The 220286-nt window shown below is 49.8% G+C and overlaps 8 protein-coding genes and 2 pseudogenes across 23 annotated transcripts in view; 6 read left to right on the top strand and 4 right to left on the bottom strand.

Annotated features, from left to right (window-relative positions):
• Positions 1 to 3008: 3008 nt before the first annotated feature.
• On the top strand, positions 3009 to 21744 carry COQ8B (coenzyme Q8B). Of its 6 annotated transcripts, none has more exons than XM_090261456.1 (15): positions 3009 to 3027; positions 4080 to 4184; positions 4320 to 4439; positions 4585 to 4651; positions 6844 to 6921; positions 10335 to 10457; positions 10596 to 10681; positions 11655 to 11795; positions 11871 to 11952; positions 12701 to 12794; positions 15131 to 15272; positions 15422 to 15529; positions 17720 to 17785; positions 20458 to 20544; positions 20977 to 21744. In XM_090261456.1, exons 2-15 carry the CDS (start codon positions 4083 to 4085, stop codon positions 21277 to 21279), a joined length of 1599 nt encoding a protein of 532 aa, XP_090117582.1. In that variant the 5' UTR covers positions 3009 to 3027; positions 4080 to 4082; the 3' UTR covers positions 21280 to 21744. The 6 variants fall into 6 exon arrangements, with proteins under 6 accessions (XP_090117582.1, XP_090117577.1, XP_090117583.1 ...); XM_090261451.1 differs by lacking the exon at positions 3009 to 3027 and adding an exon at positions 3588 to 3711; XM_090261452.1 differs by lacking the exon at positions 3009 to 3027 and adding an exon at positions 3592 to 3672.
• An 866-nt stretch (positions 21745 to 22610) lies between these two features.
• NUMBL (NUMB like endocytic adaptor protein) lies at positions 22611 to 48917 on the top strand. Of its 3 annotated transcripts, none has more exons than XM_090259770.1 (10): positions 22611 to 22811; positions 26262 to 26346; positions 28370 to 28509; positions 29333 to 29407; positions 29494 to 29568; positions 30775 to 30915; positions 40021 to 40210; positions 43064 to 43366; positions 46359 to 46481; positions 47262 to 48917. In XM_090259770.1, the coding sequence occupies exons 1-10, from the start codon at positions 22788 to 22790 to the stop codon at positions 47882 to 47884; spliced, it is 1779 nt and encodes a 592-aa protein (XP_090115896.1). In that variant the 5' UTR covers positions 22611 to 22787; the 3' UTR covers positions 47885 to 48917. The 3 variants fall into 3 exon arrangements, with proteins under 3 accessions (XP_090115896.1, XP_090115895.1, XP_090115897.1); XM_090259769.1 differs by having other exon boundaries at positions 43061 to 43366; XM_090259771.1 differs by having other exon boundaries at positions 43061 to 43353; positions 47262 to 47643.
• Positions 34336 to 38779, bottom strand: LOC149994697 (uncharacterized; annotated as a pseudogene).
• Positions 48918 to 70439: 21522 nt separating the features above from the next.
• LTBP4 (latent transforming growth factor beta binding protein 4) lies at positions 70440 to 99372 on the bottom strand. Of its 6 annotated transcripts, XM_090260193.1 has the most exons (33): positions 99212 to 99372; positions 97339 to 97397; positions 97029 to 97173; positions 96389 to 96498; positions 91307 to 91498; positions 90880 to 91127; positions 90707 to 90809; positions 90256 to 90330; positions 90042 to 90164; positions 89403 to 89567; positions 88569 to 88718; positions 88335 to 88442; positions 87627 to 87758; positions 87417 to 87542; positions 86527 to 86652; positions 85761 to 86003; positions 85203 to 85328; positions 84995 to 85114; positions 83925 to 84053; positions 83583 to 83708; positions 83090 to 83212; positions 82749 to 82880; positions 80910 to 81041; positions 80705 to 80830; positions 79467 to 79613; positions 77878 to 78144; positions 77593 to 77664; positions 77166 to 77294; positions 76837 to 76983; positions 73680 to 73832; positions 72398 to 72763; positions 71903 to 72055; positions 70440 to 70853 (listed from the first exon to the last, which is right to left on the bottom strand). In XM_090260193.1, exons 1-33 carry the CDS (start codon positions 99355 to 99357, stop codon positions 70699 to 70701), a joined length of 4854 nt encoding a protein of 1617 aa, XP_090116319.1. In that variant the 5' UTR covers positions 99358 to 99372; the 3' UTR covers positions 70440 to 70698. The 6 variants fall into 6 exon arrangements, with proteins under 6 accessions (XP_090116319.1, XP_090116318.1, XP_090116323.1 ...); XM_090260192.1 differs by having other exon boundaries at positions 88335 to 88718; XM_090260197.1 differs by lacking the exon at positions 83090 to 83212.
• Positions 99373 to 103299: 3927 nt separating this feature from the next.
• Positions 103300 to 113932, bottom strand: SHKBP1 (SH3KBP1 binding protein 1). 2 transcript variants are annotated; one of them, XM_090259839.1, is made up of 18 exons: positions 113804 to 113932; positions 113533 to 113586; positions 113365 to 113410; positions 113180 to 113253; positions 112848 to 112906; positions 112540 to 112620; positions 111422 to 111583; positions 111251 to 111341; positions 110970 to 111160; positions 110328 to 110443; positions 109460 to 109547; positions 109252 to 109368; positions 106796 to 106966; positions 105595 to 105750; positions 105166 to 105262; positions 104202 to 104380; positions 103838 to 103952; positions 103300 to 103714 (listed from the first exon to the last, which is right to left on the bottom strand). In XM_090259839.1, the coding sequence occupies exons 1-18, from the start codon at positions 113887 to 113889 to the stop codon at positions 103483 to 103485; spliced, it is 2115 nt and encodes a 704-aa protein (XP_090115965.1). In that variant the 5' UTR covers positions 113890 to 113932; the 3' UTR covers positions 103300 to 103482. The 2 variants fall into 2 exon arrangements, with proteins under 2 accessions (XP_090115965.1, XP_090115966.1); XM_090259840.1 differs by having other exon boundaries at positions 103838 to 103949.
• Positions 113933 to 114294: 362 nt separating this feature from the next.
• On the bottom strand, positions 114295 to 186474 carry SPTBN4 (spectrin beta, non-erythrocytic 4). The gene is made up of 36 exons (XM_090260620.1): positions 186401 to 186474; positions 183955 to 184141; positions 173340 to 173491; positions 171765 to 171938; positions 168936 to 169027; positions 167805 to 167885; positions 166617 to 166732; positions 164882 to 164994; positions 164598 to 164785; positions 164406 to 164523; positions 163979 to 164137; positions 163022 to 163324; positions 162056 to 162206; positions 158303 to 159233; positions 156856 to 156993; positions 151635 to 152385; positions 149806 to 150008; positions 146435 to 146525; positions 143008 to 143154; positions 141513 to 141776; positions 131713 to 131937; positions 130727 to 130816; positions 128114 to 128392; positions 127893 to 128023; positions 126835 to 127039; positions 125574 to 125954; positions 124132 to 124376; positions 121699 to 121837; positions 121519 to 121603; positions 120979 to 121175; positions 119788 to 120407; positions 118957 to 119026; positions 118048 to 118340; positions 116825 to 116998; positions 116636 to 116678; positions 114295 to 115364 (listed from the first exon to the last, which is right to left on the bottom strand). Exons 2-36 carry the CDS (start codon positions 184124 to 184126, stop codon positions 115206 to 115208), a joined length of 7680 nt encoding a protein of 2559 aa, XP_090116746.1. The 5' UTR covers positions 184127 to 184141; positions 186401 to 186474; the 3' UTR covers positions 114295 to 115205.
• LOC149994693 (protein S100-A10 pseudogene) lies at positions 152968 to 154538 on the top strand (annotated as a pseudogene).
• A 1373-nt stretch (positions 186475 to 187847) lies between the features above and the next one.
• BLVRB (biliverdin reductase B) lies at positions 187848 to 199891 on the top strand. The gene is made up of 5 exons (XM_090260220.1): positions 187848 to 188108; positions 194954 to 195118; positions 195255 to 195344; positions 196705 to 196833; positions 199643 to 199891. Exons 1-5 carry the CDS (start codon positions 188030 to 188032, stop codon positions 199798 to 199800), a joined length of 621 nt encoding a protein of 206 aa, XP_090116346.1. The 5' UTR covers positions 187848 to 188029; the 3' UTR covers positions 199801 to 199891.
• A 2452-nt stretch (positions 199892 to 202343) lies between these two features.
• SERTAD3 (SERTA domain containing 3) lies at positions 202344 to 205894 on the top strand. The gene is made up of 2 exons (XM_090259778.1): positions 202344 to 202802; positions 204694 to 205894. The coding sequence occupies exon 2, from the start codon at positions 204700 to 204702 to the stop codon at positions 205294 to 205296; it is 597 nt and encodes a 198-aa protein (XP_090115904.1). The 5' UTR covers positions 202344 to 202802; positions 204694 to 204699; the 3' UTR covers positions 205297 to 205894.
• A 13198-nt stretch (positions 205895 to 219092) lies between these two features.
• SERTAD1 (SERTA domain containing 1) overlaps positions 219093 to 220286 on the top strand; it is a 2913-nt gene continuing 1719 nt past the window's right edge. Inside the window, exon 1 of one of the 3 annotated variants that reach the window (XM_090259703.1) lies at positions 219093 to 219246. The gene's annotated coding sequence lies outside the window, so the exon portion shown is untranslated. Of the gene's footprint in view, positions 219256 to 219367; positions 219624 to 220286 lie in introns of those variants that run through there. The other 2 variants (XM_090259702.1, XM_090259705.1) reach the window with 2 other exon arrangements.

Genomic DNA, 220286 nt, shown 5'->3' with positions numbered 1-220286 from the left:
TAGCCTCCTTACAACTTGGTGAGGGGGTCCAACATCGCGCCATTTCTTCACGCATGGCAGGGACGGTGTTCTAAAGACTTGGGAATCCCATGGATGTGCGGTCGAAACCGCGTCCCCGATTTCCCAGTTGTGTTACCTTGAGCGAGTGACTTACGCTCCCTACCCGGGCTCAGTTTTGTCACCTGTAAAATGAGGATACATAGTATTATTTGTTTCTAAAACTTTGGTGGTCAATGCCACAAGAGCCAAGCACTGTACCAACAGGGAAGTTGAGACCCAGAGTAGTGAAAGAATTTCTCAGGGAGATTAGATGAGGGGCACTGCCAGGACCTTAACTCTGAAGCTAGCATACCTAGCCAAACAACAGATTTGTTTCCTCTGAGCCTCAGTTTTCTCATCTGTGAAAAGGAGATAGCAATGATAAATTCCTCATGGGGTTGTTATGGGAATTTTTATTTATTTGCAACAATGTATACATTTGTGTACTTGCTGGTTTGGCTCAGTGGATTGAGCGGCGGCCTGCGAGCTAAGTGTCGCTGGTTCGATCTTCCAGTCAGGACACATCAGAGAAGGAAAACTCTGACTCCAAAAAACCTCCGCTGCCTTGCGGCATACCTCTTCAGGGGAAAGGCTAAGGGAGTAAACCCCGACAGAAAATCCGGAGCCGGAGTCCCGAAGGCGGTTTGACGTTGTAGTCAACACCGGCAACTCCTGCGGCGCACCTGAAGCCAAGCTGTATTGACTCCGTCTTTCCCTTGGACCCTTCAGCTGCGAAGAGAGGGGGGGTCTGCTGCATGGGCAACAGCAGACCCTCCATATCACCCTGCCCAGGCTCTGTAGCTTCAGCTTCACTGGAGAGGACACTCCAGCGTCATCGCAAGATGTCGATTCAACACGGGAGGAGACAGATACCGTGTCACTCCCGAGTCGGACTGCACAGCCATTCTTGGCGGTGCAGATAGACTCTTAAGAAGCTACACCATCGTCTCTCGAGACGGACGGCTGCCGACAACTTGCTGTGTGCCATGAAACGTACTTAACCTCTTTATACCCCATACCTTGTAAGGTAGGGATCACCATTATCCATGGTCAGGAAAACGGAGGTATAGCAAGGCAAAATCCAAGATCACATGTCTAAATTGTGTAGATTTGAACCCAAGCCAACCTAATCCAAAGTGAACTTTTGGACCCTGTTGGGTGATATAACTTGCTTTTGAGGCTGAGGTGTTGCAGGAAGAGCTGAAAGTTAAGAGTATTTTCTCTAAATCAGATCATGATTCTTTTCTGCTCAGAACACTCCCTGTTTCCCACGCCACTCAGGGCAAAAGCCACAGTCCTCACCAGGATTCACTATATGTGATCTGGCTCCAGTTACCTCTGTCTTTTCCCTTCACTCATCCTGCTCATTCGGCTCTGCTATTTCTCAGAGACGTCTTCCACCACAGGGCTTTTGCACTGCTTGTTCCCTCTGCCTGGAACATCCTTCCCTCAGATATTCCAAAATCTCTCCCTCACCACCTTCAAGTCTTTGAATATCACCTCAGTGAGGCCTTCTCTGACCACCCTATTTAATCTCACAATCTTCCACACCCTGACCCCCTTCTCAGGTTTATTTTTCTCTTTAACACATGTCACCTTATTAAATGCACAGGCATACCACAGAGGTGTTGTGGGTTTGATCCCGGACCACCACAATGAAGTGACTATTGCAATAAAGCAAGTCAAGGAATTTTTTTTGTTTCCCAAATGCATATAAAATTATGTTTACACTATACTGTAGTCTATTAAGTATGCAATAGCATTATGTCTAAAACAAAAAACCCAATGTATATACTCTAATTAAAAAATACTTTATTGATTAAAAATTCTAACCATCTTCTGAAGCCTATTGGGAAAACAGTGCTCAGAGACTTGCTTGAGGCAGGGTTGACACATCCTTTCAATTTGTAAAAAACGCAATATCTTTGAAGCACAACAAAGCAAAGCACAATAAAATGAGGTGTGCCTATACTTATTTATTTTGTTTATTGTGCCCTTCACTGGAAGCCAGGACCAAAAGGGTAAAGATTCTTGCTTTTGTTCCTTGCTATGTCCCCAGTGCCTAGAAAAGCACATGGTAAGTGCTTAACAGAAATCTGAAAAGAACGACTTTTCCATAAAAAATTTCTCTTGTGTATAGCTCTCTGATTCTGTACCTGTGCTCTTTACAGACACTATTTCACTGCATCTCTCTCTCACTAACACTGAGCAACAGGTGATGCCAAAACACCATTTTACAGATGGGGACACTGAGGCTCAGAGGTCTGCCAGCCTCTAGCCTTTGTATGACCTCATGCATGTGAAGCATGTGGCACCAGGCTTGACACCATCTGCCACAGTCCAGTAAATTAGTTGTCATAGGTACTTTTTATATATTTTTTAATTAAAGAGTGAGCTGTCACTCAGCTCCTGAGTCAGACCCTTATGTCTTCAGTGGGACAGGGGGTAGTTTCTGTCTTGAAATTGAGTCACCTGTGGGAAGAGCATTGGGCACAAGCACAAGGCTCTAAAATGAGTCATCTCTTCACAAACCAATGAGAAGTTATATCAGGGATCTGGCAGCGCATCATTCAAGGCTGGGAAAATGAATTCCAGAAAGTGTCAAGGCTCTTCTGAGGTCACACAGAACAGGGACAGAGACAGGCAGATCTGATTCCTAACAAAGGGGTTAGACAGGGGCAGGGGTTCTGTGGGGGAAGTGTTCTATCCTCCTCCCAATGGTGAAAGAGGACCCAGCCAGCTGCTTCTATTCCAGACTCTGAGAAGACGGGTGAGTCAGCCTCCTGGGCAGGAGGGAACAGATTTTAAGCTGTTCTGTTCCCCCACCCCAACCCTCCCGCCCCAAGACACACACACCCAGATGGGCTGGGAGCTGGTGTTCTGAGATGCCAAGGATCCTGACTCACAATTGGGAATCTTGGCTGAGTGTGTTCTGGGAAATGTCAGGCCTACAGGAAACAGAGGAGTCCCACTCAGGCCATCCTGCAGGTGGGCGGGGAGCAGAGAGCAGGAAGTATGAAGAAACAGGGGCCCAGTGTGCAAGGGGCTGAGTGGGAGGGGGTTTGTGTGTGGGGGGGGGGTAGTTGAGGGTGCAAGAGGAAGACAATTGGCCAGCAAGGAAGGAGGTTTATCTGTGCAAGGGGGGAGGCTGGGGGGTGCCAGGATGAGGGGTTTGAAGCAGAGGGTGGTTGTGCAAAGTGAAGGGGCTCCATGTGCATGAGAAATGTTTCCTGGGAAGACGGGTGTTCAAAGGAGAGATGTTGAGCCTGCTGGGGGTAGAAATAAGAAAGGGGGTTCGCAAAATATTCGTGCAGAGGACACGTGTGGAGTATGTAAGGGAGAGTTGTTTGCCAAAAAAAAAAAACAACAGTGTAGGGAACAGAAAGGGCCCCTGCACACAGGCACTTTGACATGAGTGGAAGGGCACAAAAGCGCAGGTGTCTGCTCCCCGCTTGGCCCCTGAAATCTCACACTGATCCTAACGCCCAACCTCAGGCCCCGCCCCCTACGCACAGCAAAGAGTTCTTTGTGCCAGTCAGCGAGCCGCTGCTCCGTCATTGGCTAGTTGGCCGGAGTGAGACTCCAGGAAGCGCAAGAGGCCCCAAAGCTTTGGGGACCCAGAGCCCGGGAGAAGTGGGTGCTTAGCAACGGGGGGAGGCGCCCAGTAACGGGGTAAGGGGTGCACGAGAGGAATTGTAGGTGCCTAGCAACAGAGGTGAAGGCGGTGCCTAGCGACGAGGGGCGCTCAGAGAAGTGGAGAGGTAGCCTTGGAGAATCTGTGGGTGTCTAGCAACGGGGAAGGACCCAAGCAACGGCAGGGAGTGAGACAAGGGGAAAGTCATGTTTGGGGAGAGGAGCAGGAAGAGCTACGGGGTCCTAGCAACGAGAGAGGGAACCAGGTGAAACTGGAGGGACCTTTATCAGGGGAGGAAGTCTTTGCTGGGTGGACATGAGGAATGTGAGCGCTTGGGGTGGGGGAGCAAAGCAGGGAGGCCAGTCCCACCACTCCTATCCGAATAATTCCTCCCCTTCTCCCCCAGGCGATGTGGCTCGAGGTTAGGGGCCTACTGCGGGGGACCTGTGCACAACTGGGCCGGACTGTTGGTCTACCTTGTGGAGCCCTGGGGTCTGGGCCCCATTGGTGGGTAAGAGACTCGGGAGAGGTCTCCAAGGGGAAGAGCCTGAGGGAGGCGTCAGTGAGTAAAGGGACAGGGAGGAACCCAAAGGGCCAGGCAGACCTCATGTCTTGTACTCCTTGTCAATGTCCACATCTCTTGTAGGGGCCAGATGGGGGTTCTTGGGCCCAAAAGCTTCATCACGGTGGGCCTGGCAGAGGCCTGAGTGAGAAGGACATTTGCAAGGCCCGGGAGGCCCGTCTCAGGAAGACACCTCGGCCCCAGGTATCATTGCCTCCTATCTACCCAGCAGCACCCCATGCAGGTAGTTGGTGCCCTGAGCTTGGGGAAGGGTGTGGTGGCAGGTTGGTTGTACTCCCTGGGCACTATATCCACCTTCTCACTCTCAGACCTTCTGCCCATTTTCCAGCTGAGTGAGCGCTCTCGAGAACGCAAGGTGCCTGCCTCCCGCATCAGCCGCTTGGCTAACTTTGGGGGTAGGTATGACTGAGAGATTGTGACCTAGATCAGAGGAAGCACCATTTACAGAATGAAACAAGGAAGAGGGTGAATCAGAGACAGAGAGGAGGGAGAGATAAAAAGAGAATGAAAGCAAAGGCCTGCAAAACCAAGAGAAATAGAGGGGACGGTAACATTTATTGAGAACTTGGAAGAATGTGCAAGGTCCCATATATGTGATCTCTCTGCACCAAGTCAGTGATTGTTTATTTCCATTCTATAGATGAGGACGTGGAGGCTAAGCGAGGTGAAGTGATTTGACCCCACGTTAACAGCAGAATTTACAATTCAGGTCACAATCTGCATGAAATAATTTAATGGGTTGCAACCATCATTAAGAAAAAGAGTAGCAGCCCTGGCTGGTGTGGCTTAATGGATGGAACATTGGCCTGCGAACCAAAGGGTCACCAGTTCAATTCCCAGTCAGGTCACATGCGTGGGTTGCAGGCCAGGTTTCCAGCTAGGTCCCCAGCTGGGGGTGTGCAAGAGGCAACCATATATTGATGTTTCTCTCCCTCTCTTCCTCCCACCCCTTCCCCTGTCTCTAAACATAATAAATAAAATCTTTTTTTTTAAAGAAAAATAGAATTGAAAATATAAGTACACCTGTAGAGTAAGGGAAAAAAAAATTTTTTTATGAAACATTATATCATTGGTCTCTATTGGTTATAATGCAAATGTCTTCCTTACTGCATATTATGGTTCTAGCTTTAAAGACAATTCACAGTATAAAGAGGAGGTTGAATGCATTGGTTAGAGCTTTGACACTGGGCCCCCTAAGTTTCAAGGGGCTAATCTGCTGCATAACTCTGGATGAGTTACTTAACTTCTCTGAGCCTTGATTTCCCTTTTTTGTAAAATGAAGTTTTCTTGTAAAACCTACCTCACAAGGGTGTGAAAGCAATATGAATTAAAGCATATAAGGCACTAGGAATGGTTCCTGGCATGTAGAAGGTGCTCAGAAAATGCGAGCTACAACTATTTGCAGAGATGGTGACAGCGAGAGTCAGAGAGACTCGACATATCTGTAGAGACAAGGAGACAAGAGGAGGTGGAGGAAATCAGCCAGCGAGAACATCAAAAGGAGAAACAGAGAGAAAGGGGCCTAGATAGATATGCCAAGTGTAGGAGAGGGGGGAAATGGAGAAATAGCTGACTTAGGAAAGGTGAGCATGAAGAAAAGGAGGTATGGACAGAAAAACAAGTCATAGGAAGTCACAGAGAGGCTTGGGGAGATCATTTGGGAGCCTTCTTACCCTTGACTGTACACAAGAATCATCTGGGATGCTTAATAAAAATACAAATTCTGAGCTCTCAACTCAGGTCTGTTAAATCAGAACCCTAGGGGTGGGATGTGGGCACGATACTTTTTTTATTCAGAATTTTATGGTTTTATTAACACAAATACAATGTGTACACAATATATCTCTTCATTTTCTTTGCTGCGCAGCCTGGCATTGGAATTGGTGACTGATGGCCAGCTGGGCCGCTCTTTCCCCAATGGCTTTGCGATTCTTTGAGGAGACACTGTGAGCAGTCTCAGCAGAGTGAGATTAGTTGCACATCAGCAGCACTTCAAGCTCCTTGCCATTGTGGACCAAGCACTTTTGAGAGCCACTAGGCAGCATGCACTTTGTTTTCTTATTGCTCCCATAACCAGTGTTGGGCATCAAGATCTGGCCTTTGAATCTTCTGCACATCCTATTGTCAGTACCTCTGGGTTTCTGCCAGTTCCTGTTAATTTTGACATATTGGTCTGACTGGTGTCAGATGAACTTCTTGGTCCTCTTTTTGACAATCCTGGGTTTCATAAGGGGTCTGAGGGCAGCCATGGTGCACAGTAAGAGATAGCTGCCACCTCTGTAGGCAGCGCTGAGGAAGAGAGGTGGGCACCGTATTTACAGAAGCTCCTCATGTGACTCTAATGTGCTGCCAAGGTGAGAACTGCTGCACAGGAGCCAGGCCTGGAGAGAAAAGAGAGAAAGGGACAGCCTCACCTTGAAGGGAACCCAAGCAGGGAGAGTGAGTGAGAGACCGCGTTAGGAGCAGAGATGCACAGAGTGTTGGCTGCAAAGAGCTGGAAGACACGTGTGCACAGAGACGGAAGAGAGAGGGTCAGGGGAGAATGCTCTGGGCAAGTGGGCATTCAGGTTCCTCTCTCACTCCTCAGGATTGGCTGTGGGCTTGGGCCTGGGAGTGCTGGCCGAAGTGGCCAAGAAGTCCCTGCCAGGAGGATATCTACAGTCAGGTGAGTTAGTCACAGTGCCTGGGTTTGGACCCTGGCTTGGCTGTGTGACCTGGGGGAAGTCGCTTCATCCCTCAGAGCCCCAGTTTCCTCATGGGGAAAATGGAGGTGATGATAATATACCCACCTCTGAGGATCATTGTGAGGTGCTCAGGATAGGGTGGAGTCACTGTCAGAGTCCTGATGGATTGAGATTATTTGAGAAAAAAATGTAAGCCATCCAGAGTTGAGTTTCTAACTCTGAGCAGGAGAGGAAGGCTGAAAATAGGAGTGCTAGTTGGGGTCTGTGTCCCACAGAGATGGCATGAGATGCGTAGAGATCAGCCTCTTTGGGTAAAATTCCCCAACAAGTCAATGGCCAAAACAAAAATAGGAGTGGATATGTGAATATTCTAGATTTAAAAGAGACTAAAGAGCCCTGGCTGGTGTGGCTCAGTGGATTAAGCACTGGCCTGTGAACCAAAAGATCACTGGTTTCATTCCCAGTCAGGGCACATGCCTGGGTTGCATGCTAGGTCCCCAGTTGAGGGCGCATGAGAGGCAACCACACATTGATGTTTCTCTCCCTCTTTTTCTCCCTTGCCCTCTCTCAAAAAATAAATAAAATTTTTAAAAAAGAGAGAGAGGCTAACTGACAGATGGAAAGTGTGAATCATAATTGGATGTCAGCTTGAAAAAATAACTATATCCCAGGGATGTAAAGTACAACATTGAGAATATAGTCAATAATACTGTTATAACTATGTATGGTTGTCAGGTAGGTACTAAACTGGAGGCTGATCACTTTGTTATACAAATGTCTAAGCACTAAGCTGTGCACCTGAAACTAATATAATGAATGTCAACTGTAATTGAAAGGTAAAAAAAAAAAAATTAAAAGAAAAAAAAACTATAAAAAACTTTTGGGGACAATTGGGAAGATCTAAATATGGACTGGATAGTAGATATTAAAAAATAGTGTTAATTTTCTTAGGTGTGATTATGGCACTGTGATTGTGTAGGGGAATATCCTTATTTTTAGCACAGGTTGAGTACAACTCCATGGAAATGAGTCAGCAAAAAGTAATAGTAAGTGGTCACACACACAGAGATAAAGCAGAGGAAGCAGGATATTAAAATATTTGAATTGGGTGTGCAGGTGTTCATGATGGAACTTTTCTCTCTGTTTGAATTTTTTCAAAGTAAAAAGTTGGAGGTAGATAGAGGACTTGGCTTTAGGAAAAGGCCAAAGTGAGCTTATACAGTGCTTTGCCACTGTTGCGCTGTGACTCAGGGCTGGGCAGTGTACCTCTCTGAATCTCTTGCTTTCTCAACTTGAAAATTAAGGCATTGGTAGTTCTTACTTCCTGGGGTGATTGTGGGGATTCTGCCAGAGAATCCAGAGAGACACGTAGAATTCTCCATGGCACAGGGTGAGCCCTCAATAAAGAGCTCAATAACTTTTTAAATACAATAAAAGTGTATTGATGCTTTATTGAGTAGTAATATAATTTGCATATAGACCTGTGTACATATCATTTTCACAGAGTGGACGCATTTATGCACCCAGATTGAGAAACCTTAGAACAGCATTTCTGAAACTTTTTTGGTCTCAGGACCTCTACACACCCTTAAAACTGAGGAATGGATTTTAAAAATGTGTTATATCCATGCAATGGAATATTATTCAGCCATAAAAAGGAATGAGCCCCAGTTGGTGCGACTCAGGGGATTGAGCACCGGCCTGCAAACCAGAAGATTGCAAGTTCAATTCCCAGTCAGGGCACATGCCTGGGTTGCAGGCCAGGTCCCCAGTTGGGGGTATGCAAGAGGCAACTGATGGATGTTTCTCCTCCCTCTCTTTCTCCCTCCCTTCCCCTCTCTCTAAAAATAAACAAAAATTTTTAAAAGAAGGAATGAAGTACTGATTCATGCTATAGTGTGGATGAATCTTGGAAACACTATCCTAAGTAAAAGAAGCCAGGCACAAAAGGCCACATATTGTATGATTCCATTTACATGAAACGCCCAGAATAGGGAAATCTGTGGAGACAGAAAGCAGATTAGTGGTTTCCTGGGGCTCAAAGGAAGCAATTGGAGAAACTGGGGGAGGGCGGAGGTGACTGCTAATAGGAAGAGGTTTCTCGTTGGGCGATGAAAATGTTCCAAATTGGTTGTGCGGAGAGTTGCACAACTAACTCCGTGTACTAGAAGCCGCTGAACTGTATGCATCAATGGGCGACTTACACGGTATGAGGATTATATCTTAATAAAGTTGTTGAAAAATAGAATGAGGACTCCCAAAGAGCTTGTTTATGTGGATTGTATTTATGGATATTTACTGTATTGGAGGTTGAAACAGAATTTTGAAACACAAGAACACATGCACACATTTCATCAGCCATCAGAACAATGGCATCATCAGAGGTCATGGAGCTTCTAGGAAACTCCACTGAATATTTGTGGGAGAATGAGAGTAAAAAGGGGTGAATAACATTCATATTATTATGATAATATAATTTTTAATCTTCCCTTGAGGATATGTTTATTGATTTTAGAGAGAGAGTATGGGAGAGGAAGAGAGAGGGAGATACATCAATGTAAGAGAGAAACACTTCCCGTACATGCCAGACCAGGGATTGAACCTGCAACCTAGGGATGTGCCCGGACTGAGAATCAAGCCCACAACCTTTTGGTATTAGGACGATCCTCCAGCCAATTGAGCCACCTGGCCAGGGCATATTATGGTAACATTTTTAATCTCACAGACCTTCTGAAGGGTCTCAGGGATCCTCATGGGTCCCCCAGATGACACTTTAAGAATTGCTTCCCCGGTTCTCCAGAAGTTTCTCTCATGCCCCATCCTGGCCATTCTCCCCACCAAGGGTAACCACTTTCTTGGCTTCTGACTCTGAGATCACTTTGGGCAGTTGGACTCTTTACACCAATGTAACGAGACAGTGAGTGTATATTGGTATGTGTCTGGTTCTCTACATCCATACATTCTGTTTGGGAGAGGCATCCATGTTGCTGTGAGTGGATGTAGGTTATTTATTCCATACTCTGGTAGTCACTCTGTGACTGTTGTACAATTCCTTTGTTCATTGTATTGATATTCACTTGGGGTGTTTCCAGTTTGGGACTGTTATGAATAGTGCTGTGATGACTGTTCTTGGAATATCTGTCAGTGGACACATTTGTTTTGGGAGAGAAGTAGCTTCTGGTATAGGTGTATGCTTTACTAGAAACTTGCCATTGTTTTCCAAAGGGCTTGTGCCACGGCACCGTCATCAACACGGTTGGCAGTCAGGCTGCTCCACATTCTTGCCAACACTTAGTATTGTCTTTTTCATTTCAGTCATTCCAGTGGGTATGTAGTGGTGCTATACTGATTATATTTATGGTTGTAATACTAACAATCATTCTCTCCATCCCAGAGGGTGGCTCCCAGCCCAGCTCCAGTCCTTTCCTGTCAGAGGCCAATGCTGAGCGGATTGTGCAGACCTTGTGTACAGTTCGGGGGGCCGCCCTCAAGGTTGGCCAAATGCTCAGCATCCAGGGTACAGCATGACCTTCAACCACTGACCTTACTTCTACCCTACGCCACCCACCAACAAGCCCCAACATCAGGTACTCCCACAGGGGCCCCTCGCCTCCTCCCTTACTGCTTCCCTTTTCCCTTGCCCCTGTCTTCCAAGATAACAGCTTCATCAGCCCCCAGCTGCAGCGCATCTTTGAGCGGGTCCGCCAGAGTGCTGACTTCATGCCCCGCTGGCAGATGCTGGTGAGTGCCCAGTGAGGGAAGGCTGACCTGGGAGGTGGGCTCCACCTTCCTGTCTCTCCTGGCTGTAATTACTGCTCTATTCCCTAACTAACTTTGAACCTCAGTTTTCCCATTTGTAAAACAGATCACCAAAGGACCCCCTCCCCCCCATAGGACTGTTGTGATGATTAAATGAGGGTGGTGTAGAGCACATGGTCTGACCACTGGCCAGCTCAGTGAGCTGTTCAAGTGGCAGTGAGCGCAGTGTTAGAGGCCAGACTTCGTGAGTTCAAACCCTGGCTCTGCCACTTCCCACATTTGTGGTCTCAGACCTGTGGCTTGACCTCTCTGTGCCTCAGTGTTCTCATCTGTGAAATGGTCATAGTGATAGCAGTACCCCCATCATAGTGTTACATAAATTAGTATACAGAAAGCACTTAGAAGGGCCCCTGACACACTGTGAGTGACATGCAAGTTTTAGCTGTTATTACCTTTTTTTTTTTTTTTAATTAAAGGAGAATGTGTCTGTAAATAAGTAGGCACAGCCCCTGGCACTGAGTAAGTGCCCAAGCCACAAGCTGTTCTTCCAATGACTGGGTAAGGGTTTGCAACCCAGAATACAGCCGCCTGCCTTCTGACCTCTGTTCTACTCACTCACCATATGATCCTAGGCAATTATTGCTGCTCCTGTGAACCACTCTGAACAGGACCCAGCCCACAGGAAGCTCTCCGTAAATTTTAACCCTTATTTATCGCGTTAACTTTGAGTTTATACCAAGCTGGGCTGGGTGGGCCTCCCAGTCCAGCAGTGCCTAGGCTGGGAGACCTCTCTCTGAGCTTCAATTTCCTCATCTGTAAAGTGGGGTAGCAGCCAATAGCTTAGCCCAGGTCCAGTGTGTGGTGAATGCTGGAGTTATTCGCTTGTAAAGTGCTTGGCTCAGGGAGTGAGCTCAGCTGCTAATCATGGTGATGATTGTTACCCCACTCTCTCCAGAGAGTTCTGGAAGAGGAGCTCGGCAGGGACTGGCAGGCCAAGGTGGTCTCTTTGGAGGAGGTGCCCTTTGCCGCTGCCTCTATTGGGCAGGTACACCAGGGAATGCTGAGGGATGGGACAGAAGTGGCTTTGAAAATCCAGGTGAGAGGGGAAGCTGGATGGGTGGCAGTGGGACCTTGCTGTCCCAGAGGAGTGACTCCCTTCCTTCCCTTGCAGTACCCAGGCGTTGCTCAGAGCATCCAGAGTGATGTCCAGAACCTGTTGGCCGTTCTCAAGATGAGCATGGCCCTGCCTGACGGTGAGGTGCCCACTGTAGGGCGGGCACCCTGTAGAGAGGAAGTGGGGCTGGATGCAGGGAGAGCCAGAGGGTAGCAGCTTGGGCAGGGTGTGCCTGTGTGTGAGTGTGTCTGAGACAGAAGGAAGGGACACCAAGGCAGGGAGAGTGCAGTGTGCAAGCGTGTAAGAAAAAGACAAACTTGGAGATTCTGACAGACACAGAGAGACAGAAGCCCAGGCTGAAATGTAGAAACAGGCACACAGAGGTGTGCAGAGAGGGACTGAAAAAGAGCCACCGAAGTAGTAAGAGAGTGTGAGTGGGACCTCATGTCTGTGTTAAAGCACATGAGAGTGTGTGTGTGTGTGTGTGTGTGTGTGTGTGTGTGTGTGTGTGAGAAAGAGAGAGAGAGGCGTGACGGGGGAGGCAGAGGCAGAAGTAAGACTGAGACAGAATGTGAGAGTGGGAAAAAGAAAGAATAGGTGTCATGTGTGACTACGAAAGAGATGCCTAAGGACTGGTGTGCGTGCCTGTGGAAGAGACAGACCCAGGAGAGAGCCTTAAGAGGCCCCACGGCTGTATGAGGACAGAGGGGAGGTGTGTGGATAGACAAGGGGGTAAAGACTTGGAGCCGAAGGCCTGAGAGACAGCGACAGAGTGAGAGACAGGACTGGCAAGAGAAGACACTCATGAGTGGGAGCCTGAGGGGTTGGGAGGTGGGGGTGGGGGCACAGGCCGTGGCCTTCCTTAGCTGACGCGGCTTCCCCATCAGGCCTGTTTGCTGAGCAGAGCCTGCAGGCCTTGCAGCAGGAGCTGGCTTGGGAGTGTGACTACCGTCGTGAGGCAGCTTCTGCCCAGAACTTCAGGTGAGCTGAGCCCCTAGCAGGCCCCTCAGGGACCTCTTCCTTCCAACTTCCCTCCTTCCTTCCCTCCCAGGCTGAGTAGGAAGTGGAGCCCTGGGGTGGGGCTGGCAAACTCTTTTCCTCTTCGTTCTTGTGTTCATCCATTCGTCCCTTCCCTCATTACCTCATTTATCCCCTGTGTCCTCTGTGAGCTTGGGCATGTCACTTCCTCTCTCCACATGTCAGTTTTCTCATCTTTGGAATGAGTCGGGTAACCACTTCAGTCAAGGGGGCCAGATAATGGGTTACCTGCTGCACTGACAAAGCTTGAGTGATCTGGTAGTGTCAAGAGTTCAAGAGAATGGGGCTCCAGGGCATCCCTTATATACTGTAGGCAGGAGGAGATATTGAGATGAGGATTTGGGAGAACAATTTGGCATCATATAATAAGGCTGGATATTCACATACAACCTAATAATTGCCCTCCTGGCTAAATACTCTAGGGTCACTGATGGCAGTGTACACCATCAGATTTTTCCCAAATGCTTGGAGCAGCAATAGCCCCAAATTAGACACAACCCAAATCTATGAAATTCATCCAGCGGTGTGGGTAAATAAATTATGGTATATTCATCGGTGGAATATCATACAGCAGCAAAAATGAATGAATTATAACTACTGGGAACAGTGTGGTTGCATCCTAGAAGCGTTGTGATATGCAGCAATTAACTATACCTCAGTGAGATCCTCCACAGTGTAGGCCACACATATATGGAGCCAAGCTCTGTAAATACAGAGTAAGAGAAAGGGCAGTAAAAGGCAATGGTTAGGGGTATGGGCCTGGACAGACAGATGTGGGCTCCAGCCCCAGGTCAGCCCTTACCAGTCTGGGTGGCCTGAATCTGCACATTGGCCTTGAGAGAATATCCTCCCAGGGAGTGAAAAGGGAACTGTACTGATTAAATGCTTAGCACGGGGTGGTTTAAAGCTCAGAGATTTTATTAACAAGGACAGAAATACAAGCCTGAAGCCTGAAGTAGGACCTGGAGGAGGAAGATCCCCCAGGAGGAAGGGAGCCAGACAGAACACTCCCTATGGGATCTGGGGAGAGCCCACCCCCCCTACCCCACAGGATTTGCCAGTGTCCTTAGGATAAAACCTATATGGGTTCCCCTGGCCCCTCCCCATCTCCCTGACACCTACCTTACTCTACTCCAGCCATCCCACAGGTCCCCACCCAGAGGCCTTGCTCATACTCTCTGCCTCCCAAATCTTTCATTGACACACTTATCTCAAGCTATTGGTCTGTCTGTTTGTTAGAGGATGATCTCTGCTGTGTGTAAGGAGTAGGCCTGGGCCTCATCCACTGCTCTGCCCTCAGCATTGCCCAGCTCAGGGACAGACACTGAGAAAAATGCTTTCCCTTAATTAACCAGTGTTCCCAATAATGACTCCAAGGAGTGGCCCAACAATATCAGTCTCTGTGGACTCAGAGATTTGTATATCAGCGACTGCTTATTGGATGAATTAATAAGTTGATGAAAAAGTAATGTTTACAGAGCTAATATGTTGAGCTCATCATGGGGCAACCGAATATCATGGAAGTATTTCCGGTAGTCGCTGGTTCGATCTTCCAGTCAGGGTACATCAGAGAAGGAAAACTCTGACTCCAAAAAACCTCCGCTGCCTTGCGGCATACCTCTTCAGGGGAAAGGCTAAGGGAGTAAACCCCGACAGAAAATCCGGAGCCGGAGTCCCTAAGGCGGTTTGACGTTGTAGTCAACACCGGCAACTCCTGCGGCGCACCTGAACCCAAGCTGTATCGACTCCGTCTTTCCCTTGGACCCTTCAGCTGCGAAGAGAGGGGGGGTCTGCTGCATGGGCAACAGCAGACCCTCCATATTACCCTGCCCAGGCTCTGTAGCTTCAGCGTCATCACAAGATGTCGATTCAACACGGGAGGAGACAGATACCATGTCACTCCCGAGTCGGACTGCACAGCCATTCTTGGCGGTGCAGATAGACTCTTAAGAAGCTACACCATCGTCTCTCGAGACGGACGGCTGCCGACGACGATTTCCGGTAGAGAAGTGGTAACTGGGTCTTCAGCAGCTGGCTTAGGGGCAGACACAGAGTAGGCCTTATGGAGATGTTTGTTGAATGAATGAATGAAAACCTGAATGAATGTCAGTCCAGCCAGGTATTGACCATCACTCAGAGCACACAGAGGCAAGAGCAGGGGAGAAGGGAAGACAAGACATAGATTGTTCATGGAGGACTTCTCAGAGGAGGAGGCCTCGAGCTGGGCCACAGGGGCCTGCTGCTCTGCGTCCCATCCCCTCCCCTCCCTTCTGCCTCAGGCAACTGTTGGCAGATGACCCCTTCTTCCGAGTGCCGGCGGTGATTAAGGACCTCTGCACAACACGGGTCCTGGGCATGGAGCTGGCTGGTGGGGTCCCCTTGGACCAGTGCCAGAGCCTGAGCCAGGACATCCGGAACCAGGTACATGGTCTTTGGGACAAGCAGGGAGGGTGCTGCCCCAGGGCAGACCCAGCAGGGTCAACCAGACCCACAGTTCCTCTCTAGGCCCTCGAGGGCTTTACAGGGACAGATGACTCCAAGGTGTCTGTTACTCCTTCTCCCTACCCCAGATCTGCTTTCAGCTCCTGCGGCTGTGTCTGCGGGAGCTGTTTGAATTCCGATTCATGCAAACGGACCCCAACTGGGCCAACTTCCTGTATGATGCCTCCAGCCACCAGGTTGGTTCCTTGTGATGTGTGTCAGGGTACATTAGCTGCTGTGACAGATATTTTCAGATATTTCAGTAGCTTAATGCAACAGTAGTTTACTACCCACATGACAGGATGGGGTGATACGGAGACCCAGACTCCTTCCTTTTTGTGATTGTGCTGTCCTGGGGAGGGAAAGAGAGATTGAGAGCATAATCCCCTGCCTAACTGCTTTGACCAGAAGTGACACATCATTCCTTTTACCATTCTGTTGATGAGAACTGTTCACACAATCAGTCTAGGTGCAAAGGATGCTGGGAAATGGAGTCGCTGGCTAGGCAGTGGCTTCCTAGCGGCAATGTGACAGTATAGAAGAGGGAACACAACTTTTGGAAGGCAGTCATCACTGCCACACTTGTCACTCATTTAGAATGCACCAAGCTCCTCTGCCTCTTGATAATGATACCAAGACAACCCTGATCCTTACTTTCTCAGAGCTTGTGATCCAGTGGCGGGACCCCATCACCAGACAGGGGTGACCTAGAGTAGTTAGTACCATGATAGAGAAGCACAGGCCAGAGTTGTCACTCATGGGGAGGTCCAGGGGGCTATGAAAAGCCAGGGAAAGTGGCTGACCTGTATGGGTGGGGTCAAGAAAATCTTGAAGGAAGTGCCATTGAAATTGAAACCAGAAAGATGAAAAGAGGATAGCCATCTAAAGAGCAGGGAAAGCATTCCTGGCAGAGAACACAGTGTGTCCAAAGGCCTGGGGATAAGAGTTTGGTTGGAAAGAGTCTCAGTGTGCATGGTTGCCAAATGGCTCTCCAACGTGGTCTGTCTGCATTCAGTCTCTAGAGGCATCTTTCTCAAACACAGATCTGGCCACGCTGTCCCTTCCACAGTGCCCTACACCCTCAGGTTCAAGTCTGAGCCCTTTACTGAATGTGAAGTGGCTCCACTGAGTCTCCAGCCGCAGTCCCTTGCCACTGCCTTCTCCCCAAGTACACACACACCCTGTACTCTTCCTAAGCTGACACCCCAATGAGGGGTTTTTCTAACCTTGGGAAGTGATATATTTCCCAAGTCCTGATGTCAATTTATTTACATTTTTTAATTTTAAAGGCATAGAATAGAATCAGTGTGTCACAGATGGAAGGGAGCTATAATATATCAGGACACTTTTTCTTTTCTTTTTTTTGGAGAAGGAGAGAAACATCAATGTGTGGTTGCTTCTCACACACCCCCAACCAGGGACCCAGCCCACAACGCAGGCATGTGCCCTCACTGGGAATCGAACCGGCGACCCCCTGGTTCACAGGCCACCACTCAGTCCACTGAGCCACACAGCCAGGGCTAATATATCAGGACACTTTTGTTTGATGTTTATATTTATGTGGCATTGGCACTGGTGCCCAGTATAATCTGCATTTCTTACTATGGGTTATGATCAATAGTCTGAAACTCCACAGCCCTAGAGAAACTCCTACATATGCATTAATTAAGCACTGTTTTTAGTAGCAAAACCCAGAAACACCCACTATGTTCATCAACCAGATAAATGTCCTGTGATATAGTCATGCAATGAAGTCCTTACACAGCAGTGAGAAAATGAATGAATGAGGCAGAGCTGCACATAGCAGTGGGGATAGATTGTAAAATCATATTGGGCATAAGGAACAAATTTCAGGATAACTATCATAAATACCATTTATGTGAAGTTTAAATACAGAAAACATGACTTGTTCATGTGTGCACAGTTGTAGAAAATGTAGAAATACACACATGGTCATTTCAGGAAATAATAATTTAATAAAAATTTCAGGAAAGTGGTGACCCTAGAAAAGAGGGTGGGGTCATGAGGAAGGTAGGATTAGTCCCAGATACATGAGAGGCCCCGCCTGGATTGGTATTATTTTATACTTTAAGCTGGGAGGTTAGATTTGTATTCATATATTTTATTCTCTGGATTTTTATTTTCTTTGCCTAAAACACATTATTATAAAAATAATTATGACCAAAAAATAAATAAATAAAAGCTTTATGTGGGGGTGGCTTAGAATTGTGGTGACCAGAGGCCAGGAGCCCAGGGAGACAGCAGGCAGGAATTCTGGCAGGAGAAGACAAGGTGTAGGGAGGGAAGGATGGACCCAGGCCACCCCCAATAGACAATGGGGAGCCTTGGTGGACTCCTGGCATCCCTTTCACCATTATCGTTCCCAGGTGACCCTGTTGGACTTCGGTGCAAGCCGAGAATTTGGGACCGAATTCACAGACCATTACATCGAGGTAAGTACCTCCCCCCCCCCCAACCTGTGGTCTGAAGGGCCGAGGCTCAAGCTGGATATTGAGGCAAGGGTGGGAAGGAGAACTACAGTATCTGGAATTAAGAAAAAATAGTAGTATTAATAACAGCTAACAAATACCAAACACTATTATGTCAGGTGTTGTTTTAAGTGCTATACATGTGGTAACTGATTTAAACCATACAGCAACTCCACGGGGTAAGGGCCATTTTTTGCCCCATTTTACAGACCAAGTAACTGGGGCTCAGAGAGGTTAAGTCACTTGCCCAAGGTCACAGCAGACCTGGGATTCAAACTCAGGTGGTATGGATCTAGAGCCCATGCTCCCAACCCTGACTAGCCTCCTAAGAGAGAGGCTCACAAAGGCCATCCTGTCACCAACCCACAACCCACACTGTCCAGGATCTTGGTGTCCAGCCTTGCCCTTACATACCTCCCTGGCAGGCTACTTCCTACTGAGCTGCTCTATCCTCAAGAAGTGCTTCCTCACCTGTTGCTTGTCCCTCCCACTAATTTGGGTCAATTTGTCTCAGAGGCAGGAGAGAACACCATCTCATTAATTGGTGAGATTGGACATTCAGCCTGGGTTTTCTGATCATTTAATCATCAATTCAAACATTCTTTGATACCACCTCTGTGCCCAGCCCTACTCTGGGTAATAATGGGGACAATAGTGACCAATCCAATCCAAGTCCCCACTTTCAAAGAGCTCACAGTCCAGTGGGGGTGCAAACAGTGAAGATCCAGAGTGGTCAGGGCTGGGATGAGGAGGCTCAAGGCACTGTGGGAGCTCAGAGAAGCCTGGCCCAGCTTAGGAAGAGAGGGAGGGCTTCCTAAGCGAGGAGATTATTAGAGTTGAGACCTGAGGGATGAGGAGACCAATAAGGAAGAAGCTAGGAGTGTATTCCAAATCCACAACATGTACAAAGGCCAAGAGGTGAGAAGAGATATTCCCATTAAAGTAGCACTTCTCAGACTTTAATGTGCATGTGAAACCCCCTCACCCCCCATGACCCTGTTGCCGTGCAGATTCTGGTCTGAAGTTAGGCATAAGATGATGCATTGCTAACACACAGCCAGATGATGCAGAGCTACTGGTACAGGAACCACACTTTGAGAAGTAAAGTCCTAGGGGACCAAAATGAAGTTCATATTCTGACTGGCAGTCCAGAGAGGGGGTGGGGATGGGGGGGCAGAGAAGGAGCCAGCAATGAGATTGGAACCAAATCACTTTGGGTCTCAGAAGCCATGCTTTGTAGCTTGTACTTTATATGGGTGCCCAGTGGGGCCATAGGATGGATTTGAGCAGGAGAGGGGCACAGTCAGAATTAGGAAGCCCCCTCTGAATAACAAGTGGTCTTTAAGACTGGGAGCTGGGAGCTCAGGGAGGCAGGGGGGAAAGGAAGAACAGTGTCTGGGACAAGGCCCAGGGTTCTGGCTTGGGTACTGGGCATGGTGGGGCCATCCTTGACGTGGGGATAAGAAGGAGGGGCTGGTAACCCCCACTTCCCGCCACATATATAGGCTCCTTGGGGCTGGCCCTCTGCGGGCCACTTGGGTAGTTGGGACATCTCTTGCCTCCCACCCCCAGACTATTTAGCATGGCCTTCCTGCCACCTCCCCAGTCTTTTCCAATTTAAAAAAGCCCTGTCACACTGGCCCCCAAAGACCATATAGGCCTCAGAGATGGCCAGACAGGCTCAGGCAGGGAAGCCAAGATGGAATGGAACTGACAGATTTAATCCTGTATTCCCCTTCCTCTCAAGAAAGGGCAACTCACTGGTAAAGGGATATCCAGGTTCCATTCCTCGCCTTTCTGTTGCACACTATGAGCCTGTTTTCTCATCTGTGAGGTTAGGACCCTCACATGCACCTGTTACTAATAATAGCACCTGAATATATTTATGGTGCTTCCTACATGCCAGCACAGTGCTCAGCACTTCCTAGCTATCATCCTCTTTAACCTCACAACAACCGCATGAGGAAGATAATTCCATCCTCCCCACTTAACAGATGAGAAATCGGAGGCCTGAGGCAAAGCCAAGTGGCAGAGCTGAGACTGAGCCCAGGCAGCTTCTCTCTGTCTGTCTTTGTGCCCTCAATTCCCACCACCAAGTATGCACTCATGGCTGTGGAGGGGTGTCTAGCTAATTTGCTAAACAAAAGTTCACCAAAGGCCTCCTGAGTGCCAGAGCTTGTGCCACATGGGACTGAATCCACCTGGGATCCCTGCTGTCTCAGGGCTCCAAGTCCAGTGCCAGAGGCAGACATCAATCAGGTGATCAGAGATGGCCCAGTGGCAACCTTGGGCACAGTTTTGGGTCACGTCCTTGGCCACATGAGTATTTGGACTCATGAGCAGGACTTGGCATTTATTTTCCTCTGTGCCTAGTTTCCAGGCAACCTCTATGTTCCCAGCCTGGTGGGAAGAACCCCTGACCACTCCCACCCCCCAGGCTCTGGGACAGTCTTGAGACACAGCTGGGCAAGGTGAGGCAGGAGAGGCTTCTAGGTGAGAGGCCCAAGGCAGATGAGAAGGGAAGTGGGTACAGGGAGGGCCTGACTACTGCTTCCTGTCTCCAGTCCCCAGACCCCTCCATGAACCCTTGAACTCCACGGGGCCTTTGACTCTGTGTCCCACACCCATCTACCCAGGTGGTGATGGCAGCAGCCAGTGGAGACAGAGACCGGGTCCTGCAGAAATCCCAGGACCTCAAATTCCTCACAGGCTTTGAAACCAAGGTTGGGAGTCACTGGGGGAGTAGGGTATGGTGTCTCTTGTGTGTGTGTGTGGGGGGGGGGCTGCTTAACTCTGCTGGGGAACTCTGGGGAAATGGGGAACTGCTGATCTATACTTGGGGGCTCTGGGGAAGAGTGGAGGTAATGGGGGTTGCTTGGCCTCAGGAACCCTGGGAAATGGGCACCACTTACCTATTCTAGAGGAAGGGAGGCTGCTTCTCTGGTCTACTGAGTGAGGTCTGCTTGTGTATGGGAGGCTCTGAGAGGGAGTGAAGGGCCGTTGCTTTCGGGAGGAGTTCGGGGCTGCTTGCCTTCCAGGGGCTCTGGAAGCAGTCTGCGGCTTGTGTTCATACTGGACATTGTGAGGGAGCTGGGAGCTGCTTGTTAGTTCTGGGTTAAGTGGAGGGCTGTGCCTCTGCTCTCCCCAACCCCTAGGCATTCTCCGACGCCCATGTGGAGGCTGTGATGATCCTGGGAGAGCCCTTCGCCACCCAGGGCCCCTATGACTTCGGGGCGGGGGATACTGCCCGCCGCGTGCAGGGCCTCATCCCGGTGCTGCTGCAGCACCGGCTCCGCCCACCGCCTGAGGAGACCTACGCCCTGCACCGCAAGCTGGCGGGGGCTTTCCTGGCCTGCGCCCGCCTCCGCGCCCAGGTCCACTGCCGGGACCTCTTCCAGGACACCTACCGCCGCTACTGGGCGGGTCGCCAGGCTCAGTCGCTGCCCAAAGCCTCCTGACCAGGGGGGCGGTCCGGTCAGACCCCTCAGACAGCTTCCCTCCGGGGAATCCGGCCAGTAGAGGACCACGCTTTCCACTCTGCTCCGGTCTGGGGACGCCTCCCGCGACTTCCCAGTCTTGCCTAGGGACCGGAATCCTGGGGCTAGGGAACTCCCCACTTCACGCTCCCATATCCTGCTCTCCTCAGCCCAAAGTAGGCATCAGGGACCTCCAAAGATTAATTTATTTCTGCCAACATCTGAGAGAGCTTCAGGCACTGCATACCGTGTGAAGACGCAGACATCTAGAGGGGAGCCCCTCGCCTGTGTCTCACAGATCTGGCCAATGAGAGGGAGGGGTGTTAGTTGGAGGCCGCCCTCACCTTTGCCCCCTCACCGCTTGACCAGTTGCCTCCTCCCCATCCATCCTCTGTGTTGGGGTATCTGAACCTTCAGTCTGAATAAAAGCAGCCCTCTCCTTCCCCAGCTCTTTTCTCTGCGTTGTGGGGTGGGGAGGAGCTCGCGGACAGCCTCCAGGTGCAGATGGCCTGCTCCCTCCCACCCTCTTGTCTGAAAGCCCCAGTCCTGCCTGGGCCATCTGTTGCCGGGAACCTCCTTCTCCCCTTTCCCTCCCACTCCAACCCCTCCCGCACGTGCAGACCACCTGCTCTTAAGACTGCGGCAGCTGAGAAGGCCTCTCCCCAGCACCACCACCCCGACGCCCTGGCTCCCGGGAACCTTGCCTGTGCTAATGGGCCTTAATGTCCCTGCCAGCTGCTTTGCCAAACCCAGAGGATCGGGCGGGAGGGGGGGCGCCGCGGCAGCCAGAACCGCGCCCTAGTCCCAGCCTGGCGCCCCCACCGCCTGTGCCGAACCGATCCCGCACCAGAACGCCGGGGTCTGTTCATGCGCCCTCCCATTCCTTGAAAAAGTGCCTTGTCACCGCTTCTGCCAGCCCCCGCTGGGATGGGAAAACCGCGGGGTTAGCTGGAAGATTTAAGGATGTGGAGCAGTGAGGCGTTTCCAGAAGCGATTCTTTCGGATATAGAATTGAAGGAGACCTGAGGTCAGGGGTCACCCAGGAGAAGAGTCCAGCCTTCGAAGGATCCAGGGGGAAACTCCGTGACGCTCACGTGCACGCTCAGCCGGGGACTGACCAATGGGCGTGGCGGGGCGGTGGCCTTACCGGAGGAGGCGGAGTTATATTTGTGTATGGGCGTGGCATGTGGGCCAAGGGGTGGGGCTAGTACCGGCCAGGCGCAGGGCCAGGGCGGGGCCTTACTGTATATCCAGCAGGCGGTGGGCCAGTGGGCGGGGCCTGGGCGGGGATCTCCCCGCCCTCAGAACGGAAATCTCAAGGAGCGGAGCAGGCTCTCGAGCGTGCATCCCGCACCATCCCCAGGTCTCTGCCCTGGGCCAGCCGTTCGGCAGAGCTGCCGCCGCCACCACAGCAGCACTAGCAGCAGCAGCAGCACTCGGGGATCCAGGCCTAACCGGGGCCGCGGGAGGCGGGGGCGCCCGGGCCCTGGATGTCCCGGAGAGCGGCGGCCAGTGTGAGAAGGGCGAGAGAGTGGGGCTCGGGTAGGGGGGCGGCGCCGCTGCTGATGTGGCGGAGAGTGGGAGGCGGCCGTGGCGCCCGGATGAAGAGAGGGTGCCTGTGCTGGCGAGGGTGGTCCTGGGTGGGAGTCTACGAAAAAGCCCCCACCGAGCTGAAGCTTGGGAGACACGACACAGACCCTCCCTTTACCAAGGCCCTGGAGACAGGGGTCCTGGATACAGAACTCCCCCTCAGAAAAATCAAGGACAGGCGACAGATTCTTTGTACAACTCCCTAGGCAATGTTTTGGGGATGGGTCCGGGACACAACCCCCGGATGAAACCAAGGCCTCCTGGAGGCGATTCCAGACCTTACGCCATCCAGACTCCTCCCTGCCTGATGGGGGTCTCTGAGCACAACAACCCTCTAGGCAAGGTCTTGATGGGGTCCCTGGGCGCAGCTTCTCTACCGAGCTAAGGCCTAGGGGGCTTTCAGACACAATCCGTCTCCAGGCCTCAGAGCAGTCCTGGGCATAGCATTCCCCCACCCCAATCTTTGGGCGGTGTCCCAGGAACTGCCCCTTCTCAAAACAAGGTCCCAGTTCCTGGGACTCCACCCCGACCCCAGCCTGAATAAAATTAGGGAAATTTCAGGCCCCTCCCTCCTTGGTCAGGGTCTCAGGACACAGTTCCCTGGGCCACCCCTTTTGTCCCTAGGACTGCCCAGCTGCCTGGGAGTGGCCCCACCCTCAGATAATGCACTGGCCCCCCAGGCTCCAGGATTCATGCTGGTAGGGAGGGGAGCGTCTTTCCAGGGACCGGGTGCAGCCTTGTCTGTCTGCAGCATCTGAGGTGATGGCGGCTTTGTGTGTGGTACCTGGGGGGGGGGGGGGTGGGCAAGCGATGGGGAGGTGGCTAAGAGTGTGACCCTGTGTTTGTGTGAGTGGCTGTTTGTGTGTCTGCTACTGCTCATGACTGTGAGGAATCCTTGTGTGTGTTTGTGTTTTGTGCTTATGGTTGTTTTTGGTAGTGTCTGTGAATGACTCCAGCATTTGTGTGACTGGGTATGTGTGTATGACAATGGCTTGCTGCAAGAACCCTGTACTTTTAGTCTATGTTTGAGTGTGTGCATGCTTGTGACTGTGGGGTTGTATCTAGTTCCATCTTCAGTGACCCTCTGATTGTGTGCCTTGGTAACTGTAAACGGGTATGTGACAGTGTAGGTGTTGAGACAGATTGGACATGTATGTGGCTGACTGAAGATGTGGGTGAAGTTGTGACTGTGTGTAAGTGGAGTTGTGTTTATGACTCTGCCCATGCACAACTCTTCCAATGACTGAGAACATTCGTGGTTATATCTATGACTTATTTTATGTTTGTGTCACACATGGGTCTGTGTGACACACAATGTCCCTGCAACTCTGGGTGTGTGACTGCCATTGTGTAGGAAGTCAGTAACATTGTGCCTGTGTGGGGTTGTGTGATGGCACTGTGACTTAATATGTTTGTATGACTGGTTGTGTGTTCAAAGTGTGTGACTGGGGTTGTATAAATGATGGCATCTAGCTCTGTGTTTTGATACTGAGTGGTCGTGTGCATTTCTAATCGTGAATGTGTGATTTGGGTTATGTACTTGACTTGGGGTCTGAAACCCTGGCTGGGTTATTTCACTGTGTCTGACTCAAAATATAGGTGTGTCTATGTATGATGGCATCAGGTTGGGGGCGGTATTGGGGGATGAAGGTGACCGGGGCTTCTATATTTGTTTGTGACCCTCATGTCTGTGGCCCTGGATGATTATATGCACTTGTGTCTGTGTCATGGGCTGTGAGAGTGTGTCTGTAGCTGTAGCTGTGTGGCTGTTTGGTGTGTGTGTGTGTCTGCGTGCATGCTGGACTGTTTGTGTTTGAGTCTGTGATTTGGTGACAGGGTGACTGTGAGGAGCTGTGTCTTTAGCAGAAGCACAGCTATAAATGCTATGCCTGGGCCACTGCATTTCTGAGCATGCACCTGACTGTGTGCTTGTGGTATGTGAAATAGAAATTTTATGCTGATGTCTCTATGTGTGAGATATTATGTGTCTGGCCACATGGGGCTGTGATTGTACGAGTATGTGGCCACTTGTCTGTGTGACTTGTGTGTTTGCATGAATAGAGACTGTGTTTCTCTGTGATGCTGTGATGTGGTACAGCTGGGTATGGATATTGGGTGATCATATTATAACTGTGATCTATGGCCAGGTAATGTGGATACTGATGTTGTGTGACTTTGCATACATGATCACCTCTGAAATGTGTAAGGCTGTGACTCTGAACCACCAGCTGTCTGGCTGTGCCTGAGTGTGGCCATCCTAGGGGATAGTTGTCTCTGGGCGGCTGTATGCATGTCTTAAGTGTGCAAGCCTGCTTCCTCCCTATAATGCTTGGATCATGGCCACCAGTGTCTGTATGATTGGGGATGGAAGACGGTCGATATAAGCCCCTACGACTTGGTATGTGTGACTATGTGACAGTATGTGATCAAAAAGGTATGTTGGTGAGACTGATCCAAAGGGTTGAGTGTCCATGTGTAGCTGTGTGCCTGTAGATGATTAAACACATGTGGCTGTGAATGGGTGTGGCTGTGTATGATCAAATGTGTATATGTCTGCATGCATCTATGACCAGATGTCAACACACGGCACTGGAGCTAGGTGTGACAAGTTTGTGAGGCTATGATTATGTCTTTGTGACTGGGTGTGATTCTCTGTGGGACGGTCTGTGACGTGAGTTCTTGGGTGGCTGCCTAAGGAAACATAACTGTCATTGGGTGTAGCTGTACATGTCCCACTCAGGTGGGTATGCCTGAGCCCAGCGCTTTGTTCATGGCTGAGAAAATAGAAGTGACCACGTATCAGTAGCTGATGTGACCAGGTGTTTGTGGCAGTGCCTAGGCAAGCTGGGACTCTATATGCATGTAGACATATGTCTGTAGTGGGATTGTGTATCTGTGAACATGGCTATGTGAGTAGATATTCATAGTGGTTGTGACTGTTTATGAGTGTCTGTGTGACCAGGTATGTATAATTGGGGTTGTGTCTATGTGTAACTAAATGTGCAGAGCTGTGATCCAGTGCTAGGGACAACTGTAGGCATGAGTTGCATGTAGACATGTGACTATATGTTTGTGCCTCCCTGAACATGTATCTAGAGGACAAGGCGACTCCCTCCTCACATCATCCCCGTGGGTACTGAGGGCCTCCTGAGGCCAGGATATCCCCTAGAAAATGCCCGCAAACACACCTACTCATGCCTAGGCCCTTGCAATCAGGTGGCTCATCTCCCTTGTAACAGTTGCTGTGACAACCAAGCTCTCATCAGGGAGCCTGAGATGGAGGGGCCGTTGGCTGATGTCCAAAGAGGAGGTGAGGTAGGGAACTGAGCCCATCAGAAGCCAACCTCTCACCTTTTCTTCTGTCCCTTCCGCAGGGCGGACCCAGGAGGCCTGAGCAGCATTTGTCCCCAGCCCCCTGTGGGGACCTGGGGCCCCCTGAAACCTCCAGGACGGAGCCAGGTCAGTGTCCAGCTGGAGATAGCGCAGGGACTGAATGGGTGGGTGGGTCTAACATGACTAGAGGAACTATCCCTGCAGTGATACAGGCCTAATCACACTCATGAGTGGCATCCTCAAACCTCTTCCCTGTACACTCAGTGACCAACCAAGCCCAACTCATGCACAGAAACATACATCTATACTGTTATACATACACTGGGACATTCAGATACACATTGACCTCCAAACACACACAAGAACAGGGTCACACAAACATACAGACACATTCCCAAACCATACTCAGACTCCCTCAGACAGGCGAGTACAGACACTAAGCAGATACTGACTCTCGGGCCACAGTCTTGTACACAGGTTGTCAGCCAGACAACATGTACAAACCCACACTTTTACCTTTTACAGACAACAGCCAAACTTTCTCAAGTAGGTACTGCCTCACAGATACCACCTCTGGACCCATTTTCTTATAAAGAGCTACATTTCTGGCCCTGGCTGGTGTGGTTCAGTGGGTTGAGCACTAGCTTGTGAACCGAAGGGTCGCCAGTTTGATTCCTGGTCATAGCACATGCCTGGGTTGCGGGCCAGGTCCCCAGCTGAGGGCGCTCGAGAGACAACCAATTGATGTTTCTCGCCCTCTCTTTCTCCCTCCCTTCCCCTCTCTAAAAAAATAAATGAAATACATTTTTTAAAAACTTCTTTAAAAAAGAAAAGGGCTACACTTCTGCACATGGTCAGTCTCACAAATAACAGTCATGAACAACTCTAAAAAACAACAGCCTCATGTTCCCACACACCCTTGCAGAGGCATGGGTGCATACTGACACACCCTCAGAACAACGCTCATGGACCTAACAATCACATGCTCTGACATAGACACACCCTCAACAAACAACAGCTGCAATCTTGGACATAGACATGGTCTCTTGGGTGACTTTTATACATACACTTATCAATGACAACAGACAGTCATCAATGACAATAGCCACACAGACATACAGCTTCAAAGACAACAGCTTCCTGCTCAGAAACGCATCCTCACAGACAACATTTCCTGATGTACACACAACCACTGACACACAGATACACTTCAGCAACAACCTTCAGGGACCTACACTCACAGACAACAACCACACTCTTAAACATAGATCCCTTCACGGACAGCATGGATAGACACACACTCTTAGGAAACAACCACTTTCAGACCCCTGTCCTTGTGAAAAACGTTCAGAAATACACACTCACAGTGGCATGTTCAGCTCTAGATATCCTCACTGACACCATACAGGAACACACCAGCTGCATACTTATACACACACACACACATTCCTCATCTCTTGCCCTCCTTGGACTGTCATGATGGCTTATCAGTCAATGAAGAGTTTTAGTCAGTGAAGACTGTCTTAGTAGCTGGCCATCTCCACCCTCACCCGTACCTCTGACAGTCACAGGTGCATACTGCCCCGGGGTCCCCTGCCTTAGACTAGACACAGTTTTCAGAGGAGCAGTATCTCAGGAACACAGAGACAAGCCCCTGTTCTCCATATGCTCTGGCCTGGGCTCTGGACCTTCTCAGACCCCCCCCACATTGGACCCAGGCAACTCCCAACTCCTGTGCCCTCTGACCACCTCACTGCCTAACCTCATTCCTAAAGCCCCTGACCTCGTGACCCCTGGATTCATGCCCTGTAACCCCAGTACCCTTCAATGCCTTGACTTCCCATTACTTTGCATCCTCATGATTCTAGACTGTCACATCCCCAGTCTCCAGACCACTAAAAGCTGTGCCCTAACCCAGGCCTCCCTGCCCCTTAACTCCATGTCTTCTGAGTCCTCACAATGATTCTTGCGCTCCCCTGCCTCATGTCATCCCCTTTCCTGGTGTCCCGCTGCTGATCCAAGTTCCCTGAATGTCATGTCCTCTGACCCAGCGGATAACAATTCCCTTGTTATCTGACTCTGGCTTCCTGAGCACTGTGTCCATCTTCTGACTCCAGCCCTTGACCCACTCCCTGTCCTGTGTCACCAGACGGGGCAGGCACCATGAACAAGTTACGGCAGAGCCTGAGGCGGCGGAAGCCAGCGTATGTGCCCGAGGCGTCGCGTCCGCATCAGTGGCAGGCCGACGAGGACGCAGTGCGCAAGGGCACATGCAGCTTCCCTGTCAGGGTGAGTGTCTTGTCCTGTGTGGCAGAGACGGCGCATCCACAGAGAACCGTGGAGCCTGCTGATGCATCACCCAGCTTGAGTCCTTCAGAGTCAGGATTAAAACCAACACACTTTCTCTTATACCACGAAAATTTTACCTGGGGTATGTCCTGCCTGAGTCACCCCATTCCAGAGGGCACTGGAAGGTCACAAAAATTTTGTAGCATTTGCAAAGCCCTCTGTGACCCTTTACAATGCACACTACACTTTTATAAGGGAGACAGCAGGTTCAGGTTCAAATCCCAACTTGGTCCCTTCCCCTAGGTGCAGACCTTGAATGTGTGGGGTCCTTTGGGAGGTGTGGGAAATGCTGGGGGGAGCGAGGAAGGGAAGGCAGCCAGTCAGTGGTGGGTCACTGAACTACAGCTGTGGACGGCTGAGCTTAATGCCACTGGGGACTTAGGGAAATAGAGCCACCACCTACAAGGGGAGGGAGCTGGGGTGTGTGTACCCCAACTCCTACCAGTCATTGCTGGGACCAGTCCTCGGGTACAGAGAAGCAGATGCTGGCACTCAGAAGGACAACAGTGACGGGTTAAGACCCAGGGATAGAGGCAGGATGGGAATCACTACTGCATGCTCTCCTTTGGTTTCTCATCTGTACATTGGGAATAGGAATGGGGGACCTACTCTGTAGAGTTGAGGTGCAGAGTAAATGAATGCTAACCACATAGGATGTGCTTAGGACATTGTGTGATGCATCGCAGCTGCTCAGGGGGCACTAGGAATTACTGTACTGATTACCGTGCTTATTTCACGCCCCCTGTGTTTCCTCCCTCCAAAGTACCTGGGCCATGTGGAGGTGGAGGAGTCCAGGGGGATGCATGTGTGTGAGGATGCTGTGAAGAAGCTGAAGGCGGTGAGTGTGAGGCTGGCGCAGGGAGGGGCAAGGTCAGACCGGACGAGACAACCCTGGGCACACCCTCTATTTTCACCTCCCCCCAGATGGGCCGGAAGTCCGTGAAGTCAGTCCTGTGGGTGTCGGCTGATGGGCTCCGAGTGGTGGATGACAAGACCAAGGTAGGAGTCCCGTGGGGGTGGAAGAGGGTACCAGAGGGCCCCTTTCCTCACCTTGCGCAAATGGGGACGAGGATGCTTTTCTACCCACCTCTAGGATGTCCCTCCCTCAGGGACCTTCTAGACTACACCATGGGCTTCTGTGACATCTTGGCACACCTCACAGTCCTACCTCAGCGTTGAGGCCTATGGTTATTTTCGAGCTGACACTTATAGCTGGGTGAGCCTGGGTATGAGATGCAGCCTTTCTGTTCCTCACCAGCATCATCTGGAAAATGGGGACAATGAAAGACCCTACAGTTACCTGAAAAAGTATATCACACGACTAGGTGTTTCCTCACCAAAAAGGATTTATTTGGGAAAGAGTTGGAACCTAATGCAAACAGGCATGGCCAGCCTCGTGAACACTCTGGCCTGTGGACCAAGGTGGAGGCGTATTTATAGAAGGAAAAGGAAGTTAAGGGAAGGAGAATTTAGAATCATAGAGCTTTATTATAAATATAGAGTTTTTCCTGTAGGGGTCTCGCATGTAGGGCTTTTGTGATTGCGTGGAGTGTGAGAACTTCCGTAAGCCTTAAGCCCTCCCATAGACACTCCCGACAGACTGTTTGCTTGAAGTTGCTGTTAGTTTTTATCACCTGGTACATATTCAGTGTAAGTGTTCAGATCAATGAATGTTAGCTGTTGTATGTGTGTTGTCAGTCTCCCCAGCCAGACAGGATGCCATCGGGCCAGGGTTTGAGTTCCCTACCTCCAGCCCAGAGGCTCCCAGAGGAGGCAGCTAGCGAATGATGACAGTCAGGTTAATGACCAACAGTACTGATACCTTTGCACATGCAGTTCCCTCAGCCTGAGTTACTGTTCCCTGCCTTTTGCCTTCAGAAAGCTTCATCTGACTCCACCCCCCAACGCCCACCCAGGTTGGGTCGGCACCTCCTATTGGCTCCTACAAGCCCCCGTGCCTCCCCCTGACCTCTCTGCCTATGCCTCCCTCATTATAGCCTGACTGAGACTCTGGGCTCCCTCCTGGTGATGAGTCTGATTCTGCACTTCACTGCGATTCCCATGCCAGTGGGGTCCACAGCGGGATCCACAGTGACGGCTGGGTGCCTACCGCAGCCAGGATGGGATATAGAGCCGACAGGAAGGGATGTTGAATGAATGCATTAAAGTTCACGTTTCTCTCCTGGTCTCCCTGACCGCTCCCAGGACCTGCTGGTGGACCAGACCATCGAAAAAGTGTCCTTTTGTGCTCCTGATCGCAACCTGGACAAGGCTTTCTCTTACATCTGCCGTGACGGGACCACCCGCCGCTGGATCTGCCACTGCTTTCTGGCACTCAAGGACTCCGTGAGTAGCACCAGAGCCCAGAGCCTGCTGACTTCTCTCCCATTCCCTGGCAGTCCAGCCCCATCCCCAGCCTGCTGTGTGGAGTCAGACAAGCCATCCACCTCTCCTCTCCAGGCCTGGTGTCCTCATCCAGAAAAGGGACTGTACTCAGAGCTCCTGACCTTGAGAATTATTGTGGACTTGAGCGGGTTAATACACAGGATTTGGAATGATGCCTGGCACGTAGGAAGCACTCAGGAAAACAATGGTTATCATCGTCCTCCTTATTATCGGTGGTTCTTCATATTTCTCTAACTTTTTAAATTGAGGATCATGTACATACAGTAATGTGCATTCCATGTCCAGCTCAATGAGTTTTTATTGTGGATAAACCCCACCCAGGTCAAGCGGTGGGGTTTCCTGCCCCAGCCGGCTCCCTCAGGCCCTTCTCAAACAATCCCCCCTGCACTCTTCCTTCAGCCTTGATTCATTTTGCCTGTGTTTCTTTATATTTTGGGGGTTCAAGGTCCCTTCTGAGAATCAGATGAAAGCAATAAATGGGCCGTCTTTTCAAAAGCATTCTCACAGTCAGGATTCTAAGGCTTGTGGCAGAAAACCCCCAGATACCAGTGATTTCAGTGAAATAGATGTTTGCTGCTGTTTCATGTGAAAGACACGCAGAGGCAGGCAGGGCAGCATTGCTGTGGCTCCCCTCCACACACAGAGGCTGCAGCTTTTATCTTGTTGCTATGCTGGAGTGTGGCTCCACTTCCTGATCCGAGGTGGATGCACATGCTCCAGCCTTCACATCTTCGTTGCAACCCAGAATGGAGAGGGGCATGAAGGGGGGCACACTCTTTCCTTTTTGGGAGCTGTGTATCATTTCTCATTGCATCCCATTGGTAAAAACCCAGCTACATGGACATCTCTTCCTGCAAAGGACAGTGGAAAATAGTCTTTATTCTGCCTTGCCCCCTGGACCCTGAATTCGGTCCTTCGCCCAACTTTGTGGGAAGCCATAGTCTCAACCCCCTACTTTAGCCAGTTCTCTGGTTGCTGGCAATAGAAACAAAACTAGCTAATTTAAATCTAAAATAAAATTCATGGCCCTGGCCAGGTGGCTCAGTTGGCTGCCCATTGTCCTGCGAAGCAAAAGGTCTCTAGTTCTATTCCCAGTCAGAGCTCATGCCTGGGTTGTGTGTTTGGTCCCTGGTTGGGGAGTGTAGGAGAGGCAGCTGATGGATGTCTTTGACATCAAAGTTTCTCTCCCTCTCTTTCTCCCTCCCTTCCCCTCTCTCTAAACATAAAGAAATAAAATCTTTTCTAAACATTTCACAGAGCCCTGGCTGGTGTGGCTCAGTGAATTGAGTGCTGGCCTGCGAACCAAAAGGTCTCTGGTTCAATTCCCAGTCAGGGCACATGCCTGGGTTGCGGGCCAGGTCCCCAGTTGGGGGCATGCAAAAGGCAACCAATCAGTGTGTCTCTTGCACATTGATATTTCTCTCCCTCTCTTTGTCCCTCCCTTCCCCTCTCTCTAAAAATAAATAAATAAAATCTTTAAAAAATAAATAGATGTTAAATTAAAAATATATATATATCATGGAAGGATGTAAGAAATCTCGCAAAATCAAAGGGCAGCCCTGGCTGGGTGGCTCAGTTGGAGTGTCATCCCATACACAGAAAGGTTATAGGTTCGATCCTCAGTCAGGGCACATACCTAGGTTGTGGGTTCGATCCTCGGATGGGGTGAGTACAGGAAGCAACCTATCCATGTTTCTCTCTCACATCGAAGTTTCTCTCTTGCTCTCCCTTCCTCTCTCTAAAATCAATAAATATATTTTCAGGTGAAGAATAAAAAAATTGAAGGGCAGTCAGAGAGAGCAGAGCACAGAACCTGCCTCCCAATGCTTTGGGTTCAAATTCTGGTGAGAAGGCATGGGATTGACCTGACTTGGGCCACTGTCTTCCACTTGGCCAGGGGAGGGTGGAGCACCTGGACTGACTTATCCAGTATTGAAAAGGAGTTCCCTAAGGGAATCTGTGGTGCTCTTATCAAAAACAGGGGGCTACTGGGCAAGTAAAACAACAGCTATACCTTGCGGACCTTTACAGTCTCCACTCAAGGATTCCCTCATTTCAGAAATCCCCGTGCAAAGAGCTCTGAGCCCCCAAAACGAGTCAATACCCTCAACTTCCTCACTCATACACTCAATTTCAGACTTGAAACCAGCGGTGTCAGTATTGATTAGTAAGTACAAACTGATGCCTGCCAGGGGCTAGTGTGGAGATATTTGAAATGCAGAGACAATAGCAGCTGCTGGTTCTGGAGAATAGCATAGTAGTTGTCTCGGTTATCTGTTATGTGTAACAAATTTCTCCAAAATTTAGTGGCTTAAAATTTCAGTCACTTATTATCTCTCACGTTTCTGTAGGTCAGGAATTTGGGAAAGGCTTAGCTGAGTGAATCTCTCACACTGTCGCAATGGTGTGTGGAGCTGTCATACCGGGGGACTGGCCAGATATCTCATTCTTCATGTGTCCTCAGGACCTCTCCACAGGTCTCCAGCATGGAGGCCACAGGAAAGTTGGATGGATTTCTTTCATGATGGCACAGGGCTCCAAAACAGGGGAGAGGGAGGGAGAGAGATTGAGAGATTGATTTTGCTTCAGCACTAGGACTAGCCAGGAAGAAGCTCTCTTGCCTTTTGGACTTGGTCTTGGAAACCACAGCATTGCTTCCGTAGTATTCTTTTTGTCCAGACAATCACAGAGGTCTTCCCAGAGTAAGGAAAGAGAACACACACCCCACTTCTGATGAGAGTGTGACAGGGTTTGGAAGAGCATGTGAGGCCAGAAATTTGTTGCAGCTGTTTCGGTTTGTTTTTTTTTTTTAAGCTGGGTATAGTGGACTTTATTGATCGTGCATGACAAGATAGGGCTCCCTAAACCCCTCCCTTTCTTCAGGGGGCCTGGGATGGAAACTGGAGGTCAGGAGTTCTCAGTGTGTTGAGGGATTATTTTGGGCCAAGGACTCCCCAGCAGCTGAGGGGCCTCTCTTCCTCTCACTGGGGCTGCTGGTCCAGGGGGCTCTTACTCCTTGGAGGAGTAATTTGCTATAGCCAAATTCATTGTCATACCAGGAAATGAGCCTGACAATGTGGTCATTGAGGGCACTCTCACAAAATTGAAGGTGGAGGAGTGGGTGTCACTGTTAAAGTCTCAGGAGACAACCTGGTCCTCAGACTGACGGCTGCTTTACTGCCTTCTTGATGTGATGTATTTTGCAGCTTTCTCCAGGCAGCAGGTCAAATCCACAACCGATGCATTGGGGGTAGGGTCATGGAAGGCCATGCCAGTGAGCTTCCCATTCAGCTCAGGGATGGCCTTGCCCGCAGCCTTGGCAGCTCCAGTGGAAGCAGGGATCGTGTTCTGGGCAGCCCCTCAGCCATCACGCCACATTTTCTCAGAGGGGCCATCCATGGTCTTCTGGGTGGCAGTGATGGCAGGGACTGTGGTCATGAGTCCCTTCATAATGCCGGAGTTGTCATGGATGACCATGGCCAGTGGGGCCAAGCGTTCGTGGTGCAAGAGGCGTTGCTGACAGTCTTGAGGGAGTTGTTATACTTGTCAGGGTTTACACCCACCACAAATGTGGGGGCATCCACAGAAGGAGCAGGAACCTCTTGGCCTCACCCTTCAAGTGAGCCCCAGCCTTCTCCAAGGGAGTGAAGACACCAGTGGGCTCTACAAGATACTCAGCACCAGCATCACCCCGTTTGATGTTGGCAGGATCTTGCTCCTGGAAGATGGAAGTGGACTTTCCATTGATGACCAACTTCCTGTTCTCAGCCTTGACTGTGCCTTTGAACTTGCCATGAGTAGAATCACACTGGAACATGTAGATCATATAGTTGAGGTCAATGCAGGGGTCATTGATGCCGACAATATCCACTTTGCCAGAGTTAAAAGCAGCCCTGGTGACCAGCGCCCAATGCAGCAAAATCCGTTCGCTCCGACCTTCACCATGGTGTCTCAGGGTTGCAGCTGGCACTGCACGGGAAGATGCAGCTGTCTGTCGACAGGAGGAGCAGAGAGCTGCAACTATGTTTTTTGAAAATACACTACCACATGGTCAGTGTGGATTTGGTGTCAAACCACCTGGCTATAGGACCTGAGGCACAGTGACTTCTGTCCAGCACACAGTTTTCTCTGCAAAATAGGGGTCATAGCCACATCTGCTCACAGGTTTGCTGGGGAAACATTCGTTATGGTCATACACAGAAAGTTCTAAACAGAGTCTCGTAGTGAGTGGCTAGTGAATAGGAACAGCTGCTGTCATTTGAAAAGGGGTGGGGATGAGAAAACAAAAAAAGGCAGGCCACCTCCTCTGGGTAAAGAGTGACCTTGGCTGAATTCCTTCCTGCTTCTAGCCTCGGGCTATAAAAGTTAAGCAGTGGGATTCCCAGGATTCCCCAAATTTAACTTTTTTTTTTTAGGTGAAATTTACATTAAGTTGATCATTTTAAAGAGGACAATTCAAAGGCACTTAGTACATTCACAGACATTTTCATTACTCCAAAAAGAGACCCTTACACCCAGTAAGCCGTCACTCCCTGTAACCCCCAACTCACACACTGTAAGCCTCTGTCTTTATGGATTTACTTATTCTAGACATTTCATACAAATTGAATCATAACAGTGCGTGGTCTTCTGTGTCTGGCTTCTTTCACTTAGCATTGTGTTTTTGAGGTGCATCCATGTTGTTCAACAGATCAGTACTTGGTTCTTTTTTATGGTTGAATATTATTCCATTGTATGGAAAGACCACATTTTGTTTTCCTTTTCATCCATTGATGAATATTTGGGTCATTTCCACCTTTTGGCTTATGTAAATAGTACTGCTATAGACATTCATATGCAAGCATTTGTTTGAGTACCTCTTTTTAATTTTGGGGGTGGGTTTATATACCCAGGAATGCAATTGCTGGTTCATAGCGTAAACCTATGTTGAACTTTTTGAGAAATTACCAAATTGTTTTCACAGTGGCTGCACCATTTTACATTCCTACTAAGAATGTACACTATTTCCAGTTTCTCCACATCCTCATTGACACTTCTTTTTTATTTTTAAAAAATTATAGCCATCTTAGTGGGAATAAAGTAGTTATTTCATTGAGGTTTTTATTTGCGTTTCCCTAATGACTAATGACATTGAGTATCTTTTCATGTCTTTATTTGGCATTTGTTTATCTTCTATGGAGAAATGTCTTTTAAAATTCTTTACCCATTTTTTTAAAGATTTTATTCATTTATTTTTAGAGAGAGGGGAAGGAAGGGAGAAAGAAAGGGAGAAAAAGATCACACCCCCCCAACTGGGAACCTGGCTGCAGCTCAGGCATGTGCCCTGACTGGGAATCTAACCAGCGACCCATGGTTCACAGGCCGGTACTCAATCCACTGAGCCACACCAGCCAGGGCTCCAGCTCCTTTTAAAAGTAAAATAGCTATTTATCCAGCCTCTTGTCATGCCAAAATGTTTTGTACATAAACCACTGTACTGAGTGCACCCTCCGTAACAGGCAAAATTATACACCAATTATAATTCATGTTACCTGATTATATAAAAATGCAAAGTAAAATGACTTCAGTTTCCTTTAACATTACTAGTAATCAATTCAGCAGGAGATTTGAGACACAAAATCTTAGTAAAATGATACAGAGAGAGCAATCGTAATTTTCACTTAAGTTTAACTTGTCATGATTTGGTAATGAATATACAAGGATGTAACCAGGCACAGCATGCCAGGGCTGCCACTCAGCTCGTATACGATGTCTCAGCTTCAATATGTAGCTGTTACAAAAAGCAAAAACAAAAAACCTAAAATGTGCTTTTCACATGCTAAATATCTTGGCAAGAATGCCATTAAATGCAGTAAGGAATTAAAGATAGCAAAAATAAGAAGTTAATATAAACGAAACATCACAGCCTAAAAAATTTATATAAAAAATAACTACTACTGGTTACATAAAATTTTCCTGACTGGTTAAAACTTAACAGTGTGTAACATGCATTTTAGAATCTTTAGCTATCAAGTTCAAAAAGTACCAGTGTCTATTTGAAATGACTCCTATTCAAAGCCAAAGTGTAGTCAGAAATTAATTCAAATGTTATAACACATTTAGTGCTAAAAATCACTCAGTATTATTAAATTGGAGGTAAATTCCCGTGCTTCTGGAGCTTTCTAGTACTGTAGAAGGCTGTTTCTCTGGTTCACTCAAAGCCGCATACGACAGAGTCCAAGGTTGTCACTAAGCTCAGTAGAGCACCAGACTGCCATACCCGGCTCTGACCTCCCCATGAAGCACGGCTACTGTGTCCCCTCAAACAGGATGTGTGAGGATAAAAGCCAGAGTATTCGACTAGCTAAAGAAATATCAAACCAACCCCCCAACCCTGTAAGCTCCTATAAGCTCCTTCCCCAGATAAATAAAGGTATACTAGGGGAAAAAATTAAAATACACTTAACTATAGAGTAAGGATTTTCAAATATCTATGTAACCCCTACTTCAGAAATGTTAACTAAAGCCCTGGCTGGTTTGGCTCAGGGGACTGAGTGTTGGCCTGCAAACTGAAAGGTGGCGGGTTTGATTCCCAGTCAGGGCAGGCACATGCCTGGGTTGCGGGCCAGCTCCCTGGTTGGGGTCATGTGCTAGGTAGTCTATTGACATATCTCTTGCACGTTGATGTTTCTCTCCCTCTCTTTCTCCCTCCCTTCCCCTCTCTCTAAAAATAAATAAATAGAGTCTTTAAAAAAAGAAAAATTGTTAACTAGAGTCATCTGGTCATTTCTGTTTATGCTTAAAGGATGGTTCCAGACTCAGTTTCTGTTGATTTATCATTAGATACTTCTGGTCAAAAATACTAACTTTATTCCCAAATATCAACCAGTAGGTATGACTGCAGGGTGTTAGCTCCCAGAGTTATCAGGCAATAGAAGACAGAAGACAGATGTCCAAGCAGCTGGCAACTAGCATGGCCCTTTTACACAGCAACATCTAAGTTTCTACTGAAAAGTCCAGGAATAATTCTAAAAACAACAAAATTTATGCATTTTAGTAAATATGTTATAATTTCCACAACTGAAATTCCCTCAGACGTTGCACTTTCTTTATAAGGGAATCCTGATTTTTCTTCATGTCACAGTGAGTCAGGACTCGAACTAGCAGCCTTCTTTTTCTAACCATGTTTCTTATGCTTCTTTTTCTTTTCTTCTGTTGCTTTTTCTTGTTCTTCACTGCTTCTTTTTTTGCTCTTACCTCCTGGATATGTTCTGATTGTGATAAGGACTCAGATGACAGAGGTTCACCTTCAGGGTACATCTTTTCTCTATTTGCCAAGTCCTTTAATGTCCTTGTCTTTCTCAGTTGCATCTTTTGACATCTCTCTTTTTTAAAACTCTCCTGACTAATTCAGTCTCTGACATGGAGCTTTCTGAATATCCATATGAATGGTTTCTTTTCATTTTTCCTTGTTTCTCATCCACCTCTTCAGAATCTGAAGAACTGCTGGAGGAATAGAGATTGAAGAAGATGAATACTTACCAGATTTCTTTCCTCTTTTCTTTTTCTTTGTCTGTTTTTTGGACGAGTTCTCACTTCCACTTAATTTCTCGCTGTGTTTTTCTAGGTCTTTCTTCCAGTTCTCATTCATTTTCTTTTTTTTTTTTTTTCTCTTCATATTCAGCCAGTGCCTTAGAGCCTTTTTTTTTCTAGTTCTTTTACTTCTTCCCACGTAGGCCCTGGTCGATTCAGATAATTAATGTTGGATCGTTCACCCTGAAGACTGGATTAGACCCCTTGATCTGGCCCTTGCTCTTGGGATCATATTGGCCTTGTGGTTGTCCCTGAGGTACTGGGCTGAGTGCACAGTCAGACCTCGAGGGAGACGAGGCCAGTGGAGCAACCGGAGCGGCCCCCCAACTCTTTTTATGTTGATAAAAACCACATGCTGTCCACAAACCTTAGATATACATTTGCTGAGTTTTGACAACTGCATACACCTGTGGGACCCCCAACCCCTGTTGAGCTCTAGGACATGGCCCCCACACCAGTCCACCCTCCCTGCCCCTTCCCAGCAGTCCCCTTCCCATCCCTGAAGAAACAGCTACTATTCTGACTTTTCTCACCTTAGATTAGGTTTGCCTGTTTTAGAACTTAATATAAATGAAGGCTTATAGTACTGTACTTTTTCTTTCCATTAAAAAAAAAAAAGATTTTATTTATTTATTTTTAGAGAGAGGGGAAGGGAGGGAGAAGGAGAGGGAAAGAAACATCAATGTGTGGTTGCCTCTCACGTGCCCCCAACTGGAGACCTGGCCCGCAAGCCAGGCATGTACCTGACTGGGAATTGAACCAGCGACCCTTTGGTTCATAGGCCAGCACTCAATCCACTGAGCCACACCAGCCAGGACTTCTATTTTTTGTTCCCATCTCCCCACCCCACTTCCCTTTGGCAAAACCAGCTTGTTCTCCGCTTCTACGGGTCTGTTTCTGTTTTGTTTTGTTTGTTCATTTATTTTGTTTTTAATATTCCATATATAAGTGAAATTGTTTATTTCTCTCTCTGACTTATTTCACTTAACATAATTCCCTCTATGTTCATCCATGTTTTTGCAAATGGCAAGGTTTCATTCTTTTTTATGGCTAATATTCCATTGCATCTATATACCACATCTTCTTTACCCACTCATCTATTGATGGACACCTCGGTTACTTCCTTATTTTGGCTATTGTTAACAATGCTTCAGTGAACATAGGGGTGCATATATCTTTTCGAATCACTATTTTTGCTTTCTTCACATAATAGCCAGAAGTGGGATTGCTGGGTTGTATGGCGATTCTATTTTTAATTTTTTGAGGCGTCTCCATATTATTGAACTCTTACGTCTGGCTTTTTTCACTCAAGGCTGTCATTTGTATCCCTCCAGGTGCAGGTATTCACTGAGGCCCAGAGAGGTAGAGGGAATGTCCGGGTCACCCAGCACCTAACTGCTGGAACTCGGGGCTCCTGCTGTCCAGTCTGCACAACTCAGCGCCTCTAACCCCCGCCCCACCCTCCTCCCACAGGGCGAGAGGCTGAGCCACGCGGTGGGCTGTGCTTTTGCCGCCTGCCTGGAGCGGAAACAGCGGCGGGAGAAGGAATGCGGGGTCACCGCGACCTTTGATGCCAGCCGCACCAGCTTCGCCCGGGAGGGCTCCTTCCGTCTGTCCGGGGGCGGGCGGCCTGCTGAGCGAGAGGCCCCAGACAAAAAGAAAGGTGGGTGCTGCCCAGAGGGCAGGGCTGGGCACAGAGTGTGCCCGGGTGGGGCCAGGGGGCCAGTTTACAGGGAAAGCTTTTCAGTTACAGGGACTCCACAGTTTACAAAGCAGGGCGCCAACCATAAAGTTTGGTTACAGTTTATAAAGCCCGCTTTAGTTTCAGGAGTCCTTTGGGCAGTATTCTGTAGGCCACAAATCCCAGCAAAGCCACCCCAGGGAGGTTCCCAGGCTTTTCAAACTGTGTAGGAAAAAGTGGACTAGAAAGCACCCGAGTAACTGAATATAGTAAGGGCGAGTACAGTGTAATGGTACTTTTATTTCAGTATTTATGCTTGTGTGTGTGTGTGTGTGTGTGTGTGTGTGTGTGTGTGGGTTGCCATCAAGAAAGTCGGAAAAATCTGATAAACTCTAACATTCTAGATAAATAGTAAACACCCTTGTAAGTTCTAAAAATTGCTTTTTAAAAAGTAAGTGTATTATATGCTAAGTCACAATGTAATTAAATTTTTCTTTTCTGTGAATTCTAATTTTTACATTTTTGGAAAACAGTGCTTGAAATTGACAGAATTTACCATTGGGAACTGTTCTAGATTAAAGGAGACTAAAGATAAATTTGACAAATATTAATAAATGCAGTGTGTGGTCCTAAATTGATTGGATGCTGGATTGTTTGTTTGTGCATGCGTGTGTGTGTGTGTGTGTATGTGTGTGTGTGAATATCTATAAAGGACATGATTGGGATGGGTGGGGAAACTGGACTATGGACTGTAGATTGGCTAATAGTATTGTACTCATGTTAAGTCTCTCAAGTGAGAAATTGTACTGTAGTTGTGTAGGAGCCCATCCTTGTTCTGAGGAGGTGCGTACTGAAGGTTTGGGGGTTAAGTTGGCCACAGTTACTCTTGAATGGTAGGGAAAAAATTATGGGAGGAGGGAGAGAGCAAATATGATAGTGTGTTAGCATTGGGGACTGTGGGTTAAGAAAACCTATATACTCATTGTTCCATTATTCCATCTTTTCTGTAAGTTTAAAATATTTCTAACTAAACAAGGAAAACAAATTTTTATCACTTGCTAGAATATTAGAGTTTACAAAGTATGTTTTTATGTGTGAACTACATGACATTTATAAACCTCTTTACAGATTTACAGTTCTTTACAATTTACAAAGTATTTTACTGTTTACATTATCAGGATTTGCAAAGAATTTTATCATCAGCCAAGCAGATTACAAAGTGAAATTAGCAAAGGGCCTGGTCCTTTGGTGCTTTATTGTTTACAAAGAACACACTGAGTACGCACGCGGTCCTCCAGGCTTACAGATATTTTTTTACTGTTAATATAGGAGATTAGAATTTACAAAGACTGTTGACATCTGCTTAGAGGTGGCAAAGGGTTGCTGTTCCCAGAGGAGATTAGAGTTTCCAGGTACTTTGCACTGGAGAGAGCACTTCACAGCTTGCACAGCGCAGCCGCGTTTCCTTTCCGGAATGCTCTGTGATCTGCCGAGCACACCCCCGGCTGGCGCAGAGTCGCTGTCTCCAGGCGCTGCGCTTGCACAAAGAGCTCTTCCCGTTGTGGAGCAGAGCAGTGTGCACTCCACAGGGTTGTTTGCCGAGCTTTTGTCCGATTTACAAAGCGTGGACCATTTACTGCCCCAAGGGACCCTCTGAGGAGGCACTGCGAGGGGCGGGTGGGCAGCCGCAGGGGGATGTTTACCTCAAGTTTGCAGCTGGGAAACTGGAGGGGACTTCTGAGGTCACACACTGAAGGGGGTCGGGGGTAGGGGAAGTTTGCTGGTCCTGACCTGTCTCAGGCTGTTTCCCCTGCCCTGGGCCAGCCCTGGCTAAGAGCCTCACCGCCTCCACTTGGAAGATGGGAGAAGAAACGCTGGGGGACCTCCCTGCCCTCTCTGGGCCCGAGTTTAATCTCACAGGCATTGAGGCTGCAGCTTGGGTGACGTACTGATCGGAGGGTGGGTGGGTGTTTGTGTATTGGCAGGAGTGAGGGGACTCTGCCTTTGAAGAGCACACCTTGTGCTGAGTGGGAGGACAGGTCTCCCTCAGAGGTCGGAGGACAGTCACAGAGTAGAAGGAGCCCAGGCTGAGGGGCCAGAGAGACCTGAAAACTCCCCAGAAGAAGAAGTGCTCCAGGCTGGGGCTAGAAGGATAGGTAGCAACCAGAGGAAGGGAGGAGGTGCTTGAGGTGAGAAGAATAGTAGGAGGTAGAGAGACGGAGAGATGAGCAGACGGGATGACAGACGAAGACAGCATGACGTGGAAAGACCCAGCCAGAAGGAGAGACAGGTTAGCATAATTGTTTGGACCACCAACTCCAGAGTCAGCCTGCCTCTTGGTGGCACTGGCTTGGGCAAGGCATTTACCATTGCTGGGGCTCAGTTTCCACATCTGTAAAATGGGGATACTGGTCGTATTGACCTCATGGGGTGGTTATAAAGATTGAATGAGTTAATAATCGCAAAGCACTTGGAACAAGGTCTGATACATCATTGATCATGCACCAAATAAGTGTCTTAAATTAGTCAGAAAAGGAGACAGAAGGTTTCAAAGGGAAAAGCAGGAGAAACAGCAGAGGAAAACAGACTGGTCGCAAAACGCTAGAGACACAGAAGCTCGGGTTGGGGGACAGTTTCTCAGGGGCGTTCTGGGGAAAGTAGTCTTGACTTGGGTGGGGGTGAGGGGCATTCAAGGCCCTGACCAGCCTGTCTCAAGGGCGTGACACATTGGATGAGGAAGGTAGCTTTGGGGGGTGATCAAGGGGATGAGGTGGGAGGGGCCTCGAATGCCAAGGTGAGCTACCTAACCACCTGTCGCCCTCATGTCTCCAGCAGAGGCAGCAGCTGCCCCCACTGTGGCTCCCGGGCCAGCCCAGCCTGGGCACGTGTCCCCAACACCAGCCACCACATCCCCTGGTGAGAAGGGTGAGGCAGGCACCCCAGTGGCTGCAGGCACTCCTGCAGCTGCCATACCCCGCCGCCACGCCCCCCTGGAGCAGCTGGTTCGCCAGGGATCCTTCCGTGGGTTTCCGGCGCTCAGCCAGAAGAACTCGCCTTTCAAACGGCAGCTGAGCCTCCGGCTGAATGAGCTGCCATCCACACTTCAGCGCCGCACTGACTTCCAGGTGAAGAGCACAGGTGAGCCCTGGGCTCAGGGGACAGGAACACCAGGATCAATACCACTGTCTGTGTGCGTGAGAGAGGGAGCAGGTGGGAGGGACCGTAATTGATTAGCACTGTCCGCTGTGCGCAAAGGTTAGACAGGTGCAACACATTGTGATCAATTAGCACTGACAAGGGAGGGTAGAGAGAAGTAGAAACATGATGGGTTAGCAATGTCTGCAATGGACAAAGGATAAAAGAAAGGTGGCACAAATCAGGATCAATTAGCGATGTCTGCTGTGGTTAGGGAGAGGCGAGAGGTGGCATTGCGACTGATTAGCAAAGTTTGCCGTGGGTAGGAGGGGGAGCGGCTGTGCCCACGCCCCGCTTTTGTTCAGGAGGAGGCTGAGGCACCACAGGCTGATGCTCCTTCAGGAATGTGCCAGCAGAGCCATGAGATGTGGCCAGGTGGGGAACTGAGGCTGAGAGGACTGGAGGACTGATGGATGAGCAGTTCTGTCTAGGGCAAGGAGACTAGGGTGATGGCTTCCATCACGACCTACTAATAGTGTCCGCCATGAGCAGGAAAAAAGAGCAGGTGGCACACCGCGTGAGTAATTGGCAGAGTTTGCTGTAGGCAAGGGAGAAAGAGCAATAGGAGTGTTGTGTTTTCACCCAAGGACAGACTGCCAGAATTTGGCTGGAGGAAACACCAGGTGACGGGGCGAATGAGACAGCAGTCACAGGGTCAGGGAGCACTGTGATGGATTCGCGATGTCACTTATGGGCAAAGGACTGGGTCCGGGCAGCACCCACGTCCCTGCCTCGACACACCTGCCACAGCTGGCGTTAGGAAAGAGGCGGTGTGACTGTCCTGCTTTGCTTGGAGGGAAGATGGAGGTACAAGGACCAGTCCTGCCTTCCAGCATTCAGCCTGTGGAGACATGAGGGCTGGCCAGGTGAGGGGCGAGGTGCACAGAGTTCGGTGGGGAAAAAAAGCATTGTGTTCAAGTACCCACGTCTGCCGTGGGCCAGGCAAAGGAGAGAGGTGGCATGCGTCATGATCTAGAACAACATCTGCCATGGGACAGGGAGGGGGAGGTGGCACGATGCCCTGCTTTGCCAGAGGGAGATGGGCAGGAGGGCTGCCTTTCCTCCCAGCTGTCAGTGAAATCATGCCGTCGGTCTGGCCGGCTCTCCTGCCTCCAGACACCAAATCTGAGACACCTGTCCCTCAAGGCTTTGGGGACTGGTGTGGGAGGTGTTGATCTGTGTCCAAGAGGCTGGTCTTCTCCAGAAGGTGACTGCTGAGCAGATGCCAGCGCTTGTTGAGAATGAGGCACGTTCACACCGTGTCCTGCTGTATCCCTCTTTTGCTGTCCCTTTGCAACCTGACATTAAGCACCGCCTCCCAGGGCTGTCACACATGTTCCCTGAGAGGTAGCAGGCTCCCAAGGCTTTATTTGGAAGCCTTGCTCCTATAGCCATGTGTTCACTTGCTTGGATGTGACTTGCCACACAAAAATTTCACCGACTCACACAGACGTCACAGTTTGCTGCAGGTGCCACACACACTTCACAGTCACACACTTGGTCAGGTGCCCACCAAAATCACACACACTTGGAAGCTGCATAATCAGATGTTGCAGTTACACACATTTAGAAAGCACAGACCCAGAAATCACACACCCAGGTTTGCACTCAAACCACACACCCAATTCATGCAAACTGGGAAGTCACAGATGCAGATTCACACAAGCTTACAAACACATTCGTACATGACATAGGCGGATTGGCTCACAGGCGGGAATCACAGTCAGGTCACCACACACCTGGATTTCAGTCACACTCAGATGCCACATCCTCAGAAGATGCGCACTCATTTGCGCTAATACACATTCATCATAAAATTGACCTGGAAACCATGCACCCTCCCACCTGTGCACCCCCACATCACCCCTGCTGACTCCTACAGTCAATTTTTTTCTCGTGCTCATTGGAGCATCACACTTGCTCCCTTGGAGACAGACACTTGCTGATATGTCTCAGGCACTTGTCACACGCCACACTTGGAGGTCCTCTGTTGCCTATTCAGGTATTCAGGTGGTACCTTCGTTCATCCTAGGTGCTCATGAGGCCGTCACACCTGCTCAGTGTCTTCCTGGCACAGGCGCATCTCTGCCCTCATGCTGCATGTTATAGGCCAGTCTAGGGAAGGTGGATTGGGCCCACTTTGCCACTCAAAGCAGGATAAATGATCACCAGCCAGTGAACGACAGTGAGGCCAACATCGTCAATGCTTTTGCCATATACATGGTAAAACATATTTTTTAAATTAATATATGTTGTTAAACATTTCAAGTATTTTTTCTGGTTTATGGCTACAGACAGGTTCTTCTTGAGATCCTCCTTGATTTGGGGTCCCTGTGACTGTCTGCCATCCAATTGTTTGGAAAATTTCCCAGGGCCAAGAGACCAGAGAAAGAGGCTGATAACTCCATCACTACGTCAAGAGTTTATTAAGGGAACTTACACATGCAGCACATCTTGGGCAGCACAAAGACGACGTGGATATTCCCTGCGCCACGTGACAGGCGCCGAGGGATTACAGTAGGGGACAGGGCAGGATGGACAGGGTGCTGGGGCATGACCTGTCCTGGATGAGGGTAAACACTTTACATGCTTGCTCTGGTCTGGGCGGTGGCCTGTTCCAGGAACCTGCACATCCGGGGCCTAGGAGAGGGGCCATCAGACAGTCTCTGCGAGGATTTACAGGAATCTTCTTTGTGCGGGGCCTGATTTAGCTTGCAGGTCCAGCAGTGGTCACGTCATGGAACAGTCTCTCCTCTCACCAGTGTCACTCACTACTTGTACCACTCAGCCATCACACACTCATATGCACAGAGTAACCATTTTCATGACCGTGGCCACTGACCCACACACCTTGTGGGAGGGCTACCTGAGGGCAGAGGGTCAAGAACAGGGTGTGGGCCTGATCACTGACCTCTGCCTTACCCTGACTTCACAGTGCCTGAGATGGAGCCTCCTGGTGCCGGTGACAGCGACAGCATCAACGCTCTGTGCACACAGATCAGCTCATCTTTTGCCAGTGCTGGAGCACCAGCCCCTGGGCCACCACCGGCCTCAACAGGTAAGCCCAGCCCTTCTCCTGGGGAGGACACCGCGGTGCCCCTCCTGCATTCTCCTGCTCCGTTCAGGGCTGCCTCAGGGACTCCAGGAATCTTGGAATCCCACAGACTTAGACCCATGGGTCAGGTCATCTTAGAGCTATGGGATTACCTTAGACCCATGAGATCATTTTTAAACTTTCCTGTCTTACAATAATAAAATTTAGAAACCTACAGCCTCAGAATCCCAGGATACTTGACTCTAACAGAGTTGGAACCATGAAGCCTTGGACTCTCCCAGCCTCAGAAGAATACTCTCTGAGAAACAGCACCATGGAATCACCTCAGGGACACGGGTGTATGGCGTATCTTAGAAACATAGGAGCACCTTAGGATCGCAAACAATGTAAATTTAAGACTCTAGAATCTTAGAAAACACAAAACCATCGAACCTTACGCATTATGTTAGAATAGTACAGTCAGAGACATTCCTGCAGTCTTAGAACCTTAGCCTCCTGAAACAAAACATTCTCAAATTATTAGAACCAAGGGTGATATTAAAAACAGTTAAATGAATAACCGGTTTGATACTGACCCATCAGAGGCAAAGCCGGCCTGGGTGATCGTCAGTCCTGCCTATACTTTTACATCTGGGGGCCTCAGAATCTCAGAACTGTATTTTCTTAGCACTGCGGAACCATTATATGGTCCAGGATGGATTTGGCCCAGCTCCAGAGCCTGATCCAAGCCTCAGGTTCTTTCCAATGAAGCCTTGCCCACACCTGCCCCTTTCCTCTATCCAGGGACTTCTGCCTGGGGCGAGCCCTCCGTGTCCCCTGCAGCTGCCTTCCAGCCTGGGCACAAGCGGACCCCTTCAGAGGCCGAGAGGTGGCTGGAAGAGGTGTCCCAGGTGGCCAAAGCGCAGCAGCAGCAGCAGCAGCAGCAGCAGGTGTCAGTGCCCGCCGTTCCCCCACCCCTGCAGCCCTTCTCCGCCCCGGTGGGGCCCTTCGATGCCGCACATGCCCAGGTGGCCCTGTTTCTGCCACCCCCACACATGCAGCCCCCTTTTGTACCCACCTACCCAGGCTTGGGCTATCCGCCCATGCCCCGTGTGCCTGTAGTGGGCATCACACCCTCACAGATGGTGGCCAACGCCTTCTGTTCAGCTGCCCAGCTCCAGCCCCAGCCCGCCACGCTGCTCGGGAAAGCCGGGGCCTTCCTGCCCCCTGCTGCACCCAGTGCTCCTGGGGGCCAGGCCCGTCCACGCCCCAATGGGGCGCCCTGGCCCCCGGAGCCAGCACCCGCCCTAGCCCCTGAATTGGACCCCTTTGAGGCCCAGTGGGCAGCATTAGAAGGCAAACCCGCTGCAGAGAAGCCTTCCAACCCTTTCTCGGGTGACCTGCAAAAGACCGAGATTGAACTGTAGCCCGAGCCGCCCTGGCCACCCCATCATCTCCAGGTGCCCCATGCCTGGGAGTGGAGGCCCAACCTCTCCCTCATCCTGCTCCCTGGGGCTGTACCCCTCAACATCCCCTCTGACCACTTCTCTTGATCACTCCCACAACCACTACAGAATCAACATTGTGATGCCCAAGCTGCGACAGGATGGAATTCAGGGACAGACCCAGCCTGGCTAAGGGACCCATTTCACTGCCAGACTTCAGCTGGCAGTGCCCTTTGCCCCGACCCCAGCCACAGGGGGATGGCCACAGTGCCACTGAGCGCCCTCAGTTCAAGCTACATTTTCCAGTTTCTGTTGTTGACCTTCCACCTTTTAGTGTAGGTGGGGGAGGGATGCCTACTTAGGGGCTCTCCTGGGCCCCACACGGGTCACTGCCCCCCCTCAATGCACAGCACAAGCCAAGGGCTTCCCTCTGCCCACCCACTGCGTTCACTGCCAATACTGTGCTCACCCCTGTTACCCCTCTCTCCCACTCCAGGGCCCACATCTTCCTTGGGCCAAGGTCTCATGGGGGCAGGGGCCAAGTTCGGGGCCCAGGAAGTGGGGTAGGGGGAAGGGGGAGAAGATGCTTAGTTACCTCACCACGTCAGTGCCCGCTGGGGAGGGGGTCCAGAGGAAGGGGGAGCGGTGCCTGGCGGGTACTTTTCTATCTTTTATTTTGTATCTAAACTTGCAGATTTGTATTATACCAGGACAGCCAATAAAGGAAGACTATAATGGTGCCCCTCAGGAAAGCGGGGATGTGTGTCGGTGGGGGGGGGGGGGTGAGGTCACACCGCCTTTCTTCCTGAGTCATCCCTTAAACAAGAGGGTCTCCCTGCCTAACAGCGTCAGCCAGAGCATAGCAGCAGGTAACAGCTGGCCTGGCACCGAGAGGTGAGTAGTAAAGGGTGTCCAAAGTCCATCACCCCACTTCTGATTCTTACAGATTTTGAACCATGTAATTAAAATTATAATCTGCTGCTAATAAGTCCAGTATTAAAATCCCTTCAAATCATTGGGTTTGGAATGGTATATCTCTGAGCTGGCAAACTTGTGTCATCAATTTCATTCTCTGTGACTAGGCCAAAGTGTCATTTGATGTGGCAGCATGTTTTTCAGTCTGTCTTGTTTCTTCAGCCCCTTGATATAATCTACAAGTTATATATTTTTAAATATATAATATATATATGCTTAATTCTTTATAGCTCTTTAAAATGAGGTGATTGATTTGGTGAAATCCAATGTTATATCCCTATTTGATGGATGAGGACGCAGAGTCACTCACCTGATAAGTGGGGAGCCTGGATTCATACCAACCCCAAGGCCAGTCATTAATCCACCAGGCTGTGAGGGAGAAGCCTAGAGACTGCTCAGGAGTTTGTGTTACGGCCCATCACTCAGCTGCGGATCCTGGACTAGGGCACATGTGACAGAGGGCTCTGCCAGGACACCAAGGGGATCCCCAGGGAGGGGGCAAAGGACTCTGCTGGAAATGAGCCACTTTCTCTTCCGCAAGCCTTTGCAGATGCCATTTCCTCTGCCTAGCACACCCTTTCCTAAGACTGCACCTTCTCCCAGGAAAATCGCTCCTTCTTCAGGCCTCTTCTTACAAGTGGACCTTCTTCCAAGACCCTGCCCCACCCCTCCGTACAGTCCTTAGAAAGTTTAAAAAGACCTTTGATCCTTCAGGCTGAGTCAGGAGCATTCCCCGCAACTTGGACCCTACAGGGCCCTGACCACTCTGCCTCTGTTTCCCCATCCCGGCCCTGAGCCAGCCGGGGCTGCCGCTATCTGGTGCCCCATTGGACTGAGTGAGGGGTGGGTCTGGGGCTCCCTAGTCACCTCAGGGTGCCAGCACAGGGCCAGGAACAGAAGCGGCCAGTTCAGCAACTCACCTCTGCAAACTGCTGGTGAGTGAGCGGGCCAGAAAGGCCTAGGACTTGGACCCAGATGATTCCAACTATTGGATTGATAAACAGGCCACGGGGTGCACAAAATCAGGGACAGAGTCAAGATCCTCTTCTCTGCCAAAGGCTATGTTTTCACAAAACCTTCCCTGCGCCCAGAGGAGTCTCTCAGAGCCCTCACCCCCCACCGGCCCCTTGGATGCAGCTGTTCTGGTCTGTGGAGCTCCAAGCCCCCAGGACCTCCACCGGCTCCCCTGAGCCAATTTCCCCATCTTCCTTCCCACGCCCTGTGGACACTCCCTCTTCCTGGTGCTTCTCCCTCCGCAAACACCATAGATCTGGGGCTAACCTCCCACCCTGCACTTCCTCCAAGCTTGGACTCAGAATAGACACAGGGATAACCGCGTTAACGTGCCCGCCCTACCGGGTGACCTCGACGCACCAACGCAAAGTGCTGCACCCCAAACCCCTTCATGGAGGTCATTTTGAGGAGGACGTTCAGATCAGGCTGGTTCAGCGCCCCCTTCCCAGTTCAGCTGCTCCCCTGACCGCCGCGGAGACACCCGCCGCCCACGTGTCTGCTGTCTTTCCACACAAACAACCCCCAGCCCCCACCCTGGCTCCTGCGAGACCACGGGGATCGCTCCCGAGGAGCGCGGTGCAAGAGCACCCCCTTGTGGCCCTGTCCTCGGGGGCTCCGAGAAGCCGCGTTCTGCCGGGCTGGATGAGAGCCCAGCCAGGCCAATGTTAAGGCAGAAAAAGTGTTTCAAAAATTGGAGTCTCAGTCATGAGCAACATTCTCCCTCAGGCTTTGGCTCGGCATTTGATCCTCTAGGAAGTCCTTCTTGACTCCTCCAGTCCTGCGGTCCAACGTGCTTCCCCTGTCCCAGCCCTGGCCTGGCCCTTCTGCCTCTGTTTCCCCCATCCTGGCCCCGCCCTCTGGGCTGTTACTGTGGGCCTGTGAGCACAGGGACAAGGGTTGTCTTGGTCACCACGGTGTCCCCAGGATCGCCCAGAGTAGGCACAGAGTAAGGCTCAGATGACCTGCAGGGCATCTCCTAGAGAGCATTCATTTACTCCCTCAACTCATATTTTGCTTTGTTTTATTAGGTTTTTTTAAAGACCTTATTTATTTACTTCTTGAAGAGAGGGGAAAAAGAGGGAGAGAAACATCGGTGTGTGGTTGCCTCTCACACACCTCCAACTGGGGACCTGGCCCGCAATCCAGGCTTGTGCCCTGCTGGGAATTGAATGAGCGACACTTTGGTTGTCAGGCCGGCGGCGCTCAATCCACTGAGCCATACCGGCCAGGGCTACTTAATAGTTTTATTGAAGTATAATGTTCGTATAAAGTTTACCTGTTTTAAGTGCTTTAACGATTTAGGGTGATTTTACAGACTATAGCCATCACTACAATCTGATTTTAGAACATTTCTATCCCCCTAAAGAGACCTCTGGCGCTCACGTGCAGTTCCATCCTGTTCCCACCCTGGCCCCAGGCAACCAGGGATCTACTTTCCAACACGTGGGCGGTCTTTTCCTCTTTTTACAGACGCTCTCTGAGTCCTTGCCTCTATCATCAGATATTGGTGCTTGAGGATGCAGAGTGACGCGTACAGGCCCTGCTCTCAGGGAACTCGGAGTCTGCCAGGGGCTTCATCTAATGGGAGAATATGCCCACTCATTCATTCATTTGGAATATTTATTGATAATTATTGAGCACTTTCTATGTCCCTGCTACTATTCTAGGACCTAGGGGATATAGCGGGGCTTGGGGGGGGCAAGAGAAGGGACAAAAATTTTGCTCTGCTGGAGTTGATATTGTTAGGAGAGGATAAAAAAATAAACAAGAAGATGTGTGATACAATGGCTGGTTGTGATGATAAGTATTTTGCAGGAAAACAAAACAAAACAGAGGAAGGGAGAGAGCATGATGGGTGAAATTTTAGGGTAGTCAGAGAGCTCCTTTCTGAGAAGAAAGCATTTGATCAGAGACCTGGCTGAGTGAAGGAGTCATGACCTTATCTGAGGGCACAGTGTTCCTGGCAAAGGCCCTCGGGGTGGAACCACGTGCAGGCTGGAGGGCTGGAGGGCTGGGGAAGGCGGTTGGAGATGAAGTAAAAAAATTATGGAACATCTGCCCAAAGCAACCCTTTCCCAAGTCACTGTGACAGTGATGAAACATCCCAGCACATTTCCAAAGGTCTTCCAGGCACTGCCCCTGGGGAGAATCAACCATCAGCTACTGGGAGCCCATCAGACTTCTGTAACGGGATGTTGAGTGGGAATTTTCCAGGACTTTCAGAACTGCTAGTAGGGCCAAAGTGGCGACAAAAGTGGCCAACTACCCATAGCCTAAGTTAAAGTTTGCAGTGATAGGAACCTGCCACCTAACCATAGAACTCACTGAGAGGAACCAGGGCAGGCCTAGCTTTCATCATCCACCCCCTCTCTCAGAAAAGGATGTGGGGGAGGCAAAAACAAGTGCCAGAGGGTAGAGTTCTCAAGAGAAGAGACTTTCCTCTCCCCGGTGAACTTGGAATCAGATTTCAGCAGTTTTTTTTCTCAAATATTTGTTGTGAAAAAGTTTAAATCTTTGGAAAATTTGAGAGAATAGTACAATAAATTCCACATACCCTCCACCTAAGATCAGCAGCAGTTAACATTTCTTACTGTTCGTTTTCTCTCTGTCGCTGAAACCACACACATGCTCAAACCAACATTCACAAGTGCACACACACAAAACGCAGTATCTGCTGAGTCATCCTGAGTCTTGGCTCCTAAATACTTCAGCATGTATGTGTCTTCTAAGAACAAAGCCATCCTCTTACCCACAATACCATCGTCACACCTAAGAACAGGAGCAATCATTTCAAAAGATGATCTAGTATCCAACACCGTGCTTTAAAATGAATGAAAATGAGAATCTGGTGAAATTGTCATTACGGTTCCCTGTAACCTTGTTACCAGACAGAGAGCCTAGTCCTGAGTGGGTCTGCCTGGGGCCAGCCAGTAATCTGTGGGTTCTTGACTTCGTGCAAGAAAGATCTCACAGCTCTCTCCATGCAGCTTGGTGAAGGGGCTTTCCATGCGATTTTGAGAAGCTGGGTTCTCCATGCTGTTTTGAGAGGGAAATACCATGCGGCTTTGAGAAGGCAGTTTACAAGGAGGCTGAGAATCCACGCAGTTTTGGATTGAAAGCTGGTGGGCACCACAACACAGAAAGACCTCCCCAATCAGAATTGAATGATTGGCAGCTACCGGTAAAGCTGAACTGTGTCTAGGAAGTAGGGAAACTGTATCTCTAACTTTTCTAAAACTAGCCTGGTTTGGTAGGGGGAGGTAGAACTATGTGTTTGTGGGTGTTTTTAAAGAACATAAGACTTAACGGCAGAAATCCACAAATAATCTAAATCTCTATAACTATTAAATAAACAATTCTTTTTCTTTTCATTAAAAAAAAAAAAAAGAAAGATCTCACAACACAAGTCCAGGTGACTATGAGGATGTGTTCATTAAAGCTGGTGACAGTGAACCTAGGAAGGGCCAGCACAGGAGAAGCAACAGGAGAGCCTAGGCTGGACTGCTTCAGCTCACTGGGAAGTCAGAGAAAAGGGGGCCCTGGGGAAGGTTCAGGGGACTGGCCTGGGACAAGCTGCTGCTGCCCACTGCTCCCCTGGCTGCATGTCTCTGTGGCCTTGGAGTTCAGGCGATGTGTGCCTGTGTGGGAAGAGGAGGAGGAGGGAACGGCACCAGCCGCTCCCCTGAGGGAGAGCCTACTGGGTCCTTATCTCTCTCCTGCAGGTGGGGATCTTAGGGGAGGTCTCAGGGGAGGGTTTCAGTAGAATAGTCATCAGTTTTCCAGGTGTGCTCTTTCAGAGTCATGGACTCCCACTATTGGTCAGTGACAGGGCAGGAGGTTGTCAGTCACTGCAGCTGGTCCTGGCATCGCCCACCTGGTTTTGCTGCTTTTCTGGGCCTGGAGCTAAAATAAAACGGAGGCCTGGATGTTATCTCCAGGCGGGTGAGCTTCTGTATATGGCTGTAAATTGCTCAGCAAGTCTTTTTATCAATCTGTCTCAGTTTTCCTATTCCACTTGTCCTGGCTCACTGGCCTCTCTCAGCTTTTATCCAGAAGGAAAAAGAAAATTTGCATAAATAGCAGAGAGGGGTGGTCACTTAAAAACAGAAGGAAACTACAGTAGCCCCCCCACCTTGTCCACAGGAGATATGGCCAGGACCCTCAGTGAACGTCTAAAATTACAGATAGTACCAAATCCTAAACGTATTTACTATGTTTTTTTTTAATGTCAACATACAAAACATTCAAACCTGTAGAGAAGTTTTATGAGTTTATTTAAGCCAAACTGAAGACAATTGCCAGGAAACAAAAATATCAACAGATAGAGAAAATGCTCCCCAAAATGGCAGTTTTGCACCTTATTTTATACATTATAATCAAAGGTGGAGGCATAAAGGGGTTACAGGAAATCCTTGGAGATAGATCAAGGAGGCGGAGAAAGCAAAGCTTGGGGGTGGTCTCTGGGATTGGATAAAGAGTAAAATGATAAACACATACTTCTTTTCAGTAGGCGGGTGCAGGGCATTAACAGTCAACAATGAACATGATAACGATAACAATGAGGGGATCTGTGGTCTTTGGCTCTGGCAGAGTGGCTGTGCTTTGAGGGTCCTGAAACAGGAAACTACTCTGACATTCCTAAGGTAAGTTATCTTAGATGCAAAAAGACAATAGACAGGCTCAGTTAAGGTAAAGCCTGACTTCTGCCAGGGAAGATGCTGGCCTACGACATGGCTGCCCTCCATGCCCTGCTTAGTTAGAAAGATTTAATTTCAGAGTATCCTATGTGGCTGCTTTGGTCTCTGAGTGTGTGAGGCCACCACGCAGGCCTCCCCTGCGCTTGTCAGGATCAGTATGTGGCCCCTTTTCTTTCACACATAAATACATATTATCTTTTCACTGAAAGGGAGCACTTTACGGCTCCTTTTTGGCCACTCCGGATTGCCAGCATCCCTGCTCTTGTACTTTGGGGGCCTGTTAGTGAAATAAGGGTTCCCGAACACAGGCATTGCGACACTGCGACAGTCGGGCTGCCCACTGAGAGGGCGACCGAGCTGAACGACTTACAGGTGAGTAGTGTACAGAGTGTAAAGACGGTGGGCAAAGGGATGATTCATGGACCGTGTGGGACAGAGACAAACGGCAAGAGATTTCATCACACTATTTAGGAGCATGAGTTGCTTATATCTGGAATGTTCCATTTAATATTTTTGGTTCGTAGTTGACCACAGGTAACTATAAAACAATGGAAATCAAAACTGTGTAAAATAGGGACTACTGTGTTATGTATCAGTTCCAAGGAATTGAGACTGGTCAGTAAACTATTTTCATTTAGGGCCTCTGAGTGACAGTGATGCAAGATGACAGCCACCACGGGCTCAGACAATTTATGAAAACCAAACATACAGCCTTAAAATAGAATGTGGACCTACGTGCCCAGAAGCCGCCCCCCCCCCCTTTGTCAGATTTGTAACAGAAAATTAATATGAATGGAGTTAATAGTGCTAATGGAGTGGTGGACCCAAGAGCCATATCAGTGCAAGCAAAGTGGTGGCATTCATACAGCATCAAAGTTGTTCTGTACGAGCTTCAGCACCTAATGATGTCTGAAGAAAACGTGAAACTCCCTCAGCCACCTGAAGGAGTGTTACTGCAATTAATCAAAAGAAAAACCACAGGCCCACCCCTTCCCCTATTCAATTTAAGTAGTCTTCATTTCCCACAGCAGTAAATTTTCTAGATACATCTTGTGGACCTCAAAATACTGGAAAGGAAGCTCCCACTCAGAGCCAATTTCTCTTAAAGTACTGTAAACGATACTAATTTTGTCCATTTGAAATATATAACTTGTGCTATAACAAATCATCCTGTCATGTGTAACCACTGTCCACATAGTTGAACTTCGGGGATCAAAAAAGTACATTTAAATTGATTCCCATCATAACCGGTGGGGCTCATCTAACTCAACTGTGAAAAGACACATCACACAATCACCTTGCTGCCGATTATACGGCCTGGGGTCTCTGCCTTCACCCCCACCCCCGCCCTCCTTCCGTGCAACAACCCCCCAACTTGGGGTGGCTTATTAGAGTAGATGTGAAGGTTTCAGGTCACAGTCTGTGCGACTACTTCTGGGTGTGTGGGTGCTTCGTCTGCACTCCTGGTTTCTTTTTAAGTATTAAATGATGCCCCCTTCCAAGCCACCATCCTTTCCCCACTCTCTACTACCACCCTTGGCTGAAGCATAGATTGTAACCCCCTCTGCTCCCCTCCGAAATTGGCCTTTGGTGAGGAATTCAGGGCTTTCCCCATATCTTCTTTCTCTTCACCCCACCTTTATAATGAGAGGTGCTGCTTTCTCCTTACTCCTCCACAAGTCCCTTTCTTCATCATTATTACCCAACATTTTCCATGACACTCCTTTGCTTTGGCCAGAAGCCATCAGGTAAGGTTGGAAAGAGCATCCGATCTCCCTTGTTTAGTTATTTTTTTTTTAAGTACATATATTTTATTGATTATGCAGTTGTCTCAATTTCTTTTCCCTTTGCTCCCCTCTGCCCAGTACCCCACTTCCCTCCAGCAATCCTACCCCCCTTAGTTCATGTCCATGGGTAATGCATATAAGTTCTTTGGCTTCACCCTTTCCTATATTATTCTTAATATCCCCCTGTCTATTTTGTACCAACCGATTATGCTTCTTAATCCCTGCACCATTTCCCAATTTCTCCCCCTTCCCCCTCCCAGCTGATAACCCTCCAAATGATCCCCATATCTATGATTCTGTTCCTGTTCTAGTTGTTTGCTTAGTTTGTGTTTATTTTTTAGATTCAGTTGTTGATAATTGTAAATTTGTTGTCATTTTAATGTTCATAGTTTTGATCCTCTTCTTCTTAAATAAGTCCCTTTAACATTTCATATAATAAGGACTTGGTGATGATGAGCTCCTTCAGCTTTACTTGTTTGGGAAGCACTTTATCTGCCCTTCCATTCTAAATGATAGCTTTGCTGGATAGAGTAATCTTGGTTGTAGGTCCTTGCTTTTCACCACTTTGAAAACTTCTTGCCAGTCCCTTCTAGCCTGCAAAGTTTCTTTTGAGAAATCAGCTGATAATCTTATAGGCACCCCTTTGTAGCTAACTCTCTGCTTTTCTCTTGCTGCTTTTAAGACTCTCTGTATCTTTAACATTTGGCATTTTAATTATTATGTGTCTTGGTGTGGTTCTCTTTTGGTCTAGCTTGTTTGGGACTCTCTGTGCTTCCTGGACTTGTATGTCTATTTCCTTTGCCAAATTTGGGGATTTTTTCTTCATTGTTTTTTCACATAAGTTTTTGATTTCTTGCACTTCCTCTTCTAATTCTGGCACCCCTATGGTTTGGATGTTGGCACTTTTAAAGTTGTCAGAGAGGTTCCTAGGCCTCTCCTCAATTTTTTCAATTCTTGTTTCTTCATTCTGTACTGGTTGACTATTTATTTCTTCCTTACATTCCAAATCATTGATTTGAACCCCAGTTTCCTTTCCTTCATGATTGATTTTGTGTGGATTTTCCTTCATTTCACTTAGCATAGCCTTCACTTCTTCCCTTCTGCATTTGCCATACTCAAGCATATATATCAAGTCTGTGAGCATCTTTATTACCTGTGTTTCAAATTCTGTGTCTGTTAGGTTGGCTATCTCCTCATCTGTTAGGTTGGCTATCTCTTCGTTGCTTAGTTCTCCCACTGGAATCTTGATCCGTTCCCTCTTTTGGGCCATACTTCTCTGTCTTCTCTACTCGACAGGATCCTGTGTTTGCCTCTGTGTCTTGGGTAGAGCTGTCATACCTGTTATGTTGGAAGAGGCATAGCCTTAGGTATTTGTCAGTATGGGCATCCCATTTTACCACATTATGGTGCTGTATGTGGGGGAAGGGTCTGTGAAGGAAAAGTGCGGCTTGCTCAGCACTTGCCACTTTTCTGGGCACTTCTCACACTTCCTGTACGAGACTGGCACCTCTCTAGCTGTTGCCCTGGCCGTGGTTCCCAGAGTGGGTGGATCTGTGGACATTCTAAAGAAATGGACTCTACTTAGAGACCAGCAGTTTCTTCCTCTGCCCCAACCCCCACTGGTTTTCACAGTCAGAAGCAATGAGGCTTTATTTTCCCTGGGGCTGAAACCAGGAGCTGTGTGGTCTGGTCTGGCGCTGGGAGCGCTCCTCAATTTTCCCTCCCTACTCTTTTATTTTTTTATTATTATTTTTAAATAATTTATTTGTTTGTTTGTTTATTTAATTTATTTTTAGAGAGAGGGGAAAGGAGAAAGAGAGGGAGAGAAATATCACTGTGCAGTTGCCTCTCACTTGCTCCCCCAACTGGGGACCTGACATGCAACCTAGTTATGTGCCCTGACTGGGAATCGAACCAGCAACACTTTGCTCGCAGGCCGACACTCAATCCACTGAGCCACAGCAGCCAGGCCTCCCTACTCTTTTAAATGTGTGATTGCACCTTCCGCCAGCCAGCCACAGCCACGGCCAGCCACCACCTCTACACTGCTTCCTCTCCACCCTGGCCCCGCCCCTCCTACCTCTCTGGATGAGTATTTCTTCTTTACATATTTGTTTGTTGGACTTCCATGCAGCTCAGTTTTCTGGAACTTCTGGCTATCTCTGGTTTTGATGTAGTTGTATTCCCTCTTAGTTGTGGAGGGAGATGCAGGGTGTCTACAAACTCCTCCATCTTGCTCAGTAGTCCCCTTGTTTAGTTTTGGAACCACATTGATTTACTCTCCACCAGCCTAGGAGATGAATATTGGGTCCTCGGTCTTGCCCCCATCTGCTGTCATGGTTAGCTGATACATTGATTTTTTTTTAGCTCAGGAAGGCCACAGAAGACACTTGTAAGCACACAGGATCCCTCTGAATGAATTTTTTCCTGTTCCTATAATTGCTTTTGCTTTTACAAATTGAAGTTTTAAACAGGACTCTCATTTGGTCATCTTTGCAATCCATTTGGGTCTAGTTTGGAATCTGACAACTAGAACAAAAAGAACCTTGAATCGGTGCATACTTTGGTTTTGGTGCTGCAGCTTCTCACGGCCCTCAGCAGGGATTAAGAAAGAACTCAGTGTGCACAGCAGAAACCCCAAAATTGGCGGGCTTGATTTCCTGGCTAATTGCTACGATTTTCCACTTTTCTGTTCAGGACCACTAAATGCTGAGATGTGCATGCGTACTGAAATAAAAGTAATTCATTGTGTTCTAAAGGTTGATTTTTTTCTTTTGTCATTTAGCAGTTGTGTAAAACCACCTTTTAAAGCAGCAACTATCAAGTATGAAAAACATTAATGTTTCTATTAATCTTTTTTGGGAGGGAAACCTTAGTTGTAAGGATTTAACATCCTGTAAGTAAAGTTTAACATAACAGTATTCCATAAGCAGCCTTTTTATTGTCAGACCATTGCCAGATTTTAATATGATAAAAAAAGTGTGCATTAATATTTTTGAAAAAATTATTTTTATTTAGAATTGGGACTTGGAGGCCACGACCCATGTAGATGGTATTGGGCGCTGATCGTACAGAGGTGGAACACACGTGAGTACCAAGAGGAGTCAGACTGTGATTTCCAAAGATGGCTGCAATAATGTTTCCCATCCCACATACTTTTCTAGAACCTTGACACCCCTCCCATTGAGAAGTGGGGTTTGTGCTCTCTCTCTTTGCATCTGGGTGGGCTGGTAAGTAGCTTGTAACTAACCGTATTTGGCAGAAGTGAAGCTGCATGACTCCCAAGTCTAGATCAGAAGTGAGGCCACCTCTCCCACTTTTGAAACACTGGCACTGGGAGCCTGAGTTGCCATCAAGAAAACTGACTGCCCTGAGGCCACCGCCAGGAGAGGAAGCCCAAACTAGTCCACGTGGAGAGATCGCGTGGAGAAGCCCTGAGACAACTGCTTCACGGTCCCCACTTCTGCCACCAACTGATTGCAATCGCTGCCCCCTAGACCCTTCCCAGAAATCTGACTGCAGTAATGGTGAAAGATGATAGGCTGACTGTTGTCTTAAGCCACCGTGTTTTGCAGTGGCTTGTTATCTGGGGACAATAACGAGAAAGATGGCGGAGGGCAAAAAATAAGGAGCTTGCAGGAAACCACGGCCTCAAGAACTGGGGTGATCATATCATGACAACAGGAACAGCTAACATGTAAACGCTTTATGTGGCCCTGGTTGGTGTTGCTCAGTGAACAGAGTGCCAGTCTGTGAACCAAAGGGTCACCAATTCAACCCCCAGTCAGGGCACATGCCTGGGTTGCGGGCCAGGTCCCCAGTTGGGGGCATACGAGAGGCAACCACACATTGATGTTTCTCTATCTGCCTCCCTTCCCCTCTCTTTAAAAATAAATAAATAACAAACGACAAGTGCTGGTGAGGATGCGGAGAAACGGGAACCCTACTGCACTGTTGGTGGGAATGCAGACTGGTGCAGCCACTGTGGGAAACAGCATGGAATTTCCTCAAAAAACTAAAAATGGAACTGCCTTTTGAACCAGTGATTCCACTGCTAGGATTATACCCAAAGAATCCTGAAATCCTAATTCAAAAGAACTTATGCACCCCTATGTTCATACCAGCACTGTTTACAATAGCTAAGTGCTGGAAACAGCCTAAGTGCCCATCAGTGGATGAGTGGATCAAAAAACTGTGCTACATTTACACAATGGAATACTATGCAGCAGAAAGAAAGAAGGAACTCCCGCCATTTGCGACAACATGGATGGAACTAGAGAGAATTATGCTTAGCGAAATAAGCCAGGCAACGAAAGACAAATACCATATGCTATCACCCAATACAGGAGACTAATGAACAACACAAACAAATGAGCAAAATTGAACCAGAGAACACAACAAGGATGCCAGCCTGTTAAACCAAGCACGCCGTTGTCGGGGACAGCCAACTGACCTGGAGTCTGCACGATCCTTCCCCGCGTGGGAAGGCCACCCTCCCCTCCACACCCCCACTATTATTAGGGTTTTCTGGACCCAAGGGTAGGTAGGATGACGACCATGTCCAGCTTGAAGCAGCTAGAGGAGCATGAGACCTTCGACCATTGTCTTATATAGGATTATAAAGGGTCTTTAGTCTGAGAGGGGGGAATTGTTATTTTTTATTGTTTAAAAAAATAATTAATTTAAAAAAAAAGAAGAATATAGGAAAGAGTGAAACCAAAGAACTTGTATGCACGACCCATGCACATGAACTAAGTGGGGTGGGATTGCTGGGGGAAGGCGGGTACTAGGCGGAGGGGAGCAGAGGGGGAAAAAAATTGGAACTATTGTAACAACATAATAAAATATACAAAAGTAAATAAATAAGTAAATAAAATATTTAAAATGCTTTCTGTGTATGAGCACCATTCTAAGGGCTTGGAATTAACAATCCCATTTAGTCCTTACAGCAACCCTAGGAGGTGTGTCATTATTATCTGTTTTATGGAGGGAAAACAGGGGAGAGAGGGCCGCTGGATTGGCTAAGAATGGAATTTGAACACTTTCATGGCTTCAGCAGCAGGTTTTAGTCACTCACCTTAACTGTGAGGAACGTGTGACTTGGCTCAGCCAATCAGAACATTGGGCTCCCGTCCCCCAGGCCACAGTGATTAGCTGTGGCACAGGCATGTGACCTCAGCTGGGCAGTCAGAGTCAGCCTCATTACTTTGGCAGGAAAACGAGACAAAAGTGCTCTCCTTTGCCTGTGGTAAATGCAAGGCTTGATGGCAGCCATCTTGGGAAATACCATTGGAAAAAAAAGAAACAGAGGTGTGAAAAAAACACACACCTTATTCGAAGTAGAGTCGAGAAGCCCTGAAGAGGGAACTCTCTCTCACATACTGCTCCTGGCAGCTAAATTTACAAAGTGGTACAGGAAGAAGCTTACTTCACTACCCCAGCAGGAGGAAGGGAGATTTTCTTCATGCCCAGCAATAGCCCAGCCAATGAGAAACCACCACATTCAGTCAACGAAAAGCCACTGTCGCCCTGACCAGTTTGGCTCAGTTGGTTAGAATTTGCTCCTGTAACCAGAAGATTGCAGGTTCCTCCAATCAATCAAGGCACATGCCTAGTTTGCAGGTTCATCCCCGGGCGCCGAGCCTACGGTCCCAGCATGATATCGGAGGCAGCCTATGATGCTTCTCTCTCACGCTGATGTTTTCTTCTCTCTCTCCTTTCCTCTCTTCCTTTCTCTCTCTCTTCCCTCCACCCCCTTCTCTTTCTCTCACAAAAGCAATGAAAAACAAATCTCCTTGGGTGAGGTTAATAAAGAAAAGCCACTGCCATCCTGAACACACTCTCTCTCCTCCCTTTCCGCTTCTCCTTCCATTCCTCCCCTGCTCCCCCTCCCTCTCTCTCCTTGTCTCCTTGTTCTCTATAAAATATTGCTCCCCTCTTTCATTCTCCAAACTTGCCTGTGGGTCGCCATAGTTTGCATGTTCTGAACTGCAATTTTTCTGCTATTCCCAGATAAACTAATTTTTGCTGGTAAAATAACTGTAACTGGCTATTTTGTTTTTACGGTTGACAGAAGGATGAAAAATAATGGGGACCTTGGTGACAATTGCCAAACTGTTGTTTTCTAGTTACAAATTGCCTTTAGAGTTTAAGCCAGTTAAGTCGGCTTTTCTGTTATTTGCATCAGAGACTAAAGAAAGTATTTAACAACCAGTGCTTTGGGCACTGAGCAATCAGGGTGGTTCACTGCTGTGGCCCATGTTAACGTTCTTCTTGCTGCATGGTGGGAAGGTCTGGGAAGTTGGAGTCATTCACAGTGAGGGACATTTGTGGCAGCATGATTTACCAATCAACATAGAAACGTTTTAGTATTTCAACAATCGACATAACAAGATAGCTTGTCTAAGCTGAATGTTAGCTTTACTCACTGACTGATCCAACCCCCTTTTAACATGAGCTAGTGTGAATGGATTTCTGTTTCCTGCAAGAAGAAAAAAAAAGACATCCTCTCATGAATGTGAGTCATAAATCAAATCTTTAGGAAATAACAAATAGCAGGGAAATCTCACTTTAACTGTATGAGGTCATTTCAGCTATGGGTCAGGCAGAAACTCTAAGGCAGTTTTGACCAAGAGTTGCCAAAGGGTCCACACCCTTTGGCCCAGGAACCTCACCTCTGGGACACACACGGATGTGTATCGAGGCATTATTTATAATGGGAGGAAATTGAAAACAGCTTCAACGTCTGGCAACACTGCCCCGTTGAGTAAACATCATGCAAACACTGGAGATTGTGTTTACACAGAGAAGACAGGGGAACAGGGGAACAGCTTACGTTATAAGGAGGGAAAAAGCAGGGCTGTATAAACAATTTGCTCACACATTTTAAAAAGCCTGAGTAAAATAGAAAAGGTTGACTGGAAATACATCAAAATGTTAACTACAATAGTGATGTGAGTCTGGAGGGCAACATGGGGGGAGATAAAGGTATTGTCTCTCTAGTTTTCTGTATTTTCCAAATTGTGCTTAACAAACAACAAACTTTTTTCCCCAAAAACTTTTCACTTAGATCACAAACATTTCCAAACAGATATAAAAAGCAGAGACACGGTAAACCCACATGGACCCAACACCCACTTTCAATAACCATCAACATTTTGCCATTTCATTGCCTTTCCCCTCCTCATTTTTATAACTTGAAAAAAATACAAGTGATGGCCATCGTGTTCATTCTTATATACTAAATGAACATCTAAAAAGAAGTGTGTATGTGTGTGGGGGGGGGTTTACTTCCTTACATAACCACACTAATGCCTTATCACATTGAACAAAATTAACAAATTCCTTAATATCACCAAATACCCAGACCATATTCAAATTTCCCCTAGTGTCTCAAAAACTTCTTTTTATAGTTGTTTGAATTGGGATCCAGATAAAGGTTATTTACTGCCTTATTTTTGGTTTATTATTATTCTCATTTACAAACAGTAGAAGTTATGGGTGTGTGCACCGCTCTATGAGTTTTGACAAATGCACAGAGCCGTGTAGCCACTACCACAAGCAAAACTCGTGGCAGCTCTACCCCTCCAAACACTTCCTCACGCTTTGTAGTTAGGGGTGTTTGGTTTTTATGTTTCTGTAATTCTTTTCTAGTGGGAGAAAAATCGATAGTCAGAGGTGGTTTAAGCCCTGAAGTTATTTAAAATCGTGAAGCACAGGGTTAGGTGGAAGACCTGGGCTCCAGGCCTGCTCTCCGTCTTGGAGCCTCTTCTCTCTGAGCCTCAGTTTCCTCATCTGTCAGGTGGGTGCTGTGAGGACCCAGGGAGTTAGGAAGAGTGCCCAGGAAGCTCCACAGGGGTCGGTCTGAGCCACTCTTTCTTCTGTGTTGACAGCCCCCACCCCTCCCTCGCCAGGCTGAGTCATCTCTGGTCCAGGCACCAGGCCCACACAGAGCCGCCAGCACTCCATGTCCCCTTCCCTCTCCTTCACAGCCAGCCCCACACTAAACTCTGTGGTTCCTACCTTCAGTGCCCCTCCCCCACCCAGAGTCCCCAGAGCCTGTCCCACCTGGGCCCTCCTGCCTGGCCTAGACCTTCCTCAGGGACCCACTCCCCTTAAGCCACCCAAGGGGCTTCCTAAATCTCACCACACCTTCCCATATCCCTCAGGTATCGGAAGCCTGCCAAGCCCCTCCGTTCTCTATGTGACAAAATTATTTCCAGTAACAATCAGGAAATGAAATGAACAATATTAATGGCCAGAAAAGAAACACAAACAGTGAATACGTTCTTTTCTTGAACCTCCTATATATGAAATCATGTCAACAACAACAACAAAAAGAAATTAAAAATAAACATTACAGTACCAAAAAAGAAAAAAATGCACTACTATTTATTTAAAGTTTATTGAAAATTTCAAAGTTTGAACTTGGATCCTTCAGTTACAGTGTGATAATAAAATGTTATGTAAATAATTCCAGTTTGTTTCTTCTTGAGGAGAGACAGGTTGGGAGGGAGACTCAGACAGAGAGCGAGCAAACATATGCCAGCAGGCTCATTTCCAACGGCTGCTTTACAGGAAGGCTCAGCACTGAGTCCCACCTGCAGACACTGGGCCTGAACACATGGGTCACCCTACAAAGCCCGCCCATCAGGATTTAGGGCAAGGGCTTTATGGGGAAGTCCCTCCCACCCCGCACCTACTGGCCACCTGAGTTCTCTGCTGGAACCTATGACGTCTGTCTGGAACACACAACGGGTGATGTGCTTATAAGTTAAGGGAAGGAACTGAAGCGGCAGAGGTGTGTGCAGCTATAAAAACACATTGTGGTGGGAGAGAAGGCCTGATTGCTGGGAATGTCCTGTTTCTTAAGCTGGGTAGGTGGAAATATGGAGTTTTGTTTTTTTTAATACACTTTAAAAAAACATTTTATTTATTTACTTTTAGAGAGGCGAGGAAAGCGAGAAAGAGAAAGAGAGAAACATCAGTGTGAGAGAGAAACACTGATTGGTTGCCTGGAGAACGAACCTGCAACCCAGGCATGTGCTCTGACCGGAATCGAGCTGGTGACCTCTTGCTTTGCAGAACAAAGCCAAACCAACTGAGCCACACCAGTCAGGGGTTGTTCTTTTGTTTGTTTGTTTGTTTGTTTGTTTGCTAAACTGATACTTGAAGTAGATGCACATGCAAACCAGTACAAACCACAAATGTATAATGTGGTGAATTTTCACCAACTGAGCACACTTGTGCCACCAACCCCCAGACCAAGAAACATCTGTAGGCCCCTTGAAAGCCCCCTCCTTTGTGGCTGCTTCCAGTTTATCACCGCCCTGCTCCCTGCTCAAAGTCACCATTATTCTGACTTCTGGCTTCACAGATTGGTTTTTCCTGTCTTGAATTTTATATAAATGGGATCAGAAAATTTATTCTCTTTGGTGTCCAGCATTTGCCCCTCAGCACAGTATAATTCATTCCTGTTATCATGGTAATGCATGATTCCATTTTGTGATATATTCAATTTATTTAACCATTCTTTGTTGGTTGTGAGGAACTGAGCCAAGTGGAAAGAGGAAACAGCTAGTGCAAACGTCCTGAGGTGGGAACATGTCTGGTACAAGGAGATTCATGTGGCTGGAGAGGAGCAAGCAAGATGGGGAGATGGGGGGTGGATGAGGTGAGAAGTGGGGACAAGAAGCAGATGGTGCAGAGTCTTATGGGCCACAGAGGGGACTCTGACTTGTACTCTGACTGAGATGAAGACACAGGAAGGCTCTGAGCAGGGGAGGGATTGGAAATTTCCTAAGAATAGGGATATTCTCACCCTGGCCAGGTAACTCAGTTGGTTAGAGTATTATACCAATATGCCAAAGTTGCAGGTTCTTTCCCCAGTCAGGGCACATACAAGTATCAACCAATGAATGCATAAATGAGTGAAACAATAAATCAATGTTTCTCTCACTCTCTCAAATCAATAAATTTAAAAATAAAATAAAAATGAACAAAAATAAGGATATTCTCTTACACAACCCAATACAATGACTAACTTTAGTAAATTAATATTAATACACAAAATTGTCCTGATCTACTATTGTATTCCAGTTTTGTCATTAATTCAATAATATTCTAATTTATAGCATAACTTTTCCTCCAATACAGCAAGCCTAGGGGTCCCTTCCCCACCAGTCCAGCAACAGTCCCAGTGCTGACTCTCATTGGTCTGGCTTCTAGGAAATGCCCATCCCTGAACCAATAGCAAAGGCACAAGGGAACGGATTCACTCATAGGCGAGGCCTAGAGACTTCCATCGGGGTCAGCCACCTGGACTCAAAGGCCATTTTTCCAGAGAAAGAATGAGTGCTGGGCATACAAAACAACACGCAGTAAGGGCCTGCATATTTACGACAGTGATTCGCAAAGTGTGGTTCCCAGATCAGCAGCAGCAGCAGTAGCCCCTGGGAACTTATTTGAAATATAAGTTTTCTGTCCTTTCTCCAGACTTTCTGGAAATGGGACCCAGCAATTTGTTTTTTAACAAACCCTCCAGGTGGGTTTACTCTCACATAATACTCCAGAGGTGAAATGATCCAGGTTGGTAGTGTGGTGATCCAGGGACCCAAGTTCTTTCCACTTTGACTCAGCTCTTCTGTAGGATTATTTTGAAGTAATCACCAACTACTATAGTATATCATTTCATGATTATTTTTGAATAGTTCAGAAAATGAACTCCAGAACCAGACTCTGCACTTAGTAGCTGTGTGACCTTGGGTAAGTTTCCTTACCTCTCTGTGCTTCAGATGAGGAGACTGGAAATGATACTAATGCCTATTTCATAGGGCTGATGTGAGGATAAAATGAAGTGGTATTATATATATGTATATAGTTGTCCAGAATTTTACATCTCTTGATTCTTAGCCTGACACATAGGAAGCGTTATTTACATATTAGCTATGATGATGATTATGATGATATGGTGATACGATAACGAGGACGACGACAACTACAGTGATGGCCTTAGTCTGCAGAACCAAAGGCTGGAGAGAGACTGTGGGCGGTGCTCGCTGACGACTGAGGATCGGCCACCAGGGGCACGCGGACGGCTTGGGATGCGCCGGCGCGCGGTGACCGTCAGGGGGCGCTGCGCGTTGTGCCGTCCTGGACTGCTTCCCTCTGGACATTCCAGAGGAGAACGCGTTGGTCCCCGTGCGTGCCAAGGACTCTACTGCATTGAGGCTGGGGATTAGTGCGTGGGATGTAGGCAGGATAAAGGCTGGGTCTTTGGCACACCCACCAGGTCCGGTGGGGTTCTCTGAACTTCTCCCAACGGCACTCCTAAGATGCTTAAATTCAACCTCAAAGTTTTCCAGTGCTGTTGGCCACCCTGTCCCCATTCCTGGGACATTTAAACAGCAAGGGCATCATGGGATGCCCATCAGCTTCTCAGGAGGTGCTTGTGGGAATGGAATAGTTGGGAATTGCCTACAATGTTTGTGTGTTTTCCTTCTGTGAATGTCCAGAGTGTTCAGCAGATTTTCAAAGGGATCTAGAACCTCAGAGACAGTTCAGAACTTTATCTCTTCCTCCGGGAAACCTCCCTTGACGTTCTCTCAGACTTCTGCCTCCTCTGATCTTTTCTGTACTGTCCTGACCCTTCTGCCTGTGCGTCCCATATCTCAGCACAGATGAACATGCCTGGCAATGTGTCTACGTTGTTCACTGAATCTTCATGAAGGCGGGCACCAGGGATTTATTATGTACCAAAAATGTCACCGGCATGTCCAACACAGGGATTGACATACAAAATAAAAAAGGAAAAAATAGATATTTGCCTTCCTTACTCTAGGCCTCTGCAGATGCTGTTCTCTCTGCCTGAAACACCCTCCTCCATAACTATAGCTGGCTCATTTTCCCACACCATTCAGGTCTCAGCTCAGACATCTCCTCTGCCAAGAGCCCTCCCTAGCTCTCACCCCCAAGGCTGATTTAAAGTTTGTGTTCCCAACACTCACATATTACAAAGCATATATAGAGAATATTTGTTGAATAAATGACTGAAGGGTCAATATTTGAGCCAAGTTCCCTGCATCAGCTGGAGGGTCACTTCCTGACTTCACTTTCTAGAGAGTTTTTTGTTTGTTTTGTTCTGTTTTGACTTGCTTTATTGAGCTATAATTTACATACCACACAACTCATTCATTTGAAGTGTACAACTCAATGGTTTTTATACAGAGTTTGCAGCTATTGCCCCCTTTTATGGAGCTTCGAGCCTCTTGTGGTCTGACAGTCCTCCCTGCCAAGGCCCCTGTGCTAGATGTTTCTCACTGTCTCATTGAAGGGGATGGAGTCTGGCTCCTCCCTCACCGTGGGAGGGACATCAGGAAAAGAACAAGACCTAGCCACCTGTCCTCACCATCTGCCCAACCCCAGGGCTCAGCATTTTCAGGGAGGCCCAGGGTATGTCAACAATCAGTGAGCACTTGCTATGTGCCAAGTGCAGTTCTAAGCACTTGACATAAGAAACAATTCACTTAACAGCCACCAACATGCTTGTAGAGTAGGCACTATTACTATAATCCTCCATATGGCACCAGTGGGAATGCGACTCCTCCTGAAGCTCAGGGGGTGCAGAGGGGGTCTGGACAAATAGGAGCCCCTGACCCCCATGTACACAGCTTTAGCTGTGCTTAGAAGATTAAAACTGGTAGTTCATGGGCAAGACATGACCCATAGGATGATTATAAAAAATATTGTTGTTTAAAATAGGGAGACTTAGCCCCAGCTGGTGTGCTTCAGTTGGTTGGGCATTGTCCAGCAAAGTGAAAGATCACCATTCCACTCCGAGTCAGGGCACATGGGTGGGTTGTGAGTTCAATCCCTGATCAGGGTGCATATGGGAGACTATTGATAGATGTTTCTCTCCTGTTCTTTCTCCCTCCCTTCCCCTTTCTCTAAAAATAAATAAGTAAAATCTTTGAATACAAATAAATAATTTAAAAATAAAATAAAATAGAGGAGGCAATTCCTACGGGCCCTTCCGGGTGACTGGAAGTCTCCACTTCCCCCTTCCCCTTCTCCTACTCCTAAACAAAATTAAAAAATAATAATAAAATAAAATAAAATAGAGAGACTCCCCTCTCTGTTTCACCCCAACCCTTAAGCAGGTCATGTATCCTCACTTTTGTGCTGTAGTTTTTGTATCCTGCACCTGCTGCCCTCTAACCTCATTCACCAGGTCCTATAAGCATTTGTGTTTGAGACCCTCGCAGTAACAGGGTGGAGAGTGACACAGGTCCAGGCTTTTGTTTTGTTCTAGTGCCAATGAATCCCCAACACCTGACCATCCCCTGAGCTTATGCCCAGCAAGCTCTTTTATGTTCTTTTGGGGGATTTTATTCCACACTCCCCACATGGCTGGAAATTAGGCAGGGGCACTGGGGACTCCATGCTGGTTCCCTTTCCCTTACACACGTAGCTCATTCCAGCCTCCAGCAGGACTGCTCCTCCCTGCTTTGTCACAGCCAAGTCTGGAGCTCAGGCCTGTGTTCACCCCTCCAGGCACTCCTGAGTGATAGCCCCACCCCCATGTCCCACTAGTACCATAATAGCTTTTGACTTCTTTGGAGAGTATGAGAAAATCTGGGGTACCATCTAGCTGAGAAAAGAGGGAGCACCCTGAACAGAGGCTACCCCACACAGGGAGAGGGAAGGGGAGCTCCGGGGGGATTTATTGGGAGGGTCAGTACTGTATTTAAAAATCCAGAGGCAAGATCTATCTCAAGATTAGAGAGGATGAAACAGACAGATAGGAAAAGGAGAAAGACACAGAAACAGAAACTAAAAGACAGAATCAAGCAGAGTAAGTGAAGCAGAAAGGAGACAAGAGAGAACAAAGAGAGAGGGAGGCACAGAGAAAGATGGAAACCGATGAAGAGGCAAACAGGAGACAGAGGCACGGAAGTTAATAGACAGACAGATAAGGAGTCAGGATGGGGAGAGGATACAATTTAGTGGTTCAAAGAACAAACTCCAGAGTTAGACTTTGAGAAACAGCCAGACAGAGGCAGAAGGTACAAAATAGGTGTTTTTTAATTGAAAACTTTTATAAAAAGGATTGAAAATATGAAGGGGACACTGGGCTAGGCCCGGGCCTTCGGCGTCAGTAGGAAGGGCTGATGGTGGCAGGAGCAGTGAAGGGCGTCCCCACTTCCGTCTGTGGATCAGTCGTCCACTCCCTCTGTCCGGCACCCTGATGCCCGTGTGCGCAAGCAGGCAGGAGGGAGTGCGCCGCGCGGAGCCCGCGCTGGGAGGCCCTGGGGGCTGCCCAGGCTCAGGCCCGAGGCCGGGCAGGCACACAGTGGTGCGGCTGGTGCGAGGGTGCAAATCCAGGGCGGCAGATACAGCGGAAGGAGCCATCAGTGTTGACGCAGTGCGCGTTGATGCAGAGCGGAACCGTCGCCTCAGCCTCGTTACACTCATTGATATCTGGGGAGGGGGTACAAGGAGTGCTGCTACTCAGGGCTGGGAACCTGGGAGTCTGCTTCCCTGTCCCCTGAGGCTCCTGGAGCAGAGGGGTGCAGAGACAGAGCCTTCCGTATGAGTTTGAACCCAGCCAGTACCATCTGCTTGCTGGCTGTGCGAGCCTGAGAAGATGGTTTAACCTCTCTGTGCCTCAGCTTTGTGTCCTGTAAGAAGGGTATGATAGCCCCTAAGTCACTAGGTTTTTGTTAGGAAAATAATACTGATGATGGTGTATCAACCACAGTAAATGCTTACTCCAAACTAGACATGTGTTGAGCATATTACCTGCATTAAATTTATCTTCCTAATAACCCTATGAAGTAGGTTCTGTGACTGAGTTTTACATATGTGCACACTGAGGCCCACCGTGGGGAAGCCCCTTGCCCAGTGTCACACAGCAAGCCCACACTGCGCTTAGCAGGCTCTCAGACCAACTCTCAAAGGCTCTGAGTGCCCCGCCCCCTGCTATTTCTCAGCTGTGAGACCTTGAGGAACTCAGTTCCCTTTTCTGAGCCTTAGCTTATAGTGTCATCGTAAATCAGTGTTAACAATGTTCACAATTCTTTGAAATGGGTTCTAGGACTATGGGCACTTCAGATGGGAAAAAAAAAAAACTTAGCATGGGACAGTGACCTGGCTGAGTCACACAGCAAATTGCTGGGCTGAGTCTGAAACCTCTCCAATTCTCTCAGAGTCCTGCGTTACTACTGTCTGTGCTAGGCAAACATGATCCATATTCCCACTTTACAGACAGGAATACTGAAGCTCTTCAAGAGGTCAAGCTGGTTGCGCTGGTAGTCCTTAGACATCACACCTTCCGGATTCTACCCGTCTGCCCTGCTTCAACTCCAGCCCCGGCACCGGGGTCAAGCGCTGCTTTCCTCAAGCCTGACCCCACCTTTGTCAGCCTCCTCCTTCCAGGCTAGCCCTTCCTCTCAATGTCACTGAGTACCCACCTTTAGTCAGGGTTTCCACCCTCTCCCCAGGCAGCCTGGCCCCAGCCATCCCCTCACCGACGCAGGCCATGCGGGTCATGTCCAGGCGGTAGCCATCGAAGCAGTCGCAGGTGAAGCCCTCGGGGACGCGTACACAGCGTCCATGGGCACAGCCATCCAGGATCCCACACTCCTCCGCTTCCAGCCCCTGATAGGGCCCAGCCAGAGCGCCTGCGGAGAATGCACGGACTCCCTGAGTCAGGGTCTGTGTCTTCTCTCCGTTATTTCCCAAAGGCCAATGGGTCTATATCCCTGTATGTCCCCTTCCGAACGGCCCATCCTCTCCAGGGGGCGCTATGGTGCTCTCCTGAGCTTTCCCTCTGTCCGCACCTATTTCTTGGTGGGTCTGCAGATATGTCTCTGTTCTGTGACTTCATTTGGGTTTTCTCATCTCTCTGAGTCTGTCTCTCCCCCTGACGTCTTTGTTTCTGCATCCCTCTCCTTCCTCCTCCCTGTCTCCATATCTGCACAGTACTGTCCTCATCTCATTCCCCATCAGCCTGCAGTGCTCACCATCTTCACGAGGCTCACTGGGCTCTGGGAAGGAGCCACGGGTGTCGCGGGACCGATAGCGCCAGCGGGTGCCGGGGCCGGGTGGAGCAGGAGCCTCAGATTCGCCATAGGGACCACCATCCTCAAAGTCAGGCATGTCGAAGGGTGGCATTCCATAGGGGGCCTCCCGGCGCGCGAAGGGCCCAGGTGGCGGTGGGTAGGGGTCATAGGGTAGCACAGGTGGTGGGTACAACTCGGGCCCATACGGAAGGCCCTGATAAGGTGGACCTAGGTCCGGACCATACTCATAGGGGAGTCCAAAGCCACCTGGCCGTGGGGGACCATAGGCAGGAGGACGCAGCACATTGCACAGGGCCTCAAAGTCATCTGTGAACAGAGTCAAGCCTAACAGTCATCCCTTGCTTGCCTTGCACCTACCATTCATATTCCCACTGTGGGAAGAACCCAGAGGAGAGGGTGGGAGGGTCTTGGGCTGAGGCATGGAAGGCGCTTCAGAGGAGGGCCTGGACTTGCAGGGTGGGGATCAGGGGTTCTGGAGTCAGGATTGAGGGTCGAAGGCCTGAGACTAGGATTCAAAGGTACTGGGGACAGAAGTACTCAAGATTGCAGCTAGGAATTATGGTCCAATGTGCTGGAATTTGGAGGACCTATGGGAACTCTGACTAGAGGCCTACAGAAATGGAATACTGAAGTTTTAGGGACAAGGACTGGGAATTCCCAGAAACTGCTACTGGGGTCTTCAGGAGCCAGGACACATGGGAGGGGATCTGAGCCATAGGATCAGGAGGTCTGAGGATTGAGTGTGGGGTCTTTGGGCCTGGGATTGGTCTGGGTTCCCAGGGGCTGAAGATTGGGGGAATCAAGGGTTTTAAGGGCCCTATGTGTTGTGATCTTAGGCACCTGGACAATGCAACTTGGAGGCCTGTGGGTTATGACCAGAGTCCATGAGCTGGGATGGTGGGGTTGGAACAAATGGTATTGGAGGACTAACAATCCAGAATTTGGGGGAGGGGTTCTCATGGGCTGTTTGGGGATCCTGGATGCCAGGAACTGAGGGTCTGAGAGACCAGACCTCAGGGCCCTATGGGACTGGAACTATGAGACCTGCTAATAAGACTGGGGGGTCTTTGGGATGTGACTTGGGTACTAAAGGACCAAGATTTAGGAATGGGCTGGGACATTTGGGAGTCCAACACTGGGTCTAAGACTAGGAGATCTAAGAGTCTGGATTTGGAGCCTGAGGGGCAGGGCCCCTGAGTGCAACCCAGGTAGGTGGCAGTACCTGAGTCCTGAGCAGGACAGAGGGCGCAGTCCATGCCCCAGGCCTCCCCATAGAGGCAGCAGCACTCTGTGTAGGTGGCCTGACGGTCCAGCCGAGGGCGGCTGCACACGAGGTCAGCCCCCACCTCCTGCCAGCACACTCCCAGGTTATCATCTGAGGGCAGAGACAACATGCATCAGGGTGGGACCAACACTTAGCCACCTCTGCCTATCAACAAATCCTTCTCATCAGCTGGGATCTGACTCCCAGAAGCCCTCTGAGGTAGTTCCGAGGTTCTGAATTGAGGACAGGGCTTGATCTGACATGAGACTGTCATATAGAAGGAAAGAGCAGAGGGTTTCCAATGCCTGGGAGATAAGGTCTAAGAGAGTTCTACCCAAGCCTGGCCTCTAGAAGATTGTGTGACCTCAGGGAAGTTGCTTTTTCTCTCTGAGAATTGTTTGAATGAAGTGTTTGGGCATGTTGTAGGAACAAAGTTTGGGTCCATGGGCAAAAAAAGGAGCCCAAAGAAATAGAGACAAACACATCCAAATAGTCAGAAATTCAAAGAAGAACAGGTGCTCTCACTGGGTAGCTCAGTTAGTCAGAGCATCCTCCCCATATGCCAAGGTTGCAGGTTCGACCCCTAGTCAGGGCACGTACAAGAATCAACCAATGAATGCATAAATAATTGGAACAAGAAATCAATGTTTCTCTCTTCTCTCAAAATCAATAAATAAAATTAAAAGAAAAACAGGTAAGCAAAGATGCAGAGAGAAATGGGAAGAAACAGGCCTAGAAATAACAATAGACCCAGAAAATGTCAGAGTCAGAGAAAAACCTAAAGACAAAAACGCAGAGAAAGGTGGAAAGAGTCAGAGATATACAGGAAAATAACAGGGATCACACCTTTAGCACTTAGACCAGGCCTTGTTCTGTCCTTAAAAATAAACATTTTCAGACTACCAGCTGAGATGGAGGCCTAGACAGACATGCTGCATCTCCCTCCACAACTAAGAAGGAATACAGCTACCTCAAAACTAGAGACAGCAAGAAGTTCCAGAAAATCAAGCTGCATGGAAGTACAACAAACAAAAATATAAAGAAGAAATACTCATCCAAACAGGTAAGAAGGGTGGAGCTAGGGTGAAGAAGAAACGATGTGGCAGAGGCAGCAGCAGCAGTGGCAGCAGCAGGCCAGCGGAAAGCGCAGTCACACATTTTATAAAGTACGGAGGGACACTTGGGGAGCGCTCCCAGCACCAAACCAGACTGGACAACTCATGGTTCCAGCGCCGGGGAAAATAAAGCCTCATTGCTTCTGACTGTGCAAACCAGTGGGCGTTGGAGCAGAAGAAGAAATTGCTAGTCTCTCAGCACAGTCCATTTGTTTAGAGGGCCCTCATTGTCCGAGAGCCTCTGCATATCCACCCACTCTGGTAATGACAGCCAGAGCAACAGCTAGAGGGGTGCCAGTCCCATACGGGAAGTGGGAGAAGTTCCTGGAAAAGAAGCAAGTGCTGAGCAAGCAGCATTGTTCCCTCTCAGACCCCTCCCCCACATACTGCACCACACCGTGGTGAAACAGGTCGTCCATAAGTACTGATGAAAACCTAAGGCTCCGCCCCTTACAACATAACAGGTGTGACAGCTCTACCTAAGACACAGAGGCAAACAAACACAGGAGCCTGTCAAGATGAGGAGACAGAGAAGTATGGCCCAAAAGAGGGAACGGATCAAGGTTCCACTGGGAGAACTAAGTGACAAGGAGAGAGCCAATGTAACAGATGAGGAGATAGCCAACCTAACAGATGCAGAGTTCAAAACACTGGTGATAAAGATGCTTACAGACTTGACAGATATGCTTGAGTACGGCAAACACAGAAGAGAAGAAGTGAAGGTTATGCTAAGTGAAATGAAGAAAAATCCACACAAAACCAATGGTGAAGAAAAGGACACCAGGGTTTGAATCAATGATTTGGAATATAAAGAAGAAATAAATAGTCGACCAGTACAGAATGAATAAACAAGAATTGAAAAAAATGAGGAGAGGCTTAGGAATCTCTGGGACAACTTTAAATGTGCCAACATCCAAATCATAGAGGTCCCAGAAGGAGAAGAGGAAGTGCAAGAAATTGAAAACTTATGTGAAAAAATAATAAAGGAAATTTCTGAAATTTGGTGAAGGAAATAGACAAACAAGTCCAGGGAGCACAGAGAGTCCCAAACAAGCTAGACCCAAAAAGGACCACACCAAGACACATCATAATTAAAATGCCAAAGGTTCAAGATAAAGAGAGAAGCTTAAAAGCAGCAAGAGAAAAGCAGAGAGTTGCCTACAAAGGGGTGCTTATAGGACTATCAGCTGATTTCTCAAAAGAAACTTTGCAGGCAAGAAGAGACTGGCAAGAAGTCCTCAATGTGATGAAAAGCAAGGACCTGCAACCAATACTACTCTCTCCAGCAAGCTATCATTTAGAATGGAAGGGCAGATAAAGTGCTTCCCAGACAAGGTAAAGCTAAAGGAGTTTATCATTACCAAGCCATTATTATATGAAATGTTAAAGGGACTTATTTAAGAAAAAGAAGACCAAAACTATGAACATTAAAACGGCAACAAACTCACAACTATCAACAACAGAATCTAAAAAATAAAAACAAAAACTAAGTAAACCAAAATAGGAACAGAATCGCAGGTATGGGGATCATTTGGAGGGTTATCACTGGGAGGGAGTGCAGAGATTAAGAAGCATAATTGGTAGGAACAAAATAGGAAGGGGGAAGTTAAGAATAATATAGGAAAGGATGAAGCCAAAGAATTTATATGCGTGACCCATGGACATGAACTAAGGGCAGTGGGATTGCTGGAGGGAAGTGGGGTACTGGCAGAGGGGAGGAAAGGGAAAAGAAAGTGGGACAACTAACAACATAATCAATAAAATATACTTTTTTAAAAAGTAAGTGAATAAAACCACAATTTTCAGCTAATCTCAAAAACAAACAAACAAACAAATAAATAAATAAATAAAATTTCACAACCATCTTATAAGGTAGGCATATTGCCAATTCATCCGATGTGCACGAAGGAAGTGGGATCCAAGGGGCTGGGCAGCGTGGCCATGACTGGGGCAGGGCGTAATTGGCTGGGTGGGGCAAGGCGGGCTTGAGGCCATGTTACCCAGGCTCTGGCTCTCATTGGAGACGCAGCGGCGTTGCGAGCCGTCCAGCACCAGTGGGGGCTCACACGTGCAGTGGTAAGAACCCACGGTGTTGACGCAGCGGCCTCCCTCACAAGCCGGCTCCTCGTCTGCGCACTCGTCATTATCTAGGGTGGCACGGAAGTGGTTAAGAAGCAGCCCTCTCCACTGTCCCAGTCCCCAGTGCATTGACAGTGATAGATAGAATCTGGACTCCATGAAGGACGTTCCTACTAGTGGTGGCCACATTCCGGAAAGGGGCTGGCGTGGTGGAGGGTATTTGGGGGAATGGTGGAGGTGGGGCTCATACCGACGCACTCCAGTCGCCGGGTATGGTAGTAGTAGCCGTTGCTACAATAACACGAGTAGCCTGGAGCCGTGTTCACGCACACACCACTTTTGCACACCTGGTCTCGAAACAGCTGGCACTCGTCCACATCTGCGGGAAGGGTGGTCAGAGGCACGCCCCCACCAAGAGAGGTGGATGCAGGCCAGGGTGTGGAGGGGGCTGGATGGTAGGGGGAGTGTGTGGCTGTGTGGCAGGGCCAGGGACGAGAGAGACAGAGAGATGTCAATAAAGACCCAGACATAGAGACAGGGAAAGATGGAGATTGAGGGATGGTGGGGGAGGAGACAGAGAAACTGGGTGTGAGAGGGAAATATGGAAAACAGACAGGGTGGGAGGGAGCTGGGCCTGGGGGGGATGAAGGTAGGTGGGGCTTAAAGTCTGGCCTCACCTCTCCGGAGGCTTGGGTCTCCCCTAGGTGCCAGGTAGCCCCGGCCGTGGGGGCACAGAGACTGGTACTCAGCTGCACACAAAGACAAGGCTAAGCCCAGACCCCAGCATCACAGCCCCAGTCCTGGGCCTGCTCATGCCCACCTGTCTCAGTGCTTACTCTGGTCCCATGCCCACCCTTCAACACCCAAGTCTTCAGCCCTCACACCTGTTTGTGCCCACCTCTCAGCCTCATGCCCACTACCCAGACCCTCAGCCCTGTGTCCCCGCAGCAGCCCATGCCCACCTGTCTCCGTGCTCGGGCACTGCTGGATGCGGCAGCCGCTGCCCCAGCCCTCCCCCACAGTGCAGCAGCACTCCTGCCACGTCACATTCCGAGCCAGGATGTTGTCACATGCATCTGGAGCTGCTGTGTCAAAGTAGCACTCCCTGCGCCCGCTGCCCACAGGTCCCTGCCTAGGTGGGCTCGGTCGGTTGGGTGGGAGTGGTGGGGGTGGCCTGGCTGCCAGACCAGGGCTGGCAGGTGCCTGGGGCTGCGAGCCTGGAAATGTGCCTGGGGAAACAAGAGGCTTTAGTTAGTGTGGACTGAACCTCCAGTCCCCATGTTATAAATCGGGAAACTGAGGCAGAAAGGGCTCCCAGCCATTAGTGGTAGAGCCAGACTCCACTCTGTCATCGAACCTTTCTGCTACTCTCACCTCCTGTCATTTCTAAGGCTCTTACCTTCCAGACGTCTGGCCCATCACTGAAGCTGCAATTTGGACAGGAGAGGGGATTTCCTTGACCCCCTGGATGCCTCCCTGTGTTCTCACCTCCAACAGGTCCCAAACTGGCCTTGGAGTCTTCATCCCCAAACCTACGCCTGGGTCAGGCCACCTCTCCCTCACCCAGGCAGCCCCACATCTTGTTCACTTGGCCTCTCACGAGTGTCTCTCTCGCCTGCCCACCCTTTCCCTACAATGGCTGCCGCCTTGATCCAGTCCTGTCTTCTCTGCCTGGTCCCTGCCCCAGCCTATTGCCCAGTCTCCCAGCACCCAGGGCCACCTCCTCCAACCCACCTTCACATGGCAGTCAGAGGAGGTCTCAGAATCTGACTAAACCTCCCCTCCTGTTCAAAACCCATTCACAGTGCCAGGGTAACCTCAGGACAAGTCTGGCCTCCTGACCACGGTGAGTCAGTGTGGCCTGGCAACAGCCTCTGCTGTGGCCTCTCTCCCCACTCCTTCCCTTGCTCTGTAAAGCCTGCCTCCCTGTGCTTTCTCATCCAGCCCTGATTTCTTTGGGTTGTCACCGTCTAGATATCTCTGTCAGCCCCCAGTGTATTGTGAGCTTCTTCAAGACAGAGTGATCTTTCCTGGTCATTACTGTGTTCCCAGTGCCCAGAATAGGGACTAAACACAGTGGATGTCCTGTGAACATTTGTTGAATGAAGAAATCTGGTAAAGTCAGGCAGGTCCAGGATCTAGTTCTCCTGATGCCGAGTCCCACTGCCCAGGTTAAGCCATGAGTTCTGAAGTTTTTTGCTGTTTAAAACAATTGTATTTTCCCTGGCTGGTTTGGCCCAGTGAATTGAGTGCAGGCTTGTGAACCAAAGATTCACTGGTCTGATTCCCAGTCAGGGCACATGCCTGGGTTTCGGGCCAGGTCCCCAGTTGGAGGGGGTGTGCGAGAGGCAACCACACATTGATGTTTCTCTCCCTTTCTCCCTTTCTTCCCCTCTCTCTGAAAATAAATAAATAAAATCTTAAACAACAACAACAACAACAACAATGGCATTTAACTGATGGCAGCTGTCCTCATCACGAGTGGTTAGACCACATCAATTTTCTGGGGGCAAGCAGCCATGAGTTAAATAGACACTGACATCAGTCTCACCAGCAGAAGTCCGTGGGGGAACACAGCGTCCAGTCATGGGGTCAAACTCCTCAGGACTGGTGGGGCAGACACAGAGGAAGGAACCTTCCACATTCTCACACAGGGCAGCTCCACACACACCCTGTAGTGTTTCACATTCATTCACATCTGTGAACAGAAGACAATAGGGCAGAGGAAGTCAATGGTGGTAAACTCTGAGCTTTCAAATATAACGGGTATTTTTAATGGCCCAAACCCTGTCATTGACTTCTTTTTTAGTGACAAACCCTGAATTTCCCTTGGGAGCCTCCTGCTCCTCGGTTTTCAGCCCATGTGTTTTGAAGGGAGCTACATCTACTCCTAGGGGTGCGAACAAGTCTCAGGCACAGACAACCAGATTGCTGCATTTCTCTGGTTCAGAGACAGGCAGTGCCTAAGGTAGGCCAATCAAAGCCAGTCCTGGGATTTGGGCTGGGAATGTTGAGAAAGAGCCTCCATCTGTAGCTAGGGTTGCCAAGCTGAGGATGCCAGCCAGAGGTGCTAGGGCCACTCTGTCATTGGGAAAAGAGAGTCTGCCTGAAAATGATGCAAAGAGGAAAGCAGAGCTGAGAGAGCTAGACGGGCAGCCTTGTTACAACTCCTGGATCCAAATATGCCTGAAGTTCAAATATATCCCAGGGCTTCGCAGTTTTAATTCCTTTTAAAGAAATATAGCCTGTTGTGTTGACATCTGTCAAAACTTAGAGAATATATAATTAAGATTCATGCATTTCACTGTATGTAAATTGAACCAGAAATGAAAATATCTATAAGTACATACAGAACTCTGGTAAATGATATGTACATTGAAGAATTTAGAAAGCAGTGTACTGGTGACTGTAATTTAATTTTAAATCTATCCAGAAAATTAGGTGGATTCATGGATATGAGGAAGCAAGTATAATAAACTCATAATAATAGAATATAGGTTATGCTGTATGTTTAGAAAATGTCTTCATAAAATGTTGGGGAAAAATAAAGAATGTTTATGTGCATTTAAGATTAGTGTATTTTACATACTTTATGTATGATTTTTAAAAAAGCATCCCCTAAATGAAATCTGAATGAAGAGGTTTTCCTGACATGAAGATGATCTTATATCTCAAGGTCTCAATTCTATACCCGCAAAGTTCACATTGTTCAGATTTATGAAGAAGGGCTGGGCCTGACCCACCTCTTCTCCACCCTTTGGCCCTACCCACACTCTGGAGTCCCCGTACCCACGCAATGACGTCCGTCCCGGGCCCCCTCGTAGCCCTGGTCACAGAGGCACTGGAAGGAGCCAGGCAGGTTCTGGCATACAGCATGGGCCCCACAGAAGGACCGATTCCGGCATTCATCCACATCTGCAACCAGCAGACAGTCAGGTCATTGTTGGACCTTATATCTCCTCCACAGCTCACCCAATGCCCGATGAACACCCACCCTGGCATCCACCCCCAGGCGTGGGCTGGTAGCCAGGGTCACAGGCAGGCATGCAGCGGTAGGAGCCAGGGGTGTTTTCACAGCGCTGGGCTCCACAAATTGCTGGACCATATTCTTGGCACTCGTCCACATCTGCAAGAGCGGGGACAGGGTGAGGGGAAGAGAAGGGAGTCACAGGCCTGGATTCACAGGTTCCTGATGCCAATTTCAATTCTCATGACTGAGAAGTCTGTGAATCTTCTATTACAGGAGTCTGAGCGTCTAAAGGTCGACAGTAATGATAACTCCTAAGGCCTCATTGCCCTCTCAGGAACACTTTTCCTTCAGCTATCTGCATGGCTTCCTCCCTCACTTCACTCAAGTGCCTAGGTTAAGTCCTTCTAGCACCCCTTCTCCCACTGCCCTATCATCTCTGTCCATTTGTCCTGTTCTGTTTTCCTTTTTAAATTTGACATCATATTATAGTCACTTCCCTAGAATGTAAACTCCACAACAGCAGGGACTTGTGTCTATTTTGTTCCTGACCATATTCCCAGGGCATAGAATAGTACCTAACATATAGTAGGTGCCCCAAATTGTTTGCTGAGTGAGTTTTGAATTAATTTACCTATTTAAGGGAATGTGGGGTGCTGGGTGGAGGGGAGGCAAAGGGGAAAAATTGGGACAACTCTAATAGCATAATCAATAAAATGTGGTTTTAAAAAGAAGAAATAAATGTAAAGATAAAAAACATTACCTATTTATTGTCTGTCTGTCCCTCCTCCCCACATCAGCTCCATGAAGGCAGAAATTTTGTTTGACTTATTGCCTGTTGCAGCCCCAATGTCTGGCACACAGCAGGTGCTTAGTGCATTCTTGTGGAATTAATGAATGAGAACCCCTGGACCTAGGTTTTCATGAGTCAGAGGTCTGGCAACCAGAGAGCCAAAGGCAGCCCACCGTCATTTCATCTGTACCACAAAATGCTGACGCACACTCCATTCAAAAATGTCTTAGATTAGTCCTAGCCTCCTGTCTCAGCCAGTACCCTGCCAGAGCCTGCTGGAGGAATGCAGCAGAGGGGCTGGGAGGTGAGGGGTGAGGCAGGGGCATGGAGGGGTAGGGAGGCATTGGAAATGAGAAGAGTAGGCAAAGGGTGGTCTGAAGATGGAGCAGAAACTGGAAGGTGTAGACCTGTAGTTCTCAAGACCTGGAGAAGTCTGAGGAAAGGCAAAGGACTGAATCTAGAGAGACAAATAGCTCTTTAAAGGGTGCAGTTTAAGTGGGCAGGGGTCAGTGCTTAGAGAAACCTGGGGAATTTTTCATTGGAAAAAGATGGGGCCTGGGACAGCCAAGGTTGCACCTCTTTGGAGGGACAGTTGGAAGGAGAGCTAGTGATGGAAGGTGGGAAGAGGGCAGGTCCAAAGAGAAGGGGCCTGAAGGGGGAGAAACAAGGAGTTTTAATCCAATTGGAAGGGTGGGGGGAAAGCATGCTAACTGTTCTTAGGTTAGAGATGTTTTCCTGGAATAATTCGCCAGGCAAAGGGGGCGTGGGCTGCTTCTGGAAGTAAGGTTTGGCCTGGTTCCTGATAGCAGTGACTTCCTTCATTCCTCCACCTCGCCTTCACAAGAAAGTACAAGACACACTAAAATAATATTGAATGCCAACTGCAACTGATAAATAAAACAAATTTTAAAGAAAAATAAATAAAAAGAAAAGAAGACATCAGTGTCTTATTTCCAGCACAGAGATGGGGATAGAGTTAAGTGCATTGGTTGGGGCCCTTTCCCTTCTCACGAGACATGCGATCCCCAAAGGAACCAACTCCAGCAACTTAGAGGTGAGGGCAGTGGAATCACCGTCACAGGTGCCTTCAGGGCCCGCGTTGTAGCCAGGGTCACAGTCTCGGACGCAGCGGTAGGAGCCGGGGGAATTCTCACAACGCTGGGAGCCGCATAGGGCTGGGCCTCTCTCGCGACATTCGTCCACGTCTGAGGGGTGAGGCAGGGCAGTCAGATGGCGGAAGCAGGGGAGGTAGAGAAGCAAAGGAGAAAAGACGCAGGAATCAAGGAGGGAAGAAGACAGTCAAGAGGAGGAGGCGGGGACGCAGAGAAGAGGGCAAGAGAGCAAGAGGGCAGAGGACGGGAGACAGGAGGCAGAGGGAAGAAAGGAGGCGTGAGGCCACGGCGGGGCCTCTCACCGAGGCAGGAGGCGAGGTCTGGGCCGGCGCGGTGTCCCGGGGGACAGACGCACTCAAAGGAGCCGTCGGTGTTGGTACAGATGCCGCTCTGGCAGAGGTCCTCCTCGCTGCATTCGTCAATATCTACAGGACAGTGTCCAAAACCAGGGCCACCTCTTCCTCCGCTTAAGCTCCCAGGCCACGCCCCTCCACGGCCCTTTCCCCGCCCCTCTAGCTCCAAGGCCTTTAACACCTTCCCCGAATTATCTTAGGCTCCGCCCTTCCCTGCAAGCCCCACCCCCTCCGACGGGTTTAGGCTCCTTCCTTTCCAATCACTGCCCAACTATTCAAATGTAGCCCTTCCCTTTTCTTGCCAAGCCCCGCCCCTCCCTTCTCGGCTACAGGGCCCCCAAGCCCCGCCCTCAAGACGCAATCCGAACTGAGGATTTCCCATTCCACCTTCTACTTGCCCTGCCTTTTCCTGGTGTACGATCACCCTTTCCTGGGTACAGACCGAGACAGGAGGCTCCACGAGGTCCTGGCCGGTAGCCGGGGGCACAAGTACAGGCAAAGGAGCCGTCGGTGTTGAGGCACTCGCCGTGGGGGAAGCAAAAGTCGCTCTCAAGGCACTCGTTCACGTCTAGGAAACCCGATAGACCTGGGGTTCACCGGACTCGCCCCCGAAACCCCAACCCCGCCCACAAAGCGGCAACCTTGGCCCCAAGCCGCGTCCCAAACGGCGGGTTACTAAGCTCCACCCACAGCTCCTCAGTCCAGCTTCCACCTCCTTAACAGGCTCGCCCAGAAACCCAGGCCCATCTCGCAGACTCTATGGCCCTTTCCCTGTCCTGCCCACCTGCACAGGGCCCGGGCCGGCCAGGCGGTGCCCGGTAGCCGGGCGCGCAGCTGCAGTGGAAGGAGCCTTCGGTGTTAGTGCAGTGGCCATGGGGGCCGCAGGAGGCGCCTGAACTGCATTCGTCCACATCTGTGGAAAGGGGGAGGTTTCAGAAGGGGTCCAGTCTAGAGACACACAGGACAGATCCCCTTGGGGCAAGGGGTCTGGAGGAGGTGATGAGAAGTATCTTGGGTTGTATATGAGGTGAAGGCTCCATGGCAGAAGTGGGTTGGGGAGAACAGGTTTATCTGATTCTGGATACCACAGCTGGAGGTCCTGTGGATCTGGGTTTCTGGGAACTCCCTGTGCCAGGATCATGGGGTCAGGTGAAGGAACTTTGGACTGGTACAGGGGTCAGAAATTAATTAGAATAAGGGGTCAGGTATTACAAATCAGGATCATTGGATGGCATTCTGATGAGTCAAGGGTCAGAGTCAGTGCCTGGGATATGAGAACAATTAAGGTCAGGGTTATAGTCAGGGTCCAGAATTTTGCCTCTAGTCAGGGGTTGGCACCAGGGATCATGAACCAAATCAGGCCCCAGGGAAGGGACTCTGAGAAGAGACAGGGGCAGTGAAAGAGACAGGATCAAGGGTCACACACAGTCAGAGGTTGTTGTGGTCAGAGTTATAGTCAGGAATTATGCTTAGGTCAAATGTCACAGTCAAGTTCAGGGGTCACAGGTCACATACAGGGGCAGAAACAGGCAGGGTCAGGAGGGTCACAATTGTTATTAGCAAGGGTCATAATTAGAGTCAAATATCAAGCTGAGGGTTCACAAGTCACAGAGTAAGAAGTCATGTTCAGGATCATGGGTTGTGGTTCAGGCCAGAAACTGCAGTCTGAGTCAGGGGTCTATAGTCTATGGTAAAAGTCACAGTCAAGCTCTGAGGGTTGTGGTTCAGGTAAGGGCATTGAGGTCAATGTCAGGAGGTATGGACCAGGTCTGGGTTGTAGTCCAGAACAGGGGTCACCATCTAGATCAGAAGTCATGGTGCAGGTCCAAGGTCACAACCAGAGCCTGCTCTCACCAGTACATCGGCCACGGTGCAGATGGTAGCCGCCAGGACAAGCCCTGCACTGGAAGGAGCCAGGTGAGTTCACACACTCCTGCCCAGGACATGCCAGGTGGTTCTCACACTCATCCACATCTAGGGGGCAGGGGAGAGTATGGCTTTGAAGGAGCAACCCAATTGCCCCCTCACCCATCCACAGTCCTCCCTCCCTTCCCGGCCTCACCCTCGCACTCAGAGCCAGCAGAGTTGGGTTGGAAGCCTGTTGGGCAGATGCACTGGAAGCTGCCTTCTGTGTTCTCACAACGGCCATAGGCGCAGGGCTGGGGGCTACGGGCACATTCATCCACATCTGGGGCAGAGGGAACCAGTGGGGCTGAGGAAGGATATGGGACCCATCCCCACTGCCATCACCACCCACCTCAGCATTCCAGTCTGGAGACAGCCTCCTGGACTTTGCCCTGGCTGCTCTCTCCTTCCCTGTTTCCCCATTAATGGTCTCTCCTGCATGTGGCCTTCCTGCCTTAGAGCTGTCCCCTCCTCAGGGGTCCCACAAGCACAAGAGTATCATCCAAAAAGGGAGGTGATATGGAGAACACCTTCATATTTAGAGAAAGGGGAGAAGACTCTGGAGTGAGACTCTGCCCATCCTCTCAGTCCCCCCTACACTCTGCCCTGTCCTCCACCACAGAGCTCCATCACCCTGCCTCTCTGTCCCCCAGTCACGTCTCTTCAGTTCTCACAGCAAAGGGGGGTGGAGTGCACTTAGACTCAGCATCCTCACCTTGGCAGGGGGCCCCTGGCCCTCGGGATCGGAAGCCAGCAGGGCAGGCACAGTGATAGGAGCCCGCTGTGTTGTCACAGCGGCCTGGCCCACAGGGTGGTGGCTCCTGGGCACACTCATCCACATCTTCTTCACATGCTGAGCCCCGGAAGCCAGCCGGGCAAACACAGCGGAAAGAGCCGGGCAGGTTCTCACAGACCCCTCGGCCACAGAGGCCTGGGTTTTGGATGCATTCGTCCACATCTGCAGGGGCAAGGGACTCCTTTATGCCCCGCCCCCCGCATTCTACACTTTGCCTCCCTAACCTGCATCACCTTGACTTACCACCCTCTATCACACTGTCCTCATCACTCTGCACTCTATCCTCCATCACTCTTCCTCCTTGTCACCATCATTCAGCCACCCTGTCTTTCATCATTTTAACTCTCCAACCTCCACCCTTCTATCTTTTCAATCCCTGTTATAAACTGCCTGTCTGCCTCCTAGAACTCTGCCTTTCTAGGTCCCACCAGTGTGAGCCTCCTTCTACTCTGTCTCCTATAACTGACATACCCATCCTTCATGGCTCGGTCGTTGTTTCCCGTCACTTGGCTTCTTTATCCCCATGTCACTGTCGCTGCAGCCATGAGGCTGCACGTCTGGTTCTCAGAACCTCACCTCTGTCTCCCAACAGTCAGCCTCATTGCTCAGTCTCTCCAGTCCTCATGGTTACCGCTCTGCCCTTCCCACCACAACCCCTTCCCCTTGGCGCCTTCCAGTCACTCACCCTGGCAGCCTGCTCCGTGGGGCGCAGCCTGGTACCCAGCAGGGCACACGCACAGGAAGCTGCCTGGCGTGTTCTCACAGCGCCCGCGGTCACAGGGAGGCGGCACGCGATGGCACTCATCCACGTCTGCGGGCACAAACCGGGAGGCTGGAACTGGGGCAGACACTCCTCCCTCCCCTCCAAGCCCCGCAGTCGCAGGGAGGCGGGGTGGGCAGGGGCGGAGCCAAGCTTGGGCCAGAGCCAGGGTGGGAGGGAGACAAGGGCGGTAGGAGGGGTTCGGAGTAGGGAGATTTAAGACGAAGGCGGGGCTTAAGTGGGGAAAGCAGGAAAAGGTCTGGGGACCCCACCAGGGCAGAGGCCGAGAGGTGAACGGTGAAGGGGGCCACGTAGGAAGAGCAGAGCCTGGGCAGAGCAAGGGAGGGAAGGAAAGTTTGGGAGACCGAGCAAAGAGGTGTCAGGAGAGAGGGAAGGGGCGATCTTGGGACGGGGTACTGGTGGCAGGGTGGGTTCAGGGGTCGTCCTCAGTAGATAGGTTTCGACAGTTGGAGGGCAGGGGCGGGACCGGGGGCCGGTGGGAGTTAGGCTGGCACATGGAAGGGGCTGGGCCACGGGAGGGCGAACTCGGATCTGGTCCTGGAGAAAGACTGAGTAGTATAGCAGAGTAGGGATTCGCCCGGACCGGAAGGGCCCACTGGGCGGGGAGGAGGCAGTGGAGGGGCGGAAGGTAGAGCGGGAGTTTGGGGGTGAGCCAGGGCGTGGGGCCAGGGCTGCAATAGTAGGGCCAAAAGGGTTTGAGGAAGCGTGAGAGGGACGGAACTGCTGTGGAGGAACAGCAGGAGCGAGGTCCGTGCAGAGGTGAAACCTGGAGCGAGGTACGGCTGATTTCTCACCCAGACACTCCGTAGCCCGAGCGCCGGCTCGGAAGCCCGGGCCACACACGCAACGAAAGCTGCCTGGTGTGTTTTCGCAACGCCCGGGAGCACAGGGCGGGGGCATGCGGCGACATTCGTCCACGTCTGAGGGCACGGAGGGGACTTGTCAGGAGGTGACCCGACACAGTCCCCCGCCCCGCCTCCGTCAATCCCCTCGGTCTAGCTCACCAATGCAGTGTGTGCCCTGCGGGTTGAGCCGGAAACCGGAATCGCACGCGCAGGTGTGGCCACTGGGCCGTGGGATGCAGCGTCCCGGGCCGCAGACCTGGGGATTGCGCTGACACATGCTCGCGGAGGGACCTGGGGAGTCCAGTCAGCCAGGGTTCTCCCATTTCTGAACCCTCTGTCCCATTCATTCCCATACAATCCCCTCAGATCCTTTGCCTGAAACACCTTCATGGACGTCCCTCCCAAAGCCGTCTTCTACCTGTGACCATCCTTTTTTATCGTGAGATGTTCTCATCAGATCCTCTCCCTAAACTTTTCCATAATACCGCCCTAAAGTCTCCATTTTAAAATGTTTTGCTCTCTAATTCTCTGCCTCAGATTCCTTCTTAGTGCTCTCACGAAAATTATTTGTGTAACATTAACTGAGCACTTACTATGTGCCAGATACTTCAGAGACATCTCACTGAATCCTCATAATGAGGAGACAGCGACTCAATGACTTCCTTAGTTAAACAGATAACTTCAACTCAGGCCTGTCCGATTCCAGCTCGTGAGGTAACCACCACACAGTTCTCCATACCTTTATCTCTTCTCACCCTCCTTAACTCCTCTCGCTGTGGCATCCCTGCTTGTTCTATTCTTGAAACCTTTCCCTAAGACTCCCGCCTTTGATAGCCCCATCAATGCCCTGGACTCCTTCTACCAAACCTGATTCAGGGACCTCAGGACCAATCCAGGATGGGATGCTGGGTCGGGGAAGCTCAGGGCCTGGCCGGTGCTCAGGACGAGGTTCTGAGCGATGGGTAGGCAGAAAGCCTGGTAAGGAAAGGCTATCTGAGTGGAGAGCTGGATTTGGGTGTCCCCATTCCTCTCTCTTCTTTTCCCTATGGGACTGAGGAAGCACCTTAGAGACAACACCCCCTCTTCCAGAAGCCAGCTCACCTGTGGGTGACCGAGGGGTGGAGGGTGGGGCACGGGGTTGGCTGAGGGACACTCGGAGTGGCTCCTGACTCAGAGGTCTGGTGTTGTAGCGGAGGTCAGAGGCTGAGTAGTGGTAGCCAGGGCCAGCAGGGCAGATCTCCCGAAAACCCTCTGAGAACAGGAAAGGAAGGAAGAAGAGCAGAGAGAGGCCATGAAAACCAAAGGGAATGAGAGAGAGAGACAAACAGACAGACAGACAGACTAGGGTCTTTCGTTGGCTAGGGGTGGGGGTTGGTCTGGAAGTGTGTCGGGAGTTTGGATTAGATGCTGGGATGGGGTGGTACCCTTGCCAAAGAATGGGACTTCTCAGGGGCCAAGTGTAGGACCAACGATGGTTTTCCTTATTTGAGATGGTGGTGGGGTCTATTTGAGGTCTACAGAGACTGGGTCGAAGGCCAGGAAACAGGCCCATAGTGAGGTCTGGTTTTAGGCAGAATCTAGATTTCCAGGGAAGTGCCTCAGGGAAGGGCGTGCCTGGGGCGGGACCCAAGGCGGAGCCTATGCTGAAGGCAGTGTGTCTCAGGAGTTGGGGACTTGGCTAAAGAATGGAGACAAGTTTGGGCCGGCAGCACATCTCAAGAGCTAGGAGTGGACACAGACTAACTTTAAAGTATTGTGTCTCGGGGATGGGTGTGGCCGGGGCAGAGTTCAGTCTGAGGGTAGCTGGTCTCAGAAGCTCGTGCAGTGGTAAAGGCTAGGGCCCAACCAGGTTTGAAGGCTGTGAGCCGCAGTTTAAGGGGGCGGGGCCTAGAGTAGGCGCAATGTGCGTCAAGTCAAGGGGTAGGACGCCTTCACCTGAGCCGAAGGGTGGGCAGAGCTGACAGCCCCGACCCCAGGCTTTGCCCACGCGGCTACAGCAGCAGATCTGTTTGGTAATGTTGCGAAGAATGGGCAGTGAGCAGCCGCCATCGCGGAGCACTCGGAAACAGGGCCCCTTGGCCTCTGAGATCACGTGTTGGGCTGGGGAAGAAGGAAATTTTTCAGTGAGGGGTAAGGAGGGTAGGGTAGCTGAAAAGTAGGGCACCCAGGGAGGGCTTGGTGGGTTCGAGGGACTTTCAGGAGAGGTCTGAGAGGGGTCTGGAGATCAGAAAAAGGTTTGGGACCTAAGGAGAGTCTGAGGGATGAATGAGACAACCTGAGAAGGATCTCCGGGTGTGAAGAAGGTCTGGTGGGGGAAGGTGAACGTATTTGGGGGACTAAGAGAGCTGAAGAAAGCCTGGGGATCTGAAGGGAATAGACCCAAAAGGTTTAAGGGGTTCTTAGAAATGGCTGAAGGATGTCCAGGACGTCTCAGAGGGATCTAATAAGACACTTGCGAGTCTTGGAGGACCTGGGGGTGTCTAAGGGAATTAAAAGTCCAGGGATGTTCTGGAATGAGGTCTGAGGGCAGAGCGGGACATAGGACGCAGCCTCAGCCCTCCCTTGGTGGCTCACAGATGCAGCTGCTGCGAGATGAGTCCAGCAGGAAGCCATCAGGGCACACGCACGTGTACCCACCATGCGTGTTTGCACACTCCCCATGTTGGCAGCGCCCTCTGGTTGCACACTCATCCACATCTGTGAAGAGAGGTAGTGGCCCCAGTAGTGTCAAGCTCCCGGCAGGCCCCACCTTCCGAGTTAGGTCCCTTCCAACCTCTGTCCCACTCACCTTGGCAAGACCCATTAACCCTTTCAAAGCCAGTTGGACACGGACCATCTGGGGCTCCCACTCTGTGGGAGTTCCCTGTAAAGAGAGGAGAGGGGTGGGCGGGGATGAAAGTGGGGTGGAAGGGACTAAAAGATGTCGGATGTTGTTTGAGTTCAGGGTCAGCCTTCAAGTTGGCAGTCTGACAGAAAGCAACGTGGGAGGTTCCAGAAGTGTATGACTGGGGCGAGGGCACAAAAGCAGGATAAGAACTGAGCAGCCAAAGTAAGAAAGTGGGATGGCAGTTCCAGAAGGGTATGGATAGATCTAGACTGGAAGTGATCACCACAATCAGGTAGGTGTAGCTAATTTGTGAACAAGGTTTATCTCTGGGCAGATTGCAGGGGGGGCAGGGGGAGGCGGGGTTCTCATCCTTCCCCAGCTCTGAGCACCTCCGGGATGTCCTAGGGCTTACCCTGGTGCTCCGAACAAGACTGACAGTCATGAACGCCCCAGGCCACACCGGCCCCTCTGCAGCAGACTTCCTGCGTCCGGAGCCCGGGCAGTGGGGAAGCGCACTGTGGGGAAGTGTTCGGTGAGCGAGTTCCTGAGCACACTCGGAGCCCCTCCCCTCCAGCCTCCGCTCACTTCGCCTCCGCGCTGCTCCCGAAAGCAGTAACCGAAGCCCGAAGTGTCCGAGTAGCTGTCCTCGCGGGGAGCGTTCTGTGCCAGCACCGTGTAGGGTGCCGCAGCTTCCGCTCGTGCCGCCGCCTCCGCCCGAGCCACTGCCTCGGCGTTCCCCGCCTCCCAAGGGCCGGACACACGCTCCACCTGGTGCACCACCACGGATGCCTCCTGCGGGTGCTCCACGTGGACGCTCACCATAGACGCCACGCCTGGAAGGAGGCACCGTGGGGCAAAGGGGTGTCCACCCGGGTTCTTACAGAACCAGGCTAGGAGTGGTAGGAAGGGCACACTGGTGAACAGTACTCAGGGGAAGGCAGGAAAAATGGGGGTCAGAGGAATGGCGAGGTAGCAGACAGGTAGGAGAGGACCCCGGCTGCACTATCCTCACCGTGTTCGTCGTCCCGGTGGTTGGCCAGTGGCATGGTGTACACCGAGCGGGTGAGGCCTGGCATGGCTGGGGCAGGGGGCCGGGCACCCGAGGAATGCAACTGGCAGAACTTGCCAGCGAAGTCCGGGGGACAGAGGCAGCGGTCAGGCTTCATGCACACACCGCCGTTGTGACAGATCAAGGGACACAGGACTGGCGGGAGAGCAAGGACATTCAGAGTCAACAACCCTCCTGGCAGGGATCCCTGTTGCCAGCGCACCCAAACTATCTCGGTCCCTACTATCACTAAACCCTCAAAGGTATCACTGATTAGTCGCTACGCCTTTAGCTGTCTCGTGCCACCTCCACCAATCCTTGGCTACCTGCATGGGCTGGGTCCAGTTTTCCAGACCTGTGGTATAGCTTCACTCACTGGGTTGGCTCGCCACGCCCTCCAGCTCTTCATTCATTTTTAGGTTACCCCACCCTCCCTCTGGAGACCCACCTTCCCATTGAGTCCCAGAGTACCAGCCCCACCCAGACAACGCTATCCCCCGCCCATTTGGCTCAGCCCCGCCCCCTCTAGCTTCTATAAGCATGTTTATTTTTAATTAAATGTGTTGAGGTGACATTGGTTAATAAGATCATATATTTCAAGTGTACACTTCTATGATACATGATCTGTATATTGCATTGTGTGCCCACCACCCAGTCGTATCATATTCTGTCACCACTTATTTGGCCCCCTTTCCATAAGTATTTAGCCCCGCCCACCTCATCGTCTAGCTGCGAGTTTTGCTGTTCCAGCCCCGAAATCCCAGCTGGTCCCTTGCATTGACTAAAATGTGTGTGTATTGACTCAAACCACATTTTAGTCACTCCCTGGCACCACGCCCCCTTTTAGCCCCGCCCACATCTCCTTCTACCCTTGTAACTCTAAACTTCGCCTCTTAAGTCGTTCAACTCGATGAGTTTATATCCGCCTACCTCCTTTCCTCCTGCCGATTTGCCCGGGCTCATTTATTCACGCCCCTCCCACCCCAGCCCCGGCTATCTGTGCGTTCTAGCTCCGCCCGCCGCACTATGTCTCCTCCCACGTCCCCTTTGGCTCAGGCTCCTGAGCTCTAGCTCTCAGCTTTCCTGCCTCAGGATCCCGGGGCGGGGCCCCTAGCGGGAACGCGCCTCCTCTCCCTGCGCGTCCTCGCTGGGCCCCAGGCCACCTCTGGGAGGAGCACTGCCAGCTGTGCGGCGGGGTAAACAAAGAGAGGGGCGAGGCGGGGGTAGGGCGGTGGCTCCACATTCCGGATCCTTGGGGAGCCCCGGCCGCTGAGCCAAAGAAGGCCGGACATATGCTTGGAGGGCACCCCCTCCCTTTATCCCCAGGGGCGAACGAGAACAGCTGGAGACAGCTGTGCGGAGGGGAGGGAGGGGGCAGCCGCCGGGGCCGTCCGGGAAGGCACGTGTGGTATTCTGAGCTATACGCTGGAGAGAGAAAACCATAGAGAGAGCCCCTCAATTTAGAAGGGTAAAGAGACTGGACACTCGGGAGGAAATCAGCTAGAGGGCAGTACTCAGGGATTCAAAGAGATGGCTCAAGTTTTCTGGAATTGAAAGGGGAAAAGCCTAGCTTAGAGTAACTAAGATACCCATTCAACCGGAGTCCATTAAGTCCTTTTGGAGAGGATTACCCAGAAAAGAGGACTCCAGTGCGTTCTAGGGGATGGCCAGTTTTAGGGCGCTGAGAACAGGGTTAGAAGTGGAGTTCCTGGGAGTCCCCAGCACATGAGAGCCTCGGTAGTCTGGGAAAACTCTAAGATACTGTGGAATCCCCCTCTCCTCCCCGCTAAAGGATTAGGTGCCCAAGCCTTTTATTTAATGGCTGCCTGGGGAAAGCACAGTGTCTGGAGACCTCTTGGGAGAATCAGTCATCTTGGGAGAACTCTGGGGTTCTCTAAAGATAGATGAATCAGAAGTTCCTGGGGAAGGGGTCAGCTGAAAAAGCAGGACCTGGAAAGACTGAAATTAGGAATCTCTAATGGGACTCAGTTGGAAACATAAGAAAATGATAGTCTTTGTGGGAAGAGAATTCAGCTAGGAAATGGAGTTATCAGTGTATATGGTTTTAATCTGAAGCTTCTCCAGAAAGTGGGGAACAGTAGCTCAGGGAAAATACTACACAATTCTCTGGCGAGGGGCACAGTTTGGGGTATTACATCAGAAGAATGGGAGGGAGGGAACTCACTGTAGTCATTGATGGGGGTGGGTGGGGGATTAAGGTCTGAGGGCAGAGATTCTGGGCTCCCTTAACTAGGGGAGCCAGGCCAGGACTCCAGGGTGCTTTAATAGGGGTCCTTAAGTGAGTGACAGGCCTAGCAGAGGCTTAACTAGGAATCAAGATTCCAAAATAGGAAAGGTCTCTGCTGGGGGTTGTGGTAATCAAGCTAGGTCTGGGGGGCATTTGCCAGCCTCCAAGAGAGATCATTTCTCCACCTTCTCTTGGCCTGAAAGTAGCCCCCCGCCCAGTTCCCTGAGGGCTCCCAGGCCAGAGCAAGCTGCTAGATGTGCATGGCCAACTCCACACCCCATGCCTCTGGAGAAGTGAGGAGCTGAGGACATCAGGGTCCTGCCAAGGTCAGGTCCCCTTCACATGCCCCTCCTTGTACCTCCAGGGGCTTGGCACCCGCCTGGGCACGGCGCCTGGCACAGGCGCACAGGCGCATTGGGGCTGGGCTGGGAGGGAGTGAAGGAAGGAGGGAGGAAGGGGAGGAGAGAAGGAGTGGCAGCGGGTGGGGGCTCAGGCGGGAGATGAGCTCACACCGCCAGTGCTGGGTTGGCTGGGGGCCAGGCTGGGCGAGTTCTTGGCGCCAGGGTCCCCCACTCCCCACTCCAGAGGGCCTCTTGGGTTGTGGGCAGGTAGGCCAGACCCCGAGAATCCACCCACACCCGCATCCTGGGGCAAACAGGTGGCCTGTTTTCTCCACCTCACCTGAACCCCCAGGGGCTACCCATCTCTAGGGGCACCTGGTGTGAACCCTCCTCCTGTTCCCTCTGCCCCCAGGGCATCACCCCTTCCCCTAGGCCTCCTATCTGGATTTCTTTCCCATGTGTGACCCTTGCAACTCAGGGGTCTGCAGAAACCGTCTTTCTATGGAACCTTTCCCTCTCAGGTCTCCGGATCCACTTTCCTCATCCCAATACCTCTCCACACAGGCACCCCCTTCCTGGACTCTCCTAATCCCTCTAACCCATAGACGCAGAAACTTCCCCCCAGCCCCAAGGCCCCAAAACTCTCCCTTGGTCTTCAGGGACCCATTACAGTCTCAGAATTCAGTCCCCCTTTTTCCCAGGCTCCCAGAACCCTAAATTCTGGTATCCCCAACTTTAACTCAAAGGCTCAAAAGTAGGCCCCAGTCCCCTCACGTGGGAAGCCACAGGTCTCTGAGAAACCCCATGGCTTGAAAAATCAGGACCCTAAGGACCCAGCCCCAAATGCCAGGGATTTGAAGCTCCCTTCCTTAAGTAACCAGGGAACACCCCCCCCCCCCCAGCACAGGGAATCTGGGCTCCCTCTCCCTGAGGGGATTGTCTCCCCCATCCCCGAGGGGTTTCTCCTTCCCCTGGGAACCCCTCCCTCGGGACCACCACCCCGCACTCACAGGCGCGGAAGCCGGGTCCCCCCGGGGCCGCCCCGCCGGGCGCGCCGCTGTCCACGATGGTGGTGTTGCGGGGCGCGCAGATCGGGGTACAGCGAGGGCCGGTGGGCCCATGGACGCAGCGCAGGCTGCACACCGCTGGGGTAAAGCGTACGCGGAGGCGCTCTCGCAGCTGGCTCTGTCCCGGCTGCGGCCGGAGCAGCTCTAGCAGCACCAATAGCGACACCCAGAGCAGCCGCGCGCCGCCCGCCATGGCTGCAGCGCCGCGCTCCGCCGCGCCGCCGCCCCAGCCCGCCCGAGGGGCCCGGCCGCGCCCGCCCGCCCGCGGGGGAGGACGGCCGCGCCCCCGCTCAGCCCCCCCCTCCCCACCACTCCCTCCCCTGCGGCCGCGCGGGGGCGCGTGGGGCTGGGCGCCCAGCCAGCGGCGCGAAGGCTGGGCGCTAGACTCGCAGGGAGAGGGGGGCGCCCCCTCTGCCTCCCCCTCGCACCAACAAGTGAATGGGGCCCGCAGGGGAGCAGCGAGGAAGGGAACAGGTGGGGGCGGGCCCGTTTTCCCCCCCAGACAGGGCTGAATCCATAAAGAGGAAGGAGATGTGGGGGCCGCATTTGGGGAGGCGGCTAAGGGCTGATTCTCTGCCCTAGGTACAGAGAAAGGGGCTTCACATGGATAAAGGGTTGTCATGGTACATCTAGGCAGCCAGGTGGCATATCTAGGGGACAGAAGGGTCAGTGCACCTGGACACATGAAGGAATTGGGGGTCTGGAAGGTGGGCAGGATGCGGGGGGGTGGGTCATTTGAGGATAGGCTCATATCTGGCCAAAACCCCCCACACCTGGTAGGAGAAGTCAGAATGGATAAGGGGAAAGGGTGGACTGAGGCTATGGGCGGGGGTCCTTACATCTGGCCAGAGGCCCACATCTGGAAGACTTTACGGAGGAGGGGACACATCTGGGCTGAAGGCCACAGCAGGAGGGGGACTTTTGAGGGTGGTTACAACTAGGGGATGTGCTAGCCCAGGGGTGAGAGCTGGAGCAAGAGGAGAGCAAGGGAAGCAGGGGGAGGAGGCCTTTGGCCTCTAGCCGCCCCGCGATTTTGGGAATTCAGTGACCAGGCAGGCGCCAACCCGCACAATCGCTTTTGTTGTCTGGGCTAGTTCGGCTGCACTCTCTGCTGGGACAGCGCCCCCCTCTTTGGCCGAGGGGAGCCCGGACGCCTGGCTTCCCGGCCCCACCCCCGCGGGTCAGCGCCTCTGGCCAGCGTCTGATTCTGTCCCGGGCTCACCTCGCAAAGCCGGACGCCAGGGTCCCTAGAGGGGGCTTTGTCCTGGGGTAGGGTGCTGAGCTACAATGAGGGGCGGCTAGGCAGCCGGTGGACCGTGGGAACCAGACGGCTTTATCTGGCCCGGAACCCCCCGCCCCCCGGCGGCAGAGGAAAGGCGGATGTTCTTACCCCGGGTCTGGCCAACAGGGGCGCGCTGTGGGGGCCTCCTTCTCAGCAGTGCCCGGCCCCCCGGCCCGCGGGGCCGAAGTCGCCTCAGCAGAGCTCTGGCCTCCTGCAGCCTGGGTGGGAGGAGGCAGAGAAAGAGCTGTCACCAGGATTAGTCTGACACCCACCCTGGGGTCTCCCAGCCAGGAGCTCTTCCAGTAGCAGCTCTGACCAGCCCCCTACCCCCCAGCCCATTACAGGGACCAGGCCTTGAGCTTTCTTTAGAGGCTTGGCGAGAAATAGAGACAAAGACGGTGGGAGAAACAGATGAGGAGGGAAGAAAGAGGAGGGACACAGAAGAAAAGGGATAGGTAACAATGAGAGAAACAGAAAGAAACAGATGGAAAGAACAAATACAGAGAGAGGGATGCGGAGACAGAGATAGAGACTGAAAGGCTTAGAGACTTAGAGACTGTGATAGGTAGGAAATGGAGACAGAGAGAATGGATACAAGTTGATAGAGTCAGAGAGAATGGAGAGAGAGAGGGAGAGAGAGAAACAAGTCAGAGCAGGAGACCCAGAGAACAAAGTGAAAGATGTGCCAGAAATGGTGGACGAGCTGGGATCTCCAGAGCATTTGATAGGGGAGGAACTGCACACTCACGTCAGTGGCTGCCAGTTAAGGGACACCTGTTTCTTCCTCATGCTGGGGCTGGGGCTCGGGCTCGGCAGCACAGGGGGCACAGATGACAGGCACCGCTGAGAGCCTGCACACTTTTCAGGCAGGCAGCTCTGGACCCTGCAGGAGGCTTCAGAGACAGCCAGGGACTAAGTGGAGAAGGATGTGACCGAGTCTTTCTTTCCATCAAGTCCATCTAAATCTCCAGCTGGGATGAGGGGTGGGGAAGGGAGCCCCAGGCCTTCTGCTCCAACTCTGTTTTACCCCTACTTATTTCCCACCTCGGAGAACCCACCTCTGAAGCAGCGGCTCCTCCTGGGTGATCGGGCTGGGCAGCAGCGACAAGCAGCAACACTAAAAAGAGAGGCGGAAGGCACTCAGGCTCCTAGGGTTCTAGAACACTCCAAGGAAGGGCAATGGGGGTACGGGAGGAAATGCCAAGTTAAAGCTTGAGGGTGCTGGAAATAGATGTGTGGCCAATTTGAGACACTGCGCTCCATGCCTCTGTTTATCTGTCAAATGAGAGGCAAATTGGCATAGCGTCTCCAGGGATGAAGATCACAGCAACCTTAGTTTACTTGTTTTCTGAAGTGTTTGGAGGTAAAGTATTATTGAAAAATACATTTTAAAGAAAATTTTTAAAGTATTTTTAAAAGACTCAAAGAAGATTTCTAAGCGCATATCCCATTCCCGATTGTCTGAGAATCTAGAACGCTGCCCTCCCGGCACAACCCCGTGCTGGATGGACTCAGCCGTCATCCCACGCGTGGCCGGCAGGTGACGCCACTTCCACAGACCTCAGCGGCTGGGAAGGGAGATCCTCCGTTGACTGCGGGTCCTGTAGGGTGCTGAGGTGGAGGGGGATAAAAAAGGAGCCACAGTCCAGGACTGGGAATCCCGAGGCCTGAAGTTTAGCTTATTCCTGTCTTTGCAAGCGCGGGTGGCCCGGAGCCAGGGTCTCCTGGGCTTTGGGCCTCGGTGTCCCGTCTGACCAGGAGGAAGGAGTCGTGGCGAAATCTCCGCGCCCAAAGGGTCTCAGATTCTGGGTAGCGGAGCCCTCAGCTTAGACGCCAAGTGCGTCGCCACCGTGGGGCCCACCAGACAGATCCATTATAGCCAGGCTAAGGGGGACGAGGGACGAGGGAGCGCGCGCAGGCTCCGAGAGAAGGGCAGTGAGGGGATGTTGTGAAGGGGGCATCGGGCGCGTGGACTCTTTCCAGACGGTTGGGGCCCAGTGGGGAAGGAGGACGCCGGATGGGAACCTCCAGGAACCTCGATCTTGCCGTCATCCCTCCCGCCTTTTCTCCGGCTTAACCCCTTCCCGGCCCCGCCCCCCGCGCGGCTCGGGTTACTAAACGCATTCACAGAGACCGAGGCGGGAGCGAAGCCCGGGGCCTTTGTAACGGAGCGTTGGGCTGCAGGGCGGGGGGTGGGAGTGCTGGCAGACTTTTCTTCGATCTCTTCACCGTAGGCAGGAAGGGTGACTACATGCTCCAAATCTATGGGAAATTCTGGGTCTCTTACCGTGAAATCATTTGTACCTCATTCAAACTCGAAATCCTCTCATTCTAGGACACTAGAGCATCTCCAACCCTCGTGAAACCCGAGGAACACCACCGCCGGCACAATTCCCTGCAAGCCCTTCTGCCAGCAACCCAAAAGTCCACGTCTTCCTCATTAGGAAAATGCAAGTGTCCCTTTTAATTAATCCTGGAGCTTCCAAACCCTAGAAAACCAGCACCTCCTAACTCTCTCATAAAATCCTTCCACAACATCCCATACTCTTCCTTCTTAAGCACCCAAGAAACTGGGAGAACCCATCCTAGTTCGAGGGACTCACCCATCTGTCATTCTAGAACTCAAAGCCCCGCCCCCATATAAACTGCGACACTTCTCCCAAAAAAAGCCCTAGAATTCCCTGGAGCCACATCTTATCTCTACCATACACACCAGAAGGGGATCCCTCCCGCCAAAGTATCAGTTCTTTCCGGATTCTAACCCCTACAAAATAGAGGGCCCTCATAAATCCAAGGGCTCTAACTCTCTCATCCCAACCTCGAAGAAGTGGGTTCGATTCCCCCTGCACTGGAAAGTCTTTGGCCTCCAGGACCACCACACTTATTGGGAGGAGGGGGGTACAGGGAAGAGGGGGCTGCAGCGGGGCTTACCCAGCCGGGCGGCCCGGGATCACCGCAGCCTCGACGGCCTGGCTGGGGCTGGGACTGGGGATGGCGGCGGAGACGGTGGCTGCGAGGAACGGCAGCAGCAGCAGCAGCGGGAGAGGGCGGCGGCCGCTGGAGCCAGGCTGCCGCATCGTGTCCCGCGTGGAGTCCCGCTCCAGGCAGGCGGTCTGTCCAAGCAGGTCCGGCTCGGCGCCGCCCAGCCCCACGACCCCGCCCGAGGCCAACTCATTTTCTCCACTGTCCCAATCTCGGGCTGCTAACTTCCCGCCAATCGGAGCCGGTGGCCGCAGGGGTGCTGCCCGTGCGACCAATAGGAAGGCGGTAGGGGCGGGGCTAGAGGGACAGGTGTTGGGCGGGGGCCTGGGGCCTGCCTGGATTTCTCACTGCTGTAGGGAGAAATCGGGAGTCGGTTACTGACTCAGTGAACCCTCTGGTGAAGGAGAGGCCCAAGTGTGAAGATGCTATGACACACACACACACACCCCCTACTACTGGGTGGGATGTTGAGGCAGAGTCTCCTAAAATAGACTTCGACTCGCAGGCCTCATCCCTCAGCTCGCAGTTATGAGAGAATTCGATCAAAATGTGCTCCCTGAATGGTGTAAATGATGGAAGTTCCCACAGGTGTCCACTTTTCACGCGAGACCCTCAGAATTCTGGGGACGGAGCATCCAGCCCTGGGCCCCAGTCCGACCCCTCTGAGGGGGTTCCAGGCCACTCTGGACCTTCCCAAAGGATTCGCCCCTTCTCCAGGCCCTGCTGCAGGATTCCAAGGCAACAGGCAATAGCTTGGTTCTTCAGAAGGCTGTGGTCTCTGACCTGCAGAGGACCCAGGCTCTGCTCTTGACCCAGGGCTCCTGACTCTGCTCTCCTCCTTGAACCCCTCTCCACTGGCCACCCTTAGAGGGTACCAGACCAATTTCCCTGCCTGAATCTTTAACGACTCCCGAGAGCACCCTTCTAACACCCAGAATTGCAGATTCTCCCTAGGGAATTCAAGTCCTGTCCCTTTACCTTTAGGAGCACCAAGCCACAGAGGATCTTAGGCACCCCCCACCCGCATGCCTTGTATCTCCTTTAAAATGTTCCAGGCTCCCGGCCCTCCTCAGGGCCTCGGAGAGTATCAAGACCAGTACCATCTCTTCATTGCATATCCCAGGCTCAAGACCCATATTCTTTCCTTGAAATTACAGCTCCCCCTTCTCTCCTCTCCCCAAGGCACCAACCCAGAGCTTTAGGCCCGCCCTCTAGTTGCCCCCTTCTCTAGGTTTTAGGCCACACTCCTTCCCACAGATAATTGGGGAGTGGCCCCACACTTAGTATCCCTGGGCCCGCACTTAACATCCCAAGCCCCACCCCTTTATGGTTTCCCCGCCTCCAGGGTTTCCAGGCTCCATCTCCCAGCAGTTTAATTTTTAAGGTTTTCAGTTTTGTAGTGTTAGTCTCTCCCCATGAGTCCACCCACACAGAGTACTTAGCCGTCTGCCCCGACCAGAGGGCTGACCCCACACTAACACAGCAACAGATCCAGCTTCGTCTTCATCCCCTACTTCTTCCAATGAAAGGAGTACAGGAAGTATGGGGGACACCTTCCCCTTCCCCGGTACAGTGAGGCACCTGGGCTGACTCACACATCTGCACTCACACCATCACTGCTACCTGCAGTAATCCAGACCTCCATCCTACTCTGCCCCTTAGAACTCAGGGCCCATCCACTGTCCAGGGACACACAGGCCCTTAAAGCAGTAACAACGGCACTCAGGCCCCATTCATGGGCATTCGTGGGCTGTCCCAGTGTGATGATGGAGTGCCTGGTTCTGCCCAGTGCTCCGTGTCCCTGTGTTTGTGAAGCCCCCGTCATCCCTGCTAACAGCCCTGCAGGACAACGAATGCCTGCCCCTTCTTTGCCCCTTCCCTACATCCTACCCTGTGGCAGAAGCATTTGCTGGAGCGCTGCCGAAATTCCTCCCTTCTGCCTGGGATCCTGGGCATCTTCAATGCTCGTTGCTAGGCAACAGCCTCTGGCTCACCACTGCAACTTCCGGGGACGGCGTCAGATTCCCCGACTCCTGAACCCAGCCTTTGGAGTCCCCAGCTTTCAATCCCAATCGGTACCACTATCTCCTAGGGTCGTTTAATTAATTAATTAATTATTATTATTACCATCATTTTAGTTTATTTGAGCCAAACTGACAACATGTGCAGGGGAGCAAGATCTCAAATGCTCCTCCCAGGGTTGTTTCTATGCCACCCCTTGGATCCTGATCTGTTCTCAACCTTTCAGAACTCCAGAATTCTGGAGTCATGGCATTCCAGAAGATTCCTCCCAGTGTGCGCTCACACACACCATTTTATCCCTTGTATTTGTGAACAAAGAAACTAACAAAAATCTCCTTAGTGTTCTAGATTTTCTCACATTTCTTTGCTAGGTTCTAGAATCATCAGCAGTCCACAAACACACATGTGCTGCATTCCCTGGCATGGGGAAAAACAAAAACAAAAACAAACCTTTCTATATTCTAGATCTACAAGCATTAAAAAGCGCTCTTGTACTGTATTCTAGATTCCTTGACATCCCAACACCCTTCTATATTCTAGACTTCCTAACATTCAGACATCCCCCAGTGTTCTGAATGCCCTGGCATATAAAAACATTTTTAGCCCTGGCTAGGCAGCTTGGTTGGTTGGAGTGTTGTCCTGTGCACCCAAGGGTTGTGGGTTCCATTCCCCCGCAAAGTTGGAGGCAGCCAATCAATGTTTCTCTCTCATTGATGTTTCTCTTTCTCTCTCAAGTCAATAAACTTTTCTTCAGGTGAGGATTTTTTTTTTAATTCTAGAGTTTGAATATCATAAGCATTCCAGAACACTCATATTTTAGAAGCACTCACCTCTTAGACCTCCCATTCATGTTCTAGAATCTGACAATCTACAGCCCTCTGCCATTATGAATTTCTTAGAATGCAAATGAACCCTCTAGTGATTTAGAAGTTAACATTCCAGAATAGCCCTATGCTCTAGAAAATAATCGAGATTCTAATTCCCAGCATTCCATAATCCCTGGCATGGAAAATATTCCTACTGGTGTAGATTAATAGGCACTCTAGAACACTCCCATTCTAGAATTGCTGATTTTCCAGGTCTTTTTTGTCAACACACTTCTACAGTCTGGATGCTCTGAAATGCAGGGGAGAACCCCAAAGTTGTCCATCCACTAGAACTCTAGAATATCCTTGTGTTCTAGAGTCTCTAACATTCTAGACCCATCCCCACCATGTTACAGCTCTGGTATTCCAGAAATTCTGGGATTCTAGAATTAGCATATCCTAAAATCCTTTGTTAGCCCACCTTCTCTCCCCTTCATTGGTCTAAGAAAAAGATGCTGAAAATTTCCTGGGGAGTTTCTATAGGTACAGGTATTATTTGGGAGACAATCCTAAGGATGTCAGTCTGGGTTGAGCTGAACCTATTTATCTCACATGCCATCTCAGGTGTGGGCAGGAAAGGAGTGAAAGACTGGGCAGCCAGGGATGTGGGCAAGGTGTTTGCATTGGTGAGGTTTGGGGTACAAATGTTAAGGATGTGGCCACAATATCTGTGTTTATGCTGACCTGTAGCCTTTCATTTCCACTTGTGGCAACAAAACCCTGATTCGTCTTTCAGGATATCCTCCTTCACTCTGTCAACATGAAGGTGACCTCAACTCCTGGCTTGTGAGGTAACAAGACCCCTAAAACAAGGGAAGATCTCCATCCACTGGTCATAGTGATTGGTTCAGGGATGGTCATCTGACTCAACTCAAGCCAATTCAGTCTTGTGATTTCTGTGGCTGCTAGAGAGAATAAAGTTACGAAGGAACTATCTGGAGTTATCTTGGCACAGAGAAGGAAAAACCTGACAGAACCCCTGAATCCAGCCATGCCTGAAGTTGGAGTGTAATCCTAGACATATTCTTTCTTTGCTTAAACCAAGAGAGACGGATGTCTCTGAACCTACAGCCAGAGACATAGTTGGGCCCCACATCTCTCCCACTGTTTCTCTGGGGGTCCCAAAATCCTCTAAGAATGTAAGGAAGATGTTGGCAGTGAGAACTTTATTAGGCAAGGGTGACTTTGGCTCCAGAAAAGGGAGATATGGGGATCTAGTAACAGTGACCACTCCAAGGAGGCCCTGGCCCTGAACCCAGGGCTCTGACAGGAAGTGGGGAGGCACCTGAGTCCCCAGGACCTGGGTATCCAAAAGCACCATGGCAGCTGCATTCAGAAGGAAGTTTCATTGAGCTTCACCTTGGGGGGAGCAAGGGGAGCCCCAGGACCCATGGAGGGCCGGGGCGCTGGTGTCGGTGGCCGTCGGGGCTCTGGCCCACTGCGCACCAGTTCCTGGCAGCGTTCCACGAAGCTGCCTCCCCCACGGCGCCGGACCTCAGCCTGTGGGGGGCTGGGGCTCCCACGGCGCCCAGGCAGGGAGGTGTTGCTGGAGGCTGAGTAGAGACTTGAGGGGGTGATGAGAGTCAGTGCAGGTCATTATGAGGCAACTAGGCCACCCACCCTCACCAAGGCCACCATGTGCAGTCCTTTCCTCTTCTGCACAGAAGGGTAGTGGACTCGTGCCTACCTGGTGAGAGAAGTGCGGGGTGAAGGGCTAGGAAGAGAGCCCCGCGAGGAAGCCAGTGGGGCCAGGTCGCACTGTTCCAGCTGTTCCATCAGCTCTTCCTCTGTCAGGCCACCTGCTGGGGGACAAGGGAAAAAGGTCAAGTGCAAGGATTAAGGTCAAGACAGGAGAAAAGATGCAGATGTCAAGGGACAGGGGTCAGAAACCGAGAAGGGTTAAAAAGTAAGGGCAAGGAGGGATTGTAGGTAGAGAAAGGGGTCAGAGGGCAAAGCTTTGGGGATGGAGATCGTGATGAAGGAAGATGTAGAGAGGGATTCAGGATGAGTCTGTGAGGCTTGGGACATGATAGAGGTGGGGTGGGGAGTACCAGGGGCCTGGCCAAGGCCATCCATGGCGGTGGTCAGGTCCCACATGGCCAGGCTGCCGTTGGCCTGGCCAGTGAGCAGGTAGCGCCGGGGCCGAGAGCCAAGCCGCCGAGACCCCTCACACTCCAGCACTGTAAAGGCAGTAGTTGGCGAGCCATCCACGGAGCGCACCGAGCACACCCTGCGAGGGACGGAGGGAGGAGAGGTCACCCTGGCCACAGCAGCATCTGGCGTGGTCCCTCTTCTCATCCTCACGCCGTTCCTGGGCCACAATGCCCACCATTATGGCTTCCATTCCTGCCTCTCCACACCCAAGCTTCACCATCCTTCTCCAATGTACTTTCTTGGGGGCTAGCCCTGGGGGGCCAGCAGCTTCTTGGATGTCCCTTGTCAGTACACCTGCTATGTGTCCCATGTGGGCCTCAGGACTCTCCCCAAGATCTCCTGCTCCCCCAGTTCCCACCTCAGGGAAGGCCTGAGTCTCCCTGGGGGGTAGCACTCCATGGCTACCCTAGTTGGCCATTCCTAGCCATTGCATATGCTGTTCCTTCAGCCTGCACACTCATTTCTATTTATTCTCAAGGTCTCAGCGCAGTCTCCTTTTCAAGAAAACCATCTCAGGCCTCCTTCCCAGCCGGGAGCCAAACCTCTACAGCTTCCTGGCCACCACACATCCCACCCTGACTCCTATGCTGCGCGCCCCATCCCACCCCAACCCCTCTGCCCAGGCCTCCTGTCCCACCCTGACTACACTGGGAAGTCTGTCTAGGGTCCACCACAGGCACCATCTTCTCTCCCGTCAGTATGTGTCTCACTGTTGATACCTCCAGCCCCCAAACCTGGACCAGGCCCTCCTAGCCCTTGCTTTAGTGCTGCTTGGCTGAGACCCCCTTCTGGCCTCCGTAACACAGCCAACCTCTTGCCTTCTCCTCTGACCACCCTCCCCATTTGATGAACTGTCCTCACCGCTGACCAGTGGATGAAAGACGCACAAAGAGCTGGCTGGCGCTTGGCACCACCTTCTGGATGAACACTTGCTGGTCATCCCGCTCACCGTAGGGGCCTAGGCCAGGCGGGGATGAGGGTCAGGCCCGCTGGGTGCCTGGGACCTCTAGACCCCAACATTCTGCCCCACCCCAGGACTAGGTCCCCATCCCTAAATTGCTGAAATTGGGTGGGGTCAGAGGGGGCTGAGGGTCAGCAACAGTCAAAAGGGTTCAAGTACATCAGGGATGAGGGTGGTCCCAGGTCAGGTGGCAGTCAGCAGGAATCACTGGGGGCAACAGAATTCAACAGGAGAAGCTGGGAGTAAAGGGAGGTCAACAGGGGTCAGAAAAAGGGTCAATGGAGGGCAATAGGGGTCTGTGAGGTAGGCAGCCAGGGGCTAGGAAGCACCAATGTCATTGCCAGCACTGCAGCCACCATGCCCGTCGGCTGACTCCAGAGCCAGGATCTTGAAGGAAGCGAGTGGGGTGGAACCCGGCTGGGTAGAAATCATGCCACGGAAGCGAGTCACAGACCACGTCCGCACATGGTTGTTGTCAGCACAGACTGCGGGGCAGGGGGCAGCAAGTCAGGCTGGGCTGTTGCTGCCCAACCTTCCCCAGCCCCAGGAGGACCGACTCTCAAAGGTGTCAGGATTCACGTCCCTCTGAATTCTTCCCCAGAATTCCAAAGGGTCAAAAATCCTGTAGGCTCTGCCTCCAAAATCATTCAGAGCCTGATCGCACTTTACCCTATCCACTGCCCCCCTTGCCCCCCCCGTTCATCTCATCTCCTGCCTGGACCATGGCAGCAGCCTCCTCCCTCCACTCCCTGCTCCTCTGCTATCCCCACAGCCTGTGTCACACACAGCCAGGGGGAGCCTGTGCACACCTGCGTCAGGTCACAGCCCTCCTCTCCCAGAGCCCTCCTGTGGCACCACCTCAGTCAGGTCAAGGACAGTCTTCTCCGTGGCTCACGAGGTCCTACTGACCTGTCCTCATCAATCCATGCTCTCCTTTGCCCACTCCCCTCTGGCCACAGGGGGCTCCCTGCTTTTCCTCAGATACAGCAAACATCCTCCCACCACATACCCTCTGCCACGCCTATTCCCTCTGCCTGTGATGCTTGTCCCCCTGATCTGCACTATTCATCTCCTCATTTCGGCTTAAAGGTCCTTTCTCAGAAAGGCCTTCCCAGAACCACGCACTATCCTGTGACCTTGACACTCTCTAGCCACTCACACAGCTTTGTTTTTCTCCATGGCCCTCATTATTGCTTGAATTGATTTAATTTTTATTCATTTGTCTGCCATTCCCACCAGAATATTTGCTCTACAATATCAGCCTGTCTTGTTCATCACTGTGTGTGCCTGGAACACAATAGGTGTTCATAGACATTTGATAAATTATTCACTCTCCCTCAAACTGGTCCCCTTTAGAGCATCCTCTCACTTCTGCAGTTACTGTCCCAGGTCAAACTTCTCTCCCCTGTAGGTCTCTCCCTATACAGCATCCCTCCCCAGTGGAAACCCTCGTCCACCTGGTTTCACACTCCCATCAGAGCCACCCCTCCTGCAGGGAGATGGGCATCTGGGGCAGCCCAGCAGGCCCACCTGAGATGAGATGCTTCTCCGACAACATGATCTTGGTGACGGGGCTGCGATGCACAGTGAAGGTCTGGAAGAGCTGAGGCCCGGAGCCCACAGTCTCGGGGTGCTGCACGATGACCCGCACACTCCCTGAGCTGGTGCCATAGGCGATCTCAATCCAGTTCCCACTGTCACCTGATGAGGAGGAGAGGGATGGGGTCACAGAGAGGCTGAAACCAAAGCAGAGAGAGAGAGAGAGAGAGAGAGAGAGAGAGAGAGAGAGAGAGAGAGAGAGAGAGAGAGAGAGAGAGAGAGAGGCGACAGACGAAGAACAGAGTCCGGAAGCAAGGAGAGAGGGAGAGATGACCATAGGTAGTGAGGAGACGTGGAGGTGGAGGAACAGGGACACAAAGTGACAAATCAGAGGAAGAGAGAACCAGAGACAGAAGTCGAGATGAGGAGAGGCAGACCTAACATGTGAGGGAAGAGAGAGAGAAACTAGAGAAATGGGGAGACATGGGACTGAGCCAATAAGTCACAGGGAGTTATACAGACACAGGGACAAACATGCACAGACAGAGATGGAATTAGAAAAACAAAAAATAAAATAAGGACATATATAAACAGACAGACAGCAAGACAAGAAAGTGCAACTCAATGTGTCTGCGGGACTCCCTGCCCTCTCCAACGTTCCAGAGGGGAAAAGTGATTTCACAAGTGCCAGAAGCCCCACGGACCACCTAAAAGGCTGGGATAGGGGACATGTGGTTGTAATATTTGGTACAGTTAAAAGCAGTGTGTTGGGGTTAGGCGTCACCACACAAACAGATACTAAACCGAGGGCAGGGTGAGCAAAACAAGAGAACAACTGAGATAGGTCCCCGGTGCTGTGTACACAAATTCAAAACATCTCCATGATGCCCATTTTGTAAGAGCACACACACATGAAAAGGTAAATGTTAATCATGACAGAATAGTAGCATATGGTGGGGAGGAAAGGGACAAATAAACGAAATAAGGAAGGGGCCTTATGGGTGGGGGCGAGGGATGAAAAGGTGAAGGGGAACATGGTCAATATGAATGTGATAGTTTGCATGTTGACAGATTTGTGAGGTGATCACATTGTTAAGGTATGAAAATGTCAGGTCACTATATTGCACATCTGAAACTAATATAACTAATATATTACATACCAACTATACGTACATTAAAAAAAAAAAAAGGAAAGAAAGAAGGGGCCCTTACATGATGACATGCTGTGAAGTTAGGTGTAACATTAATTTATTCCTGCTAGAAAAAAGTGTACCATAACCCTTACCTCTTACCATATATACAAGTTAATTTGAAGTGAAACAGAGACCTACATGTAAATACTAAAACTACAAAGCTTCTAGAAGAAAACACAGGGGGAAATCTTCACAACCTGGGGGTAGGCAAAGATATCTTAAGATGCAGAAAGCACTAACTATAAACAATAAAATAAAATAATTAACCATATGCTAAGTGAAAAAAGCAGACACAAAAGGCCACACATTATATGATTCCCTTTGTATGAAATGTCTAGAAGAGGAGAAGCTATAGAGAAAAAAAAAAATTAGGTTTCCAGGGGCTGTCAGGAGGCAGGAATGGGGTATGATGGCTAAGAAGTTCAGGGCTTTTTTTTTTTTAGGGCAACAAAAAATCATATTCTGGAATTAGAGAGTAGTGATGGTTACACAACCTTGTGAACCTACTAACGATCACCAAAGTGCCCTGGCTGGTGTGGTTCAGGGGGTTGAGCATCAGCCTGTGAACCAAAAGTCCACCGGTTCAATTCCCAGTCAGGGCAGTGCCTGGGTTGTGGGCCAGGCTCCTGGTTGTGGGTGTGCAAGAGGCAAGTGATCAATGTTTCTCTCACACATCAATGTTTCTCTCATTTTCTCTCTCCCTTCCCTCTCACTAAAATAAATTTTAAACATATAAAAATCTTCAAAAAACAAACACAAACACCCCACAAAGGAAAAAGAAAATTAAAAAATAAGTAAAATCACCAAATTGTACACTTTAAAATGGTGAATTTTATGGTATGTAAATAATATCTCAACAGAAACAAATAAAAATCAAGTTATTTCAATTTGAGGTCAAGGAAACAAAAAACTGTCCTGAGTGAGAGAACTCAGCTTCGTCCGCTGTAAAATGTCCCTCCTCTTGGTTTTAGGGGCATGCAAGCATCATGCCCTAATCGCAGTGATGGGAAAGAAACCCACAGATGAACGGCTAGTGATCAATGTTACCCTTGCTGGAGAGACCTGCCACTGTCCAGTGCCTAGAAGAGTGCTTATATACAAGTGGTGCTCAGTATGTGCTAAGTGACTAAGTGGCAGGTAAATCTGTCCCCGCTCCCATTAAATCTCACTGGGTCATACTACACAAGCAGTGGGGAGTCAGCTGTGGGCTGGGGCTGGCTGCTGATGGCAGGAGGGAGCCAGGTCATAGCTTACTGGTTTTGGGGGTGAGGTAGACACTGAGGGCTGTGACCCCATCTTCTGCTGGGTCCCGGTAGAGTTCGCTGACCAGGAGGTCATTGTCCTTCATGCGCAGGGGGAACTTCTGCACATCTGCGGTGGGCAGGGAGGATACAGGTTTGTTCAAGGTGCCCCAGCCTCTCCCCTCCTTCCCAGGGGAGGCGCTCAGGCACCTGCTGCTCACCCACGTAGTAGATGGAGCCATTGTTGCAGCCCAGGAGGAGGAAGGAGCCTGCTGCATCATAGCTGGTGATGGGCTGCACTTCCTGGACCTGGGGGCAGGGCAGACTGTGGCTGAGAGTCCCTCCCTGCCTTTGCCTCTGCAGCTCCTGGCAGGCCCTCCTCTCTCTGCCCCAGAGCCCACCGACAGTTTCTAGGTCCACTTCTCTGCAGCCCTGCCTGCTCCGGGCCTATCTCCAACTGTTTCTCTCTATCTAAACTTCTCTTGGTCAGTGCTTCCATCTCCTGGCCTCTCCTTGATGCTGTATCTCTGACATTTCTCTTTTCATCTCCATTCATCTCTCTGGGTCCTTTTATCTACCACAGACATTCAGTCCCGGGTCCTCTCTGTCATCTCTTTCCATTTGTGTCTCTTCCCCTCTGTCTTTCACTTCCTCTCCCCTTTCTGTCCTTGTCTGTCTCTCTCTCTCAAACATGCGTACTTTAGCAGAAGAAAACAATATTGCAGGTATTTTGTTTGTTTGTTTTTTACATTTTGAACATGGCTAAGGGCAGATGCAGAGAGAACAGACATTTACATGTCTCTCTCTGGGTTTCTATCTCCTAGGCCATCTCCCTTCATCTGCTCCCACATCCAGTGCCTGGAGAATCCTCTCTACTTTCCAAACCACCCCCCCATCATTCCTGTGAGCTTGGCAGTCCCTCCTCCAGGAAGGCCTTCCTGATGCTCCTTAGGCCTCTAACACATACACCCAGGCTCTGGCCCACTGCTGGGCTTGCTGGCTCTCTCCAGATGGGGTGGGGCAGAAAGGAACACCTCCCAAGGTCTGTACAGTCTGAACACCGGGGAAAGCCACAGTCAGCATTCTGACCTGCCAGTGCTTGGTGACAGCATTCCACACCCCGATGCGCCCTGTGTGGCTTGTAGCAATGAGCTGGTTCCCGACGAAGAATAAGGCCTCCACAGGCACCCCCAGATGGAAGACTCCTGTTGAGGGAAAGGAGTACTCAGCCAGAACCCTGCTTCATGGGGGAGAAGGATGGCAGGAAGAGTTCTGAGGCCCAGGGGAGTCAGCTGGCTATGGAATCCTCACAGGATAGAGGATTCCAGCAGGAATTACAGAGGTTCTCCTGAGGACCGAGGTTTGCTAGAGAACAGATTAGTTAACAAGTCAAAGACTTCTAATGAGAACACAGAGACTAACAGGCGTGGCATTCCACTGGCATGAAGAATTCCAATGAAGCAAAGAAATCTAACAGGGCAGTGAATTCTGACAGAAGACAGAATTGTATGTGGGTGGATTTTTCTACCAGGCCAAGGAATTCTAACAGGATACAGAATTCTAAAGTGTTGGAACATCCTAATAACTCAGAGAGTTCTTATGGGTTTGAGAACTGTATAGCAGGGTTATTTTAAAAGGCCACAGAATGCTAACGGGGTAGAAATCTAACAGACCACAGGTTGGAATACAGTTCTACAGGGCAGAGGCTTCTGGAAAACCCTGGTGCCATACCTATCTCAGAGCCACCGCCTTCTGCCTGCAGAGCCCACAGAAGGATCTCGCTGCCTGCGGCCGCTGCCACCATCTTGTCGTGCTCACCCAAAGCCCCACCGAGTACCCGGGCTGTGAGTGCCAGTCGCTCGATGGGCCAGTCCAAGCGGGGACTGGAAAACACCAGCTGCCAGCCAGAGGCTTCCTTCAGCCTGGAGGATTGGGGGACATCATCAACCTTTTCCCCAAGCCCTCCTCATCAACAGGGCTCAAAGCCTCCCGCCACCACCCTCCCCAAGCACCTGTAACAGACAAGAAACTGGGTATAGGCCACAGCGATCCAGTTGTGGTGTCCACATACTAGGCGCACCATCCCTGGCTCCTCCGGTAGCCCTTAGAGGGAGAGCAAAGACCAGCGCAGGGTCATAGGGGTGCCACTGGCTGCCATAGCCTCCCAGGAGACACAAGCGTACCCAACGGTGAAGGAGGGGATTTCTCGTCCAGCATTCGGCCCAGCAGCCCTGCATTGCCCAGGTTGGGGGGCATGGTGTTGCTCCTTCGAACAGGTGCTGGGCGTCCCCCTGCCTGCTGGGGCCCCACCAGGCTGTGCCGGTTCCGCCGCTTCATTGGGAACACTATGGCAGGGAGAAGGGGCAGAGTGACAATAACTGTAACAATTGTAATAATGGCCACATAGCAAGCCCTTAAAATATGCCAGATATAGATTTCCCCGTGTGTAGAACACAGTCTTTTGATGAAAAGAATTTAGGTGGTGTGGGGACACGGCATTAAGTGAGACTGAATCACACAGCAAGTTACTCCCCTTTCAGTTCCTTTCAGCCCATCGCAAAAGAAGAATCAGTTTGGTAATGCCATAATATTGTTTATCTCTTCAGTATTTGCTAATCCTCCCTTTTAAGAAATGGAAGCCTGTCCCCTTGGCAGGCTACAGCATCTAGCCAGTTTAATAATACAGCTATGTTTGGGTCTTATTTATGGTATAAAGGTAGTTATATAAAGCTTCTACTTTAAATGATTTTTAAAAAAACAGGGCAGAGCTAAGTTAAGAAAACAAAAGCATAGGTCTTCATGCTTAGCAAACTTCATGCGGTAGTAGATATTGACTAAGGTTAGGAAAATAAAGCTATAAATTGAATTTCCCCCTCTACTCTCTCTACCAATCAGCAAAGCTTCATGGACTACAGGCTTCATGGACTATATCCACCGGGGTATATTTTCCATAGCCAGTGGGCTTGCTGCACCAAGTCTCATGGAGATTATAGTCAACAAATCCCCTTTAATAGTTCTCCCCTCCATGTAAGCTTTCTAAGCTTTCCCACAAGAAAATCAAACCTGGACCACAACTCCCATTGTGCTCTGGGTAATGCAATGGAGCCTCAAGGGGCCCACTGTCTCATTGGAATGCTGATTCCTACTTCCTTTCTAAGCATCATGCTGAGCATCTGATATAGGACTACAACTCCCATAGTGTCTCAGGGTTCATAGCATGGGCCAAGGGCTGCCAGCCTTATGGGAAACATAGTCTTTATTCTTCTATCCACGTTCCATTCCATCCCTTAGTAGTGCCCACCTGGTGGAGGCAGGTAACCATTGAAGAGAACGTTTCCACAAGAAGAGCGATCCAACTCCTCCCGCAGCTGCAGACGACGAACTGAGGCAGAAAGACTTGAAGGATTGGTCTTTGTGGGTACTGAGTCTGATTCTTTTCCCTCTCCCTCATCTCTTTCTCCACAGAATACCACCACTCTCCTGAGACCCAGGACCAAATCCAGGGCTGTCAGCTCTAACCCAACCTTCTTTCAGGAGAGAGGGTTGAGGGAGCATCACTAGAGAGATGGTTTTCTATTCACTGAGAATGCTAATGGGGCCCCCACTTACCCAGAGGAGTGAGCCCATAGAACTGGGCTTCGTGAAGGAGGCTGGAACCGTGGACACCCCTGGGTAGCAGAAATGACCAGAGGTCAGGGTCTGGGTAGTGGGAGTGGGCATACAATTCTGACGAGCAAGTTTTCAAAAATACGAAGCATCCGAAAAGGTAGCAAATTTTGATGGGCAATGACATGGCTGGTAAAAATGTGTGTATTTGGGGGGAATTGTAAGGACACACAACTTAAATATGATCAAGGAGCTTAAGTGAACATTCTGAAGGGAAGAAGAGATTTCTCAGGGGCAAAGACGGTGGGAGACAACCTTTCATCCTCCATGCCAACCTGGGGTCCAACTCTTTGGTGCGCAGAAAGTTGAGGATGGGCGCGAAGACAGTGGGGTCCCTGTCGATGAAGATCTGCGGAGAAGGGAGGGGTGCAGAAGATGGATGGGGCAAAGAGAAGGGCTGAGGGGGGGGTCCTGTCCCTCCTCCTTCACACCGCCCCATTTCAGGTCTTGCTCTACTCACGGCTCCGGACTCATCTTTCAGTGTCGAGATGCGTCCGCTCAGAAGACTGCAGGGAGGGGACACAGAGCGGGGGTCAGGGGTCAGGGTGAGTGCGTGCGGGGCAGGGGCATGAGATCTCCCCATACCTTCTCCTCCGGCCTCCCACCCCAAATTCGCTCTCCCAACCACCTGGAGAAGAAGGAGTCTGGTATCCAGGTTAGAGTCTGGCGAGAGGTACTGAATCTGTGCAGGAAAGGCGAAAGACAAGAGGCGATATAGGGAGGATGAGGAATACGGCCCCCTACCCCAGGACCCGGTGAATTCCCTACCCTCAGCCGGCGCCAGTTGAGGTTGCCGCGCCTCTCGCAGGGGGCGGGGCAATCTCTGAGGACAGCATTCCCCCGGGAGAAGCGAGTTCTCCCACACCGAGGGTGAGGCCTCAGGAATCTTCTAAACTCACCTTTTGCCTCCCACGTTCAAATGAATCACCTCCCCGGGAGGACCCCGTCCTGGGAACCCTTCCGCCGCAGGTGCTGTAGCTGCCATGGCCCCCGGGCAAGCGGGCCGGTCCGCACCCGCTTCCGGGTGTGCTCCCCGCCCCGCCCCCGCAGCGTGCTCATTGGACTAGAAACTCCCTGGGCTGCCGACGATTGGACAAAGCACTCATCCGTTGCAGTTAAATTCTCCGCCTCCTTAAAGGGACCCGCCTTTCCTGTCCAGGGCGGAGCGGACCGGCGCCTCCTTTGAGGAAGTTAGGATGGTTAGCAAAACATTCCTCCATCCCTCTGGGGTTCACGTTTTAAGAATGCCATTTAAGTGCTTTGTCCGGGGCACGTGTTTAGACCCCGAAATTAGTCCACCCCAAGAGGTACATTTAAGTGTTCTCCGCAGCCACAGCTTCTCCCCGCCTCCATCTCCCCTGGCGCAGCCCATGAAACGCGAACAACCCAGTAGTATAGACCGTCAAAGCCAAAGGCTTTATTATAGGTACATACAGTGTGCGCCTGCCACACCGCCCCACACCCCCGGCCCCAGCGGCTTCTCCAGGAGGTCATGGGGGCTACCCACAACACGGTGCCCTCACGCTCCTGGGAGGCGCTTCAGCCTGAAGCATGCAGGGGGAGGGCTTCCCCTCGCCCCTCCCCTCGCGAAGTGGCTTTTACAGCTGGAGGGGGGAAGAGAGAGGAAGGCCGTTTTGAGCTTTGACGTCCCTCCCATTAAATGCTTTCGCGGACGCGGGGCAGGGGGTGGGGTGGGAGGAGGAGGTCGACGTTTTGCAAAAATAAACTAAGTCAGGAATTAACCGCATGGCTCTGAGGCGGCGGAGTGCCGGGGCTAGGGCCCCTTCGCTCCCCTTTCTCAGATAGAGATCAAGGCAGCATTGGAAGTGAGGTAAAGGCGGGGAGGAAGCATCCCCTCCCCACCCCCTAGCACCCTGGATGGTCCAGGGGACCTCACCAGCGCCCCCATACCCATCCCTAGGGCGGAGAGGGGGGCAGGAATTATCGCCCCTACCACCCCAGCTTCCTGGGGCAGGATCTGGGGGTCCGGGCAGGGGACTTGGCTCAACGGACCCCTTACCCACTCCCCCAAGCTCAGTTATTGCATAAAAATAATGGAGCCCCAGCACCTGGGGTGGGGGTGGCGAGCGGGAAGGGGCCAAGATATGGCTATAGGGGCAGCAATCCCCCCCCCACTTTTTGGGGTGCAGGAGAAGTCCCCTCCTTTCCAGTGCCCGTCAAGGCGTGTCCTCAGTGTTGGTGGAACTAGGGGCTCCAGCCCCTACAGAAGAAAAAGTGTCTTTGTGCCCACAGTGCGGAGAGGAGGGGCAGGGAGTTGTGTCAGGTCCTGGGGGTGGGAAGTCATTTCCGGCGCCCACTGGCCCTGCGCTCCCCTGTCTCCCGCTTGGGGTTGCCCTCGTCTGTAGACGATGTGGTGGGTAGTGTCTGTCCCCAGCGGGCGATCTCTGCATGTTCTGACACCGAGGCGGCCACAGCCTCCAGCCAGCCGTTCATCTCCTCCTGAAGAGAGGAAACAGAGCACAGAGTCGGTATTTGTAAGACAGGGGATCGATTAATATTAGCAGACACTTATAGAGCAATAATTAATAATACCAGCAGACACAGAGAGAGCACCTACCCTGTAGGTAGTCTACATGTATCAACTTATATAATTCTCACAACAACCCTATAATGAAAAACTACTCCTATTCATTTTAAAGATAAATAAAGGAGTCATGGAGACAATAAAGGCCTATTTCATAACCTCTTGTGAGGATGAATGAAATAAAGTGTTATTTTCTTTTTAATTTAATTAATTTTTTTCCAAAAATATTTTTAAAGACTTATTTTCAGAGAGGGGAATGGAGAGAGGGAAAGAAACATCAATGTGTGGTTGCCTCTCATGCGCCCACAACTGGGGACCTGGCCCGCAACCCAGGCATGTGCCCTGACTGGGAATCGAACCTGTTCACAGGCCAGCACTCAATCCACTGAGCCAGGAGAGCCAGGGCTATTTTCAGCCTCTCTTCAAACCACCTCCATGCTGCTCCTCCTCCCCCCACCTTTCTCCCCTTAGCCTTAGTCCCAAGGTGCACTCACATTCCTGTCCTTCTCATTCACCTCCTCCTCCCCTTGACAGAGGCCTGCCACGTTTAGCCTGTGCTCTCCTACTTGAGTCCCTGCCCTGGCCACCTCCTGGGCTCCGCACCTTCACTCTTGCCCTCTCTGATCTACCCTGCATGGTAGTCAAAGGGATCTTTCTCATGCATCACAGTAACCCTCCCTTACCAGGGCTCCCCAGTGCCCTTAGGAGAAACCCATCCTCCTCTGGCCCACAAGACCCAGCCGCTGTGAAATTCCTCCTTGAACTCTCAAGCATCATTAATGCTTTGCAATTCTGCACCTCTAGTTCTTTGCACTTGCTATTCCCTCTGTCTGTATCAACCCCCTCAGCCTCACCATTGGTTTTTTGTTTGTTTGTTTTGTTTTTTTAGCTCATTCCCTCCTCTTATCTTTCCAATTTCACTTCATAGGCAGAGGCAAGGAGGTTGGGCTTTGTCCTGGGGTCTCCAGGCAGGCCTCCTGATCCTCCACTTCTCCCCTCACTAACTGACTGACTGCCTCTCTAGCTAGGTTAGGAACTTCTTCTGGGCTTTCTCTGTCCGTGAGCTTTCCCATTATAGCCCTGGTAACTCTGGCTTGTGCTTCCCATTCACAGCCCCATCACTCTGGGCCAGGAAACAGCCAGGTCTCTGAGGTCCAAATAAGGGAGAGAAAGAACCAGATCTCACCTCATCTTTAGCCTGGAGCAAAAACTCGCTGCCATCTTGGGTCCTGTAGGAGGGGACACAGGACTTGGGGGATCTGGGGCAGGGGCCTGGCCCATCCTTCCACCAGTTGTTTTTCCAGGGAGGCAGGGGATTGCTGGGAGGGGGTAGCTGGGACTTGGTTCCCTCCCTCTGGCCCTTTGGGAGTCTCACTGGAGCTTGAAGACGTGCTTCTTCTTCTTGTAGTCACTAGCCACCTCGCTGGTGGCCTTATGCAGGCTGAGCAGTGGCTCCCCGCCATGAGTGCCCCCAGATGCCGGGCCTTTGGCGTCCTTGTAGAAGCCCAGCTCCCCTTTGCTGAGCACGCAGTACAGGCTCACCCATGACCTGGGGCAATGAGACAGGGCTCAAGGCAGAGTTGCAGCACTCTGCCTGGGCACTCTTCATCAATAGCTTTCATGGGCTGAATCTGCCAGTCTTTCTTCCTCCGGGCCTTTGCTCTACAGGGGCCATATGCTTTGGGTGTTCCTGAGCTGAGGGCAGAGTCTAAGTTTCTCAGTACCCAGTCTTTGCCCAGGCTGGCCCTGCTGGGGTTGCCCTTCCTAATACACTCTCACACTGAATTTCTAGAAGGCAAGGCTTAAGCTGTCGACTTTATAAGCCTTTTGCTTGGGCATGTTCCCAGCCACTCAAGTACCCCTGGTTATTCCTATCTTGGCCTCAGCACACACACAAAAAAAGACTACCTGAGACCGCACAGGCAATCTCAGTCTGTTCTGCCCATCTCATGTGATGGAGCTAGACCTCATTCTGCTTGTTGGCCAGTGCTGCTACCTTTTTTGTCTACAGCACTTCCCAGCTTCTGCCTCCCAGTTGGACAAAAAAAGGTTGGGCAACCAAGAGCTGGACTCCAAGAGTAAAATACATCACCGTTAAGCCCCCACTTGGACACCGATATGAGATGCCCTCAGCCCTCAGACTTTGGGCTCCTCACCTTCTCAGGTCTTTCCCCAATTTAAAACTTCGTGGATGGATTCACCCTATTAATTGGTTGGAAAGATCTCTCCAAGCTCTACGTCACTAGCCATTGAAATACTCTAGACTAGACCCCACATTCAATTTGCTATTAGCTTTAACTAACTCTTGGGTTGGTTGCTATGATATGGGGTCGCAATTTATTCGCTTTAGGAGTATTTCCTTCAGGTCCCGCCCACATTAAGCTCCACCCGCTCACTCATTGGCCACACTAGCTTTAGGTCCCACTTCGCCAGTCTCTTGTTTACTTAAAATTAAGCCCCGCCTCTATTCAGGCCCCGCCCACCACGCAGCTGGTTGGACACCTTGACATTTAGCACCCCCTTCTCACTCCCACCTATTCATTTATAGGACATTCTGAGCTTGGAACCCGCCTTCAAAAGCCTCTCCTACACGCTCACCGATTGGACGACTTGCGGTTAGCGTCGAGCTCGCGCTTGCGCAGCAGGAAGCCCTCGTGCTGCACTGTGTGAGTGGGTGGTGGCGGAGGCGCGGGGGCGGAGCCACCCTGGGCTGGAGCTGAGCGCGAGCGCCGGCTTCCACCGCCCTCACCACCCTCTCGGGGCCGCGGTCGCCGTCGCGGCTTGGGCCGGTCCCGTGCCCGGGGCCTCTCCGGCCGAGGTGTCCGTTCGGGCGGCTCAAGGCCATTGGGCAGGCGGCCCGGGGGAAGCTCGCGAGGCTGAGGCAGCGACGTCTGTGTGTAGGGAGGGGAAGAGGGGCGCTGTCCAAAGTGGGGTGTGGAGGCCATTTGGGGGAATTCGTGAGTCTGGGGGGGTGCCATCTGTCTGCAGGGCCATTCTGTCTTGGGGTCGAGTATGGGAGGACCTGAGGGCTGGAGACCCAACTCTAAGGGGCTCCAGTGGTCTTGGGAATTGGTCTGCCTGGACTCCTAGATTTGGAAGCCCTCTTGATCTTGGGGAGGAGGGGTCATGAAGTTGAGATGCTCGCACGTGGGTGTCCCACTATCTGTGGGAGGAATCTAGGCTTCCTTCTCTGTGTTCGGGTGTCTATAAGGAAATTTGAAATCCCCGCACTGGACTGGAGAGTCCTGGGCAGATGTGGGAAGACTCCAGAGTGCGTGCGTGCGTGCGTGCGTGTGTAGGAGGGAGGAGTCCCCTAAGGTCGCTGGCCTCATCTTTTTAAGGGAGAAATTATGGGGGACATCTTCAGACCGTCTCCATTCCTGGAGAGCCTCTCTGCAGGGTTCAAATGGAGAGGGTTACCCGGGGCTAGGCGCTGGTGTTTCTGGGATCCTGACTACCGCTCTGAGGAGTTCTCCATTCCCCACCCATACCCAAGGCTCAACTTACCCCAACAGGGAGCCCTGGGCCTGCCTCTTTCTCCTGCAGCTGCTCCACAATGTCAGCCAGGGTGGCCTTCCTGGGGGTGGGGGCAGAAAGACCCGATGGAACTGGGGTGCCTTCTCTAGGGACCAATCTGGCCCTTGTCCACTTCTGCAGTCTCTCAGATGTTGGCCTTACACACACACCACAGGTGCTCTGGACAGGGCTGCTCAATGGAGGGCAGAACCTTGCTCCCTTGTGAATTTTAAGCAACACAAAGAGCAAAACGCTAACTGGTGCCTTCAAGCCTTTGAACGTACTGTTGCCTTTTCCCACCCACTCCTGAGCTCCCAAGTCCACTGGACTTCCCCCATTCCAGCCCTGATCATTCTGGGTCATCACTGTCCCGTGATAAGTGTTTTCCCTACTTAACTGTGAGCCCATGAAAGCAGGGCTAGGGCTGGCTCCGCCCCCCTCTCCCCAGCACATACCACACACAGGGTAGGCACTCAACAAATGTTCATGAAATACGAGATTTAAAAAGGGGTCAGGAATTCATTGTCACTGAAATGTATTTGACCCCAATACTTCTTTCTGTGGACACAGCTGATTGGATGATCTGCACAGCACACTCTGGCTAACTCTGTCCTTTCCTTCAACGGTTAGAACTGCTGTGGGACAGCGGGCAGGTCACCTACCCTCTTTCGGGCTCAGTTTACATCTCTGCAAAATGGGTACTAGGACTCTCTTTCCCTCCTTAGGCAGTTCCGAGGACGGAAGCCCTCTCCACTCTGCCTGCTAGTTCCCGGACCACTCTCTGTCTCCCCTTTCTCACCGCATGGACACATGAGGCCTCACCCCCTGGCCAGCTCTCCTCTGGCAGGCGTCTCCTGTTCACTGGACTCCTGCCGCTCCAAGCGCCGTTCGCGCCGCTCGCGTCGCCGCTCCATCTGCTCGTAGCGGCCCAGGGTAAGGCTATGTGCAGCCTCGTGCTCCACCGATTCCTGCCGCTCCGACCGTCGCCTCCGTGCAGTCTCCTCGGATTGATCTGCTGACTCCTGCCGCTCCGGCCGCCGCCTCCTGGGCAATTCCTCCGCGCGATCAGCCGATTCCTGGCGCTCTGGCCGAGGCCGGACCTGCTCCACTACCGCGGGGGTCCCGGGGGTCCCCACCACGTTCTCTGGTGCAGTTGGTGGGGCCGTGGGCTCCACCCTCCCCGGGACCTCCGGCAGCCGGTCGATGCGCGGCTGGAGGCGCTCAGGCTTGAGCTCCTGGCGCACATATCCCACCCGGGTCCGCACCTCGGTAGACAACGCGTCTGAGGCCCGGCGAGCCAGGGGCTCCAAGCCCCTCTCGTAGCCCCCTGGCCGTAGCAGGGGTGCCGCCTTAGCTGCCAGTTCTGTGGGGTCCCCAAAGAACTTGCGCCCCAGCAGAGGGGTGGGCGGCTGCTTGCTCTGTTCTGCCTTGATTTTTTCGATCTGGGGATGGAGGGGGCAGGGTCAGTTAGAGGGGCGTGGGGAGGGACGGGAATACAATTCTGGGTTGCCTGCCTCACCACCCAGTTTATTAGTTTCATTGGTGGAAAAGCAAGTTTGTCCAGGCCTGCACCCAGGCTTTGCTCTCTGCTAGGAACTTAATTCTTGTTTTATTCGGTAAACACCGTGTTCTTTTAAGAATCTGCTAAATCATCACTTTCTCTAGGTGTCTTTCTGACCCCCATTGCCTCCCTCCTTAATGGTCCCCTCCCAGGATCTTAAGACTTGACTACAATGGTCCCTCCTCCTCATTCTTTAAGTCTCAAACGAGAATTCCCCAGGCCAGGCCAAGTGCTTCTAGGCTCCCACAGCCTCTGTGCTTCCCCATCTCAGCCGTGGGCTGTCACTGCCTGATGGCAGGTCTTTCCCTGCCACGTCCCCCACCCCCACTGCAACACCCAGACTAGGAGCCCAGTGAGGATCTGTCTCAGCCTCACTTGACAAAGCCCTGAGCCCCAAGTCCCAGTGTTTCTGTCTGATGTAGCCGAATGGGGGTGCGGGGTGTGGGGCTGACCGTGGTCAGGCGCCGTAGAGAGCTGAATCTTTCCTCCCAGGCTGCAGCTGCTTTGCGGAAGGCCTCGTGTCGCCGGATAAGCTGTTCCACCTCATCCACACTGCTGCCCAGCTCCCGGCTCTGCAGGAGTGGCTCTTGCGCTGTCAGCCAGGCGTCAGCCACTACGGCCTCCTGGGCAAATTGGTGCACCTCCAGCACTGAGGGGAGATATGCAGGGTAAGGGTGTTGGGACACCTGTGTGCCCCTCACAGGGCAGTGGCTGTCTCCTCTGGCCTGCCACACTGCCCTGGCTTCCTCTTTGCCAGTCCGGACCGCTCTGAGCTCTGTAGAAATGAGAGGCTGGGGCGATTTCTGAGGGCACCAGCTACTCCTCTAAATACCTGCTTCAGTGGCAAGGCAGCTCCCTTGTCCTTCATATTTGCTACTGGAGACTTGTGAGTAGTGTGGAAAGCATGCCCATGTCACCCTCTGGGCCGTTCTAAACACAATGGAGAAGGTCCCTGTAACCCTTGAGCCATGAGTGTATGGGTCCCCACTCACTCTGCTGCAGCCACTCCCAGTGACGGTCCCACTTGTCCGACACCTCCTCCTTCCTGGTTTCCAGCTTGTCCAGCTGTGCCTGGATCTGGGAGTGGTGGGTGGGCAGGAGAGGAATCAAGGGTGGCCCCTACCCCAATGGGCATGGGTGGCAGAGGGGCACCCCCCTGCACCCCTCCCCACCTCATCAGCCATGGCACTCTTGTTGAGCAGCAGAGCACGCCCCAGCTCCTGACAGGCTGTTAGCTCAGGCACTCGTGCCTCCAGCTCGGTCTTCAGGCCCTGGTGGTAGTTCATGAGCACCTCCACCGACGACACATCCCTACAGTGGGCAGTGGCAGGGATCTGAGCCACAGGCAGCTTCCCTCAGTCCACCCCATGTACACACTCTAGAGGAGCCCAAATCCCTGAGGCCACAGTTCCATATATCTCCAGATTCCCACCTCCCATGAACAAGTTCTGAAAGTCCAAGGTTCCCCACTAATTCAATGATTCCAAATTTTCCCAGGGTACTACAATGTCACACTTGGTGATTCTAAGCTAGGAGTTCAAGATCCAATTTTTCCAATTTTCTAAAGCTATGCCTCTGAAGATTCCTCTAGCTGGGTAATTCTAATCTTCTAAGTCTGTGCTGTTCAATACAGTAGCTACTAGTCATGGTGGTAAATAAGCACCAGAAATGTGGCTAGTCTGAATTGAGATGTGTTGAGGATATTTTGAAGATTTAGTATAAAAAAGCATCAAATATCTCAATAATTTAAATATTGACTACATGTTAAAACTGATAATATTTTGGATATACTAGGTTAAATAAAATGAATTACAGTTACTAAAGTTAATTTCACTTTCTTCTATTTACTTTTTTAATGTGGTTACAAGAGAACCTTAAATGATATGTGTGGTCACATTTGTGGCGTGCATTGTGTAACTCCTGGACAACACTGTTGTCCGTTGTCATGTGTCCAAACCAGACTTCAAATTCCTGAATGTTCCACCAGTCAGCAAGTATAGCTGTATAAGACTGAAAATGTCCAAACCTATTTCTGAAGGTTTCACATTGTAACGATTCCTTCCTGAGACTTAGATAGTCTAGAATGATCTGATTCTCCCCTGAAATCCCCCACCTCAGTAAATTCGCCCATCATTTATCTATGACTCCTTTTCTTCAGCTCCTGACACTAATCCATCAGTCAAAACTGAACATTTGTAATTTTAAAGCATACCTTGTGAAATGATATGACACCTGAGATTTATTTAAAGATAACTCAGCTAGGGGTAGGGGTAGGGGAGGGGTGTGTGTAGATGAAACCAGATTGGCCAAATGTTGATGATTGTTGAAGCCAGGTGTTCACTATACACATGTGGGTTCACTATACTATATGGCTACTTCTGTGTATATTTGAAAATTTTCATAATAAAAACTTTGTAAATTCCTAAAATGAGTCACTTCTCCCCATCTCTACATCCACCACACTGGATCAAGCTATCATCATCTCTCATCTGGTTTATCATAGCAGCCTCCTGACTGGTCTTCCTGTTCCCATCCTTGCTTTCCACACTCTATTTTGCCCAAGGCACCTACAGTGATCTTTCTCAACTGTACATATCACATCACTCCTCTGCTCTAGACCCTCCCATGGCTCCTATCTCACTCTGAGGAAAGGCAAACTCCTCACCACACCCTATTCCCTCTCAAACCTCATTTCCTACCTCTTTCCATTCTCCCCCTCACTCCCTCCATCCAGCCACAATGATCATCTAGCTCTTCCTCACACATTCCTAACCACAACCTACCTCAGGACCTTTGCACTTGCTGATTCCATCACCTGGAAAACCCTTCTCCCCACTTTACCCAACTCACCATCACTTCATTGAGGTCTCAAACTTGACAGCCTCAGAGAGGCCTTGCCAGCTAGCACCTTGTTCCCTTACTTTGCTTTATTTTTCTTCAGAGCACTTATTTCTATCTGAAATAATATTAGATGTTTGTTTACTTATCTGTTTCCTCTCTCTACCCTCAGAATGTAAGCTGCATTGGAATAGGGGCTTGGCACACAGTAGGCATTCAATAAATATTTACTGAGTAAATTAATGAAGACTCCAGGCCTCACAGCCACAAAAACAATGTTATGTGAGCACAGACTTAGTTCCTAAAACCTACCATGTGATCCTCATCTGCAGCTGGATACGGAGGGTCAAGCCAATGACTCACAGAGTGATGGAAGGACCTGGCTCCCAATTACCATGGTTCAGGCTTCTGCCAGACACCCACACTGAACCGTTATGTAAGCAATAAAGCAATGTCTACTAGGTTAAGCCACACATACAATACCATACTATCCTGGCTGCAGCACATCCCATGCCATGTGTCCCACAGTGGGGATAGTAGTGGGCAACTGGGAAAGACAGAAGGCAAGCATATGCCCTGTCCTCTGAGCCCCCAATACCAAGTCTGACAAGGGGTCTTAATACACATGAAGCATTTAAATAGTGCCTGGCACACAGAGGTGTCATGTAAGTATTGGCTATTGTAATTCTTTTGGGAACAGGACTGCTGATGGGCTGGGGGTGGCTGCCCAGAGGCAGGCAGGAAGCCTGAGGTGGGATGAGGAGCACCTGGGCTTGTCAGATGCCCCAATCTGCCCTGAGATGCCATCCATCCAGGAGAGAAGGTCCCGGGCCTGGCTGTGGAATCGCAGGGCGTCGGCAGTGGAGCTGACGTGCAGGCGGGCGTCCTCACAGGCTGCCAGCAACTCCTTCCAGCCCTGCATCACCTCCTGCTCCTGGCTGGCGATGGCCTCTGCGTGTTCACCTGCATACACCGTCCGCAGTTGTGCTGCCCCCTCCTGCAGCTGCCGTACCTGCGGGGCACGCCAGAGCCAGGTCAAGCACCAGATCCTCCCTGGGGTCCCGGCTCCGCCCTCTCTTTCCCCCATCTCCTGGCTGGATACAGATCTTAACAATATAAGAAGCCTGCGCCCTGGTGATCCCATATTGGGCCTTCCTGATCTGCTGCCTGGTTTTTCTTTGATTTACTTGTGTTCTGACTTCTTTTTGACCTACCACCTGATTTTTTTTTAGTTTGAGGCTCTAAGTCTACCAGGTCTGTCACTTCACTTTTTCAGGCCCATTTCTGTCTCATTTCAGACAATCTGATTTCTTTCACAAAACCTCTTTCCATTCTGATGTTTATGAAACATGCTGTCCAATGTTTTTCACTCAATTTTTTTCAGACTCATTACCTACCTACTACTGCCCAACTTCCTCCAGGATGGCTATTTCATTACTATCAGGTCTCCTGCCCAATTTCTACGGTTCTACTGTGTGAGTTCTATTGGACCCTCTGCTCACTCTCTATTGATTCAGCCTTGGAGTGACCACCACATTTCTATTAGATCCACAACTAAATCACTATTAATCTCTCTGCCTGATTTCTAAAAATCATCTATCTATATGATTTATATAAAAATCATTGCCCAACTTATGCCTTCCATTACACCTGCAACCCAATGTCCTTCAGTTCAGCTGTCTGAGTTCTATTAGGTCACAGCTTCATTTCCACCTCATTTCTTAGCCCCACCTCCCAATTCCTGTCAGATCCACTGCCTGATTTCTATTAGTTCCAGTGCAATTTCCATTAATTCGGCCCCATCAATTTTTTTTCAGGAAAATCATATGATTTCTATCAGAGACCTGCTGTCTCATTTCTGTCTGTCCCAAAGCCAAATTTCTCTTAACCCTCCCACAATGCCCTTTAGACTGTCTATCTGAATCTGGTAAGATTCACTTTACAGTTCCAAGGAGAACCTCTGACCAACCTGCATTGAAAATACTACCTAATTTCTATCAGCTATACTGTACAACTTTTTACTGCCACTTTCTGATTTCTGTGCACCATGCAATCAGTCCATTTTCTACCTGTCCCATCATCTAACTTCTCCCTGTTCCATAGTCTGTTTTCTGTCTGTTCCATCATGTAATTTGACATGCTCTACCAGCCTGATTTTTGTCTGCTCTGCTGCCCATATCCCTTGGTCATGCCATCCAGGCCTTCCCACCTGGGACACGAGGAGCTGTAGGTCATGCTCAAAGGCTCGCAGAGTCCGCTGCATGGAGCTGGCACTGGGTCTCGGCTCAGGTGGGGCAGTCAGGCGGGGCAGCCGCCTCCGCTTCTCTTCGATCTGTCCCTGAAGCTCCCTGGCATCACTGAAGAACTTATGCAGCTCCCGCGAGGCAGCCAGCAGCTGGGCCCGTGTGCCCATGAGCTCCAGCAGCTCGGCCCAGGCCTCATTCAGCCCATCCTTCCACTCGGCCATGGTGGCCGCAGCTGTATGGCCACACTCAATCAGCTCGTCCACCATCTGGTTCACAGCCGCCAGCCGCTCCCGCCCTGCTGTGCCGGTCTCGTTGGCAAACTCTGAGAATTTCTCCTGCAGCACCTGCCACGAGGAAGTGGGGGTCACAACGTGGGCAAAGGTGTATATACCAAGGCCCTTCCAGCCCACCATCTTGTGGCAAGTAAGAGTAGTAATAGTAATAATGACAATCATAATAAAAAATAGCATCTAACACTTATGAAACACTTACTCTGAATCAATAGAACAACAATAAAAATAATAACGTGATAATAATAATTAACATTTTCTGTGTTACGTATTATTGTGTGTGCCAAGTACTGCCTTAAGTGCCTTACATTACAATTGTCTCCCTTTATCTGGGGTTTTGCTTTCCACGGGTTCAGTTACCTGCAGTCCAAAAATATGAAATGGAAAATTCCAGAAATAAACAATTCATACATTTTAAATTGTGCATTCTTCTGATTAGCATAATAAAATCTCACTCCATTTCATTTTGTCCTGCCTGGGACATGAATGATCCCTTTATCCAGTCTGTCCACAATGTGTAGTCACTTAGTAGCTGTCTAGGTTATCAGCAACTGTCACATTATCACAATGCCTGTGTTCAAGTAAGTCTTACTTAACACTGGCCCCAAAGCTCAAGAGTAGTGTTGCTGGCAATCTGGAGATGCCAAAGAGAAACTGTATATTGCTTCCTTAAGTAAAAAGGATTGTATGTATAGGAAAAATAAGAGTACGTATAGGGTTTGGTACCATCCGTGGTTTCAGGCATCCACTGGGACCTTGTAACGTATCCCCTGTGGATAAGGAGAACTACTTACTCTATATTAATTCATTTGGCTTACAACAAAGCCATGAGGTAAGTGCAATTATTATCTTCATATTACAGGTGGGGAAAACTCAGGCCCAGAGGACCTCAGCAGTATATACAGTAGCCACTGGTATTATTGTTATGACTAACCGTGACATGCTCAAAGTCCTGGCCCAGCTCAGGTGAGCCAGCCACCACCTCCTTCTCCGCAATCCAGTGCTCCAGCTCGTCCACCTGGCGGCTGAGCTGGTACAGCCAGTACTGCTGCTCCAGGCTCACCCTGCGCTCCTCGCCCAGCTCCTTGAGTGCCACATACAAGCGGTCCACCTGAGACTGCCGTCGGCTGATCTGCTCACTGGCGGGGGACAGGGAGGGGCAGAGATGGAGCCCTCCAGACTTAAAGGACAGAACCCCCTCTCAGGGCATGGCTGTGTCTCCTCTTAACTTTCAGGTAGGGTAGGGTCCCCTAGGATTCCTCCATGCAGGGCTCTGTTTTCTGCAAGTCTTGGACTAAGTCAACCTAGTACTTGGATCTCAGCACTCAGGGAAAACTGTTTTCATAAGCTTTATAAGCTCACCATCCCACTCTCCGCAGCCTTTCTATCTGTGGCCCCATGCCCCTTCTCTCCAGTAACTTGGCTGGGGCTCCTGACTCCCTGCTGGAGTCCACAGCCAATCAGCCTCACCTCCAGTCCCAGTCTCCAGGTTTGAGTGGATAGAGATCTAGCCCCGTGCCCCCTCTGAGGTCTCACCCCTGGTCCAGGCCTCCCAGATGTGGCTCCTACGCCTTACCTCAGGGAGGCCACACACCCGCCATCCAGCAGATCTCAGGCCATGCCCACTCACTTCACTACAGGCTTCCTGTCCTCCCAGACACTGCTCAGACAGTGGGTAGGAAGAGGACCCTCCCCTGTCCTGAGCTTTTACTTCTCCCCTCAATCCTAGACATCCCCCCTACCACCCCCTACGCTCAAATCCCAGTTCTCCTGGCCCCACCCTTTCAACCATCCTTGGGCAGTACCCCTCCATTCAGGCCCCAACTACTTGCCGAAATCCAGCACGTGACAGTGAGGCCCCTCCCACACCAATTGCCAATACTGGCCCTGTCCCAGTTTCCAACAGCGAAGCTTCAAATCCTGCAGGACCGCTCCTTAGGAACTGGTTCTGCCCCCGCCTGGCCCTGATTCCCCTCCCCCCTGCCCGCCCACCTGTCCGGGTGCCCCATCTCCAGCAGCGCCCGACATTGGCGCGACAGCTGCGCGATGCTTTCCTCGTAGTTCTCCACGCCCTGCTCCAGCTGCAGGTGCTTCTTGAGCAGCTGCAGGGTGCTCTGTTCGTCCTGGGGGCACACGGCGCCCGCGGTGAGGGGACAGAAACCCACCCCGGACTCCAGCTCTCCCAGACGCCTGTACCCGCAGCCCGGGCGCACCTTGCCCTTGTCCTCACTCATCATGAGCAGCTCCTGCTCGCCCAGCCATGCCTCCACCTCGGCCATGTCGAAGTAGTACTGCTCCACCTGGAAGGCTGCGTCCAGCACTTGCTGCCGCCTCTCAGCCGCCTCGCGCAGTCCGGCCCAGGCGCTCTGCAGCTGCTCCTGGCCGCGGCGCACCGCCTCGGCCTCGGGGCTGCGCAGCGCCGCCAGCGCTCCAGCGCGCTCCAGCACCTCCTCCAGGCGCGGCCCGTGCGCCTGGATCTCCCGCCTCAGGCCCTGGGGACGGGAGTGGGGGATGTGCATGAAGGATGGTGTTCAGAGGCCCGGCAAGCCCGCGTGCGCCTCCGCGACTGGCACGCCCCAGGAGAAACGTGCAAACACCCGCACAGCCGCCAGCCAATGTCAGGTCCCACGCAAGCATTTGTCGTTATTCACTCGCTCACTCACTCATACCCTGTGTGGCAGGTGGGAAAACAGGCACAGAAAGAAGTATGTCGCCCTGAGAACAAGCAGCTAGTAAGGGGGTGACAGGGTTTGAAAACAGGACGCTGGCTTCAGAGACTTGGAACCGAGATACCTGGTGACACAAGGTCCTCCCTGAGAGCTGAAACACAGGCCTGAGAATCAGGCTGCTTAGGGGCAACTGGGGTATAAACTATACATACCAAAGCGCACAAATCTTAGCGGTAACCCCGTGTACCCAGATCAGAATATGGAACACTTCCATTACCCCAGAAGTTTCCCTCAGGCAGCTCTGTACTTGCTGAGTACCTTATTTAACCTCTTCTGTGCCTCAGTTTCCTCAAGTGGCAAATGAAGATAATAATGATAGTCAGCACTTACTGGGTGCCTGCTACCTACCTGTCAGGCACTTTGCTAAGTAAGGGTTTTGCATAATGTAGCCATTCATCTAGTCTTCCCTCCCACCCCAAGAGCCAGACATCATCATTCTCATTTTACAGATGAGGAAACTGAGGCCCAAAGAGGTTAAGGAACTTGCCAAAGTCATATGGTTAGTGGCTCCTGCTGACATCTGCCCTGTGGGGGTGTTGTACCACGGTGCATTCAGAATTCTGCCTGGTACGTGACACAATATCAGCGATTGTTCTTTTAACAGCCCCTGTGGGTCCAGCACTCTCACATCTGGCTGAGCTCCCCCAGTATTAAGCATTAAGTGCACTTGATTGTTTTCCTCAACCGCAAAAGTGATGAGCCAGCTTTGTCCCCAACATTGTCCACAGCCAAGAGTAATTTCATCAAGATGGAAAAACAAAATCTGAGAAAAACTCCGGCCTCTTAAAGAGATCCATCTGGGGCAGCCTGATCATGAGCCCTGCAAAATAATTTGTGTACCCACCTCCCTACCACCCTTCAGTGCTCCATTCTAACTTTTTTTTTTTTTTTTTTTGTAAAAAGGGGTTACCTACCTCATAGGGTTAGTGTGGGAATTAAATGAAATAACCAACATGACCCCCCATCCCAGGGCAGTACGTGGCACATCATCTTTAATTAATGCATTTTTACTACTATTATTATTATTCCTCTTTTGTGTGCCTTACTTTGAGTTTTGGTGAAAGAGTTGCTTTGACCAAAAGGTTTCTCTGCTAAGCAATTGGAGAACCACTGCTCTAGACCAATTCTCTACTACTATTTAGAAAGGAAAACTGAGGCCCAGAGAGCAGAACGGAGACCTGGTGATTTTAGATGCTCAAAAGCCCCCCACAGCGCTTAGTTCAGGAGTTGGCACTCTTGCTGGTCCTCTCTGTTCTCTCTTCCTGTGGGTGTTTTGTTTGTTGTTGTTTTTCTTTTTCATGACCCAAGGGCCTCTGACTTTCTTTTGGGGAACCTCCTTGCCTCCATCTCCTGGCAGGTAATTAAGTTAAGGCTGACTCCACCTGCTGTTCCAAGGGTGAGCCCTTCGCTGGGAACCAAGCCAGTCAGAGCAGCCTAGGTCCCTGGCCACCAAGATCAGCTCTGGGGCGGATATGTGACTCAACTTGAGCTAATAATAGTTATTCTTGAAACAATTGCAGATTAGTAAGACTGGGCATCTTTTTAAAGAGAGAGATTCTCCTCAGTTTTGCTGGTGGGATGTAAACTTGACTCTGTTGGAGGTCTTTTACCACCAGGAGAGGAGAGCTGGCCTGAGAAAAAAGCGAGTGCAGAAAAAACAAACAAACAAACAACGGAGCTGAAGCTGAATGATTTATGACATCATGGAAGCACGTGAGTACTTCTGTACCGGCTGTCCTTTCAATGACAAAAACCAATTAATTCCCTTTTAGGGCTTAACCAGATTGAGCCATTTTCTTTTTAAAAAGACTTTTAAAATTTATTTTTAGAGAAAGGGGAAGGGAGGAAGTGAGAGAGGGAGAGAAACATTGATGTGAAAGAGAAACATTGATCAGCTGCCTCTCTCATGTGCCCTGACTGGGGAACTGAACCCACAACCCAGGCATGTGCCCTGACTGGGAATGGAACTGGTTACCTTTCACTTTGCTGGACGACACCTAACCAACTGAGCCACACAGGGCAGGGCACCTTGAGCCATTTTCTATCACTCAAATGCAAATGTGTCCTAACCCACTCCCTTGCCCAGAATCTTCTCACCTGGTTCTTTTTGATGTACTGCTGGACAGCCTGCAAACCACTGCCCCGCTCTGTCTGCATGGCAAGTGGCAGTCGCTCCTGGACCCATGCCTGGAGAGGATATAGGGAGTAGGTCAAGTGGCGAATGCGTCTCAGGATTGCTGCATCCCAACCAAACGGTAAGCCTCCTGCACAGCATCCAAGGCCCTTCATTGCCTAAGAGCCTGCTCACATCTTCGGCCTCCTCTCTGAACATGCTCCATCTTGCTCCTTGCACTTGGGCCAGGCCCTTGCTTACCTCTGGCCTTAGCACAGGCAGGTTTTTGCTTCCTGGAATTCCTTTCCCACTCCCTCAGCAAGCTCCTGTGTACTCCTTCTTCACCTCTCAGCTCAGTCACCCCTTTCTCCAGAACACCCTCCCTGACTTCGGATCTTGACCAGTTGTCTCCTCTGGGCTCCCATGGCCCCCTAATCTCCACCATCACAGTCCTAACCACCCTGGGTTGTAGTACCTGGGGACGTCTGTTTTCCCTTTTGGACTCTGTGCCCTCTGTGTGCAGGAATGCGGTCTGCCTTGGTCACCCCTGTGACTCCAGCATCATCCAAGCACAGGGTTGGGGCCAGAATGATCAAATGAATAATCAAATGAGTGAGTGAGTGAGTGAATGAATAAGCAAATCAGAAAGTGACTGAATGAGAAAATGAATGGAGGATTGATGAGTGAATAAGTGAGTAACAAGTAAATAAATGAGTGAAAGAAGGAAAAAATAAGTCAATGAATAATAAATTATTGAAAGTGAGTTAATGAATGAATAAGTGAATGAGTAAATGAATAAGTGAAGGATTGAATTACTGAGTCAGGTCTCTTAGCCAGCTCCACGCCTGAACCCGCCAAGGTCCCACGGCCCCGCCCCCAGTCTCCAGCTCCTCAGCCCGCTAGCCTGCCTTTGGCCTCCCATCTCCCCTAGTTAACTGGTCCCGCCCGAGCCCACCGCTCTGGGTCTCACCAGCTCGTCGTCGAGGTCGTGCGCCACCTGGTGCAACTCCTTGGAAGCGAGCAGCAGGCGGCGGCGCTCCTGCAACGGCTCGAGCAGGCGCACCAGGCGCTCGCCCACCGCGTTCTGCCGCTCGCCGACCAGCTCCTTGCTCGCCGGCTCCAGCGGCAGCGCCGCCGTCTGCGCCTGCAACTCTCCCACCTCGCGGTACCACTCTTCCACTTGTGACTCCATCGACTGGGGGAAGAGGGTCAGGGTCAGTGGGCCCCACCTTTCCTCCCAATCTTGCTGTGGCTCTCCAGTACCTTTAGGGTGACAGCAAACCCCTCACAGAGGCCCACCATTTCACTCTCCGATCCCGAAACCCACTAAGCTAGTTCTTCCCTCAGGGCCTTTGCCTTTGCTATTCCTTCTGCCTAGCATGTGCTTCCTTGTCAATTAGATTTCAGCTCAAATATTACCTTCTTAAGGAGGTTTACCTGATTCCTTGGACTAAAGTGGTCCATTCATTTTTTTAGTTCTCGGAAAAACCTTTCATAGGTAGTGGTATCCCTGTTTTACATAGGAGGACACTGAGGCCCAGAGAAATTAAATAATTTATCCAAAGAGCCAACCTTTCCAAATAGCAAAAATAAATACAGAGCTTTAGTGATTTAAATGGTTGATATGATATAGGCACAAAGTGCAAAGGCAGACCCAAATACACAGGAGAATTTATATATTTTATAGATACCATTTCAAATCACCAAGGAAAAGATGGATTATTCAACACATAGTCATGGGCCAACTGGCTAACCAGTTTAGCTGGATCTCTTCCTCACTCTTTATGCTGAGAACAATTCCAGATGGATTAAATGGAATAAGTAAGTCCATAAGGTACTAGAAGAAAACTTGGGTAAATGCTTTAATAATCTTGAGATGGAGAAAATCTTTCCAAGCATAAAAACCATAAAGGGAAAGATTTACAAATTTGGCCACATAAAATACTTTCACATCAACCAAAGTTTCTAGATGTAGTTAAAGACAAGTGATGAAATGGAAAAGTATTTAATACATATTAGAACAAGAAATTAGTTTCTTTAACAATAAAAAAATGTCATTAATAAGGGAAGACCGCCCAAATGGGCATCATGTGAATAGGCAACACACACAAGAAAAAATAAGCCTGTGAAAAGATGCCCAGTCTCACTAATGAGCAGGAAAATACAAGTTAAACAAGGTATCCTTTCCCTGGCCAGTGTGGCTCAATTTGTTGGAGTGTTGTCCTGTAACCAAAAGGTTGCAGGTTTGATTCCTGGTCAGAGCACGTGCCTAGGTTGCATGTTTGATCCCCAGTTGGGGCGTGTGTGGGAGGCAACCGGTCAATGCTTCTCTCTCACATTGATGTTTTTCTCTGTCTCCCTTCCTCTCTCTCTAAAAGCAATGAAAAAATGTCCTTGGGTGAGGATAAAAATAAAATAAACAAGGTATCCCTTTCTATTCATCAGATTGACAAAAACATAAAAGATCAATAATATCTAGTGTTGGCAAAGATGTGGGGAGACAGACATACTCAACCACCATTGGCAGTGGTGTGAATGAGTAGAGCCTTTTTGGAAGGCATTTTGGCAGGTCCTGTCAAAACACAAAATGTGTCAAAATGCTTTGACCCAGCACTTGCATTTCCATTTCTAGGAATATATCTAAAGAAATACTGGCACATGTACGCAAATATGTTTTTCCAAAGATGTTATTGTAGCAGAGATGCCTGTCCAAGGATCTCATCATAGCAGAACTTCTAATGGGAAAAAAATGAAAACAACCTCAATGCCCATTAGGAGTGAAATGGTTAAACAAATCCCTAACAATATTGAAAATAGCCAAGACTTACTGTCAAGAGGAAAAGCAATTTTGAACATACATATTAATATATATCTGTAGTGGACTGCACATGCACAAAACTTCCCTGGAATAAACAAGAAATTAATAACAGATGGTACCTATTCAAGGGGTGGGAACATAGTGAATGGGGACAGATATGAAAGAGAGACTCCTCACATAGGATTTTTATGTGGTTTTTGATGTCTGAACCATCAAATTGATTTATTCAAAAATATAAACATGAGAAACAAATAAAATAAAAGCATTAAAAACCCACATAGGTACATTTGTAAATGCATAGAAAGAAGTCTAGAAGGATATACACCAACTAATAATTGAGATTGTCTTTGGGGTGTAAGACTGGGAAGTATACTGAAGGAAGGCTTCGTTTTACTGGAGACATCCAGGTTAGTAAGATCTTTCACCCTAAGAATATATTTATGTATTTCTTGTGTGATTCTAAACAGATGAAGGGGAAGCTAGAAAAGAAAACAAAGTAACAATGAAATTAAGCAGTAACAGATTAGGACAAAAGACTGCAAGCCAGAACTCAAAACTTAAGAACCGAGTCAAGACTTTTGTTCCAAGGTTCTTTAACACAGAGCTGTCGGTTTAGCACACACAACAGCCATCCCTTCCATTCCAGCACTTCAAATCCTACTCCTACTTTGCTGAGCTTTTTAAGCAACTAATAAAACCTAAAGGGCCAGGGGGTCCACATTACCCCAGTCTGGCCAACCAAGACACTACAATCACCCTGGCCACAGGGATTGGATCAGGGATGGTCATGTGACCTAAGCTGAGCCAATGAAAATGCTCCTGACTACCTGAGGAGCTTATGAAATCCAGAGGACACAGGGATTGGGTCAGGAATGGTCATGTGACCTAAGCGGGGCCAATGACAACGCTCCTACCTGAGGAGCTTATGAAATCGAGAGGTCCAAGATGGCCATGTGACTCAGGCCTGCCAATGAGAACACTGAATCCCTGTGGCCACAAGTACTGGCATGTGACCTAAAATCAATCAATGAAAACTCTTCCCACTTTTGCTGAAGCAGTGTGAGCTCAGAGGGGATGCTCTCTTTCCCCGGAAGTTCCTAAGCTGATAGAATGTAGACCTGGGGTGCTGGGGGCTATCTTGACACTGCAAGGGAACAGGCTCCCAACATTGAGGTCAACACAGAGGAAAGTAGGGTGCAGAAATGGAAACAGAGATTCCTGAGGACAGACATAATTTGAGTAACTGATCCAGTCATGCTGGAAGCTGCATACCCCCTGAATGTTTCAGCTGCCTGAGCCAACACCGTCCCTTTTTAGCTTAAGCCAATTTGGGTTTAAGTCCTATGAACTTCACACCAAAGAGTCCCAGCTGATACAGTTCATATTCTGTAGAAGTCATAAAAGTGGAAAAAAATCAAACTACAGGTATAACAAATCAAGACCATTAAGATGGAAATTTTAAAGATTTTTGTTTATTTATTTTTAGAGAGGGGAAGGGAGGGAGAAAGAGAGGGAGAGAAACATTAATTGGCTGCCTCTCACATGCCCCCAACTGGCGACCCAGCCGCAACCTAGGCCTGTGCCCTGACTGGGAATCAAACCGGTGATATCTTGGTTCACAGACCGGCACTCAATCCACTGAGCCACACCAGCAAGGGCTAAAATGGAAATTTTTAAAAGGCACAGTCATAAGCTATGGAAGTCAAAGAAAAATAAAATAGTCACCCCGAAACCTTTTTTTGCTAAGAAAATGAAAATTCATTAGAATTCAAAAAACTCTTAAATATAAGCTGAAATGTTAAGGTTATGAGTTCCAGTTCCCATTAGATGAAAATTCCTCCATAAGGCAAGTGGCCATATGACCTGAAATGGAATAATTCCAGACACTGACACTTTTCTACTTCTACAAAAATGCCATGTATTTTGAACACCTATTTAATATATATCCTTCCCTGCAAACATGGGCAAAGGATGCAGAAGCACAATAGTCATTAAACACACAAAAAGATGTTCAGCCTCCTTTAATGTTCAGGAAAATGCAAATCAAAATAACTACAAGACAGTATCTGTCACTTCCCAGATTAGCAGGGATGCAAGAGCTTGACAATACCTAATGATGGTGACCACAGGGGAGGATAAATTCTGTCAGTCATATTGCAGGTGTTTCCACTGCAATGTGAAAGGAAGATATTTGGCAATAGCTATCTTTCATGCATATACCTTCTGGTCCAGAAGTGTCACTTTGAGGACCATTTTCTACAGAAACACTTGCGCATGAGCTCAGATACATATAGACAGAGATGTCTGTTGTAGTGCTATTTATATTAGCAGATTAAACAGCCCGAAGGTCTCTCAACAGAAGGCTGGTTAAAGACAGATTGTCAAACTAGCCCATGGAATACCATGCAACAGTTTAAAAGGACAGGGTATATCCACAGATTTTGTGACAAGAAAGGATGCTGAGGGTGTTTTGTCAAGTAAAAAGGCAAGCTTCAGTATGTGTGTGTGAGCATATAGAACATTGCTAGAAGGATAGAGAAGAAACTGTGGAAAGCAGTTGCAGCCCTGGAGAGTAGGACTGTGTGTGTGGAGGGGAAGGAAGCCTTAATCCTTTCTCCTTTTCACCCTTCTGTTTGAAGTTCTTACCATACAGCAATGATAGGTAACACATCCTGATGCTTGCTCCATGCCAGGCACTGCTCCAAGAACTTGACAGAAATAACTCATCTAATCCTTACAACTGCGTATGAGGTCACGGAAGAAGGGGACATTTGTTTTGTTCACAGTTGGATCCCAGTGTCTGCCACTGTGCCTGCACAGAGTAGGTCTCCGCAAATCTGTGTTGACCTTGCTTGACTATTCACCCTGCTGTTCTGCTTCTCTTAGTTGGGCAGTATTAAAGAATAACATTGTAAAAATTAAAGTAGCTTTTTGGACAGTCAACTGACCTGGAGTCTGCACGATCCTTCCCCATGTGGGAAGGCCACCCTCCCCTCCACACCCCCACTCTTATTAGGGATTTCTGGACCCAAGGGTAGGTAGGACGACGATTATGTCCAGCTTGAAGCAGCTAGAGGAGCACAAGACCTTTGCCCATTGTCCTTTATGAGATTATAAAGGGTCTTAAGTCTGAGAGGGTGGAATTGTTATTTTTTATTGTTAAAATAATTAATTAATTAATTAATTATTTTACAAAAGAAGAATAATATATGAAAGGGTGAAACCGGAGAGCTTGTATGTATGACCCAATGGCATGGACTTGGGGGGGAGATTGCTGGGGGAGAGGGGGTGCTGGGTGGAGGGGAGCAAAGGGGAAAAAATTGGAACTATTGTAACAATATAATCAATAAAATATACTTAAAAAATTAATTAATTAAACTAGCTTTAAACATTAAAATCAGCCATGAAGTACTGCTACATCCCACAACATGATGGCTTTTGAAAACATTAAGTGAAAGAAGGCAGACACAAACGACCACATACTTATGATTCCACTTATATGAAATGTCCCAAATAGACAAATGTATAGAGACAGAAAGTGAGTTAGTAGAGATAGCTGGAGGGTACAGGGATTCTTTTGGGGATGATTAAAATATTCTGGAGTTAGATAGTGTTGAGAGTTGTTCAACTTTGTAAATACACTAAAAAACATTGAATTATCACTTTAAAAGTATACATTTTATGGTATGGAATTAAATGTCAATTTTTCAGAGAAGAAAAATTATTCAACATTAAAGGTTAGAAGAAAAGAGAAGAGAAAAAGAAAACCCAGAAGAGCCTACTTCCAAAAAAAGCCTCAGGTGCCAGCCACGTGGTTGGTAGTGACACAGCCAGCCCTGACTCCAGATCAGATGCACTTTGTTGCCTTTCCATTTACCAGAGAGGGAAACTGAGGCTCACAGAGGAGCAGTCCCTGGTCCAGAGTAAAAACTGCCAGACCCAAAATTTGAACCCAGGACCATGTGACCACAAAATCCTAATGGCTTCCAGTCACTCTGATTCATTGTAACTGGAGACTTTGGAACTCAAAAAGGTGGGGTCACTTGCCTAAGGTCACATGGTAGTGGAAGGGACCATAGAGCTCCCAAATCTGGCCTCTTCCCCTAGGCCATGCTGAGCTAGATGAAGAAATGTGGCACAAAAATTGAAAAAAGGGGAGGAGGGTGTTTCCTTGGCCAGAGGAAGAGACTTGCTTAGTGTGGGGGTGGTGAAGAGTCTGCAGGGACTCAGCCCAGCAGCTGCAAAGCCTCCAGTGCACTTTCCCCTGGCTGGTCCCTGGCAGATGGCAGGAGACCATTGCCCCCCACCTCCCCAAGCAGGAGCCTGTGGCTGAGCCAGACCAGTTGGTCAGGACCCTGAGGACTGGGAAAGTGGGGACTTGGGACTCCACCATCTGGCCCCTTAGCCAGAAGGACATTTGGACAGGAGGTGCTGAGAGGGGACTCTGCATCACATGGCCTAGACCTGGGAGGTGGGGTCCCAGGAAGCCCGCTGCAGCGGCTGGGGTAGGGACATGGGGAGGACACGAGGAGGGCACAGGGATAAGAGAGATCAAGGATAGAGGCTGAGATAGGACAGACAGAAACAGAAAGAAACAGGCACAGAGAACTGGGGGAGCAGGACTGAGAAGCTGAGGGAAGACAGACCACTCACACATCCACACCCCTCCAGCCCGGGGCAGTACCTCTGGCAGCAAGCCTGAGGGGTGGGGCAGCCTGGCTGTCTGCCCCGCAGAACCACCAGAGCCCCAGGGTACAACGGGCCTTGGGAGGCCTCTCCCCTCCCTAGAGGCAACTCCTGAGGCCCAGCTGGGCTCCATCTGGGGACACTGGCCACTGAGTCACTCCCTGCCTGGGGCTCAGGCTCCCTCTGCTGGGGGAAAAGTCCAGGACCCTCTGCTGGGGCCTGCTGCTGATGCCCATGGCTCTGTGACCTGGAGTACAAGTCCCCCTGCCACATTCCCCGCATCCTGGTCTCCCTTAAACAATGGGGACCTACCACTCATGGTCTCCAGGGCTTGGTGGGGCTAAACCACCCCCATGGGTAGGGAAGGGCAGGCTCTGTCTGGACTGGCTACAGCGGGAGGCCTCAAAGCCTCCCTCTGAAATCTGAAAGGTCAAAAAGAGAGACAAGGATACCCAAGCTCACCAGTTTCCCGAAAAAATGCAAATGCAAACACTACAGTGAGATATGCTTCTGAGAATGGAAAAAATCTCAGAAGTCTGACACACCAGGTACTGGAGAATTGGAAGGAAGCAGGAAGTCCTAATTAGCATTAGGACTTGAGCAAGGGATTTGGGAAGATCAAGTGAACAGAAGATAGTTCTAACTTTGGCACTACATTAATGTTTCATACCATTACCCCCCTCCACCCCAAATACATTTGAAACAAGCTGTATGAATGGGAGAAGTGCCAACGTGGAATACAAACAGGAACAAATGAAATGACTCTTTCATATAACTACAGTGAAGGGGAAGAAATAAGTAACACAAATAACTTTTGAACACAGTATAGTGATATTGCCTCCAGTGGAAGACAATTCAAATTGAAAAACCTGTAAACAAATATTGAATCCTAGATTTGGTGGGTCAGCAATTGTGCAACCATTGTATGTATTATGTCTTGTAACCTTCACAATGTCCACGTGAGGTCCTGAATGGCCACTGGCGGCTGTGTGAACTTGGGCAAGCCACGGACAGCCCCTCCCTGATAGGGCTGCTGGGGAGAAAGGGGTATCCATGCCCAGCATGGAATGTACATCAGGAGTCCTCACAGTGTGGTCAGAGGGCTACTGGGGACCCCTAGATCCTTTCAATGGGTCTGCATTTTTTATAAAAATGCTAAGATTTGCCCTTACTGGGTTGCTCAATTGATTGGAGCATCCTCCTGTGCACCAAAAGGATCAATCCCTAGACAGGGGACATACCTGGGTTGTGGTTTTGATTCCCAGTTGGGACATGTACAGGAGGCAACCAATTGATGTTTCTCTCTCATGTCGATGTTTCCCTCTCTCTCTCTTTCCCTCTCTCTACCTCTCTCTCTAACACCAGTGAACGTATCCTCAGGTGAGGATTTAAAAAAATATATTAAAGTGTTATTTGCTTTCATCACTCTCATTCTTTCCCAAGTGTACAGCTGGGTTTTGCAGGGACTATATGAGCCATGCTCCTACAGCAGAATGAATGCAGAAGCACAGGTGAGAATCCAGTGCTTCTATTATTCCAGACACAAAAGAGAGTTGTAACACTGAAAACAATACCAGTCTTCTGACTTCATTTTCTTTTGTCTTGGAAAATATAGTTACAGTATTCCCTCACTTATTGCAGGTATCACGTTCTAGACCCCCCATGATAGGTGAATATCTGCGAAGTAGAAACCTTACATTTATTTTAGTATTTATATATATATATTAAGGCTTTATAAACCCTTCCCACACTTTATAAACCGTTCCCAGTCCCTTATTAACCTTTCCCACTCCCTTATTAACCTTTTCCACACTTTTATAAACACTACTTATGTTCTTAAACATATTCTACACTCTTAAACCTATGTAACTTTAACAACATATGTATACAGTACAGCAAAATCCCATGATATAGTGAAAAATCTGCAATAAATAATTAAATGTAATATTTAAAAAAATCTCGTGATATAGTGAGGCCACAATAAATGAACCGCAATAGAGGGGGACTACTGTATTCTACATAAAAGACTCTTGGGGGTTAATAAGGGGTAGGTTTATTATTGCTGTTTTTAAATGCACCAATAATTTAAACATTTATGTTTTAATTTTTTATAGGAAATATCAAATAGGTATAATCCACACAAATAAAAGCTCTTTGGGGATCTCAATGACTTATGAGAGGTAGAGGGGTCCTGGAGACCAAGGCATATGAGGTGCATATAAAGCGATGACACCACTGGCATCAAATGTTTGTCCCTTGGCTCCTCTGCCTGTCTCCCCCACCAGAATGTGAGCCCCATGAGGGTAGTGGTTTTTGTCAGTTTTGCTCACAGCTGTATTCCAGCACCTGAAAAAGTGCCTAGCATACAGTCGGTGCTCAGTAAGGATTTGCTGCATAGAAAAACAAATACATACTAATTAGTGTCATTATGCTTTTACTGTGAGTCAACTATTTTCTGCCAGACCCTATGCCAAGCACCTCAGAAATATAACTATGCAGAAGACAGATCACAAGGGGTGTGAAGAATATAGGGACCTGGGTTTGAATCCGGTCTCTGCCACTTGCTACCCTGGGCCAGTAAGTTCACCTCCTAGAGCCTCTGCCTCTTGTCTGTCGTGATCAGGCCTTGTTCCCGGCACGCAAAGGCAGGAGCTGAAACACCTTGGGAGGTAATATGCAACACCTACCACTGTACCCCCCACCCTTTATGTCACATGGTCAGATACAGAGCATCCACCAGCTGTGTCTGCTCTCCAAGAGCCCCTCTTTGATAAGGGAGACGCTGGCTAGCTGTGTGTCCTTAGGCCAGGTGCCCATTGGTAAAATGGGGGATAGATAATAATCATGCCAATCTCTTTGGGTTGGTGGGAGGTATCAGTGAGAGCCTAATACAGAGACTGTAGAGGAAGCACATCACAAATTTCATTATTATTCTGTGCAAAGCCATTTTCCTCCCTCCAGGCCTTGGTTTCTCTATCCAGGAAGCAAGCGTCAGGGTCCCGTAAAAGCCTCAGTGTACTAGTTATTCACCTACTGCTTCTTGACTCTAAATCTTTCTCTACCCTTTGTCCCTTACACCTAGTTGGGGTGGCTGCTTCCAACACTTACTGCTAGCTAGATTGCTCCAGTATTCCCTTTCTGCTTCCAGTCCTTTTAACACATTTGAAATAAATCCCTTCTGTCTGAAATATCTTGAGCAAAGTCTAATCCTGACTCAGGCCCCAATGTGGCATAGAAAGCTCCCATCTGGGCCAGCCAGATCATACCTGCAGCTTCTTGAGCTGGCTGTTGACGGTGGCCAGGTCCCCACCAGGGTCCACATCTTGCAGCTGGCTTTCCATGTGAAGGAGCTTCTTGTCCAGCTCAGCGAAGCTCTGCACCAGCTGGTCGGCCTTGCTGGCCTCAAAGAGCTGCCGAGCCTTGGCCTGGGTGGTGCTCTCCAGCTCCGCCCAGCACTGCCGGATCTCACCCAGCTTCTTCCGCACCGAGGCCGCCAGCTCCGGCTTCTCCTGCATCAGTTGCTGGCCCTCCTGCCCCAGAGTGTGAGTCAGGAAGTGAGGGGGAGGGGGTGGATGGTGCGGAGGGACAGAAACATATGAGGGCAACAGGACACAGGGAGAGATGTGGAGAGAGAGACCGGCAAGTAGTTGGAGACACACAGGGACATGGACATGAGGGGTGGATGCAGAGATAGGCGCAAAGATGGAAGGAACCAAGAAGTGGGAAGAGACAGGAAGAGACAGACAGGCAGGCAGGCAGCCAGGCAGACAGACAGAAGTGTAGGGGGGAGACACACACAGAGACATGGGAAGCAGACATGGAGAGACAGACCATCATAGTGACAGACAGACATTCACAGAAACATGGGAAGAGGACCATAAAAAAGACAAGGGGAGAGACAGATAGAAATAGGAAAGAGAGAGAGAGAGAGAATGAACATCCATTAAACTCAGTCAATAAGAGTGATTTGCCATGTCCACCATTTACAGGGCATCTATGGCCACTTAAGAGTTTAAGGCCCACCTGGGTGTCTCTATTTGAGTCAGAAGAGTGGGGTTATCCAGGGCTGCAGGTCTATGGGTTCAGCCAGAGTAGGGGGCAGTTTTGGGGGTTGAGACTTGGAGCAAAAATCTGCCTTGATCCCTCCAAGACTGAAGTCAAATTCCAATATATGTTGGCCTAGAGCATATTAAAAATAACAATACCAGAGCAATTACAGCTCCCAGGTGCCTGGCCTTGTGTTAAGCACTGTATGTACAGAACAGACCAGGGAAGTAGCGGTATTTATTATTTCCTTAATTTTAAAGCAAAGCCAGCTGAGGCTCAAAGAGGGTCACACAATTCCCAAGGACCCCCACACAGCTGGTAACGGGCACAGACACAGCTAGAACCCAAGGCTGTAGGAATGCAAAGTTCACTTTAACCCTAGCTTCCCAGGGCTGCCCCAGCCTACTCGATGCTCTACCTTAGATGCTCCCAACGGCATGGAAGGAAGAAGCCTGCTGGGGAGGTTATAGGAAGGGGTGAAATATGTACTTAACAGGTAGGTATGGGCATCATTCAGAAGAGAAGCTGGCCATTTTACAAATGGGCAATCGAGGCTCAAAGGGGTTACATGAATTGCTCAAGGCTACATAGCTAGATGCAGACAAGGAAATGATCTGAACCAGTTCTGAGGTGTGACAGACAGCAGCAGGCTGGCAGTGAGAAGTGGGTTCTCTGGAGGCCTCTGGCCCCTGAAGAGGCCTTCTGCATCCTCACCCTTTCGATCTTCTCTAGCCACTCTTTATTCTGAGCCAGCTCGGCCATGAATGCCTGGTGCCGGAGCCATCTCTTATGCAGCTTGTGGCCGTCTTCCCGTGTGCCATCTCGCGCCATCAGCATCTTCTCATGGATCCAGCCATCCAGCTGTGCAAGACAGGAGGAGGGGCTCAGCTGGTTCCCCCAGCCTGGCATAGCCCTATCCCTGTCCCATCCAGGGCATCCCAGGTTCAGGGCCAGGGCTGCTAGGTTTGGGGCAGGGGAGGAAGGGATGGAAAACCTTTGCAAGTGAGGTCTTTCTGTGTGGGGGGGTGGGGGTGGGAAACTCAAACTCTTTCCGAGGGGCTGGAGGATGGATGGAAGGGTCCCCAGAATGCCCCAACAGCAACCCTTTGATTCAACCTCAGCCACCTCCAATAAGGATCAATTTAAGATCTCCAACCCATTCCCCAGGGTATCAAGCGAAGCCTTCATACCTAGCCCCATCCCCCCAATATGGCCAGATGAACCCCTAAACAATTTCCAAACTTGTGCCAAGTCTAGTTCCCTCCAAACCAGCCCTCCAATCTGGGATGAACCCATCACCCACAACCCAGATCTAGCCTCCCTAATGAGTGCACAGGACTCCCCAAATTCAGCTGTGAGGATCCAGCCCAAGACCACAGTTTCCCCAAACCATGACCAGTTCTAACCCCCTACCAAAGCCAACCTCCCAAATGCAAGCCACAGGGCTGCCTCTAGTTCCCCAAATGAACCTACCCCAAAAGCTAGCCCCAGACTCCACCTCAGCCAGTCCTCTCCCAACCTAAAGCCAGTTCTAGTCCCCCAATTCACCAATAAAATGCAAGCACTGAGTGGGCGCCTCTCACTACCCTGAGCAAGACTAATCACAAGGCTTTCTGGGTCCCCCAGATAAGACTTGCTCCTCAAGCCCCAACCTCTCCACTCATGACCAAACCTGGCACCTGAGTCAGTTTGCTCCCCCCCTTCCCCCCCTCCAACCAGTCACAAGATCATCCTCCTCCCTCCTGCCAAAAAAAAAAAACAAAAAAAACCAACATGGTCCCGGGAGGCAAATGCAGTCATAGCCAAGGACAAATCCCCAGCTGGCCAAACCCCACTCCGTGGCCCCCATGATGCGCTCCCCAGGGGTCCAGGATAGCTTCAGACACACATACACACTCTCTAGAGCCAAGTCGAATACTGAAACCCCTGACTCAATTCACAGGTTCACACACTGGGAAGAAGAGTTTGCCAATGGCAGCCAAAGCTCGCAGTAAAGGCAAAGCCTTTAAAAATAAATAACACTCTGTCATCAAGGTAAAGCCCCCCAAAAGTGATTGACCCCCACCACGAAGGGCAAAGTCAGTGCCCCCACAACCAGGGGAAAGCCCTCCAAATCAGAGCTCAAAGCCAGAGCAAGTCCAAGACCCTCATCACCCAAGGCAGACCCCCGCAAAAGTGATTTGCCCCATCATCTAAGGCTAACACAGATCCCACAAGAAACAAGGAAGAAACCCCCCAAAAGGTTGAGTCTCCCAATCCCAGGTCAAATCTCCGATTCCCCATTACCCAAAAGAGAGCCCCTTAGAGAGGTTAAGACCTTCTTAACCCCCAAGCCAAATGCACGCTACCCCAGGAGTAGCCTTTAAAGTCCCCTCTTTTCCGCTTCCGTCCCATGGGACCTGGTCCCTCAGTCCCGCCCGCAGCAGCACCGCGGACAGCTCCTGGAGTCCCTGCTCCTCTGCAGGGCTAGGGTCCTGGCTTCCCACCGACCCGCCCCCGAGCCCCTTTCTCCCTCCCGCGGCCTTGGACGGTGAGCACGCGTCCAAGCCCCCTCCCCCTCCCGCCTCCGCGGGAGCGCGCATCAGCCCCCTCCCCCGCGCCTCGGGCGCCCCCGAGACCTGAAGTGGCGGCAGCGTTGGCGGGGCGTCCCTGCGGCGGGCGGGCGGGCTCTCGCCACTCCACTGCAACGGCGGCGGCAGCGGTGGCGATGGCTGAGGCTCCGGCGGGCGCGCGCCTCCTCCCCCGCCCCCGCGCCGCGGCAGCGCGCCCGCCCGCGCGCGCCCCCTGCCTGCCTCCTTGCCAGGCCCCAGTTGGGGCGTGGGGGTGGAGGTTCTGCGCCATCTCAGATGATTGCTACTTGGTCCAAAACAATCTCACGACCAGAGGGGGAAGGGGCTCCTGAACCAAATCAAATGGCTGGGGGTGGGGGGAGGCGGCGTCTGGCGCCTGGGTTACCTATGTGAAGGTAGAAAGTATGGGATCGGGTGGGATGTGCTCCTGAACCATTTCTCATGGATTCCTGGATACCTCAGCCATAGGGGTAGGGGCGGGGCTGGAACATCTATAAGAATTCAGTTCAGAATAATCTCCGGTGGGAAGGATGGGGACAGGGACTTCCTGGATCCATTTCTAGTGGGCTTCTTGAGTCCCAGAGCCATCTCTAATAGGCTTCAGATATGTGGCCGGGGGTGGGGGTGGAGGTGGGGGTCGGCATATGGCGGCCCTTGTCCATTTCAAATGTAAGAGAAAGTCTCCCGGGGGGGGGGGGTTACCCTGGAGGGAGAGTCAAACCATCTTTAATGGAGGGGGGGTGTCAGGGCCTAGATCCTAAACCATCCTTGGTTGGGGGAAACGTAGGTACTGGATCATCAGACAGGGAACGGGGGACAATGATTCTAGATCCCGTAGATGGGTGAGGCCAGGCCCATCTCTGTGTGAGGGTTAGGAAAATGCTCTCTGGGCCGTCTCTAATGGGCTATTTCTTATGTGGTCAGAATCCAGAACTGTTTCTATGGAATACAGGAGAAAGAGGGGGAAGCAGCGTGACCTCTGAATGGAGAAGGTATCTGATTTAGGGCGATCCTATAGATAGATCATTTCTTTTTTTTTTTCTTTTTTCCCTATCCTCACGGATTTCAGTACAGGTCTGTGAAAAAGGGCTCATCACAGAGATAGATAGATCATTTCTAAAGGGGCAGCGCTTGATTTCTGGACTCTTTTAAAGGAGCGAAGATTTGTTTCTGGACCATCTGTGACGGAAGTTGCGCTCTGAGCCACTGGTCCTCATGTCCCCCAACCCTCTCCAGTTTCCCGCTCCTCTCCCCAGCAGGACGCTTCTCGCAAATCACCAGAGGAAAGGAGAGACCGGTGCGTGTCCCCGCGGACCTGTAGGCGCGGTGGCGCGCCGTTGCCAGGGGCGTCTAGGACCCCTCCCTTAGTCCCCCGAGCCCGTGTAGGCGGGGGAGCAACGCGTAGGGCATGCGCACTGAGGCCGGACTCCGCGCGCCTCCTGGCGGCGTGGAGTGAACATCGCTCCGCGACCCACTTACAGGGTCGTCCCCGCCCCCCACTGCCCTCTGCCCTGGAGTACTTCCCTCCCTAGGAAAGAAGTCGGTGTGCCCAGCACAGCTGGAGTTCCTACCTCGTGACAGTCTCGGAGGAAGTGCTGCAGCCCAAGTTGGTCATGTAGCTTCTCCATCCACTGCTGGGCCCGAAGTTGGTTTTCTTGGCTCCTGGGGATGGGAAGATAGGGACTGGGGGAAGCCTCAGTACAGACGCTGGCAGTAGTTCTGTGAGAGAGGGCATCGGGCTTGGCAGGGCTAAAAACCTGGGGCATATGTAAGAGTGAAGAGGAGGAGAGAGCAAGGTGGGAATAGGGGAAGAAGCAAAGAAACATCAGTGGGGCAGAGCCAGGGACAGAGGTGGAAAGGTGCAGAGGGAGACAGACAGAGACAGACATCTGGGAAGAAATAGAGAGAGAAGCCAGAGAGAGAGAGGTAACCGGAAACTTAGAGAGTGAGAGATGCTGAGAGAGAGAGAGAGAAACGGAGACACACACAGACACAAGGCCAAAGGCAAAGATATAAGCAGAAACCTCCAGCGGGGGTGGCTGACAAAGACCTAGAGAGAGACAAAGAGCAAGAGAAACAGCGAGAGAGAACACGGGGAAAGCAGGAAGGAATAGAGCAGGAGTTGGGCCAGAGACGAAAGAGAGAGCAGCAGGAGCGAGAGAAAGGCAGAGGGGAGGAACTGGGGACGTGAGAGAGTCAGGGCAGGGGCAGGCAGAGAAGGGGCGTAATATGGTCAGAGACACAGCCAGCTAGACAGAGGGTGCGACAGAGTTGGAAACAGGGAAGAGAGCAGGTCATGGGTAGAGCAGGGGCTGGAGCCCAGGGAGGGTGGGCCTGTGTGCCAGCGAGGAGGGGCAGGCCCTTGGCCTGAGGGAATGGACGGGCTGGATGTAGGCCTCAGGCCCACCATGCAGGGCAAGCGCCTCAGAGGCCTGGTGGAGGAGGCTGAGAGCATCTCATTTCACTGTGCCTTGAACAAGCCACTCCCACCCCATGGCCTGCCACCGGCGGCTCCCTCTGGCTGAAATGCTCTTCTCCCAAACATCCCCTCAAAGCTTCTCAAAGGGACCTTTCCTGACCACTCCTAATGCTTTCTGGCTTTCTTTGTTTCTTTAAGTTTCTTCTTCACACTTAACACTATCTAACCCACTGTATGCGTATATACTATTAGTTTATCTTGTCTGTCTCCCCCACTAGGGTGTCATTTCATGGGTGGAGGAATTTTTGTCTCTTCAGTTCACAGCTGTATCCCCAATGCCTAGAAAAAGAGCCCGGCATACAGTAGGTACTCAATACATATTTGCTGAATGGTTGAATGAATGAATGAACTCAAAAGAGGCACAAAAACAGAGAGAAAGAGAAATAACAAAACAAAAGTAAAGTCTTTGAGAGACAGAGACAGGGAGACAGAAGAGAGCAGATGGGGGCAGAGAAATGGGGAGGGAGAGGGAAGGAAAAAGACACAGAGATACACAGATGGATGGAGGCTGAAGGCCCAGAGACAGAGTGGGTGAAAGTTACAGAGAGAGCCAGGGCACAACTGGAAGGAGGAACAGGAAGGGCCAGAGAAACAAGCAAAGGGCTGGCTCCCTCCTGCCTGGAGTCAGCTCAGAAGCCAGAAAATCGGAAATGCTTCTGAAAATAAACTGAAATCAATCCCTCCACGCCTTCACCAGCTAACTTGTTAAGCATCAGTCCTCAGGATGACGAAAATCTCTGGGAGGTGAAAAAAAGCATGGTTCAAATCCCCACTGGCCACTTCCCAGCTGTGGCCTTGGGCAAGTCAATGACCCTCTCTGAGTCTCAAGTGCAAAATGCAGATAAGAAGAGCACCTGGCACATGGGCTGGGACAGGTTCCAGACTAGGAAAGGTCCACAGAGAGACTATGTGACTTGTGCTGAATCTCACAGGTTGAGGGATAGAGCTGGGACTAGGATCTGGCCCTGTCTCACCTCTGGACCCCAGCCCCCAACTCTGCATGGTATGGACAGCAAACCCCCCCCCCCCCACACACACACTGGCCATGAATTGATGTTTTACTACTTCCACCAGGTGGGAAAACCATCCATAGAAGAGTAAGTGACTGGGGCAGGGTGGGGGTAGTGCAGGAATTGGGTCTGTCTCAATTTCTGCCATGTTCCCAGCCTCAGCCAGCACACGCCTGAGGCAGATGTACCCTCTAGGCTCCCAAGTTCCCTGTACAGTATTTCCACCATCCCAGCCGTGATCGCTCTGGGCCATCCTCATCAGACAGCATGCAAGCTCTGTGAGGGCAGGAATCATGTCCTGCCTGTCCTGGTCACCGCTCTGCCCCACAAAGGGCCTGGAACAGAGTACAGACTCTACCTGTTTAATTGGCTGAAAAATAAATGAATAAACACTAGAATGAAAGGAGCAACTAATGACTGAAGAGGAATGATGTGAATCGAAGAATGATTCACATCATCCCTCCAGGCTCCTCTTCCTCATTCTGCAGAGCTCAGTATACAGCCAGCACTCAAGAAATATGGGACAAAGGAAGGAAGGGTTCAGGCTTGGAGCTGAGGACACTAGATCATGAGTTTGCAGCCTCAGGACCAGAATACCCACAAAAGTTTCCTTTAGCAAATCCCAGCCTTGGAAAAGGAGGCTGGAGCCTGGGGCTATGGATGGTGGTTAAGTAACCAGGTGTGCTTCCCATCAAGAGGGGAAGACACAGGGTGCTGGGCTCTCTTCTGGCCTGGATCAGGGCAGAGAGGGGAAAGCTAGGTCACTAGGAGGGGCAGAAACAGTGAGGGAGACAAAGAAATGGGGGAAACCCTATAAGGGACTCTATTCGAGGGCTGAGATTTTGTTGTGTTTTGTTTTGTTCAGGGTCTAGAATAGTGCCTGGCGCACAGTGGTTACTCAATAAATAACTTTGCTTGATTAGTACAAGGACAGTCAAGAGACAGGGCAGTAGCAACAGACAGATGGTGACACATAAACACATAAACTCTGCATACCATGTCCTAGAGAACTGGAATTGGGGCCTGGCAGAGGTGTTCATTCCCAATATTTGACAAACCAGCATGGCAAAAGACATTGTCCCATCTGAAACCTTTGCCTGGCCATTAGCTGAGGAATCTGGGGGTGTCCCAGGATTCCCAGGGAGGGGCCAGAACAGCAGGGCAGATCCCAGGTGTCCAGGAAGATATGGTAACATTTAACAACCATTTCAGCTATCCCAGGTGGGGGTGGGGGGGGCTCTGGAGAGAAACTTTTCATCAGTATCTTTCTTTATCTTTTGGGTTGACAATCACAAGTTACCTTTTCAGAAAATGTCAATTTAAATCAAATCTAAAACAATATGGAATTAAATAGATATCAGAGAGGGGCAGAGAAGTAGAGATTGTGATAGAAATAAGCAGAATCCTGGCCTCCTCACCCCTCTCCTGTGCCCCTGGGGACTGAGGGACCTACTTCTCCAGCAGCCGGGCCACAGCCTCCTGGGCCTGCTCCCCGTAGACGTTGCCCTGCCTCAGCAGGCCCTCCGCAGCCTGCACAGCCACCTGCATCTTTTGCTGGTTCAGCTCCATTGTGGTGAGAAAATCCCTGTGCTGTTTCAACGCCTCTTCCACAGACTCCACTGTGCCTGGGAGCTCCAGACCCGACAGTGCCATCTCCTGGGAAGGGGGTGGGGTGGTGCACAGGTCAGACACTGACCCCTCCCCATTCTAGGACCTGAGAGAGGCGGCCAGTCTGGCTTGCTGCAACCATTCTCTTTCCCCTTGTTTCTAGCATCAAACACACCAGACACGGTCCCACCCCAGGGTCTTTGCTCATACTGGTTCCTCTGCCTGGCAGTCTGTCCCTCCAGATATTCTCATGGCTGGCTCCTTCATTTTCTACAGATCTCTGACTACCCTGCCAAAAATATCACCCTCCACCCCAGCTATATCCCTTTACCCTGCTTTATTATTTTTCATAACATATTCCTGACATGATATCATATATGCATTTACTTGTTTATTGTCTCCTCCCCCATATATATACACCCATAGAATGCTAGCCACATGAGGGTGGGATTTTGTGTTTTGTTTCCTTATTGTGCTCAGCCCCAGAATAGTGCCTTGCACAGAGGAGGCACTCTGCAAATGTTTGGTGAATTGATAAAGACTGAATTGGGCCCTGACTGGTATGGCTCAGTGGGTAGAGCATTGTCCTGCAAACTGAAAGGTCATTGGTTTGATTCTTGGTCAGGCACATGTCTGGGCTGTGGACCACATCCCTGTTTGGGATGTGTGAGGGAGGTTGACTTATGGTTCTTTCACATCGATGTTTCTCTTCCTCTCTTTCTCCCTCCCTTCCCCTCTCTCTAAAAATAAATTTTAAAAAATATATATTTTTTAAAAGACTGCATTGAGTACTATTTTTCCTCAAGGAAATTCTTTCCCTCTCTGGGTTTAGTTTTCTCAAAGCTACCTAAGCTTCAATATTTAGTAACCTCGTGATTCTAGGGGCTCCCTCTCACCCCCCACCCCCCAGATAATCCTCAAACTGAGCTTTCTCTAGATAACCAGCACTGGTGGTCACTCTTCCTCAAATGATACCAAAAACTTGGTACCTACGCTTGGGCAATCTGAAAACTGGGTGTCCTATCTTGCCAAAATCCCAAACTTGGTTCCCAAGCCATAATGATCTCCAAACTGGATCAGCTGTTCCCAGAGAAGCACCACTCTTGATTCCTCAAGCCACAGTTACCAGTTCTGGAGAATCTGCAAACTGCCAGCCCCAATAAGAAGATCATCAGCTAATTTAGGCACCCACCACCTCATAATCTACAGTCACTGATCCCAATAATCTCTCAGCCTGAATTACCTACTTCCATAATCTTTATCCTCTGTTAGGATAAAGATTATCCACCCCAAGATTTTCTTTGGACTTCATTAACCATCACCAGTCAACCTCACAGTCTATCTTCCAGATAATTCACAAACCCAGAAGCCACTACAATGAATAACCAAGTGCATTACTCACTAGGAATGGTCCACAGACTGTTAGCTACCTTAGCTAAGAAAACAACCCTCCCATCCTAATCCTCAAATCCTGTTACACACACGTCCACACATGTTCTCGCTGTCTGAACCACGAATGCAGCTATCTATACCAGATACCCCTCCCACTCCCATCCACCTCCGTAAAGCCACAAACCCAGTGGTCCCCCCAGACACACTCCTCCACTCATTTCCCTGTCCCGGCAGGCCCGCACAGCCTCGGACCCCCACCCGCGCGAACCCCCAAGTTGGCACCTGGTTGCGCAGCACTGCAAGCGCCTGGCGTAGGTCTCGCAGGAAGAGCTGGTAGACGTGCGCCTGGACCAGTGCCTCCCTGCGCGCCTCCCACAAGCCCAGCAGCTTGTGCCAGCCAAGTTCGAGGTGCGGCAGCCACTCATCGAGTGCCAAGCCTGGACCCAGCTCTGCGCCGTCGGCTGCCAGCAGCGCCTCGCTGGCCGCCACGATGTGCGCATAGTCCTCCTCGCGCTGGTCCACTTCCTCCTTGAGCGCCGCGTGGCGCGCCAGCAGCGCGTCCGCTTCTTCCAGGCTGCCTGGCAGGGGTCCCTCATCGCCGCCCGCCGCCTCCTGGGCGTGCACCAACCAGTCCAGGAAAGCGTCCAGGTCATGCAGGAAGCGCTGTAGGCGCCCGGCCGCCGCCACAGCCTCTCCACAGGCCTGAGCAGCGCTGGCCAGCGCGCCCCACTCGGCACCCAGTTCTTCCGCACCCTGGTGCAGCCGCGTAGCCTGTGCCGGGAAGCGAACGGCCAGTAGCGCTGCCTCCTCCAGGAGGGCCGCCTGGCGCGGCTCCAGCGCTTGCAGAGCCGCCTCCAGACCGCTAAGGCGCCATTGCAGGGCGCCGCCAGCGCGGGGCGCGCTCTCCACAGCCCTCCGCTTCTCGCGCACCTGGGCGCGCACCTCGGCCACCTCCAGTACGTGGTTCTCCACCAGCAGCACCGCGCTCACTTCTTCTTTGCGCTGTTCCACCAGCTCCACAATGCGGTTCCACCTACCCAGGGGAAGGCGGATAGTTTGAGGACAGGGCCCCCTCTTGAGTGTGGAGGGCCCACCCACCCAGAGCAGAACCTGCCACTGCGTGACCTTGGAAAGACTTTATATTCCTGAACCCCAGTTTCTGCCTGTGTAAAATGGAACCCTACCCGCACATTAGCTTAGAGCAGCGGTTCTCAAAATGAAATCGGGCCGAGGTCGAAATGATCTTCATAATAACGCAAAGACGCTATCTGCCTTTGCACTCGCAGTGTCTCCAGAGTGGACAGGGTTTTCCAGAGTGCGCGTGAAAAAGACCCAGCGCTGAAGCGGACCTGAGAATTCAGCTGCCTTCTATTAAGCCGGACATTAAAGAGATCTGCAAAAATGCCAAGCAATGCCACCCTGTTCATTACATTTTTTTAAAGTTATTTTTTCATTTAAAACGTTAACATAACAGGTTTATTACTGTTATTTTTGAAAGACTTAATATTTTTAAATTACTCAGTATTAATATCTAATATTGATAGATATAACCCATTAAAACTAGCTCTTTGGGACCTAGCGATCCTGCCGCACCTCGAGCCAAGGCCTCACCAAAATGCCATCTCAAATGGAACATGCCATGGAAACCGTGATGTTCACACTTCACAAATTCGCTGGGGATAAAGGCTACCTAACAAAAGAGGACCTGAGAGTACTCATGGAAAAGAAGTTCCCTGGATTTTTTGAAAATCAAAAAGACCCTCTGGCCACAGACAAAATGATGAAGGACCTGGACTAGTGCCGAAATGGCAGAGTGGGCTTCCAGAATTTCTTTTTGCTAATTGCTGGGCTCACCATCGCATGCAATGACTATTTTGTAGTACACATGAAGCAGAGGGAAAGAAGTAGGCAGAGGAGCAGCTACTTTCTCCCTGACAGAGTTCTCCCAATGGGTCATTTAAGGAACCTCTGCCGCACAGCTTCCCCCTGTATAAGGATTTCATGAGCAGATTTGGACCCTTAGAAAATGTACAAATAAAATCCCACCTCCATTTGAAAAGAGAAGGAAAGCTAATTGAAGCCAGAGAAGCTTTTGATTTTTATATTGCTTGTATCCTCTTGCTCTCAATAAACAGTTTTCTTTTTTAGTTTGTAAAGAAACAAAAACAGAGGCCACTTGGAGGCAGGTAATGGTCTGCCCGCAGTACTGGGGATGAGTCAGCACTGGGACCCAGTTGGCTGCCTCCCCAGTTCTCCCCTCAAAGCCACCACACCAAACTCTCCCCAAGCATCTCTAGTCCTCTCTGCCTTCCCTCCGCTCGAGCCCAGGGATCTTGTTGACTAGAAACCTCTAATCCTAGATGCCTGCTTGGCCATTACCTACTGGCCACACTGGAATTAAAGGTTTGAAAATCCTGCTGGATCCCTGTGCAACTCAAGAGGGAGTGTTTGCAATTGCCAACTACTTAACACCTGACATCTGAAAATGATGGCGTTCTCATTGCCTGAGGATGTACAGACTTGGAGGATATTCCTGGTGATAGGACTGGGACCTACAAGAAAGAGACTCTCTTATCCTGGACTGGCACCTGGGAGACTAGGAGGCTGGAGCTGCTACCACTAAGTTGACCCCAAATGGAGAAAGCCTCCTTGAGAACAGGACCGTCACACAGAGGAGAGAAGAACCCAGCTGAGAGCTGGAGCAAAATCAGGAATCTCTGGATCCAATTCTACCTGAAATCTGACCTATCCCTACATTTTCTATTTAAATATTCCCTTTGCACTCAATTCAGCTTGCTTTGGGGTTTTGTCCCTTGCAAAGAAAAAAGGTCTTTACTTATACAGTAGATAACTATTATTTGTAGAAAGATTTTTAAGATTGAGTTTAGGGAGTCTTTTTCACATACATAATCTCATTTAATATATCATGTAAACACCTTCATGAGGTAGAATATATTTATAAGCCTCAAAAAAACAAACAAACAAAAAAACCAAAAACCTCTTTTCAGATGAAAATGCCACATTTAAGAATTGATGAAACTGAGATCTAGAGAGAGGTTAAGTGACATCCCAAATTGAAGAACCAAAAAGCAGCATTTTAAAAACCAGACTCAGTCCTCCTCAGACTTGCTCCTGCTCCTGTGAGCTCTAGCTCAGATGGCCATGCCCATCCACCTCGGGGGCTAAATCAGAATCTCAAGAGTAAACCAAGACTCCTCCCCGTTCAGCCTCTCCCTTATTCAATGAGTTACCAAATCCTTAGGTTTTATCTCTGTAAGAGCCCTGGAATCTGCTCCTCCCCTCCATTTTCATGATCACACAGATACTCCCTTATTCCTTGAATTCCATAGTGACCTGTTAGCTGCTGCCCTCTTTCCATCTCACCCCACTCTGGTCCATCCTTCTCTAGCTTTTGGAGGAAGGTTTCTGCAACTTAACTTAATTAGTTGCCTCCTGCATTTGAAATCCTTCCCTGGAATTCCAGAAGGGTTAGGATTCATTCAAAACTTATTCCCTGACACAATGTTTTTCTAACTATTTTGCCTATTTTCACAGCATGACCCAGCACATACACATACACACAGTCATTGAAACAAAATATTTAAGCCCTGGCCAAGTAGCCCAGTTGGTTAGAGCACTGTTCCAATAAGCCAAAGTTGTGGGTTTGATCCCTGGTCGGGGCATATGAAAGAATCAACCAATGAATACATAAATAAGTGGAACATTAAATCAATGTTTCCCTCTCTCTCTCTCTCTCTCTCTCTCTCTCTCACTCCTTCTCTTTCTCAAGTCAATAAATAAAAAATTATAAAAAATCAAAAAAAAAAAAAAGAAACAAAAACAAAAACTAGCTCTTTGGGGTCCTTAATAGTTTTTAAGAGTGTAAAGAGGTTCTGAGACCAAAGAGTGTGAGAAGTACTAGCTGATGACATCAGGCAATGTGTTGGGTTCAGCGGACAAGAACTGATCAGGTACTATGAGCCAGGAGCTGAGGACAGAGGTGCAAAAGCAAATCTGTTTTATTCCAAAATAAATGAATGGAAAAATTACATATAGCTTTGTGCCCTCGGGCAAGTGATGATACTACTCTGGGCCTCAGTTCCTTCATATACTCTGTGTTGTCCAGGTTACAAGCATAGAATCCTAGCAGGGCAGTTTGGCATCAAATCTGAGATGTGCACTCTTTGTTTAGTAACTCTTAGTGCCTCAGTTTCCCCATCGATAAAACAGACACAATCATAGCTTAGCCGTTGCCTCATAGGGGTGTACTGAGGGTCAAATGAGTTCTGATGTATGAAAGGCTTCCAACAGTACCTGTTTGCTACTGCTGTTCAGTGGAGATGAACATATCAAGCCCTTCTCTGCCTGAGGGCTTTGCCTTGGCTATGCTAACTGCCAAGTCACTGTCCTCAGATTCCTGCATAAACCCTTACAGTTCTTTAAATATCTTGTTCACTTATTAGTTTACTTGTTAACTGTCACTCTGCCCTCTCGAATGGACATGCCGCAAGGGCAGAGGTTATGACTCTGACGTCGGCAGGACCCAAGTTCAAGTTCTGCTCTGGCTGGCGAATCATTCCCCTCATGATCCTCAGTTTTCTCATGTGAAAAATCAGGATAACAATGACCACTTCATTGAGCGCTTAATGAGACCATGTGGCTAAAACACTTGGCATGTAATCTCATTAAAGGCTGTAACATTCTTTTTGTTATCTTTCTAGGCCCTGATGCTTCAACATTGTCAAGGCTACAAAGGCTGTAAAATCACTAAATATTGATATCTTACAGCTGAGCAGTTAAGCACAGTTTTTGGAGTCAGGCACTATCAACTTCAAATCCAGGCTTGACCCTCTAATTTGTTGTGTGACCTCGGGCCAGTGTCTTCAGCTCTCTGAGCTCCAGTTTTCTCCTTGCTAACATGGGTAATTTATACCCCACAGGTTGCTGGGAAGACTGAATACATGCTATCAAAAGCCCTAGTTCTGGATTCAGAGAGAACTGAGTTTGACTCCAACTTACTAGATTGAGTGATCATGTTAAGGATTTCATTTCTCTGGGTCTGTGTCTTCATCTATGAACCCTACCCACAGCAGGAGAACTGCTGGTAGCGTTCTAGGGGAGAGGTATTAATTTGTTACTACTATTGGAGTCCTGAATTTTGGAACCTTTACTATGGAAATTGGAATGTTGAGAGATGAAACAAGGTATATAGTTTAGAAAAATTCCCAGCAGATATTAAATATACAATAAATTATCTCTGAACAAATAAATTAATAGCCCACTGAAATGTATGGAATCCTAATTTTATCACATCATCACTAGCACTGAGTATTAACCTTTTTTTTTCTTTCAAATTTTGTTGATATACCATGAGGCCATTATTATCTCAAGGGTTTGAAATTGCACATTCTTGATTTTCACAGTTGAGTGAATGAGGAAAGGAATGATGGAGAGACCTGTTGTGAGGTACCTGGAAAGACTTCCAGCCACAGGCCCCACCTACCTGCTGTTGAGGTGGTCTTGGCAGGAGCGCACCTCTTCTGAACTGGGGTGGCCTCCTTCCACCAGCTCCTGGACGGTGTGGTTCACATCCAGGACACGGCCCATCAGACTGTTCATCTCCTGGTCCAGACTCTCAAATCTGCAGAAGGATGGACATTCTCAGAGAGGCCTAGACTCTGGGGACCTGCCCACTTCTTGGTTTTTACAAAACTGCCTTCTGGATCTCCTAACTCTCCAACCTTGCCTTCTCAGGCTTCTTTGCCAGCTCCTCCTCCTTCTACCTGTTGCTTAAAAGTTAGATTCTTCAGGACTCTGTCCTGGACCCTCTGAGCATTCTCTCACACCCTGCTTGGGCCATCTCATGCATCCCCACAGCCTCAATCCTCACCCCCAAACTTATGACCCCCACATCTCAGTTTCCTGCCCCAACCTCTTCCTTTTGAGCCATCTCCAACCTCAAAGCCTACTGTACATGTCCTTAGGGCTCCTCGCTCCCAGTGTGACTCAAACTGGCCTCAGTATCTCTTCCCAAGTTTGTTCTTCCTCTGGGTCCCCATCTCAGGAACAGCCTCACTATTCCCCAGGCCAGAGCCATGTTTTGGACAACTCCCTGTTCCCAGCCATGGCCTGTCCACTTGGCCTCCTGCCCTGGTCTAGTCTTGTATCCTCCCACCTGGGTCCCCACCCTAGCTGCCTCTCTGGTTTCCCGGACACCAGTGTCACCCCCTCCAACCCACTCTCCACATAGCAGCCAGGGAGAACTTTTTAAAACTGGGCAGTTCCTCCCTTGTTTAAAATAATGCTCAAAGTTGTGGCTTAAGTAACTGTGGGCACGGTAAGGACAGAGACCAGACCTGTCTGTGTTCCCAGCAATGCCCAGCACAAGACCTAGAATAGCACAGTAATTAAGTACCTGCAAAGTAGGTGAATAGATGAACAAGGTGCTCAGAGAAAGAGCTACAGAGGGTTCATCCACTAATTTAACTCATTCCTAAGTTGGTCAACAGGCAAATCAGTATCTAATATCACAGGGTGGTAAGTGCTATGAAGGAACCTAAAGCAGGGCTAAGGGAAAGTGACAAGGGCCAGAGCTAATTTATTAGTGAGGGAGGTGACATGACATGTACATGATAGTGGGGGTCCCAGTGGAGGGGCCAAGCTGGGATATATCTGGAGAAGCGTGGGTTAATCTTGTGTCAGGTAAATAGAAGCCTCATAGTAATAACAGCAAAAGTTCCTAGAATGCTCCCTGTCCCCAGGCATTTGCTACGTGTTCTATTTGTATTCGTTCATTTTTTGTTCATCACAGCCTGTGTGGCTGGACTAATAACATTCCCATTGTACTGGAACCCTGGTTCCAGCTGAGGGAATGAAGACAGTGTTGAAGCAACGAAGGTGAGACTGTGCGTGTGGAAGGGGCTCCTGGAGTCCCACAAGTGCGCGCTCACCGGTGCTGCACCACCTCCACGTCGTCGAGTGAGTCCGGGATGCGCATGGCAAGCAGCCATTGTTCCTTCTCTCCGATCCACAGCTCGCACGCGTGCACCTCGCCGAACATGCGATAGACAGCGAGGGCATCCCGCAGCCACTGGCGCCGCAGCGCAGCCACCTCTGTCACCTCCGCGAACAGCTGCTCAGCCTCCACCACGCGCACCTGCAGGGCCACCACCAGTGGCCCGGCGCCGCTAGCTCCGCCCAGTGTAGCCAGCTGACGCCGCAGGCCTCCCACGTGCCCGCGATGCGACTCCACTTCCCCGGTGAGCGCGCGGTGCTGGCGAGCTAGGCGGCGGCTGGACGCCTCGTCGTGGCCGAAATCTCCCGCAGCTGCTAAGCGGTAGGCGTCGCGCAGCCAGTCCAGCAGCCCGTCGAGGTCGGCGCCGAACTGATGCAGCGCTCGCGCCTCCTGCAGCCGCCGCTCGCGCCGCGCCGCCGCTTCCTCCAAACGCTGCCAACGCCGCCGCGCGCTCGCCGCGCGCTCTGCCAAACCCGCCATGTGCACCGTCTCGGCGCCAGGGCCCTCGGCGCCGCCGGCTGCAGCCAGCTCCTCGCCGCGCCGCAGCGCCTGCTGCAGCAGCGCCCGCCGCCCGCCTAGCTCACCCTGCAGGATCTTGTGCTGCGCCAGGAGGCGCGCGGTGCTGGACAGGTCGTGCGCGCCGCCCGCTGCGCCCACCCCGCCGCCACCCGTCGCCACCTCTAGGAGACGCTCCTTGTCGCGGGCCCAGCTCTCGGCCTCCTCCAGCTCCTGAAGTAGCGCCCACAGACTCCTCGAGGCCTCCAGCTCCGCGCGCCGCCGCGCCGCCTGCTCCTGGAGCTCCGCCAGACAGCCATGCACGTGGTTCACGCGGTTGCAGATGACCTGCGGATCGCAGGGCTGGTAGCCTGGGCCAGGAGAATGGGAGGATCCCCGGTTGCGTAAGGACAAGGGGGCGCCAAAGAGAGGCTAGTGCAGGCTACCTGACCAGCCCTTGGCTCGGCTTCATCAGCGGTCAGGTTATAAGTCCCCTCCTCCAGGCAGCCTTCCCTGACACCCTGAGTCTGGAGAGCAAGCGCCTTCTCTAGCTTTTCCAGGCTTCTCTCTGCTTTCCCCACGCCAGTCCTGAATACTCTGAGAGATCATTGCCTGATCTGTCTCCCCTACTGGACAGGAAGCCCCTGGAGGGCGGGGCCTGGGGCTGTCTCCATGGCACGGGCGTCCCATCATTGCCCAGCACAGGCTGGAACCCAGAGCAGCAGCCTAACAAAAACGGTGACTTAATGACTGAATGATGGGTGGAAACCGAGATTCAGAGGATCCTAGCTGGAATCAGTATATTTTCGTTTAAACTGGGTTTCCTTCAGAACTGGACAAATGAAACTGCTCTACTCTTAAGCCATTTCCTGGGTTCCCCCTCTCATTCTGCTGCATTACTCATTAACCCCAGTGATGACCTGAACTCCCTTTTGCTTCAAATATTTCAATTTCCTCCCAGGCCTCTAATCTGTGACCCCCAACACTGTGAAATTAACTTAATGGGCTGCAGCCAGCATTTCTTTAATGGAATGGAAGAGAATGAATAAAACATCAGAATTCAACACACAAGGTAAAGGGAAGCATTGTTTGATAAAACAGTTGTGTCAGTATGCGTATGAGTGTGTGTGTGTGTGTGTGCACATGAACTTTGGGTCATGAGTAAATGTAGTTATGACTGGGTCACAGCACTACCCTAAATGAAATGTCAGATTTCTGTAATTCTTGATATTCACTGAAATTACCTGAAATATCAACTGAATAATAAATGGTGACAGTGTATCCAACTCGATGTCACAACATCATTTAATCCTCACAACCAGACTAGGTCAGCATCCTTACTAGCCCATCTTACACATGAAGAAATCGAGACTCAGGGAGGGAAGCTGCTTGCCCAGGATCAGCTAAGGCCACACTCCGGACCGCTGTCAGGCAGCGCTGCCTCCCATCACCATGACACACACCCCACACTAGCCTGTTTGGTGGTGCTGCTGGTTGTCACCAGGCACCGAGATCTCACAAGAAGAAGCTGGGGAGACTCCTGGGACATCCCTAAGATGAAGGAGAGGGTCCCAACAACCTCTCCTGCAGTTCTGAGGAGCGTGAGAGTGGCTGAGCCAGGATGGAGATGTCCACACCAGGGCCTGGAAAGAGACCTCACTTCCTCCTAGGACATGACCAAGCCTATGAGGGTGAGAAACTCCACCATCCTTCAAGCCTATAGACCTTCCTTTCCTAACAAAGCTCCAGGATACCAAAGGGCCCCGGCTCCTGATAAAGGAGTGAGACAGACCAGCCTCAAAACCCTGTTATCAGCTCTGCAGCTCTGGGCCCCAGAAGAAAGAAAAGCACAGCCCTGACTGCTGTCAGCACACACAGCGAGCAGACAGTTCCACAGGACACCAATGTCAGACAAGGAGCTCTGCAACTGTGACGGAGTGGGGCAAAATGAGCTCACTCCACCATGATTCCCGGGCACACACACAAACAAGGTCACTGTGCAAACCACAAAAACACCACCCATCCCCACCTCACCCAGCTAAGCTGAACGACTTGGCGAGTTCCTGCTCCTCCCACCGCCTGGAGAAAAATGATTAAGATGTGCAGTCATCTCCTCGCCCCCACTTCCTGACAGCGTCCGGCCTGCAGCAAGACACACTACACGAAATCATCCCCAAGTCACCTGATACGAGCCCACATCCTATAATAAGCCTTTCTTCACAGCTTCTTGCTGCCATTCCCCAAGGTGTATACAAAGAGCCAACAAACCCAGCCTGTTCTGACTAAAGGCGGTTCCTGGTGGTCTTTGACCAGAGGAGAATGACCTCAGTAAAATGAGAACCTCGGTAGAGCCAGCTTTAGTTTTGCCTAATGGTATTCATGTCCTCACTTCTGTTAATGGCGGCCCACCTCCTCTCTCCCAGTCCATGTCTTTGGAGGGAGGTGACCTCACTCTTGGCCCCAGGGTGGGTATGGCACAAAGATATGGCTAATTAGATCACTGTATAGTGAGGGGTCATGATACTGGGCTGCTCAATGGGGATGGAACCCACACCAGGTTAGTGAAAGCTTTCACCGAAACTTTGGTTAGAACTATTGGGAATAAGGGGCCTGTTTTCTGCTGGGTCTACAGGCTGCTGAAATGTAAACATGGAGCTGAATGACCCCAGGTCTACATCACAAGGGAAGAGCCTGCCCAACAATGACACAAACATAGAGACTACAGTCGGAGGGAGATAGTCTTACAAGCGTGATTGAAACACGCCTGGATCCAGCCCTTCCTGAAGCCCAAACTCACCCATCCCGGGACATTTTAGTTACATCAGCCAATACATTCCCCCTTCCTCCTTGTGCTAACTGAATTGAGTTTCCATTATTTGCTGCTGAACAGGCCCTGACAACACATTACCTTACACAGTCCTTTTTATGATATTCACTGAGATCCAGCTCTAAGGGCTTACTTAGCACATAAATGGGAGTTACTGCTACAGACCCTCAAAGAAGTCATGGGTTCAACCTCCTGCTCACGGTATTAATTTCCCTGATGATATATCCCTGAGGGAGTGGGATCCTAGTCTGTGTTTGGATGCCTCCAAAGACAGGGAGCTCACTCCTTACTTCTCTCAGGAGTCATTCAGCTTCTACTAGCATCAGCCATGAAGGTCTCTTCCCCAAGCTCCAGTGCCAGACTCACCCTGCAGCTGGGAGAAACGCAGGGCTGCAGCGTTGAGGGCCTCCACCCGCTCACTCTGGGCAGCGACATCCCCTTCCAGCAGTCCATGCTTCTGCAACAGGTCCTCAGCCTCCACCAGGTGCTGTCCACACTCACGGGACAGCAGCTGAGCCTATACCAGGGGGCAGTACTGAGAATACTTTGGGCATTGGCTCTGAGGCCACTCCTCCACCCCCATCCCCACCGCCCGCCCCAGCTAGCTCTCTGCTCTCCTACACCGTCACTTGAATTCTAATCTCTAAGTCTCCTTGTCTCTTGTCCTAATCTGTCTCTGAATTTCCGAATGTTCCATCGCTCGTCGGCCCCACATTTCTGGGGTCTGGTTCTGTTACAGTGTCTCCTGCTCTCTGCTTCCCTTTCAGTGGTCTTCCACCCTTTCTGCCTCCACCTCCTCCTTGATTACACTTCTCCGTCTCTGTCTCTGTCCCTATCCCTATCTGTTTCTCTCCATGTCTCTCTCCACGTCTGTATGTCTCTGTCTCTCTCTGCTTCTCTGCTTCTATCCTTCTTTCCTCCATCTCTCTCTCTCTCCATCTCTGGTTGGTCTTTCTCAAGTGCCTCCTATCTGCCTGTGTGTGTTTCTCCATTTAGATATCTACTGCTAACTTTGTGGCACCTTCCCCCCCGCCCCTCTCTCATCATCATCATCATCATCATCTTCCTCTGGAATAACCGTTCCCTCTGTGTCCATGTCTGTCCTTGTCTCTGTATCTCTGTGTCTCTTTAATCTATTTCTCGCTGTATTTCTTTCTCTGCCTCTCTGGGTACCTTTCTCTCACTCTTTCTCATTGTCTCCCAGATTTTCTCTTCACCTCTTTCTGTCTCTCTCCCCTCCCCTCTACTTGTCTGACAGCCCTTTCTGTGCCTGTCCCCCTCCCTCCCCGCCCAGCACACCACAGCCACCCCGGGCCCCAGTCTGGCCCCCACCTGCATCTCTTCCATCCAGTCCACCATGTACACCATCTCCTGGAAGACCTTCTGGAGGGCCAGGTTCTGCTCGAGCCGTGTCCGCCGGGCACCTACCAGACCAGTCAGCAGGGCCCACTGGCGCAGGACACTGTCACGTTGGGCTGCCACCCGCCGGGCATCGTAGTAGCCCTCAGCCGCCAATGCATGGGCCAGCTCTGCCACGCCCTGCACTCGCTCCTCGTAGGCTGCAATGTCTGCCTCAATTGCCTCGTGTTTCTTCATGGCTGCCTCCACTGCCGGCAGCTCGTAGCCAAAGTTGTCCTGAGCAGGGCAGACCACAGATGCTCACTCATGCTGCCTCAGCAGCCCACCTGTTACCTTGACCCTGTGTGAACTTAGAAAACTCACCTCTCTGCTTCTGCTACCCTGAGCACCAGCCCTAGTTTCCACTGTTACCTTGAAGACCAGCCACACCATCCTCCTGTTACTATGGAGACCAACTCCACCTTTTCCTGTTACCCTGAAGACTAGTTCACCTTTCCCTGTTGCATCTCTAACCCTAAACTTGTTACCAAGTTGTTACCTAGGAAACAATCCTCATTCTTCCATTTCCCTAGAGACTGGGGACCAGATCTACCCTATCCTGTTACCTAGGAGACCAATTCTATCCTCTTGAGTTACCCTGGACACCAGGTACAACCTTCTTTGTCACTTAAGAGATAATTAAATAGTCTCCATATTTCTAGAAAGAAAGAAAAAGTAATTCTGTCTTCTCTACTTACCCTGGAGACCAGCCTCACTCCCCTGTTACCCTGGAGATCAGGCCACCACCACCAATCACTTAGGAGAATAATTCTCCCTTTCTGCCCTCTTGTCACCTAACCCAAAACTTCTTTGTTGCTTAAGAGATCAAGTCTCCCTCCTTGGTCCCAGATCATCTGCCCTGCCCTCCCAGCCAAAGTACATGCCCAGTACCTGGGAGACCAGGCGCTGGTTCTCATTCAGCCAGCTCTCCCTCATGGCCACCTTGTGGTCAAACCTCTGGGCCAGTAGCTCCAGCTTCTCCTGCCGGATCAGCTCAGCCCGTAGGGCAGCCTCCCGCTCATGCTCTGCTTTCTCCAGCTGGCCCCAGGCCTGGGGAGACAGGGGGGGCAGTCAGACTCCAATAACTCTCCTAGTTTAATGCCCCTGGTTTCTCTGTCTAAGGTCACTCCTAGGACCAATGGCACTTGTGTGCAAATTGGAAAAAACATGTTGCTTCCTCATGACAGTTCACTGCTAGAAAGCCATCAGAATGAAATCCAGTCCACAACATCCTCCATGGGAATGACTTCCTCAAGCAGTGCACAACACACACATTCCACAGAGCAACCCTGCCCCTCCCCCACATCCTCAGCCTCACCTTGTCAATGTCCCAGATGCCACAGCCCTCCCGAGGCACGTAGAGGCGACGGTTGCAGGCACGCAATTTGCTCTGGATGCTGAAGAGCAGCACCTCCAGGTTCCCCTTCTCCTGAAACCTGAGGGTGCTTGAGCTCAGGAACCCGCCCCCCACACTTCCACGTGGCGCCCTCCCTCCTGAACTGGGCCTCACTTGACGGGCTTCTCCAGAGTGCAGTAGGCAGTGAAGGCCTGAAGCTGCTGCTGCACCCCACTCAGTGAGTTGGCAAACTTCTGGTTGTTGATGAGGCCCACGGTGCGTTGGATCCAGGCCAGCAGCTCAGCAGCCAGCTCCTCATAGCGCTCGATGATTTTGCCCACCTCCAACACCTGGTCCAGGACCTGGTCCCGCATGGGGAGTCGAGGTCAGCCTCATTCCAGGTATGCCCCCACATGATTCCCAGGCTCCCACCCACCCCACTTCTTGCTTCCTTATACCTTCCCAATCCGCTTCCCCTCCACAGCCAGAGCCTTCATCTTGGAGAAATAGTGGTAGAAAGAAACCACGTAGGTGATGATGGACTTCTCATCCGGAGCCTCCATGTTCACATCTGAGGGGTAAGGAAGAGTGGGGGCGGGGGGACACGAGAGTGAGCACTTGGGCAGAGGAGTTGAAATGTTGGGGAGGAAGAACCCACTCTTATTAGCTGTATGACCATGCGCAAGATAACCAACCTATCTGTCCCTTAATTTTTGTATTTACCGAATGGGGATCTACCTCACAGGATTAAATAGAGAAATGATCTATAATTATTTTTTGAACTCAGACAAGCCTTCCTGTTCACCTATCTAGAGTTGGTCTCCTCCTGTTACTCTCCCTCAGAGCATCTTTTCATTTCTGCCTAGTTCTTCTAAATTCCATATTATAATTCGTTATTAGATATTCACTTATGTGATTATGTTCTTATCTGCAGTTTGTGCTTCATGAGGACATGGGCTATGCATGTCTTTTTAACTACTCTTCCTGCCAGGCCCAGAACACCATAGAAGCTTAATAAATATTTACTAAGTGTATGAGTGGCTTATGAGGTTTGAGGTCAGGGACATGAGATTTAGAGGGAGTATGAGCTTGAATCCAAGCTCAACCACTTACTCACTGCATGTCCTTAGAAAATATATCTAAATTCTCTGAGCCTCAGTTTCCCTGTTGTTACAACAAGGATAATCAGAGTGCCTGCCACCTAGGAATACTCTTTTAAGTATTAGAAAGAATAGCCTGGCACAGAGGAGAAACTCAGCAAATACCAATGACCATGTTAATTTACCCATTGAATGCACCACGTTATACTCAGCCCACCTAGTGAAACTGACACCCACTAAACACCCACCATGTGCCAAGCACTGAGCACAAAATACAGCTATATGAGGCAGGTAGAAGAATGATTAACACCATGAATTCTGGAATCAGAAGTCCTATTTACTGGTTTTCAGTGTGACCCCGGGCAAGTGACTTCACGTCTCTGAGCCTTTGTTTTCATCACTTCAAAACAGGATTGATTAATTCTGTCCAACCAGGTCAGTGTGAGGATGAAAAGGAACAGTTTTCATCACATTCTCAATCAAGTACTTGGCACAGAGTAGATACTCAGAAAAAAGGAGAAGCTGTTATTCCAGAGATGGGGGATTGGTGTGGAGTGTGGCCATGGGTTGGGGATAAAGCTTAAGTCATGGGTAGGGCTGGGGATGGACTGAAAGGGAAAGGGGTGGGGCTGAGGACAGAGTTGTGGATGGGGGCAGACAAAGGGATGGGCTGGGGATAGGAATGGGGTTGGAAATGGGATTCAGAGGTGGGCATAGGCATCATGCTGGGAAGGGGACTGGGGTTTGGGATGGGATTGTGTTGGGGTTGGGGATGGTGTTGGCTTTGGGGCTGGGGTTAGGGAGAAGGGGTAGGTTTTGTGGGAGATGATTGAAGATGGAAAGGGGAGGGGCTCAAGTGGAGATAGAAACAGAAATAGGTTGGGGTTTGAGATGAAGATGGAGAAAGTAAGAGACATGGGGATGGAAAGGAGAGATTGGAGGAGAGGAAGAGAAGGAGACTGGAAGGGAGCTGGGGTTTGGAATGACCTTGGGATTTGGGACGGCGCTGGGGTAGGATGGAATTGAGTTTGGGATGGCACTGGGGTTGGGAGCCCCAAAGAGGTAGTTGGGATTGGGGCCATGCAAAGCTCACCCTCAGGGTCCAACAAACGTGCCAGCCCCAGGTGCTGCTCAGCCGTGCGGAAGGCTCTCTGCAGATTGTAGTTAGCATTGGACTTAGTGAGTTTGCTGAAGTCCACGAGGTCAGGCCTGGACAGGGGCACAGAGTGGGCAGGCAGCATGTAGGCCCCAGAGCCAGTGGGCCAATGGGCGAAAGTCATCCTTGTTTGACCCCCTCCCAGGGTGAGGGGCAGGAGAGGCACGACCCCACCAAGGAGGAAGCTGTGTGTGCTGGCCTGTCTGAGCAGCATTTACTCTGGGTGTGAGGGCACATGTATGTCAGATGTCAGGATGTATATGGTCTACTTGGGTGTGTTTCTATACAATATGATGTAGCAGCCAGCTTGGTCACTTCCTGGCTGTCACCTGGGTGAGCTACTTCATCTCTCTGTGCCTCAGTTTCCTCATTGTCATTTGTAAAATGGGGATAATAATAGCATCTGCCTAATAGGGTCATTGAATATTTAATAATTTATTGGAAAGCACTTAGAACAATGCTGGGTACACAGAAAGCACTCAGTCTGTGTTACCATTGTTAGCTGGACCACATTACAGCGGTGGGTTTCTGGGGTGTAGGTGCAGCTGGGTCTTCCCATGTGTGCATGAATGAGCATATGTGGCTTCTGGCTTCTGCCACAACAAAGCAAGTCCCTCTGAGCCTCTAGGCTTCGTTTCCCCAATTTGTCATGTGGATGAGCATGATGTGGGTATGATTTGTCTGGGTGTCCAACCCTCAGCCAGGTCAGCACCAGGCTCTGAGGTGTGTATGACTAGGTGGGTGTGCAGGGAGCGAGAAGTGGGGTCTGGGGGCACACCACGAGAAAGGGCTCTCCGATAGGAGGAGGCATGTGCACACACTTGAATGGACCATTCATGGGGAGAGAGCTCCCCACCCTGGGACATCTGAGCAGCAGGCACAGGCTGTGTATGTGCATGAGTGTCTATCTGTGTGCACACATCTGTGCAAAGGCACGTATGTTTCTGTGTGTGGACAGGGTATGTGGCCTTGACAGAAGCCTGTGTGGGTGTGTGCACCTGTGTGTGTGAAGGGATATGTGTGTGTGTGCGCACAGAGCTGAAGGCAGAGGTCCTGGGTCTGTGTACCTGAGGAACATGGGAGAGGGGGTAGGGCAGGGCTGGGTTGCCCCAAGCCAGATAATACCTGTGCCGGTGAATGAGGGCATTGAAGGCCAAGCCATCCCGCCAGCTCGTGGTGAAATTCTGGATGTTTACCTCAGGGTAACTTGCAGCATAGAAGAGAGAGACAGAAGCAAAGATGGAAGAGTCAGGAGGGAAGAGAGAGGGAGGGAGAGGCCGACATGGATGGATGAATAAATAGTAGATAGATAGATAGATACATACATACATACATACACAGATGCATAGATACATAGGTAGATACACAAATAGACACACAGATAGATGATACAATGAGCCAGGGAGATAAAGACAGAGACAGACACAGAGAGGCTGAGACAGACAGGAGGAGTAAAAGAGAGGCAGAGGGAGGAAGCTAAGAAGGAGGGAGGAAGGGATAGAGACAGAAAGAAACAGAGCAAGATACAGAGATGAGGAAGGCAAGAAGGGAGAGAGAAAGACAGGAGGGGAGAGAGAAGGGAGGGAGGGGAGAGAGATACAAACAGGAAAAGCAGACAGAGAGGTAACAGCTGACTCAGGGAGAAACAGATTGCATTGCAAGACAGACAGCCCCAGAAGGATGAGAGACAACACTTAGTTTCCCTCCTTCCTCTCAGGGGATGCCCTCCCATTTGAGTTTCAGGCCATGGCCCTCCAGGAAGGGCAGAGAGTCAGGAGTCCAGGGCTCAGGCCCAGCATAGTCTGCGTAGCCCCTTCTCAACCCCACTAAAGGCACCCGGGACTCTGACTTTCCCACACAAGCTGCCTGACCCCTGGTGTGTGCCATGCTAGCCTGACAGGTGGCTGTTCGTGGAGGGGAAATGGCTGGAACCTGGAGCTGGAGGATGCACACAGGTGCACATGAAGCCTCTTAGGGTGCAGGATGAGTTGGGGGAGAGAGAAGGGAGCAGACTGGGGACAGTCCACCACTTTCCAGCATTGACCTCTGAGGAGTCCAAGCTCTAAGTTTGAACCTGGACTTCCAGACTGATATACAATTTTATTCGTCAAGGTCAGAAGAGTGGATGTGTTTTACTTACCAGTTTAATAGTTCCACGTGTAACTTTTGACACTTAGGATTTGAGCTGCCCTTTTCACTGGTCCCCAAAGGAACTCCCAAGGTCAGGGCCCAGACTGCAGGGGTTGGTGGACTTACCCAGCCGTCTTCATCTGACACCACAAGAGCAATGCATCCTTGGCAGAACGTGTCTCTCTGTTGTCCTCAGTCTCGATTTTGATGACTTGAATCTGTGAGGATACAAAACACGGCTGCTGGGACCTGGAGGGCTTGAGGCAAGGAGACCCCACCCCCACCCTGCTGCTAGGGAGGGAAGTAGGTGACAGAGGAGATGGGAGAGGCAGTTTCAGGCTGGAGTGGAGGCTCAGGAGAGTGAAGATGGGCTCAGAAGTGGGCCTGGATATCCACAATTGGGGGGCAGGGGAGAGAAGGCGGTGGTGGATCAGGGCCTCAGTTTCCAGCAATGCCGCCTTCCTTGGTGTCTGGGCCACTTCCCTGATCCCAGCCACCATCATCTCCCACCTGTGCTAGTGCAGTGACCTAATCTCCCTGCTCTGTGCCCACAGCCTGTTCTTTGAGTGACAGAGGGACCCTGTGACACCCAAATCAGATCACGTGCCTCCTATCCTCAACACATGGCTCCAGTTCACTCTGGGTAAAAATAAAGTTCCTCACACTCTCCTCTTGTTGTGTCTCTGACCTCATCTTCAGCAGCTTGCTCCCCTTCAGAGACCTCTGTCCTCTTCACTAAATCACCACTGTCCTCACTCCCCAAGGCTTTTGCACTGGCTCTTCCTTTTTCCTGGGACATCCTCAAGGCTCCATCCCCTCCTTGAGATCACCTTCTCGTGTGACCTTCTCAATGAGGACTTGACCAGCCACTTGATTTTAAATCTCAGTATGCACAACCAAATTTCACATCCTCGTTCCCTGCCTTCTTATCTCCTTAGCATTTATCATCACCCATACATTTTATTTTTTCATCTTGTTTACTGTCTCCCCATTATGGACTGAACTGTGCTCCCTTACCAAATTCATAAGTTGAAGCCCTAACTCCCAATGTGACAGTATGTGGAGATAGGGCCTTAGGAGTTAGTTAAGGCTAAACAAGTCATAAGGGTGGGGCCCTAATCTAATAGGAGTGGTTTCCTCATAAGAAGAGGAAGAGACCCTAGGGACATGCCCACACAGAGAAAAAAATCATGTGAGGAAGTAAAGAGAAGGAGGTTTCAAGCAAGCCAAGGAGAGAAGCCTCAGGAGAACTCAAACCTGCCAGCCCTTTGATCTTGAATGTCTAGCTTCTAAAACTGTGAGAAAATAAATTTCTGTTTTTTAAACCCCTAGTCTGTGATATTTTGTTACAGTACCCCTAGTAGATTACTGTACTCACTACCCAAGACCACATGATGTTTATCTGTTTTGTTTTTTTGCAGTAACATATGTCTATTTTGTTTCTAATACATGTTAGCACATGAGTAAGTGCTCAATAAAGTTCTGAAAGACTCAGAATCTAGATCAGTTTAAGAGCCTCAGGAGGTGTTCAATAATTGAGCTCTAGACTCAAGAGCTGAGTTTAGCATTTTGGTACAAGGTTCCCAGGAGGTCCCAACCCCTGGTTTAAGGCTCCAGCTACCAGCCACTACCCCCAACCCAATGGTCTCAATCCCTCATTCTGTACTGATACCTGTCTCCAGCTTTAACCACTCTCCTGGGCTCCATTCCCAGGATCCAGTGAATTCCTAAATGCCTCCTCCTAAAGTCCCAGACCCCTTATGACCACCATGTCCCAAAGTGACCTCAGTATCTCTTCCAAACCTGCTCTTTCTCCCTGCCCAGTCTCAGGGTGGTCCCATATCCCCCAGCTCCAGGCCAGAGCCTTGAGCCTCCGCCTGGACACATTCCCATCCCTCCCCTCCCCCTTTGGCAAGTCCACTCCCCTCCTGAGCTTCTTTCCTACCTGCCTTCCTCTTCCCCTCTCTATGCCCCACCCCAGGTCTAGCTGCAGGCTCTTCCCTGGACTCCGAGCCCCTGGTTTTGGCAACCACCCCCAATATGAAGGGATCTTCCTAAATCTGAGTATGCCACTCCTCTTTATAAAACTCTCCAACCTCTCCCCATATCAGGCAGAATAAAATCCAAACTGCTTATCAGAAATCACCTAGGCCCTGGGTACCCCTATGACATCATCTCCACTGTCACACCTTGCCTCCTATTCTCTAGCCATACTGGTCTTTCTGTATTTCGAACATGCCATGCTCATTCCCACCTCAGGGCCTTCGCACCTCCTGGTGTGTCCCCCACCTGGAATGCTTTCTCCCTTCAATTTCTTATGTCATTCAGCAATCAGCTTCTCAGAGAGCCCCTCTCTGATCACCCTGTCTAAAATCCCAATACCATTAACCTAATATTTTATATCCCTTTCTTCTGATTTATCATAATCTCTTTTGTATAGCTCTTTTTACTTCTGTGCCTAGAGTTGGTCTTTTTCACATACATCCCTTGTTTACATATTTATAGGTTTGCTTATTGTCTGTCCACAAAGGCAGAAAATTTGTCTGTTTTGTTACTGAAGTAAAGTAAGATTATCTGTATTCGAATTCCAGCTCCACTATTGAGCTGTGTGACCTTGAGCATATTACTTCACCTCCCTGGGATTTCCTCATTGATAAAATGGGATAATAGACAGCACCTAATTTATGGGGTTGTTGTGTTTATTAAATGCCACGTGCTTAGAATAGTGCTTAGAACACAGTAAAATATATATATATATATAAATGATGATCACAGTAATGCTGGTGATACTAATTATTATTTTTATCATTATTTTCATTTCCACCACCTGGAACAGGGTTCCGGGGGCATATTAGAATTTTCTGGAGTGAGTGAGTGAATGAATGAATGATTGACTGGGTGGGGACACCCTCCTAAGGCCCCAATGCGGGGCGCCGGCTGGACAAGGGGGATCACCTGGAAGCGCAGGATGATGGTCCAGACCAGGCCCAGGGTCAGCCGGTGGTTCCCGTCTACGATGTCATGCGACCCCACGTTCTCCAGATGCACACGCTGCTCCTTCAAAAACTGCAGAGCCTTGTCCACGTTTTCCAGCGAGTGGATCCTCATGCGACCGCGAGTGGGCCTTGGCTGGGGCGGCGGGGCATTGAGAGGTGGAGGGCCAGACCTAGAGCACTGTGCTCTGGGCCCCACTCTTCCGAGAAGTCCGCGCCATAGCCACGCCTCCTGGATGTCCAAGCCCAGTCCCCGCCCCTTCAATCTTATCCAGGACCCCATACATGATCCCTCTAAAGCAGTGGTTCTCAATCTTCCTAATGCCGCGACCCTTTAATACAGTTCCTCATGTTGTGGTGACCCCCAACCATAAAACTATTTTCGTTGCTACTTCATAACTGTAATTTTGCTACTGTTATGAATCGTAATGTAGATATCTGCTATGCAGGATGTATTTTCATTGTTACAAATTGAACATAATTAAAGCATAGTGATTAATCACAAAATCAATATGTAATTATATATGTGCTTTCCGATGGTCTTAGGCGACCCCTGTGAAAGGGTCATTCGACCCCCAAAGGGGTCGCCACCCACAGGTTGAGAACCGCTGCTCTAAAGAATCCTTCCTAGTCTCACTGAGCCAGACCCAGTTTCTTTCGTGGCTTATTCAAGTTCCTGTCCCTATTCCTTTCTGCCCAAGCTCCACCTCCGAGCGATTAACTATAACCCCTATCGTTAAGCCCCGCCCCTGCCTGGAGGCGTAGTCCCGCCCTTCCATTGGATCTCTGCCTTAGGCTACCAAAGTTTTGCCACTAGTTCCATAACCACACCCTTTCAGGCCCCTGCCTGGAGCCTCGCCCATTCCTTATCAAGCCCCGCCCCATCCCAAGACTCTCCTGTTTATAGCTGTATTCCTTTCAATGGCAGTTTGTTTCTATTCTAGAGCCATGACCCTCACAACTTCTGAACTCCAGGCTCTAGACCTTTAATGAATCTAGCTCCATCAGAACCCCATCCATCCCGATGAAGCCCCATTCAAGCCCAGAAATACAACTGCAACCTACACAACAAGCCATACTCATACAAGAGTTCTGTGGTCCCCCAGACTTCCACGACCAAGGTCTTCCCTTCCGGTGACAACAGCACACTCATCCATAGCCCGCCCCTCCCCACAAAAAAAAGAGTTCTGCCCCCGTTTCATAGCCATTGCCCCTGCTACCTCACTACCCAGGCCAATCCCTGCTAATAAAACTCCTCCCTTCTCCCATAGCCCCAGCCCTCCCAACGGAGCCCCAGCTAGGCCCACAGTCCCGCTCCAACCGTGACCCTCACCTTCAACTGAATCCTCTTTTCCAAGACACACCTCCAGGTTCCTCACAACCAAGCTCCACCCCTGTGCCATAGCCCCGCCCTCCCGAATAAGGGGCGTCCGCGCCTTCTAGGACGCTCCACGCAACCATTGGCTAAGCCCATGTTCTAGCCCAGCCCGAGACCCCAGGGTCAATTCCCTTCCCCCAGCCCTCCAGGCCCCCTCACCAGCTGCTCCCCGGACAGCACTTCCAGGAGCCGAGTGAGCACGAAGCCGTCCCGGAGGTCGGCATAGAGGTCCCCGATGTGGCAGCCAACGCGGGCGAGGTGCGAGTTCACCCACTTGGTAAAAGTTTTCTTCTGCACGGCCTCCCGCTCATCTGAAGGACAGGCCCTGATGAGCCCCCGCCTCCTCGAGGAACCTCCCCAGGAACTCCCTTTTCCAACTTCACTCCAGCGCTCAACCCCCCACCCTCCCACCCCCGCCCACTGTTCAGGACCAGCTCTCCGAAACAATAAGGTCTTTGCGCAGTGGGCTCCTCCTACCTGGGACGCTTTCCCCTACCCTCAGCTGCCCATCTGAAAAGGGCCTCGTTTGTCTTTTCAAGTTTCCTGAGATACCACTTCCACAGGAAGCCTCCCCTGTTTCCTACCGCAGTTGGCTCTGTTCTTTCATTCAACAGGTATTTGAGTGCCTCCTCTGTGTCCCCCACTGGTCTAGGCTCTGAATACAGGCAGAGTCCTTCTGTCACAGAGCTCAGTTTAGTGGGGGCACAGAGAATACACTAGGGAGCCATGGGGGGATCCATGGCGGAGGGGCAAGATGACAGCTGTCTTTCAGGAATATCTCTGGGTGCTGTGGGGAGGGTGGATCAGAGAGAGCAAGAATGGCAGCCAGGAGACCAGGGAGGAGATGGGGGAAGAGACCACAGAGAGAGGGGACAAAGCTAGTGGAGGGCGGAGCTGTGGAAATGGGCGAGGAAGGCATATTGGAGAGCTGTTTAGAGATGAAAAAGCAAGACCCAGCAACTCACGGGCTGTGTGGGGAGGGAATACGATAGACGGAATGCTCCCTGAGGGCAGAAACCCTGCCTCCAGCTCAGTACCCGTTGGACTGCCAGCTAGACACCGTGTGCCCTACATCGCTAGGGTGAGGAGTAGGCAGGTGATACTGAGGAAAGGGTGAACAAACAAAATGGAGTCTCCGTAGCCAAGCTAACAAAATTACTTAAATTAGAATGGGCTAGAACATGAGGAATAGATTTTATTTTGCTTTAGCTGAGGACCTAGCTTCTGAACTTTTCAGGTCTGCATCAATACCTGGAAAGAGATATAAATCCTATAGATGACCCTCTGAAGAATTTAGGAAAGACTGTTCATGAGAAGAATTTAGGAAAAAGTGTTCCTGGACACTTGACATCTGGAAGATCACCGATCACCATCTCAGACCAATCCAGAAGCTAAGAATGCAGGACTAATTTTTCTCAAGAATGTACTTTTTACTCAACTTTTCTTTTTTCTTCAGGACATTTTGGGTGTTACCTGGTAGCGTTTCCAGAATGCAAATCTTAAGACCCTTGAATACAACTTTGTCATTTAATTTTAGCGAGGTCCTGATTCATTTACACTCAGGTGACACTACCAATGGGAGGGGAGTGGAAGAACGTGTGCAAGTTCTGCCTCACTTGCAAAGAAATTGGGGGCTCTCTTACTCTTTTTTTTAAAATAACTGCTTTGGTCGTTGGCAGCCGTCCGTCTCGAGAGACGATGGTGTAGCTTCTTAAGAGTCTATCTGCACCGCCGAGAATGGCTGTGCAGTCCAACTCGGGAGTGACACGGTATAAGCTATAATACATAATATAATATTCATCATTTTAAAGTGTAAATTCAGTAGTTTTTTGTATATTCACAGAGTTGTGCAAACCTCACCACTACTATCAGAATATTTTCAACACCCCAAGAAGAGCCTCTGTACCTATTAGCAGTCACTCCCCATTCCCTCTTCTCTCAGCCCTAGGCAACGATTAATATATTTTCTGTGTCAAAGAATTTCCTTATTCTGGACATGTTATATATAAATGAGATCACAATATATAGCCTTTTGTGTGTCTGATTTCTTTCACTTTAATGTTTCACATGTTTTCAAAATTTATCAACGTTGTAGCTTATATCAGTCCTTTATTCCTTTTTCTGGCCAAATAATAGCAATGTGTGGATATACTACATTTTACTTACCTTACTCATCAATTGAGGGACATTTTGGTTGTTTCCACTTTTTGGCACTTGTGCATAATACTGCTATGAACAAGTTTTTCTGTAGACACTTGTTTTCAGTTATCTTGAGTATATACCTGGGACTAGAATTGCTGAGTCATATGGTAACTCTATGTTTAACCTTTTGAGGAATTGCCAGACTATTTTCCAAAGTGGCTGCACCATGTTACATTCCCACCACCAGTGTATGAATGTTCCAATTTCTCCACATCCTTGCCACCACTTGTTATTTTCTGTTTTGTTTCTTTTTTCTTTTTTCTTTTTTTCCTTTATGGTCATCCTAGTGGGTATGAAGTGGTATCTGAATGTGGCTTTTTAAATAGTTTTATTTTTTAAAGATTTTATTTGTTGATTTTCAGAGAGAGGGCAAGGGAGGGAGAAAGAAAGGGAGAGAAACCTGGATTAGTGGTTGCCTCTTGCACATCCTCAACTGTGGGGACTTGGCCCCGAAACCCAGGCATGTGCCCTGACTAGGAATTGAACCAGCGACCTTTTGGTGCTCAGGCCGGAGTTCAATCCACTGAGCCACACCAGTCAGGGCTCAATGCGGTTTTGATTTGCATTCCCCTAATGATTAATGATGTTGAGCATCTTTTCACATGCATATTGGCAATTTGTATTTCTTCTTTGGAGAAATCGCTATGCAAAGTTTTTCCCATTTTTAATTGGGTTATTTTTCTTTTTATCATCAGTACTCTCTTTGCTACTTCCTGTGAATCTATAATTATTTCATAATTTAAAGTTTTACTAAAAAAGGAAACTGCTGCCTGGCCTTCCTTCTCTTCCCCTGACTCCCAAGTCTTGAATACCAAGGGCCACAGCACATGTGATGGAAAAAGGAACCTGGAATCCGCACTGACTGAGAACAAGGCTGCTCACGGAGGGACTATGCAGGAGGGAGAAATAAGCTTCTAACTCCTGCAAGCCACTGCATTGTTTGGATTTCTTTGTTATAGCAGCTTAGCCTGTACAGATGTTATTCACATTCTGTTACTAAATAATTTAGTAGTCACAATCTCAAGGTCACATATGAGGAAGTGATGACAGAAAAGACACTATTTGGTTATTCTGCCTTCCAGCACTGATGCCCATGCCAACAGCAGATTTGGTCAGTGTTGACACCGAAGTGGAACTTCGGTGATTCCCCAGAGTGGTGCCAGAAAGAGGACAACTGGAGTCAACCCCATCTCTATGATGACCGGCTTTGTGACTTCGAGAAGTTTCTCTCCTCTTTTGGCCTCCATTTTCCCATTTGCAAATGAGGGGTTTGGAACAGATCAGCATTTCTTCAATGGGTTCTGGGGATCCTGGGTGTTTGGGGACTCATGCTTGGACGACAAGGCTCCACGGGAATATTTTTTATTTTGTCATTTCATTTAGATGCTACCTGAAGAAAATTAATAGAAGTACATCCTAGACCATCTGGATGGCGGCTTCATAAAGGACTATGCAGTGAAAGGTCAGTTTTTGTGATTACAATCTTGTTAGCATGGAGCTGAACTGAAAGGCCCAGAACGGAAATGCCCGTGGGGCCAGGAAGATCCTGAAACGGAGAAAGCGAGGTCCTCCTCGCAGGGGCAGCAGCCACAGGGCTCCTGTCTTGAAGACAGAGGTCCAGTGCTGCCATATCATGCGATAGTCCACGAGGAGCCAAAAAACCCGGGTTTTTTAAAAAGACAAAGTCTCCCTGTGTTTAAATGTTGGCAATGGATTTATGTTTTTATAAAACACAGTGGAGGTGAAACCAAACATGTCCCTGAGTGCCACTTCTGACCTAAGATGACACTGGATGTTTACCATTGGTGAGTATATCTGGCTAGCACGCAGGGTGTCTTCGTTTGCCCTTCCAGGGCCACCTGCCAGTCTTCTGCACCTGCTCTGGTGTGGACTGTATGAACGGACTCCCCAGCCCTCAAAGGCCTCAGACTTTCTGTAGGGTTTAGACAGCAGATGAGGAGAGAGAAGAAAGGCCAAGAAACGTATTCCCTCCCTGCCTGACCAGCTTCCGGCAGTGCCTGGCTCTTCCTGCATCCCCTGCTCCTGCTGGAGAGGCCTCTCTCATGTCTCACCACTGCCTGCCCTGCCCTATCCCCTGGTGGCTGCAGGGGGGTTGGGGGGGTTCCACTGCCCACATCTCTGTAAATAGCCCCTTCTTTGAACTCTCCTCCATTTTACCCTTTTCAGGAGGGCATTTGCTTCCTGCCAGGACTCTAGCTGGCACAGATACCTTTGGGCTGTCAAGACTCTGAGCCAAATGACACTTGTCCTGCCTCTGCCATGTGCTCACATTGAGATATTTTATCATTCATATACTCTCCACTATGGCAGTCACCAATCACAAGTGAAATATATTTCCTCAGAATAAGACTTTATTCATATCTTTAATACATTGAGACTTCCATAGAGCAGAGGAAGAACTACTCCTGGTTAAGGAAAAAGAATAGAGAGAGACTTAATGTGTAAATGGTTGTGTTTGGGTATTAGTCTGGGAATAGTTAGGAAGCTGGAGAATATCAAGCATTGGTGGGAATATGGGAATATCATAATCCTCATGCCTGCTGGTGCAAGTTATAGACTGAGGCAACCATTCCGAAAACAATCAGAGTCAAATTAAATTAGTGTACATCCCCATGACCCAGCAATTCTTTCTGCTGTCTATGTGTCCCCAAAAGTTTGTTCACACTAGTTAATGGCATGTAGAAAGATGTTCAACGCAATGCTATTTGGGGATGAGGTGGGTTGTCCATCACTGGGAAGGGGATGGGTCAAATATGATGAATGCACACCATGGACTCCATGCAGCAGTGAGAAGTAGCAGATTAGATGGACAGAGAGCCACATGGATGAATCTTAAGGCACAGTGCTGAATGATAAAATTATTCAAAAAATGCAGTCTATAATATGACAAAACTTGCATCAATTAGCAACACCTGCACATACAAATGCATACATATAGGGCTCCCAGATCTATAACAAAGTGACATTGGAGTTCTGGAGGGGAAGGAGAGTATTTTCAATAAATAGAGCTGTGTCAGCGGGATATCCATGTGGGGGTGGGGAGAACCTTGACCCACAACTACTAATAAACACACGATAATAAATAGAACAAATATCATTCAGGTTATAAATCTAAATGTGAAAAGAACACAACAAGGCTTTTAGAATATCTCCATGACCTTGCAGTAGGCAAATATTTCTTAAGGAAGACACGAAATGTTAGCCATACAGAAATTAATTATTAATTAAACTAAATTTAACTTAAGAAATTCCATTCATCAAAAAGTACTATTAAGAGATGAAAAGATAAACCACAGCATGGGAGAAGATATTCACAATACATATAGCTGACAAAGGACTTGGACCTAGAATGTACAAGAGGGGACCCAAAAAATGGAATCATCTTCTAGAGGGTGGGCCCCTGGCAGTACAGTCTTGTCCTGCTAGATAAGTGCTCTAGGAACCCAGCTGTATCAGTGTACCAGCTGGCATTGTTGTGAGAGGCTGCGTTTGGCTTCAGTAAATTTTGTTTTGAAGACTCTTCCAATACGTTTGCCCAGTTCATGATAATGCACCTGCCCACACTCCATTGTGTGTTCAGCAGTTTTTGACCAAAAATAGCATGACCTCCATGCCCCACCCTCCTTATTCACCAGATCTCACCTCGAGCTACTTTCCTTTGTTTCCTTGGATGAAAAAGGTCCTCAAAGGAAAAATTTTCCAATGTGGAAGAGGTGAAACAAAAAAATAGCAGAAGCACTAAAAGGCATCAGAATTAATGAGTTCAAGAACTATTTTGAGCAGTTGAAAAAACATCTCAATAGGGGTATTGCATCAAATGGAGAGTACTTTGAAGGTGTGAGACGTTTAAACTTGTGAGAGTAAATACACAGATTTTTATAAATAAATTCCAGTTTTTTGTGTGTCCCCCCTCATATAAGAACTGAAAAGCAATCAGAAAAAAGCAGGAAAATAGGCAAAAGACTTGAGGGGCACTTCATAGGATATTCAAATCATTAATAAACATATGAAAAGGTGCTCCACCTCATTAGTCATTATTAGTCATCAGAAAATGCAAGTGAAAGCCACAACAGAATGCACACCCACCAAAATAGCTAAAATTAAAAAGAATGACCATAGCAAGGTTTAGATATACACCAACTGAGTTACTCATACACTGCTGGGAGGAATATAAAATGCTACAAACTGGCAGTTTCTACTAAAGTTAGATATACACCTACCCTATAACCCAACAATGTCGCTCCAGGGTGGGTCTAAGCCAACCAGAAATGAGTGCTTATGCCCCGGAAAATGTGTACTAAAAAGTTTAAAGCAGCAATAGCTTGTAATAGCTTGTAATACTAGCAATTACTAGTTTGCAACAGTCTAGTTTGTAATAGTCCTAACCTAGAAGCTACCCAAATGCTCATCAACAGGTCATTGGCTAAGCCATGGTGGTCACACTGTGGAATACTATACAGCAGCGATTTTAAACCTTTTTCATCTCAATGGCACACATAAACTAATCACTAAAATTCTGCGGTACACCAAAAGATATATTGCATTTTTTGCCGATCTGACAAAAAAAAAAAAAATAAAAGGGTATAATTTTGATTCATTCATACTGGATGGCGTTTGTTGTGTTGGCTGTTGTCATTTTTTAATTTGGTAATATAAGGGAACAGAGGTCAGTGTCCCTGACTAAATAGTTAGGTATTGTATGTTTTAAAAATGCTATGCAACAATGAAGGAACACCTACAAGTATAGGCCGATGTGGATGAAGCTCACAGGCATAGTGCTGAGTGACTGGAGCCAGACACGTAACGCTGCACACTGCATGATTCCATTCACATGGAGTTCAAACACGAGCAAAAGGAATGTGCACCGTTAGAAGTGAGGACAGCGTTTACTCTTGGGATGCAGGAATAGAGAGGTGGCCGGAGGGGGCTCGCCTGCGCTGTCGTGCTCTGTTTCCTCATCTAGGGGCTAGTTACTAGCGGGTGCTCACTTGTGGAAATGCTGGACACTCATGACTTACCTGCCTTTCTGTATGCATGTAATACTTTAATAAAGAGTTAAAATATATGTCTGCATACACACTAATTAGCAACGCATGTTTAGTAAAATCCATGTGCGAAGAAAAGGATGATTGCCTATAGGAGAGAAGGCATTGCTGTGAGACATGGGAATAAGAGAGAATAAATGAACAGATAAAAAGGAGAAGGGCCTCACACAAATGATAACAACAGCAAGCCACACTGTGGGGCGTGATTAAGGAAACCCTCCAAGCCAAGGTCCAGACAATTTCTTAAATGTCTTCATGCGAAAGCATATTATGGAGGACTCTGCTCAAGGTTTGGCCTTAGTTTGAATAGAAAAAAAAGAGAGAGAGAGAGAGAGAGAGAGAGAGAAAAGCAGGCAAAGGGATGCAAACAGAAATGCACCCTGGCAGCCTAGCAGCAATATGGGTTCACAGAATAGCAACATCCGCATGTTACAGTTAATGTGAATGTTACTGGTTTGTTTGTTTTTTTAAGATTTTATTTATTTATTTCCAGAGAGAGGGGAAGGGAGGGAGAAAGGGAGAGAAACATTGATGTGTGAGAGATACATCAATCAGCCGCCTCTCACACACTCCCAACTGGGGACCTGGCCCGCAACCCAGGCATGTGCCCTGACTGAGAATTGAACTGGCAAACTTTTGGTTCACAGGCTGGCACTCAATCCACTGAGCCACACCAGCCAGGGTGAATGTTACTGGTTTTATGGTTTGGGTCTGGAGTCCAATATTATGTGTTTCAGTTGTAAAGAACTGCAGGCACAGAGATATAAACAGCCCTGGCCAGTGTGGCTCAATTGGTTGGAGCGTTGTACTATAGACCAAAAGGTCACCGGTTCAATTTCCAGTTAGAGCACATACCCAGGTTGCTGGTTCAATCCCCAGTCGGGGTTCATATGGAAAGGCATCCAATCGATATTTCTCTCTCACATCGATGTTTCCCTCTCTCTCTCCCTCTCCCTCCTTCCCCCTCCCTCCCTTCCTCCCTTCCTCTCTAAAAACAATGAAAAAGATATAAACAGAATTGTATGTTTGTGTGAGTTTAAGAAACTACAGTTATAATAATTTAAGTAGACACGGAGGATGTGTAAGAAATATTTTTTTCTTAAAGCATATCTCTACATTTCTCTAGACTATATAGTGTCTGAGGTCCAGCACTGATGTTCTGTGAATCAGTGATTCTAAGATTTGAAGAGTCCTTATCTTTATGTTACCACATCCCACCTCTGCTTGAAATCTTACCATAGCTCCCTGGTGTCCCATACCTTTCATGGTGGCCTGCAAGGCCCTTCAATATGTGGCTCCCACTGGCTCCTCTCCCATCATCATTTATTTACCCTCCTTACCCAGTTACTCCCAACTTTTGTAAGTCTTGCATATGCTGTTCCCTCTGCCTGGCATAATCTACTCTCCATGCCAGAATTTCATTTCTCTTTATCCTTTAGGCCTCAGCTTAGCTATCTCCTCCTCCAGGACGCACTCCTTGACTCTCCAGAATGAATCAGGCACCTCTTCTAGGCTCCTATAGCCCCTGGGCTTCCCCTTCACAGCCCTCACCCCTCTGTGTCATCACTATTTGGCTGGATGTAACTCTTCCATTGGACTGGGAGCCTTGTGGGGGCAGGACTGAGCTGACTCAGTCACCATTATGTCCCTCATATTGTCCAGCAGAGGCCAGGCACAGAGCAGGCACCAAATAAATATTTCATGGATGAAATAATAAATTCTGGAGTTCTAAGTCAGTATGTTCCCAAGTTTTTAAGCTTTTAAGAGCTGGTGTCCAGAGCATTGTTCACCAGCTGACCACGGCCCCGAGTCCACTCACTCATTTATGTCACCTGCTTTCCCAGAGGCCCTTGAGTTCAACACCCTGCTCAACATCTTTTAATTATAAAGTTCCCAAAATCTTCGTATCAAAGACCCTATGATTGTCAAATGCTGAGTTAATAAAATTCTGAGATTCTAAGGGTTTCAAGATTTTATGATTATAACAATATATATTTTATGTGTATAATACTCCATGTTTCTGAGCTACTAACATCCCAAGGGTCAAAGGTGGTAGGGGTTTAATGTTATCAAAGCTTATGATTATGAAGTTACACGTCTCTGAAGGGTCTTTGTTCATAAATTTGTAGGCTGATGATTAAACTCTCCTGAGATTCTAAAACTCCATGAATACATAGTCCAGAGGCTCAAGGGTCTACATTTCCAAAGGTCTAAGGTTCTGAGGTTCTATAAGTCTATAGCTCTCTGGTCTTTGTTTCTATTTTTCTAAAACATCAAAGTAGGAGACCGACCACCCCAGTTGTCCCTGAGGGCTTCAATGCTAAAGCAGGAAGGTTTGGTCATTTTATCTCAGGATCACTTTTCTAATCAGAAATTCTAAAGGGCCCTGACTGGTGTGACTTCATTGGTTGGACGTTGTCCCACAAAGTGAAAGGTCAATGGTTTGATTCCCAGTCAGGGCACATGCCTGGGTTGCGGGCCTGGTCCCTGGTCAGGGAGTGTGCAGGAGGCAGCTGATTGATGTTTCTCTCTCACATCAATGTTTCTCTTCCTCTCTTTCTCCCTCCCTTCTCCTCTCTCTAAAGATAAATAAAATCATTATTTTTTTTTTTTAAAGAGAAATTCTAAAGGGTTAGGATTAAAATGCCCTAAGATCTATGTGTTTTAGAATTTAGACTTATCTAAGGGTCTGGGAGCCTAGGAGCCAATGATTAAAATTTCTAAGGTCCAGCCCTGGCTGGCGTGTCTCCATGGATTGAGTGCCAGCCTGTGAACCAAGGGGTCACTGGTTCGATTCCCAGTCAGGGCACATGCTTGGGTTGCGGGCCAGGTTCCCCAGTCGGGGGCGTGCGAGAGGCTACCAATCGATGTACCTCTCACACATGGATTTTTCTCTCCCTTTCTTTCTCCCTCCCTTCCCCTCTCTCTTCAAAGTAAATAAATAATATCTTTTAAAAAACTTTCTAAGGTCTGTGATTATAAAATTCTATTTACAATAGTCTCTGTTTCTAAAGGCCTCAGGTTTAAGTCTGACATTCTAAGGTCCTAAAATCTGGCATTTCGGTATTTCAGCATTTCAGGAGTTTAAGGAAGCATGCTTACAAAATCTCATGTTTCTGGAGCTGTACACATCCCCACGGTTCTAAGGCTGCACTGCTCCATACTGTAGCCACAAGCCACATGTGGCTATTTAAACTTAAATTAATTGAGACCAAATAAAGTTACAAATTCAGTTCCTTAGGTTGCACTGGCCATCTTTTAAGTGCTCACAACCACAAGTACCGGTGCTTAGTATATTGGATATCCCAGATAGAGAATACTTTTCCATCATCATGGGAAGTTCTACTGGACAGTGCTGACTTAAATATTTAAGTTCTAAGTGTCTGTAACTGTCTTCCCATCCTGCAGGCCATCAAGGTTCTCAGGCACTGAGGGACACAGCAACACCACAGCAGTCCCCTCCATTCCCTCCCTCTCGTCTCGCACCCCAGCTCTCTCCCAGGTACCTGCCAAGGCCTTGATCCGGGAGCACTCAAACAGTGAGGCAGCTGTGGCAGAGGCTGCGGGCTGCTCCCGATCCCAGCCCCGGTCTGGGCTCTCCCAGCGGGCTGCAGGGTTGTTGTTGTTAGAGGCCGGCAGGCCCTCCATGTTGTCCACTTCTCCTGGTACCTGCGCCATCAGGGGAGGTGAGGCCTGGGGATGGGCAGAGGCAGGTTAGGGCAAGTGGCCTGGCCTGAACTCTGAGATCCCAGTTCTACTAGCAACTGTCTATGAGTCCAGTCTCCTCTCTCATCCTCAGTTTTCCTGTCTCTAACGTGGACGTAATAATAATGACAAGCTAGTGCAGGGTAGGGACTTGGCAAACTGTCACTGTTATGGTTAATACAACTCTATAATGCAGTAATAACAATAACTAACATTTATTGAGCACTTGTACATTACTCAGTACTTTATATGCATTATCTTATTTAATTCCCACAAATTCCTTAAAGATAGGCTGTTACTAGACCTATTATAAGAGGAGGAAACTGAGGCACAGAGGAGTTAATTCACTTGCCCCAGGTCACATAGCTATTGAGCAGTTAGGATTAAACGCAGGCCCTGTGATTGAATGATGGATTACATTAATGGCTCCAGTTCTCCCAGATAGCCTTTGTCATATAATCCTCAGTATTCTCCTACTACGGCAATGGAAGGGGTGGAAGAGTGGGGTGAGGGGACATGGGTTTGGCCACATGGCTTTGATGAACAGAATTAGGTGGAAGTGCTGGTGTGTTCTGAGCCTAAGATTCAAGAGACCTTGCCTGTGTTTGCTTGTGTTTGACTGTAGCCATGAGAAAAACACGGCAAGGCTAGTCCAGGGTCCCATGTGTTCCAGCCAAGACCAACTGGAGCAGCCAACACAGAACATCCCCCTCCCCACCTTAACGTATGAATAAGCCAGATGAGCCCAACCTAAGTCACTGGTCTCAGACTCCATGGCTACATAAATGTTTGTTTTAAGTGTTTTAAGACACTGGTTTCTTATGCAGTATTATTGCGGTAAGAGCTAACTGACATAGTGTCTGACTCTAGAACACTGACAGATTGTAAATATGAAATTTAAGGAGGTGGATAACATCAGATACATCTCCTCTACCCTCCAGGAATCCAGGTTTGATTCCAAGACAAAAAAAAAAAAAAAAAAAAAAAAGGAGGGAACTGGGAGGGAATCAATGTCTCCCTTCTCAAAAGATTCACAGTTGCCAATCCAACAGATTCCAGGAAGGAAGGGTCTAGATCTTGGTCAGTGTGATGGACATTGTCTCTTTTGGTGGACACTCCCAAATTCATTGTTATTCTTCCTTTTTTCCATGGAAAGTTATGTGGGGACATGGTAACTTACCACCTGTGTGACCTTGGCCAAATCACTTCCCTTCTCTGGGCCTCAGTTTGTTCATCTGTAAAATGGTAATGATAATAGTACCCATTTCCTAGGGGTTTTGAAAGATGAAATGATTTAATAATGCAGGGAACATGGTAGCTAGTACCTACAAACCCTCAAAACATGATCTTTGCTAGCATTTTCATCCTCTGGTCACAAATCTTAGCAAATCAAAGTACCTATGCTGGAGTCAGACAGAAATGAGTTCAAGTTCTGCTTTATTCTTTTTCGTTTTTTTAAAAGATTTTATTTATTTATTCTTAGAGAGAGGGGAGAGGAGGGAGAAAGAGAGTGAGAGAGACAAGGATAGGTTACCTCTGACAAGCACCTCAATCTGGGACAAGACCTGGGACCGAACCCTCAACCCAGACATGTGCCTTGACCAGGAATCGAACCAGCAACCTTTCCCTTTGCGGGATGATGCCTAACCAATTGAGCCACACTAGTCAGGGCTATTGCTGTTTCTTTAAGGCAATATCTTTAGCTTGCCTCTCCGTGCCTCAGTTTCCCTCCCTGTTAAGTAGTGAACATAATTATTTCTTCTGCGGAGGACACGGGAACAGGGAGGCACTTAGCACTTTGTGAGCTCTCAGGCTGCCGGGGAACAGCCCTGGAACAGCTCTGGCCATTACGTGATTGAATGGGGAAGGAAGGGAGAAGAAGGCAGTGGGGGGTGAGGGGTGAAAAGAGGTGTCTGGTGGCCCCAGCAAAGGCTGACGGGGTGCAAGGCTGAGGATGGATGCAGATGATTTAAGCTTTCAGAGGCCGCGCCTCTCTCTCCCTGCAGTCTAGTCACCGTTCCCAAGGAGGGGGCCTGGGAAGGACAAGGCCTGGGTAGAGGACTCACACATGGCGCGGAGACTGAATTAGGTTGGGAGGTGCGGGTTCATTCTGTCCTCAACCCTTCGCCTCCCCCCAGCCAGGGGGACCCTGGGGGCTCAGGCTGCTGCTCCTGCGCGCGGGGGAGGGATGCTCGGGCAGGCGGGGAGATGCTGCAGGGAAGGGCTCTCTGCCCCCACGTCGCTCACCTGGGCCGGCGGCTGCCGGTGCTGCTGTACCCGCTGCTCGCGGCGCCACACCGCCTTCCCTCTAAGCGTCCGTGGCCCAGCCGGGAGCGGCCAGGCTCCGCTCGGCCTCGCCGGCCCCGCCGCTCGGCCAGATCCGCATGCGCCGCCGCCGCCGCGCCTCCCCCGCTCGCGCGGCCGCCGCGCTCGCGCGCCTCGGGACCCCCTCCCGTCCGCGTCCCCCGCCGCCCCGGCCTCCTGCAGTCTGGGCCCTCGAGCCGTCACACGCCCGGCCACGGCGTGCAATACACAGGTGCACTTTTGGGGGCCAGAGGTAGCATCACACACAGTCACATGCTCTAACAATGTCACACATACAGGGTCACATATAGTATCACAAACATTATCCACAATCACATCCTCACAGAGTGTCACCCCTCATATGGGGTCACAGAGGGTCAAACATGCAAACTCACACGCAAGCACACGCCCACGCTGGGTCTCACACTGGCACAGTGCCCGACAGCGTCACACACTGTGACACTGAGGTAGTGCCACCACCACCACTCATGCGGTGTCATGCACACACATGTCACACTGTTCCACACTCATATGGGTGTCTCATAGAGTGCCATATACTGACAGCACTCACAGCTTCACAATCACACAGTATCACATACCTTTTTACACACGCAAACTTGTCATACCAGTCACACCCACATGGGGGTCACACATTCTGCAGTATCACACTCATATATCATGTCACAGGAGGTCACAAATAGCATCACAACAGTAACAGCCACAGCCACACAATCAAATGGGGTCAGAGTGACACATCCTTACCTGACACATGCAGTGTCACTGTCAAATCTAACAGGGTCACACACTCTCACAACATATTTCACACGTCCCACACTCACGTCACGTTCCCCAGAATCGTGGATACATACAGCATCACAGACTGACAGAGTGTCACCCAGTGTCCCCACAAGACCACACAAGAACAGATCAATGCTTGCCACATGTGGTGTCACACGTCTCACACTGACTGTAATGCAGTGTTGCGCACAGAGGATGGCAGTTGGTATCCACAGTTCTGCTCTCCTTTGGGGTTACTCACAGTCACACAGAGTCACATGGACACATAGACACATACACAACGTCAAACTCGCACACCCACACTGTCCTCCCTTTGTGGAGGCCCTCAGGGTAGTGTGAGTCCCGGATCCACCTACAGGCCGGGGGGTGGAGTGGGGAGGGGGCGTGAACTAGGAGAGAGTGTGGGCGTGGCCCGATCTCGCCCTGCCCCCTGGGGGGTGGGTTCAGAGCGCGGAGGCGGAGCACTGGGGCCAACTTTTCTTGTCCGTCAGATACAGCCACACCTCCCAGTCTAAGCGGCGGGCGCAGGGGGCGGTACCGCGCGGTAGAAGGAGGCGAGTCCCGCTCACCCCGTTCTCCCCCATGCAGGAGTGGCCCGCTTGGCCCCGCCCCTCGGTCTGAGCGGGTTGCCAGGGGGCCCGCTGAGGCGTGGTCCTCTGAGCGGTTCCCTCCCTGCCCCTCCTGCTAAAGAAGGGCGCTGAGGGCGGTCCAGCGATCAGTCGGTTTCCTCGCGTCCTGAGACTCCACGGCCTCGTACGCCCGAGACCTCGCAGCATGGCCGTCAAGAAGATTGCTATCTTCGGCGCCACCGGCAGGACCGGGCTCACCACGCTGGCTCAGGCGGTGCAAGCAGGCATGAGCTGGGGCGGGCGGGAGATGTCACGAGGTGCACAGGCAGAGCGCTAGGAAGGGGCGTCGTGGGGTCGGGCCGAGGCCTTTTGGGGCCATCAGTGCCTTGGTTTGTGAGGACCCAGAAGGCAAAGCAGGTGGCCACGGGGGCAGAAGTGGGGAACGCTATGAGATCCAATTTTATGTTAGTTAAAGGAATAGGAACTGGCCCTGGGAGGCTGGGGGACTACAATGACAGGTTTAAATCCAAGTGTTATGTGGTGGTGGTTAGTACACCAGAGAGGGTTTACTAAGCCAGGCAACGCTTGCCTCCCAGCACCTCCCTCTCATCACACGTGTTAAATCCTCACAGCACTCAATGTGCGGTTGGATCTTGTATCACCTCACTTGACAGACGAGAAAACTGAGGCCAAGAGGAGAGAGACTTGCCCAATGTCACATAACTGGAAAGTGACAGTGCTGGGATTTGAACCGAGTTCATGTCCTTAACCGCCAGAAACCTGACAGCTCTTGGCTTGAACACCAAGGCTGAAGGTTGAAAAGTCTGGGCAGGTTGCTGTAACCATCTAATGGAGAAAGGATCACAAAGACATGGTGGAGGGTGGGGGAACTCTGGAAAGTCAATGAGGCTAAAAATTCAGAGTTGCCCCAGGAAAGGGGGCAGGGAAGGGGATAGTTGGACAGCCTTCTGCCCCCACTGTCCAGACTCCACCAACACCCAGCTAGGCCTGGGACTTCCAGATACAGGGCCCCACCCTTGGTGACTGAAGATATTGACTATCTGGGTGTCCCAAAAGGGTGGAGGCAACCAGGATTCCATTTGTTGCTGTCTCCTAGCCCAGCCTTCCCTTAGAGGGACTCTGCCTGGAAGTTCCCCACCAGGCCCACTGCTCTCCCCCTCCCCAGGAAGACCTAGTTTAGATCTTGGCTTGTGGGAAGGGAGGAACAAATTTGCTGATAAACATTTGTACGATGGAGAAGTTAAGAATTGCTGAGTCACCCTGAGGAACTGGGTTCCTTCATGTTACTACCCTTTCCTTAATCCCGAATTCCACTGAATTCTGCTCATCCACCCTGCTGGTCACAATTGGGACTGCACCCTGGGGAATTGACAGCTGGGGCTTAGGGAGGCCTTGCCTAGGCTCTCATTGTGGCTCAGACAAGTTTCTGCACAGCTCAGAGCCTCGCTGTTGAATGAGCTGGGCTTTTATTTACCTTGGTGATTTTGTGGGGCAGAGTCCTGACAGGTGTCAACTCTGGTGCTAGTCTGCACACATTAAAAGCCCAGCTCTGCCTCTTAACCACCTGTGTGGCCAAAGGCCTTGAGATCTATGGATTTAGATATCTGTTAAGCGGGGATGAAACTAGTAGCATTGGCCCTGGGGCTCTTGTGATGATGAAATGAGATGATATATGGAAAGGGCCTAGAATCATGTTCAGCCCATAGCTGGTGCTCAATAAGCACTCCTTGACTGAGTGAATTTAGATTATAGTCATGTGATCCTGGCCCAGTTACCTAAAATTCCCTCAGTTTCCTCATTCTTGAAAGGCATTATAATAATACCTACCTTGTAAGGTTTTTGCAATCTGGTGCTTTTCAAACTGGGTCATAGTGAGTTCTGACATATATGCAATTGGTTACATCAATATCTGAATGTATCACACACAAAATATTGGTTTTATGCATTTGTGTGTACTGGATTAGGCTATGAAATATATTTTGTATTGAGGGTTGAGATCAAAAAAGCTTAAAAGGAGAATGAGCTCTGAAACTCTGAACTAGTTAGGAAAACCCTATATATGTGTTACATATTCATACATAATTATATATGTATGAATATATACACACATAATTATGTGTAAGTAAGTATATTATATACATATATACATACACACACAGAGAGAGAAGGGTAAAGCAAAGCAATATGAAAATTTAGGTCTTGTTGCTTTTGTATAAGTCTGAATTTATTTCAAAATAAAGAACAGACAACTAAATAAAGTAAGAGGTTTGTAAAAAAAAAAAGTTGGGAAATATCTTACAAATGATTTTCTTTGTAACGGGTAAAATCTGTGAATTCTAAACCTGTTTGGTATGGTAGCCACTAACTTATATTTAATTAAAATTGAAATGTTGGTTGTGTTAAAAATTTGAAGGGAGCCCTGGCTGGTGTGGCTCAGTGGGTTGAACAATGGCCTGCAAACCAAACCAAAAGGTTGCAGGTTCAATTCCCAGCTAGGGCACATGCCTGGGTTGTGGGCCAGGTCCCCAGTTGGGTGTGTGTGAGAGGCAACTGATAGATGTTTCTCTCCCTCTTTTTCTCCCTTTCTTCTTCTCTCTCTAAAAAATAAAAAAGATGAAATTTAAAAACAAAACTGCGCTTAAAAAACTTGGGGGGGGGGAACCACATTTATCTATGGAAAGAGATTAGCACAGCACTTCTCAATAAATGTTGCTAACCATCAATAATGTAACCATCGATGGGCACCCTCGTGCTGAGATCTTGTGTCAAAGCTCTCACTATCCGTGGGAACATGTTTTTCCCTCAAAATACCCACAATTTGCCAGGATCTGTTTTAACCAATACAGTGGCAGTTAACCAGTGCCCGCATTGGCACGCTGAAAGCCTTTGCTGCTCCCAGACGCATGTGAGGGCAGCACAGGTTTTGTGTCATTCCCTTGTGAAAGGTGGTCACATGGGATGGGGACACTGGGGATGGCAATCTTCACTATAGTTTCTATTTTTTTTTAATTAATTTATCTTCAAATTATGTTTGCTGTACCACATAGTGATTAGACATTTATATACCTTACAAAGTTGATGATCTTCACTTTCTAGAGAAGACTAAAAGGAGTTTCCTGTGGTTCCTCCCAGTAAGTGGGAGAGCTGGAGTTTGAACCCAGGTCTTTGGAGGCAGTAAAACCAGTGCTTTTGTGTTTGTAAAAAGTCAGGGAGGAGAAGCATAATTTGTACATACAAAATAGACAGCGGGCTTTTAAGAATAGTAAAGGAAATGGAGAAGCCAAAGAACTTATATACATGACCCATGGACATGAACTAAGTGAGTGGGGGCAGATTGCTGGAGGGAAGGGAAGTATCGGATGGAGGTGGGCAAAGGGAAAAAAAAAAAAAATTGGGACAACCCTAATAGTGTAATCAACAAAATATATTAAAGAATAAGTCAGGGAGATGGTGGCAAATATGACGCAGTCCCTGGACCCATAGGACTCTTAGTTTATTCTAGGTCAGCATAAATAGGGCCTCGACAGAAGAAGCATAAATGACTGGTGGGGCCTGGGGAAAGAGGGTACAGGGTATTCCAGGCAGAGGGGACAGCACGTTCAAGGGCCAGGAAGCAGCCTGATGTGTTTGAGGAACTGAAAGACATGCAGTGGGTGAAGAGGACAGTGGCTCCAGCACAAGGTGGAGAGGAAGACAGGCCTGGTCATGAGGGGATCTTGAAGGCCGTCATGAGGACTTTATTATCTCGGGGCACTGGGGTAGCATGGGAGGGATCTGAGCGGAGGCACTTCTGTGGAGGGCTCTATCTGGCTGCCGTGTGGAATCTGGATTGGAGGGGGTGAGGCAGGAGCCCAGAGAGGACTGGATCAGGCCGGAAAATAACACAGTGAAATGATTGAAAGGCATAGTAACAGCTAGCACCTGCATAGCACTCATTCCTGTGCCAGGCACTCCCCTAAACTTTTCATTTGTTTTACTTTTAGTTTTGTATTTTTATGACACCTTTATTAAGATACAGTTCACACATTGTATACACTTTGCTCCTTTAAAGTATACAATTGAATGGTATTTAGCGTATTCACAAAGTTGTGCAAACATCACAAACAAATTAGAACATTTTCACCACCCCAAAGAAATCCCTAGACGTCACCTCCGTTTTTCTCCCCAACCCTTTCCCCAGCAACCATTGATCTACTTTCTGTCTCTGTAGATTTGTGTGTTTTGGACATTTGATATAAATGGAATCATACAATATGTGGTTCTTTGTGACTGGATTCTTTCAGCTTGCAAAAAAATCTTTTTCAAGGTTCATTCATGTTGTAACATGTATTATTATGTTATTTCTTTTTATTGGATGTACCACATTTTATTTATCCATTCAATTGATGGACATTTGGATTGTTTCCACTTTTTGGCTATCATGAATAATGCTTCTCATGAACATTTGTGTACCAGTTTTTTGTGCAGATGTATGTTTTCATTTCTCTTGAGTGGAATGGCATGTAACTATGTTTAACCACTCGAGGAACTGCCAGACTGTTTCTCCAAAGTGGCTGCATCATTTTACATTCCTATCAGCATTGTATGAGAGTTTCAATTTGCCCGCATGCACAACAGCATTTATTGTCTTTAAAAAAAAAATTGTTTACTTAATTTTAGAGAGAGGGGAAGGGAGGGAGGCAGAGAGGGAGAGAAACATCGCTCAGTTGCCTCCCACACACCCCCAAATGGGGACCTGGCCCACAACCCAGACATGTGCCCTGACTGGGAATCAAATGGGCAGTCTTTCAGTTTACGGGCCAGCACTCAATCCATTGGGCCACACCAGCCAGGGTTATTGTCTGTCTTTTTTATTATGGACATCCTAGTGGGAATGAAGTGGTATCTAATTGTGGTCTAGGTTTGCATTTCCCTGATGGCTAGTGATATTGAGTATCTTTTCATGTGTTTATTAGTCCTTTGTATATCTACTTTGAAGAAATGTCTGATCTTTTCCCAGTTTGTAATTGGATTACATATTCATCTTTTCATTATGAAATTGTAGAAGTTATTTATACATATATTCTAAGTATAAGTCCCTTATTCAATATGTGATCTGCAAACTTATTGTCCCACATTGTGGGTTGTCTTTTTATTTTCTGGATAGTGTCCTTAGATACATGTATTTAATTTTGATGCTTTATCTATTTTGTTGTTATTGCCTGTGCTTTTGATGTCATAGCTAGGAGTCTGATCCAAAGACACAGAGATGTATGCCTGTTTTCCTCTAAGCGTTTTATAGTTTTAGCTCTCATACTTAGGTCTTGAATCACTTTGAGTTAATTTTCATATATGGTATGAGGTAGGGACCCAACTTCATTCTTTTACATGTAGATATCTATGTAAAAGACTATTCTTTCCTTATTGAATGGTCTTGGCAGCTTTGTCAAAAAGCAACTGTCTACACTAAGCTTTTAGTTATATTATTTAAACCTACAACAGCCCTATAAAGTAAAGACTATTATTTGTGTCACTTTACAACTGAAGTCCCTGAGGCCCAAAGAGCTTAAGTGAATTTTCCAATGTCATTCAGCTAGCTAGTGGTAGGACTGGTATTCAAACCCAGGGTTATTTTGAGAATTAAATGTGTCAATACATGGAAAGACCCTTGGCACCTGGCACACAGTGAGTATTCTATACATATTTATCATTCCTATCGTCATCATTACCCCAGACTGTGAAAGTCTCCTGTCCTTTGTTTTTGAAATGGATGATGACAGATATCAAGAGAAATGGAAGAATTTCATTGTTTTTCCTCTTCCTTTATTATTTTCAGAGTAAGAAATTAATCCTCTGATAGGTGAGGACCAATGAGGGTTTTTTTGTTAGTACTGTATTATTATGAGCTCACAGATTTTTATACATTTGATGTGTTTCAGTGGAATCCGTAGCCCCATCGCTCTGTAAGCACTGTCTCCCCAGCTGGCAGTACAGTTCGCGCTCGGCTTGGCTTGCCCTTTCCCTGCCCCAGCCCAGCAGCCGTTTCTCAGGAGCTCTGGTTCATGTTTCAGGAAAATGGCATGTAGAGGCTGACTTCCTCAGCTTGGGCTGCTCTAACAAAATACCTTAGAATGGGTGGCTTAGCAAAGACATTTATTTCTCATAGTTGTAGTTCTAGAGGGTGGGAAGTCCAAGATCAAGGTACCAACAGATTTGGTTTCTGGTGAGAACCTTCTTCCAGGCTTGCAGATGGCTGACTTCTTGCTGTGTTCTTACATGATGCAGAGAGAGCCCTGGTTTGTCTTCCTCTCCTTCTAAATTCGTGAATCCCATCATGGGGGCCCCATCCTCATGTCCTCATCTAAACCCAATTCCCTCCCAAAGGCCCCACCTCCAAATATCATCACTTTGAGTTTAGAGCTTCAGCATATGAATTGGGGGGGGGGGGGGGGCGGGGAATAGAGTCAGTCCATAACAGAGCCCACAATCAATTAATTTTTTTTGATATCACCATTTGCAATACACCCAAACATTAACTCCTTCTGCCGTTGTTTAAAACAAAGGAAAAACATGTTGGTTGTGAACTTTAAAATGGGTGTGTATGTAGGGGTGGGCAGGAGTTATCAAAAATTCTTTTGGGAGGTAATATATCAAAGCAATGTCCAAAATCTTTAATGACGATTAAGGCAGGGCCTGGCCCTCCAGAAATAAGGCGTGGGGGACAGATCCCAGCTCTGGGCACCCTTTGGGCCACTCGTGTCTTCCTCTGCCTCAGTTTCCTCCAGGACTAGGGATGGAAGTCATAGACCAGTGTGATGCCAGACGTTAACCCTTTAGTTGCCAGAGGGTGGAGAAGTCTGAGTCAGGGGTAGGGCAGGGAGGCTCTTAGAGGCATCAGTGGAGGTAATTTATGAACTGGCATGAAGGAATGGCCCATTTTTAACAACCAGCTGAATATCAACTGTGGGTATGTATACCAACAAAAATGTTTGGAGACCTTGCCTCAGAACAGGGGGCCAGAGAGATGTATTTGAGGGTTCATGGCATCCTCCAGGACACAGCCCCTGGAGCCCAGGAGTGCCAGCCCACAAGCCTACTGACCTGCCTTCCTGCCCTTCTTTGTCCACAGGTTATGAGGTGACAGTGCTGGTGCGGGACTCCTCCAGGTTGCCCTTGGAGGGGCCGCAGCCGGCCCATGTGGTAGTGGGTGACGTTCGGCAGGCAGCTGATGTGGACAAGACGGTGGCTGGGCAGGATGCTGTCATCGTGCTGTTGGGCACCCGCAATGACCTCAGTACTAGGCCCCCCCTCTGCCCACGGCCCACACCTGCACCTCGGCCCCCAGCACCACCCCCACCCCCGGCCCCACCCCTGCCACCCCCGCCACCACCGCCGCCCGCCAGTGACAGCCACTCTCTGTCCCTTCTAAGGTCCTACCACAGTGATGTCCGAGGGTGCCCAGAACATTGTGGCAGCCATGAAGGCCCATGGTGTGGACAAGGTCGTGGCCTGCACCTCGGGTGGGTGGTGGGGTCGTAGAGGTGGGGCTGAAGGTTGGGGGGTGGTAACCGGACAGACAGCCCAAGGGCTTTTGCAAAGCGGCATTGGCGCCACCCCCAAGTTACTGTGCATTTACTGAACACCAGTTCAGTGCCTGAACCTTACGGGGAGATGCCAGGGACATGGTGGTGACCAGAGCAGCCCTGGGCCCTACACTAACAGATCTCACAGATGACAGGGAAGTGATAAACAAAGCTATCGTAAAACAGGGACAGGCCACAGTTGTCAGGGCCAGGATGGGGGCCCAGGCAGAGGGGTCAGGGCTGGGATTGGGGTCCAGGCAGAGGGGTCAGGGCCAGGATAGGAAGAAGCTTAGAGTACTGGGAGCCCAGAGGAGGTAACTAACCCAGAGGAGGTGCTCAACCGAGCTTGAGACAATGTCAGAGCCTTCTAGGGGAAGGGACAGAGCTATGGATACACAGACCAAGTCTCTACCTTCACAGAGCTCCCCACTTATGGGGCGATAGACATTCAACAAGTAGTTGCTCCAAATAATCCAAAAAGAAGACTGGGGTACATAACAGGAGCAGTTAATGTTAACAGGTAACATTTATTGAGTACTTATTGTAGGCTAGGCACCATCTGAGCACATTAGGGGTCAATGCCACTTCATCCTCACAAAACTCCTTTGAGTACTTATACTCATGGTGGCACATAGTAGGTGCTCAGTAAATAGTAGCTGTTGTCTCTTGTATAGCTAAGGGAGTGGAGACCCATCAGCTTACCCGCGATCACATAGCTCATGGCTGCAGAGCTAGTGTGTGATACCTGGCTGTCTTTCTCCGCAGTCCACACATGAAGGAGGGCTGCGTGGTGAGATAACAGGATTCTGGGCAGAGGTATCAGCTGTTGTGAAGGTTATGAGGCCAGCATGTGGCTTTGGCAGAGCTAGTAAAGGGGAGATGGCTCAGTGGTGAGGTCAGAGAGCTGACGGAGCCAGGTTAGGTGGGTCCCTGTGAGCCCTGAGGGGGACTTCGCTTTTACCCTGAATGAGATGGAGCCACAGATGAACTTCAACTCCTCCAGGTGTTAACAGGCCCCCTCTGGCTGCACTTGGGAAACAGATTGTGGAGACAGAGGCAGGGAGACCATGGAGGAAGCTGCTGCCATGGTCCAGGCAGAAGGGACAGCGGACAGAGCAGTTGGGGTGGGAAGCGCTTGGCTCTTATGTGGGCTGTGAGAGAAGGAGTTTGAACCTGAAGCACCTGGCAGACAGTGGTGAGCCCCTGCAGGGTTTTGTCCCGGCACAATGCTTGGCAGATCGAGCACCTGGCCAGGCTGTCCTCATTCCTTGGTTGACGCTGCCCTGTGTACCTGCAGCCTTCCTGCTCTGGGACCCGGCCAAGGTGCCCCCACGACTACAGGATGTGACCAGTGACCACATTCGGATGCACAAGGTGCTGCAGAATTCGGGTCTGAAGTATGTGGCCGTGATGCCGCCCCACATAGGTAAGTGGGGCCAGGACCCAGTGCCACCAACCTGCCCCCTCCTGTCCTCCGGGGACACCTGCCCGGATTTGCAAGCCTTACCCCCACGCTCTCTATCCTCTTCCCTGCTTGATTTTATCCTCCTTTCTACATACTTTTTTGGGTATCTCTGTTGAACAGACCACTCACATATTATGATTTTCTGTCTCGGTACCTGGAGCTGACTCGGCTCCGGGAGAGGCTCAGGCCTGTGGTGGCTCAGCAGCTGGGAGTGGAGTCCTGTGGAAGGCTTCCTCCTGGACACGCTGCTGGTTGGGGCGACTGTCGCTGAAACACCTGCACTCGGCCTCCCTTAGGATCAGATCCCTCAGTGCTGCTTCTGCTACATTCTGTTTATTAGAAGTCAGTTCCTAGGACAGGTCCAGATTCAAAGGAAGGGGCCTTACACTTCACCACACGTGTCATATCATTTCTTTATCTTATTTAGTGTGTTTCCCTCACTAGGATGTCAACTCTTTGGAGGCACAGATCTTGTCTTATTTTGATTACAGCTGTGATCCTAGTGCCTAGAATAGGACCTGGCAGATAGTAGATGCTCCGTAAATGTTTGTCAGATGAACTAACACAGGGGAACCACCTCTCACGGTGCCATTGTGGAGGAACTAGTAAACATCACCTGCACCCTCTTTTCCCCTCCCAGGTCTGTGACCCACACTGAGAGACAGTCACACACAGGGAGAGAGCCATTCATTGAACAGGCATCCCTTGCATTTGAATGGCCAGCCTAGCCACCTTTAAGAGCACTGGTGAGAGAGCCTCTTCCCTCATGAGGCTTACGTTCTAGTGGGGGAGTTAAAGATAGGTGCTGATGTTACTGGTGGGTGGTACCTCAGTGAATGAATGAGGAAGCAAACACAGTGAAGGGTGTAGTAATGGAACACTGTTTATGAAGTGTAAGCTCTCTAAGGAGAAGGCTTCATGCAATGAGGAGGGAGTCGGGTGACAGTCTGAGGGAAGTGAGGACTGGGATAAGGAACAGCAGTGCAGAGACCCAGAGGCCGGGCCTTTGGACTCCTTCACTGTTGCCTGCCCACTGGAAGAATAGTTCTGCTTTGCCCTCTGCTTTCTGGGGTCCCTGATGGGGGGGCAGGCAACACACCCTAGAGGGTCAAATAAGGTTCATTTCTTAGATTCAGTTAAGTGGCCATATCAGGACCCTGTTGGTACCAGGATCCTGAGCTTTGAATCAGTTGTGAAGCTGCCGAGGGGGGAAGCTGAGTGAAAACTCCAGCGCCTGGTCTCTGAGCCTCGATTTCCTTTTCTGTAAACAGGGCTCATTATATTGCTTCTTGACCTGCTAGGTTTGGAATAAGTCTTCAGATCATGCCTAAAAGTTATTTAACACAGAATATTTTTTTAAAGTTTTTCTCTTTTTTATGTGTGCATGTGAAAACTTTGAAACCTCCAGAAAAGTTGAAGGAATTAAAGTTTGTGAATACCTAAAATTCTTTATTTAGGTTTAGTTTTTAATATTTTAGCCTTGTTTGCATTTTGCCCTACCTTTCTGTACCTAACTGGCTAGCTATCAATTATATTCATATGTTTCTAATGTATATTTATACATATATATATTATTTTTCACTGAATCATTTGAGATTAAGTTGCAGACATTCTCACACTTCACTCATAGAACCTTAACAGACATCTCCCAAGATGAAAAATATTTGTGTACAAGCCACAGGACCACTATTGAACCAAGGAACTTGATGTGAACTCTATCATATCATTTAGTATCCATGTCATATTCAAATTTCCCTGATTGTCAAAAAATATCTTCCAATCTCTCCCTCCCCCTAAAGTCAGGATCCAGCTGAGGGTCACTCATTGTGGTCAGTTGCCGCTTCACCTTAAATCTGGAGCAGTCCTTCATGTTTCTCATGACATTAACCAGGCCTGGTGTATTTTTAAATGCCCCTTGTTCTGGATTTCTGGTTGTGTTCTCACAGACGCAAAGTAAACATTTTTAGTAGGGATGCCATGAGGGTAAGGGTGTGTGTTTCTTATTGCACATGATTCCAGGTTGTTCCTGTACTGGTATGCTGCCTTTGATCCCTAAATTAAGTTGGTCACTGACAGGTATTATTTTTTAATTATTATAAGGCAGCCACTAGATGCTTTATAACAGCCAGGTAATGCCTGCCTGCTGTCTCTACTGTCTAAGAAAGACCTAGTTGTATCCTTGGTATCAGGACATGCAGCTCCATATTCACAAGGTCAGAAAAATGTTCCCTTCCACTGCCTATAGAATATAGACCCATGCCTGGGACATGTCACTCAGTCCTTCCAGAGATTGGAAAACATCCAGACAGAGATATCTAGATCTAATTTAGCCTTTGCCACTGGCAAGTGATTTCCTTTCTTCAAGATTCAGTGTCCACATTTGTAAAATTGAGTTAATAAATAGTACCTAGTCAATTTTCTTCTTTATTTCTCTCGAACTAACATGTCGTTTGTTGTACTTTCCTATCTTAATAGTTGCCTTTACTCAGTGAATGTCTGCACTGCTGTGAGCAGGGATTCATGTCTGTTTTGTCCCTTGCTGAGGGCCCAGCACCTGACCCAGTGGGTCATCAATAAGGATTTGTCGGATGAATGAAGTAAAGGGTATAGATGAGTGCCCTGCACATGGGAGGGGTTTCATACATTGTTGGCTCTAATACCACTCAGGCTGGGCACACTGTAGGCCCCCCGGGACCATCATTGTGGTGACCTCATGTTGAGAGATGCAGAAAGAACATCTTCACCCAGCCCCTCTATCTTTACTTCACAGGAGACCAGCCACTGACTGGGGCCTACTCAGTGACCCTGGATGGACATGGGCCCTCAAGGGTCATCTCCAAACATGACCTGGGCCACTTCATGTTGCGCTGCCTCACCACTGATGAGTATGACGGGTGCAGCGTCTACCCTTCCCACCAGTACAACTAGGCCTCTGTCTCTGTCCAGGAGGATAGCATCCTGGGAAATGTGCAACAAAGGAAGGGAGCAATAAATCTTGAGCCAAGAGCTTCAGATTATACTAGAAGGCCCAACTCTGGCTTTGGGTATCTCAGTGTCTCTGTCTGCTCTGTGTATAAGATTTTCTGGGTATTCCTTCATTCATTTCCTCAGCTGCAGTTTGCTGAGTCATTGTTCTGCACCTGGCCCTGCTCTGGGGACCCAAGGTAACTAAGATAGCTGTGAGTCTTGCCTTCACAGGTCTCACAGTCTGACAGTGACAATCCACAGTAGCCAGGGTTCTGATGGAGGAAGCACAGAGGGCTGTGGGAACTCAGTGGGGATACTTAACCTAACTTGGGGAGCAAACAAGGCTCTGTTGGAAAAGGGAGTTCCCACCTGAAATCTGGTTTGGTAAGAATGAGCCAGGAAAAGATCCTAAGGCACAATGGCATTGTAGGCAGAAGGAACCACAAAAGCTAAGACCAGGAGGCTGGAGAGAGCACAAGAACTAAGATCCATCCCCTACAGTTAATTCTTTTCTCAGAGGTGAGGAGTGGTCATCCCAAGAGGCTGTTCCATGGATGTGAAATTGTGCAGAGTCATTGTAAAAAGCTTAAGCTTTATTTTGAGGTTTTATGCAAAGAGGGGATCAGGGGACTGATGGGTGGGGAGGGGGCACAGTAAGGTTTGGGTCTTTTTTTCACTTTCATTTTTTTAGATACCACTTATTTTTAGAGAGAGGGGAAGGAAGGGAGAAAGAGAAGGAGAGAAACATCGATGTGTGGTTGCCTCTCACCTACCCACAACTGGGCACCTGGCCCGCAACCCAGGCATGTGCCCTGATGGGGAATCAAACCGGCAACCCTTTGGTTTGCACGCCAGCACTCAATCCACTTAGCCACACCAGCCCAGGCAGATTTGTGTCTTATAAAGCTTCCCTTGAATCTGTGTGAAGGTGGGTAGAAGGGAGACAAGAATGGACTAAGGGAGGGGAATCTTGAGGACGGGAAGAGAGAGTGGGTGGAGCCTGAGTGGATCAACTAGTGCAAGGGGAGGGCAGCATCCAGGAGGAAAGAGGGCTCTAACCTGGAGACCAGGTTACAGTGGGGCCTCTCTGAGACGAGGACCCTACAGGGGGGACAGGTTTGGGAGAGGGGAAGGAAAGAATCGCTCCTTCCTAATCATGTCCCTTTGAAATCTACTGTCCCTGCCTTAATTCCCCAGAGACACTTTTCCCAGGCCTGAGTGAGAGTCAGTCCTCCCTTCCTACCCAAGTCCCAAGTCCCCTGCAATACCCTCTCCTCTCCTTCCCACCCGCGAAATCCATTCCAATCTTACACTATTTCTGCAAACAGCAAGATGGCTTGGTTGTAATTCCGACCAGTGAGAACTGGTTTTGGGTAGCCTGGTGAAAACTCGTGGTTGTGGGGCACTACTGCTTCAGGCTTTCTGGGCACTAGCACTGTTTTATTTCTGCCTTCTTTATTTCTCTCGGCCACATTGTGTATTTAACAAACTTTTACTGGGCGCCTGCTTTGTGTCCAGCCCTCTGCTAGATGTTGCTGTGACCATACAGTGGGTGACAGAGGTAACCTTGGTACCTGTCCTCAGGGGACCCGCTGTCCAGGCTCTGACAGCTTAGGGCCACTATGGGGAGGCATGGGCAGAGGGGTCAGGGCTTCGCTGGGGGAAACACAGGACCCTTGGGAACCAATCCATTGTGGAGCATCAGGGAGGGTTTCCAGGAAGAAGAAGGCTTTGAGATGATTTCTGATGAGAGGCAGCCTGGGAATTGAGGGTCTATTTTCAGAATGGGGAAACAGGTTTAAAGGTCCAAGAACCTTTTTTAAAAATTAACTTTTATTGAGGTAACATTGGTTATTACATCATATAAACTTCAGGTCTACAACATTACAATTCAATATCTGTATACTGTATTGTGTGTTCACTACCAAAAGTCTTAAGTTTTCATCCCTTACCATACATTTGACCCCCTTTAATTCTCATTTTTGCGTACGTGCTATGTAGCTGGCAGTGTTGTAGGTCTTGGGGATAAATTAGATTTAAAAAAACACAAAATTTCTGTGTTCATGGTGGTCGAGGGCACCTGAAGCCATTTTAGAAAAACTCGAAGTGAATTGGTGTGGGAGGACGGTAGGGCGCAAGGAGTGTGTATCAGGCCACACCGTAAAGGACTTTGTTGCAAAAGTAAGGAGTTTGGACTTTGTCCCCAGGGTATTGGGGAGCCATGAATCGCTCTCCAGCAGCGGAGATGCCATGCTGAGAGAGGCAGGATGGGGTATCAGGATGATTCGGGACTGACCGGCCACCAGAGGACTTGCTGAGCAGTCCTGAAGATGGAAGCCCGGGAGGTCAAATTTTGGGAAGAGCCAGAGGCCAAGCGCAGCGAAGGGGTGGGCTGCGATCGCCCAGGCAACATACGCCGCGCGAAACTATTGGCTGGCCTCCAGTGACGTCATCATCCGCTTGGCAGCGTCTGCCCTCGGAACTCCGGAGGCGCGGCCTCCGCGAGTGGCTCGGCTCGGCTTTCTCAGAAAGCGGGGAAGGCGAACGTGACAGCCAGTTTTGCTATGCAGCGGCGTCCAGGCCTGGTGTAAAGGGTTTCAGACAGCAATGCTGACGATCTTGGAGCGAGGGCAGTAGCTGATTTGAAGGAAAACGGTTCTGATGTCCCCTCCACCCTAGAAACCTGGCCCCGCCCCCTGGAGAGTCGGAATCCTTTAAATGGTCCCGGGTGCAAGGGAAGGGAGGGCGTGTGGGCAGCCTTCTGGCGACAAGCGGGTGGCTCCGCCAAGCCAATCCGCACCCCGCGGCGGTCAAGATTTAAGCCAATCGCTTCTCGTGGCTCAGCTCCGGGGCGGAGCTGAGTGAGCCCAACGCCAGACTGAGAGGCCCAGGGAGGCGAGCACCGGAGGGTTGCAAAGCTGCGGACGTTCCGGGAGCTGGTCGTTGTGAACTTAGCAGTTGAGGTGAGGGGTGGTTTCCTGGCTTGAGCCCTGCTTTGGGTTGGGGGGAGGTGGAAGAGGTGCGTCTCGAGAGTTGTGGAGGCGGAGTCTGGATAGGAGAGGGGATCGCAGATTCAGAGTGACTGATAGGGGACCGAGAACTGAATCGAGATCCTGGACAAGCGGCGAAGATGTTGGGCAGGATCTTCAAATGGAGGGAATTTGAAGTTAGGACCTGGGGTGTTTGGAGAAGCAAAAGAACCAGGGAAGGAACTTTGGGGGCAGGAAATCTGGAATTAGGACAATTCGGGTCTCCCGGAAGGGTTGAATCTGGGGCTCTAGTGTTCTGGAAAAAGTGTTAAGTACTGGGGCTGGGGTCCCGGGCATTTTGAAGAAGCGAGAAAGCAATCTTGGTTTCCCAGGCAGAGTGGCGGAGAGAGGGTGGTGGGGACAGTCCTGTGTTCAGATCTTGGAGCCAGAGAGGGGAGTTTGGAGGTGAAGTCGAGAGGCGTTTGTAAGACGGGAAAGTTGAAGAGGAAAGGTCTCAAAATTGAGATAACTATAGTGTCCTGAATGGAGAGCATTTGCAGTCTTTGAGCGGTGGGTTGGGGCCTGCGTCTCTGAACTCGAGAGCAGTTTGGGGGAGGACTCCAGGACCTTGTGGGGTCTGAAGGATCTGGAGAAAGCAGTGTTAGAGCCGCAGTCTGGGGTGGGGGAGGGGTGTTCAGGGCGTGGAGCTCAGACCCACCGCCCTGGGAGCAGTGGAGGGCGGGGCTCGGCAGGCGCTCGGCAGCTGGACGTCCGGGTTCCCTTCCCCCACCCGCCCCGGTCATTTGTGCGCATGCCCTGAGGGAGGGTGTGGGAGGTTCTCCCTTGTGGCGTGCGGAGCTCTCTGGGGATCGCAGTGCACGCTGAAAGTCTACGTACGTGGGTACCTGGCGGCTCTTGGCCCACATTTCCCAGCAGCTCCTGCGCCAAATTTGGGCGTGCCTGGCTGCTGAAGGCGTCTATAAATCCGTGCAGGGGGCGGGCCCTGTAGAGGGCTGAGGTGTGGTTGGATAGGTCGGAAGGGGGCGGGTCTGGGTGTGAGTCAAGTTCTAGCAAGTTTTTCTATGGGGCCTCGCTTTAGGGGTAACAGAAGGCTTGTGCGAATGTAACGAGAAAGGCCGGTACGTTGCTGTTGTGAGCGCTCCCAGTCAGTTAGGAAGAGGGCATGACCAGAAATATACTCTGAAAGAAGAGTCTCGACAAATAGATGCCTTCACAGGGCTCCAGATGGCTTGATGGACGATAAATAAAATTATTGAATGAATGGCAATTACCATAACTCTTGTTCAGTAAGCATTTCCCGTGTGCTGAACCCTGTGCATATTACTCATGGGGTCTCCTTGAGGATGTGGTGAGAATTTTTACAGTCCCCATTTTACAGATGAGGAAACTGAGGCCCAGAGAGGTAAAGTCACATCACTTCCCAGGGTCACAAAGCAGAGCAGTGTGAAAGGCAGAATTCTAAGCGAGGATTCCCTACTTCCAGTCTAGGTGTGTGTACTCTACACCTGTCTTGTGTGTGTCACATTTGAAGAAATGAGTGTTGTGGAAAGAATAGTTTTAAGACTACCTAGGGGACTTCACTTGGGATTCTCATCCTGCAGATGAGGAAATTGAGTCTCAAGGAGGAAAACTCAGTATTCCAGGTGACCCAGGCGAGTGAGTGAAATTCAAACCCAGCTGTGAACAGGTCTTGTTTCCTTAGTCACATACATTTACTCTCATTTTTAGCCTTGTGGGAATTATACTATTTCCATTTTATAGATGCAAAAACAAGTTCAGATCATTAAAAATCAACAACCACCAATACAGGAGATTCAGAATTTGAACTAGCCCTACTGTGTCTGACTTGCCCTTCTCTCCACAGGGCATCATGGTAGGAGGCTTGAAGAGGAAACACTCCGACTTGGAGGAGGAAGAGGAGGATGAGAAGTGGGACTGGGGTCCAGCGGGCCTGCGAAGCTACCAGCAAGCTCTGCTCCGCATTTCCCTAGACAAAGTCCAGCGAAGCCTGGGTCCCCGAGCACCCAGCCTGCGCAGGCATGTCCTCATCCACAACACCCTCCAGCAGCTCCAGGCGGCGCTTTGCCTGGCTCCAGCACCTGCACTGCCCCCTGAGCCCCTCTTTCTGGGTGAAGAGGACTTCTCCTTGTCTACTACCATTGGCTCTATTCTAAGGGAGCTGGAGACTTCTATGGACGAGACAGAGACCCCTCAGAATCCAGTGGCTCCCCCGTGCCCACAAAACGAAGTGCTGCCCCAGCCTGACCCAGTTTTCTTAGAAGCCCTGAGCTCTCGGTATCTGGGGGACTCAGGTCTGGATGACTTTTTTCTGGACATTGACACTTCCGCAGTGGAGAAGGAGCCTGCGCTGGCCCTACCGGAGCCTCCTCACAACCTTTTCTGTGCGCCAGGGTCCTGGGAATGGAATGAACTAGATCACATCATGGAAATCATTCTGGGATCCTAAAAGTTTGATGGTTGGGGATTGCTCCCTCCACATCTCAGCCTCGGTGGGCTGGATCCCTAGATGCAACTGTGTGTGTTTGTGTGTGTGTGTGTTTTGGTGGGGGCTTTAAGCAGTGGCTGGCCCCCTTTTCTCCCGTTTCAGGGTTCCACAAACTGTCTTGCATGTGTGTGTGTGTCTGGTTACCGCATCCTTCTGTGAAGGTGGGTCTTCCTGAATTAATTTATCTGTTCCAAATGCCTTAATGAGACTGTTTCTGGGAGTCTTGATTTCCCACTTCTATATTTCTTCTGCCTTCCCCTCCAGTTCCTACTCCTCTTGTGACCATTGGGGCCTCAGGGAAGATAAGCTGGGTCTGTCAAAGGATGACAGGGATGTGTTGCCTGGTTGCTATGGAAACCCAAGCTCTGCCTCTTGTACCTGAAAGGAGTAGGAGGGGCTGGACTTCTCCCTCCAGGCTGAAACCCACCTCCTTGGCAGTACCCCAGTCCCAGCAGCCTCCTGATTCATAACCAGGCCGGACCACGTGCAATAGGGTGGAAACCAAACTGCTCCATGCCGCATTATTTAAAAGAAAGGCGGGTTTTGTGGTGGTTTGGGGGTGGGGTGGGTGGTGGGGTTTGATTGTAATTTTTTTTAATAAAAATATTTTAGAAGGGATGGTGTTGCCTAAAGTTTATAAATATCAGTGGGTTGATGGGAGGAACCTGGTGAGTTCCCTAGACACCTGTATCCATCTCTTCCCCCAAAGTTGGGGCAGGTATACCATTTAAATGTAACTTTATTGAGTTCTTGTTAGAACACTGTTCTGCCCACTTTATTTGAATTAAGTCATTTAATCCTCACAATTATGTAGAAGTATCTACTATAATCATGTTTTATATAAAAGGGGCTGAGGTTCAGGGAGACCAAGTCGCCTGTTCATGGTCACACAGCTGGTAAGAGTGAGTAGCAGGGGGCTAGGATTCAAACTCAATCTACCTCCAGAGCGAGCCACGTGGGTAGACAGACACAGGAGAGAGAAACAGTCACATGAACTGTATGTCAAAGGACAGTGCTTTCTGGAACTTAAAAGTCAACCCTTTATTGTATGAAATGTGCTGCTGAAGCCCAGAGGAGAAAAAATACCCGTGGCCAGGAAGCAAAGCCCAGGATAAAGTTAGGGTTCTAAGGACTTATTTGGGCGGTGCGAGTGCAAACTAGTGAGTGTGAGGGGAAAACAAAAGGGAGACCAGGGAAGACAATGTGATAATATTGCTGCTGCACTGGCTATCCCTCCACAAAGCTTTGAGGACAAACAGTGAGTGAGGGATTTTCTGGAAGGGTTGCAGGGAGGAACCACACTGCCTGTGCTTTCTGGCTCAAAGCCAGATTGTCACCCTGAAGGGCATTGCTTTCTAAGTCTGAAAGCAGTGGGGTAACTAACGGGTGCCAATCAAGAGAGAGATGGTGGTCAAGAGGATCTCAAGAAGGTACATGATGTCCATGTCTCAATTTAAATGCCCATTGGATCATGTCTTCCCCCTACTTTAAACTTGAAGTGAACTTCTCACATGGGATAAAACCTCAACTTCGCCAAATTCTATGAGACGTGACAATCTCACTCCTAACTGGCCCAGTTTAATCTCCCACTTTCCTCTCTCTCGCTTGCAGCCACATTGGTCTCCTTTCATCCCAAGTTCATTTCCACCCTGGGGCCTTTGCACTTGCTGTTAACTCCCCAGGGAACACTTCTCAGGCCTTTCCTAGATCACCCCATCACATTCTGTTTGGTTTTCTTAGTAGCACCTACCTGTTTATGGTTAGCCTCCTGGCCTTTTGGAAATTCAGAGGAAGGGGTTTTGTTGGTCTTAGCCCAGCTATATTCCCTGGTGCATAGAACTGCTTGGCACAGGTGGGCACTCAAAAAATTTATTTTTGCTATTGTAGAAGAAATAAACTCCCAGCCTTGCTATAGCCAACGCTTCCTCCCACTTCTCCAAACTCATCTCCCCAGCACTTCCTCACTCCTATTCTCCAGCCACACTATTCTCTCCTGTTCTTCAAACACACCAGCATGTCAACCTGAAGACCAGGAGCAATACCTGCCTCACTGAGCGATCCTGTGAAGTGTGTAAAAGGGGGCCTGATGCACACCAACGGTTCCAATAATTGCTCAAATTGATTGAGTGCCTACTATTGTCCTGGCACTCTTCCAGGCACATGAGTAAAACAGTTCCTGCTTTCATAAATCATCATAGTATGGGGAGGCTGAAGTAAACACAAAAAATAAATAACATGTACAGTCTGTCAAGTGGTGGTAAATGCTATAGCGAAAAAGCAGGAATGTGATGGGAGGGCAGTTCTCGCTATATAGATGGGAGGACTAGAGAAGGCATCAGTGAAAAGGTGCCATTTGAGTAAAGACCTGGAGGAGGTGAGAAGTGAGGGAAATCTATGGGGGACTGATCCTGGCAGAGGGAACAGCCAGTGCAAAGGCCCTGAGGTCAGAGCTTGATGGAGAGTTTTGGGACCCTGAGGAGGTCAGTGTGTCTGGAACAGAGTGAGCAAAGGGGAGAGTACTAGGAGGTGAGGGTAAAGGGCTGAGGGGGACAAATCATGTAGCGTGTGTGGGAGTCCCACAGAAAGGACTTGAGCTTTACTCTGAGTGAGCAGAGGGGAAACCAGACCTGACTCACTTTTAAAAGGGCTCTCTTTAATTGTCCTGAAGACAACCACAGGAAGGCCAGTATGAGAAGCACCCCCACTTTACAGATGTACAAATTGAGGCTCAGTGGCTCAGCTCCTGCCCTGCTAAAGGACCGGAGAGAGAAGTGGAAAGGTTGGCACGGCAGAGGGAACAGGGTCCTTGAGGGCGCAGTCCAAGTTCGCCAATTGACTCTTCCCCGCCATCCGCCTGTGGGGGATGGGCCGTGGCCATCTGGGGCGTGGCCACGGAGGCCAGGTCTCTAACCTCCACCCTCCTCTCCGGGCGCTGGCCACCGGCGGTATACCCGGAGGCTGCGACAGCGTGGAGCCGCCCGGCGCCTCCTCTCTCCCTAGAGGCCGGGTGGGGCTGCCGGCTGGGGCGGGGCGCTCTCCCTACCCCCTCCCTCCCCAGCTGGCTGAGGCTCCTCCCCAGGCTTTCTGGGCCCCTGGCTTGGCTTCTGGTTTCATTTCACCAGGCCCGATCTCTTTCCTTTTCCCTTCCCCCAGCCCTTTGAATTCCTAGCTCCTTCTCCACTTTCTGATCTCAGCTTCAAAGTCGCCTACTAAGGGAGACTCTCTGGGACCACCTGACTACAGGCACCCTCCCCAAGCCTCTCTATCAATCCCAACCTATTTTGTTTTCTTCAAGTCACTGAACAGAAGCAGAGATTACCTTAATCATTTATTCATCTCCCAGGGTCTTCTCATCCTACTCAGGACGAACAAATGTCCATAGCATGCTCTGAAGGGCCTGAAAACTTGTCTGACCTCCTCCAAACAGCATACAACCCAGCTATGCAGGCCTTGCTGCCCAACTGACCGCGAACACTCCCACCTCCCAGCCTTCGCACTGGCCCTTCCCTCTGGCTGGAACACCCTTCCAACAGAGCCTTACTACCGCTCTCATTTCACCAGGTCTCTATTCCATGTTCCCTTTCTTCATATTTCTTTTCTCTCTCCAGGCCCTCCCCTAATCCATAAGGAGTGAGACAATGTGAGGCTTATCCAGTGCTCTACCCCCATCATCTACAGCAGTGCTCACCAATATAGACATGTTAATCAAATGACTCCTGGAGGGAGCCTCTTGGAGGCTCTGAACTTCCTTCTTCCCCGGCCACAAAGAGAGGTTGTGGGGAAAGTTATATGAATTTGCCTTGCAGAGTCCAGGTTCTAATTAGCATTTTACCCTCTTAATTATGAAAAAATTTCTAGCATATAGAAAATACGTTTTAAAATATTTATTTATTTTTAGAGACAGAGGAAGGAGGGGAGGAAGAGAGGGAGAGAAACATCCATGAGCCAGAGAAACATCTATCAATTGCCCCTGGCACACCCCCAAATGGGGACCCAGCCCACAGCCCAGACATGTGCCCCAACTAGGAATCGAGCCAGCGACCCTTCAGTTCACAGGCCAGTGCTCAATCCACTGAGCCACACCAGCCAGGGCAGAAAATATATTTTTAAAAGCATATATTCAGAGCACTTGAATACTCTTCGATCTAGATTTAATTGCTTTTTTTTAAATTAATTAATTAGTTTGTTTATTTTATTTTTAGAGAGAGGGGAAAGGAGAAAGAGAGGGAGAGAAACATCACTGTATGGTTGCCTCTCACTCGCGCCCCAAACTGGGGACCTGTCGTGCAATCTAGTAATGTGCCCTGATTGGGAATTGAACCAGCGACACTTGGCTCGCAGGCCTCCGTTCAATCCACTGAGCCACAGCAACCAGGGCTAGATTTAATTAACATTTTGTTTTCTTTATCTGCATATGTATGAATATATATATATATGTGGTAGATATCATTCAGAGCCCTGGCTGGTTTGGCTCAGTGGATTGAGCGTCGGCCTGCGAGCTAAGTGTCGCTGGTTCGATCTTCCAGTCAGGGCACATCAGAGAAGGAAAACTCTGACTCCAAAAAACCTCCGCTGCCTTGCGGCATACCTCTTCAGGGGAAAGGCTAAGGGAGTAAACCCCGACAGAAAATCCGGAGCCGGAGTCCCTAAGGCGGTTTGACATTGTAGTCAACACCGGCAACTCCTGCGGCGCACCTGAAGCCAAGCTGTATTGACTCCGTCTTTCCCTTGGACCCTTCAGCTGCGAAGAGAGGGGGGGTCTGCTGCATGGGCAACAGCAGACCCTCCATATCACCCTGCCCAGGCTCTGTAGCTTCAGCTTCGCTGGAGAGGACACTCCAGCGTCATCGCAAGATGTCGATTCAACATGGGAGGAGACAGATACCGTGTCACTCCCGAGTCGGACTGCACAGCCATTCTCGGCGGTGCAGATAGACTCTTGAGAAGCTACACCATCGTCTCTCGAGACGGACGGCTGCCGACGAGATATATATATATATATATATATATATATATATATATATATATATATATATATATATACACACACGTGTATATGTGTACAATTTTTTTTCCTTTTTCTTTTCCACCAGTGAATAAATTGCAGACATCTTGACATTCTACCCTTAATAGCTCAGCATGCATCTCTTAAGATTAAGGACACTCACCTACAAGCCACAACACTATTCCACATCTAAGGAAATTCCATAATATCATGCATTATCCTTATTCAAATTTCCCCAATTTTCCTAAAAATATGTTTTATAGTTGTTCCCCCACACGCCCAAATCAGGATTCAGTGAAGGCTCAGATGCTTATTTGGTTGTAATAAACAGGTTATATAGTAGGGGTTTTTTTTGTTTTTTGTTTTTCCTGGAACATCCTACCCAGCCTCATTAATCCTTTTTTTGTGTTTTCTTAAACTGAATTTTCGGTGGAACAGCTCAGTTGTGCTACAGATGTCCCACATTCTGTATTTGTCTGATTATGTTCATGTTTAGCTTCCGAGATCAGACGAGATCGGGCGCGTTCAGGGTGGTATGTCCGTAGACTGATTACGTTCGTGTTTCATATGTTCCTGTTTTCTATAAGCTGAAGTTTGGGTCTAGAGACTGGATGAGGTGCAGTTTTGTGCAATCTTACAGGGAAGTTCCATAGAGAATGCTGTGTACTTTCTATGCATCATTTCAGGAGGCACCAGTGTCAGGGTGTCCCACTGTGGTGGATGCAAAGGTTCATTACTTGATTAAACTGGTAAGCACCACATCTCCACACGATAAAAAGATATTTCCTCCTTTGCAATTAGCAAGTAACCCTGGAGTCTGGCCAGATTCTGTTCCCCACTAACCTTTCACTATAAGGTCTGAGCATCCATTGATAACTGTTGCCGGAGTCAGCTAGTATAGTTAATATTTCTTTAAAAGATTTTATCTTTTTTGGCTTGGACAGAAAGGGCTCAGAGGTCTGAGAGGGGGGAAACATAAACTATTTCCCTCAGCCCAAACTAAATATAATGGGCAAAAGGGTTTTGGACAGGCGAGATGTGTCTAGCACACCTTCCTCCAAAGAAGCCCCCCCCTTTTTTTTCCTAATGTGGAACATTGAAAAATTAATCCCTGCCTTTTGTCATCTAGTAGTTATGGATTGAGTGATGTCTTTTAACCCTTTTCGCCAAATCTGTTGCCCCCAGAACACAAGGATGCCAGCCTGTTAAACCAAGCACGCCGTTGTCCGGAGACAGCCAACTGACCTGGAGTCTGCACGATCCTTCCCCATGTTGGAAGGCCACCCTCCCCTCCACACCCCCACTATTATTAGGGATTTCTGGACCCAAGGGTAGGTAGTACGACGACCATGTCCAGCTTGAAGCAGCTAGAGGAGCCTGAGACCTTCGCCCATTGTCCTTTACAAGATTACAAAGGGTCTTAACATCTGAGAGGGAGGGATAGTTATTTTTTATGAACCATGGGTATGGACTTGGGGGGGGGGATTGCTGGGGGAGGGAGATGCTGGGTGGAGGGGAGTAAAGGGGAGAAAATTGGAACTATTGTAACAATATAATCAATAAAGAAAAGCTGGAAAAAAAAAGAACATAAGTAGTGTTTATAAAAGTGTGGAAAAGGTTAATAAGGGAGTGGGAAAGGTTAATAAAGGACTGGGAATGGTTTATAAGTGTGTGGGAAGGGTTTCTAAAGCTTCAAAATATATATAAATACTAAAAAAAAAAGATTTTATCTTTTTACTGTAGAGAGAGGGGAAGGGAGGGAGAAAGAGAGGGGGAGAAAAAGCAACGTGTTTGAGAGATACATGGCTCAGTTAGTTGCCTCTTGCATGCCCCCAACCTGGGACCTGGACCGAAACCCAGGCATGTGCCCTGACTGGGAATGGAACCAGTGACCTTTTGGTTCACAGGCTGGCACTCAATCCACTGAGCCACACCAGCCAGGGCATAGTTAGTATTTTTAAAATTTTACTTTTCAGTTACAGTTGAAATTCAATATTATATTAATTCAAGTGTATAACATAATGATTATATATGTATATACCTTACAAAATCATCACCACAATAGGTCTAGTATCCATCTGACCCCATACAGGGTGATTACAATATTATTGACTATATTCCTTATGCTGTACTTAAAAAAAAAACCTCCACTGCCTTGCGGCATACCTCTACAGGGGAAAGGCTAAGGGAGTAAACCCCGACAGAAAATCTGGAGCCGGAGTCCCTAACGCGGTTTGACATTGTAGTCAACACCGGCAACTCCTGCGGCGCACCTGAAGCCAAGCTGTATTGACTTTGTCTTTCCCTTGGACCCTTCAGCTGCGAAGAGAGGGGGGGTCTGCTGCATGGGCAACAGCAGACCCTCCATATCACCCTGCCCAGGCTCTGTAGCTTCAGTTTCACTGGAGAGGACACTTCAGCGTCATCGCAAGATGTCGACTCAACACGGGAGGAGACAGATACCGGTTATAAGCTCATCCGATTGGCGAAGGAAACGAGCGCCAGGGGTCTCCTCTGACGGTGGGAGAGGTCATCGCACCTCACTGGACAGCTACCGCCCGCCTCAAGCTGGGCAGCCCCAGCCAATTAGGTGCCGTCTCGCCATGGCTCGCCTGCCCCACTGGGTGCGTGGGGATCAGAGAGGCGCCTCTCGAAAAGTGGGCCACAAAACACCCGCACCAGTTAATTCCAAGCAAACAACAAGAAAGAAGCCTCCGGCTCTTCGCCTCGCTAGCTGGAACATCAGGACCATGTGCCCCGGACTTACTGCAGACCTTCCGTGGATCAAGGGTGCCAGGAAAACCGCTGTCATCGATAGGGAACTGGCACGACTAAACATCGACATTGCGGCTCTACAGGAGACCCGGTTGGCCGACAACGGAACTATCAGAGAAACCAACTACACCTTCTACTGGCAAGGGAAGTCTCCGGACCAACCAAGACAGCACGGTGTTGGGTTTGCTGTGAAGAACACGCTTGTTAACTCCATAGAGCCACCCACAGGAGGCACAGAGAGATTACTTACCCTCCGATTGTCAACAACTTTCGGCCCAGTCAGCATTCTTAGCGCGTACGCCCCAACCCTCTGCGCCACCATCGAAGAGAAAGAACAGTTCTACCATGCACTGGACGAAGCGTTATCCAAGATCCCCAGAAGTAACGCTCTCTATCTCCTTGGAGACTTCAACGCAAGAGTAGGAGCCGACCACATGGCCTGGCCCACCTGCCTTGGAAACTTTGGGAGAGGAAAGATCAATGAGAATGGTCAGCGACTGCTTGAGCTTTCGTGTCACCACGGCCTGTGCGTGACAAACACATTCTTCAAGTGCAAAGAGATCCACCAGGTGTCATGGAGGCACCCCCGCTCCCGCCACTGGCACCAGCTTGACCTCGTCATCACCAGAAGAACGGATATTGGCAGCACCCTCCTCACCCGCAGCTACCACAGTGCAGACTGCAACACGGACCATGCCCTCGTGGTAAGCAAGGTGCGCATAATGCCGAAGAGGTTGCACCACTCCAAGATGAAGGGTCGCCCACGCATCAACACCAGTTGTGCCAGCAACCCAGTTAAGACCCAGCAATTCATCAACAGGATGGAAGATGCACTCGGCGAGGGAATGGCGGCAGATGACATCATCGAATCCAATTGGCCACGTCTCCGCGACGCCATATACAACTCCGCCATTATTGCTTACGGGAAGAAAGAGCGGAAGAACGCTGACTGGTACGAGGCTCACTGGGAAGAAATGGAACCTGTGATCGAGGCTAAGAGGAAGGCCCTACTGGCTTACAAGGTCACGCCCACTCCCAGTACACTTAAAGCTCTACGGGCTGCCAGGAACAAAGTCCAGAAGACCGCCCGCCACTGTGCCAACACCTATTGGCTAAACCTGTGCAGAAGCATTCAGGAAGCCGCCGATATAGGCAACGCACGAGGAATGTATGAGGGTATCAAGAAGGCAACAGGCCCAATCCCCTCCAAGATCGCCCCCCTTAAGTCCAAGACAGGTGAGGTCATCACTGACCAGGAACAGCAAATGTGGCGGTGGACCGAGCACTACCTCGAGCTGTACGCAACGAGGAACACCGTAACAGACACTGCTCTTAACGCCATCCCAGACCTACCAGTCATGGAGGAGCTAGACACTCCACCTACTGCGGCAGAGCTCAGCAAAGCCATCGACCGCCTCGCTTGCGGGAAAGCACCAGGAAGCGACGGAATCCCTCCAGAAATCCTAAAGAGCGGGAAACCAGTCCTGCTACAGCCGCTCCACCATCTACTCTGTCGCTGCTGGAAGGAGGGTTACATCCCCCAGGATATGAGAGATGCCAACATTATCACCATGTACAAGAACAAAGGAGACCGCAGCGACTGCAACAACTACCGGGGCATCTCTCTCCTCAGCGTCGTCGGCAAAGTATTCGCCCGGGTCGCTCTTGCCCGCCTGCAGACCCTTGCTTCCCGCGTCTACCCAGAGTCCCAGTGTGGCTTCAGAGCTGGCCGTTCAACAGTGGACATGATCTTCTCCCTACGCCAGCTGCAGGAGAAGTGTCACGAGCAGCATAAACCACTCTACCTCGCCTTCATCGACCTTACGAAGGCGTTTGATCTGGTCAGTCGAAGCGGTCTCTTCAGCTTGCTACGGAAGATTGGCTGTCCACCACATCTGCTTGCTGTGGTCATGTCCTTTCACGACAACATGCACAGCACGGTGTCCTACAACGGCGCAACCTCTGAGGCCTTCCCAGTCAGCAGCGGAGTAAAGCAGGGCTGCGTCCTCGCGCCTACGCTGTTCGGAATCTTCTTCTCCATGCTCCTCCAATATGCCTTTAAGGACTGCAGCGAGGGTGTCTTCATTCACACCAGATCCGATGGCAAGCTCTACAACCTGGCCCGTCTACGAGCCAAGACCAAAGTCAAAGAGGTGCTCATCCGTGAGATGCTCTTCGCCGACGACGCAGCTTTGACATCACACTCCGAAGAGGGACTCCAGCAGCTAGTCACTTGCCTTTCCCATGCATGCAAGGAGTTCGGACTAGCCATCAGCCTGACGAAGACGAATGTTATGGCTCAAGGCACGGGGACTCCCCCATGCATCACCATCGACGGGTACACCCTGGAGGTTGTCAACGACTTCACTTACCTCGGGTCCACCATCTCGAGCTCTCTGTCAGTTGACTTGGAGGTCAACCGGAGAATCGCCAGGGCAGCCACAGTTATGGCCAGACTGAACCGGCGAGCGTGGAACAATTCCAGCCTCACTGAGAAAACCAGACTGCGCATCTACCAAGCCTGCGTACTCAGCACTCTCCTCTATGGCAGCGAGACGTGGACCACCTACGCAAGGCACGAAAGGAAACTTAACGCTTCCACATGAGGTGCCTGCGACGCGTCCTGCATGTCGCCTGGCAGGATAAGGTCCCCAACACCGAGGTGCTGAAGCGAGCCAATATGAGCAGTTTGCATGCAGTTTTTAGTGAGAGATGCCTCAGGTGGCTCGGCCATGTCAAAAGAATGGATGCAGGCCGTATCCCCAAAGACCTCCTCTACGGCGAGCTAGCAGAAGGCAAGAGGATGACAGGGCGCCCAAAACTGCGGTTCAAAGACATCTGCAAAAAGGACATGACACAATGCTCCATCAATCTCAACACATGGGAAGTTCAAGCAGACGACCGCCTAGCCTGGAGGCTCGCGGTCAGGCAAGGTACGTCACGTGCAGAGGCTGCGCGCAACGAGGAGGCGGTCCAGAAAAGATCGAGGCGGAAGCAGCGTCAACAGCAGCAACAACAGCCATCTGCCTTCACCTGTAACAAGTGCGGCAGGGATTGTCACTCCCGAGTCGGACTGCACAGCCATTCTCGGCGGTGCAGATAGACTCTCAAGAAGCTACGCCATCGTCTCTCGAGACGGACGGCTGCCAACGACGACGACGACGACGACTTAAAAAAATTTTTTATTTATTTATTTATTTAATTTTTAGAGAGAGGGGAGGGGAGGGAGAAAGAGAGGGAGAGCAACATCAATATGTGGTTGCCTCTTGCATGCCCCCACTGGGGACCTGGCCCGCAACCCAGGCATGTGCCCTAACTGGGAATGAAACTGGTGACCTTTGGTTCACAGGCCGGCGCTCAATCCACAGAGCCACACCACCCAGGGCTAATATAATTTTATATTCATAAACATACCTGCTACCTAGAGGCAAGTATTAATTTAGTCCATATGAACTATTGATCTCTCTTGAGATTGCAACATAGGTAATCCTAAATCAATATGTTTAGACTTTCAAATGTTTCACTCATTTCTGAATATATAACATGTTCATAAACCTCTTGATTTCTAGCAACATATAAAAACACCTGTACTCTGGTTTCTCTTCAAAATGAATAAATCTTTTGCCTTTTAGTAAAAAAAGAGAGAGCAAGAGAGAAAAGAAAACACCTGCTGTTAAAAACACTTCACAAGTTCCATTCTCTGTCAGCCATTGCTGCCATTCTGCCAGCAACATTTGATATGTTGCAAGCTTTCATGATAGCCTGAATTTTAACAAGTCGGTCCATTAGTTATATCTAATGAATGTAAAGCTGCCTCCAAGTTCACTTAGTGTCAAGAGCTAAAACTGTGAACCTAACTTTCTTTTATTGGTGGGTAATAACTGAAAATAAAGATTTTATTTTTATGCTTAAAGAAAAAACTGATCCAGAGTGTTTTTCATAATAGAGGTCCATAAGATCTGACTGCTTTCTGTTTACCTGCCCTTCCCTTTTGGAAAAATTCAGCCTCAATTCACACCCTATAGCTACGGTATTGCTCCACCACCAACGGTTCACCATTTCAATAATTAAGCTTGGATCATGAAACTTCCTGGGAATGGGCCTTCCTAGCGCTGTGAGACCACACTACCCTACTACAAGACTGGTCATCAATGCATCATTTGGATTAATTTATGACCCCATTGGGAATGAATTTATTGAACACAATAAACTAAGGAACAAAATAGTAACAGAAGCTTAGATATATGAAACAGACTGACAAATGCCAGAGGGAAGGGTAGGGGGTGGGGTGGGATCAAAGATGGCGAAGGGATTGACCAAAGAACATTTATGCACAACCCATGGACGTGGACAACAATGCGGGGATTGATTTTGTGGGGGAAAAGGATGGGGTTGGCTGGTGGTGGGGAAAGGGAGAAAATGGGAACAACTGTAATAGCATAAACAATAAAAATAAATATTTTACAAAATGAAAAAAGAGAAAGGGGCTATGTAATAAATCTGACAAAGTTCAGTGACAGAAAGTAGTCTCACAGGGTGATCCTAAGCAGGCAGGTATAGTGGGTAGTCACACCCCAGGAGTATAAAAAGTTCATCTTTGCCTTAAGAAAGCCCTGTCCATTGTTTCTGTGCATTTAGGTAAGTGCACCTTTGAAATACATCTTTTCAGACCCCTCAGAAGTGTATCCATACTCAAGAGAGCACATTGTTAACTATCCTGTAATCCAATTCCTGTCTTGCTTTCTCCCACCTTCTCATAATCTTCCTTGTGTTCCCTCCTTAAATCCAAACGTATAAAAGAAATTGCAAACTGTCATTCGCTGGAGCATTTAAGATCTTACTTCCCAGCATATGTCCTCAATTTGGCTCAAATAAACTCTTACAAAAATTTTCTACAGGTTTGGACATTCTTATGCCAACAATAGGTACCATGACCTCTTTAGCCACTTGTCTATCAATGGACTCCTAGACTGCTTCCATATCTTGGCAATTGTAAAAAATGCTACATACATTGTAGAGTTGGCATATTTGAGTGCTTACTTTGGCCAGGAGCGTTATTCTCAACGAACAGTTCTTCCCATAGTTCCAGAAGAATTAACAAATGAGCTGCCTGAAAAAGGTGAGTCCCAGTGTCACTTTATCTGACAAGTATTAAACTCCTGTCTACCTATGCACCACCCCGTGTCCCCCACTTGAACTAAGCACCCATGCTATCATCACAACAGCTATCACTACAAATAAAAGGACACGCACACCACTCTGAGCATTTTGCACAAATTGTTCTATTTAATTCTCAGAACAACCCTCTGCCCCAATACTATTTCCCCCATTTTAACAAAGATGGGAAAACCGAGACTCTAAAAAATTAAGTCTTGCCCAAGGTCACACAGCTTCTTAGGGAATGGAGCCTAGTATGTGATTCCAGTGGCATTGTCCCCTCCCCTCACTCCTGCCTTTCAACTCCCAGAGTTGAGTCCATCAACTAGCATTTGCCAAGTCTGGTATAGTGCTCTTCTTATAGATACGATGTTATTTTAATTTTCCTAACTCAAGAGGTAAACGAGAAGATCCTCATTTAACAAATTTCATGTGGCTCAGATAGGTCAAACATTTTTCCAAGGTCACACAGCGAGTCAGAACTTGAACCCAGGCCTATCTGGCCTAGACTGTAGATCCCCTGTTGGGCTGGGTGTGTAAGAAACTAAATTGCTGGGTTTCACAGGAGCATGCGTAGGTGTGAGGAACCGGCACTTTGAGAGGCAAAAAAAAAAAAAAAATCCCTCCCCGCCACTGCCGGGGCAGCTAGCCACCCCACCTTCTTTCCTCCCCACACGCAGCCGCCAGGGCATGCGCCCTAAAGCCATCCTCCCCTCCTGTCAAACCTGCCCACAGGCTCCGCCCATCACAGTCTAGGGCCAATCCCTGGGTGGAGGGCGGTCCGCCAGGGGAGTGGGCGGTGGCTAAGAGGAGTCTAGAGCCTGGAGTCGTGCGCCGGAGTCATAACTGCGTCTCCCCACTCGGGCGCTGGCTGCTGAAGGAGAGGGAGCGAGCGAGCAAGCGAGCGATGCTGCTGCTGCCGCCGCTTCCTGATTGGCTGTTGGTGGCTCTCTTTTCGTTCTGATTGGCAGCTGGTGAGCTGGGTATGTAAATGAAGGGAAGGGGCCTAGATAAGGAAAGAAGGGTTACCGGTGGCGGGGGCCTTTGGCAGGTTCGATTCCCAGGTCTGGCAGGTGTGCGCCGGAGCTGCCCGGCATCGAGACGTGCTGGCCTCTAAGTGCCTCCCGCCTCGGCTGGGCCCGGTGAATCACGCCGCAGCACAAGAAGGGGGCGGAGGCGCCGGCTCCATGGCTCCGGCTGCGTGACTCACCCGCCCCCGCCGCTTCGGGAGGAGCCGCCTCCACTGCCTTCCGGTAGCGAGTGGAGGCCGAGAGGACAAAACAGCCCACCCGGGATTCTAGCCTACACAGCCCCGGGTGGTAGGGGGGAACGAGAGCCAGGACGAGGGGAGGTGTGAAGGGTCTCGGGGTCTGAGGGGCCGAAATCCCAGTGGGAAGGCACGCTTGGCGCCGCTAGGGGGCGCAGGGACCGGGTGGGGGGCGGAGTCGGGGTAGGGGGCTGAATTCCTGTGGTTTTGGACTCCCGGGTCTACGGAGAAGGAGGCGAGGACCCAGTTCTGAGTAATGTGAAGAGTTAAGGTCCTTCTGGGCAAGGGCTCAAGGACTAGACCCTGCCGGCTGTTTGGCTCAAAAAAGCAGCTTGGGCCACGGATCCAGCCCTACAGAGACACCCCCACCCCGACGGGGGAGAGGAGTGTGGGTCCTCATACTGCTCTCAGTGACCCCCGTGCCCATCAGGATTTCCTGGCAAGCTCTGTCCACTCTACCTCCCAAGTAAATCCTGAAGAGAGCAACTTCTTTCCATCTCCATTATCACCTTCTACTCCACGCCACTACTGCCCGCCCCAAAGAATGCAGTAGCCTTCACTGGATCTCTTTCCCCTTCTCTCCGCACCCCTCATCTTCCTCAAAGCAGCCAAGAGGAAGCTTCTGGAAACCTAATCAATTCACATTGCCACTCTCCTCCCTGCTCAAAACCCCTGTGTGACTTCCCACCACACTCACAATGAAATCCAAACTCCTTGCCTCTGCCTACCTACCGCCACCCCCCACCC

The sequence above is a fragment of the Furipterus horrens genome, unplaced genomic scaffold (genome assembly GCF_987537825.1).
Source record: "Furipterus horrens unplaced genomic scaffold, mFurHor1.1.pri manual_scaffold_13, whole genome shotgun sequence".
In the NCBI taxonomy this organism is placed as follows: Eukaryota; Metazoa; Chordata; class Mammalia; order Chiroptera; family Furipteridae; genus Furipterus; species Furipterus horrens.
The sequence above is the reverse complement of the archived record's forward strand: the minus strand, read 5'-3'. Positions and strand labels throughout refer to the sequence as shown.

Coding starts and splice junctions, on each gene's coding strand:
- COQ8B (XM_090261456.1), top strand. CDS start 4,083: ATGTGGCTCGAGGTTAGGGGCCTACTGCGGGGGACCTGTGCACAACTG. Junction 11,953..12,700: donor GAGCATGGCCCTGCCTGACG/GTGAGGTGCCCA, acceptor CTTCCCCATCAG/GCCTGTTTGCTGAGCAGAGC. Junction 12,795..15,130: donor GCTTCTGCCCAGAACTTCAG/GTGAGCTGAGCC, acceptor CTTCTGCCTCAG/GCAACTGTTGGCAGATGACC.
- NUMBL (XM_090259769.1), top strand. CDS start 22,788: ATGTCCCGGAGAGCGGCGGCCAGT. Junction 22,812..26,261: donor CCCGGAGAGCGGCGGCCAGT/GTGAGAAGGGCG, acceptor TCCCTTCCGCAG/GGCGGACCCAGGAGGCCTGA. Junction 26,347..28,369: donor AACCTCCAGGACGGAGCCAG/GTCAGTGTCCAG, acceptor CTGTGTCACCAG/ACGGGGCAGGCACCATGAAC.
- LTBP4 (XM_090260192.1), bottom strand. CDS start 99,357: ATGCGGCAGCCTGGCTCCAGCGGCCGCCGCCCTCTCCCGCTGCTGCTG. Junction 86,653..87,416: donor TCGGGCTACGGAGTGTCTGG/GTGAGAAATCAG, acceptor TTGTGCCCGCAG/ACGTGGATGAGTGCCATCGC. Junction 83,709..83,924: donor CCGGCCCGGGCCCTGTGCAG/GTGGGCAGGACA, acceptor CGGGTTTCCTAG/ACGTGAACGAGTGCCTTGAG.
- SHKBP1 (XM_090259839.1), bottom strand. CDS start 113,889: ATGGCAGCTACAGCACCTGCGGCGGAAGGGTTCCCAGGACGGGGTCCT. Junction 110,444..110,969: donor AGGCGGTGGCTCTGAGATAG/GTATGGCACCAG, acceptor TTCCCTCAACAG/GAGTCTTCCATCTGGGGGTG. Junction 106,967..109,251: donor CTACCTCACCCCCAAAACCA/GTAAGCTATGAC, acceptor CCTCCTCATCAG/GTGACAGTGGGAACTGGATT.
- SPTBN4 (XM_090260620.1), bottom strand. CDS start 184,126: ATGGCGCAGGTACCAGGAGAAGTGGACAACATGGAGGGCCTGCCGGCC. Junction 141,777..143,007: donor GGCTAGAGAAGATCGAAAGG/GTGAGGATGCAG, acceptor ACTCTGGGGCAG/GAGGGCCAGCAACTGATGCA. Junction 131,938..141,512: donor GCCAGCTCAAGAAGCTGCAG/GTATGATCTGGC, acceptor CTCTTCCCCCAG/TCGATGGAGTCACAAGTGGA.
- BLVRB (XM_090260220.1), top strand. CDS start 188,030: ATGGCCGTCAAGAAGATTGCTATCTTCGGCGCCACCGGCAGGACCGGG. Junction 195,345..196,704: donor GGTCGTGGCCTGCACCTCGG/GTGGGTGGTGGG, acceptor GTGTACCTGCAG/CCTTCCTGCTCTGGGACCCG. Junction 196,834..199,642: donor CGTGATGCCGCCCCACATAG/GTAAGTGGGGCC, acceptor TTTACTTCACAG/GAGACCAGCCACTGACTGGG.
- SERTAD3 (XM_090259778.1), top strand. CDS start 204,700: ATGGTAGGAGGCTTGAAGAGGAAACACTCCGACTTGGAGGAGGAAGAG.